At 39.7% G+C, this 278,206-nt stretch overlaps 2 protein-coding genes across 2 annotated transcripts; one reads left to right on the forward strand and one right to left on the reverse strand.

The window, feature by feature from the left end:
• The first annotated feature begins 87,148 nt into the window (after window positions 1-87,148).
• LOC115037355 (MAM domain-containing glycosylphosphatidylinositol anchor protein 2) lies at window positions 87,149-232,631 on the forward strand. Its single transcript, XM_029495824.1, has 18 exons — window positions 87,149-87,221; window positions 137,623-137,762; window positions 146,909-147,083; window positions 161,063-161,259; window positions 164,165-164,297; window positions 164,560-164,829; window positions 176,038-176,129; window positions 176,210-176,447; window positions 187,098-187,391; window positions 196,944-197,216; window positions 205,236-205,384; window positions 213,999-214,176; window positions 221,535-221,555; window positions 223,809-223,964; window positions 225,777-225,938; window positions 230,621-230,751; window positions 231,314-231,410; window positions 232,543-232,631. Exons 1-18 carry the CDS (start codon window positions 87,149-87,151, stop codon window positions 232,629-232,631), a joined length of 2,868 nt encoding a protein of 955 aa, XP_029351684.1.
• Window positions 118,278-120,764, reverse strand: LOC115037357 (low choriolytic enzyme-like). The gene is made up of 8 exons (XM_029495825.1): window positions 120,661-120,764; window positions 120,477-120,495; window positions 120,310-120,372; window positions 120,001-120,147; window positions 119,763-119,880; window positions 118,695-118,873; window positions 118,529-118,610; window positions 118,278-118,416 (listed from the first exon to the last, which is right to left on the reverse strand). Exons 1-8 carry the CDS (start codon window positions 120,730-120,732, stop codon window positions 118,278-118,280), a joined length of 819 nt encoding a protein of 272 aa, XP_029351685.1. The 5' UTR covers window positions 120,733-120,764.
• Window positions 232,632-278,206: the final 45,575 nt, after the last annotated feature.

Raw genomic sequence — 278,206 nt, forward strand, 5'->3', positions numbered from 1 at the left:
ACTAACTGACTACAATGACTTACATTTTTCAGTGCCACAGGTTTTGCCGTGACACCATGGACACTCATCAGGAATTGAAAGCCTTGCAGCCTTCAACCTTTGTAATAAGGGATGACAAAATTATACCTTTTCAAAAGTTTATTTCTAACTTTTTTTATTCACATGGCTTAATATCTTTTAGCAATCTTTTTTCAAACTGACTCCATTGTGTTTATGCTTTTTCAAAAATCTTTTATTTATATTTCTCAAATGGAGGAAATAATTTTTTCATAGCAACTCTTCCTTTTATTTGCTGTGAAGACTAAAATTTCTGCTTGGGTTGATCCCTTGTCCTTGTTACTTATGAGCTTGATTTACCAGTTGGAGGCTTCAGAGTTAGAAAATGCTTTAATATTGAAATGAATGCCCCAGTTTCTTTAGTCGCAGTAACAGAATACATAATAGCAACAAAATCAGATCAGCATTGACCAAATATCCTTAAAATGATTCAATGTATCTTCAAAGAGAATATTAGTTACAACCTGCGAAAGAGGTGAGAACAAAACAAACCAGGGTAGATTTTTGCTCAATCCAAAAAGTTCTACCTTGTTTTTGTGCACTAACAGAAACATTCCCAGACCTGTCCATGGGAAATTGATGTTTTAGGTCAGCATTGGTTTCTGCTTCCAATCATAGACTGGAAATAAAGATGGATGTCAACCACAGATTTCTTAAAAGCAGTTCTGAAACTCAGTCTGACTCTGAGTGGGATGTTTCATTCGCACCATCTTACCAGTGTATGCTGCTGAAATCCCATTAATCCAAAAATGGGCACACAGGAAGGGCGCATGCCTCTCCTAGTGTCATGCACTGACAAAGGCACGGCACCGATATAAAGAATCTTTAGTCATAATAAAATTGAGTTGCATAAACGCCGTTGGCTCCAACAAACGGATAAGCAGAAGAAAGTATGAGTTGTGTTCACCAAATTTTGCCAAACAGTTGCCACAAGTGCAGTTTTTGGTCTGTCCTTGTTGGCAAAATTTTTCAGATTCAGAAGTTTCCACTTGCTTGCTGTATTCTTCTGATTGTGGACTTATTAACATTAGCCAGTGCAACACAGACCTCAAACTGCTTACCCTGCGTTCTTTCGTAACCTCACGGGCAATTACACACCTTATTCACTGAGTGATCTTTGTCGATCGACCACTTATGGTTAACAAAGGAGAGGGAGGGGAACAATGGTGCCCACTCACATCTGACTGCATTGATTGAAAACACGGGTGAAGCACTGATTGATTTCACCTTCAGACTAATTGATTAACCCAAAGCTCAAATAATTTTGATACTTAAATTTGAACCAGCGTCATGTTAGGACATTAGACTGGCCTGGTCACCATGAACTGGGCGTTGATAACAGTCTGGTGCAACCCTGACAACATCTGAGTTATGACATTAAGACTGAGCCAAAGGACAATGAGACACACACACAGAAGGGAAAAATGACCACTTAAGCCCTTGGCTAATCTCCAGAACAAATAATATTGAGAAAGGCTCTTGGATGGCAAGCTACATTCCCATGAAAAGGGGAGTAGAGAATCTGGTAAACAGGATGGAGCCTGCATGTCCATGTGCACCAGCATGCAGACTCTCTCTCACACACACACACACACACATACATCTACACTATCATCCATGTATAAAAGACACCCCCTGGGTCATGTAATACTTTGAGATATATCTGACTGTGTTGTTAGCAGGGCCGCTGTGAATAAAGCAGACTCCCCATTTGATACCCGCGTCTCAGCGTCTGTTTCAACATTTGGTCCTCATCGAGCCCTCATTTTCTGCCACAACTATAACAGTTTAGACAAGGAAAAGCAAATCCAAGCCTCATTAATCTTAATATCTTGAGGTTATATTTACTGAGACAACAATTAAAACCTTAAAATAAACGTCTATAACCTGAAAGAGTCCTTTATTTTTATATAGCATAGTATAATATAATATATAATATATTTCCATCCAACCTGAGTATATTCTGTGAAATGAAAAAAGGATCATGGTGTGTTTTCCCCTGACAGCTCGCCCGGCATCTCTGTTGTTTCTGAAAAGGAACAATTCTGTTAGCTTCTGCTAATGCCTGTGTGTGCTTATCCCGAGAGTCATTTCCGAAATGTTTTATGCAAGGTAAGTGTTCGCATTATACACGTAAGGCAACATATGATATCTGTAAATACCTCCATTAGTAAGACATGAATAATTCAGCAGCTTTGGACCGGAGAGTGTTATAACCTGAGAATGTTATTTATAATCAAGATTATATGGAGTTTATGATTTATGAGAGTCGGGGTTGGGGGCAACCCACACTGACACACACACATCTCCCTACCGCAGATCTGTGCTAACACTGACTGGCCTGCCTGATTTCATTTTTCGGGGATGGGAGGTGGGGGGGGGGGGTTCGCATCTTCATTACACTCTCCAAGTTCAGTGTGAGAGCCTGCTCAAACAAGCTAGGACCAATTATTTAGATTAATTCAATACACCCCTCCCAACATTCATTCTGCTCAAAGCATCTGCTTAGGCTCAAGGAAATGATGATGTACGAGGCATAATTTAGCCTTGAGTGAGGCAGAAATCACTGCGTCTGATTGTGGCCAAATGGAATCCAGATGAACAGAGCTTATTAAGAGGTAAAGGCGGGAAGGTACAGGTACGAGGTTTATCAGTGTGAATAAATGCCACGGCCATCTACTCTGCCGGAGCTGTCAGAAGAGAGCTGGGGGGCCTTCAGTCGTCCAAATAGACTTCACATCTGTGTCTGTGAATGACCGGAGATATTACATCTGCTCGATCCTTTGAGTTAGTTCTGCTAAGTGTATTTCTCAGCATTTAATGAGGAACATGCTGTATGGGTGTCTCCTTACAGTGCCAGTGTTAGGCAGAATTAACAGTGATGCTTGTGGATAGGTTGCTCCCCCCCGCCGTGTTTGCCTGGTGAAATGCCGTTGAAATTAGGAAGCGGCACAAGACTGTATCGACAGCAGTCCAAATGTCATTATTACTTGTGAATTACACCACAACTCATTTTAGCGGCTATGAAATCTTAAATGGGGTTATGAGAACATCATCGCCACTGTGTATCACTGAGCTTTCTAAAGTAATGGGTTTAAATGGAAACTCACTGCTAGCCTTAATGAAGCATGAAAAGCATTCCAGTTTACCAAGAGAGTGGGGGAAAGGAAGGGATGAAGAGATAAATGTGGAGGGGATTGTTGTTGTCACACATCTATGAAATGGAGGGTCATTGTGGAGAAATACGCTTTTTTTATATATTTTTTTTATTTGAATGAATATCAGCATGAAGACAAAGCTTAGAGTTAGCTATTGATGAGACAAGCTAAGAGTGTAAAGAGCTTAAGTTTGAGGGGTGTAATGTAAATAGATGAGCAGAAAAGCAAAATTGCATAACATATTCTTTGCAAAACAACACACCATCATTATCCCTCATGAGTGTTTGTAAAATAGCCAATAGATTTATTTTCTCATCATTGTTCTCCTGGTCCTCGGTATCGTAAAGGCTTATGCTATCACTCATAATCATCTGTGTGACCCTACGCTTTCATAAACGACACTGCCTCTGTGTCAGCTTCGTACTGCACATATGTTCATAACTGTGGCTTTGTTCCACTCTTTGTTGTTGTTCAACGTGAGTGTTTGTCTGCCAGAGAGCGACGGGATGGAAGTCGGACAGTACAGGCCGAGATATGTGAGCCTGGAAACAGAAAGGTCCATATATACGTGTGTTTTCCAAGAGCTTTATTGCATTTAACAGAAACTTTATACATTGGATGTAAGGAATCCTTTCATGATTAAATTCAATTAGATCCACAGTTCATCAAGAGTTGAGTTTGATTATAGTTAACCCTACTGCATTGCCCCAAGGCAAACACTGCTTTGAAAGCCTTTACTTCTGTGTTTGTGCTGATGTTTCAGCATGGCTATACCTGTTTATGCTGGAGTCCACTTTGAGGTATAGATTCATGCCTTTGTGAGTGCCAGGATGCAGCCATGTGTTATGCTTGCTAATGAAGCAGGGGGATGAGAAGGAAGAAACCTTGTTTACTCACTGGAGATAACAGCTCCATCACCCACCTGACCTGAATCTTTAATTTGTATCATTATTAAACTGGGAACAACTAAAAGAAGATAAGTTTCCCATTTGCATAGCAGAGCAGAGATGATAACTGATGCCGCATGTCACCTGCAGACAAGAAACTTCAATCATAGTAAAGGCTAGATTTGTGCTTCACTGAGCCAATGGCTTTTACTCTGATAACGTTTCTGTAAAGTGTGTAAAATCAAAACACTGTTAACCAGCTTTACCATGGTAATCAAACTGATCAGTGACACCAATCCAATCTCAAAGTCTCTCCTGTGGATCTGCACACTTGGTAAACCTTCTGTGAAGCTGCTACGGTGGACACCAGCTAATCTGAAATAATCCATTTATCAGAACACATCTGAAAATGTGATATTGGCTCCTGTTGTGCGTGGTGACAGGTGCCATCTGATGTGTGTGCATGCATTAGGCAGCGAGCTTAAGTGAAATGTCTTCTTTTATTTTTTTTTTCAACAGAGCACTCGATTGCATATGCCCCTCAGAATGACAGCGACCCAGCCAGAACTCACTGGAGGCTTCACTGGTGAGATATTAATTTCACTCAGATGTGCCCACGGTGAGCCTGAGTGCATGAGTGGATGAATGCACACAGTTACACATATACTACTGCAAAACCCCAGTTTGAGCCCTCGTTCAATTTCATTATCGCTCTGACTTTATTGCCATTACTGCTCCGTTGGTTGCCGATTCAGGAATGAAATGCTAAATTCTCATATCCTTTGCATGGCTTTTACAACATGTGTGCATGCAATGTGTGTGTATGCGTGCGCCCTTTTCCACAAAATGCACACACATGAGTTACATACTTGGACATAGCTGCTCTCTCCAGGGGACATGATGGGTAAAGTCAGATGGAAGTTGTAAATGTGTGAAATGTGACAGGCAGCCAATTCAATGCCCTACTCTGTCGTCAAAGAAATCCACTTTATGGCCATTATGTGTCTATGTAGAATGGGCGTGTGATTCACAAACCTGTTTTCAACACTGTGACAGAGTTCAGCAAACAATCAAACTTCATGGTCAGTGGAAAAAAAAAAAACAAATGTCTTATTGGCTGGTACAAATACGGTGAAAGTAAACCATGATGTGCTCTTAATTATGGAAATAATATTTCAGCATTTTGGGAGCTTTAGTATATTTACTGACTAGACCTAAGCTTAGTGCTATATAAGGCTACAAACACCAGCTGAAGGCTGTCTAAACCTCAAATTTTTAAATTAACAACAGAATGGGTTTCTTTTGTGTTTGTTTTTTCAGCTTTTGAGGGGCTGTAACATGGATTTTGTTACCTTTGTACAGAGCTATGCTTTGTTTTGTTTTTCTTTCGAAAACTAGTTGCTATACTTGATCCTTTCATCTAACTTACCACAAGAAAGTGAAGGATTTTGCAAAATGTCATTCTTTGTCACTGAGGGTCTTATGAACCGAATCCATTGCTGCACCAGACATCTTCTATAGCTGCACTAAAGGATACAATGACATCCCTGTCTGCATTCAATTTCAAAGAAAATATTTTTCTATTTATACAGTATGCATTCATTCAAAGGATTGGTTGGGTCCCCTAAGACATATTAAAGCCATAAATTGGTCCTGCAGCAAGTGCATTCTGAGACTTCGATTCATCTGTGGGGTGGGAGAGGAGGGTTGAGGGGGCAGAGCTTAGGTGTCTTATTGATGTGCTCATTACTGTCACTTCTACAAACCATACATGGTTCCAGCTGAACAAGCTCACTCTAGCAACTCCAAATTGGCATGTATGAAACAGGAAAAATAGAATTTATCCATTACCTTGCCTCTGCACTGTGCATTTTGCATGTCATTACCATGCCCCTACGTATCAGCCATCAGAACCTATTATAACCAGGAGTGGAAGCATAACTGTACTCTCAGACTATCTTTCTTTCAAGTCATTTGTAGTAAAGGTGTTTCAGTCAAGGCCTCTGGCTCAGAATATTGAAGAGTTGTATCATTCCAAAGTACCAAGTGTATGTGTTTTTGTGTCTGTGTTTGCATATATGTACTACATGAATACAGATGGTCTATAATGGATACTTCCAGCGCTGAATGACAGCACTTGCTGTTCCCGCAGCTTGACAGCCAACAGAGGAACATTTACTGCTACACCGAATGAATGATGGCTAGATATGAACAGAGTCTTTTCTTTGCAGTTTTGAAAGTACCTAGTCTACAAACTGGATTACAGTGTCTTGCAAGGGCAAGAATTGATTGATCTTTTCCTGCAAAGCTTATTTGCTTAAAATCGTTGCATGATGACTAATTGGCCTGCAAATAATTTGAATGCAAACAGCGACACTTGCTATTCAGCCTGTTCACCAGACTGGGTAATTATTCAACAGCATTAACTTAAACACGCAGCCATTGCCTGCTTCAGAAAGGGAAGACTTCAATCATGCCGCAACCTCTCTTATTAGTGTTAAGTTTGATTTGTTGGAGTAAGAGAGTGCGGTTAGGGTACAGTAAATGAACTGTCTAATATACTGAGTCCAGCATGTGTAGCGGCCCGTGTCAGTGCTGGAGATTCACTGGGCCTGCAGGCGGAAAATACCCTTGGAAGTTCATAAAATGCCACTGAGTCCATAAAATGCACTTAAAATTAGTTGAATCTTGCAAAAATCTTTCTTGTTATATATTTTAGTAACACTAATGGCACAATATGGGTGGAGACTATGGGATCGTTAAAACATTAATACACTGGGAAGCTTTATGTAACTGGTGTATCCATCACACTTCCAGTTTAAACAGCAACAGCAGAAGTTATTTATTGCACAAGGTATAACCTTCCTCTCAGGACTAGTTTATGAACCAGGCTAGGTAAGCCACTGTCCCTTAGTTTGTTGTAATATGATTAATTGCCTATCTTTAGTGATAATATGCACCACCAAACACAATTAATAACCGAAATGACAAGGGCGCGAAGGTAGTTGCTGCTTCCTGCCCAAACTTTCACGCCCTGTTACCTAATTTTGGCACACTTATGAAGCCCACTGCTGCTATTGTAACAGCCTAGTGCCTGTAATTTCAAAATTAGTATGATTATCCTCAACTGCAAAGGTCTGGGCTTGGTACAGGTTTGTATATTGAAAAGCTCAGATTTAAATTATCGTGTACTTGACAAAGCTGAGACAGCTGTCAAAACCATTAATGTGGAAAAGCTCCTGGCCTTGATTTAAATCTTGTCACATGCTTGTATAGTTTATTGTTCGAGCTTGTATGTGTTTAAGGCCAGTTTGTTGCTAGAAAGCTAAATTTTCCTCTTTAGTTTTACCACCTTTAACATAAGTATGTCTCAAAGGGCTTTAAAAAATTAAGCAATTAGTACACAGCAAAATAATAGGACAATGCAATAACCACAGGACATTGCAGAATAGTAACACAGCCTTTATTTTGCACCGGGTTCTTCATTTTATATTGTCCGGTCTAAATGGAGTCTTTCAGAACTCGGGTCAAACGTACAAGTACAAAAACGGGTGTGTTTGGTTTTTGAATTTGAGGGTTTCCAGATGTAATTGCAACAGGATTTGGTGCCAGAAATGAACAAGCGGGGACAAAAATGTTCCGTTCCTCGCAGATTTTTTTTCCTTTGATTCAGCAAGATAACAACATCCTATACCTGGAGGACATGACAGGGTAGATGAAGGCGGGGGGTGGAATGATTTCCACCATGGCCTATGTCAACAGAAGCACTTTAAAATCCAACTGGGCAGGGAGTTAATACTTGGAAAGGATGTCAGAAGATATGTAATCTGTTCAAACAGTAATAAATGTGTAATTTCCAACCCAGCAGAGGCATCTTAAAGTTGTAAACTGATGAGGTGGTGAGATGGAGCTTCTTTTTTATTTAAGTTGAATTCAGCGTGGTTCAGTCCTTGAAAATATTGTCACCTGTTACAAAGTTTGTGTTTGAGGTTTGGTAAGAAGGCACTGACCATGAAGGCTAGAATCATCTTCTTATTAATCTTGCTATAAAGTTTATTAGAAGAAAGAGATGAAACATAAAGACAGCACAGGTTCAGCACAGGAAATAATTCACTCATTTAAACGAAAGCAACACGGTGCAAAAAAAGTGCAGTTCCTCGACTGACAGCTTGAGTCTGGATCCAAAAGCAGTGTGACATAAATATTTTAGTGGAAATATTTTTACAGCACAGAGGTATGTGTAATAAATATTCTTGAGACATCTTTCTATTTGATGTTCACTGCTGTCTGTTAAAATGTCTTGAGTTTTTTTTTACAACACAAATCTGCTCAACCTTAATGAAAAATGTAATTAAAAAAATAACAGTTCATATTGATTAGCTGAAATCAAATTGCATTTGATGAATTATTCGGCTGAGTTTTTATTGAAAAAAAAAAAGCAGGCAACTTATTCATGCTTGATAAACACTAGTGATAACAACAACAAGTATATTGTTTTGTTTTCCTGTAGGTGACCACAGTGCAGCACCAATAGCCCAGTGCGTGGTGAATGTGAAATAGAAGAACTGAAAACAGCTTCTCATCTTTATACTGCCCATTTGGAGGAACACAGCAAAGGTGAAGGATTCTGTTGGATAATGGGCAGTCATCACTTCTGTCAGCCCATGTGAAAAGACACATTTATTTTCTATATCCTTTCTGTAGTCGTCTTGTCATAGAAAATGGTTCCCTCAGAGCACAGATGTTGTTTTGTTTGTGTTATGTGTCACTTTTTGTGGGAGAAATATTCAGTTTCAGTAGAAACAAAGAATAGCACAAACAAACTAATACAAGGATGCAGTGATGGCTGTCTTTGACGAAAAATTACAGCTTTCGTCAATGTAGTCTGGAGGCTTTGAACAGAGCTTCATAACAGATGTTCTTGGTGAAACAAAAAACATCTTACTATTTAACAAAACAGTATCTCTGGAGTAAGCCCATCCATACTGGAGCGGCAGAAACTAACACTTTTAGTGTACTTGCTTTGATGTAGACAACTGTCCAATCAGAGCCCACTGCAGGAGTGCTTCATTTGTTCACAAACATACTGTTTTCGCTCAGTTGTGGACTGATTACGGGAAAATCGGGAAAATGAAACCAAGATTCAAAAATCCTTAATGGGCAGAGCGGTCCCAACCCTTCTCTCATTTCCAAGTCATCAAACAGGGGTGATCCTAGGTCTGACAGGGTTAAGATGAAAGATAGTGTTAAGTAATGACACAGAAGTAACTAGAGCCTCACTTTTATCGCAAAGTGTCAGCGGACAATAAAATGGATCCATCAGTTGGCAAATGCCACAATGGTGTGACAGCTACTGCCATTTACAGCAATGCCACCTTCACTGAAAATGCCATACAGCACCCCACCTAGTGATGACACCTGCCAGACTCAAACTGCCGCAACAATGGATGCCAATAATAAGCAGCCTCAACACCTTCATATGCAAGACTTAGCTGCATTCAAGAGGATCAGTGCGTCACTTGAGTCTGAGGTTTTTGAAAACAAAAACATCGGGCCACTAAGGATATCCCAAAAAGTATGGATAAAAGATGGAGGAAAAACCTGAGCTGCCAACAGAAAAAAAGTCTGCATTAAAGAACTCAAGACGAAGCTGCTGATATTAAGTCAATGAGCCTCTTTGTTCGTGTCAATTGACAAAGTGCCAAAACTCATCCTGCAGGAAATAAAGCAGGGAGAAAGTAATCGAGGCAGTCTGATGAGCTACAGCAGTTTGTCACTACACTGCATTTTTGTATCCAAGTGGCCTGCGTATGTGACAATTTTCATAAAGTTCACCTGGAGTTTATTTGTATATCTGCAGCTGTTTTAGTACCAATAACTCATAACTGAAGATGGTAAAGCCAGTATTACTGAATTGTTAGTAATGGCAATGTAATTTTGTTCTGTCATCCTCCTCTCACTGCCTGCATACTGCCAAAAAGTTCAAAAGCTGAAACACAGCTTGGGTTTTCATCATCACTTTCAACTGCCCCAGGATTATTTTAGAAATGGATTTGTTTTGCTATATAATTTACATTTTCTGCCACAGAATTAATTAATTAAAAATACAAAATAATGGGTTTTACTTGTATGTTCAGCCAAAAACTTCATTTGGCAATAAACTGTGTATAGTGTGAATACATTGTAACGTTACAGTGAGTCATAGGAAGGCACAGTGGAGTTCAATGAAATATTTTTTAACTCTAAAATAGGGTCAGCTAGAAGTTATGGCCTCTGGCTAAGAGAGACCACTGACAATATTTACCATGGGGAAAAACAACTGCAGAAGTCTGTTGTGTGGAAAGGCTTGGGTAAAGCAAAGGTTAGGAGAGGATGGAAGGGGAAGGGAGGAGGAGAGGCAGAGGTGTATCGGTCCTGACAAGTGTAATAGCCGCTCTACCTGTGACATACCTCACCCTCTTAATGTTGTCCACATCGTCTCCAACGGGGTGCCTCAACACGACGTTTGGCCCAGCCCGTCCTCCGAGGCACGGATGGAAGAAAGGGAGGGACACACCAGCAAAACCACTGGAGCCAGACATCCGGCCCAAGGTAGGTCCTGACACCCAATGCTTGTTTTTTTTCCAACTTTGAATGCAACTGTGGCCTCTAAGGACACAAAACCAGTTTATTCATTATCCTTTCTTCCAAAATGAGGATGGCAAAAACAATGACTATCCATAGAAATGTACTGTATCCACATAAGAAAAGCAAGTGCCAGTTACTTACACACTGAATGAATGTGCGGATCCAAAACATATACTTTGATTCATTTGATTGGGCTGTTCAACTTTGATTAACATGATGTCATATGGACATGGAGTCTTTCCAAAAAAGACTACATGCTGAGCTGTTACGGTATGTACTGACTTATTTAAACCTACTGGAGCTCCACCCAAACCTCTATTTAAAAGACTCTCATTTATGAAATATTGGTACCAGCAACAGCTGATGTATGGTATTCAGTCATGAGTGGTAGAAGGATTTCATGGGACTTTATTACTATCAAGAGTTGTTGGGCCTGTCCCCCAGTGGCTCAGGAGTCATCAATCCACTAGAGCTGTAACTTGGACCCACAGTTAATCTCACCACTATCCTGCTCTGTCAGGGTAAGTAACACTACTAAGTCTTCATTTCTTCCTCTTGCTACCCGCCTCCCTCATAAATAAACTAATTAACTCGGTCCAGGCAGTGCTGGGTTTTGCAGAGGTGAAGTTAACTGCCCCACACACTTAGAAATATTCCAATGGATGCACCCGCCTCGATATTCACATGTTCTTGCAGCTATATATCCCAATCACACATACACTCACAAATTCTTGCTCACTCACTCTTTTCGTTCCCCACAGTCACACTGTGCGGAGGTCAAGATGAATACAAATCAGCTCTCTCCTGTCTGTCTGGGTTTAGGGGATTGGTGCTGAGTAAATAACCAGAAAGAATGTCTGTGCAAATGAAAGAAGAGAAACCACAGAGGACCAACAGATACACGGGTAAACAGTTGGGCAGCGCTCTCATGACACCATTAGTCATCAGTGAGCGGGAGACCACAGGGACATGATTATTATTTCAGGGATGATAACTCTCATCAAACATTTGTTTTTCTTACTGTATGAATTCAGACATCAAATGCAAATCCCAAATTAAATCTGTCTGGGCACAGACATTGAGTGTCTGGCAGTTTGTCTGCCACTTTTTGTCAGGAGTTTTTTTTACCAATCTTTCTTTGATCAGTTATTAGAATGACCAATTTGTTTGTAGTGCTAACCTTTGACCTCTAACTGTATGGAAATGAGCTGTGGGGTGTCAGCACCTAAATTCATTTGTTTAGAAGGTCAGGATTGTGACGGTCCAGTGGAGCAAAAAGAAAGACGAAGAAAAAGGCAAGTCTTAGTTTGGAGGAAGATTTTATAATTCTATAAAAACTAGTAAATAATTTATATTTAATAATTTATATTAAGGGATGGCTTGTCCATGGTGTAACCTTGGACTACTTCCAGCTCGCCTATAACTCTACACAGATAAGGCTTGCAGATATTGGATGGATGCAAAGGAATTAGTTATATGCTTGCTACTAACTAATACCAATTTTAAGTTAACTTAAATATAAATTAGGTAACAGCTCTTTAATTTTGCCAGCTTCATTGTAAACAACATGAACTCCCTAAAAATGTATTGAGTCTTTTAGTGCACATTTCATGCTAGCACTTAATAAAGTATATTATACAGGTATGAAATAATGAGCGCAATATTGTATATTCCCATATGATCCAATTTTTCCTTTCCAGTGCAATTGCTTCCACTACATCTTCCAAAACGGTCCAAAATAACATCCCCCACTCCTTTGACAAACAGATATTGTATAGAGCCAATCTATGGCAAAAGCTCTGACAGATATCTTATATATTATTTCTGGGGAGAGCAGAGGATGAGTGTGAGTGGAGGAAAGGGTAATCCATTTTAATAGAGTTGTCTCTATATTATTGGCAACTTTTCTTCTGTGCACATTTCTTTCTGTTTCATATAAGACACAACATGCAGCAAGACTGTGCGTGTCAGCACAATACTGTAAATAATAAAATGGCCACAGTAGCGATGGGAAACTGCAAGTCTTGAAATAGCTTTGAGGGGGGAGAATATTTATTCACTTTAATGATCAAGCCCTTTATTGACTTTTTGGAAAATCCAATATTCAGCCTGCAAGCCAGTGAGAATCTTTTTCATTGCACTGCAATTTCATGATGGGCCCTGGGACAATATGCACTCATAAGTCCTTCGAAAAGACATCACAAGTAGGCTCATACAGAGATCTCCAGAGACATACAGTGCAGACACTGATATTCACATCTGCATACTGATAACGTGCATAAGATTCATAATTGATTATGCAATACTAATAAAGATCAATCAAACATTCATTTCATCTGATCACCTTCTGCTGGTACATTTCTTTATGGCAACCACATAAATCATACTGACATATTCATATACCCAGCACTTGGTTGTATACATACAGTTGTCACTTTTGTCTCCGATCACACCTGAGTTCTCTTCTCTTGTTCCCAATGTCATACGCTGTTGGCCTTCATCACACTGCAGAAACCAAGTATGAAACAAAACATGATTTTGTCTGGCAGCCAGTTTCTGGCATTGCATTGATACATGGTAATCCAGCTGTCAGTGGGGTGTTCGGAATAGGGAAGAGGGCAGGAGCAGAAAGACAGTCGAGAGTGGAATAATTAAATATAAAATTGCAAACACTAGGAAGCATATTTTACTGAGCACAACTAAAAAGGCACGTGGTGCAAATATAACCAGCTAGTAAAATAAAGTTATCTATTGAAATGATTGATAAAGTTAGAGGAAATCCATTCATTTATCTTCTAGCATGTATCCATTTCCGAGTTGTTAGGGGTGCTGGAGCCAATCCCAGCTCACACTGGGCGACGGCAGGGGTACACCCTGGACAGGCCAGCAGTCCATCACAGGGCCAACACACAGAGACAGACAGAGACCAACAACCACTCACACTCAGGCCTACGGACAATTTAGAGTCACCAGTTAACAAAAAGAGGATGTCTTTGGATGGTGGGAGGAAACCCATGCAGGCCCGGGGAGAACATGCAAACTCCACACTGAAAGGCCCCAGGAATTGAACCCATGACCTTTTTGTTGTGAGGCAACAGCACTAAACACTATGTCGCCATGGTTGGTGACATAGTGGTTAAATTGAACAGTTGAATTGCCTGCAGCTGGAGTCAATATTTTCATATTCCTACTGGACATCACATGGCTGCTTGTATAGTACGTGAAGCTGAAATTGTTCAAATGATCAACTGCCCCTCAGTTCCTCTTAGCTCTAGCAGGCAGTTCTATTGTTCCAGTTTGATTTTTACCACAACAGGCAGCAGTTTTCATACATATATATATATATATATATATATATATATATATATATATATATATATATATAAAAACAACTCCTGGTGAAACCACCCTCGGTGCTGAACACTTGGTAAGTATGGCACACAGACAACGACATATGTAGTTAAAAAGGGAACAGTGAACAAAGATAATCCTCTGAAGAGCATTATAACTTTCTCTGTCAGAAAATATTTGCAACTAAAACCAGAGCTAAAAGGTGTGGTAATATTGGAATTTTATTCATTAACTCCTCACAAATGCCCTAAATGAATTGTATTGATGCTGATTAGCTGCTCAATGTGAAAACAAGCAACTGATGGCTAACACAGTCACCATATGCCATGTCATATGCGGTGTGTTTCTCGTTAAAAAATTAAGCTCAATAAATATTGGCAGAAAAAAATATATAATTGCTGAGATTTGCATTTCTTTCATTACACATATGATCTAATATGCTCAGCTCTAGCCTGGAAAAACTGTTATCTCAGACATCACATGTTGGATTCACGGGCCGTCAGTTTGTTAGCATGCAAAAGAGTCAAATGATTTTCCACTACAGAAGATATCTAATATAAAATTCACAGGATTTGTTGAACAGATACTGAAAGATAATAGATGAATATTCAGAAGGCCCTAATCACCTCCCAGATAAAAACATTTATTTATTTGATTCCCTTGAGACAGCAGCAGTTAAGCTCTTACTCACTGCTCACTAGTCGACACATGATCCTTGACTAGCTGAGCAGGCAAGACATTCATCCATGTCCACCACCCGTCAGGAACACTGAACGATTGCCAGCGATGCATTTTTGTGAATATAAATTTGTGATGTCTCATTTAATGTCAGTTGGAATATGTTAAACTCCTGTGCTCACTGACCCCAGTTACACAATACCAATTACAAAGTGGCGCATAGATACATTAAATTATCCCGCTATGATTGTGAGAGAAGCTATCGGGAGACAAACTGGCATTGATGAAATGTCTCCAATCCCATTATTGATGATGCATTGATTTAGCAGTTAGATGCTGAGATTCATTCATGGCAAGTTTCCAGTAAAAGCTTTTCAATAAAGAATCTTGGCCAAATTATTTAGAATTTTTAACCTCTTATTCCTAAATTCATTTCTTAACCACAAAATATCATATTGTTACAATCACAATAGATAAAGATCTACCATAGTGTTTATTTTTGCTTTTGCTCTGTCTGACCACTAATGTGTTTCAGAATTCTGATCTGTGCATTTATATTTTCATTTTCATGACAATGATGCTGTGCAAATGGACAGAGAACATATTTAAGTATGGATAGTATCTAAACTAAACTTGCCTTTATCTGGCCTAAAAAAGTAAAAAATAAATTATAGCTTAATTAAATAAATGTCATCTGTAACTGAATTGGTGTCCACCTCTGACTCGGTTTTATTTTTAAGTGTGCAGTGTGAAATTGCATAAACTGCTATCCTGTATTTCTAAAATGTCAACTTGCCATGATTCGACTAAAACAGCCCCGTGTTCATCTTTGTGACTGTATTTTTATACAGTTGTTAGATTGTCATTCATTTTGACTTTGTTAAAACAAGACCAAAGTTGTTACTCCATTACACCCCACTGCATTCATGAAAAGCTTGGATGAACTCGATGTTGAACACTATCCAGGTATAACTGTGCAAACGAATCTGCGTTTAATTCCTTTCAATGCAATTGCATACAATGTTTCATCCTGCGCTTACCATGTTTACCGTGAGGATGAAAATCTGTCTGCATGGCATGATATGAAAGTTTTCTGTTTACACTGTGTTTCTTGCCGCTGTGGTGGTGGAGCACAGTTGGCATAAGCAAATAAACTTAGGAATACTTAACTCCCCATGGATACATATTGAGTAGCAAAAAATATTGGTGCTGGTGAAACTCCTGAGGTGATACCAAACAAACAAACCCAGCAACATTTGCGGCATACTTAACAGACTGTCAGTCTTTCGATCTGCTTTAATTAGAATGGATCGATTCAAAGCCATAGCTAGTATTTTTGAGCACTGTCTGCTCTATTCAACATCACTCCGTGTGCAAAATGTCCAGAATTAGTGTGACAGCGTTTATCATTAACAGCAGGTTGTGGAGCCCTGAGGAGGGCACTGTGGAGACATGGACTGACACAGAAACAAGCCTGGATTTAAAGAAGGACACAGTTGATCAGTCTGAAGCTCTGTTCTAATAAGAAGCATGGGAATGACCCATTATACATCTTGAAAACTTGCTCTGGCTCAATGGAAAGCACCGTGAACATTGTATGTGGGCAATAAATTCACACAAAGGATGGATGTTCTTTTACAGAGATGATGTTGATGAAAATTAAATGGATGGCAAGCATACAGATTTTTGCCATGTATGCAACACTTGCTAATTGCCCAACTAATTCTAATTAAAATCATAGCCGGAAAAAAGGAAATAAAGCATAAGGGACAGTTTAACTCAAGCTGCCTTGAAAACCCAATTTTCTTTTTTCTGTGTAATCTGAAAGGTTGGAAGGTGTTAGGAAATCATATGGATAAAATTTTATGTATGTAAAATCGCAAGAACCTGATTGGACAGAAAACTAATCAATACACAGAGTGCCTGTCAGATGAAACAACAAAATTTTGTTTCGACGACACAAAGCTGTCCTGCTGTAATGTTATCAGTATGTAATGTTAATAATAATAATACAAGTGACTATTTTCTCATTCAAGATTCTGGCTGATTGGATTTTCATGAAAAGGGAATAGAAGTGTTTTGTGTGTTAATAAGTGGAAAACAATTTGAACACCACGGCCAACAACTGCACGTGTGAAAGAGAGACAGATGCTGAATGGATGGACAACTAATCAATAGATGGAGTGCAGAGCAGATGAGGAGTGAGGATACTCATTTCTGAGGTAAATAGCCTTGTGCTTATTTGACCAATTGAGTGTGTCATTGATTAATTATTAAGAAGACTCTCAGCAACATGGACTATCAGCCAAAATGAGAATACTGTTGGTGTCCTTGGTCCAGAGGCAATGCTTTTTATGGTTATATTGAAAATGAATATTTTCTACGATATGAGGCAATTCATATTCTGGAGATGGAGCCAAACAGTCGTCTAAGCCTTGGGTAAGAGGCAACCTGAATAAAATGTCCTCCTTTGACTCCAGCAGAACAGACTCTCTCATCATCTGCTATCATGGTAGTTAGAACCGCTATATTCAAAATTTCTAGATTAACACTGCCTTAGAAACCTGAGTATGTGAAACCAGTTGTTTACAGTAAATGACAGTTGAACTAGCGGGGCCATCTCTAATGTTTTTACTGATTTTTCATATAAAATTTTATTAACTTATCTGTGTTTACAGCTGCCTCTACGTTAGATATTGCATGACCCCATGTCCTGACCATGATATTTTATTTGGGTATTCCCCTTATATTATTGGAACTACTGGCAGTGAGTAAAAAATCTACTCTTTTGAGAACAGGATGTGTTCCTCACATCATGATGAGAAAATAATATGAGCAATAAAATGAAACAATCATTTTTCTTCTTTTACTTTACTGGCAGCTATTCACCAGCATGAAAAACATTATTTCATTATTCCTCGGATTTCTATCCGTTTGCTACTTAGTTTTCTTTCTGATGGGTTTTCCCAATTTATTTTCCTTATAAATTTAGCATACTTGATCACATTCCCCATATATTTTTATTTATTATACTCACCCACATTGGGATTTGGGAGATTATGTTTTAGTTGCTAACTACAATTTTAACTGTGTGATTGTTATTTGGGGAAAGAAATAGTTTACCTAAACCCCATTCCAATGACTAAACCTGACACAGTAGGCTGAATGACTAAATTGAACCTGCAAACGATCGAGAAATATTATTATTTTTATTGCCAAAAGAGTAATGATCTGGTATAGTTGGCGCTGGGCAAAGTCCATGTCTCCTTATTGTTGTTGAAAGCCTGTACACCTGTGGCTGCAATACCTCTGTGAGTCGGATTTCAGGGACAAGAAATCTTCTGTATATACTAAATATATATATATACACACACACACACACACACAAACTACTTGAAGATATATGACCTGGGTACACTAGAAGCCTTTATATTTCTTAATTTCTTATTTCTTATATTCCTCAAGTTCTGAAGAAAGCATGCTGGGGCCAAAACAGCTTATGGAGTAAAGTCTGTGTTTTGCAAGCGATTTCTCTTGTTTGCTGCCTATAGCCTATTTTGCATATTGAGGGTTCCTTAAGAAATGGTATTAGCCAGCAGGAACTTGCTGAGGGTTCATGTAATAAAACAGACATCTGCTCTGCACAGTCAGTTACAAAGCAGTTCCGAATAAACAACAACCCAACAAAAAAAACTAAACAAAACAAAAGCAACAACAAACAAACACACCACACAAAAAAAATCCCTAATATTTTTATTTAAGTGATATAAGTGAAAATTCACTAAATATAAAACATAATGAGACAAAACTTTTGACAAATAGGGTTGAACACGAAATATCAAATACCAGTATGGAATGCAAAATGGAAAATTTATTGTAGTGTATACAGGGATTCATTAAAATGAAAGCAAATCCTTCCATAAAAAACTGCTAATTGGCATTCAGTCTTGACTGTGAAATGAGAAAAAATGGAGTTCTTAATTAATCATGTACATCTTGAGCACAACACTGTGATAAATGTATCAGCTGACATGCTTTTGAAGAAATCAATTTCATAGATTTCATTCCAAAAGACGACTTCAAACTGGTGTTTAACTTGACCCTGAGGGCATTAAAATAGGTCAGTACCTAACTTGTCATTTCTGAAGGCAATCTCCTTTTTTCAAAGTCTTAGTGGAACCTGAGGACATGAAAGCAACTCATTAAAGGAACTGATGTTTCACTGGATTTTTAGTGTATCAGGAGTCTCTTTCAGGTTTGGTATCCAATTAGACTGCTTTCTAAGGAAGTTCTGTAGTTCTGCGGGAATAACTCTGATAAAGACAGTACCACTGTGGGGCAGGAATACTTTATGATGAAACTATTCATGAATGTTTTTGAGTTGGACCTGGAAAGGAGGAATTTTGAAGAGTGCAAGGGCAGTGTCTGGGTTTTGTGTTGATGTTCGAGCTAAATGAACACCAAACCTCAAAGGGAATCTGTCATGTTTCATCCAAATGTGAATCCTGCATGATAAGTAGATTATTACTTCAGTGCTGCATCTTACAACAACACAGTGATCAAAATGACATAAAAAGACGCAACTTGGCAAAGATGCGAGAACAGATACAGGTCATGCAGGTAAAAAGAGTACAAATGCAGGCACAGACAGATCAGTACACCAAAGCACCCACGGACCATGGCCAGGAAATTTAAGGCAACATCTTTGTTTTTCTATGTCAGCACATACTATCTGGCATAATTGCCTGTGGTTTTGCAATCAAAGCAGCACCTACAATTGATTCTGAAGTTTGTCCACTCCCTCTGAATCTAAATGAGGACATGAAATGCATGTAAACACTGATAATGCAACCACGACTGTCTCAGCACAGTCCCTCTGGCTTCTCGGGATGAATTCAAAAAATTATGTAACTTACTTACTTAAGCATCATAATTGTGGCTATAAGTATGCATGTATGCATATGCAAATAATCAGTTCAGTTACATATACATGACTGGAGTTACACATTGCAGCTGCTTCTGCTAGCCTTGTTATGTACCTCACTTTCTTGCTGGTTATGTTCATTCAACTGATGTAGACTCATGGGTACTAGATAGTGAACACTCATTCTTACCATGGAGACACCATAAAATCTAGGTTCACCCTACATGGTCTGGACTTCATTTTTATCAGCACACCTCACAGTAAAGTAGTTCACGAAAATACAAAAAAATTGACATAGCTCGTGCCTGTAGGGACATTGAGCCAAAGATGCTCTTTAAACAGTGTGAAAGGTTAGCCAACCTGCACACGGGCTGTGATATTTTGACTGACATCCCTTAGCAAGCTGTGCAGGGAGTTTGTTTCCAAAGTAATGTGTAGTCTTTGCTTTCCTTACTTGGTGTAGAACACCTCAGTTCTGGATTTGCTGTTTCATTTCTATTACAGCAGGGGGAAATTTCCTGGGCTTGGCCTTTAATTTAAACACAAAAACCATCAAGGAACTAACAAATGCCAGAATCTTGACAGGAAACTGTCAAAAAAAAAGCCCAGGTTTGGTACAATCCCACAGAGCTTTTTGAATTTTGCATTTACTTACTTACTTTGATAGTAAATCTTCGTTGAGTCCTGCAATTTGGTTCTTCCTATATTGCAGGATTACATAAACAGCATTGCTAGCACTGTTGAGGGGTCGCTTTTAATGCATATTCATATAACTCATGTTGTGGTTCTGCATGTTTAATTAGCATGTGCCTTGCACTACACTTGTTCTCTCCTCTACCTGTTTGTGAGCTGTAAATCTTCATGACTGCACATGTTATTTGCATGTATAAGTGAGGTCTAGTTGTATGGTTCATTGTAACTGCATGTGCTCTAGGAGGTGGATGGTGCCCTATAGACCTATTAAAATTGAATACACCTTTGTACACTTTGTACATGCTACACTTAATCACACACAACATACACAGCACAGAACAGCGAAGTAGTGTGATTTCAAAGACAATGGATTTGTTTCCCATTCTCAGCAGGTGACTACTGATCCCAACTATTACATATGCTGTTCTGTTTATGTTCTGCTTGAAAGCAGCGCGACAGTGTGATGGCGCCTGCTCTCCACTGAACTGTAATAACATCATGGTCAACGAACTGGCTGTAGCATTTGTAGCTGTGCAGGGGATGGGAAGTGAGCAATGGTTAAATTCAAAGGGTTCACTTTGTTGAGCTTTCAGCACTTCTGCAGGTCCTCTAACAGCAGAGTTGCTTCTGTTTAAAGCTCAGTTATACTTGATTCTGTTTCATTCATCTCAGATAGCAGTCTCACTGTGTCCTCATAAGCCCCCCTCGGTTAAGCATTTTTTTACAGCCATAATAGAAGCCCATTACGTCTTCAATATCTTAGTATGGCATATTGGGATTGTTGGCAGTGTGTGTTTTATCTTCTTCTATCTTCATTTGTTATATTAATAGTATTTTCTTTTTCTTTGATGTACTCACACTACACTACTTGCTATTGCAATGGATGAGGGATTACCTCTGTTTCACTATGTCAAATGATATCTGAAATACTCAGAGCATGAACAGTCTGAAATAGAGCATGGGTAGTCTTTCTGGACATTACAAAAACATTGTAAGAGATTGAAAACTCGGTTTCACAGAGAAGATTAAAGATTAAGCAGGTAACAGCTCACACTTACAGCAGTGCCCACTGCCCAGCTTCCAATTTAGTATTTTTCTTTCTGCCTCTAACAATGTACAGACACAGAGGAGACCTCTTACTATTGAAGTTGAATTGATTGGCCTGACTGTCTCTCAGCATAACAAAAAAGATTGATTTTTCTGGATGCCCTACAACTGTTTTGCTCTGAGTTAATGGGGGCCTTCCGCGCACCCATCTGCCCCCAGCTACGTTTCTCATCACATTACTGCCAATTAGGGAAATTGTCCTGAACATACTGCTAGTATATACCACTGCTGTTATTTGTCTCAAAACACTTTCGGGAGATTTGGGTGATATGTCTGACAGAGAAAAAAAAAACAAAGAAAAAAAAAAACATTTCAAAGTTCAAGCAATCTTAGCAGTAATTACTATACTGTCAGTGTGCTTTTATGCCAGTTTTTTTTTTTTTTGTTTGTTTGCTGCTGTCCAATTTTTAAAAATGACAGCTTTATTCTATATTTAATCATGTGTATATTGCTGTATTGAACTGAGGCCACATTGAAGCGCAGTGTTTTCCTAACAGCTCTGCTTTAAGGATTATGAAACCTGGATAGCAACGGTTGCTAGGTGCCATAATGAGCCAGGTGAGGCTGATTTACCTTAATTACATTAAAAAAGGCCCAAGCGTCACATTCGTATCGAAAAGGGGGAAAGTTTTGAAATGTCACCGACCTGTTGTCTCTTCGTGTCCGGCCGGATGACTCTGTCTGAAGGACGACGGTAGCCGGTTAGCCGGTCTCTCCCTGGGTGACTTCGGATACCGAAAAAGCGCTGCTAGCTGCGGCCCAGGGCTGCATGGACACGAAGACACTGAGCATTTTAATGGCCCCGGAGGCAGGAAGAGGGGACTTCAGCTTCACCTGTAAGTAAACAAATTAAAAATCTATCTGTTTGTTTACTGGCTCTGCTGCCTAAAGCCTCCTTGTTTCGACAAAGGCACAACAAGCGGGCAAAACATTAATTGTGAAGTCTTGTTAGTGTTGTTGTTGTTGTTGTTGTTGTTGTCGTCGTCGTCCCGCTGGCTGTGTGGTATTTGCATTGAATGGCCGGATGCTCAGCAGGTCTGGTTTTATTCCATGCTGCTATGTCAGATTAGTTTGTATACTGGATTCTTTTGTGGCCAGTTTTGTTGTGCGCTCAAGAGCAGTTTAAGTCATCTACTTGGCACATGGAGTTGTTGTTGTTCACCTTTATCTGTCAGTGAAAGCTGTAGCTGTGCATTTGTTTTACAAGCGATAGCTGCATGTTTGTATACACTTTTTTTTTTTTTTTTTTTTTTTTTTTTTAGCCATATCTAAAGTACAGATTAGGTGACATGGAGGGCTGCAACCAACATTTCTTCTTTGTCAACAAGTATGCAGATTATTTTCTTGACAGATGTTTGTCTATACAATCCAAAAATTGGGGAAATTGGTCTTTTTAAGATTAAAGTGGCATCTTGAATTCCTTGTTTTGCCTACAAACAGTACACAACAAATAGCTGTATAGTTTCAGGATCATGTACAACAAAGAAAAGTCTGATTGTCATGCTTTCCTGCTTGGGAATTTTGTAGCACAAAAAAAGGTAAATAAATAAATGCAGCATTGCTTGAGAAGTGTGAATTGTTTTCACATTTAGTCTGTGGTTTGCTGTAAACACAAGACTAAATTTGTGAGCATTAAAATAATATCACTTACTACCATATATTATTTAACCGGGGGGGGGGGAGCCTCTGCTTAATGACTTGTAGCTTCAGGATTCAGATAAGTTGCAGTTCAGAACAGTTGCTCCAGAATGATGGGCAAATAGTCACTGTATGAATATTACAAAGTAAAAACAATATAATGGGCCCTTTCTGCACTGTTGTACTATTGTGAAATGTGACAGATGGTGTTGAAATAAACATCTGCCAAAATGGTTCTTGGATGGCCTTGAAGTTCGTCATTTGTGTTTGAAATCAAAAAACCTCATCAAACGAGTCAGTTTTAGCTTCTTTGAGAGACAAAAATCATGCGTTTTTCATTTAGTTGTATTAACATTAGCCGTACACGGGTGCAGGTGAGTGCCATTATCAGAATGCACTTTTGCTGAGGAGTTGACCACAACACAGAGACATGTTTCTTGGTATGTAGGGGAACATTATTGTTGTTCTCTTATTGTACTGGTTCACAGTCCCTTGACTAAATATTTGGAACTAATGAGTCGTCATGATTTGTGGTACCATCCAGTGTGATGTTCCTATTGTAACCATCTGGTCATTTAAAAACCTAGCAACGCCTGGCTGTATTACATTAACTGACATTAGCAATCCTTTCATAAATTTATATGGTTGACCTTTTTGAATCTATACATTCATTTATAAATGGAAATATATTTCACTATAACATGAAATCTTAAGATGACCAAAATCACCCTCTTAATCCTCTTACTGAAGTGTAAGTGTCTTGATTCCCTTTTTTTGGGGAGGAAAAAAAAAACAGCAAAAAATCTTTCTCTCTTTGTTCTCTTTCATCAATCTGGTGTTTTTTTTTTTTTTTTTTTTTTTGGGGGGGGGGGGGGGGGGTTCTGCTGTTCTGCTTGACATTTCCTCAAAATGGTTAGAGGGGCATTCCTTAAATATCATAAACACTCATGCCATGTCAGACCATAAACTATGTGTTTACTACTTTTTGTACAAGTTTTATGGAATTGTCTTTTTCCAGGGTAACGTCTCATATGCTTGTTAAGTCTGGCATTGTAGGGCTGTACCTTTTTTGCTTTGAAAGCTTCTGCATTAATTCAGCGTCACCTTATTCAGTGAATAGTAAGGCATTAAAAGTTTCCACAAGTCCCTCATCCTTTTGTGCCATTTTCCAATGGCAATATAAGTATGAATAGAAATGTTATTTCAGTGATTTGCCACAAATCAAATTTAAAAAGATGTTCCGTAAAATGGCCTGCTCTTGAAGAATTCCTGAGCTATGAGATCACTACATATTCTCATATGTGCACTGACTACCTGTAACTGATTAGTTTAGGTAACAGCAGTCTCTTTATGAGGCACAAATGGGGCCTTTACATTTTGCGTCAATGTCATACTGTTATATGAGCATGGCTTTGCCTTTACAGACATTGTGAAAGCGCTATGAGTTAAAATAACCAATTTAAAGGCAGCACTATGGAATAGGGGTTAGTGCTGTGGTCTCACAGCAAGAAGGTCATGGGTTCGGTTCCCGAGTCTGAGGCCACTTTGTGTGGTGTTTGCATGTTCTCCCTGTCCGGGTTTCCTCTGGGTACTCGTTTTCCTCCCACCGTCCAAAGACATCCTGTTTGAGTTAATTGGTGACTCTAAATTGGCTGTAGGTCTGAGTGGTTGTTGGTCTCTTACTGTCTCTGTGTGTTGGCCTGGTGATAGACTGACGACCTGCCCATGGTGTATCACGCCCTTGCCCAATGTGAGCTGGGATTGGCTCCAGCACCCCTGTGACCCAGAAACAGATAAGTGATAAGTGAATGAATCAAAGAATGAAGACTTAACCTTTTTATTTGGAATTTATATTGAATGATTTTTAAGATCAGCTGAAAATTTGCATGCATTTCCTAATTTTGTTTTCGAAATGTCTATGAATAGTATTACAAATACCGTTTGTAAACTAAGCCGAACTACAGTTTGTTTTAGCTGTAAGCATTTGGACTCCAAGGGCAAAAATGCAATGTATTGCATTAAATGAACCTAATTTCTGAAGTCCTTCTATTTTGCTCTGTTAATCCTTTTTGTAAATAGTAATTGATTTCTATTGGACATCTACTAATTGAATGGATGCTCATACAGCGTCCATCATACAGATGCTCATCTAACTAGTTGAAGCAGGTGAACAACTGAGTTGTTTTTGTCAACAGAGCAAAAGTCTGATTATAGAGTGATGATCACGCCAGGCACAGTCCCAATCTGGTCAGGTGCACTCAATGTTGAGCACACACAAGAGGAGGCAGGCTGTAATTTTTGGTAAGGCTAATGGGCTATTTCTTACCTCTGCAGAGCATAACTCTGCCATCTGCTGCAGGGAGTTTCTCTCAGCACCTCACCCCTCTCCCTGGAACAGGGAATGGACAAATGGCAACCTGAGAGCCACACTCAGCAGCTGAGTACAGGACTAGGCACACATGGACCATTTACAGTTCTCCCTCAGCTCATCCTGCAGCCCCCCCCGTTGCTCTCTTTGCTTACTTTTAATCTCAAATCAGTGACATTCATATGTATGTTGAAGCTTCTTGCTAATTTTCAAGTGTTTGAAATGTAATCATTCATTACATTTAATAAAACTGCATATAGACAGATTTTTTTCTAAAAGTAACTACACTTGTGTAGAAATATATAAAAATGAAATTGCAATAATTTGACTGAGTGGCTATTCTCATCTTGTCATGTGCTAGTGCTCTATGGAGATGGTCAAGCACATCTTTACAAGATGCTACTCTGTTCTTCTTTTGAGTATTTGTGTCCTACATGTTATACACATCACAAGACAAAATAAACCGAGGTAGATCAACCATCATCTTTATGCTGCAGCCCAATATGTTATCTTCTGCTTGAGCTAAGATAAGTGACCCTGGGAGAGAGGTCATCAGCCTTTTTTTTTTTTTTTTTTTTTTTTTAAGAAGGATAAATAAAATGACTATATACGGATATGCATATGGAACAGTTTGAGATGAATCCCTATGATTCTGTTTGGAAATGTGACACTATACAAGATAGATGGGAAGAAACTGTATGCAGACATTAAATAAATGGGGGGAGGGAGTGCATTTGTAGGTCATGTGATTTGTCATGATGTGCTATTGTACCATAATTTATCATAATTTCTTCAAGCCTACACTGGTAACTTATTTGCTGCACAGTTCTTTTCTGGTAGCATTGCGCTGTTACATTTGTGTACAACTTAAATCATCTGAAGAAATTAAAATCTTTTTTTTTTTTTCAAAGGCAGCGCTTACTCTTCATGACAGTACTAGATGTATGAGGGTACAGCTTTTAATGTGTGTCTGACCTAAGGACAGTGGAAAGGCGAAATGTATAAGGTTGTAGGCCAGCCCAGGAGAAGAAAATTACAACAATTTAGTTGTGACAAGTCAGGCCTGGAGGAATAGAGCCATATCACTCTTGTTCCTCCATGTAAGACAGCCAGGGCACGCTGCCCTCACTGGTGCCTCAGGGATACAATAATGTCGCGTGCGTGTGCATAAACCTGTGTGGCTGCATATTGTATGTGCACAGACTGTTTGTATGCATACATATGTGTGAAGGCACAGTGCAACTAAAGCAAGCATCATCTCTGCAGAACAAGAGGCATCATGTTTCCTCTGATGAGTAACACAGTCAGATGATTAGGCTTTGTTTTTGTAATATGGTGGCGTTCTGCCTCCAGCCTGCGAGCTGAGGCTGAACACAGGCATCTGTATCCGCATCCCCTGAGTAGTCTGAACATGTACTTGGTATTCCTGATAGGACAGAGCTGGCTAACTGAGCTTTCCTGGCAGTCTGGCAGATCTTTAGAATGCAGCTCTGTGGTTAGAATAGGAGTACAAAAACAACAGCAGCTATGCATAGGCTCTGAGTCAACTGAATGGGCCATGTGTTCATGACAGGAGGAGAATAATTTCTCCAATTTATGCGGTGTGGATTTATGGCAAGCTGTTGCACATTTGGAACAGGCCATTACATTTCTTTTTCTTCAATTTGTCTTTGACACGTCAGAGTTAAAATGAATGAGGGTGCAAACGTAAAGTTGGTAGTACTGCTAAAAGAAAAAACTAATTGACTATGTACAATGAAATGCGTTAAAATCATCACATTATTTTTATCTTACTATTAAACTCTGTAAATAAGTCCAACTGGAAGGATGGGAATGGGATACTTGGGACACCAACAAAAATCTGAAAATGTCATCAGCGACATAGTGCATGGACTAAACCTCACATCATTTCAGTGTATCTCAGAGCCAAGCCAAACTTGTATGTACTGTGTGATCCTGTCTCTTGCATATGGATTGCGTGAGGCCTTTCTGTTCTGCAAGCTTTCAGGAGTGTTAGGCTGAGACATCAATGTAATATTCCCCAGTGGAAGCAAGAGCAAAACAGATACATGCGCTTGCATATGTTAGACATGAAAAATAATATATTCCTCCTGAACATCTGTTCTGCTGATTGATGTCAGTTCATCTATCAGATAACGGCTAAGCTACTGAATAAAATGCAAAGTCAATAAAAATGTACACTAAATATATTTGTTGCTATGCATTAAGGCACCAGGAGCATCTCGCTGATAAAGCTTACTTTCATGAAATGTGAGGCTTGTCATTTTTCTGTTGTACACAGTCTCTCTAAGGACTCGCCAGTATTTATGTGATTGTCCCCACTTTATCCAAATGATTAAATTGGGACTATTTCAGGGACAGTTGATGGATAATTTTTTTTTTTTTGGTTCCAGATGTAGATGTCAGTCTTCAAAGTCACAATGTTCTACTATAAAACAGTAGAACTACACATTGTCCTCAGTTTGTTACTCGCCAACAAAACAACAAACCATGTAGAGCTCCAGTAAAATTGAAACCTCCCTCCCTAGACACACACACACACACAGGTCCTCATTTTTTCATAAATAATCACCATCCATTATATACATTTTCTGATGGTTGAAATTATTATGGCCTTCCTTGAATTAAAAAGGACTTTGTATTCCTCCTCATAGTAATGTAGACTGACTTTCTTAACTTTAATTTTTGCCTCCAAATCTTGATTAAAAAGCAGACTTACAATCTGTCTGAACATTAATAATCTGAATGAACCTTTGTGAATATTCTACAGCTTTTAAATTAACTTTTTTATCTTGCCCCCACAGATAAATTGTGATACCCCAGTTGCTGTATTGCAGCTCACAGCTGTACCTTTCATGTAAGCGGCTCGAGCTCTGCTGCAGTGTCCTTGAGCAAGATGCTTGAATAACACCTGCAGAGACAGTGAACATTTCCCAATGAACTGTCACATAATTACTTGCAAAATGTGACTTCAATATTTAGAGATATTGGATTCTATTCAGGAATGTCAGTTTTATTTTAGCATTTATCACTTTGATTAAATGTCTTTAAATACTACACATCATACTCAGGAGTGACAGCATCTAGAAAAAAACTAGCTGACATTTTCCATACTGTGCTCATATGAGCTCATTGATCTGAGAATGCTTCCGTTTCACCTGACAAACACCTAACCATCCAATGACATCAACAATCATGAAGCAGTGCTATGGGAGACAACCAGGAGGCTGTTGATGGCTGCTGAAGTGGAAATATGGAACTTTCTCTCTGTTCTCTCAGCAGTTTGAACAGGATAAATTGTTGGATTCATCCTGAGATTCTCACCTTCGCCCACATCACTGGCTCCCACTGCTGCTTCCTTTACAGAAACTCCTTGCATTGATTGCTGTGTGTGTGTGTGTGTGTGTGTGTGTGTGTGTGTGTGTGTTACAGAGGAGGTTGTGTGTAGATCTGCCCACTTTTTTTTTTTTTTTTTTTTTTTTTTAAAGAGCATCTGATCACTGCATCACATGGGGAAACTACAGACCAAGTGTGGTAAATTTGTAATTTCATTTTCTTTCCTTCCTCAGAGATGCACAAACCAACTTTTTATCGTTTTTGTTTTCCCTGTAGTTTGAGCTTTTCTTTTCAACATTAACCATGTTCTGTAATTTCCTTGGTAACACTCAGAAGTTTGAACCTAGACACACAAGATTGTGGTCTCTGCATTGCTCCAGCACCTCACCATTCCTAATATTTGTCAGTGACCTTTCATTTGCAGACTGCACAACTGTTATCTAGGTAAGAACTAGGTATCAGTCAAGGCTACACTCTCCACACACTGGCAACTATTTTCAAACTGTTGGTATGGATTCAGCAGACCATTGTATTTAAGGTTGCATTTTTGTGCTTAAGTAGAAGAATGTTGAGCTTTGAAAGCTGTGAAGTTGTTAACGAAGCAGATGGATAAGGATTGTCAGTCATGGGCCTCCAGAAGATTAAAACTGTCATATTACCTCTCATCCTCTTCTCTCTCTCTCTCTCTCTCACACACACACACACAGACAGAGTCAGGATTATATGAAAGCGTGAAACGTAATGAGCTGATAATGGTGTATCCCATGCTGACGAGTTGACAGAAGGATGAACAGGCTTCTGGGATGTTGCTGTCAATAACCTGCTGAAGCAGATAAAATGACATTACAGTCAATTAGTTCTCAAGCTTGCATGGATGCATCCTGTAGCACCACATTTTGTAACGCGATGCTTGAACCCCTACAGATCATGATGACACACACAATTCTGCTAACATAAATGTGGCCAAACATGTTTTACATTCTGTAAAGTAATTACAAAGGTACTATATGATGATGATATACGTTGGCAGATTAAAAAATAAAAACAAGCCAAGTCCTGTTTAATGGGTAACAGATGAAAAGGAAGGGCTGCCAGCTTTGTCAGTGTCTTTATATAAAAAATATTTTGTCTTACAAAAAGCTAATCTGCAGTGGACTGAAATAATATTGACAGGGTAGGGTGAGATATTTGATTATCACACCTCAGTGAATGCACAATATTGTGCCCTTCACTTGTGCTGAACTGTTTATTCAAGAGCTGAAAGGAACTTCTTTTTCCCTTAATGATCTTTCCTTAAGAGGCCTTCTGCCTCACATTAAATGAGCTTTCAAATACTGTAGTGCACCACCAACTGTACTTGTTCCAACTGAAATGAATCTATTGGCTCCTTTTCTTTCTTGCTTTCTCTTTTTTTTTTTTTTTTTTAAGTGTGTGTGCAGCATGCACTTTATTTTTTATTTATTTATTTATTTATTTTTGTTTCAACCCCAAGTGTAGAGTTTGTTTCATCTTCGTAAACTCACCTTACCTCCACTCGTCTCCTCTTTTCCCTTTCAATGCGCCTCTCACTCCCTTCATGCACTGAAATCGCCATCTGGGAAAGCCTGATAAGCTCTGAGGCAGGCACCAGCATTTGGGTGTTGAATTGAAGAGTTGCCTTGAACAGCCAGTAGGTTAACCCAACCAACGCACAACAAGGTTAGGAAGTGGCACACTCCTGTTTGTTTCTGTATGGCTTGTTAATGCGTCTCTTTGTGTCTATTTTTGTCCTCTCCTTTCACTCTTCTCCCATGTACACTTAGGGAAACTCTAGACTGTGCCTTGTTAAAAGGGAAGTAAAGAGATTTACGCTGGACATATTTGTCATAGGTACTGTATGTATGTGTCATTAAGCAGGTGTGAAAGATTATCCTCCTGACAGCGTCTATCCTCCCAATCTTAGGAATTTTCTCTATAGGCCATAATTAAACAATGTTCATGTTTATTCATTTGATCCTTAAACCCAGCTAAGATTAATACTGGCACTCAGTTGCCAGGAGGTGGGAGTACATGTGTCCAGACTATTACTTGCAACCTTCTTTCTTGAAATCCTGCCTGGAATGGTTTTCTGTCTCATTCACAAAGCCATGTGTCAGACACACAATAAAATACACATGCAGATACTTTGCAAGACCCACTGTGCTTTCACTGGAACTTGGGTGCATTTAATTGTGTTGCAATTCTGTTCGAAAGGGTCTCGATTATTCTCTTGCCAGAAGTTTGGCTTGAATTTCTGTGGTTCTGTCCATGGTCCTGACAAGCAAATACTTCCATTTATATTCCTCTGTGTGTGTGTGTGTGTGTGTGTGTGTGTGTGTGTGTGTGTGTGTGTGTGTGTGTGTGTGTGTGTGTGTGTGTCTCATATTCTTGTCCTTTTTGGACAAGTGTTTCCACATCCTAAAGAAGACTTTCTTTATTAAGTAATTAATGCCGTTTTAGTGATATTTAAATATCAATCCAGGAGCTACTGTATTCATGTGGCAGTCAGAGGGGACCACTGAGGCTGTCCATTCTGGAATCCATTTGCTCTGTCATCTTACAAAATACTCTAGTTACAAAGTGCTTATTTATGTGTTTGCTTCTCTCATAACCTTTTTTATATGAAACAATCTTTAATAATTTACTAATTAATTAGGCCTAAGCATGGATGTGTTGAAGGCATCCTGAAATAGAATATAACTTAAAATCAAACTAAAGCAACATTTAGTACTGACTTCACTGCTTCTTGTTTTGCTATATATATGACCGTAAACCTGAGTATCTTCAAAAACTCTTTGTTTATCATTTTACCATTTTTCAGTTTATTGACTAAACAAAAAAGGAAGAAAATAATAGATTAATCAACATAACTAGTAATTGGACCTCCTATTGTGACTGAAGTGACGGTTTTCCAGATGAATTAATTGCTCTGTAAATTATTCAGCTATTGCATCAAACCTTGACCTCAAACTGGTTGTTACAGCTGTCCACCAGTCCATCCATGGAAAAACTAATTAAATATGTATTGAAATCAGCATTAATTTTTTTTTTTTTTTTCATACAAACTCACTCCAATATGAGTTTTCCCTTTGCTAGCATCCCTAAGTAGACAGTGTTTCAGCAGGCAGGACTGGACATCCCAGAGGAAATCTAAAGAGATCTAGACATCTCTTCCTGGACACTCACTTATTCATGTTGGGATGTGAAGGGAGGGAGGGAAGGATACACGTCAGGCCAGTAAGCCAAAGGCTATATGGTCTAATGCAATGCAGGATGAGTGTGCTGAAATGTTAAGATAAGGTCGGGGAAAAGGGATTTGCCATCCATTCCTTTGAATTTGATAAGTAGACCACTGTCAACATGTCCCCTGTAACATGGACACTTCAGGTTTAGTATGAGGATATCAAAGGCTTGATGGGAGGTGAAAATTAGCTGGGTTGACTCTGTAGCTGGTGATAACATTCAGATTGATTTGAAGATTGAATTTATGGCAGAACAATGACCTCATATTTGGATTGCATCAACGTGTTTACAATACTGACATAAAAAAAACAGTGATTAGTAAAATGCATGTTGTTCCTGATATAAATTACACAGGACTAAGTGAGGGCGGCCAAGGCAAAGATAAAGTTGAATATTTCCCACTGCATTGACCACAAATACAAATGAAGATGAGAAAAGTGTGGGAACAGACTGTTCAGATTGTCAATGTCAAGTCATAAGGCCAATGCTCTCACATTTTAAAGTTTTATTTGGACTCCTTCCACTTACTGAACAGGCTCTCTGGCAGCTGTTTCTAAAGGCCTTTAACCTCTGATGATAATTATAACCCCCTTAATACAGAGAGGGAATTTATTCAAATTAGTCATGTCATTATCCCCAAGATCACTCCACTAAATATTACTTACTGATGTCTACTTGGTATCAAAATGTCCTATTCTGCTCCACCTGAGCATGTCATTGCAAATCTAGGGCAAGTTGAGTTGAAAGTAAACTTTACAGAAGTGAGATTCTTCAACAGTCTCGGAGATATGCCACTAAAACTACTCAATTTTTGCATTGTTTTGGAAAGTGGCCAAATAAGAAACAATGAATTGAAAGATACCTGTACAGATAAAATTAAAATTATCTTCTCATTTGGAAACATGTCACAGAGGATTGCTCAAGAAATCCTGTATCCCACTGAGGTATTTTAATACAGACATGTTAGTGCGCCATAAGGCAGTACCGTAACGTCCTTGTGGATCTGACTGGCATGAAGTGCAGAGCTTGATAACTGGGGTTAGAGTATGAATATAAAATAATGAACAAAGACAAAAGGAAGATGGATCACATTAATCTGAGCAGCAGAGCCCCCTCCCCAGATCTTCTTTTTACTGTGAACACTGCAGTTGTGTAGTTGACACTGCAGCCTTCCCATTTGAGGAGCAATTAGCATACCCTTGCCTGAGTTTGTATCGTGATGATCCATTCATTTCCGTGGTATAATTACGTGTATAAGGCTGCTCATTTGGAAAACATTGAACTCATCAATCTTTTTGCACCCATTTTCTAATGTGGCCCATTGAGAGAACCCTGGGGGCCACCAAAACCGCACTTAATTGTCTTCATTCCCGACAGCTTCTAATTACACCCAGTGCTTTAGATCTCGTTAGAGAAAGTTCAGGATCCTCCTTGCCTTTTTTTTTTCTTTTTTTTTTTCTTCCTAGCAGAACTGTCCTTAATGTGTTGGGAGAAAGCAACAGGAAAGAGAAATTCCCTCATCACTTTGCCCTCTGGCAGCTGTGGCCTGGGTGAACAAACATGCGTCACTGCACATCAGTCAGCTGATGGAAGGAAGGGCTTGATTAAAAAGCTCCCTCTGCTGTATCTCCATGGCCTTACTCCTGTGAGTGCCCAGATAAATAAATTAACAAATAGCTCTTGAACTAATGGAGGGACAGGTTGTTTGTCTTTAAAGCTGCTACACTGTATTGGGTTGAGCTTGTGTGAACGAGTGGCAATTGGAGCACATTGAGTCACACAGTAAATCAGTGAGGTCCTGATTAGCACTTAAACAGATTATTACTAGAAAGAGCACTTTTTGTGCTAACCTACCATCCTCTGCTGCTCTCTTTCAGCTCCAGATTCAGCTAGAGTGCAAGTGTTATACCTGATCCAAACGTCACCGCCCACATTCCTAGTTTAGGAGCACAGATGTGAGAAACTGGCACAGATGGTGGAGTTTACTTTCTTTCTCATTAAGTCAAAAGCTGAAGGTAAAATTGAAGATCTTGTTTGCATTGAGGAGGAATGCGTACACGCTCAAGCTGGCCCCATATGGGTTACAAAGCTCATGAGGATTATCCTGATCCTGATCATTGGTGGTGAAAGTTAGAGGACTGATTTTCATTCAAACCAAATCATCCTAAACAACAAATTAGATTTTAATCGATTAAATCAATTTATCACCCAGGCTCATATTGTAGCTTCATTTAATGGACAGAAATAGACTGTATTTAGCTATTTCAGTTGTATGGTCTTGTATTGTTACTACTGGTTAACAGCAGTAGCCTTTCTGTTATAATCTATTAATTCTGGGATAAGTTCCATGTCTGTCTTTTTGTATTAGTTCTCTGCTTTTGTCACTGAGCTGAAGGGCTATGACTTCTATGGTAACAGAGCGGGTTAGGGTGACAGGTAGCGAAGGATCAGCAGCTTGTTGTTTTTTTTTTTTTTTTTTTTTTTTTTGGGGGGGGGGGGGGGGGGGTGAGACCATGTTAAATGAAATTAGAGTCATGCATGGGATTGAGAAGAGAGGGAAAAGAAGGGGGGGGGAAATGTATGTCTGACTGACTGAGATTAGGATAAAGGGGTAGGGAATACAATATATCAAAGAATGAACCCCATGGGGAAGGTGACAGTAGATGTATGTTCAATTAAGTTCAATTAAATTAATGTCAGCTTTGTTGTTTAGGAAGATAAAGCCCACATTGCACAATATTTTCCTGCTGCTTCCTGTTTAAACAACCACATGTACAACATGCAAACTCTCACAGACAGGCCCCTGCTGCCTCCAAAAAATTATGGCCAAACCCAATTTGTGAGACCACCACTGTCAAACTAGTGACCTTGCATAACTCTTTCCCTCAATACACATGCTCACACTCACAAATAACAGTGCATGTACTGAGAGTCTATTTGCACAAACACACACCAAGTGCATAATTTATTTATTTGTTTATTTATTTTTTTTTAAGCCTAAGAATTTTTCAGTCAGGTCCACATGTGCAGGACAAAGGCAGTTTGTTGTTTTCTAATAAATGCAAACAGTTGAAAAGAGCCTAAAATAGTTATGTGCACAAACACGAACAGATTTTCAAGTTGTTTAGAGTAGTATGAAAAGAATGAACAGTGGCGTCACAGCCTACAGCCTCATCTGAATTGAAGCTGAACTGTAGAGAAGCAACAGTACCTTACATTGTCTGTTGTGTCCATTTTCACCTACTACAAGTTTATTTTGAACCGACTCAGTTCCCCATCTTATTTCAGTTGAAATAAGATGTGGAACTCCTTAACAGAATGTTTGTATTGATTTTTAGCCATCCAAAACTGACAAGATTGTAACTTGGAACTTCAGGAGATTAGTTATTGGTATCAGTGTCATCAACTTGAATCAATGAATTCCAGCTCGTGTGTGTCTAGACAGCTTTGCACTGTTAACTTTTTAAGATTAATGAATTATTACTTTTGTTCTCTATATTTGGCTTATTTAAAAACAAACAAACAAACAAAAAAAAAAACTCATGGTGTTACTGTTGGCTGCTGACCATGCTGCATTCACCACTGTTGTCACTGATAGCCAGTCAGGAGGCAAAGAAGGTGTCTGCATCTAGTCTGGCTTTAAGGGGTTTGGTAACTCAGGAGTAGTTTGGACACCAGCGCAAACATGGCAGAAGTGATGCTTTATAACCAAAAGGCATTAGTGTGAATGTAGCGAGAGGCTCAGTGTTTGTGCTTGCCATTTATGTTGCCAGCTTTGCTTTGACTGAACATGGAACACAGAGAGGCTCTCATATGTTGGCTTTGATTTATAGATATTTTTTTTTCTGAATTGCTCAACAATAAAACAACTGGCTAGCAGATGGAGAAAAGACAACTTTGTACCTGTTTTCCTTTCATGCTGTGGGCTACCTCTGCCACCTTGTTCATCATTTCATTCTCTTCACTGCACTTGTATTTCTGCCTTTGGTTCCTCTGCTCCCTACACCAATCATGACTGTGTATTTGCATGTATTCTGTGGAAGCATCATCAGTATGCGTGTGCACATCCGTAGAGATTAGTCAGTGATCTCACACTTTTTGATTCTCAATCCTCCACAACATTTTCTTAATTTACGTGATTATCAAGGAACCCTCACCTGTGAATTTCACAATGTAACACCATCGGATAATCTTTTGTTGCTCTGTATATAAAATTCAGACACATACCTTGTTTAAAATGGAGCCATGCAGAATTTGATGTGAGCACAATATATTTATATATATATTTTCTTTTAAGCCATTGGTTCAGTCTGAGTGGAACAAATTAACACATTTGCCTCTTTCCCATCCTTTTTTAATTGTATCCAGAAATAATACTTCTAAATATTCATAGCATTAAGGTCTTGAAACACTTTACTACATATTTTAGATCTGGCCCTTTACTCTTGTCTTTAAGTGCAGCTTACAAACCTTTGAAAGTATTGGTATCTTAAACGTTGCTGTACTGATGTAGTAAAGTGCTTGGTAGTGTGTGTTGTGCCCATGTTTAAAAAAAAAATTAGCAAAAGTAATTAACAATAATTAATTTGTCAAATTAACAAATTTGTCATTTGTCCACAAATGACAGCACTTTCCAATAAAAGCAAATGCAACAAAACAAACAAAAAAAGAATTGCAAAGAACACATTTAAACTATAAACCATATTTCACAAGCACAGTGGTAAGTAAGAAACTACACATGACCCGAAGATGGGTCTTCAGTGTTGGCACGAAACCTGCCTTCAGGCTTGTTGTAGTCTGAGTCATATGGCATGGGAACAGTCTTCAGCTTTAAATACATGACCTGTTAAAGAATGAAGCTCAAAACTTATGACTGAATTCACATAACAGGACAAAGAATTTACTACCTGATGCCACTGTGGATAAGCAAATCCTGGTTTTTAGCTGGCGGAAAACCTGCAGGCAGTGAACTTCAGTGGAATAAAAGTACTTTATTTGTTCTTTAAATTTACCACTTAATCCATTAACAGCCTGTGTATAGGAAATAATTTCTACTATTCTACGTTCTCTTCAGGGAATGGAGCTATGGAAATGCTCAGTTCTCCTTAATGTCTTTGTTTTAACATAAAAAGTCTCACTTCAAAGTATAGACGTTACACCACATCAGCCTACTGCTGGCTTTTTTGTTTTCCTCTCTAATATACAATAGCTTTTTGTGCATGCAAATGGTCTACAGAGTCACAAGGATACAACAAAGGACACAGTGTAGAGCTAGTTGAAGTATTTTCCTTAGTTTTGAAGCCATGTCAAAAAGCTACTTTATCTGTTATCAGGAGAAATGGTTTTTTTTTTTTTTTTTTTTTTTTTTTTTTTTTTTGATACTTACCTCACCAAATATTATACTGTGTGATTGGCCCCTCAAAGAGGATTGCTTCCAAAACTGTGCATATTTAGATGCTTGATTTTACAAAAAAGGGGGCAGTTCTCACTTTCTGGACTTTGTTGAAGCTGTCTGGGTGGTTGCTGGCAAACTGATTATGCAGGGCTCTTAGTCAGCTTGGACTCCAAGAATAAATTGATTACTAAAATGTCTATAGTGGAGCCTCTTTAAGATATGATTATTAAAGATTTTGAGGGAGTATCTGAATATTCTGGTAACACCGATAGATGTATTTGCTCAAGAAATAATAGAGTGAATTTAAAATAAATCACATTAGTATACATTTTCCAAGTCATCTTTCTGTAATGTGAGGCCTGTGGCTGGCACATAGAAAGATGTGCTTTGAGAGCAAAAAGGTGGAGGGCACAAATAAAATGCATGTAATTCTCAAAATGTTCACCTGATTTGGATGTAAATACCCTCAAATTAAAGCTGGAAAGTCTGCAGTTTAAGTACATCTTGTTTGATTTTAAATCCATTATGGTCTACACAGCTGAAATGCTTAAAATTGTGTCACTGTCCAAATATTTATGCACTGACTGTAACTCTGGTTCATCAAAAGATAGCAGGCACAGACTACATGGCAGGCTTGGTGCCTTCAGTGCAAATTCTCTTGAACTAGCTTGACAAAGTAAGCAGATGAAGCTGAAAATAGAGTTTATATGAAGGTTTATTCATTCTGTGAAGCATTTCAAACAACAAGATGATACAATGTCCATCCCCAGCTCTGCTTCTATCAGCTGTCACCAATTACCAAACACACTCACATAACATGGAACAGACAAATTAAACACCAATGAACACAATCGCATTGCCACACATCCTGATTTAAAAAACAAAAAAAAAAAACAAAAAACAAAACACCCACAGTCTTCATAAAACCCAGAGCTTTTACTAGATAGATGAATCTAAGTGCTAATTCTGCTCTCTGAGCCAACAGGCAGATTTCCTTCTTAAGATAATGAAGTTTTCCCATTCACTTCTAACTGCTTCTTTCCGAAGTTTCTATAGTTTTGGGCACAAACTCAAATTAAGAAATGCTTATGTTGTTTTGATCTTTTGTTGTGCTCACATTTCATTGTGAGGAAGTTTTTTTTTTTTTTTGTTTTTTTTTTATGCGGGTTTCTTTCCCCAAACTTGTTTACAAAGGGGATTGATTGCTGTGATAGCTTTTGATGTTGGTGGTGTTGTGTTAATATCTTAAAGCCCATAATTAGTCCCTATTAGTTTAGCTTGCCAGGTAAAAAAAAAAAGATCAAAGCAGTTAGATAATTCACAGTTAATGCCTTTTTATTATCAAGCTTTTCAAACTAACATATTTTTCCTCCACACTTTTTTTTCTAAATTGTACTGCAGTAACTAATTGGAGATGAGAAAATGCTGATTTTCTGTATGCATTGTCATGCTCAATGTTTTGCTACACTGGAGGTAGGCCTGTCACAATTGTTACATAATCTCCTGGTAGTTTCATCTATAGAAAAACTGTAATTTTTCTATTGCCATTTACATGTTGTTTTCCACTTTTGGAGGTTTCACTGCTTCTCTGGCAGCACTGGCATTTTTTCATTGCACCACCTTCTTCTGCTATGGTTTAATGGTGAGTGGAGCATTGGTGCCACAAACTGTTTATCTTGAGGTGCTCAATTTCTACGTCAACGTCTGTATTTCCATGAGCATTTATTGGCGTTAGCGTCATAGATTTAGTTGCATTTGTTATGAAACTATGTTTAGGCTTAGGGTGATACATTTTTTTTTTTTTTTAGAAAGACAATTATTCATTAGTTAAAATTTCATAATTATGACAACCCTGACCTGGGTATGCTGGTGACATCCAAAAGGTGGCATGGGTCTGTGTGGACATGTTGATGCATCTGGTTGCTGGTGTGATCCTATCACATGGTTTAAATGAGCATAGACAGTATAATGGAGAGTTTCTTTTGCTGAGGAAAGCCTTCAGATGTGCAATTGGTTATGCTAAAGGCATATCATGCAATCGTTTTGCTCGAACACAGCAGCGCTGCATACAAACCCACTTGCAGAATTTACACGGGTCACAATAATGGCTTCTTTCTGACATATATTAATATGCCATTGTCGTAAGAATTTGATTATTGTCTTTTTTTTTATTTTTTTATTTTTTTTTTTATTCACTTGATACACAATCACCATAGTAATGTAACCATGATTAAATAAAGGATTCTCTTTCCCGGTGCTGACAGTTTCCCTATTAATAAAATGTCAAAATCAGGTTATCTAATGCATATTAAAAGTCGAAAGGCTGCATCCTGGCTCACTGGCTCAGAGCTCATCTCAGGTGGTAATTTGCGACCTATTTTCCATATAAAAGAGGCAGATTCCACTTAATTCAACCAGCCTGGAAACCAGGCATAGTCTTTGGTTTCTGCTCGGCCTCAGTTTCTGTTGAATCTCTCCATTTTAGCCTTAACCTCCAATGCCAATGTCAAAACACTCACACTCACTCACTTATTCTCATGTTGCCATGTCCTAAGTGACAGGGAGCACTGCCAGAGACAGCGTTGAATGTTGATCTGTGCAATTTCCTGTCTGCAATTGTGCACATAAAAACTGAACTGTTGCATCTGTGCAGACTGAAAAATACCGCATTCGCAACTTATAGAAAATTAACTTGCCTACTCTTTTCACCTTAACATGCATGTAGATGCATATATACGCTCTCAGAATATTGAAGGTTGAAAATGAAATGGACACCATCATGACTTTCCCGTGTGTATGTATGCATCTGTGTGTCAGTGTAGTCCAGTTCAGTTATACAAAGGTGTGTGTATGCACGCATACATATCCTAAGATACAAATGTCATACATCACGCATGTGAATACTAGTACAAAATGTGACTCTTCAAACATTTTAACCCAAAAGAACTAAGAAAATTAGGTAACGATATAAATGTGGAGCACATTAACAGCTTGGCATGGTGTATGTGTTTAGGAAACAATGACATTGAGAACCATTGATGGTTATTTCAGACCTATGTTACTTTGCAAGAATTCTAATACAGCTCACTTCATGCACAATAACATAGTTTAGTAATTAATAGTTGTCAATGACAGCATCTCACTGTAATGTGTGTCAAGGCTAACTGAAAATGCTACTTTTGCTAAAAAATAAGTTGGAAATAAGCTAAGGCAGAGCTCTGGTAACAGGATGCCTCCAGAACAGATAAAGGTGGGCATGCTGAATGGCTATGTGAAACAACACTGCTCCGGCACAACTCTTCTTAGAGCCTACAGATTTAACAACACATCACTCCTGTTGCCTTCAGATGCTGCAGGGATTTAATGAGCTGAAGGAGCAGCTTGTCACACAGCAGCTGAAAGAATGTATTGCCCACATTCATACACAGATCAATGTAGAATCATTTATTGTCCTTTTGTTCAAAGTGAATATCTGTCCTTGCATCAGATTAATGCTTAAAATGCAGTATAAACAATTAATATCATGAAAACAAGCACCAACCGAAAGTCAATCACTCAGACGAAGATGATCAGCGCATGAACGGTGATCTTTTTAATTTATCTGCCGTAGACAGCTGCTTTACACTGTGAAGTTTCTCCTTCAGGTCATTAATCCCTGAAGCCTCGGAAGTAGTGATGTGAGGGTTGACTCATAACTTTTTTTTTTTTTTTTTTTTTTGTTGGGTTGGATCTCACAGTACTGCCATGTGCAGCCACTAACTGTGTTAACCTTCACACAGACAGATGTACTTACAGATGTGTTCTTGTCTTCTGTGTCATTTTGAGATTGGCCAAAAAGTCTTTACAACATTGGACGCCACAAGATGTAAAGTTTATTTATTAAAAAAAAAAAAAAAAGGGGGTATGAGCATATACACACACACACACACACACACACACACATAAATGAGAAATGGAGTCTGAGGGAACATATATTCAAGGGTCTGCACCTTATGACTCAGAGGTGATGATGGGCAAAATTATAATAGCAGAAAATTTTGTAGGATTAGAATATTAGATAGGCGAAGCATTAAATTAAGGCTACTGGACTGAAATGTTGAAGGAGGGAAATAGTGAGGCAGCGAAGGGAGGCTTTGTGTCTCATTTCTATTCAGCCTCCATGACCATACCACAGGAAATAATATGAACGTGAAATCACATTATCAGAAGAAAAGTTAGTGCTGTTTCGCAATCATTTTAATGGTAGAGGGACTATCTGTCACTCTGTGTAAATCCAGACTGACCTCATGAAGACATCAGGGAGAATATGAATAAACATTTCTGTGATGGGTCCCTTTTTTTTTTTTTTTTTTTTTTGTTTGTTTTTTGTAGCTTGTTAGCTTGTTATTACATTCATCGCTATGGTCGTGTCAGTGTGCACAAGCAAGCTCAAGGCCCCAGCCTCATCTGTTCAAATCGTAAGATGCATCTTATATCTTAACAACATGCAACCTAACCAAGATGAACTGTACACTGTTAGTTGTGTGGTGAGCAGAGAAACATGAGCTGCAGTTTATGCTTTCCTGCTTGAGTGTGTCCTGTGTGTCCTGTGTGTACCTGCCTATGGAGGGGGGTGTGTGTGTGTGTTTGTCACACATACTGTATCTAGAACTGCTGCTGGTGTGGAGGCACTGGAGTTGAATGCTCCACTGCACACTGGCTTGTTGAGGTATGATGTATGAAGCTTTTTATGGAGTTGCCACATTGTTTTCACGTGTTGACACAACTGTTGATATATATAGTCTCAGATCAGTGTGGTCTAGAAATTTGGTGTGTTGCAGTGAAGAAATCTAAATGGACAAAGCTTTTAAAATGCCACAATCTTAAATGCTTATTAGTTATTTCATTTAACATATCATGTAGATTCATGCTGAATTTTTCTTCTTTTTGCTTCATTTTCAGGAAAATTCTGACTAAAACATCTATAGTATTAATACTGCCAAGTTGGATGGTAAATCTGTGTATAATCAGTCTAGCAAGTTACACACATTGTGTTCAGAATCTAGTTTGATATAAAATAATGAATTCTGCATTCATTCCATAATACATTTTATTGTTGTATGTTGTTTCAGTATCGGTACTAAAGATGTTCATAAAAACTGCCATGTGACACAAAAAATGTGCAGCTGCCATTGAGCTACAGTTGTCTTTCCATGTGAGAAATAATGACTTGACCACGGAAGTGAAATGAGGATGATTTATAAAGAGAGCAAAAGCATAGGTAGTCGATTGGGTGCACTCATATAAACCAGGTGCACAAAAGTAGAAGGTGCAGAAGTCTTTGTTTTTATGATGAATGACAAGGAGAAAAAAACACATTTATGTCCATCTTCTTGTCAACATCTTGACTTGAAGTCTATAACTTCAGAGCTGGAAATCACTGGTAGATCTCGAAAACTGAGCTCAGGTTGCAGTTTGCAAAAAATAGAGAGGACCCCGAAGCATTCTGAAGTGAAGTTCAATGAGTGGCTGAAGCATAAATCAGCCTCTATCATCATTGATGGAAACACTTAAGGGAGAAGAAAAAGGGTCAGTTCATGAACAGCTCATACCAAATGATATGTCAAACACAGTGCTGGCCTTGTATGGGCCGGACATATGGCTGACAGTGGAAATGACATAGATATTTCTAGTTTATTTAACTGCTGACAGAAACAGCAGAATGAATGCAGAGGCCCACAAGAGAAATTTGTGTGCTCACAGTCAGCCAAATGCATCCAAACTCATTGGATGACATTTCATCACTCAGCAGGGCAGTAATACATACAGCAGGGTGATGAGGTGGAATATTCATGACTGGCCAAGTCACTTGTTCGGCTGAGCAGTGTATACTTGCTGAAGAGCGTATTAAAAGGCCGGACCCCACAAAAATATTATTTTGGGGTTGGCACAGTGAAATTGTGGTTCCTGCTGTTGTGTGCTCTCCCTGTGACAAGGGTTTCCTGGGTTCTCCAGTTTCCTGCCACAGTCCCAAAAAAATTCCCATCTAGATAGTTGGTGACCGAGTGTGAGTGTGAATGGTTGTACTGTATGTCTACATATGTCAGTCCAGTGATAGTGACAAGGTGAACCCCACCCTCACCTGGGATTTGTTTCAGCAATCCATGCAACGCTGACAGACAAGTGGTCAAAAGTGAAATCATTTTTATGCTTTAAATACATTGGCAAATTTTGGGAAAGTGATATACACTTCCTTCAGGATGTTAAAGATGAGCAATTATTTACAAGTGGTAATTATCTGTAATTTAAGCACGCAAATTATAAGGGTGTTTTGTCTATAAACCCTATTAAGAATGATCTAATTAAGTCAGTCAGTAAATACATAAGATCAACACTGCTTAACACACTGTTGAAAATAATAATTTGCTAATATAGCTCATGATTCATAGTATATTCATTAATTTTTCACAAAAAAGTGAGCAGTTCTTATGTAGCTTCTCTTTTGATTAATAGTATATGGTTGCACAAATAGTAGCAATACTACAAAATGGTCAGAATAACAAAATTATAGAGCTGTAGCCAAAAACAGAAGAGTTAAAAAAACAACACAAGGTTGGGGGGGGGGGACAGGAATGACTGGTCATCGGTGCTAATCTGAGCACTGAGGCCATATTGTAGTTAAGTTCAATTCCATGTGAAAATTCTGTTGTGCGTAACACTTTAGAACTAATCAAGGATGGAATGATGTCTGGTATCCAGAGCATCATATTAAAAAGTGCTTAGAAAAAACTGACCGTACTTTTTAATGGAAACTCTTTGTCCATAAGAGGAAATAAAAAGTGAGTGACCTGGCAAAGAGCAGTCCATGGACCATGCAATTGATATTCATGTGAAAGTCCAGCAAATTAATGCCTCTCATTTGTACCTAAGGCACATCATAAGTGGCAGTCTTTACCCCAACGATCTGGCTCTTTGACAACAAAGGGTGGCATGAACAAAGATCCTATTATTCTGCTGCAGCAGAAATTGTTAGAAGGCAAATGGCCGAGGAAAGTAAGTGTTAAATTAATACACAGCTAGAATTAATACTTGGCCACTGTACTACCTCTACTTGGCCCAGAATACGCACATATCTCATCTGTTATTGCTCCCTGTATATATCTGCTGGAACAGGAGGAGAGGTGGTCAGTGATACATGTAGTTGTATGAGTAGAGCTACCTTTCACACAACATGAAAGCAAATTCCTTGTGTGAAAATTGATCTCTGAATTGTCTGTAAGTGACCGGTTGTAGTGATCAGTTTTTTTCCATACTCCAAACATTCACACAATGTTTTTTTTTTTTTTTTTTTTTTTTTTCCCCTCTCCCCATAGTATGGGGGCTGCAGTATGGGCATATGGCAGCAAACAATCCCATCTTTGTGTAAGACACTAAATCCCAACCTGATCCTAGTGCAACCCCTGACTTTTGATGTGTGTAAAGACACAAATCTTGAACTTTCCTCAGATAGGTCCTTGTCAGTGATTTGCTGGGTCAGAGCATTAGCTCTTTAGACAATGGTGCAGAAAAACAAGTGAATCACATCAGGAGATTACTATGATTTCAAAACTTAATGGTAACACATTGCAGTTATTATTTTTAATTTGTTTAGTTATGTGAGGGATTATATTTTAAAACGTGTTTATATGTTTACTTATCCCAACAAGTTCTATTACTTAAATGACTTGAATGACTTAAATTATGGCTTAAATTTTTTTTGGGTGCCTTGCTTGCTTGCATTTATATCAGGATGTTGATGTATTTGGTATTTTCACAGTTTATTTATTTTTTTATTTATTTTTCACCAACACCCATCATCTGAGACAGGGCCAAGAAATTGCATGGAATGACATCGGGAAAAACTGTTTACTCTGCCCAACGAGAAAGTGCACCCTACCAAGGTTGTACAAGAATCAAAATATAATCAAAGTCACAGAGTCAAGCAGAGTTTTCAAATAGGAGGAGCCACTTTCATCATAAAGCTCACCATATTGTCTATTGTAATCACAAGCTATGCCTAAAAAAAAAAAAAAAAAAAAAAAAAAAGTCATTCTCAAGAGGTTTTGGTTTTGTGTATACCTTATTTAATTCTTATCATCTTATCATCCAAATGTTCTCCTTCCGCCTACTAATAAGTGTTTTTAGTCAGAAATTCTAAATAAATTGTATCTTTAACACTCGGGTTAAGTGTGTAATAGTGTTGTATTGAACTGCATGATAAATAGACATGTTTAGAATATTTTCCCCCTTCATGTCTTCAAGAAACAGCTCCAGGATGCTATGGGATGCATCATCAGTGTTGTTACCTGATGTGTATGTAAATATGGAAGACAACATTAGGAACACGTCTCTAAATGATCTATAATGTCAACACTAACACATAAAATCAAAATCTGATCTGCAACAGGTCTAACTTAGCCTAATGAAGTGTCTACTGGAGTGTGTATTTACTTTGTATGTGGTAGGCACAGCAGGTGTATTCTAAAAAGATGCATAGAACATGTCAAGTTCACCCACAAAGGACACGCCACATTTGAATCCTTTTACTGTAGAGTGAGTGATGTGAGCTGGGCTGGGAATTCACCATCAGAGTCAGAGACACACACCACACTCCTAATTGATCTGTAAGCACAACACAATACCCAGGAATGGCAGATCAAGTCTATGATTTTGGTGCTGTCTTTCACTGCCATCACTGGTGCTGTTGCTATACCTGTTTTGTTGCTACTGAGGTGTAACTATAAGACAGCGAAAACAAACAAATGGCAAGTAAATGTTATGTTAGTATATATTACATCAGGGATCAGTGGTGTGTTTGCTCACTGTAAAATGCTGCAATCAAAGTCGAGTTTCTGCCACAATTATTTCAGGTCACTGACAGCCCTTCTGACAGGTTGCTGACATGCACTAACGGGCTGCTTTGGAGCTCCTGTGAGTGGAAGTTATAATCAACACCACAAGCAAATGTATGTGATGGTGACCATAACGAACAGGTTTCCTTTGTTTGAATATCTGCCCCTTTTATTTAGACATTTGCATCAAAACCATAAAGTTAAGTATAAAAAGAAAAAAGTAAAATCATACACACACATCAAGACCAACATTTACAGCACACCTGTTGAAGGAAATAATGTCCTTCAAAAAATAAAAACAAACAAAAGAAAAGAAGCCTAAAATGACTTATTGGTCTCAGTTTTGACGGATGGACAAGTGTTCTGAATGTGAATAGTGCTATGACCCCTGCAGTCATAAGCACCAGAAGAGCCAAAATTAATTTGAGCTTATCGTGATGCACCATGTGCACATATTTTACATCAAAAGTGTATTCTGTTGTCAAGAGATCCTTTATTTTTGCTAAAGCGATCATTCTTCATTTTTCTTATTTTCCTCAAGTCTAATAGCCAAAACAAATAATGACTCCATTCTCTGTAGTGCAATTCTGATGTTACATATTTCTGTGCCACAACATATCAGTGAGCCATACTTTTGTTCTGCATTTGAGCCAGTTGGAAAGGAGACGGCACATCCTTTCATCTCACACTCACAGAAATGAACTGGAATGAAATTAAATGGAATTAGTTCTATTTTTTTTTTTTTTTGAAAAGCACAAAGCAAGAAAAGTCTTACATGCTATCAATACTTTCCTCGCTGTTGCTTCAGGTCTGGTTTCAGCACATTCACAGATTTTCAGAGGGACGTGTATGGTAAACCATGTACTAAATTTAAATTTCAAACCTAAATAAAACCCTTGTCTTTGCTGAATCATGCTATGACTATGGGGATGTGACTTTGCACTCCGTTGATTGTCTGACTTATTGCTTCAAATAGGACTTTTTATATTTTAGGTCCAGTTGCTGTAGCAGCAACAGCTGTACACAATCAGTGTGCATCTATAAATGTGCAACGGACTTAAATTATGTTTTTCAATGTAGACTACATCAAAGATAATTCTTCCAGGAAGCAATTCTCCCCGCCATTGCAATATTCTGTTGATGGGGTAGAAAATGTGGACTAAACCTTTGTGGTCCCATGGAAAAGCTGTTTTTATGGCAAAGCTGACAAGTGGCATTAATGTTGCATCAGGCCTATTTCCATTTAATTTAGCTCAACAAAAGTAGTTTTCTGCAAATTCAACACTCTGTTCACCATATATTACAAGAAGAAAAGAAGATAAGCCAATATTGTGTTCTCCATTTCATGATATAAAATCTCTTGATTCCTCCATACCTTGGTAAAATGTATGTACATTTGTAATATATAAATAGTGTAATTTCACAATGTACGGAGATGTTGAGCGGAAGTAATCCTGACTAGAACTGAACATACTGTAAATCAAAATATACCAATGGTGCAGTGCACTGAATCACACTTCAGGATGTTGCCATCTAATTCCTGACATTCTCTCACTATAAATTAAGTTCAGAGTGACAAAGAAGTGGTTTATTTCAAATAGAGTATGCAAGAGGCTACTGCACAAGTAAAGCCTTAGCTTACTAACAACATGCTGACCATGTGAGCTGTGCCAGCTGACACATCTTTTTTTTTTTTTTTTTTTTTTTTTTCACAAAAATTGACCAGTGATCTAGAAAACTTCAATGGCATCTGTTTTTGACTCAATGACACTTTATATGAGAGGCTTTATTCTAACAGAACTATAAACAGAACAAACAGAATAATCAGAATATAATGGATGCTTAATACATTCAAGTTAAAACTAGTGCCATCATAAGAAAGGAATAATTTTCATGTTAAGTCATTAGTGATGTGATTGGATGAAGAGCCACGGATATGTATTGCAGTTTGAGCAAACCTAAAACATTCTGCTGTCTTATTTCAGCATCATAAACATCAAAGTTTTTCAGAGGAATCAGATATTGCCTTTGAATGCCAAGGAGTTCAACTGGTGGGTAGAGCAGGACAGAAAATTAAAAGCAACAAAATATCCAGAGCATTCAGTCCAGTACACATAGTCAATTTGTTAGTGAACAGTCAGAGCTTTTGGTTGAAACTAATTATGTTGATTAATGTTGGAGAACCAGCCCCCCACTGATTAAAACAAGCATTAGGATACACGCTAGAGCACTTGGGTCAAAGGGACTTGAGCATTTATTTCCAGTTAACAGCAAGGTATTTGCCAACACCAGAGAACAGCTAAACAAGCTACAGGCATTGCGTCTGTCACTGCCGTTAAATGACCCAAGCCACTGTGTAACCGCATGTTGCATGCTGATTGCTGTGCTTGCCATCAAGGTGATAAGCAGCATCATGTCAGCATCTCATCCATAAATTCATCACACATCGTAAGTCAGGTAAGAAGCAGATTAAGCAAAATAAACGTGGAAATATTAATATAAAATTAGGATGTGCACAATACTCATGCAGCACATAATGAAGTTGGACATCTTACACAGACCATCCAACAGACATCGACAAGATATGAACTCGTCTGAAAACATCCGCTGATTCAGTATGCAGTCCTACTCAGGTTTTTACTCTGAACCAGCTAGCTGCTTTTGTATCATCTATATTTAACAGTCAACACTTGCATGCCAACTAGCATTTTTGAAGATTAATTTGGGAAATAATAGACATTAAGTTCTGGATGCAAATACTAAAAATCTTGCATAGATATTTCACAGTGCAAAAAGTATCACGAGCAGCAGTTTTCTTTTTCCATTTTTTTTATACAAGTCAAGGAGACATATATTCCTGCTATTTTGCTTCCTGAAACCACAAAGCTACTGTTGATATTCTTTCCATGCAACGGCAAACCACCTAGCACCTCCAAACCTTTTTGAAAAATGTATGACTGAAACATCCTTCACTTCGATCCTTAATTCCTAGCCCACACTACATACCTCCTTTCCTGTAAGTGCACACATACATCATAAGACTACATAAAATGGCCAAACACCTATAAATCACGTAGTAAGACACATTCTCAGTGCTGCAGTCTATATGCTTTTGTCCTCTGTTTCTGCCATATCTCTTAAGCAATTTTTCATCAGCACTACTCTAATGTATGTGCACAGATATTAGCCACATGGTATTGCAATATACTCTTTCTAAATCTGGGCTCTTATGTATTAAAGCTGGAATAGGTATATGTGTCACTATTTGGACTCATGGTTGAACGACCATGAAATGTGAGCAGAGTTTTAGGCTGTAAGAGTGAGCCTGCATGCTTGATTGAAGCTTAACCTTGCTTGGTGGCAGTGGCAGAGGCAGTGTTTGCTGATTTGGCTGAATTTCAACTTTTGAATCTATCAGCCTCCTGTTTATCATAGCAAGCTGACTGGAATCTATTGTGCAGGAATCATTAGTGGAATGAAGACAGAGCAGTTCTGCTGGAGCTTTTTGAAAGGCAAATTCATGAGTACATATTGGATGTGGACGTCTGAGAGATTGTTGGTAAATTGTTTTGCAGATGAAATAGGCAGGTGACAGGAAGCTAAGGAGCATATCGGTGGCATACATTTGCCTCTCCTCTCTGAGCACCTTGGAATTGGGCTTCTATCTGATAGGAGCTATCTCCTTCCACTTCACTGAGTGTCCCCACAAGAGGAGAGCTCTCAGCTCCAACTCCAACCACTTTCCCATTATGCAAATGATTTCCCTGCAGAGAAGCTCCATGCCTGGTGCCCATCAATTCAGTGAGGCCTCCAGTTTGAATACATGCACGTTTTTTTTTTTTTTTTTCTTTTTCCCCTCTCCTCCATCCTCCCCACTTCCTCTTTCCATTCTTCTGAAAAGAAGGTCTATTTCTGATGCATAGCATTAGTGTTCACATTGCTGTGATAAGGGAATAGAAAGAGCTCTTACCCAATCAATTTATGCAAACCCCTTTGAAGAGTATGCCTTTTTTTTTCTATGGTGAGGAGTAAAATGATACAAACATATGGGGAATACCAGTTGTAAAGAGTAAGTACTCTTACAGCCCCATGGGTTGTTCAGAGTGACGGCATTGCCATTCCAAATGCATACATCAGACCAGGGCATACAAATAAACTTCCCTGGCACTTTTGATTAACTTCTTAGAGATCTTCTTAGACCATCAAACATATCTTCATTTGTCACATCGTCTCTGGTGTGGAGTCCAATCTGCAGACTTTGTACATAGTAAGCAGCATTAATTTCAACTACATAGTCTTTCTACTTTATTTTATTATTTATTCATTCATTCATTTGTTTATCTTGAACTGCTTTATCCATTTCCGGGTCGTCGGGTGCTTGAGCCAAAAAAACCAAAAAAACAAACCAAAAAAAAAAACCTTCCATCCCACTTCTCTCTAAATTCCTGTCTGGCATAGAACGGACAGTAAGAATTTCATTGTGTGGTTTAACTGCTGAGTTGTTTTTAATGTACATATGACAATAAAACATCTTGAATCTTCAGGTTATTTTAGTAATTTTGCTCAAACTAATCAGAATATGCACGCTTTTTTTTTTCCAACCTATGATCAAAGGTTTATGAAAATCAACCTGCTTCAACATTACAGTTGTTTTAAAGGACAGTCTTTGTCAAATGGAGATTTTTGGGGATGACTGTTTCAGAAGCAATAAAACTAAATATGGTAAATTTCTTTTATTGCCTTTTGTCCTAACCCTAACCCTGATCTCATTTTATGTTTTTGAAACGGAAGCAGAATACTCACTAAAAAGGCAAACATTTTTAAGAGCTACAGCTGTGATAGCAGGTGGGATAAGACTCAAAAGCATGGCAAACTTCTAAATACACTGGCTTGTCCTCAGACAGCTGTCGTTAAAAAGTTGTGTAGCTGTTACTTTTTACTTACTTCTTGGTTGTAGCAGACTTGCAGTGAAAATGACGTGATGCTGAAAAATAAATTAAACGCATATCCAATACAAAATTATTTTTTTCTTAAATTGCACAAATCAATAGAAAACCAAAAAAATGCACTCAAGTGTTTTTTGTTTTTTTTTTTTTTTGGGACGAAGAACCTCCCCCCCAACCCTAACCCAAATAAAAATATTAGCTAAAAAAAATCCTCCCAGTCTAACGTTAACTGTACAGTGATCCCCAGACAACAAGTGCCAGCACTTCCTCCAAGTAAACAGTCTTAGCATCTAGCTGTGGTAAGTCAGTTCACAGTCAGTCAGAAGCAGTCAGAAAATACCAGTAATGAAGGCCGTTTCTGGAGCTTTGGTGTGACTGACAAGTCCAAACACTGCAGTTCAGTTCTTTTCCCAGTGATAACTAAGGTAGGATGTGCAGACAGACCAACTTCATGGGAGGGACTCTGGCTGTGCTGCTGAGCAGCTGTGTGAAAATAACGAGTTGTGTTGTCAGTGTGGGTGAATGAGATAGGTGTGTATTGGTGGACAGGTGAGACAAGTGAGTCCTGGTCCCACAGCACTAAATGATGATGCTTTATTAGTTGTTAAGCACAAGGTGCAATTTGGCCTGGGAATGCAGGTGTCAGTCAGATTACATAGGTTGGAACTTATTTCAGATTCCTTGCATCAGCAACACTATGTGCTTATTAAAGGACCTTTGCAGCCATGCAGTTGTTGCAGCAATTTGTCTCCAGTGTCCAGTAAAGATTGAATTCAATATTAGGAGAGAGAGAGAGAGACACCACAGATTGGGCTGGAAAAAGGAGAAAGATGTGTTGGAATGTGTCACTTTGCATGAATGTGTCATATTTAATAGATGTGAGTATGAGGCTGTTTGAAATTTGTCATTTTATGCTGAAGAGTATGATTTTCATTTTAAAAGCCTTCCTTTGAACTTGTCACATCAGCTGGAATTTCATCAATACAACTTGACATACTCTCTCATGCTCCAGCTGAGCAAAGTCTCTCAGCTGTCAAACAGTGACCAATCCAGTAAATCGACCTGACCACAGGTTCATTCACCAGATTGACAATTGTCAGCATAGAACTGATGATCTCTGTGCTAACATTAGTTTTTGTGTGTGTGTGTGTGTGTGTGTGTGTGTGTGTGTGTGTGAGTGTGAGTGTGTGTGTGGTCTCGCACAATCTGTCACTGGCAGGAATCGTATTCGAATGTATTTCTTTCCACTGATGATTTTTTTTATTTATTTATTTTTTCTCTTCTTAATCCCGTCACTGACAAAGCAGTTTATCTGTCCAGGTCTCTAAAACAAACAGGCTGCAGATAACTAGGAGTGGCGAGTGGCCCATGCCATTTCCTTGTGAATCACTAGTAATTACTGTGATTGTAGTATGAAAGCTAGGTAATTACATGGGAAGCTCCCCAACAGGAGAGTAGGTAACATATTAAACAGCTGCAAACAGTGACGTGTCTCTCACTCTGCGTACCACCTCCTGTGGTGCTCATGAGTCTGCACTCAATTTCTAAAACTGTATAATTAGGCATAGAAATCTGTGCATACACAAAAGAGAAAGATGCATACTTAATCTTTTCGTTTTGGTTTTCAAATAAAGGACAGACATTCAGTTTATTTTTAAAGAAAAATAAAAACAATTTAACAAAAAAACTGAAAAAGACACATGTTACATTAAGTGTTTACATCCTGTTTTATTTTCGTGTTTCCTGTTAATCTTGTTGATTCCTCTAGTTTGATCATCCAATTGAATAGACAATAGACACCTGTGCTGACTAGGGGGCTGAGTCTATTTAGGCTGGCCCTTTTATTCAGATCTTTTGCTCTCCACCCAGCTGCAGCAGCACCTTTGTGGTGCTAGGTATGTAACCCTAACCCTGTTTTTTTTTTTTTTTTCCCCCAACCCATCTATTTATAAACCGATTCCCATCTGTATTACACAAAAGCAGATGAATTGGTACAGCCATTATAGACAGCTACAGCCTTTATGTAGTGATGTTTTATCAACCTATGCGTTTGTCCGACCTGACAGTCTGTTATATTAATTTACCAACACACAGAGTAACAATCATTATTTGTGAAGATCATGTATGTAGTGGTTTATTTTAAGTTGTTTTGTAAGATTATCATTATAATGTGTAGTGACAAGAATTTTTTCCAGAGAGAATGAAATTCATTCTTATAAAAACAAAAGGGTTTCTAACCACTCACGCATCACTGTAATTATAAGTTTCTTTAAACTTTGAATTACACCCTAACACAATATAATAATATGCCACCAGAATTCACACTTTTATTATCCTTTTTGCCAACTTGCATCATCGCACTAATCAGACTCAACAGACTGTGTATACTGTATGCATACTGTTAAAGATGGGTTCTGTTATACACATTCTCACCACCCGTGGATTTTTATACATCCGGAGACCCACATGGAAACAGACAGACTTGCACTTTTCGTGTTAACACGTAGTTCATACATTTGGCCCTTAGCGTGGTTAGTTGAGAGGCTGATGCTATCTGGTATAACATGGTGGTCGGTCATTTGACAGATGTTGTATTGAATTAGGTAAAGGGTGCTTCAGATCTAAACAACCAAGATTTAACTGACAGCACTTTAGTGTATACATATTTTTTAAAATCGGATGGGTATACATATGGCCTGCTGTTTGAAAAGAATACCAAGTTAGGGTGTTTTTTTTATTTTTTTTTTTTTTTCCTCCCCTGCTCAAATACTGATTTTTGAATAAGGCCACACATAAGTCAAACAGACTGTCAATAAAATAACACAGATTCCGCATCAATTGACCTCACTCCTGTGGTTATGAATATTATTATCTCTGTTTTTGGTTGTTGTTGTTTTTTTTATTTTCACATGAAACAAGGTGTCAAAAAAATGAATTAAAGTGAAAAGCAATTTTGACTGCAATATGATACATTAATGATTCAGTGAATTTGTGATTGAAAATTGCTTTAGCTAAATTTCCCCAGTTTCTCTTCCATCGTTCGCCTCCAGCATGTCAAGCAGACTGCGCTGGGAGCTACACATCTCTTGGCGTACTGCTCAGGTTTTTATTGAACACAATCATGCTTTGAGGGCATTCTTTTTGGACAGACAGTTCTGATGCAGAATGCAACAATGCTAATAAACAAGATACCAATATGACTGGTGTATAAAGGTTAAAGTGGAATATGTAAACTTTAACCCACCTCAGTGAACTCAATTCAGAATTGCAGTGTGCTCTCTTTAGTAATATTTTATTCTCATTTCTGCTAGATTTCAGTTGCAGGATCTTCAGATGCAATTTTCCTCATCAGACTTTGGACTGCATTTTTCTTTGTTCATAAATTATTTATTATTATAGGTTAAAGATTATTAAAGCCCCACAGTAAAAATAATTTAACAAGAGTTAATTAATTCAAGAAGGGAAATAGTCCCTCAGTGTGTAAAGTCTGGTAAGAACTCAGCTGCTACCTGAGGAAGCAGAACTTTATCAGGCTTTGGGTGTATTTGGCCAGTTTCCACTGCTTTGAGGCTTCATTTTCGATTCTTAAAAAATATTTTTTTTTTCTGAAAGATCAAAATAATGTTGTATTACTTGCAGCAACTAGCAGGAAGCCAGAGCTGGTTCGTTTTTAAAGGCAGCAGTGATGTTTCTCCACTTCTGCTGCTGTTTGGCATTTTGGTGACTCGCCATGGGGGAAAGTAGAGTTGGGCAGCAGGAGATGCATCAGTAAATTCACAGAATTTGATAGTGTACACTGTAAGCCTGAATCCGGGTTAGGTCGCTGCATATACTGCAATTTTGTTCTGAGATGTATTCATCATTGAAATTGATGGAAACATACTCACACAAACCCATTAAAATAACACAAACCCTTTCTCTGTATATTTAGCCTGTCAGTTTGATTTTCACTACGCATTTGTCAACTAGTAAAAGAATCCTAATACACAGAAAAAAATACTGATTTACAGCAATTAGAGCAATAATGCTAGGAAGGCAGAATAAAAATGCATCTCTCATCCACCTGCATGTTCAGCTGGTCAACTCGGTTCCCAGACAGCTGAAGGTGATGGGTACATTTAAAGATAAGATGAAACTAACTTCTGCACAGAAATTTGTGTCTTCCATCTGTAATCACTAACTAGAGTGACACACATTGTCAAAATGTAGTTACACTTCCCAGATGCGTCGTAGATAACTTGATTAAATGTTGCACAACAGTGGCAAGCTTCAACAGAACAATAGCTTGAGCATCTGTGCTCTCACACACAAAAAAACATTCATTGATATCTGCACAGCAGTCGAGTTTGTTGTGAAAACCAACAGGTGTGTTGGAGACTGGACATCCAGATGGAGATGGTGCCATCCTCAGGAGTGAACTACAGGTTCAATGCAATGAGCACATTTCGCTCATTTCCATGAAATTAAGAAATCCGTGATTAGTTAATTAATAACAAATCTTTGCTTAGTGAATCATCTGTCTAATACAATACATCTAATATAAGCAGTAGTAGCTATAGGCAAAAAAGATTGCTGTTATTTTCCTGTCTGCAATCAAGAACTCATTGCTGTCCAGTGTGAGAACAGACAGTGACAGTCTGTACAGAAAGTAACTTAGATGGGCAGCTCTCAGCAGTCAGTTTAAAGCTTATCACTCTTCTTTGCCTCACTCATATCTTAAAGCCATCTTTCATCACCAATCTTGAAAAAACATTAGCTTCAAAACATTAGAAAAAAAAAAGCAACTCTGGATGCAAGTAGGCTATAGTCAAAATACAAATCTTATTTTTAACTATGTCTTCCACACTGGCTATATAAAAGTTTGTGTGCCTATATATATATATATATATATATATATATATATATATATATATATATATATATATATATATATATATATATATATATATATATATATAAAAACTATTTTATTTTATTTTACGGACTGTACGATCAAATCAAAAGCAAACTATTCCAGGAATTAGTGGAATTTAAATAGTAATGGCCAGTGTTCTGGTACAATGAAATCCCTTGTGCATCGTCAGCAGAATCATTACAGGAAACTGTGGTGTGCATAATAAAAATACGCTGTTTCCTTCATTTGAATGTAACTTTAATAATAGTGCAAGTAGAGCGAGGACAAAATGAATTTTTGCTAAAGTGATCAAGAATGCATAGATATGTTAAGTGCATCCCAAACATGTTTACTCTGTCCCCATCAGTATATCCAGTATAAATTCACCCCAAGAGGTCATGAACCCTTGGTGAAATATTGTAGTGCCACATGTATGTCTGGGCTGCTGTTTAATTGTACTTGTGACTCAGAATGTCCTGGAACATGCAAGAGGAAGCTGTTGAGAACACATTTTGTCCCATAACACATGCCAGTCGCATGTGTTATGTTATTTGAATACTTTATGCACATTATCTGGCCACGTTGTGATGGCTAATATTTCCTGTTTGCCTGATTTGGTTGGTGGTGTGTTTTCAAAACATTTATTCTTATCGGTATCTTTACTGGAAAAACATGTCTGGATTTCAAAATCTGTCAACATGACAGTCACAACAGATCTCTTTCTGTTGCATATTGTAATAGCGTCCTCTTCTGCATCAGTGCTGAGCTATTTCCTGTGAATCTGCTCATGCACCATACACTGCTCACTAAGCAAACACAAAAAAACAAAAAAAAACAAAAAAAACATATATATATATATTTACTTTGGTTATTTTGATAAATATTACAATTGTGATATAAGTCACCAATATATTATGAATGATTTTTTTTTGGCCTAATGTCTGGATAATCTGGAGATCATCATTGGTATGCACAGTCATATCTAGAGCACCACAATGATTTATGGTATGTTGTGACACATTTTACCTTCATCAGAAAAATTGCAGCTTCTGTGATTTGGATATTGCACTTGGCCATATTGCGATTTTCATAATATTTTGACTACATTTTGAGCTAACTAACTTCCCACCATCACAATATTTCTTCTTTTGAGCCATAGATGAACCTGTTGTTATCAGGACCAGAGAGAAGTGTCAAATTTAGTTTTCAGTGTCTCAGGTCAGAAAACGTAAATGAATCATCAAAAATCTAAAAGGAGTTGAGATATCATACCCTGTTGTCTTTTTTTTTTTTTTAAGGCAGACTTCAGCAAGAAATAAAGTCCAATCTGTTTTCTAGACCTACATTTATTTTGAAATCAGGACACATGGGACGTGACAGCTGATATCTTGGCAATATCCCCTTTTGAAAATATGGCTGAAATTGAGATGGAAACTTTTTACTTGCAGGTAAAGATTTTCCAAGTTGATAAAAGAATACATCTAGCAAAGAATTCTGTAAATACTGTTGCATCATGCAGCAGCCTCCCATACAGTCCTGCCTTTACAAGTCCAATTCAGCATTTATATAGGGGCAAGAGATGAAAGATGAGCTGTGAGAGGTAGATTTAAAGCAGCCACAATGCCCCAGAGAGGGGCCAAAAGACGTGACTTAAAGGATCATCAAACAATAAGGCCATTGTTCTTGTAATGTGATGATGCACTAAAAAAATGTTTGTTTGTTTTTTTTTTTTTTTTTTTTTTCTTGGCTGTCCTCAGAGGATCTTGGACTTTTCAACCTTATTGAAAATGTGTTTTGATGTTTTTAGAAAATTGCATAATTCCCTTTTTTTCAGGCTCCCCACATATCTTCTATGGCTCTCAGCATGAAATATAAATTTCATGTGCGTTTGAAGTCTGCATTGTGATGATGTGTTTGCGCTTTACATCTATTTTTTTTTCTATCTTTTCTTAGTGCTGCTTGTATCCAAGCACAACTTTTAGCTCCAGTCTTCCAGAAATCAAAGAAACTAGAGTTCACTCACTTACATGAAAGTGCTGTCTTCATCAAGGGATGCTACCTCATGACACACTAATGGAACAGATGGTTACACACATGTGTTTTGTGTCTGAGCAGTAGGTTTAATTGTATGGGAATCTTCCAATATGTGTGCTTGCCTAGATATTATATTTCCATCTTGACAGTATGTGTCAGCCTGCTCCTGTGTGCGATGCTACAGAGTGCAGAGCAGGACCACTGGGCTGAAGCTGTGCTGCTACAGTAGTAATGAGCTGATGAAGTCTTCCCTGTGATCACTTCTCTATCTAATCCCTGTCGGCCAGGTTCCTAGCAGCCTGCCTCCCATTAGTACAGCTGCTATCTAATGCATGCCAAGGAACTCTCACATTAACTCTCTCCTGACCAGATTAATAAAAGCTTGTGCCCCCAGTGGGATTTTGCATGCATTTCCATGCTAACAAATCTCTTGTAAAACATGATGCACATTTCACAGTGCCTAATGAGGCCCTGATAAAATACAGAGTGCAAATAAGAGGGAAAGAATAGATGGTCTGTTTCAACATCGCAGCAGCTGCTTCAAGTTCTGATTTTGTGTGTGTTAGGTCAAAATTTACGGTGATGTAGATTAACTTGTGCTCCTTCCTGCTGCCTTATGTCTCTGGGGGCCTGCAAGGCCCCATACATATGCCACTGTATCTGTGGATCCCTGTGTCCTTCTTGCAAACTGAATTATTCATATACCAAAGCCACAGCTCATCTCTGTGGAGGCAGCAGCTTCTCTGTGTTTTGAGCCTGCAATACTTTGACTTTACAAGGACCAAAGCTCCCTTTACCCAACCAGCCAATCCCCTATTTTTCACTCCCCATGTAAGACTTCAGCATTTACTGCTTTCTATTGCATATTTCTTTCTTTCTCTTTAGGTTACTGTTTGTTTCTGATATTCAATTCCCATTTTTTTTACACCTTGTGATGTTAATTTGTTAAGTTCCTCCAAATCTTTAAAAAGTGTGTTATATCCTCAATCTTCGCAACATGTTTCCCCTCATGCTCTGTCTCTCTGTGTGTGTGTGTGTGTGTGTGTGTGTGTGTGTGTGTCCGCCCATCTAATAACTGCAATGTGCCCCAGATACACATCAAGCTCTTGCAGTTGCGTATTTCATTGACAAATGTTTTTTTTTTTTTTTTTTTTTTTTTTTAACTTCATATTTTCTTTATGGAACCCCACACTAAATTGAGTGCTTTGGGAATCTCCAATAACTTGAGAGGTTTCTTTGATTCAGAGTACTCGCTACAGGCTGACTGAAAGGGCAAAGAGTAGCCTGTTGCAGTGTGCCCTTTAATGTGCATGTTAATTTGTGTTTAAGTGTTTCTAATGCAATATCATTAACAGCAATAGTACTTTTTTAACATCATAATATTATCATTTAGTAACAGTGTCAAAGGGAATTCTGGGGATGCAGTTTGATGTGCTTCAAGGAGTGTGAATTAGAGAGCACATTTTTTCACAATTTTTACTCAAAGTTATAATTATAGTTATAGTTATAATTAACTGATTGCTAATCAAGTAATTGACTCTTTGTTATGGGGGGATAAAATTTGTAATAAAATATATTCGGTTGGCTAACATATGGAAAGGTGACAGACATATCATCACTCATTGCAAAATGAGTGTTACTCTTCCCATCATATCTTTTTTTTTTTTTTTTTTTTTTTTTAAATTGAGGCCTGCTTTTGCTACTGATTCAGGTCATTGTCTTACTTAAAAATGAAGTTTCAACAACTGGCTTTTTTTCCAATTCAACTTTACATCAAGGAAATCCCACAGGCTCTGCTGCTGAACTCAGTCACTCCGTGCCTAAATGGTTAAATGCAACTGAAATGGAGGAGAAATTATGGAGTGAGAAGTAGTCATGGAACCATATTAACCATGTCATAAAAACACTTCTATGAAATCAATAGGTCTATGTAATAAAAGCATAAAAGGAAATAAAATACAAAATACTCTTTTATGTCCTGTATTTATTAAGCCAATAAAACAGTTAAGGTATTAAAGAGCAAAGCTCTAAGAGGGAATTTTCAAATGAAGATGTTTTTATTTCAGTAATTGGGCCTTTGGTATCCTATTAAATCTCTTTGCTATTTGTAGCTTAGTTTAATGTGACTGTGTCACTGCTTGTGATCTGTGCAGTAGCTCTGTGGGCATTCAAAAGTCATAGAAATGTCTTCACTTCATGTCCCAAATTGTCACACACAGAGCAGCAGTTCCTTCAGAAATAATTGGTTTGTCACATGCTGTCAGGATCAGTAATGCAAATCAACGTCCAGCATCTTGTTTCGTGATAATTCATCGATCCAGTCAAAGCAGATAACATCTAATTTACTAATGGAGGCTGATTGAATGGTATACCTCAGAGGAAAGAGAGTAGGAGACACTGATGAGACTGGAGCTGTACTCAGCCAGCTGGACACCTATTCTTTGCATTTATTTCTTTAAACCGTGTCATTTGAACAGCTTGCTAATGGAAATTTTCTGTTCTCTCACATATTGGATAGATATTCATCACCCTCCTTTCAGTAAGGTGATACAGTAATGCATTTTGGACAGACCAATTTCCCTGGAAGCTTAGCAAGAATAATACGTTCTTTTACGTTTTTTTTTTTCTCCTTTCTTTTTTTTAAACAAGGTATTGGAGTTTCCACTCTCTGTACAGACTCCTTGTCTTTTAAGGTCAAAACTCGCAGTAAATGCAATGCTCATATTGTTCTCTGCTGATGCTACATATCTCAAAGAGTCCCTGAGTTTTCTAATTGTAGAAATACCAGCCAAGTACCAACACAAGGCTTTTATCTCAGTCCCAGAGGTACAGTAGTTTCACTTCAAGATGATGTGTCTGCAAAAGTGTGAGACATATTGGTAAATTGTTTCATTTTTCTTTCTGTTGACTTGAAATGGGGAGTCTACGCCTAGCTAAGGTTATGTTGTACAGTAGGAAGCATTTTATTGCTTTTGAAACGAGTCAAAATCTGTGTTCTTATGAGCGGTGTCTTATCCCTTGAGACCTCACAAGACACATCTTCTTCAGTGAAGAATGTATTGTTCTTTGTCATATTAGTACAGTCAGTCTGATCATTGTATCATATTACTACAATTCTCTACTCAGAAATTCAGTTAATCAGCACAGAAGGAAGCTTTTTTTTTTTTTTTTTTTATAATAAAATGCATTCATTCAGAATCTGTGTCATCTGGAATGTGTTATGTCAAATGGAGCTTAGGCTCATAAAAAGCAACACAACCCACAACCCATCATAGTGGATCCAGTCCCAATTCTGGTGTTGGTGTGTAAGATGTTCTTACAGATGGAGGCAGCATGCTACTGGTGCAGCTAATTGGGTTCATAAAGAGCATACTAATTGCTTACTGACACCCACATGGGAAAGAGAACAGTGGTAGTTTCCACTTACTTGATAAGAAAGATGTGAAGCAGCAGGAAGTTGCCCACCTGCTTCTAATCTGATCAGATAATAAAGAGAAGTGGGAAGAGAGAGGATACGCTTTAGGCTTATTAGCGGAAACAAAGATTGAAGGAGGAGGATAAAATATTCATACAAATTTTAAATCATCTTTATATTCAGTTTATTTGTTAAAACTAGAGTTAGAAAAAAACAATAAAGACCCCTGAGGGTATATTTGATATGCTAAACACAAAGCAATATTGACAACAAAACAAACAAATGAAAAAAAAAAAAAAAACTATTTTAGAAAAGTGGTCAATACTAAAATGTTGCTTCTACCTGATTTAGTACAGTCATGGCGGTAAAGTGTATTTATATACTAAATGGGTCCTTTCAGAGGTTTATACCCTGAAGTATATAGCTGGAGTGTGTAGCTGTCTAAAGATAATTCCAACAGTGTTCAAGTGTTCATACTGAAATTACAGATACATTTAGAACTGTTGAAATAAATGTCATGTGTTACTTTCCATTACTGACAGTGCATTGAAACATTTTTGTCAGTTGTATTTATACCTAGCCAGCCAGCTATTGCAGGTACTTTTTTAATCTATGAACATTTTCAGCCAAAGCCCCTGAGTCACACTTTTTACTTTCATGTCTCCTGAACCTCAAGAGGCAGCATCATCTGCGATCTCATCAGATGCTGTGTTCCTCTCTGTCACACCTGGAGTATTTAGGAAGGCTAGCAGTGGTGTACCTGCTCTGTCCTGACATTCCCACCCTACTCCAGTGTAGCACAGCTATCCTTGTTGTCTTGTCCGAAAATGCCAGAGCCATTTTGTGCCTTAGGGAGTATGCAGAGATCAAATGGCCACAATTCAGTGTTGTGAACCACAGAAGAAGGAGAATGTCAGCAGAGGTCTCCCCCGAGCACACTACGTGCCAGGATGAAGAGATTTACTGATCTGACTGATAGCAGTCTCTAGGATAACACCTGTGCCTTTTCATTGAAATCAGCTGCCCCACTGACAGATAAGATGGACTTTGGTGGTGACGTGCTGTTGCCATTTCCCCATCTTATTCAAGTCTCTAGAGGATCTTCAGTGCAGAGTTTTTTCCTTTGGTGTTGGATACAGGAACCTTGCTGATGTACTTTGAACAAATATCTAGCAAGTTTTAAAATTGTGTAAATCCTTCATTTTGAAAAAAAAAAAAAAAAAAAAGATGATGAGCTAACTTATATTTTGAAGTTTGGATGCATGAAGAATATTTAAAAAAAGCTTTTAGCATTAAATTAGGCATGAATACACATGAATTTTGGAATCCAGCTGCTGATGGGCCAGTGAGTGTATGACGTGCTGAAAGCTTGTATAACACTCAAACACTCAAAGCAACGTGTTCACAGTGATGAATATAACCGCTCACTTCCAAGTGATTTGTGTTGCCATGGGAATTAAAGCCTTTTGCACACTTCCGTGAGAATGGCTACACAAAATGCTGAACACAAGATACTGCTGCTGTTGTTGTTACATAAGAAACATAAACACTTTGCAAGGCAAGATTGTTTTAGGTGTTGATATGCCATTGTCTGAGAGTGCATCAGTGCGTGGGCGGTGTGCGCACCACCCTGATTGCATTTGCACTGTCATCATGGACGGGACTTCCTGGACAGGCAGAGCTATCCACCTGACTGGCTGTCACTCAGCGTCAGTCATTCAGGGCCCAACTGTCAGTCATACACAACACACACACTTGCACACAAAGAAATGAGTTGGGTTTGTGTAGAAGGCAAATAATTTGCAAGTAAATTGCAAAACTTTCATTGAGAGAGAATTACTCCGGAGAATGGATTGAGAATGGTTGCCTGAGCCCACAACTGTTCCGCAGCAGCAGTTTACTTGTTGAAATGTGAGAGGCTCATTAGGCCTAGGGTTCCCTGATGAGACAGTTTAATTACATGCCATTGGGACTTGTGCAAGTGGTAAAGCTGCCATTTCAACTTTTATTAGCACTGTGAGCCAGCAAAATGCAACATAAGTTCTTTATTATGCCATTGTTTCCATGGCTTTGCAATAGTCTGTACAGAGTGGCTGCATGTACCTGGATTTATCTGAGAAGCGAAGACTTAGATTTTTTTTTTTTTTTTTTTAAATCAACACATTACAGTGTGCTGAATCCGTCAAAGTGATCAGCTTCAATTAAACACTACAGGGAAGAGCGGAGGTGTCACTCCAGCCAAAGATTTGTTAACCTGTGCATTCTGCATTGTGTGCACATACAGGGCCTCCTAATGGAGTCAATGACTATTGACAGAAACACCTGACAAGTGTTGGGAAGCTGATCTCAGGCACAACAGGCACTTTGACCGTGACAAGTGGCCACACAGAGTGCATTGCGCTGCTTCCATTTGTGACAGATTTACCCCTTACCTTCCAATCTTACATCCTCCAGTGCAGCCTTTGTTTGATTGAAGCCTAAGATGTGCTTCTCAGCCACTGAGCACGCTGCCTCTCCCTACAGATCAGTTTCTGAGGAAAATTTCCTGCCTCTGTAGGGCCCTTTGTTTCCCCGTGGCCCAGTGGTCTTTTTAGCATGCAGATGTGATTAGCTAATGTCACCACACAGCAGGCCTGATTCAGACCGTTCCTCTCTGCTGGAGTCGCTTAGACGTTGCAATCCTGGGAAAATCAAATTATAGAGCCATTAATTTGTCTAGGTAATCCAGCCTGTCAGCTGCTCTGGAGAAGTAATCTCCCAGGACTACGTTCATCAAGTGTGTGATGCCAGTAGAAGTGAAGCATTATCTAATTAACAGGAGAGGACCGAGTGGCTTGGAATTACATCTGGCCTGAATCACCTACCTTCACACTAAAACTGTGGCGACATATGGACGATGTTGAGTATTTATTATTCTGAAAGACAATCCACACTGATTACCTGTAAAGAAATATCCTGTTTCCCAGGTCCTGAAATCAAAAAAGTCAAAAGCTAAAGAGTCACGTTCTGCTCCCTGTAAATGATGTTGCATCCACGGAAGGACAAACAAAGACAAACACCAGTTTTTCAGTAATGTGGAGCTGACAAAGCAGAACGAGAGTTTTCTGAATGTGGCAGCGTCTGTAAGAGCCTAATGTAAGGATAACTTTCACATCAGCAAACCCTCACAAGGTGACCGCACAGGATTTGCTCATTTAGCTTATTTCTGCTGTTGAAGGGGCACAAAGAGCACTTGCATGCATTTTGTTGCTCAACTCATTAAAGACAAGGACCTTTTCAAAACCTGAGCTAATGACATTGTTTGAGTAAAATTGTTCCAGTATTTAATACTAAAAATCAGAGGAAGCCAGTAAATTACAGGTTTTTCGGATCCAAGTATGTACAATAAAAGGAAGTCAATGTTTCTGTTTCACAATGTGGTTAATTATGTTATTGCTGATGAAATGAAAACTTAATGTCGTCACAAAAACAGTATTTGGATTTATGTTGGACATTCAAATATCATATTCCAATGTCTTAATTCTCTGCAATCTCTGCAATTCTTTGCAATCTTTCCTATTGGCAAAGATTAAATTTTACAGAAGTCAACTGGGCTTGGCAGTCATATTGCAAATAACCACATCATACTGTTAGGAAGTGGGAGTAGCTGCTGTTGTGTATGCGCTTGTGTTTTTGTTTTTTGTGTGGTAGCATTCAAATCTGTTAAATTGAGCATTTAAGATGATTATATTCTAATGGTGTAAGAGTCCTCTGGTGTTGTCACTGAGTTGTACTGTTTAATTCATGTAACTGGCTTTAAGCTGTGAGCCTGGAAAGCCGCCCCATAACTTGAGTGGAAAACACAGTAAATATGTCATGAGATGGTAAAACTGAAGGATTTGGTTTGAAATGTGTGTGAATTGCGCACAGTGTGTTTGTTTTCCATTTAGTTTTTACTGTGCTTGAAGACAGACCAACAAAATAATTGCATGCATAAGACACTCTGCCATTATTATTGACGCCTAAGGCTGCTACACAGATGATCATACAGGTTTAAACAAACCCAGAGGTTATCTGTCATTATTTGGAGGAAAGCAAGAGCATCAGTTAAGATTGTAAACATTACATTACAATTTAAAGATGCCTCCTGGCTCTACTTTGACTGCTATATTTGTGATTGAACATTTTAAAGTTCTTTAGAGAGCTCACTTTTGTTTCCTACTTCTGCATAAAGTGGATTAAATAAACTGTCTGAACTCTGGCCATCTGAACATTTGCGATTGCTTCCTTGTTGGACTTGATTTTAAGAAATGCTGATCCTCTGCCCTGCTCCAGCAGATTGGATGGGTGCATTTTTATTCCTACAATGTTATCATGACTTACAGAACTGTAAAAAGAAGACCCAGGTTTAGAACAAACACAATTTTCCTTTAAACTCCAAAAAATATAAAGCCACACTTTGCACCTCAGCTGGGTGGAAGCATGATCCAGCATACTTGGTGGTTTTCTGGTATCCTACTGACCGCTTGATATATATTCATAGTTTGCATAACTATTTCTTTGAAGCGCATGCACCCAGCCCTGTTGTTGGTGTCATTAAAAGATGATTAGAAGTTTGATCTACCAGCTTGACAATTCAGCTTGATCTGCATTCAGTCCTCATGTATCAGGCGATCACGTTTTGATTATATCCAGCTTCCTAATGATGCGACAGGTCTGTGCTTCTGCCCTTAATCTGTACAGATTCATTAATTGTTAACATGCTCTGCTGAGAGTGGGGACAATTAAGTTCACATGACCTGAAACAGCAAAGTCAAAAGACAATGCAACTCATGATGTTGCAGATTACTTTGATAATCTTGCCATGTTGGTGCACAAGGGGAAAAACTTAATACAATTACATATCTCATAGTATATTATTATCCAATTTGGTAGTCGAACAGAGCTCCATGATGTGGTCAAAAGCAAAAGAAAGCAGCCTGTGAAGTGTCCTGTGTAATACATAAGGAAGGCAAGAAGGGGATAATTAGAGTATATCAGCCTGTCTAGTGTATCTACGCCTCTTTCATTAGCAGACATGAATTAAGTTGAATATTGCTCAGAATATATGATTTTAAAATACTAATTTTCTACTTGATTAGATTGGAAACTGATGAGAAACTTGAAGCCTAATTAGGCATTTATAATGTCAGTCTTTACAGTAGGATTGCAATGAGTGAGAGGGGAGGATGAAAGATGTAAAGGAGCATGTCTTTCCTATGATCGCTTTTTTATTTTGGCAGGGATTTTTTTTTTTTTTTTTTTTTTTAAGAAAATGAGGGCAGTAAATCACTCAGTCTGGAACGATGTTTGTCCGTGCTCTGATTGTTTTTGTTTTTTTTTTTTCCTCCAAACATCTTCCCAGAGTTTCTTCCCGTTTTCCTCCTTATCATTCACATTTAGCACTCAGGGTTCTTACTCTGTATTCACATGAACAGACCACTTTTGACATCTCTTTTGCAACTTGCTGTGTGCTTAGCTCCAGAAAGATCTTTTCTGTCTCAGTGATGTGCAAGAACGTTTCTTGAAGCAGATGATTTGCCAAAATAAAGACAAGGAGGAAATACATAGAACACACTTTTGTTAATGTGAATGTATTCATCTGCAGTGTTTGTTTGCATTCAGTTGAATTTGTCTGCATGTGCAAGAGTGAATAAATGATAACAAGACATCATTATCACTAATCTGCTTCTTTGCTGTGAAACATGGCCTCAAGCCTGTGAAAGACTCTTCTACCATTTGTGGATACAAAAGAGATCTGGCGGAGCAGGCTGTTGAACAAAAACTGCTTCTTGCATATTGAGGACGTAACCTCAAACCTTTGCCAATGTCATCCTCCCTGTGATGAAGTTTGCTGCTGCTATTTGTGTCACAACAAACAACCCCTGGGTGTGGATGACTGACAAGCTGTGAGGGATAATTTGTCACATTCTGTCATTATTCCTTTATGCTGAGCCACTCTTTATTCTGAAGTGCCAGGCACCACTGTCGGCTGGAACCATGATGACACCTGACAGTGACACATGAAAGAGGACAGCATGCTTTTGTACAAGTGAAAAGATTTGAACCTTTACCTTAAGTGTCTTGCTTACTGGGGAAAAAATGGATGCTTGTTTATCCCTTTGGCTTCATGTGTCTTGACTTCGTACAATCAGCTTGTCTCAGTCATTTTCCATTTAGAATATCCTCATTACCACCTGGGAGGACTACTTTAAACGGTTGCTTCTACATGCACTTGTGTACATGTGCAACAGCACACTCCACTACAAGATGATGTGTGGGGTGTGTGCAAATGCCCTTTTCAAATGCCTAAACAGGCCACAAAAGTGCCTAGTGTTGACCACAGCCACTGTGCAAGCAGTCAGCCCTGTGCACAGCTGTTTAGCAACTTGTGCCATTGATTCCTTAAAGTGAGTACCAGCCACAATCGGCATTCTATCACACAAGGGGGAAGTGGTGAGTGCTCGAAGTGCAATTAGCTGCTCCCAAGAGCACTGAGGGAGTGACAGACAATCTGCATTGAAAAGGGAGAGACGATGGGAGACAGAAATACAAAATGAGGGAGATGAAGGGGAGGTGTTCATTTGTGATTGATTGTTCTCTCTCTCTCTCTCTCTCTCTCGATAGATAGATAGATAGATAGATATATATATCAGTGTGTGTGTGTATATGTAAAAGTGTGTGTGTTGGTGAGCGATAGGGAGAACATGGTCATTACCCAAATGGGTTGTTATGCCCCATCTATCCATCCCATGCTGCCATACCCCCTCGCCCACGCCACAGGAGTTTTAATTGGCCCAGTACACAGTGTTTGCTCAAGCACTTGGCAAGTTTGGAGAAGGGCTCTGTAGGGGAATGCGGTAAGCTCAGTCATGCTGGAAATATATAAGATGGAAAAGAGTGGGTAGAGGAGGGAGGTCTAATTGTGTGCAAGTGAATGAGTGTCTGTGTGTATGTGAAATTGTATTTCTGTGTATATTCTAACACACCTTAAACTCATATCAACACTGAATTTTATGTCCAGCCACGTGGATAATGAGCAGCTAGAGTTTTAGTGGTATCCTGTGAGGGGCATATAAAGAGGAATCAGCAATCTTCAAGACTCATTATATTGCTGCTGTCACTGCATTAAAAGTAGTCACTAATCCTAAACTACCTTCCAAGACAAAGCTCACTTATTGCAATGCTCCTTATGACTGGAATGTGTAGCCTGCCTCTCAGAGCTGATGCCATAAGAAACACATTTTAATTTAACTCTAATGGCTCAAATGCCAACTGGCCTGTTCATACATTTACACTGCATAAACCGATGTTGGTGTAGGTTCTTTGCATGAGTGGAGTTGCCTTAAAGGTTGAACAGATTCTCTTGCCCCTGGCAGGGAGGGGAACTGAGGCTCCTCCTTAGCGATACAGACAGAGTGAAATCTTGTTGTTTTCAGTCTGGTGCCAGTCATCAATGGGATTATCTCACCTGGCAAAGAGTCCTTTTCTACAGGGTGAGACTTTGCATATGGCTGCAACGCTATCTCAGATGCACTATTATGTATATTTTATGTCATAAATTCTCTTGCAGTACAGTAAAGTGTAAATCTTTTCAATTTCAACAAGGCCTTGGCCTCTTCACAGCTGCCCACCATCACTTCTACAGTCCACCATAGTTTGTGTAAATTATAGACTGAAAGAGTCGAGACATAGGCGCCTTTGAAAAAGATGCACAGTACAATGTACATATGTGCCAACTCGTGGTTCAAGGCTACACAGGTGTCACTGCATGCAACATTGTCAAACATAACCTTTTTTTGATTCAAGCTTTTACTTTTTCAGCGATATAGCTACTATTTAATGGATCTTGAAAATATCTTCAATATGGTATGTTTCAGACAGGATTACTGTCTATTGAAAGCAAACAGAATGTTTTGATCAGAGTTTTTCACACTCTCAATTTTCCAACTTTGGTTGTTGACTAAGCAGATTAAGTTTTAGTTAAAATTAAAATGTTTCAACAAATTCAACAACAACAAAAATGAAAACAAAAAGCAAACAAACAGATATGCAAAAGAGTAGCACCATATTCAATTTGTTATTTTCAGAATATAATGAACACGACTAAGATGGTGCCTTAAAAAAAAACAAAATCTAATTAATAAAATTAGCTTTTATTCAAAAGACATTTCAGTTAGTGGTCCAAAGTTGTTGTTTTTTTTTGTTTTTTTTTTTGTTTGTTCGTTTTTGTTTTTAATTTATTTATTTTTTTTTAGAAATTTGGGTATGCATCATGATGGGTTATATAAAATAAATTGCACTAGTTTGCACTCCACAATGAACTTTTTGTTTTTAAAGACACAACAGAAACGTGTCTACAAATGAAATAGGGCTATGTTGGAAATAAGTCTCAGCATTTTACTTATTGGCAAATTAGGTTTTGATAAGTTTTGGGTTTAGGTTCAACTCTGTTTCTCTGCTACATTACAGAAAGTCTAAGTTGCTGCAAGACCAATTCAGATGTCTTCTTGGCACTGTGCGCTACAGAGCTGCAATACTCTGCAGAGGATTTGTACTTCTAGACAAGTCAAAATTTGTTAAATATTGTAAAAGCTAAAATCAAATGTTAAAGAGCTTATTACTCATAATCAACAGGGTTTTGCTTGGCTAATATAGTTTTTGTCTTTTTGGTCTTGGGGTGTGACGGGGCCCAGGGGTATTGTCCCTGTTCGGGCATCACCGTGAGAGCCAGGTCACCATGACCCATACTAGCATCTAACAGGTCAGAATAACAAGTAAGGAAACATCTAAAGTTTTGAATAAGAGAGAAGTATACACAGGGTTGTGTAACCAACACGGCCAAAGTTCAAGATAAGTGAAGCTGAGATTGCCAAAAAGGTCCGGTAAACAGGATGAAGCCTATCCAAACAAACACAAATAGCCTGACTTGAGTATAAAAAGGCATGTCATGTTGTGTTGAATTTGTTGAATTTTGTCTCTGACAACACTGTTAGTAGGGCCACTGCGAATAAAGAAATTCTCCATCTGAATCCTCTTTGATCTACCTCTTTCTGCCACAAGTTTCCTTAAATATTTTTTCTGAATCTGCTTTACTGCAGTTGTTTGGTTTAAAATAATCTATAAACTTTAGTTGTAGGATAATGACTGTATGAACAATTTTACATTGCTATTAAGTCAGTCTATAGCTAAATGAAGAATATTTGCTACAGTTTTCTTTATCTGCACACCTACCTCACAAATTGGCCCCTGGTGGCCTTCTTGTGCTTTAGATTCATATTAAAATAATTTAACTGGCAAATGACAAGTTGACTTAATAAAGAAGTAATCAGTAAATGTATTTGTGAGCTTAGCATTTATTGCTAACATTCTTCACAAAGAAACCACCAAAACAAGACAATGCTGAATCAGTTTGAAATATTGCAGTATGTAATACAAGAGGAATGACTACAGTGAGCTGTTAAACTCATTCTTGCTCGAGCAAGAGAGCATAAGATTGCTTCAGTGTCTCCAAAATAAAATAGTCCTACACAGGCTTTATTTCTGCAAAAAATAGATGCACATGGCCCATGCTTTTAAAATCTGAGAAAGCCAGTTAGAACCTACATTGTAAAACATTGTCAATCCGATTTCATGCTCCATCAGCTGGTGCTCGTTTACTTTCTGTATTTTAGGAAGACATGTTAAATGAAAGGTTGCAGGCAAAATGCTGTGCACCTCCATGTTCTCAGCCATAAACCAGCTCCATGCATGGCCCCCTGCTGTTTCCAGGCTCCTGTTGTCTGCAACATAAAATCAGGAATCTCTGGATGATGGGAAAAGGCCAATTATTGTCTGAGTTATTTAATGACGGTAGTTTGGTTGTTCTCAGAATTTTGTGACACATTGGATTAAACTTCATTTGCTGCTAATTCCAGTTGTCACCAAATGTGGACTCAGTTGATTGACCTTTCTTTTCCTCACTTTATGCATGAAATGAAAACAATTTTTACTCCTTGTGTAGAAAAAATAAAAAATAAATAACACTGTCCTAAAGGACCCAGCAAAATTGGTATCATTGGTGCATCAGTAATTCTTCAATAAAAATGCTTCACGTGGCTCTCTCTTACAGACATCTGTATAAAAATTTCCATTTTCTGATAGCCTTGTCCATTCAAGGTATGACAAACCAAAACACGCCCTCACTCACACAGACACATATGCACAAGTCCATAATTGATGTGCTGAACTTATCCAGTTGGAGAGAGAAACGGCATACTGAATTAATCATGGATGGCTGTCTGTGAGCTCTGAGTAGCGAAAGGGAGAGACTGGACGTGAACTGATGAGTGATGAAGGTTAGAACAGACAGGACTGAAGTCATGAATGTGCTGCACAGGGCAAGCTGAGCACCACAGCATGTACAGCCGCATGGCACCATTCAGTTTGTGTGTTGTAATAGCTGACCTCATAAATACAGCAATGAATCACTGCTGGAAATGTATTTGACATAAATACAATATTCATTACTGAAACGAGTGTGCGGCAAGATGAGTGTTATGCATTTCATTTTAAAACAAAGTAGTTTGTTCCCATTATATAGATAGATGAACCTAAATTTGTTCTGTATCATTCAACAACATTTATTTACAAGATGAATGGATGGAGAGGAAATAGATGATATCCCTTCTGTAAATATAGGAATCTTTGATATGCTTGGTAAAATCAAGGGCAATTCAACAGTGGAAGATTTTATATTTTCTCAATGGGAAAAGAATTATTGAGAATCATCTAATCATCTTTACAAAGACGTTCAGAATCGAGCATTGTATGTCCCAAGTGGCTCGCAGCTATTGCTGGTTTTTCACTATGATTGCAACAAATTCAAAAGCTGTGGCTATTAGTCCTCCATTTGTATCTTTTAAGGAGTCCACCAAGCTTACAGAGTCCAATGAAAAATGTAGGACACAGTGGTAATGTGAAATGTGACTTGAGCAGAGCAGTGCCTTCTACAAAGTGGAAGTCAATTTCTGCCAGTAAGCTAAACTTGTAGTGTATTTATCAAACACAATCACCAGTTTAAAAGTTGCATTGTGTTTGTTTTTTTTTTTTTCAGGGAGGAAAACTCAAACTAGCCTCAAAAAGAATGGTGAAGTCATAACAGACTGACAGACAGGCTGACAGAATGTCTTGGCTCCAATTTGTCAGTGACATTTGTCATTGTATGAACATCTTCTCCTCTTCCTGCTGGATCTGTGTTCGTCTTTATTTAATCTTATGATATCGTCATCAGCTTTTTCAGTGTTTTAGTGTCATATTGCCACCAAAAGATTTTAATCTAATTCACTATTCTGTGAGTTAGCACTGTGGAATAAATATCACTACATTATCATTCCTCCATGAGCTTAGTGGACTCCCGTCTCACCACTGAAGTGCACCGCCACTTACAGATTGTGTCTGGAGGTCAGGTCCAGGAGCTGACTGGGAAATGATAAACTGCCCTTAGTAAATCAAGAACTACAAACACAGATACTCTGTGTGCCACAGCCTCTGTTTTACTAAACGACTCCTTAAGTAAACCTAGCCCTGAATGAACAATGATGTGAGGACATTTAGCTGTCTGAAGACACCATACCAGAGTGGAGAAGTTCATAGGAAAGGTACAGAATTGGTTAACTGCAGTCTCATTACTGTATGTCAAACTGATCCTCTGATGGGCACAGCTTATTTTCCAATTGGATGGAAATTCTACATCTTTAAAATAGGTATTGCTGTAGCAGAAAACACAAATGAATTAATTATAATTACAATATATGAATAACATGGATAAAACATTCATACAAAATAATAGATTAACTGGAAATCAATTTATGCTCAGTTGGTTGTATAGACTAATAAATGCATAATTGCAGGAACAAATGCAAAGCATAGGACTACAGAGATGTGTCCTACAATGAAAATGCCTGACTTAGCTCTAATTGTTTCTATTTAAGCACAGTTTCCTGGGTTTTACACTTGCAGCGAACTATTAATCCATCCTGTAGTTACAGATCTTACATAAATAACATAAAAGAACTGTTTTGAAGGGGACATGCTTGAGCCATTTTTGTTTTTGACTGACACTTGGGCCCCAATAGCTTATAGAAAAAGGCACCATTTGAATGTTCGCAGAAACCGGGGAAATAACCTAAAATAAATAAATAAATAAATAAATAAATAAATAAATAAAAAGAAAAATATCCTTTGAAATTTGGAACTATTCATCTTGAAGTACCTGTATCAAGCCTATGTGACTGCAAGTGATCATGTCAGTTATTCAGCGTGTGAAAACTCATCCATCTGCCACTGTGCAGTACATTGCCTTTGAATGATATAAAATACCTATGTCTCACAGTAGACTGTTATTGTATGAGTGTAACTTAAATTATCTATCCAAGTCTTTCAGTTGCAGCTAAAATGCTATCATCATCCCTAATGCACCTTACAAGGACAGCACGACATTGTACAAGAACAACTATGTAGTTAAATCATGTGAGCAAAGACTCATGTCCTTTTGAATTCAAGGTCTGGATATCTGAGGGACTGGTCTTTAAAATAAAGAAAATCAAAGCTGAACACAGGCTCCTTTTACTAAGAGGCTCAATGGCATCTAATAACCTAGTTCATATGCACTGCAGAGGATCCATGAGCTCGGTCAGAGACTTGTGTTTCATGGTCCAGCTATTTCTCTGTCCCTTCCTCTCCATCCTTCTGCACACTTCTTCTATCACTCTCCCCTCCTCACTATCTCTGCCTGTCTCTCCCTAAATCTGTTCTGCTCCAGTGGACACCCTTCTTTAATCCTATCTGATGAGGCCCCCAGATCCCCTCTCACGCCCCCCCCCCACGCTACTGCATGGAGAAATGTATGCTAATGTGGCTGACTGCAAAAATGGAAATTAGACTTGTGCTCTTCTAGCATTGAAAGACAATGCAGCCGTGAAAGACACAGCATTGTTCCACAACAGAACCCAAACAGCGAGATAACTTGTCAGATTTGATCACCCATAAATTATGCATCACTAGCCAGTGACTATTAGCGTTGTGCCGTTTTGATAAATCCCTGTTATCTCTTCATCTGTTTTAGGAGTCATGAGTTGCTGTCAAGAACTGTCTTTATGTACATTTTTATGTGTGTGTTCATAGGCAGTGTCCAATATCTCTAGTGTGAATACCTCTGTGTAGCTGTGTGCAAATGAATAACACAGACTTTTTTTTTTTTTTTTTTTTTTTTTTTGGCATTTCTGATACAATCCCAGCTCACGTTTCGAGTGAGGACGGGATTCAGCCTGGATGGGTTGTCAGTCTCTCATAGTGCCGACGCATAGAGACATCCAGAGACAACCATTCCCATTCAGAACCAGGTCTACAGGCAATTTAGAGTCACCCATCAACCTAAACATGCATAACTTTGGACTGTGGGAGGAAACCAAAGTACCTGCAGGAACCCTATGCAGGCACGGGGAGATTATGCAAACTCCAGTAAAATGGACAATTTTTTGTTAATTTGGAACCAGGCTAAATGGAGGCAGCTTGTAAACAGCACTTCCAGGGAAGCCTTAGATGCCTGATAGAGGCCCTTATCATAGATACCGCTCCATCTGTTCAAGTGGTTTGGGGAAGAGCTGCTAACAGGATTATGTCCTGCATGTTCACCTTTATCCAGCAGACAGAGGGGCAAGATCAATATGTGACTAATGTGATCAGAGAGGGCTATCACCACTCGTCTTCTGCTTTCAATGAAACCCTGGTAAAAGTGACTGTGGCGCTCCAGCACAAGATCGCTGTTTTTCTCCACTCCAAGCCCCCCATTGAACAACTCTCTCACACAATATGTTCACAAAAAGCGACATGCCTGATATCATCCCATAAAAATTTGAAATCATGTGGGGGCAGGTAGGAGAATCAGCCATATTGCTTACAGATCAAGGTTCTTGTCTGTAACAATTGAGTGTAGTACACGGGTGTATTTTCATTTACCTCCTGGTAGCATGAGCTGAGCATATCTCATTAAAATAGAGGAGAATGACTTTGCTGTGTCTATGGTGCCAAGTAATTCCTTTGTGATGTATTCCTATTGCTAATGCAACAGTGTTTTAGGTTCTGAACCCCTTTGCCTCTCCATTTTCTCCTTCTCTGGGAAAGGGAGTCTGATTTCCCCCAAGTTAATGAAATTGTCACAGCACCTTATGAAATCGCCACCGTGTAAGCAATAACATCTGGCAAAGAGATGGCGCATGTAATGTCCGCTGAGCCTCGCTACACACAACCCTGTTAATGAGCGAAGGGACAGTCTGACAGGCAGGGATGTAGACAGGCAGAGCTAGATTGACAAACAGAGTATATGACAGGGAGACAGGAGGATGACTGTCACTGTGTGAATGAAAAGATAGGAAATGATAAAAGGCTCAAAAGGACAGAATTTTAACATTATGCATTGTGCAATTAATTGGAATCTGACAAAAGGTAACTTTCAATTTTCACCTGCATGACACATAAAAAAATTATAATCTACCATCAGAGTTTTAATAAATACTGTGAATTAAAAATGACGATATTTGTATGTTCATCTGCCTGTGACAAATACAGAAAAGATGGAGATGCAAATCACAGCCACTCCAGTAAGAGCTGGCCCACTGATTAGGTCCAGACTGAAATATTTCAAAAGCTATTGAGTGGATACCCATGACATGTAGTATAAAGATTTATAACCCACTAAGGATGAGTTGCAATAACTTTAGTGATCCTCTGAGTTTTCATCTCACTGAGTCAGAAAGTCAAAACTTTAATTTGTCATATACCTTGGTTTACAATAAAATGTCCCCAATTGATCTGTCTCAGCTTTATTTTGTAGATTCCTTGCAAATGTTAGCTGCCTATCCTAATGTGGTAAATGTCTATGTAAATATCCTGATAGGATCTCCAAGCCCACCATACCGAAGCGCTTCACCAAAAAGGACCCGCTAGCTTAACAGCATTTGGTGGTGCTCACTACACGTATATAGGCTGCTCATGCAACAATTTTCCAAATATCTCTGTATTTATATTGTGAGAACTGCGTTGCACAGACAAACTGCTATATTTTGATTTGTAGACATAACAATGTGATGATATGATGATAATACTTTGATTTCCTGCTGTTCCAATCCACAGTAGAACATCACTGAGCCTCTGTGCCAGTTCACCCAGCTGCTTCTCCAAACTGAGAGCACGCCGATCTAGATATGCTGCAGGTAATAAAGTGTTTGTAAATCTACCTCATACATCCCTGTGTCAAAAAATCCAAAGTAACTCTTTAACAATAGGTAGGATTGGGTGAAAACTTGCATAAATTAAAAAAAACATCCGTGGGCCATGCTGCTGTTACACTTGGTTGTGGTTAGTTTTGTGAACTGGCATTAGCATTTTATTTCAGACGACTAATATATTTACTTTTGTGTTATTACCGTGGACTCAAGATTCACTACTGTTAATACAGCTTCGCTCACAGCAATGACTGAATGAATGAAGATGAAAACAGTTATAGGATAGTAGAAAGAAATTTGCCTTTTTAGTTAGGCCTCCACCATTTATTAAAATATAATCAAAGTCACATTATCAATGTTTTCACCCATTAACAGTGAATATGAAATGCAAAAACAAGCATCCGAATGGAACTCGCAAGTCATGCAGCCCTATTTTCAGTAAATCCTGGCTTTTTGGATTTGCTTCTTAGGCTTGAAAGTAATACATAGTGAGGAGAGTGTGTAGGGAAGAAGCTTAAACTGAAGGTGATTGTATAGTCAATTATAAGATTCTTGGATGTATTGTGCAGTGATACAAATCTTGTGTGTGTGTGTGTGTGTGTGTGTGTGTGTGTGTTCCCCGTTAATGCATCATGCTGAACAGAATTTAGAGCGCCCTGTTCGGCATTCCTGGCAGGACTCTGATAGTCTATGCTGGCTGCACTCCCAACCTGGCCTTCCAACAGGACGCCAGCTGGCCCACTGCCGTTCGCAAACGCCACCACCACCGCAGCTCCACCACAGCCGTCATCATCACCAGGAAGGCTGGCTAAGTAAAGATGGGGCCTATAAGGGGAGTGAGAGAAGATGGAAACTGCCAGTTTTCACTATCCTGGCCTGCTCACTGAGATGATAAATCTGTTCCTGGCCTCTCTGTCTCTCATCGCTGACTCTCCCATTTGTATGCAGTAGGTGAGTTTCAGTTCTTTGCAGGCAGCCTCCTTTACCCCTCCTCTCATCTAGGGGCGCACTCACATCCCTGAGCATCTCCAGCACCACACTGTTCAGAGAATGATCTATATTAACAACTGAACAATCACTGAAACCTTATAGGAGTGGAGCAAACTATGGTGCCAGTGTGGTCAGCTTCCTGTAGTGAGAGTATCCCTACTTCTGGTCTTTAATGAATATCAGCCTGAGCTTCCTTTAAACCACCAGAGAGGAAGAGAGGGGGAAACTGATGTGATTATCAATTTACTAAGCAGCCCTCGCTGTGTTTTCCCATGTTCTTTGCCACCTGCATGTCCCATTAGAAGTGTGTGGTCAGCAGTGCTGAAGGCAGCATATTGAACCTGTGTCGTGCCATAATTAGGCTTCCCTCAGCATATCACAGTTCTGCTTGGCTGTTCTCTCCAGAGACATACTCATCATGTCCACATAGATACCCCGGACACCAAGCTCTTGCTTGCCTATCACAGAATGCACTAAGACGCCATATAATCTCTATTTACGAAGATAAATTGCATTAACATTTTAAGGATCCAGTGCCATTGTTGATTTATCTGCATGGTTTCTGCTCAGCTACTCGTGTCTTGTTATAGGTGGAGTTAATATATACATCATCTGCTAAGCAATTCTCCTGTCAAAAGAGATCACAGAATCAAAGTAATCTGTTGTTGAATTGTCACACCTGATTGTAACCAACACTGTCAAACTGACAAATAAGAAAGTTGTTACAGTGAAGGATTTGTGTCCCTGCTCTTCAGCGACAGTTGTCTGCTCTCATTTCACATTTATTTCTAACGTATAAGACTTCAGTGTTGGAAGCCTACGCTGCAATTAAATGACAGCTGGAACATGTGATGAATGGTTACAATAAATTAGTATGCACTTATAGAGAAAAGACAGATGATTGAAATTTTCCATTCCCTCTGATCCACCCACAATTTCAGTCAATGTACCAAGAACATCTTTGTTGTGTGGAGCATTTGCATACACGCTTATGCAACACAAGCAGATAAAATGATGTTCAAAACAATGCTAGCTTCATCCTCTGATGCAATTTGCAATAATGCCTCAGAAAAGATTCAATCTAATTCCATAATGATCACTGCAGGGTGATTTTCATGTTTTACAAGGAAGTGAGAATTCACCTTCTGCTAACATGTGCATCTAGGAGCCAGGATTTTCCCGAAGATTGCATGTCAGTGACACGGACACTGTTAAGAAGAGTGCCGCTAGACACAGGACACGGGGGGTACAAGATGAAAAAGCAGAGTTTGTCTCTGAATTAAAAATTACTTCCCCTTTTGTCAGCTATGCACAAGCAGATCATATACCAGGTGTTGCTTTGGGTGAAGATGAAGATTTTCATGAGGTCTCAGGAATGAAGCTGTGTGATGAGGTTTCAGCAACCTTGGCAAACTCGTTCTGTGTTACTGTGGAGCTTGCGATATCATGAATATTTAAAATGTTGGCAGAGCATGTCAAAGGCATCTCACATCAGTCCCTCAAAAGCACTTGCAACTGAAGATTGAGTAAAATAGATGAAGTCTTTTTGAAGTTACTCATATAAACTCAAATAAATGTAAGAATGACCAGCTGCCTACTATAATGTACAAAGAGTTTTCTATAATTATTGACTATAGTTGAGTCCACAAAGCTTTTTATGTAACCAAAAAAAGTATCTGGTAAGATGCATATTCCTTACCTGCCATAAAATAAGAAGTAGCTCACCTCTAAAATTTTGTGACACATGGCAAAGAGAACATTCCTCCAGGCCCTGTCTCCCTGGATGTGTTTTGGCTGCTGCTGTCACACCATTCCTGCAGCGAGGTTTGATTGATATGACAAGCTAAGTATGTTGGTGTATATCAGTTCATATTGATCCCCAAATCAATCTCCCTTTGTTCAAATGTCTAGAAAAGGAATATAGCTCTTTTTTTTCCTTTTCCTTTCCTTCATTCCTAAACCTGAAATGAAATGTTAACAATCGCTGCACTGCATGCATTTTATCTAGATGGAAATACTTTATGTAGTTTGGAAGCAGTTGTTTGAAGTAATGATCCCAGTGAAAGTGCTAACCCACCTCTACAGTCCTTATCAGCAATATGGTGTGTTTTAGCTTTGTCCAGCTCCTTATTAAGGTTTTTCCAGTTGTGACTTCAATGTCTTGTGGGAATGAGAATGAGTAAGAATTTAGGTACACAACACGGTATTTGTGTCAGGAATAGTTGGAGACTAAAATCTGGTATAAAAGTTGGCTCAACTAGCTTTGGCCTTACTGTTTGGAGTATTCATGTGAACCATGCATCTGTGCAGGCTTTCTCTCTGTATGCTCAGTTTTCAGTGCAGACAACATTCAGACTAGGTGAAGTGGAAACTCTAAATTGCCCATAAATGTGAATGTGGTTGTCAGTCTATATGTTTTGTGGTGGGATTGGTGCTGCCTTTCGTCAAATGCTTAGTGGAGAAGGAAGCTGACCCCTATGACCCTGAGTAGGGACAAAAGCTATAAGAGTGGAAGGAAAAGCAACATCACCAACTCCAGTTTTTGCTCATTGCTAAAATGATGTTTAGGTTGTGGCACTTGGAGCCAGAGTGAACATGTGTGAGGTAAATAGAGCAGTGAGCTCACCAAATGCTTGTCCATGTTTTAAAGCAATAGCAAAGGAAGACAATTTAAAGGAGAACCGACTGAGCAGATAGCAGAGCCATTATTAGCCTACACCTGAATCACAGTGCAAAATAGAAAAGCCAGTGGTTACACAGTGGCTGTTTCAAGCTTTGTTTGACCACTCGATTACTTTTAAAGTGGAAACATCAGAAAGCAATGTTGGGTGAAACTATGGGGCACAACATGATGTGATGCTGCTGGAGAAACATTGTTTATTGTCCATGGATGATAGAAACATAAATGTCTGACTGAGCTCAAACTGAAAAACTATTTTCAGGGCCTCTATGGAGGGAGGATGTTTATGTTGCATGTCATGTAAGAAATAAAATGCAAATAATTTAACTTAGATATATGATTCTTTTTGAATGCATGATACATTTTTTAATCATAATCAATTTTTTATCATCTGGTTGCTTTTTCTGCTGTGTGTGCCAATGTAGAAAAAGTGATTAGAATTCAGCTTCCATGGAAGTGAATATCCATCCATGTAAATCAAATCTGCTGGCTTATGAAGGAGAGGCAACAACAATTTTGAGAGCAATATGCAATATTCATTGTTCATAAATAATTAATTTGTTTGCTTGCAACTCAGCCCAAAGTGATTGTGGCCCTTTTTCATTTGGGTGTATATCTATGGCAAACTCTGTCCTGCTGAATGGAGTGGCATTTGTATTTCATTCACACACACCACTTTACCCATACTTCATTGCTTTCTGCTATTGCCTATGGCTCCACTGTGGTTTCAGAAAGAGGTCTAGTTCACAATGAAGCTTTCACAGAGAAGCAGGCACAGGATCTGTGGCAGATAAAAAAAATATATAATTACTCTCTAATGGCATTTTCCTTATGAAACACCTAATTATCTACATCTGTTTATACAGTTGCACAGGTACAGTGATTACTAATGGCCTTTTAAGTGGTAGAGGTTGGACTAGTGTGCAATTATTTGTTGATCAGAGGCCTGCCAAAATACAAACCAATAACAGTTTACTTTTGCATGAGAACTTCTTTTATATGACTCTTTTACTTGGAATTTTGAGGGGGGTCAGTAATGTAATCTACTTTCTGAGAAGTGAAGAAGGGAGCGTAATGAATGGACCCAGAATAGAATCTGTTCTTACCTAAAACGGTTAGTGGCCATTCAAACATTGAGAAGAACTTAAAATTGCAGTCGTATTCCTGCTAAACACAACCATAGGTGGTCAAATAAACTCATACTGACACGTTCACTAACATTCTTGCTATTTCAAGATTTTCTAACCCTGCTTCTGTCTCTGTGGCAGCTGAATATACTGAGGCCATAAGATACATCTGGTAGCTCTTAAACTTATTCAGTAATCCCTAAATTAACAACTTTCAAGTTGTACTTAACCTTTAAGTTAGACCCGATATCTTTGTCACAAATCGGGTCATTTAATTCGTATAGTAGGTTCACAATGCTTAATTAGCATGCCATGTTGATTCTGTGCTGTCTTACCAAAACAGCCATGACAGAATCAATCTGATGAGTTGGGACGAATCACTTGGGAGCACAGGTGATCAATAGGCCAATAAGAGCTTCTCCTGTGTTTAAAAATTGATGGCTCCTGCATAGCTAAATTAAAGGTGACATAAAAGGTTTTCCTAACCACTTCATAGACAAATAAATAAATTATTTTTGGGGATTTTAAAAGGTTTGTGCTGTTGAAGAGTGTTATAACAATTATTTTGTCCTCTTAGGAGCAAAGCAAATGAAATTTGTGATTTACATACTTGCTTAAGATTCAGTTCTGGGCTTTGCACTTTCCAGGCATCAGTGGCGAGCTTTACAAAGCTTCAAGTGTGCAGTTAACTTTACATGACCTCAACGAATTCATTGACACGTCAACCTTTGTGCAGACCAGCTCTCGTATTTCACCAGGGACCATCTCAAGGCCCTGCAATTTCTGGCTTGTGTGACGGCATCTTGATACCAGCTGCCATGAACCGCTGCACCTCATTGTGAAATCTACCTCTTTTCACCCCAGTTATGTGTGTAAATACTGCCGACAGGCTTCCTGCTGCTGTGAATACTGAGTATGTCAGAGTGCCGCTACCCAGTGAAAACAGGAGTGTCGGAGGGAACGTTTGTAGAATAGAACACACATCATGCCTGTCAGAACTGCCTTTTGTTTTTATAGTCAGACTAAGGCCTGCCTCTCAGCATGAGATCCAACACAAGTCCATGTTAAAAGGCTGTGTTGAGGATGCAGCTTTGCTCAAATACAGATCCACATTAACGTAAAAGATTTTCTTTGTTTCCCTCTTAGAGGATCAACAGAGCAAATACGCATTAAAATTTGTGCTGTCCCCCCCCCCCATGAACTGCATCATGGAAAAGAGTCATGAGTGTTCTTGTGGGATGAATTTTCACCCTCTTTCAGTTTTCCTTCCAGCTGGACTTGGATAAGCCACATGCAAGCATTGCCTCAGTGCAAACGAATCATGACACGGAGAAACCAAATCATCTGCCCACTTTTAAATTTCGCCCCCTCTAAAATCTATCTGCCAGCTCAGAGGTGACCTATTTTCTAAGGGAAATATTCAGCAACAGTGGCACATAGAGGGATGCTTGGTTTTGTCCTGTGAGTTTGTATGCGCTAGTTAATATGCATGTGGGGGTTGGCAGGAATGTACAACTTTTAAATGACTGCCAAAAATGTGTATCTCATAACCTCATGGGTGCTTGTGCCCTGGAAGTTGCAGATTTGAAAAACATCTTGAAAGACCCCACAGGTTGTTCAAAGAAATCAGTAATTGCAAATTATTGAATCTATGAAACGTCATTTGAATACAAAAGCTCAAACCTGCATAGTTTCTGTATCACAATCCCCCTATGCTAAATGATAGTTGTCTTGTTCACTAGATTTGAGTTTAAAGCAGTTGGCCACGTTCACTGAGTGATACTGTATCATTAACCAAAAAGAAAGTGAACTGCCTAAAAGCTCTGAGCTACAGAAGTCAGTGGCACAGTTTCCACAGGTGGCCAGTGGCTGTGAGATGAATTTTTAGGCAGCGAGATGGAAAAATACACGTTGTTCTGTTTGAGATTTGGTCATGTGTGAGCCTAACCAGAGCAGAATATTGTCAGAGTACCAAAGCCATAACCCTCTTATGTTCTTTCTCACACACTCACATTTACAGAAATCCAGATACACACTCCTCCCTGGCTGCCCTCTCTGGCCTTGTATTTAACTGTGACGTCATTTAGGTCTTTGCCGTCTGTGAAGATGAATGTGAAGCCCAGAGAGGCTTCCCCAAATGCCAAATTGTCTTGTTTTATACCATGTCCAACACCTCATGCACATAATGACTGAATAAATTTACTGAAATGTCATACAGCTACAATAGTAATGATGGCATATTATATTTATAAACAATGTATAGACTCTTTACTCACAACAGGTGTTGTAATTGCATTCCCTTTTCTGTATAATATGAAAGGTTGTAATATATTCCACAAGGGAAAGAGGACACAGAGTCAAGACAAGCAAAGAGTAGACTTATCCGCAAAAGACAGATGGCGAGTTACAATTTAGGCTTGACCCGTTGTCTGTCCCAAGTCCATATTGCATTGGTGATTTAGAAGTACAGTGATGAAGAGAATGATGAGCAGAAAACAGAATCGAACACAAATCTCACCACATAACAAAAATGCACATTTATAGACTCGTCAGGACTTGGACAGGAGATGTCCAAGGCGAGTTCATCCTCTCAAAAAGTGACAAAAAGGAATTTACCTCTCCACCTGCTTCAACCAGCTGTGTGTCTCAGAGAAAGAAAATTTAAGCTGAAGTCAGCAGTCAATATTAAATTACTATTTTATTGTATTTAATTAGCCTTTTAGTCTGTTTTCACATGGAGCCAGTGGCAACAAGATTTAAAGGAAAATTTTTCTTACACCTGCACCAACAGGTGCATGGTGTAAATAGATGGAGAGCAAAATTGAAGCAATTACTGTTTCTATCTCTACTACTCCTAAGACACCACACTAATGACAGCACAAAATGGATGGAAAAGTTTAATCATTTACACCCTAAAATTAAATTTGGAATAGCCTGTATCAAATATTAACTCCCCGAAATTCATTTTACTCCTCTGTCCTACTGAGAAGTCATCAGCTAAGGATCAGATATTGACGGCTCTACTTAATAACAATGGTAATCTCAGAAGGCAATGAAATAATAATAATAATGTGATTTCTATTTTAAACAGTCAGCATGTACAATCAAAATTATAGCATTGCCACAAAGTGGCCATAATCTCCAATGACTGCATGGCAGTGGATACATTTAATTGGGTCCTGTAGTGGGCGCCAAAACAACCATGGGTGCATTAACAGTCACTTCAGCAGCCACTGAAGAGGCTGATCAGGAGGCACAGTCTGTGCTTCGAGTGATCTTTCTTTTCTATCATTATACATCAATACAGGTATGTTTCTATTTGGACAGGACTTTTTTACTCTCTATCTAATGAATAACTTGGTGAGATGATGATTATGTTTTGGATTGGATTCTCTCATGCTGGACTCTGCCAAACTGTAACATTTGAATGACAAAATACTAGTCTTAGTCTGGCCAGCCATCTGAACATAGGATCACTTTTCAACTCTTTAATTTACAACACATTAATATAATTAAAAAGGCCTTTAAATGTGATTGTTAATTTACATTACTCTGAATGAAAGCCGATTAAGTGTTGACTCTCTCCCATATGCCTTTACTGCTTGTGTGATTTTGGATCAAACTATGGCATGTGTGTTCATCTCAATTTGTCCCAAAAGTATTTGCTTCTCCGCTGGATAGAATGTCACACTAATTAAGACTGTTTGTTGAAATTGTATTTCTAGGAAAGCCCATGTTTAGATATTACTGTCAAACACTGTAATGGGAAATATAATGAAGTGGATTCATTCACAATGTGATGCTAATGTTACTTTAAAACATTGTGCTCATGAGTCAGCCCTGCATGTGGACCTAGTTAAACTGAACACTGTGGACAGAATAGTCCTCTGCATGTTCTTCAAATGCAATATTTCTACTCACTAAATATGGCAGAACGAATAGAATGAAATGGTGTGGCTAACCCTAACCCCCCCCCCCCCCCAGGAATTGCCTGCAGGACCCCTGAGGCCAAACTGGGACCCCATTTGGGAACCATTATGCTGTACTTCTTCAAGACTTAAAAAGTTTGTATATATATATATATATATATATATATATATATATATATATATATATATATATATATATATATATATATATATATATATATATATATATATATATATATATATATATAAGTGTAGGCCTGTGGCAGCAGGAGTGTGGTGGTCTGAAAGACATTGGCATCGCACAGTTTTCAAAGCAAAGAAATGTGCTGCAGGACAGTCTCACCCTCCCTGCCTGATACAGGGCCCTGCAGTCTACACTGCGTGTTTGGTGTTGATTGCACAGGTCTGTCAAATCTAGACCTCCTGAAATTCCAATGGTGTAACCCCCACCCCCTCCCCATGCCTCTCTCTCTCGCAGCATCCAGCATCCAGCAGCTGCGCCTCTCACGCCTTTCCTGACGCCGAGCGAAGCCTCCCATACAGATGAGCGCTGGAAGCCACGCACCTCTTGACGTAGCCACGGACCGTTTGCTGTGCCGCTCGGTCTCCGTAGCACGTATTGCGCAACGTGACTGTAGCTCAACTCGTTCGGCGGCCCGGCGCATCCGGCTCCCAGCGCCGTCGCGTCAATTCACCACAAAGTGGTCCCACAACGCCGGGACAACAGCGGGCATCGCCGAGGCTCCGTCCGCTCCCCCTCCTCCCCGGACCGGACCCTCCCCTCCGAGCTGAGCGCACGGCGTCGGGGTGCAGTGGTGGTGATGTGACTGTGAGCCTTCACTGTTGTCTTCAGCAGCAGCACGGTTTGTTAATGTACCGGAGGATGGGAACGGTGACTATCTGATCGTTTTTTTCTTTTTTCTTCTTCCTTCTTGTGTTCCTCCAGCAGATGTGATGGGTCCGTTTGACAGCATGCAGCCAATGCAGCAGCAGCAGCAGCAGCAGCCGTGGCCACAGCTGGAATAGAGGAGTAATGACCCCGTGTTCAGAGCCCCCCGTCCGCCCCTAGTCCACAGCATCTGTGTGTGTGCCGCCTCGCGGGTGGGGGGGTGGGGGGTGGGGGGGGGTCTTCGATAAAGTCCAGCGCCACGCGCACCTGCCTGGAGTCGAGTGGAGGTTTTTGCTGTTGCTGTGATAAGGCCGGGCTTTCTGCAGCCCACTCCCCCACTCATCCTCCGCGGCGTCTCCATGCCACCAGCGCTGCGCTTTTTTTGACTTGATGGCAGCGGACACGAAAAGCCGCCCTACCTGAGTGCAATCGCCTGCCTGCGCCCATAAAAACATTTACTGTGTATATACCGAGACTCAATACATCGTCGTGCGGATCGGATCGGAGCAGTGCTGTCTATGCACCTCAGCTCCACCTCCCCGGAGGACTTCTTGCCATTGAGACCTGGATATGCAGAGATTAACGTGAAAGGATGGATCTAATTATCTGTGTTTTTGGGCTGCTGGCGCTGATCGTGGAGGGCATCCGTTGCCAAGGAGTGTACGGTGAGTGTGTGCAGTTTTTTTTTTTTTTTTCCCTGGCTGAACCAAATGTGATCATGACCTTGTAAAACAGTAGCCTCTCACAAATCACCACTTACCGGTTTTAGAATCGCAACGTAATGTGATGGGAGGAAAAAACAAACAAAAAGAAATGCAACAGAAGCTCGTCAGATGGTGACAAACCTGCTCTTAATGTCATGTTTGAGTGAGAAGCTCCAAATGTTCAGAGGGACCCTCAGGTTGTACAGCAAATCGCGCATGTAACCAGTCATGCACAGCCCCTTTTCTCATCCAATCCATCACCCAGGATGGTCTGACAGCAGGCTAAATTTAGTAAGGTACATTCATAGATAATTACACTTGAACCTGGTTGGTCTGTCTTGCAGCCTGCATACCAGCCACCTACATATACATAATTCAGTTATTCTAATAAAATGTGACTTGCCTGCATTAGGCCAGTGTGATATTTTGAGTATAGTCATATAGACTGTAGCGTGTTCAGAAGTTACATTTAGTATGCACAGTCATGAATGATTGCTGTGTGGTTGATCTACTGCTTCCTTATGTGTGCCTGAATCTCTCTGTCTCTCCCTCCCTCCCACACACACACATACACACACACACACTGACATTTGTTTCTCTCTTAGCCTGTATGCTTGTGCAACCAGTGGCACAGATGATGTGTCATATGAATTGTCATCCACCCAACAACAGTGGCAGCGGAATCAGAACCGTGAGGAAATGATTCATGTGCACCAACATTGGGACAGGGAGGGAAACTGGAGGTGCAGCCCTGACCTGTTGGCAGTGACAGTGGCTTGTACTTGGACAATGTGAGGTCAAGAACAGATGTGGGATGGTGTGTTTCAGTGGCCGTCGCCAAGCACTCAAAAGATCTGTGTGTAAGAGTGTGTGTCCAGAGATGATGTAGCATTGAAAGGCTACTGTGAGCATGACAGCATCAGCTATGGTGCTGTACCTGACCAATGATGCACCAGGATTGTCTTTCTGTTATTTTATTCTAGAGAGAAAAAGTGAATAAGGTCACTAATCACAGCATGTCAGAGCAGCTGTGGCTGCTCATATATATTCACAGTTGTTCATATCACCACATTTCTCCTGCTGTATCACCTGTTGCACAAATATTCTATAGAAATCATTTCTTAGAAAAGGGTGTTCAAACCTTCAAACCTTGTTTTAAAATCTCTGAGCACTCATTAGGCAGTGCAAGGTTTGTTAGTAGCTGCCGCTGGTTGGAGTTGAATTCCTCCATTTAACGCTAAGCCTCAGGACATAGCCTCTCATCAAACAGCCTCTTATGTCTTAAGAAATCATTGTCATTAATTGAATTCAATATCTATATCTGTATGAAACTAGTCTCTCTGAGTAGAGACAAGCATGTCAGACCAAAGCCCCAGATTCCTGGGTGCGAGCAAGCTGTCCACGCTTAAGTGTGAGTGTGCAGATGAAGATGTGAGTTCATTAGAAGAAATCATGCTTCATGATGCTCACTCTGCTGCTGCCATGCTGGTATGTCTGGCTGGCATAAAGTGGCAGAGCAGCCTGACAGAAATAGCAAATGGAATTGTTTGAGTATTTAACTGTCTGTTTATGCTTGTGTAGATCCATGTTTGTTGTGCAGCTTGAAAATTCCCCAGGGCATTGCCCCCCCCCCCCCCCCCCCCCCCCCCCAGAGTGAATGTGATTTACCTATTCTTCAATAAGTGTGTTTAGTAAGGATAACATCTGTCCTGCTTTCTTCTGGCTGCTGTATATTTTGGTACAGCAACACGTGCTACAGGTACAGACAAATACAGTGTGGAGATGTTTCTGGGCTTAAATGTATATACCCCATTCCCATAAATGGAGAAGAGGTATTGGCAAAATCCTTTATATAGCTCATGTTTAAAGCATGCAGCCCATCTCCAGACAGGTGGTCCAAATTAAAACGGCAAGGTCCGAAAGTCAGCATTTATTATTGATGGTGGCAAAACATTAGCATGCATGCTGTGTCCCCCCTTCACATTGTGTTCAGTGAAGGTTTTGACACATGATGGGGGTGCAGGGTGGGGGGTGTCAGGGAAATGGAGTGCTGTGCACTACAACATGAAAGGCAGTCAGTGTTAGACAGAATAAAACGAAGGCTGTGAGAGGTTCACATATAGCAGTGGAGTAACGCAGCAGGGTTTATGGAGGGCAGATCCTGGGCACACTCTAGTCATGCCTTTTTAAAACTACAGAGCAGAGTACAATATTGTGGTGGAAGGTTTTTTTGTCATTGATAACAATCAATACCATCATCCGCTTTGTGTTGCGTTCAACGCATCACATCATTTTTTCTCCCAGATTTACAAATTAACTCGACAGTAGATGAATGGGACAGTTTGAGAAAATGAGACTTCAATGATTATTTTTATCCCCGAGCATCAGTATACATCATGGCTGCCGACTAACTGGTGGAATCATGATATACTAATGAAGAAATCACATAGTAGTGTGTTAAGCGGTGCTGCCAGAGTCATTAAAGAGGATTGATGAAGGCAAGACATCGCTCCATGACTCCAGGCCATAGAGTGGAAAAGAGACACTGCCGAAGTACAACATCTGCTGCACTTTCTCTCCCCTTCCTACCCACCTTTTCCTCCCCCTTTCCTTTCTTTCCTCAGAGTGTATCTCTTTCTTCCACACCTCACAGATCCTTCTCCAGGAGACTGCTCTATTATCTTGACCTGTGTTCGTCTCTGTGTTGCCTGACAGAGCTCCAGTAGGCCAGTAGCTACTCCCCCATTAAAGCAAATGGAAAAAATCCCACAACGGACATACAAACTTCCTGAATAATCGCAAGTGGCATTATCATGTAATGATGCTGGCAACTAATGTGCACTCAATGATAATATCAAATGGTTACAATGGAACATGACTCTGGTGATGGAATGGAAATGCTTTTCTGCTTGTTACTTTATCAGGAAATGTACCGCCTTCAGTGTGTTCTCTTTGCATCAAAGTCAGTCGGCAACAACCTCCATGGGATGTGCAGATGTTCCTGATCTCGTTTTGTGTTACATTACTGAAGAGAAAAAGTTCCTACTGTTTTTTCCCCCCGTACTTCTGTCTCTCTCTCTTTGTCTCTTGCTCTATCTCGTTTGCATTGAAGTCCAAGCAATTGCTTGGGTTTCTTTTCATGAGCCCCGGTTCAGACGCTTTGGCTTCTAAGCTATGCAAATTCATTCTGCCAGTGAAACTAAAGCCGTCTTTGTTGGTTCTCAGAGGCCTCCTCCACAGAGTCCTTCATCATTCCCTTGGATCGGGACCCTCACATTTCCCACCGTAATGAGACCATGGATAACTCTATCTCTTCTCCTCCCTCCAACTCTCATCCCCTGTCTCCTTCCCTGTCTCTCTCCACCGTCTGTCTCCCCTTCTCTATCCCCCTGAGAGCAGCCATTGGACCTCTACAGTATATGTGCTTCAATCAGAGACAAATGAGGATATACCGCTCTGTAGAAGAAGTAATTCGCTGCAGTAGAACAGTTTGCAGTGCACACTGGGGATTACCACATACCCATGGGTGGGGCTTCAGATAGCACCAATTTAATCATACCGAATGTCAGTTCTCTTTGGACGGAGTCCTCTGAGACTGGTGCTGAATATACACCGCAGAGACAATGTTTGAACTTAAACTCTGAAGCACTCTTGCTGTGCTCAGTATTCACTGGATAATCTCTGACAATTTTCCTTTAATACACCAATACAATGTGATTAAGGTGAAACAGCTGTTTCTATTCCTTCATATTCTCCAGGCTCAATTTAAAGGGACATGCCACAAATTTAGTACCACGTGTTCATGAAGTCAGAGAACTGTTTGCCCTGAACAGCAATGGGGCAGCACTACATTGGCAGATATCTGTGAAGGAGTGAGTGAGAGATTGTTGAATGAGGGATAAAGCGCCATCAATTCTCAGCTTTGCATTGGATGTTTTCCAACTGTTGCTGTTTTCAAACATTTTGGTGGGAACAGTTAAATTATCAGGCAGCACTTACAGTGGTTCTGCAACAGTCTTTACATTTTTTTTGCCAACAAATGAGGGTCTGGAGGCGTTATTGGTGTCTACTGTGGAAAGGATTAATCAGTTTCTGGCCCTTATTTCCTTACAATCCATTATTTAGATCCATTAGATCCACATCCATTTAGCCTGTTAGTTACTGAACATTTTGTTAATGCAAACTCAACACTGCTTGTAATTCATTTAGTATGTCCGTGGATAGAAACTCTGATTGAATTTAGAAAACATATTTTATTTATTTATTTTCGACTGGCACACATCTGTTTCACTGAGCTTCTGATGGAAGTTGATGCAGTCTTTAGAGCAAGCAACAATGAGATCGGAAATAACTTCCACTTTGGCATTAGTGCTTCTTACTTTATGTCGACAATCCTTGTGTTATTGCATTTTGAGATTATGCGCTGTCCAGACATACACTAAGTTTGTACCTAGAATGGTCCAAATCACCATGAAATCCTCAGGATTATTTTCTCAGACTTTAGAAAGAATCTCCACCATCTCCAGAGCCTCTTACCACAGGCTGAGCCATGGTTGTCCTATGTGTAGAATCACTGAAGTGCCTCTTTAAATTTATCTGTGACTTGCTTCTCAACTGTGAAGCCAAGAGGCCACGTTGCCCATGTTTATATGAGGTGTGTGTCTGTATGGCAGGGTGACACTCTCCACTGGAAGGATGCCACTCTTGAATTTGCCCTCTCTCTGCTCCCTTTAGCTTTTTTAAAAGACACAGCTGTGTATAGTCTGTGTATAGTCTTTTCAACTACCACAATGCACAGAGAATTAGCAAGTCTGTTGCCATTTTTTTAATGCATTTGTTTTTTCTTGTTGAGTTCTTGCGGGAAACATACTTCCAGCACCAAATGTGTGCAGAACCACTTTTTTCTTGGTGAGTTTTTTTTTTTAATTATCCTGACAAAACACAAGAACAGCAGGAATCATTTTTAGAAACATGATAGCAAAAAACCAAAATGAAACCCTCGTTGTCAGCTCATTCAAATGACAGGGGTCCAGTATAGAGAGCTCAACTCTGCTTAAGATTAGTTACCATATTTTAATAAATCCCTTGATATTACCATGACGAGTGTAGGTCAGCTTTTCAGCAGTGTGTGTATTTGTAGTACAAGTCCTTAGAAATCCTAAATTTTCACTGTCCACTCCAGCTGCCAAAATACACTGAAGCGTGTTAGTGCCAAATCAAAGCCAATTTTACTTTACTCCAGAATTTAAGCACCTTTGTGTATTTCCAAAACGTATGTGCTAAACTCTATTTAGTACATTTAGGAGCACTTAGACTGTGGTTGCCTTTGTAGATTTTTTTTTTTTTTTGTGCCTGTCAATCTGCCACTTTGTCTGAATGCAATCAGTAGAATAATTTAAATTTAAACCAGAAAAAATTCCTGCAGAGCAATGAAGATTGGAGTATATTTTCACTATGGTTATTAATCGAGCGTAATATTTTTCCTGGTGATTTGTTTTCAAAGCTACAGAAATGAAAGTGTAATGCAGCTTTGGCTACTTTGCACACACCACAAACAGCTGTAATACTTTCCTCCTACTGCTGCGAAGATTTGGATGAGTTCAGGAACACAATTTACCTCCAGATCATTCAAGGCCAAATCCCCACTGTGGACCAAAGAAGCTTATTGTAACCTGGCTGGCTGCTTAAACTGTTAAGCCCACATCCCCAAACCCTGAGCTACTTGTCCCACTCTGTACAGTGCTGAGGATAGAAAGCTGCTGCTAATGATCTTGTAGTCATTCATTCATTTAGTCTTGTTGTGGTGCGTGACACCAGCCTTGTGCCCTAGTTTAGTTAGAATCAAAAGTAATTCTGTACTTTTAATGAAGTCTAGTATGGTCTCTAACCTACAGAAAAGGCATGCACTGATCCAGATCTGATACTTTCCTTATTCTCCTGGCATTCTAATGAAGTGGCAATTTATCACCTGGATCATTAAAAACAAGATATAAATCCTAAATGTCAGCCTTGGTCATGCTGATATTACATTTTATAACAGCAAGGTTTTTATCTGTAATGATTTAATTTCTTGTAATAGTGTTGATTTCCTTATGTCGACAGACACATGGTCCAACACCAATAAATTAAAGTTACAGTATCTTGGTTTAAAAAGCCAAAAAGGTTACTGCAGCTATCATACAGTTCTGGGATAAGACTCCCTTGTGCTCCCAGTGTGTATCCTTCACATGCTTTTTTTCTGCCTATGTTGCTGCTGTCTTTTAAAAATTCATTCATTCTGGTAGAAGGCTATATCATGTTATTTGTTTTGGTTTAGATGAAAGTAATTACAAGTCACTACTGCAGCACTGGCTATGAGTGTTGACATCCCCTAAAAAAGACAAATTATTATTTCATTTAACTTTTTCCTGAGGTTGCAGTTTGCATCGCCAATGGGCCTATAGCTGTTTGGATATTCTGCAGTTGTTAATTCATGTCCCAGTGACATCAGTCAACAGCAGTAACCTAGTGCTTTTCCTGTAGATGACAGAAAGTTGGATTGTCTAAATTTGATCTTCATTATGAATGTTAAACCTAAAAAATTAAATGTCTGTAACAAGGATGGCTTTTTGAATAAGGGCTTCTTGGTGCCGTCAACGTGATTGCATCATGACTCAACTAGTTTGTCTGTGACCCTGACCTTGCATGTCATTTGCCATCTCTCTCTGTTATTTCCTTTCTGAGCTTTACTGAATTCTTAAAAGAAATGCCAACAACATTTAACTTCTTATATAATACGGTGTGTGTAACTATATAGGTACTATTGCTGTCAATAAAATTGTATATAAAGTACTGTATTTCACTTTGAAATGTGGAGAAGTAGAAACATACATTAGCATTAAATTAGAAGGAAAGGCTAATATTTAAACTATTCACATGTAAATATGTTAATTGGAAGTAAGAAACTATACCGTCAGTCGGGCTGGCTGTTGTTTCCAGTCATACTTTTATGAATTTGTCTCAGTAGTGATTTGTTGCAGTCATACATATAACATACAGCTTTCTTCTGAACTATACATTAAACTACGAACATAACTGCTCTGGCATGAAAGAAAACATTAATTGGCAAAATATCAAATGCCAAGTCAGGATTCCTATTAAATCATGATGAAAAATTCTTATATTGAAAAACCCTGGGGCAGATTTGTATATTTTTCTGCCAGTTGAACAAATTCAACCTTTGTGTTTGACCAAAAACAGCTTCAATTCAAAACATTCAAGTTTCTGAGTTGGGACTAGGAAGATAAAGAATAAAAATAACGTATAAAACCTAACCTTAAGCATGATCATTTCATGGTACAGTACCCAACTTTCTTTACAATATTTAACCAATGACTCATAGAAGTCACACATTCATATAAATATAAAATAAACTGCCCACACTCTTTGCAACTGGCATTCATTATTCCTGTTAGGTGTATTACACTTACACCAGCTTGTACATACTGTACACAGCATGTGTGCAGATAAACAGGGCCAGGTGCAGGGAGTGTGGCATGCAGCCATACATGCTGCATACTGAACACCAAAATCCCTTTAGTTGGGTTTTTAATTTTTTCAAATAAAGAGAAGAAACAGCTGCATTTAAGCTTGGAGAGGCTGATCAAATTGGGTATGAAGCTTATATCATTTTACCTGCTTTATCCTGCAGCTTAATGAGATGACATATAAATTAATTATAACTTAAATATGGTGTTCCAGAAATAGTCATTGAATGTTGGAAAAGTTCACAAACTTGATCATTCACTGCAATTATGCTTTTATTGCGCAAACCATTAGACCGTGATGAGTCATGCATTATATTTTCATTTAAGAGATCACTTCTATACCTTCAAAGTGTTATAGATATTTTTGAGATACTTTTTAGTGCCTGTGGGTTGTTTCTGTATCACTTCCATGATTGGCATCACTTCAAATCACAGAGAATTATACATGCTAGCCAGCTTCAAAGTGACGCAAATGATGAAAGGGGCTCATTGAATATAAATGCCTTCTCCTGCCTTCCCTTACGCATTTGAGTCAATTGAATTGTCTTTGGTAAGCCAAACTGGCAGGACCTGCATTTACACACAAAGTACAAATCACTCAGCAGTCCCAATAGGTAGCTGACAAGAGCAAGAGGGCGTCTTTTAGCAGCACTGTGTAGGAAATCAGGCAAAAAGCAAGCCAGAAGGGGATTGCTTCGTTGTGGCACCCACAAGAAGCTAATGCCAACCTTCAACTATGTCACTTCAGCCCACACAGGCATCCAAAGTGCAACTCCTGTGAAGTGATGTCTGTTGTCATGGTGACAGTATGTGAGCCTGGCATTGCACGTCCTCTGACTTTACTGTTTCCTCCCTCCCTCCCTTTGCTCACTCCATCCTTCCCTCTCTCCTTTACTGCCTACCCACTCACTCATTCCTTCCGCTCACATGCCAGGAAATCAATCGCGGAAACAAATGTGAAGTGATTGCAGAAACGAAAGCTTCTCGCAGCAGCCTTACAATTGTGCATGAGAGCAGATGAGATTGCTGTGAGGTGGGGAAAACGGAAGTAGGGGGGTTAGAGGGGTGGGGGGATGGGGGGTTGGGTTCGGGTGCTGAATGTGTCTCTTCAAAAATCACCATCATTTCATTGCTGTGAGGCAACTACAGGAAGAGGCCTACTTATCCTCGTAGCAAATAATGCTTAAGCTTCTCTGACAAGCAGGAACAGTGGCGAAGTAAATGTGTTGACAATGACGCCTTCAGTATTCCCTGGCTTCAAAACCAAAGCCAAAAAGCCACACAGCACAGGAGCGGCACATAGTTTATGACCCTGCATTAACTATATACCATGCACCTCCTTACTCCACCCAAAACACAGATACAAGCCGTGTAATTTCCTCCAATAAAACCTCTCTCCCTTACTGGCAAGAGGAGACTGACTGATGCCCTGCAGAGGCACTGTGAGATTTTGTCATAGATAAACATGCAGTTTGTGAGTGTGGGGGCACAAGTACCCGCTTTCTGTGTGCGTGTGTGCTTTTTCATGTATCTAGGGCAATACTTTGCTGAGATATTAATTTAGCAATGCGGTATATCACAGCATTTACACATCAGCCCATCTGAGCAAGACTGATCATGGATGCTGAATGTGCCTCAGAGTGCCTGCACACACACGATGCAGTCATTATGTGTGCTTTTTGTACTTGCTTTTACACTTACTAAACCTCCCAGCCTTTTTAAAGGGGTATTGAACTATCTGCTGAGCCCTTTCTTGTATTATTTGGCTTTCTATGTATTCTTCAATGGTCTCTACAAACCTTATTCTTCTAACATAAATTCCCAGTGTAATGGCTTATCTCCTTAGCGTCATGCTTTTTTCCTCTCTCCACCACACACCGTATATCCCAGAGGCTGTTACACCCATGGGGATAACCCTCAAGCCTCTCCTGTCAGTTAATGGCTTCCTATGGAAAAGCAAGCAGAGTTGTCTGGCGTAGGCAAACCACATCTCCACTGAGACCTCACTCAGTGGAGGAATAAATCTCAGAGCGAGATGAGTGCATGTTGATGTTGGCATTTTTGCACACTTCTTATTGTCGACTGTCTCTCTTCTTGTCTTTGCTTGTGTTACTGCAGCAAAAAGCCTGGCAGTTTATTCTACTAGGACATACCGTATTTAACCTCTGTGGGTGTCTGAAGAACACGCATTAGCTGCTGAAAATCACACATAATAACCCTGAAACCTTGAAAAAAGCCCACAAAAAACCTTCTTGCCTGTGTCTTCTCACAGTTTGGGACATCTTCCTCAGGCCTTCAGTTATTAGTCATCCATAAAGTTTGCTTCCTCTGAGAGCTTCTACCTCGCCACAGTCAGCTCAGGCCCTTCGCCTTCAGCAAAGTTTTCACTTGATTTTGTTCATACTGCTTTGGCCTGAAGAGCTATCAAATTTTAACAGCTTGGATTTCTTTATTTCCTTTGTTGGACAGAGAAATCAAATAATTGCAATGCTAAACCAACAGTCACCCCAACAGAGCCACCAACATGAACCCAAGTGCAGTGAGGAACTAATTCAAAAATACTGTTGCCAATTTAAACTATATACAATTGGAAATCCAAAGCTTTTCTGAAATTAAGTCTTTATTCGACTTTTTTTTTTTTTTTTTTTCCAATTTTAATTCTGATCATATCTAATGGAATTAATAAGATTGTATTATAGCTTCTACTAAACAGTGGACTTCAGTTTAGAGTCTTTTAGAGTCATTTAGACTCAAAAGAAGAAAAACAATCATGTCCGTAAATGTGCATACAGAGAGACCCACTTAGCAGTCCTTTCTTGTTGTCGTTCAAGTCAGCCAGATTTGTTTCATTTGGAGATGACAGAGGCCTGAAGGTTGACTCCTCAAATGCCATATTCAGAGGCTGAGCTGACCCTCTGCCCTTTTTCATCACTTGTACCTCTCCCCATTTCCCCCCATTTCATGCTGCCCCTGCCCTTAAATTACCCTTTTCCTTGCACATGATAATACTGCTCCATTGGTTAGAGATGTGTACAAAATGTGTCATTGAGTAGCATCATCTCTGAGCAGTTAAGACACCTTAATAATAAGGAATGGGATAGTTAGACCTTTCTAGTTGTGAAAGTCACTAAAATACATATTGAAGCAGAGTTTATATTAGCTAGCTCTAAGGCTGTAATCAAAGGTCTCTGTGCTAAGCAGAAAAGCTGTTCTCTTTACCTGCTGGAGTCACCATTGATTTTACCCTCCATACTGAATTACAGCAAAGGTTGATTGTGTTTAAATTGCAGGTCAACAGTCAATCTATAGTTGACTGGAGATGGCCATAGCAATTCTTGGGTTCTCAAGAGAGCAGAGGCATTTAACTACTCAATACATGTTGCATTTATGTTCAGGGTTTTATTCGGAGAAAGAAACTGAAATATAAAAGAATGTAATTATACATAGCTTCCAAGGTTTTCCCCAGGAAGTGACTTTTACCACTGAGCGTACCACTGAGCGCAGATTAGAACTCTGACAAAAGCTTTGACCAAATATCAATGCCACTTTTCTGTTCTAGGTTTGAAATTTTCTTGCATGCTTACTAAATATAGAGTCATTTTCCTCTAGATGTGCAGGTCATTTAAAACTACACAGCTATTACAGACTTTTCGGTTTCAATAAAAGAGAACCAATTCTCCTGGCCATTTCTTTGTGTTATTAGAAGAAATTACATATCTGGTATGATTAAAAATGGAAAACAAAATTGATTTTGAAGTAAGTAACATCCGGTTAAGTATGATTTCTCATTGGCTTTAAAGAAAGGAGAAATATTAAAGTTATTAATTAATAATTAATTCGTTATTAAAAAAAACACTCTGGATGCATGAATTCCAGGATGTTGTGTTTTAAATTATTTTGGTTTGACTGGCCTAAGTGTTAGGTGTGCTGATGTGGGACCATGAAGTTATTAAAGTTTGTAGGTGGGGATATTAAAGAGTGAGATATCCATGTTTTTGCCACAGAAGAGAAGACTTCAAAATAGCTTTGAAATGCACCAATAAACTTCAACATATTAGTGGTTCTGCAGGTCCTCTTGGCTCATCAGATGAGCCAATGCAAATCAAGTAATAGCTTCTCTGAATACATTAATAATGCTCTCCAAAGAGGTGGAACTTGGGTGATGTTTCCAGATTGCTATCCATATTTATATGATGAGCTCCATATCAGCACACACTGATAATATTCCTGAATTCTGTAACAACTGATCCAGCAGGAGCAGAATAGTGAAATTTGGCTGTGCCCTCTATGTGCTGAGAGCTTCCTGCAGTGGGTATCTTACATGTCGGTGTGCGCGTGGGTGCCTGCTTGCATGTGTGTGAATGTGTACATCTGCCCGTTTGTGTGTGTATCCCCTCTGAATTTATGTGATGCTACCGAGGTAATTGGATGTGTGACGCCCACCAAAAATCCCCTTTAGCCCTGGGCAAGCACTCTTTCAATCCCAGCGTGCCTCTGTGGAAAGCACAACCCAAAGGAAGGCTTATTCTTTCAACTGGCAAACATCAAATGGTTCCCTGTTCTCTCCATCACAGCCTCTGTCTCTCCTCTCTGCTGTAGCATCAGAGGGAAGCCCATTAACATGTAATAACATGACCATACACATGCATGGCAGTCACACGGAAACAGAGCTGAGGATACACACCCTGCTCACCGCAGCCCTTCTTGTTAATAACTGTTGATTTTGCAGTGACAGTCGTTTTGGGAGGACTGGAGAAATGATTGTGCTCTCATGGAGCTGATAGAGCTCTGGGGAAGGTGCTCAAAAGTATCAAGAGTGTTAAATTACTCCTGACGGGTGAAAATGCACCTAACCCTGATGGAGTGCTGAGTTTTACTTAGTCAGAATTTAATTTTATGTTTTGAAAAGACAAACCACTGCTATAGTATATGCAAACTTTCTTCATCCACAAAATGGCTGAAAGGAAAATTTACATTTTTATAACCCGTAGAATGCACAACGAACTGGTTTGCATTATGTGACATTATCTAACTATATTAATTCAGAGATGAGCTGCTGAATATGACAATACTGTACATGGCACATCCAGCATTACCTGGTTTACAAATTTTAGTGAGCTCTAATTGCTTTTAATATCTGTTAATTATTTATCTTTACTGATTGCATAGTAAAGTATGATATTACACTACTACAAGAACTTTTCTTTCACATTGGTCAGAAAGTGGATGGGTGAGTTGTCACTTTAAAAAGGCATTCACTTTTCCACATTTTCACCCTGTTCAGTTTATGACTAACCTAATCACATTCCCATCAGTGTCAGCTGAACTTTGTTCTTTACTAGTTAGCTGACATGCCAAACTAATACAGCAAGCGTGTTTAGCTTTTTGGCATACTGTTAACCTTAAACTAAAACTGTGTCCATGTACAGCCTCATGCAACTGCTAGCATGTTTGCAGACGACAGAATTTTTGATTAATTTGCATGACAAATTGAGAATTTAGCCATTTGTTCCCCTACCAAGCTGCATAGACTTTAAAGTATTCTTCAGATTACATGGTGTTTTTAAGTCACACTTTCTTTTCCTTTGCAGTAATTGGGACTGTTAATCCCCTGTGCAATGCAGAAGCAATGTGTGATGTCCTTTTCGCTCACCAGGGTAACATTTTCAACCCCAAGCCATATTAATAATGCATGACAAAGAGGGGTCAGAATCAGGTTTCTTACACAAGAGAATGCCTTGTTTGGAATTTGATCTTAACTGTAGGTGAGTATTAGTCCTCACAGTGATGCACCTTTTTATGCAGCATAATTACACACACACAAACATGAGAACATAATGGACTGCATCTTGTTGGAGCTATCATGATCTCCCTAGCAGCCAGTGTCAGATGTGTGTGTGTCGATGTTTGTGTGCGTGTAAAATGTGAGTCTGCAGGCATCTGTATGCTACGCTGCAGGGTCTTTCACTCCACTGATCTGACCTCCTGCTGAATCACACACTGCAATGGGTGCTGGCAGAAAAGAAGGACGCAGGAAGAGGATCTTCCTCTCCTTTCCTTTCCCCTCCTGTTTATCTGCTTTCATTCCTCTCTGGATATTTCTGTGACCTTGATTTTAAAGTTGCATAATACGCTGCTGGAGGTTTAGGTGGAGGGTATGGGGTGAAGAGGCACCGGGGGTGGAGGCAGGACACTGATCTAAACTGTGATGACAGACGAAGCTTTCTCCCTCACACCTCCTCCATGCTCTACTTGGGAGGTGAGAGGGTGGCAAAAGAAAGAAACCTTAAATACAACTGGGGATTCTGCTGTGGTCACAAACATGTGAGTGAATAAAATAGCACTCTGAAGACTGTGCAGTTCATTTACACACATCGTAGATAGAGAGGATCACACTTACATGGGTTTGCTTTTTTTCCTTGTATGTTTTCCTCCTACTGCACTGCTTTCTCTGTGTCTCTTTTCACACATACTGCAGGAAAAACATGAGGGAAATGGCCTTTGACTTATCATTTACATCACCATTATGTGGCTTGCTGTACATGACTGCAATGGAAGTAGGAGTCATCCATGACAATAATGTTACTCAAATTGTGCTCAAAGTCATTAATTCATCCAATAAACTTGCAAAGCCAATGCTGAAATAGTTTAAACTGATTTTTTTTCCCTCTTTTTTTACAGAAACACTGCAATTATACAATTAAGATTAAATGCTGAATTAAATTAAATTCATAATAAATCAATTAAACTGTGACTGGATAAAATAATTATATGAATGCCTGTCGTTATATAATCCAGTTAATTAAATATCTGATAAAGCAAAATAAATCACATAAACTTCACACTGATCTACAAATCATATTAAAATCCAATATTGTCATAAATTTGATCCTGCTCAGTGATTGGACAAATTTGCCATACTGGCCAAACACTATCAGAAATAGGATAGATATTGTGGCATAAATAATTTGTAGAATTTAGATCAGCCTGTGCACAGTATATGCTGTAGTTCTATTATTACAGATTTTATTAGTCTTAGTTTTTTTTTTTTCTTTCTTTCTTTCTTTTCTTTGTTTGGGATTACTTTTGATTTCCATAGACAATAACAGAGACAGGAAATTTAGGGGAGAGGAGATGACATCCAGCAGAGGCCACGGGTCGGACCTCATGGTCAGTGATTTGGACTGAGCCTTTATGGTACGTACTCCCAATTTAGTGAAGTGGTTTGTTTAGTTTTTCTCTTTCAATTTCTGCTAAGACATTGAAAGTCTTCCTTCATTTAGAAAGTCATCTTGCTTTTGTTACTTTTTGGACTTTCCCTGTGCTGAATAATGATCATACATTTGGTATTTGAAAACTGATTTCACATTTTGGTTCTGCATAAGGAGAGTTTATCTGTGCCAAATCTGTTTATAATAGAGTTGTTTTGAAACTGATTTAAAAGAAATGCCCCCCAATGCAGCTATAAATATTATTACCTTTTTAGTACCACATAATTTATGAATGAATGTTATAGTTTCACACCCAAATGAAATATCAGGGTTCCCAGAAATCAGTTCTTCACCGCTTTAAGTTGATGGCTGGTGCTGGTGTCAGGACCACTGGTATTGCTTCTACATTTATTTATTTATCGTGACAGACAGTTAAATTGAATATTTTATTTCACAGCACTCAAGTATTTGTTCATGTTTTATAATAGGGTTCCTGTCATACGGTGCAACAGTGATAACAATCAAGTGTCCTCAGTCAGCCATATATGTGTGCATGTGTGTGTATGTATAGATACAAGTATATGTTTATAGTCCTATGTCCTATAATTGGGGTGTAGAGGGAACCATTGTAGAGATTCTTAAATTGCTCTTTCGGTGACTCTAATTCTAAACAAGTTGAAACTTTATCATCTAATTTGCAAATATATATATTGAGTTTGATGATCAATGCATTCACTAATATATACAGTAAAAAAAACAAACAAGGCTTGGCTGCTATGAAAAGTACTTCAGAAAAAATAGTGGGTTGCCATTAAAGAACACTGAGCTCCTGTAGTAGTCCGCATTGCCTGATCCCTTCCTGCACTGTACTGACACCTCTGGCTGATGCTGTGCATGAGAGGCTGGATCCACCACATAATCCATAAAACAGTCCCCTTTATCAGAGGGTTGAGTTTTATTTTAGCATATTTTGTTTCATAGGCCTCACTGAATATGTGTAGATTAGTGCCCATGTTGCTGATAACACAGTTCTGCACTGGGCTGCATAAAAGTCTAATAGTTGCAATGCTTTCTTCATATTTTCTCAGCTTGGTTTTGGCCTTGTTTAATGCATTTGGTTTAATTCATGCTGCCAAAGTGCAACACAGATGCCTTTGCCAGAAATTGGGAACATGTAACAGTCTGTCTTGTTCCTTACATTTGTTTTAAGGGCTGCTCTCTTCAGATATGCAGTACCTCCCAGATATATTGGCACTCAAGAAAAGCTAGACTCCAAATGCCATACAAAGAAAAAGGAGAGCTGCTGTTTGTAATCACCTGTATTTGGGGAAACAGAAAAGAGAATTGTTACATGCTGTACTGCAAAGCCTTTTAAACTTTAAGTCAACACAACACTGATCAAGATTGAGAGATCAAGCACTGGTGTTAATATGCTAAGTGTTCTTTGCAGCATTTGGATTGATTTAGTCTAGATTTGCATACATTTGGGATTCTGTGCTATGTTATATTTGATATTTGATGTCAACTTTACTTTTTTTCCTGGATTCTCTCCAGATAGTCTGTTAATAACTCTTTTTGTAGATTTACACGTCTTCTTAATGCACTTGCATCATCACTTGACATTACCGTATTCTTAACAGTAGAATGTCACCATGCGTACTAATACATGGCTGCTGTGTGCTCTGAATGTTTTATTGGTACAGGGAGTATGTCAGTGAATCTATTTACATAATGGATGGTCTTTTACTGGGGGGGTTTCATTGGAGACAACTCCCCTTGGACAGAGGTTAACTGTTTCCCCACTTGCACCACATCATCTATGACAATAAAACAAGAGGGCATTAATGTTATTACATATCAACTTTGATTTTACATGTAATGCAGTATCTCATGTTGCTTTATAAATCAACAATGAAGCGTTGTGGTTGAGTTTTTCTGAGCTTGCTACTTTCTGGTATGCTTGTGCAGCCGCTGAATAATGAGCTTGGGCTCCTGCCTTGACAGAGCTCGCCATGGAGTCCCATAAACAAGTCCAGGATCCAAGCAGGCTTTCCTCGTTTGTTGGCGTCACCACAGGGTGCCATCTCTTTAAAGAGAATCAAATCTTTTGGTGCGATAAAGAGCACATGGAGCTCACTTAAGAGCGTCCTGGTCTTGTTCTTTAGCTTGTTTGCAAGCTTAAAATGCAAGAAGGGTTACAGAAAAAAGACAACAGCACAGTCATCATTTTAATGAGGGAATATTTAGGTGTTCCATAAGGTTCTCAGCAGAGATGGAGAATCCAGGAAGGTAAAAGGTCACTTTCTGTCGGCTTGGGAACATTATGTGACCAGTCAATTTGCAGCCATAAAGAGAAGAGAAGAGATTCTCCATGAGCTCTGTGTTTATCTAGCTCAGTGGTGTTCTGAAGCTGGAGCTTATTTCCTCCTTGTGGTTGGCTTTACTTCCTCTATCATTTCCTGTTTCTTCTTTCTATTATCCTGAAGCCAAGGTGCACAATGTAAGCGATGGCTCCTTTGAGTGGGTTCTGAGGGAAAGTATTAGCAGGCAGGGAGAGGAGAGGAGGCTCAGCAGGGAGAAGATTAAATTATCTCTTTTGAAGGTGTGCTGGTGCTTTCATGAGACAGAGGCCATTATTAATATGCAGTGACACATGCATACATCCAAATGATCCTGGACGCTTCGTCATGGATCATAAAATTCCCCAAGGTGCCTTTCACTCATTGCATACTGAGAGCTGCCACCACGGCTCTTATGAATCATTGCGGTTCTGTCAGGATATATGGAAGGCAGACAGGAGAGGCAGAAAAGAGGGAAACTAGCTCTCGTGTTTTATTAGATGGCCCAGACAGAATTATATTAGTTTTGGGCGGTTTGACTCAGTCATAGGCTGCTGTTGGGCTGTGTCCACAGGTGACAGGAAGGCCAATGAACAGATTGTGGGGTTTGCATGGCTTGCAGGAAAGTTAAATGGGTCATGTAAGCTGCTGCCTGTCTGGGGCATGATGAAGTCATCTTTTGATTTGTTGCTGACATTTGAAGTTGAACTTTGGTCCCAAACACTGTTTACTGTATATGGCTTGAGAGACGCATCTAGCAATATAGCATGCGGTTGTTGTCTAGTTAATCTAATAAACTAAATCAGAGATATATCAAGTAGATATATGGAATGATTTGCTTGTTGCTGTGTGGTATCAACATAATACCTGCCTGTGATCTTGTTTCGCAGTCTCCTAACGGTTTTTCCTGGATCTTCTTTACAATGCAATACTTTATTCTTTCAATACTCAATTCCATTGAACAAGTTACGCCCATAGCATGCTCATTATACAATTGGATGGAGGCATCAACATCGTTGGTCAGAGGTTACACATATCCATGGAGCAAATGGGCATTGACTGTGTAATTGGAATTTTGTACCCTTTTATTCCCTTTCTCTGCCTTGCCCTGGTAGATAGCCCAAATGAGCTGTCACCCATGATTGATTTTCACATTTCAGGGATGCCTACTTTGACTAAGCACTGACTATTACAGAAGCTCTGTCATGCCTGTGGCGTGGAGTGCCCCATTAAGTGCAAGGCAGGAAACAGTTTGGCTTGAAAGCTCTCAAGCTTAACATGTAATGTACATGCAACCAGGCACACGTTTCGTTTCCTGTAGCACTGAACTGTAATGCACAAAGCAATAAAAGCTTTTATGATCTCCAAACTGCACTAAGTGGAAAATTCTCCTGCTGGAGAAGTGTTCATCTTAAGATGGCAGCTGTGAGCATTCCACAGTGGAAAGCCAGTGTTTGAGTTATCGTTACACTGTATCACTTAATGTCTTTGTTCATCACAGCAGTTTACTGCACATGATGGAAATCACAATGTGTAATTTGCTGTCAACATAATTAGAAGCCTCTCTTTATGATGCTAAATTGTCATTTCTTTGGTTAAGTGTCAGAATTGGTTGGTTTAGTGAACACAAAATGCATTCAAATGGTGCATTAAATGTCATATGAAAGTCCCAATCTGCTTGAGCTTCAACAAAGATTTTCAGCTGCATTCAGGAGCAAGTGATTATTGACAATCGGAGGTGGTTGGTTTTTTTTTCTTTTTTTTTTAAGTCCCTAATAAATTATGTAATTATTTGCCATTTTTTTTCTTTGGAAACCAATTCAAATGCTGTGTTTGAGCAAGTGTGGTCAATAATACAGCCATCTCACTTGTGCTTCAAATATGTTTGGGTAATATTCAAGCACTTTATTGGATCATTCTGTTAATTAAGTTCATTATTTTGAGATGTGGAGTTGAGGCAATGTCATTATGGTGATGTTCTATCACCACCACATATGCTCCACCTACCTTAAAACTGTAAATCTTTTTGAAGGCATGCTCATAAAATTTTCCAATAAATGGGAAAAAAATGTTCTTGCTGGGTGATGTGCAGCATGATACTCAGCCTTGAGTGGAAATGATATACTTTGACTAACACTGTACAACACCAGCTCTCCCCTTTGACCCTTTAGGCTTTACGGCTGAACATTGATTTACTCCCTCTGTGTTTTCTGGATGGATGATCAGGGCAAAGGCGCTTATCTCACTTAGAGTGTGAAATGGAGTGTATCCAAAAATGTGATTCTTGACGGTAGATGCATCTATGTCGACACTTAATTTGTGCGCGTGCGCGCGCGCACACACACACACACACACACAGTATGCAAGTGCAGAAAGCGGTTTAGAGCACTGGGGTGACATGGCAGAAGCAGGCAAAAGTTTACTGTGCGTGAAATGAATAAAATTGACATATGCTCCTCCTCCTACAGTGGGTGTAGTCTGTTTTAGTTTGCTTGAGGCTAACAAAAGAGATCTCCCTTTTGGAAGACTACACTTTCCTACATGTTATGAGTACATTACAAAATGGAATAGCAGTATTAAATTTGTGTTTTAATGTTGCTTTTCCTGTAATAATATACCACTGGTTTGGATTAGGACCTCCCAAAGCTGTTGCTAGATTGTATTTTTATATTTACTTTTGTTTACTTGTGAATTTCTGAATAATATTTGCCCTGTCAGAACACAAAACATCTTTAAAGTGAAACCATCAGTGAAGGAGATGACTGAACAGCCTCTGTACATGAGAGGCTTCAGGTAGACATCAAGTGTGATACCACCTACCTGTTTCATGTGAGTTTTAATGAATGCATTAAAGTGGAAGTGGAAATGTGGAAGTCAAAAAAAAAACAAAACTCCAAAACTTTTTATGTAGGTCCATTCAATCCTATAGGCAGGCATACATGCAGTGTGTATGTACTGTGACTGGCACAAAATGACAGTGTTTACATATGCATGTGCGCATTCACAGTATAATGTGAATATCCCATCACAAGTGTCTCAAGTGTCAGTTTTGTGGTTTTTTTAGTACATGTTGTTCTTGACCCTTAACCTGGGGAAATGTCAAATATTCATATCTTTCATGTTCCAGGCTACTTGCTTCCTGGAGCCTGTCTTGCCCTTCAGGGCAAGGTCCTGTATTATTAATGCTGGAGTGGAGGTCACAGACAGCGAATCACAATATGGTTTTGCCAGCAGGGACCCCGAGGTTCTGCTTTAATGATAATGATAGTTGGAGACCATGGGAAAAAGAGACAGGTCCTGTTTATAGACGATGGGAAACAATGTGGGATGATGTGTGTGTGACACGTAAAAAAAGTATTGATTAAACTATGACCTATATCACATCTATATTTCAAGTTTTCAGTTGTATTATTAATGATTAGGATTCTATCATTTAGTTCCCATTAAATATTTAAACATTTTGAAAAAAGCTCTTAACTTTTTTTTACTTGGAATATTTTTTTTTTCGGACCATAAATCAAAGGATGTAATTTGGCACACAAGTTCTTAATTCAGTCATTTAAATGATGCATAAAGTCTTCGCCAAAAGTACTTTTTTGAATTCTATGAATGATTTGAAGGCTAGGACCTTCTGTCCTGGCGGCACGGCGGCATAGTGGTTAGCGCTGTTGCCCCACAACAAGAAGGGCCTGGGGCCTTTCTGTGGCCTTTATGTTCTCCCTGCGTGGGTTTCCTCCCACCGTCCAAAGACATCCTGTTTGGGTTAATTGGTGACTCTAAATTGTCCGTAGCTCTGACTGTGAGTGAGAGTGGTTGTTGGTCTCTGTCTGTCTCTGTGTGTTGGCCCTGTGATGGACTGCTGACCTGTCCAGGGTGTACCCCGCCCTCACCCAGTGTGAGCTGGGATCCAGCTCCAGCACCCCTAACAACCAGGAAACAGATAATCAGTAGATGAATGAATGAATTACCTTCTGTCCCAATGTTGCCAGCCATCATTTGTATCACTTAAAGTTGCAAAGTTGCCAGGGAAATATTTTACACTTAATCTGTTCAGGTCCCCTATATATCTTCCTGCCTATACCACTGATATTGAGATGAACATGAAAAGTAGAGGAAAAGCAAAGAGAAATTTTAATCAGATCTGGCTCAGTGACATAGGACAATAGAGGAAACTGAACATAAGAGATGTTTTAATCTGATAATGTCAAAAGGACTGGCTGCTGCCCTCTAAAGGTTAGCACAAAATTCCAAATTACATGATGAAACTACAACTTTGAGATTCTGAATAACATATGATGTTCCATCACTTCTCGTTGCAATGGTCGCTCACACATTAATGGGGTTTCACTTGCTGCAATCCTTCTTTACCTCAAATCGCCAGTGAACACCTTACACTTTGTCACAGCGGCCAGCAATGAAACAGCTGAATAAGTGATTACCGGGTTGGCTCTTTCTTTTATTTCTTTTCTTCCTGGGCTGATCGGGCTGCTATATCTCCACTCAGCGTTTGGCGGCACCTCAACTGAAGAATGGAGGTTGCTTGTCTGTGAGGAGACACTACAGGTTGCTGTGAGTTGTCAGGTATCTATAGATACCATTGACTTTAAATTAAAACAGAGTGTGAGGAGATCAATCATAAGCATACGTTGTGGGCACAGCTGCAGTCTGATACATGGCCTTCCCTCCCTGAGCTTTCCTAACATTGCATTACGATCAGAGCTAAATTACCCTGGCGACCCACACTCCTCCCTCTCTGAGCACTGCTAAACCCTCCCAGTGTGCACTCCACGGAGGAAGACTTTTATCGCCTGACTACACTCCTCAGACAACAACTTCTAAAATGTTGCAGTTTTTATTCCGCAGTATGTCAGAGCTGAAGGTGCACTATATGTTGACAGAGAAGTTTATTGCTCTGTTAAGTCAGGTATGGCTCCTACACCAGCATGTTAGTGTAACATTTTCCCTCATGTTCAGATTGAGAAGGCTGTCAGTGTTTGTGACAAAGGACTCACTCAAGTTCCTTCAAGCTGTGGACATGTGAATGTAGCTCTTAGCCCAGCACAGTGGCGGTTACAAAGCTCACTGAGCTCTCACTGAGGGATGATGATGATTGTGATTGTACCACACAGCACACCACACTGGTAGTTATTGGACAGTTATCAAGATAAATTACACATACTTTAATTTAAAGGACTGCTAATTACTTATGTATAACATATTTTAAGTCATCATGCAAAAAGTTGTTAGATTGAAAAAACTGCGTGTTCAAAGTGTGATTCTAAGCTGCTTCCCAGTCGAAACGATTCCTGTCACTGCCCCAGTTCTTTATTTATCTTTTGGGTTTTAGGTTTAACTTTACCGTGATGGATAAAGGATATAATTCAATGCAATTAAAAGTGATTCCTAATGAGTTAATTAATGAAATCTGGACTTGTAAGTGGCATCACATTAGTATTCATGGTTTTGATCGGACAGGTATTAAACTGTTTTGATATTTATTGGGTTTAATAGTTTGCAGTGTTGTAAACTATATTTCAGAGGCAAATATTGTATCTTATTATTTACTTTATTTATGAATACTGTCTGCCTTTTTTTTTACACAGTAAATTAAAAAAATAGATATTTTTGCACAAATATTTTGACACAAATTGTTCAAAATGGAGCCAACTCATATGCTTAACCCTGGTCTCCAAAGTTGAAATGCAATGTTTCTTGCCTGGTAATGCATAAAACAAGCCAATAATACACAGTGTACATGCATACATATATACAAACACACACACACTCACATATGTTCAAATATGTTTCTGTTTAATGTGTTCTAGATGCTACAGCTTTTACTTATGTGTAGGATCAGAGAATCTCTCCCATCATCGTAACCCTAACCCGTCCTATGAGCTGAAGTCATGCACTGTGATGAGTGCCATGATAATTCATACAGCAGAGAGAAAGAGAATAATAATAACTAACATAAATATGGTGCAAAACAGCTCTAACTATAGAGACACTGCGGGAGAAATTGCTGCTGGTGAAGTCCTATTTGTTTTTTCTCAGACTATGTTTTTGGTGATTATTCTTCAAGCTTAATGTCTTGACAGTTTCTCTGTATTGCAGAGAAACACGCAGAGAACATTCTTTCCACTCTTTGTCTTCTTGTCCTCCGTTTTATTTGTCAGAAGCTCATTTTTAAATGATTGCCCAGAGAGCATGACATCACTGTTGGGGATATTTACTCAACTGAAGTTCTTTCCTCATATCATATCAGACATTTTGAAACATGACCTTCAGTGTTTGCTCAGTATCAACACTCTGATGGCTCTCATAATTACATAGTTATTAAATAATGCAAGAAAGAAATAATTAAAAACCTGCTGTATTTTTATAGTCAGCCAGGTGGGGGGTTGGTGGTGTTGTTGCAGCTGCTGAAAAAAAAAATCCTAGAGGAACAGAATCTGTATATGAGACAAGGTAACATCACTCAATTTCATGGTCTAATAAGCCCCTCGTTGCGTGAGGTATCATAACTGGCACACAACATGTCAAGTTAGCTATGGGAAGGGGGGGAATTTTTTAATTTCAATTAGTTTCTTGTACTAACTGGTGTGGAAGACTGCCCACTTCAAACTGTTACCTCGGAAAGAGCAGGAAAGCAGCTCCAAAATAAGCTGTTTGAGCCACGCACTGCGACTGAAACTTAAGGTTGTCAGATCTCAGAGCAAATCCATGTCATCGGTGTGACACAAAACGTACTGTGCAGCTTCCACTTCAGGACACTTACAACGAAGAGAGAAAATCCTCACCCTGGTTTTAGCAAACATCCTCACTTGAGTAGGTTCCTCTTGTGTCATTGTCGCACATGAAACACACATAAACACACACACACTTGAAAAAAATGAAAGGATTCATAATCAGAGCTGGTGAACTACAGGGAAAGGCCAATGAGCACATGCACTATTGCAATGCGCCAGCACCATATTTACCATTTTTCACCCTTGAAAATTGATTAAATATATCATGACATTATGTACACACTACAGGCTACAGACTAACACGCTTGCCTGCTTCCATTTAATGCTTCTTGTGGAGTGCAATTTTCTGAAACCTGACGTCAAGGATTGCTGGAAGAACGGAGATTCTTTGTTCATTCCTTTTTCCGTTTGTGTCAGATGCAATGAACCGAATGCATGCGAGGATGACCACAACACTGCACACTGTTGTCATTTCCTTTGCTGGAGCAGAGAGGATTCACATTTTGAATTTATTGGTGGTTTGTTAATATCTCATGGATGCATTTCTGCTAACTGCTGGGGATTGCCCCTGCTGAAGTTTCACACGAAAGTTGGAATTGATTTTTCTCTTCTTCAGAAGTAGAACATACGTTCATTTGCTGTTAAAGTTCAATGACGACAGAGGCCGAACACGAGAACCCTGTTTGGGTTTTCTCCTGAATGGAAACATTCTCAAATCAATGGGGCATGTAATTCAAGTTTGAATGGCTGGAGTCATGTGTCTATTAAGAACTAAATAGGCAGACACTGTTCACTTGAAAAGACAAAATATTACTTTTCCTGCCCCGTGAAGACGTCCCTCTGTACTGCAGTACACTGTTTGACCTCTCTGCTGATTTAGCATGTCCTTGTGGACACTGTGCTGGGTCAATATATGTCTCTATCTTAGAGCAAGGCAGACATTCATTTGCTCTCTAAACCATTCATTCAACGAGAAGAAATTACATTTTCTGATTGTCTGCAGCAAGGTGATGGAACTACGTGGGGGCAAAAGGATATATGGGGACAGTCAGCTCCGAGAAAGGCCCACAGCCAAGCACTCAGTGAATTCCATACAAATAACGTGGTAAAAGCACAATCGGAGACTTTTGACCCAAGAGTGTTTTGTTTATAGTATTGAGGAGTTTGTTCCCAGCTGTTTGCTTGTCACATATGTTATGTTTACCATTTTCCTGGAAGCACAATGCTACTGTATTCATTATAGCTTTAATTGGGCAATGTACAAGTATACAAAGTTAAAAATATCTTAAATGTGCAACACATCCCTGCAGGGACAATATGTCCTCCTAGGAACATTATGTTGTAAACAAAGAAGAAAGAAACATTTAGATTAGAAAAAGAACATAATTTCCCACTTATTGATTATATCTGGGACAATTACAATTCTGAAAGGGATTTTCATTACTTAGAAATAAAGAGAGCGATCCCAAAAGGTAGGACGTTTACTTGTCCTGTTGGGAATTGCTTCATCATTCTGTCATCTCATCACTGGCTGTTTGCCCATTTTATTACATTTTTTTATCTGCGCTCATGATATAACTGTGCAGTAATTAAACCAGTTTGATCGCAGATGACATTCGAAGGATTAGCTTCAAAGTTGTTAAGTTGTCAAAAACTTTGTTTAGTAGATAGTGCAGGATGTGCAATCAACAGAAAATCTGCGACAGCTGTCCGATGGTCGCAAGCCACCTGGGTTTATTGGCAAATCCGCTAAGGACAAAGAGTGAGAAGCGCAGTCCAATGCCATGGTATTCATAATCATAGGCATGCTACCTATGAAAGCAAGACAGGTGCTATTAATATAAAATGGAATAAGTGGCCTTGGGAGACTTTGCAGCGATTAGAAGCTGTGATCTTCTCCTTGCTCAAAGAACTCAGACACATACAGCCTGTAATTGTTACATATAATTGCTATGTTCCGTGGTTGCAATTATATTTCTATGGCAGGCGTTATACAATCCTACCTTTTGCGTGCTCATTGAAAAGCACTGCCCATATATAGCACATGTTCCCACGCGCACACACTTGATCAGTTCTTCGTTATTATGATGTACAGCATGAGACCTTCATATGAAATTGTGCTTTGATGGTGTAACCACATTTCCACATAAAGCAAAATCATTCAAACATTCAGCATTATTGTCTTTTTCTAATGCTTTGTTCTGTAACTCCACCCACAAAAACACCATCTGCTCATGTCCTCATGTGGCTTTGAGTAGTGGCAGTTACCTGAGGCAGAACGACCTTCCTTTATGTGTAATTACACACTGTACTGTATCTATAGCAGTTTGAACTGTTGGTGCTGAACTGAGGTTACTCTGTAGCTGTAATGATTTCATGTCACTCATTTGCTTAATTGCAACTCAAGTTAAAGATGTTGAAATGAGCTTGACAGTAAAATGTTGACAGATTTTTTTTTTTTTTTGTCCGCCCAATATTGCATGCCAAGATACTGAATTGTCATGACTTGGGGGTCATTGAACTTTAAGTAAACAAATGATTAAGGATAGGTAAAGACTGCCCTGGATGAATACAGGAAATGTTCAGTGGCTTCAGCAGGTCTATTTAAATTGAAGAAAACTGCTATAATTTTCCAGCCTTAACCACAGTGCTTGGACTAAACGGTACCAAAAACAGAAAGAGAGGGTAGATGGCAGCAGATATCCATGTCGTATTATCAACTCTTTCACTGCTGAAATATATTTTGTACACTGTATAACAGCTCTGTTAATTGTTTCCTTTGGTATTAGTGTGAAAGAAAAATCCCCCCAGAATCTCTCAGCCTGCTTATCAGCTGTGGCTTAATGTACGGTGGCGAGCGGCTTCTGATGTGTGACATCTTCACTTCCTCTGCTCTATTCGCGATGAATGAAGTGAACGCTTTGGCGGTCCTTGTAACGTGTCTGGGTATCCTGCTGTGTTGTACATAGCTGGCTTCAAAGCTGAAAAGATCTGCAGGATGAGAGATCACCAGCTGAGAGATCCCTGTGAATAAACCTGCCAATCTCTCAGGGCACTGAGTATTGTCCTGCTCCCTTTGTCGCTCGCCTGCTCTCTCTCCCTCTCTCTGGTCAACTTGGCTGCTTCTGCCGTTCCTTTGATTCATGTGTTTCACTGTTGCCTTTTTCTGATTACTGTCCCGCTAACTCTTGCTTGCTCCCAACTCTCATTGTTCCCATCTTGCTTTGTCTCATCTTATCCCTTTCCATCCTATTTCTCCCTGTTCTTCTCATTCTCTATGCTTCTCTCTCTCTCTCTCTCTCTCGCTCTCCATCTTAACCCCTCCATCTCCTCCGCTGTCCCATTCTCATCAGACACACGCAGAGAGTGATGCACAAAAACCATCCCTCACATCTCCAATGAGTACCTTGTTATCATCTTGTCCCCACAGCGGCTTTCTGTCTGGCGCCGTCTCAGCTTGGATTCCATCACTAATGGGACCGCATCATTTTCGACAGCTGCAATTCCTCAGCGCTGACAAACAGAGATGTGGTGCAGCTCAGAGAACACAGCTCAGAGGGATTGTATACCAATGCTTCAGTCTGATTTACACATTTGCAAAGGCCTTTTTAAAACATAATTTCTCTTTGACACCAACGGGCTGGTGTTCTATGTAGATGCCACCTGGCCTGGAAAGACAACATACATTTATTTCAATCTTGAGCCAGAATCTCTTCATATAGCTCTCATCTCTCCGTCTTCTCAAGTCACCGTTTTATGTATTTAAAGTAATGCCAGCTACTTTTTTTAGTTTCAGGGAACACAAAGCATGCAATATTTATGAGATTTAAGGGTGCAGTGACAACTGCTTTTCTAAGTTCAGACATCTTAGAGGTTCATATATGGCTCCTCAGATTTGCAAAGGAGAAGCTGAGTCAAACTTCATGAAAGCCTCAACAATAGCACATTACTTTGGTGCCTTCGATCCCACAGCCCGGTATTTGTTCCTGCCGGGTCCTGCAGGGCAACAACAAAGACTTCCAGAATTTGTATGCAAGTCTTATTTCTTTTGATTGCGTTATTAACTAATTTTACTTGTTTTTGCAAGTGCTTTCATCTAACTCAAAGGGGGCGCTTAACAGCTGACTTGCTTGTGACCCAGAACAGGCTTTGAAAGAACACACAAATCCACAGACTTCAAAAATGATACGCACAAAAGTCTGTATTGTTTTAAATTCAGCTTTATTATTGTACTATGTTCACAATCTTGCATATGGTTTCACAAATTTTGTGTCCTACAACTGTACTCACAATCTTAAGAGTGCTCATCACTCCTTTTCACTGTAAAGACATCTCTTTCAAGTGTTTTCAGATGCTTCGGATTTTTGTTCGGTGCAATAATGCGTTCAGCTCAACCGAAGGCAAGTCTGCCATAGTCAAGTATTTGAGCGTTTTTCAACATTGCAGGCTTTTACTTCATAAGTTTCCCTCTTTCTGTGCTTCTTTGCTGAGCTCCAAAGCTGGGGCAGACACAGAACCTGGATGAACTCTTACATTTACATTAATATACTGTAAAACTAGGTTGGACGAGACACAGAAAAAGAAAGAATAACTGATTGTAGGATGCAAAAGTTGATGTGAATGGATTTCTGACTTTGTTACTATTTATCTTTCGTCTCTTTCGGGGATATTTTACTTTGGGTTTTGGAAGTACAGTTCCCATAAGGTTTTGTGAATGGAGCAATAAGAACACCTATGATTTGTGAAATTATCTATGGGCATTTTTTTTGCAATAAATATCAGACATAGACAAAATATAAGTCACCATGGATCAGAAAAATGTGTACATCAGGTTTTAGTGTTCAGCTTTGACCGAGGAGGAAGAGGAGTGGATTTTTTTTGTATACCCTCGGATTTTGGGTACAGAATTTAGACAAAAAAATTTGGACTGATGATTCCTCATTTTGGCTTTAAATTTACAAAAGAAAATTCTGAAACCTTCTCCAAACTTGGACTAGCCGAGATGATGAGAACATTTTAACTTCCAGTTGGTGGTATTCGGCAGCTCACACAGTGAACTTGGGAGAGCTGTGTATTGAAGCTTATAGGATTTGAAGAGAGGCAGGTACACTGATCTGTGTTAATGACGTGGTGGTAAGAGCTGCTCAGCCAGCCAGCGCATTACCAGTGACATCACAGATCAGACTGCATTCGGCTCCGCTTGGCCGGCCCTCATTAGAACAGACATCCTACAGGAGACTGTGCTGGTCATATACACGGTGCCCTTTAAAGGATGGTCAAAGAGCATCTGTAAGAGCATTAGGGCATTGCTGTTATCTAATAATATTCCACAACGCTAAATGTTAGGTAACAGCTGAAGATCAGGCTTTTATTTGATATATTTTTGCTTTATTAGGCTTCAGTGAAAACAAAACCAAGCGATGAACATGTGAAAAATCAAAGGATAGATGATACTTTTATATTTAATTTTAATATTTAATTTGATGGGTTTGCTTACATCAGCCTCACAGTCCAGAGAGAGAAGACTCTCATTAAACTACTTTGATGCAATGTTGAGTGATTTTTAGCCCCAGTGTGTTCCAGTAATGACACGTTTGTACTTGAGTTTTGGGATCTTGGGCTCTTTGGTAATTTTATTTTAATCAGAATTTAGAGAAATACTTAAATTTATATCTGGCTGTTAAGTCTCTCTGAGCTTCTTGGAGCTCAAACAATGTCGTAGTGTTAAATATTTCAATAAACAAGTACATTTTAAATATTTCATCCACAGAACGATTGATACAAACTGAAACTACTTTATGAAACATTAAAGGCTCTGTGTCCATCTGAACTACAGAGATTCAGCCTTCCTCAGAGCACCAATTGTACCATGGCCTCTTCAGCTGTACTTAATCCAGAGCAATGGAGAAAAGGCATCCAGCGCTGTCACGACTGTTTGTGTATTCATACATCATGTGAGGAGGAAAATTTACTTAATAGTAATCTGTTCTCTCTCCTGGGCATTCTTCCCTTTTCACCCCCTGAAAACCCTCCCACTCCCTTCTCACCCCCCCGACTCGGGGGAATGCAGAGAAGTAACACTGCGTAGCATTTCAAAGGGTGAACCCCCCACCCCCCCTCAGAAAAAATCACACAGATCCAAGAGTGTGGGTCGTGGCCAAGTGGAGAAATGAAAATAATAACTCTCTGCAGGGTTAGGGAAGAGTAGCAGAGCGGTTTATCTTACGTCCTACTATATCTGTGCCTCCGCAGACATGCAGCCCTGCAGCCCTGCAAAGTTTGTCTTGCTGAATATACTGCAGTACTGATTCAGTCAGATAAAACACTGTACTCGTGTACTCGCACTCGTGTACAAATCCCAAACTTAATTACTATGAGCTGAAATGGAAATGAACTCAATTATGAAAGTATTGATGCATATTTGCCCTTCAGTCATTTTTGTAACTAATTAAATTCTTTTTTTTTTTTTTGTCTTTTCCAAACTTAGTTTTCATCCTGACAGTGGTATGGAGAAGTAAGAGGAAATACAGAATAATGGATAAAATAAAACTGTTGCTCTTCATACGGCATACATACAAAAGAAGATGAACAGATTTGTAATACAAATATGAAACAGGAAGGTGGTTGGCAGGATCTTGCATCTTTCTGTAGAAACAATAAATGTAATTTGAGCAGTCATTGAATTTGCTGAATCACAATGAGCAGAAAATAGTTTAAAAAAAAAACAAAACAAACAAACAATGGCAGTCTGCAAAGTTCAACTCCAGACTGATTGAAACAATACTTAAAGCACACTTCAGTTATTTTGTATTGTAAATTGGAAGTTTTGGGCATGCAGGAGACAGATAAAACAAGAACAGTCAAGACTGATGTTGCAGAGTTTGAAATTTCCTCCTTGGGTTGTCATCTTTAATATTTGTATGTTTCCTATGATGGGACTAGTCTTTTATTTGATGCATCCAGTATGTATCTATATAACTAAGTTTAAAATTGAGGATATTTTTCATAAATTTGAACTCTCTAAATATGTAAATTGTAGTAACCTAACAATTGATACTGCTGTGACAATAGATCCCCAAACAATGTACAGTTCACTGTAAATGACAAGAGACATAAGATTCATTCATTCAATCTCACTTTTTTATTATTGTACTTGACGAGAATACAACAAGAATACAGTTATAATCGTCTACTACAAGTAATTCCAGCATTTGTAGAGCTTGTTGATCCTGAGAACATCGATGGGGGAAATGGCCATGCTCTCGCCGATCTTAGCAGCGGGGTCATGGGTAGGAGTTATGGTTTCAGCTTTGTTCTTACCAAAGGCAGTTCTGTGGGTTTTGAAGAGTGTTAATGAAACAAAGAATCACTCAGAGATGACTTTCAGATTCAGATTCAGCACCGACTCTTTGGCTTTTGTGCAGTGTTTCACTTCTCCCTTACCTTCCATAGTGCATTATAGAGGTGTAGTCGTATGGAATGTTGAGATTATCAGTGTCCATCTTATGGAAGTTGGCCACATAATCTGTTGAGACAGGGAGAACAATAAACATCTGACAGACTTACACAAAGGAACATCTGAAAGAGTTGATGTGACTGAGGTTCTTACATTCATGTACGTTTTCCCAGTTGATCCTGACATACTTGTCGCGGTCGCTCCGAGTGTGTTCGTGGTAGAAACCTAGCGCGTGCAGCAGCTCGTGCTGGATAATGCCGTAACTTATGCAGCCATACCTCTGCAGTGACAGAGTCTGCTTGTCTCCAACACGACCCAACAAAGAGGAACAGCTAATAGCAGAGAGAGTATGAAAGAGAGACAGAGATCATTAATAAGCAACATAACGTAACATTACCCGCAGGCCTGTGTGTACGTTCATAAATATTTCAATGAGTGTTTTGTTCTTTCTTTACTTTCCTTTTTACTGTTATCGCTATCAACTACAGATGCATTACTCTAACAAATTTTGGGGCAAATTTAACCAGCTCTAACCTGTGAGTAGCTTTATGCTGTGTGCAGGATCATTTGAGCACAAATGCGTAGAGATACATTTGTCGTTGTTTTATTTTTATTTATTTATTTATTTATTTATTTTGACTTATGATCTTTTTACTTTTTACCCTGTCATTTCTTAGCAAAATGCTACTGTAGAGCACGCAGTCGTTACCGTGTCGATAGTATCGTACAGTACTGAAATGAAATGTCAAAGTAGCCTCATCACAGAATGCTACTGTGATGTGAAGGGAAAAAATTCCATAAATCAACTCTCGGTTGGATTTGTTTTTCAGTTACTTTATATTGAAATGCTCTGATCACAGGAAGGAACAAAAAGCCATGTTGGCAGAGGGTCTGCTATGGGGGAGCCCTATGTCAGCATCAGATGGGTGTGAAAGTCATTCACAGCGGGGAATCCAAACAATACTTAAATACATTCACTTCCCAAGATTTATGAGAAGTCTGCAAAGCCTGATCGGCGCAGTGTACAGATGGATAGGCTGATGGCACCAAAATATTTTGAATACATTTTAAAAGTGCTCTTCCCTTTACATATATAATATTCTTTTTTTCATCTGTTCAGTTTTCTTCACAGATTACATAGACATACACACAAACACATAGACATACGTGTATATGTACTTTCTGCCTTCACACACAAAATAGTTTTGCTTCTTGACTTACCCAAATTTTGGCTCAATATTTAAGTATGCCACCTGATTCGTTCGTGGAATGTAACGGATGCAGGTTTGTGATTCAATGCCCTTGAAGGCTGCTAAAATCTCCCTCTTCTCAGAGATGTCTACAGTTGTGGATAAAAGTATTATATCAGCAACACTGTCCATGCAGTGGAAAAAAGAAACATGTTTTCATGCACCATCCAGTTTCACTAGTGTAGTACCTTTTAAAAATTTAAACTCACCATATTTTTCACTTAATATGAAAGGGATTTCCACGTTCCCATGAGAGGATTTTGGCCACAGACAGCTGTATACCGTACTAAGGCACTTCATAGCAGTCCTGGTTCTCGGAATAATCAAGTCTCCTTCCAGCAGATCATCTTTAGAGCCTATTAAAAAAAAAAAAAAATGCTTTCATTCACTCAGAGCTCAGGTGAAGTTTGATTAAAACAAAATATGCTTTATTTTATCGAATACAGAAACTCTACATTGATATGGAGAAAAACTAATGTTCCCTCCCCATCCTTGTAATATGAGGACAGCATACTGACCATTGTTCATTCTCAGAATAGTTGCGGTAGCATCCTCAAAAGTAGACCCATCTACTGAGCTCTCTAATAAATGCAAAAAAGCAGATTTCATTCAGCTCTCTCTTGACAATGACAAACAGTTTTGATATGTGATAGATGTGGTATGTTTTAAATAACTGAAAACTTGCCATTATCTGCACCAGGCCCCTGTGGAGAAAAAAAAACTGAATAATAAACCTCTTCACTTTGTTTCACACTACTTATACTTGAGATAATACAATGAACTGAACAGACAGATGTCTATGGCATGGGACAAATATCATTCATCACATAAACAACCGTTCAATAAGTATTCAGTTAGTTACTGCTTACGTCGTCGTGGTGAGCATTACAAAAGCCCAGAGGCAGCAGCAGAAGAAGAAAAACTGATGCTATAATGTCCATTTTTGTCTTCACTTGCTGTCCGAGGCCAGATACTGAGGCCCAGTCCGGGCTGAGTTTATATGCAGTGGTAGGGGCTCACAGGGCTCTGTCTTAAACACACAGCTGATGGGAGTGCCCTGCCCACTACGGCACACTGTTTTCACAAAGGGATAATCTCATTCAGGGGGGATTAAAGTGACTACAGGCTGCTGTCACATCGCTAAGCGTCACATTTCAGACAGCCTTTTTACCCAGCAGGCGGTCTGCACATGAGATCTGGCTCTGTCCCAATGTTTTATCCCAGAAATAACAGATGCAACATTTGAAACAAACAATTACATTTTCCCATTAAACATTTCCCAGTTAGGCAGTGAATCCATAGTATTTAGACTTTTATTTAACCTCATTTGTTACGGAGTGATGCCCTGCTCAGCTTTGTGATCCAGAGGCGAAGCAGGTGATCTGTGGAACTGTGATCGGTTTTGACTTGCACACACATACAGATGTATACATTTTGTTGCTCATGCTTTTGCGACAGGTTTGGGCTGAGCCATGCCATACAACAAGAGCAGAAATCATATCACATCCGTGCAAGAAAACACATTGCTATTGTTTAGAATAAGTATTAGTAAAGAAAAAAATGGGGCCAGAACATTTCAAACAAAAACTCATTCCCCATTAAACTGAACAGCCACTGTGGCCTGTACAACCCTGTAGATTTGTAGTTTACTCTTGGTATGACCTATTGTTGTGCAGCACCATTTAAAATGTATTGTGTCAGATAATAATAATGGATCAATTAGTGGCTGGCAGTAAAGTACGGGATTCATTATTGAAGAGCTCCTGCCACTGCTGTTGCTCCAACAGTGATGATCCCAATGGTAAAGACTGGGCCTCGGCCACCAGCTTGTTAAGAACAGAAAACAGTGTTCTCAAAACTCCAAATCCCAAATTGGGTTATTTAGAGAGATGAGCATTCAGATTTATTGGATGCTTCCCTAATAAATCATCAGGTTCCACTGGATTGTTTACAACAGAAAAGAGATGCTGTCTCGCTTCACAGCGCCATAAACCTTTTTAGGGTCTGATTTCACATGTTCAGGTCGGCAGCTTCACACAGAGATTCCATCACTGAAACCTTTATATGATGTTGTCTTTGCTGTACATCACAGTAATGTGGCGTTTAGTGTTTGGGAACAAAAATTGCACTGTGCGGATGTATGAGAGACTCTAGGTGTTGCATGTGTGAACTCTTCACTATAGACCCAATGATGCCCTACAGGTTTACGGCAGTGGCGGAGCCAGAATGTAGTTAATGGGTAGGCCTGAAAAAACCTGGATGGGCCTGTTTTTTTTTTTTTTTTTTTTAAGCTGAGATGTGCACACAAATTATATCGTCCACCCCGATTTACGATACTCTAAGTAGTTTTGTGTATGTGTGTGGTTGTGTTTATGTGCTGCCTGCATGTCTGCCTGTCCAATTCAGGCAGTCCGCGTGGGCGCACAGGTAATCCATTTTGTGTTTTTAGAGTCACAGCATGAAGTAATGCTCAATGATGTATGTCCCATCCATTTGGTTGAGCTTTATTCCTAATGTCTCTCCAACAGCACGGGGAAGTAGATCTTATTCAATTGGGTTGCAGTCCACTTCTGCTCACAAAAATATATATATTTCTTTCATTTCTTACCAAAGATACCCGTTACCACACATTAAGCTTTGTTTGCCTTTCTCTTCCTATACACGTTTCTTTTTGATGTGCTCAGTGAACTTAAATCTCAATCTTAACTTGTACCCCTGGAAGCAGCATTTAGAGCATTAAGTTAAGCTTTATTTGTGTCATTCAACACTGCAGCACGATAGCACAGTGTTGAATTACACACACAAGCACGCACACACAGAGTTAATTCAACAAAAAATGCCAAAATTGCAGACTTGCATTGTTTTTCACGAGAGCAAACACAGTAAGAGACAGGTGTCTGTTTAAATTCAACACATAAAAAGAATAAGCTGTAAAAAAAAAACAAAAAAAAAAACCTGACACCTGGTCATTCTGACACTAGAAGGTTTTTCATGAACACCCAAAAATGTTCTGCCACCAAAGAACCATATAAGATATTAGAGTTACAATTTGAAGGTGTATATGATGGGAAGGACCTTATAAAGAATCATGTAAGGATAATATCGTTTGACATTTTGGCACCTGTGGCACATTAAAAATGACAATTAAAAATGTCATTTATTCTAGACTGGAAAATAAAAAGGATTCTCTCGTGTCAGTTATCATCATGTGTAGTTGCCGTTGTCTGTTATATATCATTAAAAATCTTGTCATTTTGGGCTATTGGTTCAATATTATCTGAACTTTTCACCTTTTCCTTCCAAACTATTTATAAAATAATAATGTACAGATGTAAATACGTCTGAGTTACAGCATTACACAAGATGTCCTCGTATTTCAGTGAAACTTCAGCAGCGTTAGTAGGTAGATTTGCTTTGTGTGACAAGGTGGAGCAGATGGGAAGTTTTGGCACATTGTTGCAGAGCACCAAACAGCAGTGATGGTATACCCTATTAGCCCTCCACTGCGCTAGAGTACATCGCTGTCTTTTACACTTACACTGCGTGGGCAGCCAAGGACAACAGTCAATGAGCAATATCAATTTATGTAATGGACTATTAAACAATGTGCTTAACATTTAGAATCGCTACACTGGTGTACAGTTGGAATGTGTGCCAGGAAGCCCACTGCCATGAAAACCAGCCAGTGAAATCAAGCACATTACTCTGCTCCGCTGCATCTTCTCTACCTCCTTCTCCTCCTACAGCTGGTTGTCTGACCCGACACACATGGCCTGCTCGCTCTCCCTTCACTTGACTTTTTGCTCTGCATATGTCTGCGTATCAAAATAACAATTTACTGTTATATGCCCGTCATCATTCTTATTCAGCATCATCCTGCCATCCAAGTCATCGTGTTTTTATTTGCAAGTCTTCTAAGAAGCCAGATCCTCTGTTACGTTTTAATTTTCTTTCTTTATTTTTTGATCTCTGACAAATTTCTATTTACATATCTTTGAGTAGGAAGCATTTTTTTTTTTTTTTTTTTTTAAATCAGAAGGACGGATTTATCTGTTGTTTTTTTTCTGTCTTCTTTTCCTCTGTTTACCATCTAAGACCGACTCCAGAACAAAGAATAAACAACTTGTTCCTACTAAATGAGGTTCAGGCAAACAGGAACAAATGCGTTGAATATGAACACCATTTTAATTGTGCAACTTATCAGAGCCAAGCAAATAGAAAATCAAATCAGGTGTATTACTGTAGTAATGCGATTGATTAATCCACGATTCAAGTGCGTGGTCTGTTCAGGCAATAATTGTGTTTGATGGATGAGATATCAAGCGTTTCTGAGGTGGTTTTGAAAATTATACCTTGAAAGGTCTTTGTGCTTGAAATAATAGCAGTTAGTGAAAAGAGATGATCTACCTTTTTTTTTTTTTTTTTTTTTTTTTTTTAAGAAATCTATCAGGCTCTCCTGTATAGTGGTTGAATCCCTCCAGTGGAGCTAATAGTTCTGAGTTCTGCTGTTGATTTTTATGAACCAAGACTGTGGATTTTTCCAGGTAAACTGACTCCAGAGTCACAAAGTTCCAGTCTAACATATTTCCTAATCTAATCAATACAGCCTTCAATGGTTTCCATTGACTAAAGCAGCAGCGATGTGTGTCTTACTCAAGGGCAAATCATGGGATGGAGGGAAGAGTGTGACTCATTCTCTTTGCCCACCCACGTTCCCCTGACTCATCTCGAACTGAGAAGCTGACTTCTCTTCCTTCAGGCTACAACCTCTGTTATAAGGTCTTCTGTTAGCAGTTAAGTGTAAAGAATATGATCGTTTTGAACTTTTAGAACATGTGTAAAATAACGTATTATTTATGATAACAATATATTTTTGATGTACAACAAAAATATTGATTTTTGCTCTGTACATGGCAAATGTGCCGTTTAAATAGATCTCAGGTTTTCAAAGTATTACATGAGCTTATATTCTCATAAATTTCCAATAAAGGATTCTCTCTAGACATGTTTGCTTTGAATAATAATTTGCTTCTGATGAGGTTTATTCTACAAAGACATTAAATTATATATCCTCCTTTTCCCTCACTGAAAATATCAGAACCTTTGAATATGGATGTAGGTTTTATATTTGACCACATTTAACTCTTAAACCAGTTTATTCATCTTCAACTGCTTGTCCGTTTCTGGGTTGTGGAGGGTGCTGGAGGCAGTCCCAGCTCACTCTGGGTGAGGGTGGGGCCACCCTGGAAAGGTCACCAGTCCATCACAGGGCCAACAAACTGGCACGGGGAGAACGTTAACTCCACACAGAAAGGCCCCATGACCTTCTTATTGTGGGGCGACAGTGCTAACCCTCTGCCCTCTGTTAAACTACCCTGGTGTAGTCTTGGACTCAGATTCAAAGAGATAACCGAAAAAATGTTGTCTTTAAGAGATGACTCAAATATCTAACCTGCTATAGTGACTTTAAAAGTAAACCTAAATTATTCCCGATTTTAAATAACATATTTGCATAATATGCAGCACACAGTTTTTAGGGACAGCCCTGTCCACTGTTTGCACTGTGCTCGCCTCTGTTTTACTGTTTGCACAGCTAATGTGGCTTTAGTTTAGAGCCACGCTACACCCAGGCTAATGAGACGTAAAGCTGCGGTTTCAGGTGACCGCTGTCAATCAGCAGCTTGTTGCATCAAATCATCCAGTGCAGTCCACCACGTCATGCAAACATGGGCAGTGTGTTTAAGGCATTCGTTTAATAGGGTTAGTATCAGCAGCTCTGCAGTTATATCACCATACACATGTGGTGTCGATTGGATCACTAATCCGATTTTTTTTTTTTGCTTTAAGTGAATTAAAAGTGATTCCACACAAAGTCATGTGACCTCAACATGTTCATAATCTTTCAGGGATCTCTGTTGGAACATTATGTGACTAAATATTAAAATTTTACACATCTTTAATTGTAGAATAATCACACGCTGTATTTTTTTATTTTTATTTTTATTTTTTTTTACAAATAGCTTTTATTCTTTTGTGTTTCCATCTGCTCCTCCTTTCACTGTCCCAGTCAGCACATATGAACTAACTCATGTTTTTCACCCAAATGTAGAAAATCCCCTAATGAGGCTTTAGGCACTTGTATTTCCCATCTTCATCATTTCACTGAGCTGTATTTAACATCTCGTAGTTTAAGCACCCTTCAGTTAATAAGACTCAGTGGAAAAATTCTAATTCATTAAACCTCAAAAACTCTCAGACCCAAATTAATTTATAGTGTTTAATTTTTTAAACACTATAACAGATTGTGTTTTGTGATATTTTTGTTCATGCCTAGTCAGTTGGTTTCGATTTTTTTTTCTAAAGTGCGGCTGTGTAACAAACAGAACCAGTCTAAAGCGGACAGAGCAGGCATTTCCCAGGTCTGTGCTGCTGTTACTGGAAGACCTGTAGCCCTCATTTCCAAAAGCGTAGCTCGGTGAGAGATCTCTAAAACCCATTTCCTGCCTGGCTTAGAATAATGAGGTGTTACAGCCCGCTGTCTGGGCTTAGCTGCACACCTCCCCAATGGAGAAGTTATGGATGGTATACAGTCACACACTCACTTACACACATACTCGTGCATTCAAAGACATGGACATATGCCCCCTGGAGGTGTTATGGATAGCTGCATATAGCAAAGCCAGCCAGCAGGCACCGTTGTCAGCCAGCCTGTGCTGTGAGCATTGATTGGACAATCAGTTCTCTCCGGAGTTTCAACAGCCAATCATGAGAGAGTTTCTTGGCGGGCAGCACCCATTCTTTTGAGGTTTGCCAGACACTCTATCCTCGGTGAGCTGTTGCTGGCTCACTCGTAGCCAACCGTAAAGAAAGCTGTTGCCTTGCGTCAGCCAATCTAGTGTGTGCTGGCCAAAGTTAGGCCTATCAACAGAGAACTGCTGCCTTGTCCCAGCCAATCTGGCTTTATCCATCCCTACAGATGTCCGATTAGTGTTGTTTAGGGAAATCAAACTGCCACAACAGACCCATATGCCAATTTGGTGCCATGAATGGAGAGCCTGGATGGAAAAAACCCACAAACACTTAGTCAACTATAAACTGTGGTACTTTGGCTGTCACTGGGTGATGTTCAAGTTAGCATTTGCCTGTGATTCAGTTTTTGTAGGTAAAGTGATGCTTCACCCCTTGGTTTGATCTTTCTTATTAAAACCACGAACTAGCGGCGACTGCTTAGCTGTCAAGGTCTTTCTTTAATAAAATATTGAATTCACCAGCATGTACTTGTAAAGGCCTGTAAGTTTCCTCCTCGTAAAATTGTCCTGGCTCACACAAGCCAAGGATGTGTTCAACGAACTCTGTTGATGTTCTGTTTAATGGAGCTATGACATATGTCTGCATCGTAAAATGACATAGACATTAGATTAGGTAATGGTGCAGAGGTTTAAGCCCTACTCATGCTTTCTGGGTCTACTAAAATATCCCAAGTACTATTGTGTGTTTGTTTGTGTGTGATTGTGCATGTTTTATATTGTAATACCAAATGTGTTTACTTCTGACACAGGAGCACATGCAGGGAGCCACAAATTTCACTTAATCTAGATTTTACACACCATCCCTTTCTTTGCTTCTACATTACTTGGCAAAGGTAAATGCTTCTCTGTAGGTCTGTGCAGCTGTGCACCCCATTTTCTGTCATGAAATTTGATTATATCAGTTATTTCCATTAGCTGTACTGCTTACCCTTTGAGGGTCACAAAGAGCTGGAGCCAATCCTAGCTGACATTGGGTGAGGGGTGGAGTGCGTCCTGAGTTGGTCGGCAGTCTATCGCAGGACTTTATTACATTATATCAAAAGTGAATGCACCTTTTAATCCCGATAGTTTGAGGAATTCATACATATGGAATGAAGTTAAGTTTCACTTGGTGGACTACTTTTCACCTTATTCACAGAGGACGTTTTGTGTCATAGCAGCAAAAAACTATTGCAGTTAACACCAATAATGACTTCAGACAATTAAGAGGACCTGCTTGCAGATCTCTGGACTTGTGCATGTCTGCTCACCAACAACCTTTATTGGGACACTTGCTACACAGTTGTCACTAATAATTTAATCATGTTGCTTTCCATTCAATATCTGCCATCCTATTGTCTTTACATTTCACATTTACAAGTGTGAAAACGCTACCTGTTTAATATGCTGCTTAAAAAATATAAATTCATTATCAAAATGTTGGTCTTTTATGTTTTGTCAGTTAACTAATTGATAAACTGATTGATAAATGCCCGGAACGTTACCAGTGTCAGTGTAGTGGGGCAGTGAATTCAAAATTGCCAGGTATGTGCAAACATACTAGGAATTTGACTCCGGTATTTCTATCTTGGACAAGGGAAAGACAAAAAGAAATAAAAAAATAAAAGAAGAAAACAAAAAAAATAAATAGAATAAAATAATAATTATAATTTTATATATATATATATATATATATATATATATATATATATATATATATATATATATATATATATATATAAAGTAGAAATAGAAATAAGTGGGATATGATACAATAGTGCCGTAATGTGCAAATGTTCATGAGGATGTCAGGTGGCTTATGGGGAGATCTGTCTGGGTGAAGAAACTGTCTTTAAATCTGGTGGTTTAGGTGAACAGAGCTCTGTAGTGTAGAGCTTCAAAGACTCTGCAGTCAGTGCCATAACTCTGCAGTCCATCTCTTCACTGTCCTTACTGCAGGCTTTGCAGATTTTAACTTCTCCCTGTAGGTTGGGATGAGATGGACCATGCAGTGATCTGAGAGCAGCGTGTGGAACAGAGTGGTAGGAGCCCTTCTGCGCGGTCTAACAGTGGTCCAAAGTGTTAGCGTCCCTGGCTGGACACTTAATGTGCTGCCTGTACTTGGGGAGTTCTTGGCTGAGGGTCGCTCTGTTAAAATCCACCAGTGATGATGAGCAGGGAGTCTGGATGTTTTCTCTCCATGTCTGTTACCTGGTCAGTCAGGTGTTACCCCATTACACAGGCCTGAGGTGGAACGTCCACACTGACCAGGATAAACAAGGAGAATAAAACGGTTTACAGTTTATGATTAGGTGAGGGCTCCAAGTGAGGGCTGCATGATTTCTTCAACACTGACATCGGTACCTTCGTTAACGTAAAAACACCCCTCCCCAGCCAGGTTTCACTGAAGCACAGGGCAGCGGAGTGGTGAGAGTCTGAGTTCCTGGAGTTCAGCAGCAGCACTTTAGTCCATTTTGTTGGCCAGGGAGCGGACATTAGCCAGGTGTATCGCTGGGAGTGCAGTGTGTAGTCCTCGCTGCCTCAGCTTTACGAACACTCCTGCATCTCCGGGCAACTCCGGAAAGAGCTGCAGCGACTCCAATTAAATCTCCAAACACCTTTGGGGTTTGCAGAGAGTGGCAGAAAAAGTAGCAGAGAGGTGTCTATCATGTTAAAGAGTTCATTTCTGCTGAAGTGAGCCGTGATGAGTGACGAGAAAAGGGTTAAAAAAAAAACAAAACAAAACAAAAAATTGTCCATACAGTGGAGAGAAACGCCGAGGCGGCCATCTTGGTGATAATGTCTGAATACATCTAGTTAGTTGTACTTGTGTGCTGAACATCGTTCAGTAATATCAAGCCTCTCTGCTTAGAGTAGCAGGCATAGCTGTGATTCTGCAGCAGTCCTTTCCAATGTTGCTGCTTGAAGTACATTTCAGCACCATGGACAGCGCCAAACACCTAAAGGCGCCTCACAGCGTTAAACACAAACATTTGATTTGGAGTGAAAAAAACCAAGAATCTACTGATTAGCTTTAGTTAGTACATCAGATTAGACCACGGAAGATCGTTTCTGTCGCTTCCTGAGGATGGTTCGCATGACATTAAGCTTGCATGAATATAATGGAAGCAGCTGCATGCAGTCAAGCTCCGTAACCCCTGCTGTGGAGCGGTGTGATGTGGGAGTAGAGATGAATTTGTCTTCTAAATTTTACCACCTTCACCCTCCACAGTCAAGTCTCTCCTCCCTTTATCCATCTTAACAGGGCTTTCGCAAGTTCACACTGGCCTAATTTTAGAGTAAGAAGGTGTGTGTGTGTGTTTGTATAATTCTGTGTGTTTTGAGTTTATGTGTGTGTGTGGGTGACTGCATTGCCCATCTATAAATAGCATCTGAGAGCCACAGCTGCGGTTAGCTGTTTTGTGGTCTTATGGCATTACATGTCTATTTGATGATTGGACAAACGTGCCCCTGCGCTGCATTAATAGGCGAGCTCAACTCAAGCACTCCATTTACAAGAGTAAGCATCAGTTTGTCCTATTTGGCCACAAAAACCACCTGACATTTCTGTCTTGATTTTAATAATGACTGTTCTCTCTATCTGCTGAGCTTCAAAAACATGTTGCTGTGTTTTTCATGCTGCTGCAGTGCGTGCTTCTAAAGACTCTGTTTTTGAGCTCACCAGAGCACACTGTGTGATAGATGATCTGTGCTGATAGTGCAACATCAGATCTATACAGAGTCTCATTTACAATAACAGTGTAGGCTGAGGAGCGCATGCGAGTGCATTACAGTGTGTAATCAATACGCTCTGGCAACCCCTGATGTAATAATATGCATGTGCTGCTGGCAAACCATTTCAAGGCTTTACACACATGGATGACCTCATGGATAAGTTGTTTCTCAATTATACTGCAGCAACCGAGTGTAGTGTGAGCTCACATTTTCTAAAGTGGCAGGAATGGAGATAGAGGAAAGCAAACAGAAGTGAATTCAGTCCATGCTGCTTCTGGAAATTGATTATCTTTACCTGTTTTCAAAGTTAAAATCCATTGAATCCACTCTTGTATGACGAATATCAATACTCTGTACCCGAGAAGGCGGAGCAAATACTGTTTTTAACCATAGCATCATCCACGAACCTATTTATTATGAATATCCAAAATAATTTAATACCCTCTTTTCAGAATTGGGCAAGTTAATATGAATCTACAACCACCATGTGGCTACTATCAAATTATTACAGGATTCCTGAATCCTAAATCTGTTGTAGATAATGAGGGGTCATCTTCTTTCTCCTCTGCTCTAACCAATATTTTATATTAAATATTATAATATATAATATAAATATTATATTTTTGATCAAAGTACTGCGCTTTGCAAGTACGCTCAGCCTCAAAAAGAGTTTTGAATTCTCAGTTCCTGTCAACCTCGATTATCAGTGGCAACAGGTAAATGTCTTCACTATATAAACTCTGGTAAATTTATCCAACAAATTAAGGAACTAGCCTGAGAATAAATGTGTGCTTTCATTAGTATAGCACAGTAGTTGTTTTTTATTCCAATTGCAAGTAAGTGGAAACCAAGACTGGTAGAAGGAGCAGGAATATTGGAAATAACATTTGCAGGGTGGTGACAAACACAATTGTAATTAAACGCTCTTGCTGCTTTGTGTTTGCTGGACGTGTCATCGGGCAAGTCTCTGCTGCCCTCAGGTAACCAGAATTAATGAATAAAAAACATTTAGTGCTAAGATATTCAAACATAACAGAAAAGGTTAATGGTGTTGCATTAATATTTGAATAACACGGACGCAGTCATTCAAAACATAAACAAAAACAGCAGCAGTTTATTGTTGTGAAAGTTTTCCGAGTCAGATACTCTATCTGATTTTTATGTGTGCTACCACCACCGCCTTCATTAAATATATCAGAAATGCCAAATTCTAAAGCTAAACTATTGCTTAACACCAAAGCACAGTAGATGAACACTTTGCCATAGGTCAAACATGGGTTTAATTTGCGTTCATGAAATCCGGGGATTTAGAATAGCTGTAATTAAAAAGTAAGTGTGGGCAGTACAGCACTTGACAAGTTTAGACAAAACCCATTGTGACAGCATAAGGAAAACAGGGTGTTGCTGAGTTTGGAAATCTTAATATTGCTGAACTTATTTCCTTGTTATCACTTGCCTTTTTTAAGTTGACATTGTGTAGTTTTATCACACAGCTGAAATTGCCTTTTCCCCCAAAGTCCCTTTATAACCAAGTAGAAGTTTATTTCTTGTGGTCCTTGCACGGAATTGATAATAAGCTTGGTGTGATAACAGAAAACAATTATTTTAAAAATTTGTTACCATATGCATATTGCAGATGTTTTGTTTTTTTCTCCCTCTGCTTCTCACAGTCTCCTGCTTCTGTCTCTCTGGCTGGCCCATTCTGAGCATGTGATTACGGAGCCAGAAAACTAGCAGGATATGGTTAGTGGTCCTCAGGGGTTGGTCTGAGGACATTAAGCCCACAGCGACAATGAGCCCCAGCTGTTGCAGTCTTTTTTGTCCACATTCATTTGTTTGTCAAATTTAGAGTCTCAAGCGTTGCCAAGAACCCACTCTGCCACTCAGGCACTCCTGAACTGTGGTGACAAGGCTGCTTTTAGCCAAATCCAATTTAATCTCCATTGGTGGTAGTAGATAAAGCTGTCTCCATATCCCCCAACTAAGGCCAAGGAAGACCAGGCAGCTCCACTAGAGCTGCTCATTCGACACAAGAGCATAATTACCACACACATACACATGCAGATGTATGGAATAAAAGAAGAGAGAGCTCAAAACAAATCGTGTAATGAGAGATTTTCTATCACCTCCCCTCTCCTACCTTTTCTCTCCCTGTTGTGCAATTCTGCACTAGGGAACATGATGTCACTGTTATGGAAATGAGATAATGAAATGAGGAAAAAAAAACAGAGGCACATCTGAGATTCATGCTCCGAGCATGAAGACTTTTTTTTTTTTTTTAAACTTTTAGCTTTCAGGGAGCTGTGTGTGTATGTGTGCTGAGTGCGTTTGCCTGCAGATGGTTGGATGGGTGGGGAAGTGTTGGGGAACGATACTACAGTGAAAGATGCACATTTATGCAAATGTCATATCTTAACCCACAGGTTCATGACAACATTTGCTCGACATTTGCAACAATGCCATTTAATCACAAGTGCTTGTAGAGCAAATAAACAAGTGATTTCAGAATAACTCTGCATTAGTTTGACTGCAGAGAACCCCTCGATGTTAAGCATTGATTTTTGCTTTCGCTGCTTTGATGGACTTCTCTGCTTCACATCAATGTGAGTGGCAGATGTGGTTCTGTTGCCATTGCTCATCCCGAACTGGCTGGGGAAAAAAAACGAGATTGGAAAAAGCTCCTAATTAAAATACAAATGTACCACCAGCAGAATTGTTTTTTTTTTTTGTTTTGTTTTGTTTTGTTTTTTTTTTTTCAGGTCATTGCTCCCAAATGACCTGTGCTCTGCCGCTCAACCTACATGACCACTCTCTCATTTAACACTGTGTCATTTTGCTCTGGAGGGTTGTAACCTTGTAATGACAGATAGCACACAAGACGCTGCCCAAGCAAACTTGGATTATTGATTAAAAGACCTTAAACATTCAAACGTAACTTTTTAATAGAATTTTTAAGAATATTGTAAGCCTTGGGTAATATACACAGATGTTTTATGGGACTGCTGGGACCTCATTTACCAGCATCCTCGCATATTTTATTAAAAATGTATATTACAGAGGGGCCTTCTTTATTAAGGACTGGCAGTGAAAGGTAACTGAAATTATATTTACTAAAGAAGTGTACTTAATAGCAGTTATTTGTAAAAAAGTATTTCCCATTTTATATTTTTACTTTGGTACTCTTCTACTCTATTTATCTGACAGTTAAAATGTTTAACAGGATGTAGCTATTTTGAAAGTAGATGAATGCTTATAGATTAGATCACTCGATAATATATACAAAGTTGGAACTGCCTCCATTTCAAAAAGTGACAGAATCAAAAAGCTGCTGCATGAGAAATAATATTCCATTCATATTGTTCACCAATGACTTACTGGTTGATGCTCTAAATGGAATTTTTTTTTCATCATATATTGATATTTTTTACAGTATTTAGTTGATTATTCTTGTGAGGTCATGGAGCAACGTTCTGACAAGCACATGATTAAATCAGTTTGTGCACTTAGTGGGAGTGTTCCATTTCTATCATTATTTTTAAGTTGTTCCATTGAATTGATTGACAGCTGCTGAGGCTAAAACAATGACATAAACAATGTACAATTAAAATGATTTTTGAAATGGCTGGTTTGGTGAGTAAGGAAATACCTCAAGGATAAGAAGAATGCATTTCATTGGGAAACACTCAACAGAAACATAACTTCTCGTTTACAAGAAAACTCCACAGGGTACCATTAAGCATCATTATAAATATAAGACTTTAGCTTGTAGCAGAGCATTTTCCACACTGTAGTAATGCTGCTTTTACTTGTTACTGACTTCAGTATATCCCCCTCCACTGAAGACCAGTTTCACATCATGCATAGAGGGCTGAGCAGTATGTCGACTAAGACAAGCAGCAAATGAGCAAATTCTCCAGGCACAAAGAGCGATGGTGATTGTTCTGTCAGTGTGTTTCAGAATTAGAGATAGATTAAATTATTATAAACTGTGTGAGCTAAGTCTTTGTAAAACAATTTTATACATCATTACCTACTTCACCATTGGACATAACATGAATTCAAAGCAAACCATAAAAAAAAACCAAAACATTTTACCCACTGTTGTTTATTGATCCAGAATGGCCTTGACTGAGTGAAAAGCTGACATTTTCATAATATTACTGTAAGTATTTGAAAACCCTACTGCATGAAGAACTTTTATAGGCTACATTTAAGAGTATAAACATCTGTGTCCAGGCCTCTGCCAGGACATCTTTTATCTCAGACTTGTCAGTGCGGTGGCATCCCACCTTATAAAACCCCAAATCCCACAGCATTAATGTAACATTATCCATTCTTAGATGCCTTTTCTGGATACACTATGAGTAGTTACTGTCAGTATCAAGTGGCTTTGTGAAAACTAAACAAATAGGAAATTATGCTGTAATGACGGGTGTTTTAGTTTGTGCTTTGGGCCAAGTGAAAGTGCAGATCTTAGCTTTTCAAGGATATGTGCGAATATGAGAACATTACTATACTCATTATGTATATTTGAGAGAGGGTTATTTGCTTTTGTTGCTGTAAGCCAAGTGTTGTCTGCGCAAAGCGCAAGTGTATGTTTATGTGTGTTTGTACCAGTTGCAGTAACAGCCATAGCAGCTGAAGATCATTAATTACGGATGTTTCTCTGCTTTCCTCCAGGACTGATAGTATGCTGCAGAGATAGTGGCTCGTTGGAGTAAATGGCATTAGTACTTTGTTTGGCTAGTGCCCTGGGGTCTTGTTTCGAAGCCTTTTCTGTTTTAAGTGGCAGCCTTGCGTGACGTTCCCATACACTGAGCCTATTTCTCAAGCCCTTATCCTCCCCTATTGATTTCACCACCAGTGTATTCATCTCTAAATGGAAAGAGGAAGATGATGAAGGGCAAGAGCTAGAACAGTCCACCTTTGCCTTGTGAGGAGCAGGTTATCATCTGTATTCATCATTCGGGTTTGGATGTGAAGAGGCAGGAGAAGCAGGATGGTGGTGTTATGAATGAAGCAAACACCGCAGTTGGTAACGGGGAAGGACAAGAGGTTATTGCACGCCTAAGGACTCACTCTGGCTGAGACCCCCAATGCAGTGGTAGGGAGGAGTGTCGCCATGGTCTCATTAGCATCACAGCTTGGACAGAGGTAAAACTGAGTCTGCTGCTGGGGCTGACTCTGCGAAGAGAAGCCCACACAGGAAGCAACTCCTCCAACATGAAAGGCACACCACAGTCCCAGTGTTTTCTGCCTGGTAATTCTTTTTTTTTTTTTTTTCATCAATTTGTACTCCTCTTCCTAATCATATCCCGTATCTGCTCTCTAAATCATCTTATCCCAAACCTCTTATGTAATCATGTAAGTTGGAGAGGAAGAAATGCTTAACAGATGCTAGTATTGTCAGGGGTCGGTTACATGCCACTGCACTTTCATAGCTCAGTGTAACTGAGCATTTTGGGCGTTTCACCTAAGAGCACTTAGTCCTTCCTTCAGTTCAGCCTGTGCTGCTGCAAGTGTAGGCAGAGTTTAATGTCCTTACTGTCCCACAAGGGTCAACTAAGTGGTGCAGAGAGATACCAGTGCAGTGATTAAAACTGTGGACAGACAGCTGTGTGTAGTTTAAAGCTGAGAACTTGTTCTGCAGTGTGCCTGAGCTGCAAAGTAGTGAATACAATTAACCCATATTGCAGTTTCTGGCATTTTCATATCCTTAATTGCATTACATTAAGAACTTATGCTACAATGAATGTGCTAAATGATGAGTTCTGTTCCAAAGTGAGATAACCAATTTAAATATGGACACCCTCTCCCCATACGGCCAGATGGAAGATGAGTTTTAGTGTTTGAAGCTCACCTTAAAGGACCAGTAAGTCGGAGTTAATGGAATCCATTGACAGAAATGGGATACAATATTTATAATGACGTTGGTGTACCCTCGCAGAAAATAAGAACTGTTATGTTTTTGCTGGTTTAGAACGACTCCTTCACATCTACGTAGGGAGCAAGGCCTTTTCCACAGAGCTGACCCTGTTGCAAAATTGTATTTCCAAGTAGCTCTGGATATATAGAACAAACACTGCTTGAAACCTCTGTTGGCTCTCCATTGTGCTTGAAAACGGGGAAAAGGGAGAGAGCTATTTAATTGGTTGCAGTCAGCACATTTACAGCTAGATGTCACCAGATCCTGCACACTGTTCATTTAAGACATTTGCTTTTAGAATAATTGGATTCTTTGACTCGTATTTGAATTTGCATAAGATTTTGTAATTAAATGCTTCTGGCGTGTGATTAACCAAACGTGTTGTGTTTTCTCAAAGCATGGAAGAGATTTTAGACGCTGTGAGAAAACACTTGATTTGAGTTTAGTTTTTTTTAAATTGGCCAGTTTATGACACTGGGTTTAAACCTTTGCTGCATACACTGCCTAATGTGTATGGTCATGCAAACTGAAGGTCACTTTGATTTAAGCTGGAGTGATATTTATTGATTCCTGTTATCTATTTTCTTATTTTTATTTTTATTTTTTGCAAAGATTATCTCATCATTTTCTGTCATTCTGCATCAGAGTGGGTCCGCAGGTGCTGTAGAGGGTCACTTGATCAGCTGATCGTGTCAAATATTGAGCCAAAATGCAAAAAAATATCAATAGTTATATTGTGTGACCACTTGACACCTTTCATGATGACGATACTCCTGAGGAGACTGTAAGTCAACCTAAAAATAGCTTCAAAGGCCCAATCTGTCATTACTGTCACACTCTGATGGATCATAGATTGAAGTGTGATTGAAAATATTAATCGATTTTACTAATATAAATGTATTAAACTCACCTATATTGTGACTCTATAAGCATGTGATAGATTTGCTTTGTTTATTGTGTTATGAATTGTATGCGGTGGAGTATTAGTGTAACATTGTGAAATGAAGTGAAAAGCAAAAGTGTTTTTTGATTCTATGTGCCTACACTGCCAAATAAAAGAAATCAAACCCACCTCACCTATTAGCTTTAAATGCACCTTAAAAAACACACAACACACGAGCCGTACCAATGCCACATCTATGACAGAGCAGTGCTTCAAATTTACTTCTAATTAAATCATTTCCCCAGCTGATCTCTATGAAATTGAAACATGTGTCAGGTCAGTTTGTTTTGTATTTTATATATTAGCTATGTGCTGTGAATCTTTGGAGCAGGCTTGTTTAGGTGAGACAACCTCTTGATCAATAAACCATCTGCTGTGCTAAACTACTCACTCAGAAACGACCAGAATGCTAAAACACTTTGTGCTTTTCCCTTTTCAGCACCTCCAACTGTCCGCATCATACACTCAGGGCACGCCTGTAATGTTGAGGAAGAGAGGCACACAGAGAGAGTCTACACCATCAAGGAGGGAGAGACCCTGGAGCTCACCTGTCTGGTGACAGGGCACCCTCGGCCACAGGTAAGAGATTCTGTGCCCATTCTATTTGTCTGGCCTTCACCAACAACGTGGACAAAAAAAAAAAAAAAAAAAACAGCCACACCACAGAATCATGCAAATTTTCTCTCTATCAGTGCTGCTTTTTAAAAATTCAGTATGAGCTTAATTGATTGGCAGCTGATTAAAAGTTTCATCCTTTAATTATTGATGATTTAGGTAGTATTGGGCACCTTGGGGTTGATAATGAAAGCTCCTATTGTAATGAGGCTGCAGAAACAAAACAGGAGAAAACCTCTGTCAAAACTAAATGCCATGAGTGAGGAAGAGGCCATTGCAGAGACTAAGGTCATGTGAATACACATGAGCCCTCAGCAATGGTTATTCTCCAAATCTTTTATTTAGACTGGCTTTTATTTTGTTCTTTCTCTACCTCTCCCTCGTTGCTCATCTCATCCAAGTTATAAAAGCACATGTACAAAAAGTATGTTAATAAAAGAAAGAAAATAGCTGACAAAGAGAGACAAAATACAAATGAATGTGATCCTTGCAGGTATAAATGTCAGGTCTGCCATAAATTACCTGACCATCACATTTTGTTGTCATATTAATGTAGGCAAGATTTGCACATGCATTAACCTTTCCAAGGTTTATTGAATGTTGTTTCCAATTTGCTTGGTAACACAAGTTACATGGAATGCCGCACTATCTCAGCATAAGACTGAGCACATTTACATTAATTAATATAATTCCCCCTTCGATCAATACGCAGGACCAGTAGTTTGTACACTTCCCCTCTGGATGCTAAATGAACATATTGATTTTTATACTTCTTTTGAAAAGGCGTGGCCTCATCTACTGGCAGGAGCTTCAGAAACACCGCTCCTCTCCTTCCGTCGGGGGGGACAACTTCACACTCATCATCTCTGTCTTTCTTCTTAGTAAGAATTTCTGGAAAAACAGCCGAGTAGAGGAGAGCAAAGCGGGAGATCAAAAGCCCTTCATGACTGTGGCAGGAGAGGCAGGATCGTCTTTGAAATAGTCATTATGAGACTCACGCAGATCCCCTGGCATAGCGGGCCTCGGCTGTGTCTCTATGGACTTTGGGATGTGTCAGCTTTGTCCCCCCTCTGGTAGTCGCATGGGACCGGGGGGCAGTGCACACTCATTCTGAGAGGTTTCGGAAGCTGAGGAGGTTATCTCGGGTGGCAGAAGACGAAGGCTGGTTTTGTGATGTTGATGGGAAAACACAAGGGCATAAGACCTCATCGGAAACAGACTGGAAAATTAATGCAGAAATAACAGCTCATCTTTTCATTAAAATTAAATATCCTCAGAACATGTTCAGAGTATTTCTTCAGCCCAAAGTTCCACATTTTAATTGAGTTGAGTTTCCTCATCTTTTAAAAGCATATGTGGAGAAAAATTAATCAGTACTCTTTACAAAGGTTGTAATGCACTTTTAGTGAGCTCTGCCTTAATTAGCGGGTTGATATTTGGCTTTTTTTTATGATGACCATTATCTCTGTCAACAAACAATTGTTGAGCAATTGTTTATGTTTGTGTTGTTCTCCATGTTGTTTTCTATGGTAAAAATAATTATAACCAGAGGCATTATGCTACTCAACAGACTGGTTACTATAAATCTAGTGTCTCTCTCATGTGTCTCCATACCTTTCTGTTGATTTTAGATTACACAACTCTGTGTGTCGTTGACAATGTCTCCTAAACCGTTTAAAACGTCAGCAACCTTACTGTGCAGCCGTTTCTTAATGACGCCAGAGAGCCCTGCTATCTACGTCCACATTAACTGCTGACACTTGCTAATAAGGCTGACACCTGATAAAAAGGTGCGTGGTATTCACATGGAACAGATCAGCTGGACCTGTGGCAAAGTTTTCATTGACATTATATCAATTTTATAATAAGATACAATTACAAAAACCAGTAATTCAAACCTGGGAATAAGAGAAGACGGGATGGTTTCCTCCAGACTGGCAGCTTGGGTTTGTAAATTATTTCTACTCAGCAATTCTTAAATAGTGATACTTGACAATTTATAGATGACAAAGAATATATTTGTTTTCATACCTTATTATAAAAATGACAGAGTATTCATTTAAGTAAAGCTATAACTGTCTTGCATCCTCCACAGATTGCTTTTGCCATTTTTACCTACATGTCAAAATGAACTAATGCATCTCATTGAAACTTTCAAATGAACTGACTGATGTTAGTTAAACCCAGCAAATATGTCACTTTTAATCCAATGGTGTTTGTATTGCCTAACTATAAATACCAGCCACTGTTCAGTCATCTAACAGGGACCACTGCCAAGGCCTTTCTGCAGATAGATGCCAATGCACATTCCAGCCCCAGGGTTGACAGATCACTAGGTCAGATGTCCCCGTTTATCACTTTGACTTTTTATTAAAATAGGCAGCATTTTCAGGAAAAAAAACACTGGCAACTCAGTAGTCCTTGCCTAGTGACACTACGTGCAGTTTCAGTTTGTATGAGACCATTAATACTAAAAGCATCAGTAGGAACTGCTCAAGACTTGTCCTTAAGTCCATAGCCAAATCCACACTTACATTAATGAGAAAATGGCTCCTCCTAACTATGGAATCATTCTAAATTATGTTTCCCTGAACAACTTCCATACGAGCAGTAACTTAAACCACACTCACCATCTGGACGACAGTATCATGGGGGTGAAGTCTCACTACTCGATTACTGTAAATGGCTTCAATTCGTTCTGCATTAGCAAATCACAAGATTGCTTTTTTCATCATTACTGTCAAGATTTCAGTCTCTTTCCCTGACTTTCTGCTAGCTCCCATGATAATACATAAGCCGAGGGATGTTGTGCCAAATACAACATCAGCACCACAAAGGACCAACCACAGAGTAAAAGAGGCCACGGTTGGCTATTCCACCATCATTTAATTCTTCACATGTCCATCAATATGCACGGCCCTTAAATTACATAGACGCTCCTCGGGTCTTTCAACTGATGGAGTCTCTGGATTATGTCCAACCAGGCAGCAACTTCGTCACACTGGGCCTCTCTGTCAGCAAAGTGCACATCTGCCCACCCACCTCACAGGAAAAACAGTGGCTTTCGAACAATAAAATCATAAAGGCATCCAACCAACAGAAACGAACACACATTCCCTCACAAAAACACACACTCACTTGGCAGCAGCAATACTTGTCTGCCTTCCCATTTAATTGTCAAATAAAAAATATGTTCTTGTCAGTCACTCACACACCATATAATATGGGCCTTTTTCACTGCTGCCTTGTGGGCTTGGCATTTCAAGGTGTTACTATGGGCTGTGCAGGAATACTGAGGCACTTAGTGTATGGCAGGCTTGAGGCCCAACAATGTCAAATTCTCATAGCTGCATAGTTCAGAGGCCACCAGAAGAACATGTGGGTCAGAAATCGCACTGCAGCCTGGGCTTTACCCTCCTCTCTGCCTTCCATCTCTGTGTAAAATGCTGGCATGTTCATATTCTTCCAGCTGGGAAGTAGGGGTCAACCAGTATGCTTTTTCCAGGGGTGAAATTGGTTATTAAAAGTCAGAGACATTCATTTATTCATTCATCTTCTATCTTTTCCTTTTCTGGGTCGCAGGGGTGCTGGAGCCAATCCCAAATTACACTGGGCAACGGCAGGGGTACACCCTGGTCAGGTCACCAGTCCATCACAGGGCCAACACAAACATGCATGTCTTTGGACTGTGGGAGGAAAACCACGCAGGCATAGAGAGAACATGTTAAGTCACACATAGTGGCCCCAGACTTGGGAACTGAACCCATGGCAAGAGACAGATAACTCATATTTGAAAGCAAATTTATTTTTATTTTTTTATTTTGTTTATCGATATGCAATGAGGGTTTAAAGAAAGTGAATTAAATATATGTGGATTCACGTTGCTGCATGGTGTCCCATAGTTGAATAGTTATATGATTATTATAATTATCACCATGTTAAAAGTTTTTCCTCTTCAGTCTTATAAAAATGTATTACAGCAAGATGTTTACTCGCAATCATTTTCACTGGCTTAATAACTACTTTAATCCGAGTACTTCTTGCCTCAAGTAATAAATTGAATTTTACTTTCTCTGCAATGTGGAATGTCTTATCTCCAGTTCCCGGGGTTTCTCTTACTGGTCTCTGTTTCTTTAAATTTCTCTCTATCAGAAAGGATAATGCACATAGTGTTTCAAACAGTAGTGATGCTGGTGCCTCCCCCTGCTCCCCATGTCTTTGTAAAAGACAAACATGGCTAGTCTCGCTCTTTCTCTCCATCTCTCTTCCTTTATCGGTTTCTTCAATCTCGTACTAAAACAGCGAGTCAATTAATCAACCTATCAATCAATAGCAGAGTCATTTATCAAGTAAATTGCCCAACATCAGCTGGTGAGAGCTTCTCATTTTAGGATATACTGCTTCCCTCTGTTTTTTGTCAGTCTAAAGTGAATATCAGGGCGTGGCATTTTTTGTCACGAGCACATACATTGCTTGATACTTGAATTAAATCCATCCTCACCTCCATTTGATAAAGACTTGTGAACCTATTCCCTTTGTCTACATATAGTCTTATCTATTTATACTTTCATGTTCACTGTTCTCCAGCTTTTCTCATTGTCTTTGATTCTATGAACAGACATCAAAGGGTCTCTGATGATGAAGCCATCTGCCCCTGTCTCCCCTCTCTGGCTTCCATCCATTATGTCCACATTACTTTGTTTGAGTACAAGGCTCCAATAGCCAGCAACACCACATTGCAAACACCTTGTTTTGTTTCAGTTATTGGCCATCCACACTGAACCTACTGTGCCATGGGTCAGCAAGTACAAATAAGCTGACCTCGGGCCTTGGGACGTTTTGCTTTATAAAGACCAATTGGAGTATGTGATCTGTTTTGGATGCTCCCGTGACAGTTAGCCTACAGTGCTGGTGTCCCTAGCAGATGGTGCTTTTCATGCCACTGCACTGGCAGCAGTCATGGCTTGGAGGCATATGTTTTCAGGCTCCTTGTCCATCCCATTCCTGTGAACATAAACATTGACTCAAGGAAGGAACCAAAGGCCACGGTGACCTTTCATTTTTGAGCTCTTAATATTTTTTTATTGAGATTCATATATGTAATGTACTCTTCTTATCTTGGACTCTGCTGACACATGAAGGTGGAAAACTGCAGCTGCGACCTGACTAGTTGCTGCTTGAGGTGTGCAACTGCAAGGCGTTGATTTTTAGTTCTGACGATAATTTTAACCTTTTAATTTTAAAGTATTCACTTCACAGAGTGCAGCAAAATCTGATTTAATATCTGTTAGTGTGGGTTTTCAACTCTTTCTGTTTTTGAATTTCAGTAGTAAAGCCTTCACTGTGGAGTGTGATGGTCATCCAGTGTTTATGAAGGCTCGTATTTTCTAATATGGACCTGTGGAGTCTGTGCACTCACAATTTGTGATTTGGACCCCCTGTAGCTTCTTCTGATGACTTGATTGTCATGCTCAGCCACACTTGGCTGCACCACTGAGAGGGCCACAGACCATCATCAGTGCCTAAAAGATGGCAAAAAAAGATGGCAAGCAATTAGAAACCAGTCTGTTCTTAGCCAGTGGAAACATCATGGCGAGTATTATGGTATATTCACAGATGACGCGTGCTCCAGCATATGATCCCCACATAACAACAGACACTGGGCGCATTTTAATTAGCTTTTGCTGTGACATCGCAGCATGTGCTATCTCAAACGCTGTTAGGATTTTCAGTCAGATACTGATCTAGATGAGCTTCTTCCTTCCTTCTGAGCAAATGCCCTGCTATTGAGATGTCTGATTTAATGCCGGAATGCTGTTATTATTATTTTGTTGGCTTTGCTTTTCCCGTAGGAACTAACTGATGACATGTTTTTGATGCTTTTTAAAAATAGAATATGCAAAATGTGGTTGAACACACTCCTTTTATCGAAACTGCATGAGGTGAAATGTGAAAACCAGAACCCATTTAAGTTTTATGGTTATAATATATGCATGCAGTTGCAAGGCACAGACAGGAATAATACATTTTCTGCCATAAAAAAAGTGCCTGGCTGGTACATCTTGGCAATCGGACTTACTCCCCAGTGTATATTTGCAGGCACCTTATGAAGAATTAGAAAGAAGCATCAAAAATAGCTAATGAACTCAGCTGGGCCTGCAGTGGACAAGGAGTCGTAATTATCATATTGCTCAAATCCGCCAGGTCCTCTCAGATCAAGAGTATTTGCTTTGCACTAAGGAGAGTGAAGAGGGTCAAACTGTTCTCACCAGGCATACTTCTGGACTCCCCCAGTGGGTTGTGCTGCTCTGATGTTTAAAAAAATAAAGGCAAAGGAGTGAAAGAGTGAAAATAGCTCCAGCATACTGGGAGAGTTGAAAGCTCTCATCAATAATGTGGTCTGCTGCCCTTGTGAAACAAACAGGAGCCCTTTCCTCTTGAAAATGAGAAGTTATAAAATGAGAAGATATAAATACCCAGTTCATAGTGTCCCTATAACAATGCATTTATTGATACTGCACTTTCCTAAAACTCAAAGCTCTTTACACAAAAGCAAAGGAAATGAGTGAGGGTATAAGCTGGAAGAATATTGAATTCTGCTGAGGTCACCATAAGCCAGCTTGCTTTGTATTTGCATGAAGGGATCTAGAGCAGTGCAGGAGAATGGCACAGAATTCAAAAACTTTGCACTGTTAATTTATACTCATAACTAATTTAACTTCAGGTATTGTTTTGCTGTACTGATGATGTCGCCAACAGCTATAACAGGGACTCAGACTTTAAGTGGGACTCAAGCATCGATCAATTGCTGAGTTTGAGCTTTTTCACTTTTTCCCAGTGTCTCTTGATGTGTTTTCAACAGACCAAGGGAATCATGTTCTTTATACTGTATTCATTTAAAAGCATTTATTTTAAATGCTAATATATTCACCTAATGCTTGTATTAAGGGCTGGGCAGAAGCACAATCTGGCCAGAGACGGCCCCTTTTTATTTGAGGGAGTGGTTGATGAGAGGAAGAAAATACAGCACACAGTCTTTCAGTTTCAGAGTAAGCTAATTCATCTCTTCCTCTCTGAACAGTAACACCCCAAGCAAGACAGAAATTTCTAAAACTCTTGTGATAAACTTCAACTTTGCTGCGTGTGAATTCCTTGTCATCCTCTAGCCCCAAGCTCCACAAAAAGCCTCTGGAATAGGGCACCATTATCGGATTTGGGGGCACCCACCTTCTGATTTCCTTTTTCCTGTCTGTTTGGAAATTGACCAAACTTCAAGCTGCCGTAACCTCAGGCTGGAACCATTGCAGTTAAAACCCCACAGCTAGAGCTGCACAGCAGCAATCTCCCAAGATAGGACCCAATCCCCATCCCTGTATGCAATGATATCCCTGTTCCATCTGATGCTATCGCTGTAAAATGGGATGGTATCAGTATCCAAGATGATGCTATCACCATACAGTGTGGAGATATTGGATTCTAATTCATAGCCACCCCTGCCTAGACAGAGATATGTGAGGCTCTGCAGGCAAAGCCAGTCCATCTGTGGCTTACTTAGAATGAGGAATTGAACCAAGCTTTATGCTCCGTGATTTTGGCTGCGTGGCCCCCAGGCCAGAGTTGCCATAGTACCTGTTCATGCTGTATGCTTTAATGAGGACATGAGAGGGAGATGATGAAGAGTCAATTACAACGTCGTGTTGGAGAGTAACAGTATTTCACCTTTCATTACATCTCAATGCCACAGGCTAACCAGGCCTCATCAGTTACTGAGCAGTGCTCACGCTGAGAAGGCCACGCTGAGGTCAGTCTTGTGGGAAACACGGGAAAGACAGGCGTTAGAGGAAGATTTCTAGCTGTCACGTTCTCCATTGTACCGTGACATTTCACAAAGGAACATCATAAAAGTTCCAGAAACACAGTGTGCTTCAATTACTTGGTCATTATGTAAAAACTTAATCTTGCCAACAACAAAGGCCAATTAAAACAGGCTTTCATAAATTCCATGTTTGTTATTCCTGCTCCAATTTAGTTGTAGATGACTTGGATGTCAACATTGATGACACTAAACAAAATGCTGCAAACAGCAGTTAAAAATAAAAACTGGAAATGGAGGAAATGGCATGACTGGCTCTCTCCAAACGTAATCAATTCCACCTACCACCAACATATATGAATGTCAGTAATTAACACTGAATATTTTTCATGTTGCTAATCCATACAAACATTAGTGTCCTAACAATGTAACAACAATTCAATCCTGTAGAAACTCATTGCTAGAATTTTTGAGGTTTGTGTTGTAAAGTGCTGAGAGGAAGATATATATATATTTTTTTTTACTGAGTGAAGAGCCAATAATTTCAGATTTTATACTAAACAGCTGTTGACTGTAGCTGGATATTATATTACAACACATATATATATATGTACAGTATATATATGTTAGAGTAGTATTAATATTCTACACTTCCTTCATTCCTTCTTATTCTCTTTTGCCAAAAAGAATTCCCTTTGCATTTCTGTCTATGCAGGGCTACTATCACTGAAGCCAACATTTTCTGTAATTTTCACATTGATTTAGCATTGCAGCTCACCCTTTTTTTTTTCACTTTAAAGGCCTGTTAGAAAAGGAAATAATCCCTCATCAGTTTGGCAGGCTTTTAATTTGAAAAATGTGCATTCAAAGTTAAGTTGTGCCGGTGGTATCTTAGCTATAGCTATTGAAACATAATGGGAAGTCAGATTAATTAGGAATTATTGTGGATGGAAAACTTAACAGTTGAAAAGTTGAGTAATGGTGTAATTAGTGCTACAGAAATGTACATTATACTAAAAAATTAAGTATTTGATTTATTAGGTATAATTTCATTCTCCCTCAGTATTTTTCACCAGGCTGTTATTAGCAGTCAGCTTGTATTTAGGCTGGCTCTCTCTAACTGTTATTAGAATACCATCTTTTAATTAAGAATTTGCACCATCACGTTGATTTATTCTGTACCTACTTCCCATTTGCAACTGCATCTGGTGTCTCAGTCCATTTCCACCATACAATAACAGAATGTGAACAAGCGTAGGAAGCAATTTATAATATTTTTCCCCTTTGTTCTTCCCAGATCCGATGGACCAAGACAGCCGGCAGTGTGTCGGACCGCTTCCAGGACTCCAGTGTGTTCAATGAAACACTACACATCAAAAAGATACTGAGGACCCAGGGAGGTCGCTACTACTGCAAGGCTGAGAACGGCCTTGGCTCACCTGCCATTAAGTCCATCAGGGTGGATGTGTACTGTGAGTTCTCTTCACTTTTGGGTCACACTATAGCTTTTTTTTTTTTTTTGATGACTTTGTGAAGGTTTTGGATTTCTTTATTATTAGGGTCTTCCTGCTTTACAAAGACATTTAATTTAGGCTGAAAGTGGGACAAGACAGCACGGCAACATAGCGGTTAGCGCTGTCACCCCACATTAAGAAGGTCGTGGGTTCGGTTCCCAGGCCAGAAATTTTCTCTGTGGCGTCTGCATGTTCTCCCCGTGCCTGCATGGGTTTCCTCCAGGTACTCCAGCTTCCTCCCACCGTCCATAGATATCCCATTTGCGTTAACTGGTTAATAAGAGGAATGAATGAATGAGTGAATGAAAGTGGTGCATTCCTCACGTGTGACTATTGTGCTCTGTTTCCTTGATACCCTGCTAAGGATTGGCAGTTGGTACTATTTTCTTCAGCTAAATTCTCTCTTCGGACAGATTCCAGAAAGCCTTGACCCTGAAAAGGTTTCTACTCACAGTTCTGGCTATGCAGCAAATTGAGTCTCAGCAGTGTAATTAAGCATAGTGAAGTTGGAAGCACAGCTTGACGACTTGAAAGAATTTTATAAAGCAGAAGTTCTTTCAAACTCCCTGCAAAAATATATTATGCCAAATCAAAATTTAGAAATATTTTTTTATATATTTGTCCAGGATGTTTTATACTTACATTTTGCGCTACAGGATCCTGAAGAGAGACAGCTGCAATGCAGACAATTTAACATCATAAATGTGTACAGCCTAATATAGCAATGTTTTTTATTCTTGCCCTAAAGGAAAATGTAGTTATTCAGAGAGACTGCATCCAAAGAGACCCCTTGTCCTCCTGAGAATGTTAATTAAGCTAAAACACTTTTATTATCGTGACATTGCCATCCAGTGTAAGTGCAATGTTTCTATTTTTCAAGTATCTGTACGACAGATGGGGAAGGTTTATTGGCATTCCTCAAAGAAAAAGGTGATTTAGTGTTATTGTTTTTATTGATTTAGAATCGATTGTCCTATTTCAGCTTGTGAGCCGCGAGACATCAGAGTTTGCCCTTTCAACACAGCCCAACTCTCTAAAAGCATTGTGCTCTCTCTGTGGTTGTTTGAGTATGCAGCCAAATTTTATTGTGTAGGCGTATCATAATCATCCATATTAAGGGCAGAGTTTATTTATGTCTAGTCTGTTTCAGTCTCCTGAGATATAAAATCATGTGTTTGGTGCCTTTGAAAAGATCTCTAAGCTGCCTCCTTAATTTTTCACTGCTGCTTCAGACTTGCTCCTTCAATAGCACTCTCTCAATTTCTGCTTTCTTTTTCATGCCAGGCTGCAAACTACGAAAATTGAAAATTGATGGCCCCTCTGCCCTTAATTTGTTGCCAAACACCCAATTTGCAGTCACAGAGGAAAGAAGGGGGTTGTGGAGCAGAACATTTCTAAACTAAACAAGATGCACTTGAGCTGCTTCCAGTCCATGACACCCTTCCAGTAAAAACCTGCATTTATTTAAAGCATTTATGAATATCTCTGCTCCTCTCCTCTGCCTGTCTTATTTTTGCCTTGTGGTGTGAGAGTCACATCCTTGTACCTGTTTATTTGGACTGACATGGGCAGAGGTTGTGGAATTGAAACTTGTTTACAAAGCTTGCGGAAGGCCTTGGCGGAGCAGCACAGCAGGGGCTGAACAGCATCTCAGCAGCTGACAGTCAGAGCCTTGTTCCCTGTGTGCACCATTTCACCTTGACTTCACTAAAGAGTTAGAGGAACAGATTCAGAAATGAAACCAGATAACACACTGAGAAAAGAACCTGAGGAAAGTGTTTGGTTCCTCAATGAGCATCATCTGGCATTTTGAGGTCAATGTTTTCAGGCTGTTTAACATAAGGGTTAGGGTTAAGATTACGTCTCAGTAATGCATACGAGAATAAATTCCACTAAAATATATATATGTACTGTATATTCTAGAACATCACAGAGACTTGCTAAGCATTAAGAAAACACACATAGAACTATTTAAATGAATTAAATAAAATGAATAAATGAAAAAAAAAAAAAATACAGTATACAGTATGTATTGCAATAGTGTATTTATTCAATTTTGTGAGCATATAGGAATATGGATAATAAAATATTGAAATGGAAAAGAATGTACCTTAAAATAATAATTTGAATTATCTTTTGGAATCCTGATATTGTTCTTGTATCTGGCCTTGTAGAATTGTATGTTTGGACTTCATTAGTTGGCAGAGAAAAAAAACACATCATTCCTCCTGTGCAATGCTATAACTGTCCCCTGAGGGTGAATGGAATTGATGGGCCTCTGCAGTAGGTGCTATTTTTAGTGGTTTGCAGCTCCGATTTTTAATTAGCACTGAAACTGGTGTTTTGGAGTTGGACCTCCCAACAACAGGAGCTCCAGTCACGTCTGTTGTCTCATCCAGATGTATCTGGCCTCTGCCTTTTTACCTCAATGCGATATATTGGACTACACCATTACAGCAAAGGAAAGGTCCTTTACATAACTTGACCAGCCAGCATTTTTTATATTAAGAAGCTTAAACCTTGTATGATCCTTCTCCAGTCTCCCCATTTGGTTTTATTTTTAGACCATTTATTTGCATCTTCTTCTTCAAACTAAGGATTTAAAAATAAATAAAAATAAATAACAGCGATCTTATTCATATATGCAACATGATTTTGCTGAAATTGTGTGTACTGGAAATGAAAAATCATCCAGACAGCATCTGACCAATTGACAGTTAAATGGAACAAATAAGAAAGAATAAATACAGGTGGATAGATAGACAGACCAACAGACTGGCAGAGCAAATGTTTTCTTATATCTGAGTTCTCTGTGAACTGCAGATAACAAGAAGGATAATTAGTGGTAATGACTGACCTCTGCAGCCCTGAGGAGCTGATATTAGCTATTCAGCCAGCTCAAAGCTAACGTATTTACAAAGCTCAGAAGTCCATCTAAGCACATTTTATACCTGCTGACACCTCAGTTGTGTTTGTCTGTGGTTAGGTCTTTGGGGAAAGTCCTCTTCAAAGTTAATAAAGAACCTTGCCTAACTCCTACACCAATCGATTTTAAGCTTAAGATGCTCACTCCTTTTTCCTGCAAGGGAGTCTTTTCAGTGTTTTCATTTAATTTTGGCTGCATTAATTTTGCTGTAGCATCTAATGTTTCATCGAGTGACTGATGGAGGAAAGCTTAAGGGTTCTGCAGGGGCAGCTTATATCAGGTTCTGAAAGTTCACTGAACATCACCAGTACAATATATCAGTCTTTGTGAGCAGGGAGAAACCAAAAAAATAATTTTTCTTGCATGAAAAGCATGAAAAATTCCTATTTTCATTTTCATTCATTACTAACAGATTAAAGCACGTTGTATTAAGGTTAATCGGTGCTAGCATGATTAATTAAATAACCAAATCAAACTCATTCAACGACAAATTTGACAATTTCAATCAATTCAGTCATGGGGAACCTGCGATTAAACGTATTTTTCAATTCATTTGAATAATTGTATTTATCAACTAATTGATTTAAATTTACTAGGTAACAATAAATAAATGGACTCCTCTTTATACAACACAATGCATGACAGAGACTGGTTACCAAACACCCAGGTTGTCACATTTACTCACATTGAAACAAAATGATTTCAACCAATGGAAAAATGCTGTGGGGGGGAGACTAAGCCTTAATAGTTCAGGTCAGCATTTACTGTGCAGGTTGTGATAAAGGACCATTAAGGCTTGCTTTAAAATGAGCTGAACAAACCTGGCAACTCTGAATAAATTGAGAGCACAGAGATACAGCGTGAGAAGGGGAAAAAAAAAACATGCAACCAAGTTTTACAGAGTAAACAGGAAAGAAAAAGCTGTTTGTACCATTTGTCCATATGCTAATGTTGGACAGATGATATGAATGTTGTCTGCCTAGTCAGCCAGTGCCAGTTTGTCAGTCGCTGTGAAATAGTGAGAATGAGGTGACGTGCACATTGTGAGAAACAACCCGCTGGACTGTAGATAGAGGTTTTCACACACATCTTCACTCTTCCTTGATATTTCTCACTATGTTTGTTTAAAAGAAGGATTAGAATAAGACAATAGCCTGCATTCTCTGTGCTATCTGTGGAAGGACTAAGACAGCTGTTAGTCCACACCACTGGTGCACAAGCCAGAGGATTTTAATGTGTGTTTGTCAGTACACGAACGGGAGTCTGAGCTGAAATCATTTTTTGGTAACAGTGGCATTTGTCTAGATTTGAGATGTGCAAATGTGTGTGTCAATTTTTTTGTGAGCTCATGCATGCTAGAAGAAACAAAAATAGAGGCTGCCCACTGGGTTCAAGCGCATGCTTATGCATGAATACACTCTCCACCAGTGAGGTCCTGACTCACACACACATGTGAAAGGCTTAAATCATCTTGGCATACGCCTCTTGGACTGTGCAGCAGCATGTGGTGCAAGGATGACTTGGGGAAGTGTCTCTGCTTTATGTTTGCCTTCCATCGATAGAGTTCATGAAGGAGCTCGGAGACCAAACAGCAGCTGATGGTGTTTGTTTAGTGGCCGTGCAGGCTTCGCTTTATCTAGTCGGTCAGTATAACTGACGCTTCTTATCTCATCAGGTGTACAATTCATGCCGCCCTGCTTTGAGGTGCCTGAGTAAATGTGTGTGCGGTGCAGAACAGCAGAGGAAAACACTGAGTCACTGGCCGAAGTGAGAAAAATTAAGTATTGACTGACATTTGGATGACTCCCATTAACTCCGGCATCAACTCATTATTTTGAATTCTCTGCATGTACTTGTGTAACTCGGTGGGTATATTTGGTTACACACAGAAGGCAGTGAGTCGGATGGTGATTCTCAGGGAGCCTATTCATTAGTGGGTTTATATGGGTGAAGAAGGTCAGATAGGTGGGTATGACTTGATTGAAAGATGTTGTATTTAAATTAGTTTATTACTTTCAGGAGTGCTAATTAGCTGGGCATGCTAACAGTTTAGCTAATGGTACACTGTTTAATCCATTCTTCCCACCTTCGTTCTGGTTCTTCTATAGCTCTGGTATATCTATAGCTAAAAATCCCTCTAACTGCAGCCTAACATTGAGTCAAGACCTGGAGAATTCCCGAGTTTGACAGGTGTGTTGAGCTGAGTTAAGGCTGCTAAACCGTGGACCATTGGACGACTGATGTTCAGGGGGAGGGATTTAATGACGTCAACGTGTTTTTGGATATGTGACACTCATGCCTGGAGAGACTGTAAAACTAAATGGATGCGAAGTGTGTCATATATTTATATCCCATCCTTTCAGGCACATTTCATGCTCTTTAAATTTTAATTCAAGCATGACGAAAAGTTTTCATGACATTCATTCTCAGTCTTCTGACTAAAAACAGGCATGAGGCAGAAATAGTTGAGAAATGCCATCTTAGTATGTCACTGTGATGTGACCCTATGATACAAGGTGATGTATTATGCAATCTTTTGAAAAGATACCATAATATATGTAGACAAAGATATATTTACAGCGGCTCTTAAGTGCTTTTGGATGTAAATGACCTGCTGTGATGAATGGCGTGATACAGCCACAGTGAGTTATCTGAGCCTTGTTTGAATCAGGATAGAATGAATCAGCACATTATGTGTACATTATGTAAATGTTTGCTGGTGTGGTTAATGGAGGTAAAGCCAGTTCACGACTGCCCATTACTCTTTCAAGGATGTGCTCTGGGGAGGGGCCCTTAATCAGAATAGTGGAGTCAACCTCATCTTCTGTCTCTGTTTTTCTCTCCATCAGGAGCTCAAAACATACAACAGCGTGTTTGTGTTGTGTATGCTAATGTGATTATCCACTGTAGAATTTCATTGTTATCTCTGTTTTGTTTTTAAGCATCTTCTCCCTGGGTGAGAGAAGGTGATGTAGTAACAGCTACTTCATATTTTAGCCAACATTTTCAATATGGACAACAACATCCAATTATAAGATTTGAATATACAGTAGGACTCGGGATAGATAATAATGATATTGATCTCAAACTCGCCCTTTCATCCAAGTTTGTTTGAAAGAAAAACAGCTTTTAATGACAGTGAATGATAAGATGTTTGCTGGGATAAAAGGCCTCATGAATTTTCTAAGGCAAAATTCAATATATGCAGAGCTTTGGTATCTGTGTTAACACCAAAGAAGACCAAGAAAACAAGAAATAACATTTTTTTTGTTTTTTAGGCAGTGATATCCACTGATAGACATGGAAAAGAGAAAATGTAGTGATTTGTTGATCACAGCATGCATTAAAGACAGTAGGAAATGTGTTTATTACTCCATTCAACTCCTGCTGGAACAGAATGTTGTACCAGGACATCCTGCTATAAGAAAGTGTGACCCTATGTCATATCTGTTAAAGAAAAGAAGAATTTCATTTGATAGAAAAGCCAGAGGGTTTTTTAAATATGTGCTGCTATTGGTACAGTGTCCATATGGATGTTAAATTAAATTTTTGTGGTACCTTTAAAGAAATAAAGCATCAGTCATTATGCCAATGGTCAAACAAGCTTCAGCCAAAAAGCCAGCCTGCTGTCAGGCCAACACAACAGCTAATGTTCCTTTTGTTACTCTGATCACTTTATTCAACTTTATTTATAAAGTGACTTTCAAAACCAAGTTACAAGATACTGTACAGTGAGAACAAATAATAATAAAACAGCATCCTTCAAATAAAATAAGATCAAATCACCCATTACCAAAAAAAAAAAAAACAAAGACAATATTAAAAAACAAAACTATACAAAACAAATAGCACTTTCTAATTAAACAAAGTACAGAAAATGCCATATGATAAAACTGAGTCTGTAGAAGACATTTAAAAGAAACCACAGAATTTTCCTGCACAGGATCGCTGGCACTACCACAAAACAAAGGTCTGGCCACCTTGTGTGAAAAGGTAGGAGCTCAGAATAATAATGACCAACACACATACAACATTTACCACCAACATGACTCCCTCTAGTGTAGAAGATACAACTGAGTAACTGCGTAAGCAGCTAATGCTGTTATCACTGGTGTCTAATGTGCAAAACAAGCAACATGGCATCAGCAGAAACATATTTTGTCACTTTTTCAATGAAAAGAGATTCTTTTAAATCATCACTCAGGGAAGAGCGCGCACCCTTGGTGGCTCTTTTTCCAGACAGAACAAAGGAGAGTAGTGAGGGTCGTTAGGCTCAAGTCAGAAAAGAACTCCATCATGTCACTTGTGCTTTGCCTCCTAATGTAATGGCTGATTCCTCGGTCCTGCTGCTGGTGGTGTTTAGATCTCTGGTCTGTGGCCTGCTTGTTTTCTAGGGAGATGGGTTAGAGAGGAGATGGGCTAAGGCAGACGCTGCTGTCTGCGGGAGAGAATGAAGAAGAGATTTGTTACTACTCATCCCTTAGTGTGCGCACACACACACACACAAACACAGAGAGAGAAAAACTAGGCCTCATTATTTCTTCATCTCCATCATAGGAGGAAGTGGGGGGTTACAGGCTGTTCTGTGAAGCTGCTGACGTCTGCCTCTCCATTTATCATGCATATTGTCCATGTGTACACACACGCATACACTTATTGGTTTTCCGCACACATCTACAGAAAAACAGCATTCCTCCAAAGACAGTTAATTGGAAAAGCGGCGTCACCAGGGGAGATGGAGGTGCAACGGCCTAAAGTGAGCTACGGCTTCCTAAACATGGCTGCAGCTCAGAAACACAGAGAACAGAAAGGGCAGGTTGTCTTCATCCAACTGTAACTTTGAGGGAAAAGGTAATATCTCAAGTCTAGATTTACCTGTAAAAAATGTGTGTAACAGACATATTCCTTTTTTTACACCCATACTGCATATTATCTAAAACCTAGAAAGACTGTGTGCAAGGTGCTGAAGAAGTCAAGTAAAGGAGATTTTATCGAGAAATACATGTAGGCAGTACCCCCCCCCCCGCCGTAGAAATTTAAGTTGAAGTTAACACAGGAATGTGGAAATGCCTAATGAATAATTCAGGACCTGCTACAAAGTAGCACAGAGGCATGCCAAGCAGCAGCTATGGCAGTGGTGGTGTGTGCCCTTTACAAACCTTAACCCAACTCCCCCCCCCCACGTGTTCCTGGCAGAGACAGAAGACTAGCCTTTATAAAGCCATGATCTCAAAGGGCTGCCCCTTTAAAGAGTATTAAAACAGTGTTTTTGACCCCTGGCAAATGACCCACGATTAAATTTCAATTCCAGTTTCAAAATATGGGAGCCTGGATGGGAATCTGTTAATTAATTGTGCCCAAAACATATACATGTATCAAGTCACCTAGTTTAATAAACCTGCATTATTTTAGAGGTTATCCCAAAAGTATTTGGATATTTAATATTGCTGTAACTGATGCAACCAGAACCAAAACACTTTTTTATGTAAATTGCAAATGACAGAGAAATTTATTTAATTACAGGAGCAGCTCATTAGGTGTATTTTTTCAAAGGCATTTGAAAATTGTTTGCTCCTTTCAGAATATTACAGTAATCATCAGTGCATAACTTCAGATTCAATGCAAAAAATGAGAGGCAAAAATAATAGACCTATTACCTGTAATCACCTGCTATGCACATTCATATATATTTCATATTTGAGTCGCTTTGGCCAAATCGCAAAAGTAAACATCCATGAGATAGATTTATATGGTATTTTATACAAACGTAAGGATGAACTTTATTTCCTTTGTTCATCTTGAAATATGCCAAAATATGGTTTACTATGATTTAATGAGGTAAACATTTCAGCAGAGGAGCCTAAATAATCATTCCCAGTTATTAATATTATGACTCGTACAACTATCTGCCCTTTCTCACCTAAATTAAATGAACACTTTTAGAATTAGAATAGAATTGTTCACATTTTCTTTCGGAGAGTTAGGTGAGAACATCAATACCAGACTCAAAATGTTCAAAGGTAACACAGCTAACTCACAAACACTTTTAAAACTCATACATTAACACAGTAAATCTTTTTCTAAAAAAGACTGCGTGGGTTAAGGCAGTCCACCATTAGTGAGAAGTGAGAATAATGTCAGTTTTATCTGCCAGGTTGTCACCGTACTTTGATGTTAGAAGTAATAATCTGTCATGAAATCAGAGTCATAAGTGGTTAGCGGTGTTGCCCCAGAATACGAAGGTCACGGGTTCGGTTCCCAGGCCTGGGACCTTTCTGCGTGAAGTTTGCATGTTCTCCGTAGCAGATAATGTTTTGTTCATGCATTTTATAGAGTACAGTAAAACTGATAAGGCTACGAGGTGGCTGGAAGTCGCAGTACTGCAAAGACACAAAGGGTTATTTATCTATCACTGTATACTTTCACCATATTAGCATAATGTTTTCAACATGGGGCCTTTCTGTGCAGTTCTCCCCGTGCCTGCATGGGTTTCCTCCTTCATGCTCCGGTTTCATCCCTCCATCCAAACACATCATGTTTGGGTTAACTGGTGACTCTAAACAGGACTGAGCGTGATTGTGAGTGGTTGTTGGTCTCGGTCTGTCTCTGTGTGTCGGCCCTGTGATGGACTGCTGACCTGTCCAGGGTGTACCCTGTCCTCACCCAGAGTGAGCTGAGGGATTGGCACCAGCACCCCCAATGACCTGGAAACAGATAAGCAGTAGAAGATGGATGAATGTATTCATGTACAGTATGAACGAAGATGCTCATCAGAGCTGGTGTCTACGTTACCATTTTAATTATGTGGTGAGATGTACTTAGCCATCTTACTGAGTGATGTGACCAGTCAATTTTTTTTTTTTTTTATTCCATAAATGTGTGTTACAGTCTCGTAGCAAGATATAACACACCAACTGAATGTGCTCTCTGGATTTTTTCCTTTCCCTCCTTTTATCCCCACAACAGCAGTTAGAGTGGTGGGGTACACAACGCTGCTCACTCTCATATCTCATGTCTCAGTGAACGATATTCAGCTTCCTGAGATATCTCTGTTACACAGGCACCATCGTCAGAGTGGAATTATTGCATTGAGAGATACATCATGCCCTCGCCCACCCTCCAAACACATCCATCCACCACTACAATCCCACTTAAGAATAAAGCAGCTGACACCAAATAGATACAACCAGCAGGAGCTAGTTATTGTGGAGTGTAGCCACGAGATAGAGGTCACTGTTGCCAAGGGGTTGAGAGATGGCAAGAAAGCAAATGTACTGAAAGTAAATTACATGCTGCATGCACATATTCCATGAGAGGCATCTGCATGAGGTAGATAGATGTTATATTACAAATATGGATTATTAACTTTTTGACCCACATAAATGAAGGACAATAATCATAAAAAATGAAATCACGCACCATAAAAAACATGTTTTGTTTTTGACCACATCTTACTTGTAATTGCGATGTGTTTACATGTGGTGGGTTTATTGATGTTTTCTAGCACCTCGGCCCCTCAAATTATGCATCACAGGTGAAATATGTCAGATGCTGAATCTCATATTCGCTCCTTACTACACCTGATCTTTCGTCTGACTGTACCAAAATTATTATTTTTAAATCACTCAAACACCACAGACAGCCTTTGATGGGTATATAATCAGGTTGGAGACACAATTTCAACGGCCAGGTAAAGTCTGAAAAAGCATATGGATTCACCTCCTCCTGCTTTCTTTCAGTCTGAAGGGCCCACGTTTTTGCTGTTTGCTTTTAGACTCCAGCTTCTGAAAAAGAGATTTGAAGGTGAGGTTCCTCACAGGGCAGTCTGCCAGGTAATAACTTCTTTAATTGACATTGCCCCGTGCCCATATTACTACAAAAAAAGCCAGACAAAGAGAGCACGACACCTACTGTATCTATGGAAGGAGTGTAGGAGACAGCTGCTATACAGGATCATCACCTCATTAACCCTGCAGCTGGAGAGCAGCAATTTAGAAGTTTATACATGCTGTCGACTGTCCTTTTCCTTGTTTTGTCTCTGTTTAGCTGTAACCCCTCCCCACCCCACTTCTCTTGGCATAAGATATAAGCAAATTGCATATCTTAAACATCGCAGGGCTGTTTATTCATGGAACGCATCACACAAGTGTCATGCAAATCAGTGACTCCCGCTGCTGATCAAGCTGGGACAGTGATTGGATGACACAAATTGCAGCCCTCTGTCACTCATGACTGACAGCATGGGAGCTGGGTAGGTGCTCTCTTTCCAAAGTGCCTTGAGCAGATCAGGTAAAGGGAGAGTGAAAGACATCAGAGAATAGCTGAAAAACCCACATTAGCTGAACACCCCAGAGATGGCCCCACAAAAAGGTGTGGTTAGATCTTTACAAGGAAGCTTGTGTGTGTGTGTGTGTGTGTGTGTGTGTGTGTGTGGCTGGGTGTAGGAGTAAGATAATGTTCATGAGATTTAGTGCAGGTGTCTGTTTTTTGGAGGGAGTTGGGGGGGCATAAAAGAGAGGAGATGAGGTTTGATGTGATAATGAAGCTCCTTCTTTAGTCTATCTTCTCTTTAATCCAAATCACGCACTAGTGCCTATTTGTCCAACAAATATTTTGGTAGACCTATAATGTAGAAGTCTGCCCTCTGCTATTCAAACAGGAATATCCTTATCAGGTTTTGTTTGGCTTTCCTGCTTGAGAGAATCAACAAAGAGAATGATGAAAAAATGAATATTGTGCCTTTTTTCTGCTCGTCTTGCAAGACTTCCTCTGACTCACACCCACGCATCAAGCGTCCCCACATCTGTGTGTCATGGTGCTCCGCCCCCGTGTCTTAATATCAGAGAAACCCAGCGCTTCGAGACTTGTCATGGATGGTGAGAGTGAGCTGGAGTGATGCTAAGGTTAGCTCACTGGAGCATTTAGCTGTACATGGGCAGATTTACCGGCCTGTGAAGCCATAAACCTGCAATTACAAACCCTAACAACTCTGGCACAGGCAGCCTGTACAACACAGTTTTCCTCTGGGCTCGGGGATTTAAGCTTCACAATCAGTGAAGCATGACTTCAGAAGCTAATTGCACAAAAGTGACACACAGACATACACACACACATGCACAACATCCTTACAGGAGAGGGACTGATGGTGGAGGTGGAATTTTGTTTGAAATTCATCAAATTTTAATCCAGTGCGTACATTTCCATATTTCCATATTTATCTCTTTGCACTCCTAGCACACACTTCCCCTCTGCATATCATTTTGGCCCTATTAATAGCTCCAACCACTTCATTCTTAATACACAAACATGCAGAAACACACATTCACATTCTTGTCACCGCAAGAAAATAAAGCGAAAAGCTCCTATCAGGTCCAGCGAAGACAGGTGTATCCCAAGGTAGATAGCACTGTCAATGAATCACTCCATTCCTGCCACACTTAGTAAATTGACTGCTTGATGCAGGAAACAGATGAGAGAGGAGATGGGAAGAACCAGAGATAAGATGTAGGATTCATACTCTCCTCCTTCTCTCCATAATGAATCAGTGTATTTACTTAGAGCAAACTGCTCTTCTAAAATTGCCCTGCAATCACTCCGTCTTCTCTGGAGCGTTGTCACCCCCTTCCCTATTTTTGCCAACGCCCCCCCCCCCCCACACCACCACCCACCCACCCAAAAGGTAATTGCTCTTACCCGAGACACTGTAATGGATCCTGGATGAAGTATTGACCGCTGCTAGATTTTGATTAAGGGGCTGTAGGGCAGAACATGTCTTTAATGAAACTGAGGAATCAGCATTCTATGGCTGGTGCGTCAAGGCTGGGTGCTGTGCACTGTGGCCCAGAGGCACCTTGAATAGGGCCTGATCCTCAGCAAATCCTGGGGTGGGCAGGTACTAAATTAAAAGTGATGAATTCATCCATTAATATTACCTCAGGCACGTGTAGTTTTTCTCCTGAGGCTTATAATCGTTTTAGATTTGGATATTCATTTAGTGTAACCTGTTTGCATTCTCTCACTCACAGACCCACTCAGCAGCTCTCTCAATCACTCAATCATCTGTCGTGTTGCTCACTGACTGACTGAACTCACTCATTAATACGTTCAATCACTTTTTCCTTCATATGCAAAAGGTCAGCCTTTATCAGAATTTTAGCATGAGGGATAACTTGCATTAGCTTCCCTCATCCTCTCCCTTAAATTGCCTTTTTGCTCGTGTTAAAAACTGATTGCATCTCGCACAGAGATGAAAGGAAAACAGCTAGCTCCCATCGTTCTTTGAGCGTGCAAATGGACATAATCTAAAAGGCGAGTATTAGCATGCTAAAAGACACCACAGCTATGATGAACACCATTTGCCAAGGCTTAATGGGATAGCCGGGTAAGATGATTAACTTTGAATCCATTTAATCAACCACAAGCGCTTCCTCAAATAACCAACTGTCTAGTGTTGGGGTAAAACTTCCCTCAGATCTGTTGGGAAATGGGTAGAGCAGCAGATGTGTCGAATCACAGAGCCAAAATCAGAGTGGAGGCCAGCCAAACATTATTCTTTTGAAGTGATGGACATCAAACATCATTTTGTGCACAGTATTTGTCATCCTCGCTCGTTTTTGAAGCTCACAATAGAGTGCGACTTGTAACACAGAGCAGCTCGCCCATTGAAGAGGAATACAATGTGCCCTTGGGTTGGATCCTATTGACTTAAGTAGTATAAGTAGTGGGCCTCTCACCTCCTTTCACACATCGACCCCTGTGCGCATGCCAATAACTGGCTCACCTAATGCAATGAGAAATCTGATCCAGTCAGACCTTTCACCACAATCAAGAAGCCCAATGTAAGGGTGATTGGATTTGCTGATAACTTGAATGAGCAAATATATATTCATGCCTGAAATGTGGTCAGAGTGATTGCTTGATCATCAAAAAATTATTGACTTATTCAACAGTTGAACGGATGGAAATGTGTTTGTTAATAGTTTCCCCCTGTGTGTGAATGCTCCTCTGTCAGACCTCGATGACCCGGTGGTGACGGTGCACCAGAGCATAGGAGAAGCTAAGGAACAGTTCTACTACGAGAGGACGGTGTTCCTGCGCTGCGTGGCAAATTCAAACCCTCCTGTCCGCTACAGCTGGCATCGTGGGAGAGAGGTCCTGACGCAAGGCTCGGACAAGGGTGTAGAGATCTATGAGCCGTTTTTCACACAGGTAAGACAGACGCAACACAGCTGAAAATAACATACGAGTCTTTAATGGTGTTTCAGGCTTGTCTGCCAGAAAGACAGGGTACCTTTTGCCCCGAGACTCCAAGCTAAAGAGAAAGAACAAATAGGTCAATACTGAAGTGAGAGGATGTGAGAGAAACTCAACACTGTTTTGATGTCATAACACAAAACTAAACTGTTAGAATTAATGTGTCTGCACATTTCTGTGACACAGTAGTGACAATAGGGCATTGAAATATGTAAATGATGGCCTTTAGATTGCATTAACATTGTCACACTACACACATTTTTCTTGCATTTCAAAGCAGTGATGAGTTGATGAATGAATGCACCTTGTTGTGAAGATGGGTTTTCTTTTCTGTAAAGCATAAGCATTACGGTGCTATGGAATGGTATTAGTACTCGTATGAATAGCCATAGTTAGTTAGTTTCACCAGCCCAGTTTCACAAATTCACAAATGCAAATAGACTGAGTTCTAATTGCAATCAGGTCCTTCAATTGAATGAGTGGATTTTCTTCACAATCTGCAAGCTGAGAGGCTTTGTTCTAAAATGGACCTTCTACAGTCAACAAAGAAACTGACTGAGATTGTTCTGTCACTAGTGAGAGAATTGTAGTTTTTGAATAGAATGAACTGAATGTGATTTGTATGTGGAATTGGGCATCAGAGAGAATGGAAATCTATGAGAGAAAAAGACATGCACGAGGGGAAAAGAGGCTTAAGAAACAGAGAGGGGGGTAGAGAAAAAAAGGAATTGAAATTGATGTTTGTCCAAATGAAGAAAGATGGCTGGAAACTAATGGAGAGGGTGAAGAGGCCCAGAGCTGCACAACTGAGCCTCATCAGACACTCCTCGCGTCTCAATCCTGCTCTTCATACCTCTTTGCTCTTTCCCTCGCTCTTCCATCATGCTCTTTATTAAAGTATTAATTGGGTCTGAAAACTTGAGCGCAACCCAAACCTAGAGATTAGCTTTGTGTGAGTCCAACCCTAAATAAATCCTGACTAAACTCCCTGTAAATGGCCATTATAATTGTCTAATAACGTTAGTTTTTCACAATACACTTGAACTGACCTAAAATATCAAAAGACTATTAATAAACGTGTGACTGACCCAAATCAACCCTACAGGGTCATATCGCTGGAGTCAAGTCAGCCCGGGATTTATGTGTTAAATTGATCTTTATACCTTCCTCCACACTTTATTCCTTATTCCAGCTTCACACCACTGCACCTTTTCAGCCTCACAAATGTTTTATATTACCACTGTAACAGAAAAATGCAGAGCTGGCATTTGAAACGCTTTGTGTAGAACTGGTTCATAATTAACTGAGAGCCCGAGCTTTGCTTGTTGAAGAGACCCTGTCCTTTCTGCTGTCTGTTACTTTCTCCTCCACCTCTGACGTCATCATTTTCTCTGAAAGTACATCAAATTGGCACAGTTATCAAAGATATAAAGGAGCCATTTCTCATCTCTTCATATTTTCGCCTTTTTACGGTAATCAATATGTTTTGATGTTTTCATGTAGTGTGATGGTCTATTTTGGGATGCTCTCTTGATTTCGAGAGATACAAGTTTAAGACCAATTAGCAAAATAATGCTCCTCACCGAACTGAGGTGTACATCACAATTATGTCAATTATGACATCTTGCAAATGGGTTTTTGTTCCACTTCCTCACTCATTTTCTTGCCCCCTTCTAAAAAGCCAGCAAGATTTCCTGCTGCTTGAATAAAAAATGTACTCATTTTCATTCGTCCATTTTAGTTCTGTTTTGCTGGTTTTAATTATGTTCTTCCTTTTTGCTCCAAATGAGCAGATGAGCATTTAATGCCTTAAAATTAAGTTAGAATTAAAAAAAGAAGAAGCCATATATATATATATATATATATATATATATATATATATATATATACACCTGACGGCGACAATCCACTCCTTTATTATTTCTTTGCGTTTTTACCAGCAGCTGTGTATCCTGCTCCTGAAGCTCGTGTATGTTACTGTTATCTTTCCATCAATATGTCCATCAAACCCTGCCTTCCAACTCAGTGTAATGTGTTTGTCCTTTCATTCCTTTCTCTACCCCTTGCATTTTCCAAAAAGATTTTCGTTCCAATCACCCACCCTCATACCTGACCCCCTGCTGTGAGTAAAGCTTGTGCACAGAATTCTATTGACCTCATCTCCTGATTTCTGCTCTGATGCAGATTGGGGTACAGAAGAAAGGAAGGAAGTGGAGTGTTTTTTGCGCGGCTTATGTAATGAAATTAACTTATCCGTGGACATCATTGGATATGAAAGGGTTTTGAAATATGTGAGTGATTGCCATGTGGTGTGGACTGACTCGGCATGCGGCCGACTCATGTTTTAATCTGTCGTGTCCCCTCCCAACCCGTAACCCGCTTTTGGGAGCCAGATCAAGGTTTCACAGTCTCATCTTAACCCTCTGGGTGGGGCTCAGTGCTGACAGGCGCGGCTGGAATCAAACAAACATTCTCGATGTGATAGCCATTTTTGAGGAGAGATTCCCTACTGAGCTCATCCACATTTATGTTTTTGAATGGTGGAAACGCTGAAAGGCTGACGACTGCATGGTAATCCACAGGCCTATATTGACCAATCTGACATATTCATTTTCTTGCAGAATACCAGCACCATCTCTTCTCGTGATTTTACAGTAATATTCTTGAATTCAGTTGGCACTTCTTTTCCCTTCTTGCTTCATTAAAAATGTATACATATTCATCTCTTTGACCTTTCTTTGGAGCAGCTTGGCCTTTGCCATCTCTTTCCCACTACCTAGTTTCTTGCATTTTTTGACTTGATTATGTTGATATTTTTGCACACATTTGCATACCAGTGTTGGTTTGGTCTGAGCTGCAGGGGGAAACGAAGATTTTGAAGCTGAAGAACCTGCGTCCTCAAGACTACGCAAACTACAGCTGCATTGCCTCTGTCCGAAATGTGTGTGGGATCCCTGACCGCAGTGTTATCTTCAGACTCACCAATAAAACTGGTAAGACAGGCTCTTAGGCTGCAGAGAATACAATATCTGTAATCAATTTGTGTTACAATTGATGATTACATTTTGTGTTACTATTTTGCAATATGAAAATCCACCAGGGTGCCTTAATAAATGTAGAACAGACTGAGACTGTCAAGCGAAGTGACGTGCACTTTCTCAGCTTTTTCTTAGTTTTACTGTAACTGTCATGCCAGTTGTCCATCTTCTGCCAATCTGTCTTTCTTTCTTAACTCCAAACGCTCCTCCTCCACAGCCTCCCCATCCATCAAGCTACTAGTGGAAGATCCAATTGTGGTGAATCCTGGCCAGACGGTATCGTTGGTGTGCATCACCACAGGTGGGGAGCCTCCCCCCATACTCACGTGGGTCAGCAGTAATGACAGTCTGCCGCAGAGGAGCGTGGTGAAGGGGGGCACGCTCACCCTGCCAGCCATTACGTCAGATGAGGCGGGAGTCTACAGCTGCGTGGCCAGCAACAATGTTGGCAACCCAGCCAAGAAGTCCACCACCATTGTGGTGCGAGGTGAGAAACATGACTGTATGACCAGGTGTACAGAGCCCCAAAGGGTTCAGCGTTATAAAGCTGATGCTCATCTGAGCATACACCAGTAAAATTTAATAGATATAAATAATCATAAATATCTATAACTTAATTCAAGATATTTCTTCTTCTTCATAATCATTTTAGAATATCATTAGAGGCCAATTTTATTTCTTAATTTTCAATTTTCTGTTTCCCCATTCATGTCACCAAATAATCTTTACATGAAGTAAAAGAAGACAAATCTATATAATATGGAACTCAAATTTGTGGCATTTTGCTGTGCGGACATGATGACAAAACATTTTGCACAACAGAACAGATTTTATCAGATTTTTTCGTTCAGATTTCTTTTTCTGACATATTGAAATGCCTCTTGTTAATATTTTAATTAGAATTAATATAATCACATTATAATTTATCTCTGATTGTCCCTCAAATGGAAGTTTTACAGTTTAAGAGCATTAGATTTTATGACTGCTCACGATAGTTGAAAAAAGTCAAGGGTAATGCTGGAGTATATGAAACTATGAATTACAATACACAGATTCAAAGAGAGGTTAACACCAATTTAAAAAGCACAGTAGGACAAGGGCCTTTGCCACCTCTTTGGCCATTATTAATGAAACATTTTTTTCCAAGCTGCTCTTCACCTGAGCAGTTCAGGATACAGAATATTACTGATCTTGTTGTAACGCAGAAGGCAGATCACTGTATTACTTTTCATATTTTTTAAAACTGTGTAAAAAGTAGTACAAAAATGGTAGGCAGAAGTTGGAGAATGCAATACGTACAGTGAAACGGGACAAAAACTTTGAAGGTTAATACCTGAGACAGGCAATTTCACCATCTGTAAAGAAAAGCTGTTTTGTTATAAGACCTTCGCAGATGTGAAATGATGCATAAAGAAATTTACTTTCATACTCTTAAAACGACTGCTATTACTAAGCTTGCGGATTAAGGGTGGTGTGTGACTAGGCTTTCATCTGTGACATAACAGAGAGTTCCTACGCCCTGAATGTGAAGCTGCAGGAACCTCCTGCAGGTGAATAAAAAGATGCATTCATTAGTGGAGGCCTTACAAACAAAACAGCATTCATAGGATCATCCAAATTCAAAAAACTTGTCGTGGTTACATTTACCCTTTCAAATAACACTATACACACAGAAATAGGAAGCAATAGAATCAGAGTTTATCAGATTGGAAATGTGACATTCTTACAGAGTTTCTCCTTTTATCTCAGAGATTATGCCACAGCTCCATCATCAGGTCGCCTCTGTGCTCAGCCTCTTTGGAAGCATCTGTTTAAGCAGCCATATACTCCCTGGCGTGAAAATCAAATCATCAACAAATCATTTTTGATGGCCCCCATGACAGATAAACCCCTTCTCTGTATTATGAAAGTGCCCATATAGTTGAGGACTTAAGAAGTGAGAGGCTTACATCAAAGGGAAGATGTCAGCTGTCCTGTGGGAACAAACAAGTCAGAGCTTACTGCAGGTGAATGCTGCAGTAAGGCTCACATTGTCATTGATATGTCTGGGGCTCACAATAGTTCTCATCACAGTGAAATCACAGTGAAATTCACCAACGATGTTTACTATATGTTCACTGTGTGTTACATTTCAGCCTGTGACGTGGATAGTCAGGTAAACAGGATAGTCATGCATTAGCCAGCTTCGGTAAATGTCCCGCAGGGCGCACAGTCATTGATTATGTAGTTCAGGGCTTTATGGAAAAACAAGCTTTCGCTTTGTTTACACTGGATCTGATTTGTTTCTTGACCCTGCCCCCTTCATTCCCAGCTCACTGTTGGCTCTTAAAATTTTATAGATACTGTGGAGATACATTCATTGCTGCGTCGCCTTCTGGAGTTAAAGACTGATAATGATTTCTTCATTATAAATGAACGTTGATTTGTTTCCTTGTATATTGTTTTAGTTGACTCAACAATTTATTGAAGATATCCTAACAAAAAGCATCAGATGGGAGATTAACAAGAGGACACACTCTGCCGAGTAAATCGAGCCAATGAGTCATCACATATTTTAATGTGAATATTAGAGGTGAAAACAAACATCCAGGCAGACTGAAGTTAAATGAGGAGATGGTTAAATGACATAATTAATCAGTATATGGAACAGCAAATTTAAGATCAATAAAAACAGAAATTAAATGTCATACATTAACATTAGACAATGAACACTGACTGCTGTCAGTGAAGATGTTAAATCAATGATCGATGAAGTCGCTTCGACAACAAAAACCCTCCAGCCTGATGGACCTGACAAAGCAAACTTCAAACTCTTAAAATTTTTAAATGACACTTCAATTTGACTTGGACAAGTATTGACTATCAAAGCAAGCCAGTTAGAAAGGAAAACCAATAAATGGCATCAGCATTAAAATGAAAGATACCATCCGTCAAATCCTCATCATCAAGAATGCTAGATGCGATCAAAGGCAGAAGTATGATTGTAATTTTATTTATATCACAGACTGATGAGCTGGGAGAAACAGTCAGTAGGAAAAAGGGAGGGGTCTGTGTGAGATCACTAATTGACAGGAGATGAGTTCAGCATGTTATCACACATCTCCAAAGCACTCTCCTGAGTCTGATGAGCTGTCACTGATGCAAATGCAATTTTGGGATCAACATGCAGCAGATGCCGAGGGTGGCTGGTGTAACTGTACAATGGTAGAAAATCATCGGCAGGCATGGCATGGATCAAAATATATCCTGTCATGATAGTGCACTAGGTAATGGATTTTAGCTGTCCCTCAAAGCACACGGCAGGACATTCTCCATTTTGTGTCTTGTAATGAAGCACAACCACACTTGCACTCACAGTTGCATTCTGAGGTGTACAGTACATAAAAACAGTTTTATTAAAAGGGGCTAAAAGGTTATTTTGGGATCCACCTTTAGTAGGAAACTCCCACCATAGATACTTTGTTGTTGATATTTAGAGTTTTTCTGCTTTGATTTTAGCCTCACTCAATGTCAGATTTGTGTGAATCCACCATATGCCCCTAAAAATATTAAACCCTTGACGTGAAATCACAGTTGAACGTGAACTCTATAAGTGAATCATTCATCAAAGCAGTCAAATTATGTAGCGAATACTTGGGAATAATTAAGACTGCATCAACAGAACAGCCACTTGATTGTACTGAACCTCCTGCTGTTCCATGGTGACTAAATTGTGTATGTTGTTCCTTCTCTAATTAGCAGGATTGTTAATGAAAATGAAAGACACATTCACTTGAGAAGAATATAATAATTGTATTAATTGTGCTTGACATAAACATTCTGTGCAGTTGCTTCACTGGCAACTTTTTACTGATTTGATCCTTTGAAGTTGTGAGAAAAGAAAAACTGAAAGAGGATAAGCCAGGCTCCAGGCTAGTGCATAGGCAAACCTTTAGTTGTTTGTGTGTGTATGTCTGTATGTGTATGTGTGTGTGTGTATGTTCAGACACACACATGAAAGAGAGGCATTGAAAGACAGAATGTTTTTGATACGTTTGCTTTTTTTTTTTTTTTTTTACTTATGTCTGCTGATTTAATTTTCAGTCTTTAATGGTTCAAAAAAAAAATGCAGTTGTGTGTAGATGTGTATACTTGAGCATCGAGGCTGAAATACTGCGGCAATGTACACTCATTGCCCTTGTGCACACAATGCACATGTACATGAGATACCGAAACATTGGGTTCAGCTAGGTTAAGGGTTTATTTTGCATGTTTTGCAGGGTCACGCTGTGTCCTCATCGTTTCCTGCCTCAGCTCACTCCCCCTCCACTCTAGTCCTTGAGAAGCCCTCTTAAACTGCTGTTGCCAAAGGAGGCTATGTGTGTGAAAACACACATCTCTCCCCAGCAGATGGTAGTTTCACTGGCCATACTGTCCCACCAGCCAGACTGTCTTCCAGGGCTTGGCCATCTCCACAACCAGCCCAGCAGGCGACTGGCATCACATTATCCTGCTGACAAGATCCTTTTTATGGATTAAGGGTCCACAACACGTCTTCAAATGCAGGTCATTACCCTGCTTTCCCCAACCACTTCAGTTCACTCTGTCCACAGCAAAGACACCAGCCTGTGATACGTCAGCTACAGCAATGCAAAGTTACTCTGTGAGGGTTGTTTCATCCTTTTTTTTTGTGTTGAGTATGAAAAAAGCATAGGCAGCTCTGAAAATGCTGAAATGGAGAGCTGGAGAATTGAGTCAGGGCTGTCCTGTGAACGGTGTTGAAATAAGCAGCTGGCCTGGAATTTTGTTATCATATCTCCCTGCGCTTGAGTACACACATACAACCGACTCTGGGCATGGGTTTCACTTCGTTCAGTAAAGCAGTGTGTTTTCCCTACGTGTGATGTAGAGAAATGAGCATTCCTGTAGCTATCAAAGGTACAAACTCAAAAACATTTCAGTTATTGTTGGATTCTCTCAACATTTCCTCCAGAAATTCCTGACAAATACAGGTTTGAGAGTTTTACACCGAACAAATCCATCATTCTAGCCTGCTAATGTTGACACATGTATTCCCACACACATACAAATTCAAGCATATATGCAAAGTCAAACACTCCAGCGACCGTCCACACTTTGTAACCCTGACTGGAAGCTTGCTGTTATATGTGGACAAGCAAAAATGCAATCTCTTTCAGTGTGAGCTCCCCACTGTTTGTATTTCGACTGTCTGGTGTAGAGAAAACAATCATGACGTGCCTTGTAAAAACCTGGCTGTCAGCATGTGAATCAACATGTGAATGACCCTTATCAAATTTGCTTTGGAATAAATTCTGGTTGAAAGCAGAATATATTTCCATTCATGAATGCCAAATTTAATGGCTGGATGGCCAGGACTGGCACAAGCAGGGCCAGTCTCTTGGGCTGCGGCCCTAAGGACCGTCTGTATGCGAGTGTATTTGTATGTGTACAAGTGTGCTTGTACATGTGCGATCGTTTGTGCATGCAGTGCCTGTGTGTCCATGTGAATCTTGTTCAGCATAAATTAAAACCAGAGGTCAGCCTGAAGGTTGTCAACAGCATTTACGACTCTCCCCCCCCCCCCCCCCCCCCCCCCCCCCCGTGAATGGACATGTGTGAACCGTAGGATTGTAGAGGTGCTGATGCATGTGGAATGTGCGAGTGCTAATGCAAAGATGCATGGAACGATAACAGGGAAATGAAAGGTGTTTGGATAGCAAACGCATGTATGCGATCACGTGTGAATGCCTTGTGTTTTGAACCGTTCTGATGCCCGTTATCCTTTTTTGTGTTTAACCTTGAGTTGAGCAGATGAGGCAGGGGAGAGTGGCAGAGACATCCATCTGGCTCTGAGAGATGACTTCAGCTTCACATGCTGATATTCTCTGCAAGAATTGAAAGGAGAGCACAGTATGGTGCCTGCTGAGGGATTGACAAACAGAACTGACTGAAAAATGAAATGGACTGGTGGGTAAACAGGAGGATAATGATTCAGAGGGACAGCAGAGTGAGACGTGCCTTTCTTCTCCTTCAGACAAAGGCAGAAAGAAAGCAGCAGAGAGACTTGCGCATCCTTTTTCTTGCAGTGTTGCTGTGCGTCCGTGTGTGTGCGCTTTTGTCTTTATGTGCGTACATACATGCATGTCACAGTCAGTATGTCAGGGCTGTGTGTACGTTTGCCCTGCTAAGAAGCTCCCCTGAGGAGGTATTGTAATCCTGCTCTGTGACATGAGCTCTCTTTAGAAGAAGGACTCAACCAGGGCTTTTCTCTTTGTGTGATTATCTGCGCTTTCATGTACAGGCCACCCATTATTCTCTGAGGCTATTAAAGCTATGGAGAATCGTACAGGCTCACTGCAGGCAGAAGCACTTCAGTTTATGAAAAAATGAATATAGAAACAATGCTTTATGTACAACAGTGATCCAAAGGAATGCATTGAATGACTTCACCACAATTGTACTGTGTTCAACCTCCAGCAAGTAAGCATCCTATCCAGCAATAGGCTACAAATATACAGATATAAAGACAAAGAGAACTTCAGTTGGTGCTACCGTGAAGAAAGTAGCTCCTCTAAATGCCCATACTGGGTGTTTTACTCCTTGGCATTTTGCCGCAGTCAAGGTTCAGTGACGGGAAGCTCTGATGATGATAAAAGGGAACCAGCTTCCAAAATTCATCAATAATGCATGCAAAATTTGTTTGTGCAAATGTTGACTTGTGTTTTGTGCCCCGGTGTTTGTGGTACTATCAATGCTTTTAAAAATAGTGCCAGATTTCTTTCGGAGGTGCCTGAGAAGTGTGCATAAACGTTGCTCATCATAACATGCTTTATTTGGCACCTAACACAGCAGATGTCACGCAGACCACACTAACAATCTGTGCTGTTATAAATTGATCTTTCTGTGATCCCTCATTATTTAACCTTCAATATAAATAGTAAACTCAGTCTCTATAAGGCTTATATGGTTCACCTTGACAGAGAGGCCTTAATTCATCTTTAAGCTCTTTAGGGTATATTGAAACAGGATCTGTTATACCACCTTATAAAAATCACTTTAGAATTCAATCAACCAAAATTTAACTGTAGATATAAGGCAGCTGGCATGAAAGATGAAGGCTTCTTGCTGATCTTGGATGTACAGTTATTGTTTAAAGCAACCCAACCTCTTCTATTGTTGTCCAGCACAGCGTCTGCTTTGAGTGACAGACTTTCCAAGAGCCAGAGACAGCAGGGAGCCGTCATGCGGTGTTAGGGTACGATTGCTGAAATATTAACAAGAGAAATGCCTTTTTAACTCTGCTTACAGATCACAGATGGCCATCATGTCACTGACACCTGAGTTTTGTCCCAAAAAGACAGTTGACACATATTGTAAAATACTGATTTGAGTTCAGCTCTAGTTAGCAGCTAATGGATTGTGGACTGTATCTGCATGAAGTGAGAGGGCGCGAGAGATTAAAAACAAAAACCTGCTCAGTCGTCATGGAGATGGATTTAAACTCCCATGTTCATATGATCCATCTCCATGACAACAGAGAAATCTCAGCCCATTAATGAAGCCTCCATGGCACACTAAAAGCTCTGATAAAAGGCTAGTAAGTGGACCTTGGGTTAAGATTGCTTTCTCATACATTACAAAGGCCCATTAATGTTAATTATAAAGCTATATCATTCAAATGTGAAGTGTCTTCCTAAAATGCAGTGCTTAAATCATTATATCCACAAAGATACACACATGATTGCACGCATAAAATATTGATCGTGTTCAGGAAATTGTCTAAAATTATTGGAGACAGAGTTCATCTCTAAAGCAGAGTCTTTTATTAAAGATTTATTTGACTTAGGTCAGGAATTGATTATCAGAAATGAACGAAGCCTTGATAAAGTCCCCCAACTCTCACTTCTCACCTCACCACTGCCTTTTAAAATACCTCCAGTTTTAGAATCTCTCCCATGCATAAAGGAACAGCCATTTTAGTCACTGCAGCTGTCCAGCAAAATTTACTACAACCAGGGAAGTAATGCCCACTTATCACTCTTGTACACAATTGTAGTCAATTTACAGGAATGCCTGCTTGCCATTCAATATTTATGTTCAGATAAAATGGTAGGAAAGAAGGTTTAAATGGAGAGGAAGGAGGGAGGGAACCAGTTCTGAAATATGCATGAGTGCACATATGCAGAACTGACTATTTTGACGTTCTCTGCAGCTCTGTGCAGCGAAGCTTAGTCACCATGAGGAAAAGTTGGGGACAGAAGAGCGACCATCAGGATAGTCAGACCTTTGTGCTCCCAGTTTAGCTGCTACTTGACATTTTCAAATGAAAATGTATGTTTTTAATGTACCTTCAACCATATTTGACTTTATAACGTAACTAAGTTGATGATTCAGGTGCCTAAATTAGATTTTTCGCAACATTAAACATAACTGTGGTGCTTTATTTTGTAATAAAATCAAGTAAAATTGATGTTTGTTTTAATGCTTGATGGTGATTTTGATCAGCTGGAAGAGAGTTTGTGAGGAGCGGATGTCTCAAGCACAGCCATGAGCAGTTTACCAGCAATGCAACTCAAAATCCTCCTGGAGCTGTTCTCTGGAAAGGGCAAATTTCCAGCCAGGGTCACGCAGAGGTGCTGGCTGTTTGTTATGGTTATGACCTGGCTATTTTATCTCTGCTTACCCCTGGCATAGGTTTCGTACCATGACCTGGGTACCTCTTTTTCGAATAGTAAAATTAACTGTGAAAGTCTGTTTGGGAGGCATTCTCTGAATAAGAAAATACTGGAAAATCTGTCACTTGTTCAGAGCAGAGTAATATTCGTAGTCTTCTCGATGCTTTTTGATACGTGATATTGCTCTGTCATTACCATAGATATTAAAATGTGGAACAGGAGCACACAGGTCAGTGAGATTATAATCTGTCCCTCCTGATGTCAGTATTCAGACTGTTCATCATAAATATACAAGCAGATGGTGAAGATTATATATAATTGACGAGTAGGGAGCGCATGGAGCTGCGGATGTGAGTCTTCACTTCCGAACTACAGCAGTATCTTCCAAATGTTCTCTGGCTGAACTTTGAATAGAGAAACTGTGTTTTTATTTCCTCCTTGGCCTCAGTGTGTTCACTTTTATGTTGTAGTTATGTATTTTTCTGGGTCCACATTAGTGAAGCCACCCAGTGAATTATTAAGTATCAGTTTGTATGGATACATGTTCTTGCCACTTACGTTACTTATGGTTGAATAATACATTTGTCATAAATATAAGCAGTTAAAAAGTAACAGAGAGTGTGTAAAACTGTAAAACTTAACACCCCCCTAGTTTCAACATACTGTGGCAGCAGCAACAGAAGCCAGAAAGTGTGTTCTGGTTTGGTGTCCAAGTGCTTTCAGCGATTTCGTTACCAATCTGACAAGTCAATCATCAATTAGATTAAAAGGTTTTAAAGTCATTATTACATGTTTTAAAAATTGATGAGAAATAAGGAAAAACTATGAGTGTTCAGTCCGGTTTGTTTTGTTTTGCTTTTTCTCTTGCTGTAGCTTTCACTTGCACACCGTGAACATTTATTTGATCTGATTATAGCCTTACTCTATGATTGATGTGCAGCTCCTCATGCCCCAAACATTACATAAAAAAAAAAAAAAATCTAAATTGCTGTTTATGTCCCATCGTTACTAAGTGGGGGAAATAGGCCACTTCAGAGTTCAAGTCATCTTCATCCTGCTGCGGTCAGTAAAATGTATCTGCACAACCCCAGAATTTAATTTGGCCAAAAGGTCCAATTTTGTGGAGAAGCAGAACTAATTATTCAGCCAACACCACCTACATTTTTATTTCAGAGTCCTCACAATTATTTGTGTTTCCATTTGCAGCATTTGGAAAGAAATAACAACTGTCATTTGTCTGACAGACTACTTCATGAACAAGATTAAGCTGGGCTTTTCTGTAAAGCAAGTTGGGTCTCTGAGTGTTAAATGCTTGGTTGTGTTACAATTTAACTTGAAAGAAGAATATGCTTGAGCCAGAGGAATGGAAAAGGAGGAAAGCAGTTAATCCAAATGTTTATCCACTGTCACCTGTGACAGCACAATGACTCATGCAGATGTGTGAAAATGCATATGTATCTCGAGTGGGTGAGATAATTCTTCCTTAAGAAGCAGCCTCCAACTCTGCTGCAGATGTCGCAGCGACACAAAAACCTTTTCAAACTGTCAAGATATAACTTTAGCTTTGTCTCCATGTGCCTCACATGTATGATTGAAGAAGAGTCTGTGCTCACTTAATGGCTGTATTGTTTCATTAACCTTATGCTGTGTATGCCAGCTTTAAGGAAATTGAATCTTGGCGTGTGTAGTAGAAGAGCTGAGCTGAGCCCAATTGGAAAATAAATGTGGGCTGTTGGTGAAGACTTGTATAATCTACACATCCGTAAAGGTCACAGATATGCCGCATGACATATTATGCTAATTGCAACAGTTTCTATGCCAGTACTACTAAATTACATGCAACATGCATGATAAGCAGCAATATGGTGAACATGAGTAAAAAGCACATAGATGAAAATTTGGGGTGGGTTTACATTATTGCAATATTTGTACCTTGACACGCTTCAGAAATAGGATTCTCTGCCTGTCTGCGTTGATTTCAAACGGGAGGAGGAAGATCATGTCAGGGAGGCATGTGTCACTCGTTTCGCTTCTCAACGTGCAGCTCGGCATGCATCACAATGTTTTGCACTTTCAATTTCCCGTGTTTAAATCTGACACACGGGTTTTGTTTTCGTTTTTCCTTTACCAAACTGAATACGATAATGTCACTTGGGAATTGCTAGATGAAAAGATTTCCATGGTGCCGTCATTTTTTTTTTGCTGAGGAGATGAATTGAACAGTAGGCGCAGGGTTTGGAACCAATACAGCATGCATTATAATGAAATCATCTTCTTTTTTCCATTCAGAGAAGCTGTGCTTTGAAAATGGAGTTTGCAAACCAAATTGGATTAGAAATGGTGGATATTTTTTTAGGTATTTCTCCAATTTCACAGTATGTGTGTTTGCGTGTGGGTTTTGTGTCAGTATGTATGTGCAAACCTACTTGAAGGCTGGAGCATTTGTGAGTCAGTAGCAATCATTAATGTTATTGCTTCAAAGCTTTAGAGTTTAAAACAAACACAGTAACGCATTCCCCATAAAGTTTTCTGACCCATCTGCTGCATCAAAAGCTTAAGTTGCCGCTGTTGTTCTAATCATATCATTGGTTACTCTTACATTTCTGGTTCAAACCCTTTTTAGTTTTTCACAAACATGGCTCTGAAGTAACACAACCAGATGGGTAAAAACCATATTTTATGTAGATCCATTATTTGGGGTAGCTGTGACATGATCGGCTCTTTCTGTGCCTTTGAACTGCATATGAGATGAGCAGGTATGGCTATAAGGCAGATTTGCAGTGCAGTCCTCTGAGATGCATAACAGCAATTTGCAGCTCTAGTGTGGACAAAAGGCAAAGTAAATTCTCTCAAAAAATGTATTTAAAAAATCCATAAAATGCTTTCTTAAGGATTGCATATCAGAAATGACATTAATAGAAGAAGAGGCCATAGTCTACGTGAATGCAGCAGGAGGCAGAGCAATGGGAAAAGTACAAATATAAATCCAGTTCTGATCAAAGGGATTTTTTCCTCTACAGCTTTAAAGAAGGGCCGATTCTGGATCACTCCTGACCCCTACCACAATGACGACAACATCCAGATTGGGCGTGAAGTCAAGATATCCTGTCAGGTATAATTAAGAAAATACTAGCAGAGTAAACACGTGTGTATGCAAACAAGTTTGAGTAAGTCATCCTTTATTGCTCCTAGGTGGAGGCGACCCCACCAGAGGAGCTGACGTTTAGTTGGCTGAAGAACGGGCGTGCCCTGCGGAGCTCGGAGCGTATGGTCATCACCCAGACGGACCCTGACATCTCCCCTGGGACCACCAACCTGGACATCATCGATCTCAAGTTCACCGACTTTGGCACGTACACCTGCGTGGCAGCGCTGAAGGGAGGAGGCATCCCCGAGATCAGCATTGACGTCAACATCTCATCAACAACTGGTGAGCCTCACACTCCTTTGTGCCAATTTCACGATTACACACCTCCTCCCATAAACACACACATTGAGAAAGAAAAGCTGGGGTAGTTTTTCTTAGACTGCGTGACATATTAGGAATTTTCTAAAATAAATCTGTCTTCTTTTTTTTATATATATATATATATATATATATATATATATATTTGCTTTCAATCGTATCAATTTTTTTATCTCTCTACAATCCTCACTACTTACTATGATCACATCCAGACAGGTTAAATTAAATATTTGCTTGGAAGAAAAACGAAGAATCACACACTCTGTTAGCCATAATCATAAGTCATAATCGCCCACTGCATAATAAACTCCTTGTGCATAAATCTTTAAGTACAGTGGATCAGAGTTGCACCAGGAAATTATTATCCAGGATCTAATGAGTGTTTACACCTGACAGATTTTAAAATGACCTTGTGCTCTCCTCAGTGTTAGCCTCTAGCTAAGTGGAATACAAATACTGTAGTTCAGCTCACATACAAAGGATAGTAATGGTAGCAATAATGAACTGTTTAAAATTTAATTTTAAAGGGCCATTTTACCCAAATATCCAAAGATAATTTTCCATTTACCTCTAGTGTTTTGAGGCAGTCTAGATAAGCGTTAGTTTTATCCGTTTTTTCAAAGTTTTGATGAATCTGCCACAAATTATGCACCGCAGCACAGTGGAGAACGCAGGAATTCCTCCGTGGTTTGACGGTATTTAAAACTGCATTTTGTTTACAATTTTAATTACTTTTCAATTAGTTAGAAAGTAGTCCCACATGTGGAATTACGGTGAGCTCTTTACGTTATTCAGAAAAACTGACATCTTTCTGGGAGTGTATCAACACCTGTGGAGATAAAACCAAAACTATGCGTAACAGAGAGTCAGTGAGTGAGATTTGGGTGGACTGAGCCTTTAAACCCTTTTCCTGGGTCTCCACATGGCTGATAACGATTGTATATCCTCATTAGACTCAATTCCAATCTTCCCTCCTGGACTGAAAAACTTTCAAAACTTCTGTCTTCCATTTTAATTTCCATTTCTTGCACACACTGCTCTATTACACCACCAACACCACTGTGTTAGACGGATTCCTGTTTACCAAAGCCGACTCCATCACTGTAACTAATCAGAGACCCAACATTCATCGCCCTTCCATCTAATTGGATGTTTCCACCCCCTTCCAAACTAACATTTGTACACATATGCAGCATGTTAATAACGCAACACATCAGTCCACCTTGTCTAATGAGTTGTATCACCATAGATTCAATCATGGCATGTTGAGCAGTGACTTAGAAACGGAGCAGCGTTGCAGTAGCCTGTCATTGTGCTTTTAGATTCTCTGCTTCTCTCGTGTGCATCACTTGTTTCAAAAGAAGGCAAGATGTAGGTGCATAATAAAAATGGGGATTCTGTCATAAGGAGAATAATCAAAGCACAAATTTAGCTGTCAAACATCTATTCTATCCACTGTTTTATCACCAGTCAGCTGCTTTCCATGTCAGATTTTAGGAGGAAAAGTTTCAGAAGCAACAAAGGAGAGCTTGGCTTGAACACATTTTTTAAAGGCTCGAAAATAATGGGGAAGTGCAGGGGTTGGAGAGACAAAGTGATGGCACATATAATGGGACAGGAATGGTCGTAATCTGTAGTGTGAGGTCAATCAATGAAGAGCGAGCGTGGTAACGTTGCGGTGTCACCACACATTACTCCATCATTCTTCGGCTCCACCGGAGGATGTGACCCCGATTTACTCAACACCTCAGAGACTCCACAATCGGGACTGTCCTGCCTGCTGCTCGCTGATCCCGGATTTCCAGAATTTCCATGATGGGGACTCCCATGGGTTTGGTGTTGCCTCTGGTGCAGTAGCTATCTGTTTTTGCTTTGAATATGCTGGGATGTGTTTGCTGCTGATAAAGTGACTTCTGGGTTGTGTGAAGTTTTGCGACTTGCTGTTGCGAGCTTTATTCCCCTTTTTACGTGCAAAGGCACATTAACACACTCACCCACCCTCATCTTTTTCTCACCGTCTTGTGTTTCCTATCACACACACACACCTCAGTGCCACTCACAACATGAACATGAAAGTTGTGTCCCGACCTTGGGCGCATAATTATTGTTAGATAATCCTTTGATAATCCCTGCACTATAAGACAGTAGGCTCAATCGTACCTGCCAAGATTGTTTCCTCATTATCTTTTAAGATGTGGAGTGTCTTCTTTTGGAGTGCCTTGGTGATGCCAACGCATTAACACAGACCCTTTAATGTGTTAAAAAAAAAAAAAATTCTAATGTTTGACTGAGGAAATAAGCGAGGAAATGACTGACTCCATTGTGATTGCATGCAATGAAAGGTTTCCTTAAGGCTTAGATGTGATTGCTTCTTAAGCTTTCATTGCTCTAGTCAGATGTGTGGGTATGAAATATTATGAAAGTGTTGCGTTTCCATAGAGCTGTTGCTGTCAGAGGAAATAATATATTGAATTTTGCTTCTACTGATTACAATTGCTGCTGCTTTACCTGGATGTGACTAGGCTGTTTTCCTGGAGAAAGCCTGTCTGTGTGTGGCTTTTTTCAGTCAAATTGACGCCATGAATCAGAGGCGTGTATTTGTGAAGTAGAGCTCTATAGTGGCTGTGTATTAAAGAGACTTGTGTCTCTGTCTTGCCATATGCCTGCAGCCTGTTTTGGGGTGAATAAGCCCCATTTTTGTTCCTCTGCCTGTTCTCCTGAAGGGAGAAAGCCCAAGCTGCAATTAGAAGTCTTAATAAAAGTATTTAGAGGAGATTACACTGCAGGTCTGCCAGGGTTTCATGCTGGGGAAGTGGTTGGAAAGCGATTGAGCCTAAAGTGTCTCGAGTCTGAACACTTTGGTACTCGGTGGCGGTTCCAGCGTCGGCTACAGTTCCCAATTCCAATCCTGGGCTTAGCCCCAGCCCGCAGCACGTATTTATAAAAGAGAATATTCATTATATCCCATTCTTTCTACTTTTGATGAACACAGATTTTAGCAGCGCTCATGATTTCTCCCTTTTGCAAAATAGTACTAATATTTACTATCATGGTATGCTCATTAAATAAGCAACTTCTTTTCTCATCAGGACTGCCAGAGATTGCAAGGCTAATGCTTATTTATGAGCATGGTCAAGAAACGAGGACATTGACCTCCCTTTTCAATAGCTGTCAGGATCAAGAACCGCAACACAGGACACAGAAACAGCTCAAAAGACTTATGAGTATTAATGTAAAACATAAAGCCTCCCATAAACTTCGAACAGAAAGTAGCCAATTAATCCTCTCATTAGCCTCTATATTAAATGTATGCTTAGTGGGTGAGCTTGCTAGGTTGCTTAAGATGTGATTATTGCCGGTCTATGGCTGAAGCACTGAAAAGTTTTTCTGACTTCAGATTGGAACTACGATTGGGACTATCTTTAAGATAAAATTTTAATAGCATGCAGAGTTATTATAGCTGGATTTTTGACATTTAAAGCCAGTTTTCATCAATGATTCACAAAGCTGATAACTGCTCATTGCACACACACATTGTTATAATTATTATGAACGGTGGATTCGACCATCTTGGCTCAGGAAAAAAAAAAAACAAAAAAACATTACAACTCTGTATTAACAAGGTTACAGCTTTGAATAAACAGAAACTATTCTTGCTCCAGCAAGCATTTTAGCACATGACAGTAGCTCATCCTCAGTTTGAGTGCCGATAACCAAGTGTTAGGGTTGAAAGTCACCTCTGTCTTATTGTGAGACGGATAAATCCCTATGATGAGTCCTTCAATTAGCACCCAGTTATTCTGTCAATCTCAAGAATGACTGCAGTTAATGAATTAAGCAAATCAATTAAGTGCTCAGTTGATTAAAAGATTAGCTGGTTTAATGAAGACAACGTACAGCCCTTTTTTTCTGCAGTGATTTTGAGTCATCTGAAGCTCACAGCAGGACTACTCATCTCTCCCTATCTTTTTTCAACCTCCCCGTTGCCTTGTTGACTCTGATACATCATTTGCTGCCATCATTCAAGTGACCGTGCCACATGAGAGTCCAATATGGGCAGCATGCCCGCTGGCTGTTGACCACACTGATGTGCTTGTTTCAGCAACAAATTCATTGACCCCAGTAAGGAGGAGCCTGGCCTGCATGCTAACTCACCTACAGGGTGCAATAGTTCAACTGATGTTTGGGCGCTGTGGGAGGAAACAGGTTGTTTGCCGCTGTATTCTCTCAGGTTTGAAGTTGTGGAGCTTTCACTGCATGTGGTTCTCTATTGATGTTGGTTCATGTTCATTGTCTTTCTTTGTTTTCTTTGTGTTTTATTTATATAGTGACAGATCGACACTCCCTGTTTCAAGAACTAGATGCGCACTGAACAATGCTAAAATACAGAGCATTTGGTTTTTGCTTTGTGAGTGTTTTCGAAGGACTTGTTATTTTTAAAACAATGAAGCAAGGTTCACAAAAACCAGCCTCAGAAAGTAATTGCAGACAAGTCAACTGTTGCCGACAGACTATGGTAGCTGTAGTGAGATTGCTGTTTAATCAGAGATTCTTTCAGTCCTCCTCATAGTTCAAGCTGTCTTTTTTCAAATAATCACCCAGTTATAAATATTTACTTGATGGCTACACACTTAATATCATGCTGAAAGAACTACATGTCCTTGGCAGTAGTAGCACATGTGCCCAAAGGACTGTTTGAGAAGTTGGGGCAGTGATGATCTTTCTGCCACTCGAGAGACCACAAATAAAATTAGTAAATTCAAAAAGTATTTATTTATGATTAATCATTATTCTTATAATTCATGATTTACCTCATCAGTGTTTGAACAAAAAGAGTTTCCAATAAGTGTTATGAATCCCTTTCCTGTAAAGCCTAAAATGAACAGACAGAGACCACAAAGATCTGAAAGTTGTGACAAAAATATTTTTTCAATACGGTGACAGTAGCAGGGAGGACAGCTGGCTTGAATCAGAGCACGATCCTTTTCCTCCTGTCCTAAATGCTTCAAATTGAAAGTGTTTGATCCCTAGGAATAGCAAACTTAATTTCAAACTGAACAAACAGCAGTAGATATAGTATTGCAGTAACAGGCTAATATAGGTCCTGAGACAGTCCCAGTAGTCTGTGAACTGGAATGGGGGGGGGGGGCTGCAGCTGCCCCATCTGCCATCCCCAGATATTTGTCGTGTGGCATACAGTAGACGCCACCATCATGCTACTTGTAGACTGATGGGCATATAACCACCTGGCAGAGTATGTCAGTGCAGCATCTGTGATATTTATTATTATTTATTTATTTTTCTTTTTTTTTTGAGGGTTATAGATGTCCAAACTGTCAGGAGAAAAGCAGTCAGGAAACACAAATATTCACATCTATAATAGTTTGGGGAAATCAAAGAGTAACAAGCAGAGGCCCAGTGATCTTTTCACTTGTTGGTATATTGTGACCAGTGTTCACTATGTGCAAGTCCATAATATATGTTAATAAGACTAGATAACTGGGCATATTATGCACAGTGCACCAGCATCTAGCCTCAACTGCACCACCAGAAGTCATGCTTTATGGAGGTGGCCATCTGGGAAATCACTTCCCTGTCCAGCTGGGAAAATCTGGAAGGCAAACATGAATAAGAAACACTTTCCCTCCCTCATTAACAACTGTCGAGGCCCCTTGAGCGATGTGAATAAACTCTGGGCCTTCCAGACTCCTGCTCACTGTTTAGCAGCAGAACAAGCAGGGGTACTAGAGATGTGTATTTGAACATAAATCAGGCTACAGCCCATAAGAATATTGGTAGTACTGTACAAACTTGCAGCTGGACATTTGCATACAAATATGCGTGAGGGGTTTGCTATGATTGATCATAAGACAGTATATAAGATCTGTCTGAAGAGCATGAGGTTCAAGAAAACACAGTAATACATCAGCAGTGTGTCCCTGCAGGCCATCACTGCACTAAACCAATTTTAACACATCCATAGACATTCATTACACCTCAGCAACTTCTTTAGATGCTTGTTTCCCCCACACACAAACATGCCCACAGGTCAGTGGACCTATGGCACTCTTCTCTCTGTTCCCCAGAGGTTCAGGACTCAGAGGACCAGAGTGTCCTGCCACATTGTGACCAAATCATTGTCCTCAAGCTGTCTAAACACACTCTGACACTCAACCACAGGCACACTCTGCAGGAGTTGCAGTAGTAGAAAGTGCCGTGTTTCCATGGTGATGGGAAATGATGTCACAGCACTTAAACAGAAAAGAGGGCAGCAGGAATGCTGTTTATTCTCAAAGACAGCCGTGCGCATGGCTCCAGCTCTCATCGCTGTAAGAAAATGCAAAGTGCCAGATATTTCCACGTTTTGCAGTCACCTCACATTTTGCTGTGTGTTGTGGCGCTGATGGATCCTGCTGACAGGCTCCAGCAATCAGCCTATACATTTGGGCAGATAAATCCGGCTAAGGTCCTGGAGATGTGTGGGGCTACAGAGGCCAAACGAGGAGGTCATGTCCCAATTTTGGCCCACAAATTATCCAAGGACACACACGCTCAAATAGGCACAATGTTTTCAGCCAGTCACAACAGCGAAAAGCTTCCCATTGAGGAACAGAGGCAGGATCACAGCATGGTGTCAGCCGTGGGCGAGAACAGAAACACTCAGCTATACACAAATACACATACAGAAACATTAAACCACATAAGCACACACCACACAAGCATACGCAAACGGCAGGCATGCCCCGCAGGCATCACTGGCATTTGAATGGCTTTGGCACAATGAGAGCACAGTGAGGACCAGTAGCAGGCTCTCTGCCACCCTGAGCATCTCAGTGGTCAGGTTCACACAGAGAGACAGGAAAGAAGAAAGCAGGAGCAAAAATGAGATACAGAGTAAGCAAGAGTGAATGTCTGCGCGGTGCATGTACGCCTGTTTTTGTTTCCATGATGGTGTGGAGAGAGAGCGAATGGCAGCTGATAGCCATTATTTGTGCCGCCAAACCTAATAGGCCAACAACTGTAATTGCTTGCATAATCTGGGCTGTGGAGAGGCCAGGTGTAATGATGGCAACTCAGTGAACATCCCTCTCCTTCACTTCCTAATGGATGCTCTCCTCCTTTCCTACTGCTGACAATTCCCCATTTCACTGTTTGGGCCCAAGGAATTGTTCAGAAAAGTGGACAAAATATGCTGTGGAGAAGAAATATGCCGGCACTTGACACCTGGCTGGCTCAGTCAGGACATTGTGTGAATACAAATCGGCAAATGTATGAGAATGAAATGAGTGTCTGCCATCATTGTCTCTGTGAAAGATCATTTTTGGTATTCCACTGGTGCCAAATAGCATTGCCAAGATTTATCTGTGAATGACCAGTCTTCATTACCCCTTGCATGTTTGTGCATTACATAACTGAAAAGGTCTAGATAAAGGCTGAACTGACTGAACGGCAGCCAAACTTGGGTAACAATCGCTGAAAAGGCGATTTCTTGTTTGTTGTAAAACAATGATTAATCACATCCCTATTTTCCATTAACAATAGAAATGGTTTAAAGTTGTTGTGATATGTTTTTTATTGATCTATATTTAACTATGACTAAAATGACTACTTTTATGTGAAATTGTGTCAAAAAGACTAGTCTAGTTCAGTATCAGTGCTCTCTGTGTTGTTGTCCATCACCACCAAAAGCAGGCAAACGGCTGGTGAACAGATGAACTTATAGCATGTTTTGTTTTGTTTTTTTCTTTTGAGTAATTAGTGGCATGAAAAACTGAACCGAAAAAGAAAACATGAGTTAAAATAAGGTTGAATATTAGATTCACATTCAAGGTTTGCAGGAACTCCTAATGAATGCTAGCATTGTTCTGTGCCTGCCGGAGGTGTAAATCTTGGCAAACAAATTTGCAATATTAACTTAAAAGGTGATAATATGTCAATGATGTCTTACAGCTTGTTTCTGCTGCCTCCAGCTGTCCCAAAATTTGCAGGTTTGCTAATGAAGTTTCACTGTTAGATCTTTAACAATCAAAGAGTGTTCTTTGACATCCCAAAACATTTTGAATGCACGTTTTGTCTCTGCTTCTGAAAGTTTGACTCAAGTGGAGTTTTACATATGGTTTTTTGGTTTGAGGTGGTTTGTACATTCAGACTTTCTGGACTGAAGATACATGGGCAGTTGGATCTTTGAGATGACATTGGCATCATTACTTCTCACCCAGACAAAAATGGGGTCAAAAGAAATATAGCCGGACTCTCGTTTTCTGGAGACTGCAAGTGATTTCATCACAATGAAACTTCACTGTGACCTGACTCTATTCCAGCTTCACCATTGTTTGGGCAGAATGACAGTGATTCACACATCTTCAGGGAAGCATGACACGGTTTTATCATTGCTGAGAACATTTTCACTCCTTGAATCGCTGGCTGTAAACTATTTTTGGAAGCAGGACTACAAAACAGTCTTGGAGTCTGCTTATGGTTTGGGCTTGTACTAAAATACATGGACACACAAATGCACATGCACACAGCACTCGAGGAGCTGGTACAATTTGCCAGGTTCACTAATTAAACAAATTTACTTGGCCAGCATGCTTGATGAGCAACCAGACTGCCTGATCCAACCTGCTAGTTCTCTTGCTTCCTAAACTTAGAGCACACACACACACACACACACTCAAAGAATCCTGCAACCATGTTCAGATATTTGGCACTCTGCTCTCCTTTTATTATTCATCGCTAACTTTCAGCCTGGCTATAAAATGTCCGATAAACAAAGGGAAAATATTTATTGGGTCATATTTTGTTACACAGCCAACAATAAAGCTATATCACCTTTGGGAGGGTTCTGTTGTGAATTCTCTGAGTAATATGATGCTGTGGGTGTGATTGAGTAGCTCTGAAAGGAGGAGGGCAGGGAAGTAAAAAGCTGCACAGTGATGGCAATGATGCAAGTGATGGTGATAAGAATTATGAATGTTTGAATAATGCTGGTGGTGAAAATGTGACAATGACAATGATGCTGTTCTATCAGTGATCCTTAAAGGCGGTGCTGACAATGATAAAGTTCATGGTATCTTAAAGTGGCAATGCATTATTGCTGCTTGGGGGGGGTGTAGAGTTTGTTTATATTATGATTGCTGAATGGATGTATTTTCATTCTTATTTTAGTTATTTTTTTTCTACCCATTTCAACTGCTATTCCTTTCCAAAGGACCCAGGAACTATTTTAAGAGACTTAACCAGTCTGCCATTGTTCCTGGTGGCAAAGAAGCCCCATATCCAAGGTGCCCCAGCACATATCATTCAGGCTTTATGTGAACCGCGGTGGCTCAAGTATATGTTAGACCTGTTCCCTTGTTGAATGTCAGCCTCTGACTTTCCTCTGTCACTGTGGCTAACAAAAGAAGAAATGTCCGAAAAACCACTGGGGGCAAGCGTGGACAAAAATACATTTTAAGGCTACCTGAGCTTCTGTCCAGCAAGTTGTGCAGCTTAGCTGTGCACCTTTCAACACTAAAAGTGTAAGGTTTGGAAACGTCTTACGTGTTATTGTTGAATAATTGTGAGTGTGTAATTGTAACAGTGAGTGCAGACAACCTTCAGTTTTTGTGCTATGTTAGCGCAAAAGTCTAAAAACAGGGGTAAAATAGTTAACCTGGCCCTGTCCAGAGGTATTGAAATCCACCCACCAGCATTTCTAAAGCTCTCTAATTAACACCTTGTATACAGTAGTATCTGAGGTGAGATCCCTAGGCAACCTGCTGAGACTGTGGAAAGTCACTGTGCCTGCCCAAGCAATAGTCTGTACAAAAGGTTTCTTGCTTCAGGCTATGCAACAGACTAGACTAACATCATTACATGTGAATTAATGAGATTTAGCAGTGGTAGCAGGTGCATTTTAAAACTTTTATGTCAGAAGCAGGCTTCTTGTTTCCAGTGTTGTTCATAGGTATGTGGTGATGAGCTCGCCGAAATCAAGAGCAGTAAAGCAACCAAGCATATTTAAGAAACTACTTGTGCTACTCCTGTAATCATCACAGCTGCTTACTACGGCTGAGAAAACACAACCTATGAACACATGTAGATTATACAGTACAATACCTCTAACATTACACTATCTTAACTAATGTTTTTAAACTCTTTTTCCGATGCATTGGAAACAAACAGAAATCCAGTTATGGGACTTTCAGTTTCAGTTTCAGTTTTTATTTCCTGAGTTTAGTTCCTGTGGTTGGTCCTGGACTATTATTGTTTTCTTTGACCAGTATGGTTGGATTGCTTTGTCTGGCCCTCATTGCATTGCTCATTGTTTGCCATTGCTTGACAACATTAAACTTCCTCATTGCTGCCCTCCATGTTGGCGTTAAAGTACATGCTCAGATTATCCAGTCCCAGCTTTTAGCCATTGCTGCTGCTAATATCTGCATGGTCTTTACTTACACTGTGTGTGACTGAGACTTCGCTTCATTGCCATTGCAACTTGGATACACATTCGCTCCCCTTGCCCCATATTTCCCACGCCACTTTCCCCACCAGTTGACCATTTCCTCTTATCCCGCCTGCTGACTTTCTAGAGCCCCATATCAGTCCCTCCTCTGTTTTTCTCTTTCTTAGTTCCCCCCAACCTGACAGTCCCCCGGGGCAAGTCCCCTCTGGTGGCCCGCGAGGGTGACACAGTGGAGCTGGAGTGCCTTGTTTCAGGGAAGCCCAAGCCCATCATCCTGTGGTCGCGAGCAGATAAGGAGGCACCCATGCCGGATGGCAACATGCAAATGGAGAGCTACGACGGTGTGCTGCGCATTGTTAATGTGTCCAGGGAGATGACAGGCTCATACCGCTGCCAGACCAGCCAGTACAACGGGTTCAATGTGAAGCCCCGGGAGGCCGTGGTGGAGCTGATAGTCCAATGTAAGTAGACAATATATATGTTTGTGTATGCATGTTATGCTTTAAGATGTAGCAGGTTTATACGGTGTTTCTTCGATGCAGTGTAATTGATCTTTAAGTGTTCCAGGCCAGTGTGACTGACACTGAATGTTCTCCCTTTCGTTCCCTTCCACGCCCATCCAATTTTCTTTTGAAGGCTGTAAAATTAGTCCTGTCCCCTGCTGCCCTCAGTCAGGTCTGAATGGAAACAGCTCTGACTCCCCCTCATACAGTGAAGGGAGGACTTTATCTGCTGAGTGTGAACTGAGCAGAACTAATATTAAGAAAGGCACAAAGCTCTACATACTGATGTCCACACTTGTTAGTATGTTAGTATGCATGGCTGTGTGTGTTTGTGTGTGTTTTTGTTTGTGCATGCATAGTCACATCAGAGGAGTCCCGAGGACTATGGGCCATATTCCCAGACCTCAAACCCCCTGCCACTGCCATTCAGTGAGAAACCCCTTCCCCTCCTTTAAGATGTGACATTCACAAACGGCCTAACAGCTAATTAGTGAGTGGCTAATTTATTCCCGCTAGTATTCATTTTGTATTCATTAATGGAGATTTGAATAGATTATTTCAAATGAACGTCAGAGATTCAAAGCTGTGTCATTCATTTATGGGCTGGGGATGGTTCTCTCTGCTGAGAAAAGAGCGGAAGATGGATAAGAAGGAAATGAAAGCAATCCATGTAGGGTGCTCACCATTCTCTGGCAAGTGATGACGAGAAATAGAAAAACTGAGCATCGTACAGTAGCCACTGCCTCAGTGTTTTGTTTTTGTTTTTGTTTTTTTCTCATGGCCAATTTAGTTAATCCATGCTTTCTTCCATCTCACTTTACCATAACCTGGAAAGAACTTGGGCAACAGCTTGTCATTCATAAACTACTGTGAAATGGTAGTTAACATGCTGCATGCTGACTGTCATGTTTAAGTGTCCTCAGCACTGGAAATGCCAAGCACAAGACTGTAGAAAAATATCCAACAACTTTGAAAGTGTGCAATAAAACAGAATAATGGCTCCAGCTCAAACAGGGTTTTCATTCAAGACGAATTTGACACTCCCACTCCCAATATTTTGATTGAAGAGGAACAAGAGCACCGCCCGTTCTGTTCCAGCCGACAAGGATTAGAATATAATTCTGTCCTAATTTTTTCAAGAGTTTTATTGTACTCTTTGCTATGGCATTCACGTTTCAGCTTAGCTGTTACCCACTGTGCTTTGCTAAGAGAATTAATGAAGTTTTGATGTGCTTTGAAGAAGACTGTGTTGAATTTTTGGCTGAATTGATTATGATTATGCAGTGATGACAGCCCATATCAAAGGTTAGGCTTTGCTATGCACCAATGCTGCCACTGAAAAGTAAACAAAGGATTTAGACCCAGAGATGCCCTTCATCAATTTGCAACACTGAATCAACCACCTCATGCAAGGAGGATGTGGTGGGATAGAAACAGATTTTTGAATGAAAAAAAAATGAAAGAATAAGATTGTTGCTAAAAGCCCTTTGGTAAAGAATAAGATGCTGCTGTGTAGCAGCACAGCAATGCTCGTGTTGAAATGTCTCCATGCTCTAATTTTAAACATTACATTGAAATTCCTCCTGAAATATTAACATTGCCTCAGTTATTTAAAACGAATGGACGATCTTGCTTTCCCCCTTTGCTCCTGCTCAGCCGAGAACAGTTTAATGCCACAAGCAGCAATAGGTCACAGTGATGCTTCTGCTGTTTGGAGAGCAGCAGGGACATGTGCTGCTTTCTGTGTACTATTTGTCCAAAGGCAGCACAATCAGGGCACAAAGTCCTGTCTGTCCACAAGCTTCTTTGTCAGCAGCATCCATTCTGTAGCATTTATGAAAATTATTATTATTAGTTTTTTTATTTGAATTTCATGGTAGAGTTTCCCAAAAAAATAAATGTTCTTCATACAATCACTTACTTTTTATTATGACAGCAACATTAAAGGTAAAAAATTTCACAAACCTTGATGAAAAAGTATTTTTCACATGATAAAAATTTTACTTCTCATAGCGTAAATGAAAGTATTCAATAATTTCAATAAAAATTTGCTAGAATTTATTATTGTAGGTGTGAAAAACATAGATTGTTGTTTGATTATTCAACCCCCTGAACATAACTTAAAAGTTTAGGGCAAATGTCCTCCAACAGTACATGGAGGCTGCTGGAGATATCTGATGTCTATCAGCATCTTACACCGTGTCTATGCAACTAAAGATCAGCTGCACAATATTAGAGGAACAGCAGCGCTGTCTGGATCTGCTCAGGTTGATTTCAGGCACAGTATTGTTACAGGTCACCCACATTTTGGAACCACTCAAGCACATTATAATTTTGCGCATGAAACACAGAAAAACTATGTTCAGAAAAAGGCTGAAAAAGGCAGCGAAATGCTCTCTGTAAAAAATTGTCTTTTATTTGTTTGATTATGTTGATGCACTGGGCCTATTCCAGCAACAACAGCATGCATCATCGAAGAAGCCTGCATTTTTTTGTCAATGCACAAAATTATTCCTTGATGATACATTTCAGTGCTATGTAGCATGGCCATATATGTGTGTGTGCATGCGTGTGCATTTACTGGAGCCTCACATAACTTCCATATTGCTGCATGATATACTTTCTCCACTGAATCCAGTATGCTGTAGAATAGTAAGAGCTGAAAACCCTGTATTCTCAAACAGCAAAGGTATAATTAATATGAAAGTCCACAACCTTTGAATGATCTCATCTCACATTGGAGGTCAACACGCTGGGCACGTTCAGGCAAGATTTGTCTCCTCTGACATCCAACCAGAAAAGGTCAACTCCTATCACACCCTACTGCACCCTCTACTCCAGTGTCGCTGACAGTGGACAAGGGTCACTTACAGAGAGAGACTGTCGTTAGTTACACTCAGCTGGAGAAGACATGCCTTGGGAGGCGAGAAAGGAGGAAAAATGAGACTCCCAGGCATCAGTGAAAAACACGAGATATTATTAATTGATTCCTTTTCTCAGAGATATTTGCTGTCACACTAGTTGCATCACATGATGAAAGACACAGTACAAGACACGTAGTGAAGCACATCAGTTCACTCCTTATCATCCTGTCTCTTCCTTTCAGCAGAAAGTATTTTCGGAATGCAATTATTTCTTATGTAGCATTATTTTGATAAAGTGTTGTCCTATGGTTCTTGATATCTTGCAGCACTTTCATCTGTTCATCATCTTCAAAGCAGACCGCTTAATGAAGAGACTTATTAGGGCTTTGGTATTGATAAATCAATCATTCTGCCATGTTCTCACTTCACAGCCAGTTCTGTGCATCAGTGTCCTGCTTCTAATTAATATCTGGTATCTAAGTCCAGGTTTGAACAGCCTAAACAATCCGCTCTTGAGCTGTTGGAGTGCTTTGACACAATTTGAGGGTAGTGAGGAAATGTGTCCGCCGTGCTCACACATGAATGCACTGTTGACTCTCTTGTGTTTGCCAAATACATAGACCCTTTGCTCATCTTTCTCCGCTTGAGAATTTACTTTATTAATACAACCCGGCCCTGCTTTTGTTGTTTGCTCCATATGCCTGTCGGTATGCCCCCTCCCTTCCTTCTCTTGGCCTGTCTCATGGTGCATAAGCACAAGCCAATCCCTCTGAGACACTTTTCTCGCCTCAATTTCCAGGCCCCAGCATGAGCCACCCGCCTTTGGTGGTGAGCCATGTGCAAAGCCGCGTTTAGTAACTTGATCAAGGGACCGAGGTACAGTCCTCTGAAGGAAAGAGCATTAGAGGCGTGAAGGAACGACTCTGGCAAGTCAACAGCTTTGATATGTAAAAACCTGCATCTGTTGGCTGGCAGAGGCAACGCCAGGAGGAGAGGTAGAGGGAATGGAAGACGTTTGCCTTTAGAATCATCGCTCTAATAGAATTGCAAACACCAAATCCCAAGCTGTGACACCCTAATGTTCTTAGTCAAACTGACTTGGCATGGTCCAGGGGCTTGAGAGAGGGAGTGAAGAAACAGAGAGAAATGTAGAGAAGAAGGAGGTGTAGAGTGGTGTCCTGTCCTAGATACCACTGTCTGTCAGAGTAAGTGTTATCAAGCTCTACTTCAGCACAGATGCACAGGAATCTTTTATCCAGGCTCCCCTTCTGTTCTTCCTCGCATCTTCCATGACACCTGCCTGATGCAACCTCGGGATTGTCCCCCTGAGCCAGCACCTCGCTGTCTGACGAACATCAAAAAGACACACCAGGATAGAGTTACTATCAGAGCAAAAGTAATGAGCAGAATTACAATATTATTGTTTTTAATTAATTTTCCTTTCTGCATCAAGGAGACCTGCAATGCTAGCCCCTGAGGCTTACTCTAATGTGAATCATATTAGAGTGATCCACATTAGCCTAACGCCAGCCTAACACCAGCAAATTAATCTCTTGCTTTACAGCGGAGCTCACACACCACATTTGGGGATGAAATTTTAATAACCTATTTTTTTTTTTATTATTTTTTTTTTTTTATGGAACAATGTTGAATTGATCAGCCGCATCAAATCCACAGCAGAAAAGGTCAGCGAATATGTAGGTTGTAAACACAAGGCTGCATATGGTTTAGACAGAATAATTCATAACTTGGTCAATGACTGAGCTAAAAGCTTTTACAGGATCACCAGGCCACTCCTTGCACTGAAGAGTCAACATTGATTATCATTAATTTTATATTTAAGTTCATAAATTATCACCAGGTTTTAATGACACTATGGTAATGTAGATGGTGCTTAAGTTCATTGTTTGATTGCAGCAGTTGCAGCTGGAGGGAAGGAGGGTGTGTGGATGCGGAGCAGCGCTTCCCTACATTATTCAACACAGGGACTCATTATAAATCAGTTAAATCAGGGTTATCATATTCTGTATCTAACTGTTTGACTTCCTAATGAATATTATTTCCTCCATCAAGACTTGATGGTGGAGCATGTTATGTTACAAAGGTTATTCTCTCACAAGGATGCAATTGCTTGCATCTAAAAACAAGTCTTGTTTGTTTGTTTTATATATATATATATTCCCACATACAGCTTCTGAACATCTGGATGAGAGTGTTCAGAATCTTTTTCCAAATAGAGCACTGTTAAGTCGCATGCTGATCCAACATGTGTCAAATGAGACTAAATAAGTGGATAACAAGGAGCACTGATGCTCAAACAGTAACTGGCTAGATTTGCTCAAATGGTACAGGCCCACTTTACTTTTCCACTTCTGCTTTACTATATTTTAGAGGGTTAGGGAACGTTCTACCTTGTTCTCTACATTTATCTGACATTTACCTGTGGTAACTGCTCAGATTTTATTTTAAAGGGATGGCTGGAATTGAGGTGGGGCTGTGTGAGGCACCGATCTATAGTTAGTGTATTACCTGTAGTAGATCCAGATCAGCATGCTGCCAGTTTGGAGAAACGTGTTTTGTTACTGTGGAGAGAGAAAGCAGAAAGGAATGAAGTGGTCCTTTTTGCTATATTAGGAATATTTTCTTCTTTCTTTTTTTTTTTCATTCATCTTCTACCTCTTATCCGTTTCCGGGTTGAAGGGGTGCTGGAGCCAATCCCAGCTCACATTGGACAGGTCACCAGTCCATCACCGGGCCAACACACAGAGACAAACAGAGACCAACAACCACTCACATTCACACTCAGACCTACGGACAGTTTAGAGTTAACCCAAACAGGATGTCTTCGGACGGAGGGAGGAAACCCATGCAGGCACGGGGAGAACATGCAAACTCTTCTTTATTGAACCACCTTTTTCCTACACGCTAGTGCATCCACACTCAGCTCGGTCTGACTGAAACAGCATATTCCACATACACTGTTTTCTTAAACAGGCTCTTTTTCCTGTGGGTATTTCTTTTAAGTGGTGGAAACACAATTTTGCGAATGGTCGCATCCACAGCAGCACATTACTCAGCTTCAGTGCAGAGCTAATGGCCACTGCTCTAAACTGGAAGCACGTTGATCTGAATCTGTTGGCGGTAACTGACTGACTATAAATGAGTACCTCACACAACCTCACATTAAGCAACTTAAATTGTTGCGCTAATTTCATCACAAGTTGAATTGTCAAAAGTGAAAACCAGTGATTCTCTGTATTTTTTAGTTCTGCAGAAAGCACAGCCCTGATGAGTCGATTAGTATAATGTCTACACACACTATATTTCCAGCATTTCCACCTGAAAAGTTTTGCAGCCTTGCTTTTATGGGTAGCCCTTTAATGTGGTTTTGTTGACAGTAACTTAACATTGATGTGGAGTACAACAAAGAAGAAAGGTTTGGAATTAATTAGAGTACAAAAGCTTTAATAAAACAGAGAAGCTGAGAGCAAAACACTGGGGTGAGTACAGTGAGTGCTGAATTAGTGTAGTTAGTGCTGTGAGAGATAATTTCATCCACTCAATGTTTTATTCTCCCATTAGCAAGTGGACTTTATTAGTGCTGACCACAGCTCCAACTAATATTTGAGACTGCTGTTTCTTCCATGAGCATTTACTGTATGTAATATAACAGATGACATTATCCAGCATTGCATTAACTGCTGCAGTTTTACCCAAATAAGATTTTGAATGCACTTGTAGTGTAGTATTTTCATGTTGTTCTATTGAACATCAAACAGAACAGAACAGAAGCAGACGCACACTTCCATCGTTTGCGAATTCACAAACTGTACAGTGCAAATTACTTTTACGGGCTCGCCCACAGGAGTTGCACTGTCTCTCGACGCGTTCACCCGAACACACAAAGAAAAATCTAAACCTATTCTGACTGCAGTCAAGGTTTATTGTAAACCAGCCAAGTAGTAATTCAGAAATACAGGTGCAGGCATGCAGACGAATTCACCTCAGCTTCTCGCATGCACACGACACGCACTCATATTTCCCCCATGTACAGCCTTGTCTTTGTTCTGTCCTCCTCCCTGTAGATTGCAGTCCACATGGACCGTAGGGAAAAGGCCTCCGTGCCCCTAAATATTGTTTTTTCTCCACATTACTGTCAAGATATCCAACGGTGACTGATGATGGATTGCATCTCATCCAGTGGTCGAGGCTTTCCTTCAGCTGGTGACTTGTGGCAACAACAAGCCCCTTTCATCCTCACCGTTATGTTAACCACAGCAACTGCTGCTCAGGGAATATCACAGAAGACCTTTCTGCTCCTTTCTCCTCATGTTTTCTGGGCAGCTGTTTCACTGGAGATGTGTGTGTGTGCCCTTGTTTAAAGGATTTTTTTGGTTATGTAAGTTTTTTTTTTGTTTTTTTTTTTCTCCCCCCGTTTTTTATGTGCTGTAGACCTATACCCTGATTTCATTTGTCTTCCTGTATGAATGCAAATGCACTTACTGCAATTTGTTATAGTACCACTCAGGGAGACTGTGCTGGGCTGTAATTCAGCAACACACTCAAACTTACAATTTTAATGTGATAAGTAGAGATTCAGATCCTCCTTTTGGAGGCAGACATTAGCCATTTGGGTTTGGGTAAAAGCCCAGGAAAGGCTCATTTGAAGCAAGAACTGATTGCTGTTTCATTTAGCAGAAACGAAGGCCACTTTATTCTCCATCCTGTTAACAGCATCAGGTGAAGTAGGCACACTTTTTTTTATTTCATTTCAGTCCGAACCTCTTGGAACATTTGTGTTTACCCGATGGCCTGGTGTGTTGTAGCCTATAAGGTTTAATATTTTTCATATTTCACGCAGTCATTATCTGATCTAATGGTGTATCATTAATCACAGTAACTGCTGTGTGAATTGAAGGAAGGTTGATTATTAGCATCGGGTGCAACTAAGTAAAGTCCCGCTGTTATGTCGGTGACTGTTTTGCACACACAATGATCTCACCCTGTTCACGTCTCTGGCCTTAAAGACCTGCCCTGCTCTAGAGCCTGCGCTGATGCTAACTCAATTATGTGCGACAGAAAAACAGAAATTAAAGTTGTCTGTAGCCAAAAAAAAAATTACAATAAAAAAAAAAACAACTCACACACTCAACATTCACGCCCTAATTGCTTAAAGAGATTTAGCTGGTGAGATGTTAGCATTTTCCACATCTTAAAAAAAAATTTGGATTAAGGTTGTAGTTAATGACATAAATAGTGTTATCAAATTATATACTGTAAATTTTAATAAACTGTTCATTTAATTGCATATCCTATCACGTTTGGAAGGTTCAGTAATTAGATTATATTATCTAGTGTGAATAATGTAGGCGATTATGTTGCAGATTACAGTTTCAATCAGGTAATCAGTGATCTGTAACAGATTACATTTTGAAAGTAACAGTTCCAGTCCTGGTTATAACTAACCGCCTTGCCTTTACTCTGAATGGAATTATGCAAATATCAAGCAATTAGGGGCTCCATGACGCTCCGTCTCTTCAACATCCACCGTTGTCTTTCAAGCCTTGCCGTGACTTTTGGAAAGCATCTGCATGAGCATATCAAAAGCAAAGATGCTTAAGATGGGAAAATTATTCATAAGGATTTCAGAGCTGTCACACACAACCATTTACACACATTTTGTACTCACGAAAAACCCACTGAGATATTGAATCTGAATGCACATTAATCTAGCAAATATTTTACATATGGCAAATCGTTAGAGATAGATTTTTAATGTTGTGTTTTTAGTTACACTGAGGTCGTGTTAAACTGCTGGTTTGACTCTGGGAAGAGGGGAAGCCCGTCAAATACCCAAATGTGTTAATTTTCCGTTTGAAAGCATGAAGTGCACTTCATCATCTTGTTACAAGTTTTCTGTGAAGCGTGACTGATTTTGTTTCGAGCGTTGCTCTAGTTTTCCTCCAAAATTGATCTTCCTGCAGAAATTGCAAGTCTCCCCTCAATTGTTTTCAAATGTCATTTTTCTTCTATTGCTGAGATGTAGGTATTGGCTCTGTAGAGCAGATTGTTTAAAGTTTACTTACAAAATGCTTAAATATCACCTTTTTCTTTCTGCGCAACACTCTCATCCATATATATATATTTCTTTTTTATTTTTTAGATGGACATCAAATATGACTCTCCTTCTATGTCTAATTTAGATGTCGTGTATCTGAAAAAGCTGAAATTTTCTCTCCAGTTATATTCTTTTCAGACTTTTGGTGAGCATTAAGTTCATCACTCAGAGCTATTTTCTTTGTGTTTCTGCTTTCATAATTTGTCCTTGTTTAGGCTTCTGAATATACTTATTTATTCATCTCATAGCAAACACCTCACAATTGTGTATTCTGAATGTGTTTTCTTCCTTCCACATATTTTCTCTCAGTAAATACCTCTGAAGTTCAGACAACCCCTTGCGGTCAGACTTTTGTCTGACCGCAAGGGCCAGTGTCTGGCTTTTACAGATGTCAGGGTAACCTCTTCATACTCACTTTTTTGTCTTTCTTTTTCCCATATTATTTAATATTTCTGTTGTGTTGGCAGCCTGCATTGTCCCTGTCGAATGGCTGCTGAACTCATCTGAACCTTTCTGTCTCTGACTCAGATCCCCCGACAGTAGAACCAGTTTACATGGAGATGCGTCAGGGCTTGGGAAGGCCCGTGGTGATGACCTGCAGAGTGCTACGAGCTCACCCCTCTCGTGTGTTGCGATTCGAGTGGCTTCTATCAAATCGGCTCCTCCATGCTGGAGCCTTCGACACCCAAAGAGACGAGACAGAATATACAATCCGCAGCCTGAACAGAGACGGCTGGGGGGAGTACACATGTAATGTCATCAACGAAGCTGGAGCAGGAAAATGCACCTTCCAAGTTACAGGTAAAGAGCTTTGGAGATTTTTTTAAAAACAGTTTTGGAAACACTGGCTCAGTTTTCAGACTCAGCTGGCAGTTATAAATTTTGGTGGCTGTCACTGAGTTAACGCAGCAGGTCCTAAAATGTAAACAACAATATGGTCAAGGATTTTTGTCGTCATAGTTACCATTATAAATGTGGTCTCAGACTGGAAGAATGTTGGTTATGATTAAATAAATGGAATGGATGCTTGTTTTAAAACAAACAGCACTCTTCTGTGTTAAAGACCACTGTTGTCACTGTCAAGTATAGTTACCTAAATAACCATGAACACACTGACTGGACTTCACCAAAAATGGTTAAAAATATAACCAGCTATATTTAATGTTGAAAGTTGTTTAAAAAAAAAAAAAAAAAAAAAAAAAAGAAGAAGAATCCTAAAAGTGAATCTTGCATTTGTTTGGATACTATTGGATCCAGGATATAGGACAGGATATTACAATCACAGGATACAGCTAAACGTGGAACAGTTTTCTTGTGTGGCATTGCTTAGATCTCTGTTCCAGTACTGTCCTACAAGGGACAAAATACTAAATCAGAATAGTTTAATATAACCTTTTATATCTGCTTATATGGTTTAACTGGATGAGCAAGACTAGTTTGTAAAGTAGTAAAACTAGTAGGTGTTGTGACAGTAAAACTAAGATTGGGCGAAGTTACATTTCCAGCAGGACAGAGTAGTTAACAGCAAATATTACCATAAACTGAAACTGGCTGCTCAAAATTAAAATAGCCCTGTCAGGTTGTCTTTTATGGATGTGGATGTCTCAATGTGTGATTGAAAATTAATTTAAAAGACGATAGAAAGAATAAAACAGATAAATAGACTGCCAATCTGAATGAGAAATGTCAATCATGTCAACTTTTTCTACGTCTCATCTATTAACCTTCCCTCTCATAATATACATTTACACGCTTTCCTGCTTTTCATGGACTGTCTATGTTTTTCCCTTTCTTTTTTTTTTTCATCATAAAGACCAAGTGTCCATCTCTTACTTGGATGTTATGACAGGGCCAAATTAGTCTGGCCACACTGAGTGAGCGCTGCAACTCTGGCTAAGGTTTCAATCTTCCAGACCTCCCATTAGAGACAGGAGCTGCAGGGTCACAGAAGGAGTATTTGTCACTTTGATCTGCTGCCACTTATGTTTCTCTCCTCTTTGATAGTGTCTATTTCTCACTATCTACTGCTGTCCTCAAATCACACCTTTTCTAGGCTAGATTTTTCTATCTCCTTTTTTCCCCCTCATTCTTCATCTTTCTCATTTTAAACATCCACAATCCTCCTTTTCTTAAGCTTGCCTGGAGGAAGGGATGGTCACCATGGGCACACCCAGCCAACCCCATCCCACCCATCCCTGTGTGTGTCATAAATCAGTCCTCCCTGGTGGAAATGGGTAGAGCAGAGAGACAGAAGCAGATAGTACCCTCCAGCCATTTGTTTTTCTCAACAGGGCTGGAGTTTTGCCTCATATTTTTCACCCTCCCTCATTCTAACTCCACTTCCCTTCCTTCTCTTTTATCCTTTATCCCTCCTTCCCTTTCGTTCCCACCATCCCTTCATTCCTCCCGCCCAGTGCTCCAGATTCCCACCATCTGGACTCAGTGGTTGCCAAAGGTATGGAGGCCCTTTCAGCAACTCCCTGAGTGCAGGAGTGTGGTGCAGAAAATCTACTTTGGTTCCTCTCGTCATCGCTGAAATGTGAAATGTCCCGTTCCTTTAACTCCAGCTCCTCTTCTATAAGATTTTGTTTTTATTATTATTTTACCCTGAAACTCAATAGCCACATATGAGAGCTACAATATATTGTAGTTTGACTGAAATATATAATCTGCCAGAGAAAACGTGGGTATCAGCTCTTCTCTGACTCATGGCCCCTCTTGAAGATGAAGCTCATGAAATATTTGTTATGGCTCATGCACTTAGGTGATTGTGGTTTTCTCACCTTACAGAGTGAAGACAGGTAGACACTTCAGCGGGTATACTTGACATCTTCTTAGGCTATTGTAGATGAGTGATAAATGTTTCAGTCAAGAGTTTGTGCCTGAGGCCAAGGTGTCGTGATAAAACTCATGGATGCAGTCAACACTTCAAACAAAACCTGTGTGTTACCATGCTAACAGACACACGTAAATACACAAATCCAAGTCAGGCAGTGGGTCATTCTCTGGACGATACAGATGTTGTTGCCTCAGAAAGTATATTGTGCCAGAGGCATTCGGCGTGTGTATGTGTATATGTGTGTGTGTGTGTGTGGATGCCAGTGTGCCAAAAGATAGGTACATCTGTAAAAACAGTGACTGAGCCAATTTGGTCATTACTGTGTGGCTCAGGAGAGACACCTCACAGGGGTAGAATGTGTACCGTGGAGTTTGGATAAAGCTCTCTGTCATTGAAACCATAGTTCTGTTTTGTTGTGTTTTTTTAGCAAATGCGGAAATCGTGCACCTCTGAAGAGTTAGAAAAAATAAACGGCCATCTTAGGATCTGCAGCAGTATCTCTGATTCTGAGTCATATCTGATGCAGTGATTTATACACTCCTGCTTTTACTCCACGTCTCTTCCTCCAGCTGTAAATGTGCAAGGATTGGGTGAAACACGTGTACAAGGACAAACAGGTATGAAATTAAACGAGCTAATCCAGGAATTTAGTGGTGCACTTTCATCAATATGGCTCAGAAGACAGATTTTTTTTTTCTCCTCATAACTACAAAACAAAAGTTTCTAATAAATAGTGTTTTCAGCTCTTTTCCTCCACCTCATTCTTCGTTGACCAGTCTCCTGAAAAATATAGTTCTTGTTTGTCATTCACAAATGGAGGGCGAGCAAAGTTTCTCATTTCTCTCCCACTTAATCCCTCTTCTTGGCAGTCTGTCATCAATTAGGGAAAAAGAACACGAAAATTCTCAGGGACAATACTAAGATGTTCATTGTCTGTATTTTGCAAGTTTGCTCATAAAATGAATTCAGATTCTAAATGGTGATGTTCTTGCATGCTTCCACTTTCCCTTGTTACTGTAGCTACTGTCCTAATGATGCAAAAGTAGCATTGTGGAATATGGCACCCAAAGTTGACTGCAATCAGATATCTGAATCTAAGGAGGGCATTGTGTTTCCTTTAGTGTGTCTCTGACTCTTTTTTTTTCTTTTTTCTTTTTTTTTTTATGTACGCTTACCCACATTTTAGCATATTATTATTTAATCCATCATCTGTTTTGAGTAACAATCTTGTCATCTCCATTTATTATTTACCATGATTATTTTTGTTTGTTTGTCTCTTTGAGGTGCGTTTAAAATAACCCTCTGAGGCCTCTTTTGAGCTCGTACGATCTGATGTTTTGTGCGTTATTTTTGTCTTTATATCTTCAAATACTAAGTAAAAACTTAATAGATTTTACCTTCAAACCAGCTATCTTCTCTGTCTCCGGGGTTTATAAACCTTATCCGCTTTTGTCTGCAACGAACATTTGTGACTCAGCTTTGAGTTACGCACATGGTTTTAAGTTGGGTGTCTGCCTTTATAGTCTGTACCCAGTTCACCTGGGCTGATTTTCACCCCAGAAAATGGAAAATGATGTTGAATATTCTTCCGGAGCTCAAAGAGTCATGCTGACATTGATGAATCCTGTAGGTAGTAATGACTGACATTACATGGGCAGAGTAAAAAGGAAGCATATGAATAATGTTATCTCCAATCAGACTGAAAGTCTTTCAAGCCCAAAAGGCTGACACAATCCATTTTGCCATTTTTCAGTCATTTTCTATTTTTATTTTTTTTTTCAGACCTTTTTTTTTTTGGGCCCGCTCCTTTTGTATCAATACATCATAAGATAAAGTTACTCAAGAATGGACCTCTATTGACCAACAAGGATAAAATCGGGTTAAGTTAGAGTTGGTCAAGACAAACAAAACTGAACCCCAGTTAACATGATTAATTTGAAATGTTTTTTTGCTGTTCAAATGGATCAAGAGGAAAGAGTCAGAGAGAGAATTTGTTGAATTGGGAAGGCACGAGTGACTCATTACAAGTTCCCTAGAAGAAAAAAATCCATTGAGGTGTTTAATTTTTCTTTTTATGTCCAGAAGGACAAAACTGGGCAATTAACATCAAGTCTTCAAGCGTCTAGTGTCTTTTCCCTGTAGTCAGTTAGCCATTCATGTATCTTGGCCAGCTGTGTGTCCATCTGTAAGCAGCATTTCTGTCACATAAGCCTAGATCACAAATCGGCCCAGCACCGTATAGTCACTCCCAGCATATGGTGTGACAAAGTGTTTTCCTGAAGAAGAAAACATGTTTGTAAACCCTTATAAATGAGAAGTCTGCAAACAAGGTCATCCTCTTGCCTGAAGGCATTTTCACTGAGCTGTTATGAATCATTGCATTGGTTCTGCAGTTATAAACGGGATTTATTAAAAAAAATCAATTAAGTCTTCTGTACTTTTATGTTTGATGTCTCCCACCCAGGGTAATCTGTTTCAAGCAGTGGAAGTGGGTTAGGTAATGTGCTTCACCACACATAAGAGTTAGGGCCAGCTTTTTAATCACATTGGATATTTGAACAGATAACAATTCATGCCTTTGCACTGAATGTGCACAGAGATTTTTCTCAAATTAAGGCATAATACAATTCATACTTTGGATTGGATTGGATAAATGCTAAAACACATGGCTGTGTGTTTGTGTCATTACGGTCATGTCCTCCACCAGTCTGTGTTGAAATCATTCATTCATTCATCTACTGATTATCTGTTTCCGGGTCATTGGGGGTGCTGGTGCCAATCCCAGCTCGCACTGGGTGAGGACAGGGTACGCCCTGGACAGGTCAGCAGTCCATCACAGGGCTGACACACAGAGACATAGAGGGGAAGAACCACACACACTCACGCTCAGACCTACGGACAGTTTAGAGTCACCAGTTAACCCAAACATGATGTGTTTGGATGGAGGGATGAAACCGGAGCATGAAGGAGGAAACCCATGCAGGCACGGGGAGAACTGCACAGAAAGGCCCCATGTTGAAAACATTATGCTAATATGGTGAAAGTATACAGTGATAGATAAATAACCCTTTGTGTCTTTGCAGTACTGCGACTTCCAGCCACCTCGTAGCCTTATCAGTTTTACTGTACTCTATAAAATGCATGAACAAAGCTAACATTATCTGCTAGCTGCTGGCTTATGTAACATTTGCTTTACAGTATCATGTAAACACAGCTGGTTCAACATAGCGCAACAGTGCCAACTGAAGTACAGACAGTAATTATCCTTGCACTTTTTTTCCTTTGCTGGAAAATGTTTTCTGGTTGCATTAGCATTTCAACAAGGCATGTAAGCAGTTTACAATACAACATCTTCAGTTACAGCAGACAATTTTAACTCACAGTAGACTGCTCACCTGCTTTTCACATGCATTTCTTTCCAAAAAAATCAAAATGTTTGGACTTAATTGCATTGTTTAGTTATTAACAGCATTTCTCTTGCCCTCACTTATTATTTTCTGTGTGACTAATTGTATCTGGCTGATGAATGAGTGTGTCTCTCCCCCTGATCAGAATATTGTATTTTAAATAGCGTTATCCATGTAAAGGCCAAGTGATCTGCAGTTGGCTGCCCAAAGCACCATTAACCTGATTTATTGTCTAAAAAGGCAGAACAAAATGGTCTCAGTGTTGACTTTGACTTATTATTATTGGAGGATTATTAGAATTGATTAAACAAGTCAGAGGGCAAATGAAACCGCCAACAGTTTTTTCCTCCTACAAAGGTGCATCACTGCTTTTGATTCATGTAAGTTGGAATAATCAAATCAGAAATACATGTGTTTACCCCTTGACTGTGCTGCAAAGAAATAATTGTGTTTTTCAGTGTATTATGGATTGTGTTTTCTCCTTTGTAATTAACTATTCAGCAGTGTTTGCCCCATATTGTTATCCTTATGGTAAATTCATCTCAAGACAATGGGTTTCACATCTGTTACAGCCAGTGCTGCATGATTATATAGCAGCATAGCACAGATTCCACTGGTGCAGTGATTGTTGTTTGTAAATGTGAATTCTCCTCTAAGGGATAAGGCTGGTGTTACCTGTGTATTTGTTTTAATGTCAACAAATTTGAATCCATCTCTCAATACTTTCCATTCTTTCAACCCCATCAGTGGCTGAAAAGCTCATTCATTCCTCCTGAGGACTCCTGAAAATGGGACACAATAGATGCTTTTTTTAATGTACAACTAATTTGTTCTTTCCATGGGGTTTGTTGACAATAGGAAAAATACCAGTAGCTGTTGGTTGGTTCAGGTCCAGCTCAGGATTGAGCACTACCAGCACATTTAAAATAGTTTGAACTTACAGCACTCAGTCAGAGGTAACCCACAGTTCAAGGCCCAGGAGACTGATAAAACTCTTACCAAAAACAATGCTATTACATTTCATCTGTGATATAAACTAACCTGACATACATCAACTACAAGTTGCATCTTAGTGTGGGCGTATCAAATCCCAGTGCTACTTCTGGTCAACAGTGGCTGCTCTGCTGTCTTTTTCATGGCTGTAAACAGTCTTCTACCTTGGGTATTGTCATCCTTTCACAAAAGAACTACATAGCAAATACACGACAAATACAACAACATGCCATTGAGGGGAATCGCTGTTCTTTGCTTAGGAGGTCATCTTGTACACTTGGTTATAGATAGATATTAAAGTACAATGTTCTTCCAGCTGAAGCCTTCAGCTGTCAGCTGAATCAGTTCACAGACTGGACAGGAAAGCTGAAAACTTAATTCAAAAGAGTTATTCAATTCACGCCTTAATTCTGTTGACAATAAAACCTCACAGATTCCAACAAAGCAGAGCTTTTTATCGAAAGGAAAAGTATGAGGTCTGCATGTTAGTTGAGATCCAGCTGTATGACATTATATGTTTCTGGGGAGCAAGCTGAGTTGAGTGTTGGGACAGCCGCAGTCTGCTGCATGCTTTCCTCTGTGGCATGTATGTTCTCTGTCACATAACAAAATGAAACTTTAATGATCCTTCAGGGAAAACTGGGTCATAGCTGCTACAAGGAATATCATATAAAGGGGATAAAAATAGAAGAAACACCACAAAGTGAGGATAAGAGGTACTCTACATCTTTGTCATGAGAATTCAGCTTTCATTATGGCTTAAAAGAACTTCTCATGTTAACAAATGAAACATTTACATTTACACATTCTTCAATTTGCATTTATGTGGAGGAGAATGGCTCTATTGTGAGCAGAAATTATTGATTTCATAACCTAGTAGCATTTTGATATTAAAATTTATATCAGTCTCTGACAACATAGACCTGATTATAGTGATTTACATTTTTATTTTTATTTCTTTACTTCTGCCATTTTTCATTTATTCATTCCCCCTGGACAGGTCACCAGTCCATCACAGGGCCAACGCACAGAGACAGACAGAGACCAACAACCACTCACACTCACACCCAGACCTACCCACAGTTTACAGTCACCACATATGATGTGTAACACATGATGTGTTTGGATGGAGGAAGGAAACCCATCCAGTCACAGGGAGAACATGCAAACTCCACACAGAATTTACTCTGCAGCTGTGTTAGTGTTCATGTGTACATTAACAAAAAGTATAAGAGTGGTAGGAAATCTTGTCAAACATGGGCATTGCTGTAATGGAGTTAAAGTTATAAACCTAATAATAATAGTGATAATGTTGTTTAACGGTATACAGGGGCACAAAGGGACACAGACTCACTCATCCTAGAAAGAGAGGCTATAATACATTCTTTGTGCCATCTGGGTTTCCTTTGTTTCAGACCTGAGACCACATACTTTTCAACAGATGCAAAGTTGATGTGAAGTTTGTTTTGATGTATTGAGGCAATCCTCTAAAGTCCACTGCGTGGTTCTTGAATTTTACATTTTGTTAAGACTAATGTGAAAGTAATTTAATGTCATTATCGATGTGCTTTCTCTCTTCAGGAAAGGCCTACCCCCCAGAGTTTTACTATGACACTTATAGCCCGCTGTGGCAGAACAGACCAAGAGTCTACGGCTTCAAACTGCAGTGGACCCAGATGAATCCCAACGCTGTGGACCGCATCGTCGCCTACAGACTGGGCATCAGACAGGTAGAATGGCTGAGGGCAGTTCTGCCATTTTACACACATGTAAAGTTTTCCACAGAGAAAATGACATCTCTTTTCAAGCTAAGGGCTTAATTTAGAACATTTGAAGTGTATAATAACTTTGCTTTTCCTTATTTTTATGACATGGTACATCATAACTGTGCCCATAAGCTCTTAAGAAGAAGAAGCTTTATTGTCATTGCAAGGAGTACAACAATTGTTAAGATAAACAATATCAGCACATATGAACAGCTGAGCAGCTTGAACGCCTATTTTCTCCCTCTGTGTATCTGAAAATGTATCCCACTCTCCCACTTTCCACACTTCTCTCTCTGACTGTCACTTTTCTTGTCCCATAATGTGTCCTCACAATGATTGGCAGAGTAGCGTCATATGACCAGTGCCATTATGGCTAGAAAAGCTGTGCCATAGCTAAAATAGAAGTGCAGTGTAAAATTTTTATAATTTTCAATAATTTATAGGTTCAGAGAGGAGAAACATCTGGATCTGGAATGTGGTCCACCTATTAGTCTTTTAAGCTGGAGATGCATCAGTCATGCTGTGTCGCACTGCAAATTGTTATCCAGTCTCACTGAGCTGAATTATCAGAGTTCTTGTTGTGAACAAAACATTCATTCATTCATCTTTTACCAATTATCTCTTTCCGGGTTGTTGTTGATGCTGGAGCCAATCCCAGCTCACTCTGGGTGAGGTCAGCAGTCCATCACAGGGCCAACACACAGAGACAGACAGAGACCAACAACCACTCACACTCATACTCAGTCCTACGGTCGATTTAGAATCACCAGTTAACCCAAACATGATGTGCTGGATGGTGGGAGCAAACCGGAGTACCCAGAGAAAACCTATGCAAGTACGGGGAGAACATGTAAATTGCACAGAAAGGTCCCAGGCCAGGGAATCAAACTTCTTGTTGTGAGGCAACGGTGTTAACCACTATACCGCCCTGTCGCCTGTAGCCAAAGCATATGTTTTAAATGTTGGCTCTGGTGCAGCAATCACTGACCCAGTGATATGACCGGCCGCTTTCTGACCCTTCACAGATGAATTGTGCCACAGGGCAGTGGAAACCTTTCTTACTGCCAGATTAAGCAGGGGATAGAAGTGTCTGCACAGTGTGCGCTTGATGTGTCCCATTTTATAGCACCAAATCTCACACCTTGACTCATTGTCTGTTTTATTGTGCAGTTTTTTGAGGATGTGAATAAGCCTCTGTGGGCCAAACAGAATCACTAAGAGCCTGTCAGGGGCAGTCAGTTGAGCGAGTTCTGTGGTTTCCACGAGCTGTCTATGTTTTTGCTCTCCATCAGATGCTCAGTCACAGGAGGGGAATGGAACCCCGCAGAGACAAAGAACAAGCATAGCTCCTGTTTTTCCAGAGTCTCAAGTAAACTCCACAGATGACAGGCCGACAGAATTGATTGATGACATGGTTATATTTTCTCCCTTTGTTAGTCCATATATACCCACCTCCCTCTCCCTCCTCATGGCGTTATGCATTGCATTTTGCCGATGTAGAGTTTTATTCACTGCACCAGCTGCAGTGCTACCTTTAAACAGTAAAGCTACATTAACACTGCATGTTTACAGGTTGTCTTTGGATTACAGCACTGCATTCCCCTTTTTAAAAGCATATGGCAGAGAAATATAAAATACATTGCAATGCTAAATCAACCTCTCCTAAGCTCCGAATTAGTGATCGTAGCCTGACAGTTGCGTTTGCAATGAATAATAGAATTTTATGTTTGTTTCACACTACGCCTTCAAGGAATTGAATCTTGAAAACACGATCTAAAACAGTTATGTTTGTGTAGTGCAATGATTTTTCTGTCAACTATTTCAGTTGGTCTGTTTATTAATAAATGACGTTGTGCTTGCAGAGACCATGTTTGCACTTGCCAGGCATTTATGTGAAAACTTGCCAGTTCTATAAATTTGCTTATCCTATTTTCAGCTACTCCTATGCACTGTTTTTTTAACATTATGTGCATCAACAGAGCCAAAATAATTCAGAAATTACACACTAATATTTTTTTTTTTTTTTTTTACCGCATTGGTTTTTTTGGAAAAAGAACATCAGCACCACAGTCTGTTTTAGTACAGAATCAGTGTTTGAGCAAATGAATTTCCTTCCACCTTATTGCTTTAAAATCTCACACATCATGTGACCATTATTTCATTCCTTCCAGGCATAAGAACCAATCTTCTATTGTCTCTGATAAAAGAGATTCGTTGCTATATGCTGTATGACTTTTTGGCAAGATTTACTATACAGTGTACTCTTTGTCATTGATTGAGTCTCGGCTATTAGTATTGATTTAGAGGGATAATATCATCCTTTGTAATGTCTTTTGGTGAAGAAGAGTTGGAACCAGAAAAAAGAAAAAAAGAGTCAAGGCAACGGCCAAGAAGAAATGAGAGAAAAGCGAAATGAGTAGGAGGAGATGCTCCTGTAAATAAATGAATACATATACCCCGAGACTGACTGTGAAATAGTGGTGCAGTAAAGAAAGCTCTTGCATGTGGACTACACCACTTCATTGTATTTATAGATCCAGGAGCAACTCCTCTCCCATTCCCTGAGAATGGTTATCATTTTCTCTCACTACTTTTTAATTGATACTGGTAGACCTTCTGCTACTGTAATGGATTGTTTTGTGCTATCATCCAGTTCCCTGACGACAGACAGTCTAGCTGAGGGGGAGGCAGGAATGAAGCATCAGCTGAAAGCCATGCACAGACAGGAATCACAAAGCACAAATCACAGAAAGGTGTGACATCCGCTCTTCTTTTGATACTGTAGAATGCTACTTCAAAACCTCCTCTGCTGTTCAGAACATTGATTGGTTGGTTTCCGTCTCTAGCAAAATAACTTTTTCAGCCCACGCCTAGGGCAGTTTCCTTCAATTCGTTCTCCTTTGGCACATTTGTCTTTTTTAATTGATCTGTCATGTCAAAATGTGCAAGTAGATCAACAGGACTCCATGCTAATAACATGCTAGTAATCCACAGCAGATCAGTGATCATCTAACATTACACTGTCACTTTGATTACTCCTGCTTCTTTTGGCTCCAGCTATTCCTTTGAGCAGTCCTGCTGTTTTTTAAAGTTGCCATAAAAAAACTCAGTGAACTGCTGCCGCAATCAAATGAAATCAAATGAAAATCAATATGGTACTCTGCCTCTGTGGGGACAATCTGCAGAATGAAAGGTAATGGGATGTAAAAAGAAAACTTAATCGAGCACAGACACAGTGAACATTAATGGGAATCAAAACAAAGGTGCAAAATCTATAATCCAGCAAGTATCTGTATCATTCCAAACATCTGAAAAGTTAAATGTTTTCTCAGTCAACACTTCAAGTTTGATTTGATTTACAGATTTAAGCCCAATTCTTTTCTGGCATGGAAACTATTTGCTTCTATTTGTTCATTTGGAGATTGAGGGAGCATTTGCCAAGATTAGCATTTAAGGCTTCCATCTGCCTAGAGCTTTGGGAAACACACACACACACACACACACACACACACACACGACACTAACCAGTTGCCCAATTAAATGTTTTGGGGGGTTTTGCATATAAATCTGACACCAGTCTCCAGAACGAGTATACAGATATTCACATATTTATATTAACTGTCAGGGCTGGAAACAGCACAGACAAGGAGGACCCAAAAGCAGACAGACTTTGTGAATATACTTTAATGATAAAAACAGGTTTACAAGCAGAGGAGACAAACAGGAAGGCAAGCGAGGCAACAAGACAACACACGCTGGTGGCAGGAACAGAGGCAAACAGATGATCCGACAAAGAGCTGGTGGCAGTGGCAGGTTTGAGTGGGGGCTCGGGTGATGAGGGAGCTGGGTGTCAGGTTGTGGGAACCTCAGGTTGATTTGAGACGTGATAAAGGTGAGCAACTGAAACAGCGAAAAGGAAAAAGTCCAGGGACATCTGGTGGGTGCATGAGGAATGACAGGTCTGAAGGGGGGGGGGGGGGGGGGGCATGAGCCAGGCGTGAGAGCAGGGAGGCAACCTTTGTCATTAATATTGTTATTTATGTCCGCAGGATTACGTAAACACATGAACATAAGCAAATAAAACAATGTAGAGGGATAATGGTGAATTCTAATGAGATAAGACCACCTCCTGAAGTAAATTGGCACGGTGCTCCCATTACAATCTGGAAACAAATCCACTTTCTGACACTTTTGCATTGTTTCCTATTACACTAAAGGGAAACATTTTATCATATATGAACACTCAAGCACATGCTTGTTTCGTCATAATTAACTGACAGCCACTGACAAATGTTGGATGCAGATTTCATGTTCATGCAGCACCCTCCAGATTTTCATTGTTATCAACCATTCAACATCAGCATTTTTATATAGTTCAGGATTGTAACCGATCGCTTTAGCTTTAGACACTTCAAAGAATTGATCGTTTATGGAAAATGTCTATACAGTTAGGGGTTTGTTTGTTTGTTTTTACAGAGTTAAATTCTTTGAGGGAAAATTTGAAACAACAATGCGTCTGAAGGGATCTGAAACTGAGTTTGTGACTAACAGGAAGAAGCCTCATATAATGTCACAATGCTCACACTTTTTTCATTTTTAAATTCAAACCAGATTTTTCTCTGAAATTTATACAAATGTAAACATCATATCTTTAAAGTACAAAAAAAAATCAGTGCATACACAATATAAATATATACACAACATATCCTCCATGTGGGTAAGATGAGTTGTAATTTATACAAGGGAAGGATGTTCTGACCAGTTAAATCCTTGTATCCATGATTTAGGATTTTGTTCCTGTATATTTGTTTTTACTGACAATGACCATTAACATCATGATAATAGTACTAAACCCGGAAACAGTGTTGTCCTTCAGCCATTAAAAGTTGCATGATCTACTCTGTTCCTCTTCCCTCTCTAATAGCATATTAGAGGTACAGTATATAATTTATGCTGTGAAAGTGATTCATAGGTCATACCATTTCACTTTAAAGTCGATGTTTCATCGACACTATACAATGAACAGAAGATGTCAGGGAGGATTGGGAGAAATGACTGCTGCTAACTTTCAATTGTTTCTTTGATAATTTATGAACCAGACATTTAGGATGTTTTACAGACAGCTGACATGACGACAGAAGTGTTCTCCTCTGCTGATGGATCTTTGTATTAAAATCAGTAGCAATGTTAAAAAAAAAAAAAAAAAAAAAGGTTTTTTCCTTTGAAAATCAGATGATTCACCAATGTTTTTTGGCAGACATAAGACCTATTTGAACAGGAGATGAGCTATCACCTATAATTCAGGATCCTGTCATTCCTGTCATCAATGACTAAAATCCTTCATTGTAGTGAAATATATACTAAAAAATGAGTAGTAAAAAACTGGGTGAGTGGGCATTACGTCAGATATCTGTCTCTGATATAAAATATATATAATGTATATAAATATGTAACATTGTTTTGTTTTGATATTTTGGAGAGGAAAAGCCTGCATATTAAAACTTTAATAGACATTAATTAGAGCAGAGCCACTGGTGGACTACTCACTGACACACTGTTTTATATCTGTCTCATTAGTTTTTTTGCTGAGTACCATACCACTGTTTATATTGTATTTGGATAAATATCAGTGTATGAATGACTTCTGAACTGCCTGCTGCTGCTGACATTATGAACCCTTCACCACCCGGCTACAGATGTGAATCAGACTGTCAAACGCAAATGTACTTTTTCACCATTTGAATAGAAAGGTTGCATTCAGTGTCACTGATAAGTAGCAAATACGTAGAAAATTAGACTTTCTCTATTTATTTGAACACAAACACGCATGTTTGGAGGCCAAGACTATAATTTATGGCAATTTACTTGCACCTTTTCTACTTCAGAGAAAAGCTTAAATTTGCAAAGAATGTGAAGGGAAAGTATACCATGTGCAATTACTAGTGACAGACTGAACACTCTATTTACCTGCAAACTAATGGTGATGGCAAACTTGCACCCTATAATTGTGGTTCATCCAGGCTTTACGTAATTACTTAATTGGTATTGTTCTCAGATACACACACTGTCTTATTACTCTCACACCTTCATTCACTCTAACCCTGTCTCTCTCTGAGAGTAACATACTTCTCTTTTCCTTTGCCTGAGAAGGGCATGTGTAGTCACTAATTGTGATGCAGAAGCTGTAACTTGTCTTTGTGCAGCTCTTCCCCTTAAACCGACTCTCAAGGATAAGATGTACCCTCGTTCTCTTCTCTTTGCCCCCCAGCGAATGCAGCAACATACCCTCATTTTGTTTCTTTGGATGTCAGAGGGGCTGTATTGTAACACAAGACATGAAAAGCATGAGCTAATTTCTGTGTGATACCTGATCTTACTCTACTAAAGACAACACTGCTTTGTTCAAAGACGACATGAAATTCCTGTCATTTCAAGGTCTGTGCATAAATGGATAGCAAAACATGATTAAGAAAAACTTGAAAGGAAAGAGGCAATCATGTACAGTGTACAAAAATAGTGCCCTTACTGTATTTGCAAATTCCTGTCTGACGTGAAGAGTGAAGCGTATCTTAAATGGGTAAAATGAATCAAGATTTTGCTCTCTGCAAATATAAGACCATCTCTGCTGCACGCTAATAACAGCCTTTGAATTCGGAGGATTCAGAGGCTGGGAGCTGCTTTGAAAGTAAATGTGGCTAATGAGCAGCTAGCTGTCAACAGCTTAGAGAGAAAAATGTTTTTGTTGTCGCATTTAATGTTGGTGGATCATACAAATGCCTATAGACAAGGTTAATTGGCAGATGAGAGTGAACATCCTCCACTGATGGCCAAGTGAATACATATTTTTTATGGTCGTACACCCAGTATGTTTCCAGGAGCGTAGTCTTCAGAAGAATGCCCTTTATCCTGTACATTTTTCTTTTTTGTGGTAATGCAAGATATGAGCAGCAGCATGGAGTGATTTTTTTTGTTTTTTTTAAGGAAACCAGATTGCCCCATCTACCATCTGCCCCCAACTCACAAACCATCTCACTGCAAAATTCAGCTGTTTACTGACAATGGGCCACACAAAAACAAACCTGTTGATGAAAAAGGTGGCAGATCTGTCCACTCTCATAGATCTCATAGATTTCATGCTGCAGGTTTCTTCTGCATATTCCTGAACTCTGCCTGGGCATCTTCATCTTTGTGCATCCCAGGCAATATATCTACAGTCACTTATCAGTAATGATAATGTTCAAAATATTTAAAAATATTTAAAAATATAAGTAAGTGAAAATGACATATTGCCCTGACTACGTAGAATCTGGAGTAATCCTATCTCAGTATGCTCAAACTCCTCACTCTTATTGCACATCATATACAGAGAACCTTACACTTTTTATGTGTGTATGTCACTATTGATCTTAACAATCAGATTAAATGATGAATGCCAACAGCTTGATGTCTTAACGATGTCAGATCCTTAAGAGAAGAAAGCTGTTCTAAACTGCAAGGAGAGATATCATTTCCACTTCAGTATCTAATTGATGCATGCAATTGATCAATGTCTATTTTTAGCTTTAACTGGTCTAGGGTGGCTTTCTTTGTTTGTCATGACAGCATGTCTCTACTCCAAAGTGATGATAATTACACAGGCGATATTTTAACGTTCAAATGAATCTTAAATCCACAGCAGCACAGAATATAAAGGGACAGATTAAAGTACTGGTATTATATCCTTTCTTCATTTCTGTCTAGGTTACAGTCATTTTCTGAAAGAAGGATTAAATTTCCTGTCAATCTCTGAGTTGTTTTTGTGATTGTCAGAGGGACCATTTTCACCTATGTCAATGGACACCCTAGTATCCAAATAATGTTTGGTCACTTTCTTGTTGAAGTCCTTGTGTTTAAAGGTAACAAAGGTGAAGATATGTGGTTTATCAGCATTCAGCTAAAGAAAAGTAGTCTAATGAGGCCTGGAGACTCTCAGACCAGCACTTATTAGACACAGTTGACCATCAATCCTGCAACACATGAACATTTAAACAATTTTACAGGATCTCTGCTATGTCCACTTCGGGCAAACCAAAAAAAATGGCTGTGTCTATCAATGTGAACCAAATATGAATTAACATTTAGAGTTCGACTGGACTTATTTAGGTTTATTTTTCCAGGTTTTATAAAAATGTCCACAGAGGACAATAATGGGCAAATGATTACCCAGACTTTAATAAAAAAAAATAGACTTCCATCTTGCTCAATGTCTTTAGTGCATCCTTATGACACCAATAAGACATTTACATATGAAACAACTGTTCAAGAGGTATCAAAAGCCTTCCCTGTGGAGCCCCATGTAATATATAATCATTCAGGTGCAGGTGCTTATATTTCCCAGAACTCTTTCTGAAACCTTTGGGTAAAAAGTGATCAAATCATTAAATTTCTGAAAACTAAAAACCTGCTCCAGGTGGCGTCTTAAGGAGGAGATTCTGTTTGGCATTTCATTATTGTGTTGATTCAAAATGTCTATGTTTAGGAGTTCTTTTTGAGTGATTTTCAATTATCCAAACCTCGTGTGGTTCTTCTTTCCATCCAGATGGGGTTACAGCGCTGGTGGGAGCAAGAGATCCCAGTGGATGGAGCAATCAACAAAGGAGAGCTCATGACTCACAACTTGACTGAGCTGATAAAGCCTGAATCTTATGAGGTGCGGCTCACTCCCATTACACGCTTTGGAGAGGGTGATTCCACCATCCGTATTGTCACCTACAGCGGTAAGTGCTGGAAACTATATTAAATCTAGGGGAGCCTTATTTGTGTCATTAGTGCAATCATTCTGTAATTTGGACAATACAGAGAGAAACTGTTGGGTAGACACAGGAGAGCAACATTCACTTTCTCTTTCACATGGGATTGCACAGGTGGAAGAATTATGGCTCCAGCTGGCCATATTATCCTTCAGCTAACTAAGAAACCAAACCAGCTCGGGTTTATGCTGATGCATTATGGCACATGTTCATCAACACTGATGCTTATCAAAAGTTCACTCTGGCTTTAGCAATCATTAAGATAATCCTGGTGATGATGCATTATGTATGACATCTACGAGGCTGCACCAGTAAAAAGTGAATTCGTTGGAATGATTTGAATTGGATCTAGCTCATGCAGTCATCAGCAAACAGCTTGAAATCAGCCAGCTGTGTTTCTTTGCTCATTTGAGCAAAATGAATGTTGATCAATAGACAAATCATCTCTTCCTTGTGACCTTTATTACCCGAGTCAGATCCATCATGGAAAGGGGCAAAGGCAGATTTCTGTGATTAGATTATTGAGACATAAATGAAATTATGTGACTGAAAAATGTAACAGTAGATTCAAATATTTTTCTGCCATGTGACTCCACTGTAGCCAGATACTACATAAGAGTGCAAAAATAGCAATAAATAATGATATATGATTCAACTTGGTTGATGCACATTGGAAATGAGCACTATAGTTATAGTAAAGCAGCCAGAATGACATCATGGACGGACTGGGCACTGCTCGACAAGTGAGAATACATCAAAACGCATGATATTCCTCTGCAGAATGAAAAAGCTGCTTGAGAATAGACGCAGAATGCTCAGCCTGTGGGATGTTTTACTGGCTGAAATACAAAAGCTACAGTAGTATCCGCAGTTGTCCCAGCAGTGCCAGTGGACAGATTTACAGGTACTTGAGATGTGCATTTTGAGGAACAAACCGGCTGACTGTTTTCCATCTATCACTGACTGCTGAGCTCTTTCTGAGTGGTTCTGCTGCATTTGTGAATAATTCAGTTTCACTGCAGCTCATCATGGTTGGTGAAAATAGAATTGGTAAAGAGAGAAAAAGAAAGAAAGTTTTTCTGCTGGTATTTTTGTAGAAGGTTGCGATTTTGTGTGGCCCCTGTTAATCCTTCAAAGTGTAACCAATCAAAGAGAAGTAAAGACAATGGAGGCTAATTAAGACAGAAGAGGCACAGAAGGAGAAATGGAGGAAGCCAAGTTGGGACTGATGGGAGAAGGGAGATACAGAGGAACAGAGTAAAGAAAAGAAAAAAGAGAAAACCAGTGTGAATCAGCTGCCCAACTAGAGACTGGACTAATTATCACTCTAGGGCTGCTCTGTTCTCCCACCCACAGCTAGTGTCACTGCAGCAGGCTAACAGAACACAGCCGAAGCCACTCTGCTCAGAGAGCATGTCCCGTTAAGACTGATGTGTGAAATGCAGTTCAGGATCATCTCCATTATCACTTCCCTTTCATCAACTGGATGCAAGTCATAGCACATAGGCTTCATGGTTCTTCTAATTCATGGTGAAGTGAACTGAATCTATCTAATCTAACTGAAATAATCTAGCCCTTATGAACTAACAAAAGTTCTTAGTCAGATGCACTTACATCAGGGGCCCTTTCAAGAAAATGATTATATGGTTAGGTTTGATTGACAATGGATGCTGGTTGAGCAAAATCTCAAAGGATAAAGTAACAGCACACATTGTGCAGAGAGGACTACTAAATAACACATATACAGTATGAATAGTAAATCCTAGTTAAATCAACAATGCATAAAGAGGAGGTTTGTCAGGGCTGCTAAGCACTGACCAGATTAAAGATTGAATCATCATATAATATGATAAATAAAGTGTTTCTAAAGCAGCTAATACCAACCTGCTGGCCAACTTCAGTGCTTCAAGTCTCCTTGCATGAGTCCCAAATTCACACAACATACTAAATAGAATTTGCAGTATATTCAAGCTTGTTGGTAGGCACACTCAATCCTGATTCAGTATGCTGTTGAATTCTCCCACAATGCAGTGCACAAAGGAAGACAGGAGCTACTCATAGATATGCTGTACTCTAAAAGAAGTCACTGTGTCCTTGGATGATTAGCCTGCACAGTATATAGTTAGTATGTATGTAATGTGGCCCTGCGATGGATTGGCAACCTGTCCAGGGTGTACCCCGCCCTCGCCGTGACAGTTGGCTGGGATTGGCTCCAGCACCCCCGTAACCCTTATGGATAAGCGAGTGAGTGTATGTAATGTAATGTAGGAGAAAATCCTCTGCTGCTCATTTAAGTCATATCTGATTTAATGCTTGGTCACCCAAGTCAAAGGCGTATCTGTGCGGCTACCAGGCAGGCAGCAGTGATCACAGATGTATACACAATGATGTGAGACAATAACCCAGTTTACCCAGAGTGTGCAACATTTTTTGCAAACATGCAATTTAAATATGCACCTGCCTTCACATTTGAAAACCACCAGCTGGGCCTAATAAAAACAATTAGTTGGCTATGTCACAGATGATTAGATTTGTCTTTCTTTGACTTTTTTATATTATTCATAAATAATAACCTTGTGCATGCACACACACATACACACACATATATATCTCTATATATATCTCTATATATACAAAGATATATATGTGGGAGAAATCAAACTTTAAATCTTTATTCAAGTCTCAGTCTGAACCACTCCATTTTCATTAGTTTGCACACTGTTGCATCACAACTGCATTTTCCTTATTGAAAAAATACACACACTAGCAGTCTCCAGATTAAATGTGAATGTTTTGTTTTATTTGTTTTTTTTGTCGGCCCTGCAATGGTAACCAAGGTCCTTCCTGCCTCCTAACAGAGCATATAAAAATGTAGTTCCCATGACCCTAAATGTGTATACATGTGCATAAGAGCAGAGAAGCAAACCAAATAATTCTGATTATTCTTTTTAGCTGTAAGGATAAATGCTACTGTCCCATTGTGCCTGAGAAGTACAAGTGAGTTTTCTTATCATTGCCCAGTGGACTGAGAGATCATCTTGATGCACAATAAAACCAACAGTAGGGAGTTTTTCTGAGTTGGCAAGAAAACACCAGAGCAGTTACGCTGTCCCCAGCTGTAAGATGAAGGATGGTTGTGTCACCCGAGCTGCAAAGACAGGTTTAAATTTTGCTGAAATGACAAACCCAGCATCTGTTTTGTGTTCATAACACTTTCACTCTCTCCAAAGGAGATTTCATATTGAAGCCTGCTGTCAAACCTCACAGTAAAACACCACTTCTATTTCTTAATAATCAATTTTTATTCCATTTTTATTCATCTGACAGTAATATGTACAATGAGATGCCTCTCCCAGAGTCAAATCCCCCTAAATCTCACATTAATTACAGTCTTCTGCTCCTGATGTTTTCCCTTTCCTGCGTACCCCTTTCCCTATCCTTAAGCCATGCTAAGCTACAGTAACCAGCTGCTGGCTAGAGATATGCATTCAGTGCATAGAGAATTTGGTGATTGGTATCGATCTTCACATCTGACTCTGCTGGAAGAGGAATCTACAAGAAAGCGAGTAAATATATTTCCAAAAATGCTGAAATAATCCTTAGATTTCTTGTTGGCCTGAGAAAATGTGTGGCATTGTGATGAAACATGTCCGTAGTCGAGAAGGGAATTAGAATTCTTGCTTTTCATATCTATTCCTTTTATACACGTTACAGTCTTGTCAATGTACAGTCTGTCAATAGAATCCAACCTACCAACAATTTGGTTATGCTGAGCGAATATGCTTTGTGTATCTGTTTATGGCAGCTGCATTCATTGTGTGATTCGTGGACTACCTGACATTCAAATGGCTTTCTTTGCTTGGCATGTTAAAATAAGTCTTGTTTCCTTCTCCTTTTAACATAGCAGATGTTACCTTTTGTACTGAACCAATTAATTACTAAAAGAAACGTTCTGAGTTTTAATCACATTAACATCACAATAACATTAATGCCATGATATGAAAACACACATATGATATACTATGCCACACATCTCATGGAATCCATTGGTTGTGCTCGCATTAGTCGTCTTTTTCTCCACATCTCACCCTCAGCAAAAACTTTTTTCTTTTTCCCCGCATTTTTTTTTTTTTTTTTTTTTTTGTCTCAGTTCTCTGCTGAACTTTTCAACAACAGTAAAGATCACCCTTGTGGAAGTCCAATAAGTATTCAGTGGTTTGCCTTGCATGATATATGCTGGTTGATGTAGGAACAGGACAGCACATACTGTTGGAAAGGATTGTGCATGGCTTGGCTGTGTTTGGGTGTGTCTGTGTGTGTGTGTGTCTGTGTGTGCTACTGTGGAAACTGTGCAGAGCTATATATCCTCCCAGAATTTGATTGAAGGACACAAAAGCGTGATGTTGGCTGTGTAATTTTTATCAGGGGGACATGAGGGTAAGATTGCAGAATTACGTTTACCCACACTGTTATTATTCCAACCTGTGGTCAAATGCAATCACAGGCCTTTCTCAGACTGTCATGGCACCTAGCCAGACCCCCTAAACATGATGGATGAGAATTTTGGAGAGTGTGGATTATATGAAGTCAGTAAAAGTAATATAAAAAAAAAAAGAAGAAGAAGAAGTTGTTCCACAGCTGTCGATTAGGACACTGGGCTGCAGCCATGGAATTGTCTGCTACAAGTCAGTGTTTGTATCTGGAACAGCCTCTGTAGACAGCTGTCCTTTGACGGTCAGTGAGCTCACTTTGTATTTCAATCAGAATTAGGCAATTTGGACCGGGAACACTCATGCATCAACCAGCAGTTTGCTTTGTCCTCTCAGTTGGAAAAGTAGTGTCAGACACGCCTCACATATGGGGTTTGAGTACATCACCTGTCGTAACTGAAGTTTCAAAGAGCCCACTTCACTCAGAGATTGCTGGGACTGTTTACCTTGAGAGCTATCAAAATTATATTTCATCCTTGATCATTATTTGAGGCCCTTTCGGCTGAAGGGTAAAACAGTGTGCTGCAGCATTAAGATAGAAATAATAGATATATTTTTAAAACTTTTGCAGCTTGCCTGTGGGCTCTTCACGCTTTTGCTTTAACAATGCATTTTAAGAAAATCTATTTGAAAAGGCATACTAATGTTTTTTGGGCTACAGAAGCAAATACACAAAAATCTGAAAAGATTGATGTATTTGAAACTGATTAGCTAAATAATAGAGCTCAGTCTCAATTTATTTTATTCCTTGTTTGTTTACCCACATACAGCACAGTCATTGAAATCATCAGTTAGTGTGTATGTGTGCAGGTTTGTGTGCACGTGTGTGTTTTAAAGAATGGGTGTGCATGCACAGCAGTCGTAGCCTCTGGGCTTGCTCTGTGCTCAGCTTGATTTCCTCAGTAGGGGTAGATACACTGCTTGAGCAGACACATTCATCTGGACTAAGGCACAGGGAATCAGCTTGTGCAAGCTGCAGGTAAAAAAAAAAAAACATGGACACATTTTCATAACCACAGTTTTGGAAGAAAGGAGGAGTGAGGAGTAGTCAGGATTGTGGGCAGAAGCGAGGAGAGTTGCAATAAATGGGTGTTGGAGAGGGAAAGAGTCAGCCAGCAGTGGGGGAGTGGGGACTGAAAGAACAGAGTTTTGTTGGAAAACTCAGCATCCATTTCACAGACCCGAGGCTGTTAGTTGTCATCTAAAAAATGTTCTCTGCCACAGCCCAGATGATTTTGTCTCTCCCCACAGACTCTGTTGTTGCTGCAGTGACGCTCTGTGCAGTCCTTTGTGGATTGACAAGGAAGCATTGAATGCTGGGACTTCCCTACTTTCGCAATCAGTAACATAAAAGATTATTAAAGCTTATGTACGTTTGAGGGTGCCTTGCCGATTCTTTCGATTCTCCTGCCTCTCACTGACAGGGAGGATTCAGCTGCTGCGGTGCACCTCACTGAATGTTTTATAAAATGGAAATGGAATAGTTTGTTCGCACTCTGTTTCCCGCCGTGCGTGTTTGTGTTGGTATTTTCTTCTCGACACTACAAGCAAACAAGTGGACATACATTTCCATGAGCCCCACAACAACACAGAGAAATCACTACTTGACTCTTTGCTTTTAAAAAATTCCACCAGTCCTGTGTAGGCCTACTCTCCCTCACTTCACTACACGCTTTCCTTTGTAGAACTGATTTGTTATTACTCACTTTAATTGGCTGGATTAAAATCAATTCCCCCCATGAGCCGCAAGGTTTCATTAATCACAGGGCAACATAGTTTTGTAGTAAATCTGATGTATCGCATCTATTCAGCCGGTCAGCAATTGATCATGAAAATGCTCGTGAATCTTCTTGACAGGTTAAATGGTATTTACTCTGCAAAAAGTGAAGTGCAGACTAACTGGCTTGTTGCAACTCTGTGTGATACCCTTGACCTTTCTGTGTTTGCTGCAGCAGTAACCCCTCAAATTATCAATGAGGGGAGCATTGAACCATGGTTCAGTGGACAGAATGCAAATGAAGCCCCGCCTGATTTCAGTGACCTAAACTTATCAGTGTTTGATATGAAAGTTTCTGTAGAAACAAAAAAGAATCGAGGATGTTACAGGAAAGTTATTAGCTGACACACTTGTGATTATTACTAGTTTTTATGATTTATTGGCTTCTAAATGGAAGTATAAAATCGGCTTAGCACTCTAAGTGGAAGTCACCTTGGTCAAGAACATCAGCAATGCCGGTAAATGGCAATAAAGATAAGCAGTTGCACTATAAGCTTATTAATGTGGTCAGGCTGGTCTTCCTAATCCCTCTGTCATTTACATTTGATAACAGCAAGAGAACGACTGCTGTCACCTTTTCCACTTCAAAATCGCAATCATCTCCTTCTTTCTGCTTAATAATCACTGTATTTTGTGTGCCAGTGGATCGCTTCCCGTTTACATATGTATTTTCTATTTGCTTGCACACCGTCTTGGCAGAACACTCTCTAATGTGTTTGTCATCTTTTAATATCATAGGGGAATATTTCTAGTCATCTCATGCGCCTCTTTCATTTTGTTTTCGCTTTAGTGCAACACTAAGCAAAGTTTTGTATATGCAGACTTTTATTAGCTCTACAGCAAACAGCAGATGACAGCAGGACAGCTTCTGTGTATATGCTTGAGTTGTATCCTGTATAGAATGTAGCAGAGCTTACAAAACAGCCACACCATGTTTTACAGGATGAACGTTTAAGTGCCTGTACAGCTGTATGTGTCTCTGTGCATGTTTTCTTTCAACATCTGAACAGCAAAGATATTTTATATTAATGACCGTGTCTGACCTTTCTCTTTCACAGCTCCCATCAACCCTCATCTGAGTAAGTAATGTGAAGTTCACTTTGCATTTCTTTTCACAGAGCAAACTCTGTCTGTCATAGCACAGTCTGTGAACACAGTGGGGAAACTTGAAGTAACTGTACACACCACAGAGATCTGACTGTCAACATGTCAAACTGCATTGGAGGAACGTCTAAGCAGTCTTAATTGAAGCATGATGAATAAGACATCCCTGTAGGAACTGAGAGTAAACCTTATTTAGGCTGTTTGACATGTTGAGTCTGAAATCTCTGCTGGACTTTGGACACTGTGTTTGCGTGAGATATGTAGTTCCGTTTATGCCTGTGAGTGCATTTGCACACTCTGTGTTTTGTGAGCATTACTTATGCATGCATCTGTGCCATATGTGTTGATATTCTTTAATGTTTAGCGCCACTTATGTAGCATTCTGTTGAAACTTCACAGAATCCCATTTTTTTACATCTTGAGAATCCACACTTATTTACTGTTTGCTGTTCAGCACTATCCTGTTGTGTATTGCGGGTCGTTTATTTATTTCTATCAATATATATTTTGCTGGGTGTTCATAAAAACATTGCCAACATAATAACAAACATCCTAATCACCAACATCATTATCTAAATCCCTGAAGGAAACTATCTTATCTGCACACCTCCTCTTGCTCGCTTCTTCCTCTGTCTGTTCTCCGAATCATTCCATCTCTCCCATGTGCACAAGGCAAAAACATTTAGTTGAGCTCACAGCGTCTAGTGCCAGGAGCGAGACCGCCATTTAAATCTGCATGCCTATGAGGAGAAGAGTCAAGAGTGCCTGCAACCTGGCACCTTCTTCTACTCTCCCACAGCACCACTTCTTTCCTCTCCTGCTCTCACCCTCTATATCTCTTTCTCTCCCCCTCTCTGCCTCGTAGCACCACTGCCCCCTTCCATCCCTGGGCCCATCCACCCACTCTCTACCTTTGTCTACAGTATGTTACCTCCATTACCTGCATAAAAGCTGCAGATTCGGCTCCTCTCAAGGTCACCACTCCAAACTGCTCCCAGCTACGTTTTAATAAATCAATGAATATTTATCAGAACACATACCAGCATCTTGAATCTAAATGTTCCTTTTTACTATCTCTTTGAGGACACCGCTCAGCAGCCTTGTGTCCTCTGGTTAGGTGCTCTGCTTTGTTTGTTACATGAATTAAATAAAGTTTTTGACACTGTTAAACCTCCCTCTACTCCTTAATTAAAGCAAGCGGGCTCATCCCCACACATGCAATTTCTTATTCTTACCTGTCAACTCTCCCCTGCATGCGACCCATCATAACCTCGAGCTAGAGTAACAGTTACTCTCTTTTTTTCTTCAAGGGTGAAAAACCCACACTTTCATTCCCCCTTTGCACACTCCAGTAGTTTAAGAATTGCTGTCAAAGGGGCGTGGAGAGCAATGGAGGAGATGGGAGGGTGAAGCGGAGAGAAGGCAGAGGGGCGGCACTCAATATTTCTATCTGTGCACCCAGTACAAACAAGATGGAGAGTGATGGAGAAGCAGGAGGGTGGAGTCAATTTTAAAAACTGATTAAATAAAGTTCTACTTCTGAGACACTATGAAACAGCTGAGGAATTTTTTTACTTTCAACTGTGAAAAAGTGTTATTCAAAAATTATTAGCAACACAGTTCAACAGATTCACTTTTCATGAAGGTAATGCAACTTCCACAATGTAAAGCAACACCTAGATAATCCATTAGTGCCTTTGAAAAATCATGATTTACTGTTTCGAACCTCTTTCACATGAGATTTGTATTTGATTTAACATTATTTACAGAGGCTGTGTGTGTGAGTGTGCGTTTATTGAATGCTATCCATCTTGTTACAGTCGTGGCCTGTCATGGTCTGCCTTCTAATAACCACTTTTGATACTCGCACACAAACACACATCGCTGTTGGGTGTTTCCAGAATGCAGCAAAGACTTTCTTTATGAACTAAACTAAACTAAACTAAACTGTCTGTGGTGCACAAAAAACCAAACACTCTGATGTCTGCACTACAGTCAGTGAGAAATCACATCTTGATTTAGAAGTTGCTCACCAGATTGTATGGTGCAATTAGGACAAAGCTGTTATATATCCCTTTTATTACTTACACTCCCCCCACGGAAATCTCATAAATCTACAGAAGGTGTCAGACTGCTTGCATACTGTGCTGTAGCTACTAGACTTTGTGTAATTTTATTCTTGTGATTTTGTGAATGTTAGAGCCCAGTTCTGCTCTTTTGCTCACTAGGAGAGTTCCACTGCAGCTTTGAGGAGGAGCTAATCTGCATGTTCACCCAGGACAAGAATGATGATTTTGACTGGACGCGGCACAGTGCTGCTACCCGCGACACCAAATATACACCCAACACTGGGCCTAGTGTTGACCGCAGTGGTTCCAAGCAAGGTAAGTCTTCTTTAGAGTATGACTGACCTAAAAACCTGCCTTGATGAGTGATTGACCAGTCATAGAGCTGCTGTAGTCTTAAAAAAGCATCACTTCCAAGGCCTGGCAGCTGTTGTTAGTCTTCTACTATAATCTGTAAAGAGAAAAGAGAACTCAATTGGAAACTCAACTCTAAACTATCTGTAATAATAAATAAATCTGCAAATATGACTGTGTTTATGATGCATTTGTCACAGATTTTCACATGCACAGATAGATATATGTAACATACTGGTGCATAATATAGCAAACTAGATGCAATATTCATGAACCATGTTTCCCAATTATGTTCCTCCTATGGATATTTATGTTTAAAAGTGAGCCATCTTATTTTATCGTTAAGCACAAAAAGAAAAAACACATTTGGTATCAGTGTAAGTGATTATTTTACCAGCTGTACCACACTGCACCTGCTCCGGAAAGAAATAGTTTGAATACCCACATTTAAATGGACACCACAGTGTTATTTCCTATGTAATCCATGCATAAATGCAGGATTTCCCAGAGCGCCCTGACAGTCTAATTATAATGTTATTGCAAAATGATGTGGCAAGACATAAAATTAGTCACACTGGATGTTGATTACGTTGTGGCTTTATTTTCTTAACATGGCACTGATAGTGTCACTGTGTGTTGTGATGAAACAAGTTGGAAGGATTGGCGTGTTCCCATGTGGATAATACTGATGATTTCAGTTGCGCACGTCAGAAGTGCTTTGATGCAGCGCAATTTCACAAGAAGCGGGTTTGACCATTTACTTCTAAAATTATCCTGTAAATGATACTATTTCTGTGGGTCCCTAAACTAGAGGACTCTCTGAGTGTTTAGTATTCAGTATGCTACCTGCAGGTATTTCATATTCAACAACTTAAATAGCCAATTAACAAATTGGATTTGTAGGAATCCATCCGAGGATCCATATAAAATCCTCAGACTGAAGTTATCTTTGGTGGAAGAGAAGTGTCTATTATACTGCTGTGGTACCAGCAGCAGCTGATGCAGTAAATAATGCATTGGCTTTAATCACCTAATGTGTTCAAAATGTCCAGCATTTCATTACCAGCCCCATTCCTCTTTGCGTATAATTAGCTGATATGAGATTCAACAGAGGGAGATATTCCATTTGATTTTGGCTGGAGGGGCGTGGAGCCGCTCACTTCCAGCCGCTGCCATCCCTGTGCCGGTGGCTGGGCAGAGATTTGGCTCAGGCACAATGAGGGGACTGATTGACTCTCTTCCATCACCTCTGCTGTCCACGACTGTCAGACCAAGGGAGCATAAATGTAACAACCATTGTTATCATTTTGATTTGTTCCAGCCATTCGTATTAGTAAAAGGAAAAATGTCCTTCCTAGAAAGACCTGCTCCTTATCTCTGATACGGAGGGTTTCATTTCCATCATGCTATCACAGGCTGGCTGAAAAAGCAGCTGAGCATGACCGAGAATGCCCCGCTTTAACCCAGTGTTTAGAGTGAAGCCAGTGAGAAAGCAGTCATGGTCCTCTGAACACAGCAATCTATTCTTCAGGGTTTGTCTTCCATTGGTGATAATGATTTTGACCAACAACGTAAAAGATATCTGAGAGGCGTACTCACATTTATACACATACATAAGTGCTTGCAGTAGACATACACCCAGATTATTGCTTACATTTTTTCTCTTAGTTTGTCATTTGTCAGGTATTTGGGGTCTTCAGTGAAGATAATTTAAAATGGTAGTCATTCTGTTTACAGTAGCTTCCTGCATATACACCTGTTATTGTCTGTCTCCAGGTTTCTATATGTACATTGAGACTTCAAGGCCGCGGAAAGAAGGAGACCAGGCGCGGCTTGTCAGTCCCTTTTTCAACGTAGCACCAAAAAACCCCTACGGTATCACCAACCCTCCTGCCTACTGCTTCGGCTTCTTCTACCACATGTATGGAAAACACATAGGTAAGATTCACTCATATGCTTCATTGGCCTCAGCTTATATGACAAGAGTTTTACTCTTTGAATTAGTCTGTGGAAAAGATCCCTTTAATTTAATTCATTGCTCAGTAGTTCATGGAGTTAGATGGTGACTACTTTCAGTCTTGAAAGAATATGTCCCTGTTCTGTCCTTCGGTTGCTTTGGAAATCCTTTGCTGAATTAAGGAGATGTGTTCTTATCGGTGCAGAACTAAAAAGTCAACAAGGAACCGCCATAAATTTTATCTACCCAAAAAAAAAAAAAAGTCCATCATCAAGCATCTGTGGGACATCATAGTGACTTTCTAATAGAAACTGAGAGATGAGATTCTTAAATTTGCTGTGCACCACCTACATGTTTCCCAGTGGGGTTTCTCTTTTTGCTTGAGCATAAAAGAACAGACAAAACACCAGAGCCACACTGTGGTTAAAAAAATTACAAAGAATCAAAGCAACAGCACTTTTTCCAATAAGCAGCATAGTTTCAGTTGTTACCAGAGAGTTGGCCCCTGTGGTAGTGGAGAGCTTTGCACTTTCATACTGAAATTTTGTAGCTGCAGCTGTCAGATGTTTCAAGCAAACAATATCTCATTTTTGCAACAAATCCCCATAAAGGTGTGTATGAAAATCCTGTGCATTAGCTCTTGCAATTCTCTGTGAATCTAGATAACAAACTTGTAAGGTCCATTTGAAGACAGTAGGGAGACTCTCAGGCTTCCATCTCACTTTTTGGCTTCCTTCGCCAGGGACACAATCAGCTGACCACAAGCACTCCTCCTCTGAGTGCATGTTGTTTGTGCTGGTGGTGTGTTTGTGAATTTGGGAGTGGTGAGCAAGATTGGATCTCCAGCACAAAAACAGCACTGTTGAGGGTCACTAGTGGTGATTTGTCTGCACCCTGTTATCATTATCTACTGCATAGGTCCAGTGGGTATGTGACAGGGCTTCTCTGGCTGGGGATGCAAGGTCATCTCGGTATCTTGGGGCCAGGATATTGTTAAGGTATGAGAGTAGTTTGTTAGACAATTGCCTACTTTTATGTACTCAAAGTACTGTAGAAAGTGCTTCAATAATAAGAAGGAAGTCTAGGTTTTATAAAAGCAAAGCTCATCCTGTTTTATTCAATTCGTATTAAAGATATGTTTATAGATCAAAATGAATATAAAATAAAAAAAGATACAGTATATTCAAAAAGAGAGTGAATTTGATACGCCTGATGCGCTGAACTTGAAATTGACATTCAGTAAACTGTGAAATCACCACAGGCTGGCAGCTCGCTTCTAAAAAGATGTTTACAGTGAACATTTGGCTGCATTTACCTCAGTATTCTGATGAGACATCGGTGGTATCAGTGCTGTCTCCACCCTCCACCTGCTACACTCTGAGCCTCTGCTGGACCTGCTGCTCCCACTCAACCCATTCAGCTTTCTCTCTTCTTTTTTTTTCTTGTTTTTAGTACACTGGCTAATGTTTTTTTAGTCATGTCTTATCTCTTGTCACAACTAGAAATGATCATTTTCATATCACCTTTAAAGTTTGATCAATTTATATTAAGAATACAAATAGGCTTACAGGTCACTGCATTGCGTAATAAACAATTTTTCTCATTTGGATATAAATTGCAGCCTAGAGAGGTGTTTCACACATTTCTCTACAGCATTACATTTCATATCTTCAACCGGAAATGTAAGAAAATCTAAAGCAGGGTTAGAACAAATAAATGTTCATTTATATATATATATATTGATAAATATCTTTAAACACCTAAGCTTGCTTTCCTACTGAACAGCAGAGGAAATGGAAAAAATACTCTAACACGGGTGATCTGAACCTTTCACACCAAGATGACAGCAGGACACAACAAGGGCTGAAATTTAGCCAGACTACTCATTAGCTGTCCACAATGGAAAGGCAGAGTGGAAGTGTCCAGGTTGGGGGGACGGACCAAACATCTGGAGAGGTGGAGGGAATGTAAGGATAGAGCCATTGGAGGGCTGCTCAGCAGGGAGATGAGAGCTCCTCCGGCTCCCTGCCGAGGTTGAGTAGGCCATGACATTTCCAATTTGCTCAAATTGATCGCCAGCCAGACCCTCTCTTCTCTTCCCTCCCCGTCTGTGGTGAAGCCCATGCCCAGACTGTGGCGTGTTATGATGAATGGGCTAAATGTCAAGGACTTGAAACCCAGCTCAGATCGTCTATAGCCATGCTCCATTTAGTATTCTGCCTCTCCAGCCATGAAAGAAATTTGCCCCTGAGCTGAGGAATGTTGGTTTGTGATATTTTCTACCCAGAGAATGAATTTGTATGACACATTGTCCAAATAATATATGTTCACATGTACTGTATTTGTTTTTTTCATCACAGACAACTTTGCTGTTATAAGTAGTTGAAGGTGTTTTCATATTTAGTCATATTTGAGCCACAAAGTCATCAAACATGGCACGGCTCCATCTAGAGATGCTGGGAGTTTGATGCACTCTGGGACTCTGCTCTTAAGGTGAGTCACAGTCAAGTTGTGGCGTGGCACTGCTAAAGGCCAGATTGAGTCAATAAGGAGTCTCGCCTACATGCTGATGAAAACAGTGGCAGAAGCTCAAAGAAACTCCTCCATAGTTAGCTAGCGGGGTGAAATCTGAGACAAGATCACACTTAATGACTGAAGCACACATCAAAGTTTGCCTTTGGAGCCCATGTTGCATTTGTTTATAGGATTAAGTCTCCAGCAAAGCACACCAAGCCAGTCTCTTTTGAGCCTGACCTTCTGCAATGTAGTCATCCTTTCATTAGCAAGGAGGGTGGTACTGCAGCTCGATCCCCCTTGCGCTCATCCTCACTACATAATTGAAAATTTCCAGTAGCTATTTCTCACTTCACCAGAGTCACATCTTTCTCCTCTCAGATCTTTTCAAATTTCACAAGTGTCTGCCACAGGTATTTCTTTTCAAGAAATGTACTCCAAAGGATATACAGCATATGCCTTTGCTCAGGATGTGATGACACTGACATAACCACCTACATCCCAATGAGTTCAAAGAGAACGTAAGCCAGCTAGCTCAGCAAGAATCCTCCTACATCCTAAACACTTCAGAGGTAGATGAAACCGCAGGTCATGTTCTGTACAAGAGCTCATCTCTCACTGGAGATTGCGCTGTCGTTGGGGAAAATGTATACTGTGCTGATGAGAGAATATGAACAGGGACATACACTATGGCTTTCCCTCATTTCAGCACCAACTTGTTTTTTGAAGGGAGCTCTACAGTAATGAGGCACCTCACTGAGGCAAGAATGCATCAAAAGCAAGGTTGCAGGCCAAGACACTGCTGTTTCTGCTCACCAGCTGTGTCAGTGGGAAGGTGCTGCTTTACATACTTGTGAAATTCACTTGACTTCAGAGCTTTGGTCCTATTGCTTTTCACCATGGTGTCAGGTCTTGCTTCTCCTTTCTGGCCCACTCCTGGAGGACCCTGCTCTCTCTCAATCACAAAGTCTTGCTGCAAACTAACACAATCGGTGGGTTTGGAGAGGAGGGTAAAGTGGTTGCACTCTGTGTCATCATCTGACAGTTTTATATCAAAGCCTGCGGCCAGACAAGAGGAGTCTTCACCACAGACCTGGTATATCAACTATTCTGTCTCAATAAGAAGCTGGATTTCTGTGTTATTGTAAGGTTTTATTTATGAATTCAGTTGAAATGGGATTGTCATATTTCATTTTGAAATGTAGAGCTGGTTTCAGCTGTGACATCCTGTACTGTAGTTCCTCCTGTGCAGTTTTAATGGAAATGCAGGTGAGATAAAACAGGAATTTGGACTGAGCAGAAATAGTTTAAAACTCTCAGGAAAGTATTTACACGCCACAAAATTCTCATCACACATTCCCTATTAGTGATAATTAATCTGGATTATTATGAAACAGAGAATGATTTATCATTACTTACAGAACCACAGTTTAATAAATGTATCAATTCATGAGACCTAAGTCTAACCTTTGCTACTGGTTGGTTCTGCTCTGAATGCAGAATAATACATAAATCTGAAAGGTGGGAGACAGAGGTGAATATTAAAATTAACAGTCTGGTTCCAACCTTGCTTGCAGTTTTACCCTGGAGTTAACAGTCGAAGTATCTGTTGAATTAGCTAGTGTTAACCATGGAGTAAAAAGTTTAACCCGGTTCAGTGAACTGTTGCAAGTAACATTGTAGCACACAAAAAGGGCTGTTCCAGGGAATTACATGTCCCTTGCTGTTAGTTGTAGAGTAAGTGAACAGTTAAGATAACGACCACAGTAATAAGTCTGGTAGACTATGAACTGAATACTGTCAGAAAAAAAAAATGATTTGAAGTGTGTCTTGGAAAATTGCCTTCCATGCAAGTCTGTCTAACTCATCTCCACATACAAAAGAGCGTTGAGAGGTAATGGCAACAGACTGGTTACCTTGAGAACCGTTGACCTACTTCAGTATGTTAGCGCAGCAGGAAAGAAATACCACAAAGGTAATACCACAAAAACAGTTTAAAAAAATTACAGTTTTTATTATTAAGCTCTGTGTTCAGCAGCAAATGATCCATGAATCAGCACTGGTCTGAGTTACAGTGAGTTATTTGAAACATTGTGTAAGTGTGTGTGTTTGTGTTTGTACCAATCTGTATGTGTCTCCTCTCATTTAGGGACACTGAACGCCTTCCTGAAGCAGAAGGGCCAAACTTCTTCTGAGGGACCGGTGTGGTCACTAAGTGGTAACCAAGGTGACCGTTGGAGGCAGGCCGTAGTAAGCATTCATCCAACGGCATCCTTCCAGGTGAGACCAAAAATGTTAACCAGGCCAATGCCTAGCAGCATTCCCCCTGTCGCCCTTTATTTTCTTCTACGCCTGTGTTTGTATGGTGAAGTATTAGTTTCCATAGGGACAGCATATTGATGTAGTAATTCACAATCCTCAATATTAAACAGAAAGCCACAGACATTGCTATTGAGAAAGCAATATCACTCACGGTTTGCCATCAGGAAGCCTAATCTTTGTAATATAGAACTTCAATATTCTCCATCATTTTTATGGTTGCAGTTGTGGAGTGTAATTATGGTTTCGGCTGCTTTCTGTTTCTGTCTTTTCTTTGTTCACACTCTCATTTCTAACTATCCCAGAACATTAAAAACTGACACAAATGCTTGCCACCTGGTGCTATTATTTATATGGGGCTGTTTAGCTAAATTGCTCTATGTACTTTTTTAGACTGTATCATGCAGTGGGGCAAATTTTCTTTTTCTTTTTTTTTTTTTTTTTTGTGGTCTATCAAGGCTGCACAGATTCAAAAGAAACAAACAGCAAAAAAAAAAGAACAACCTTGCATTTCTCTCTCTAGGTGGTACTGGAAGGTATTCGGGGACCCGGCATCGAGGGAGACATCGCCATCGATGATGTCACGCTTGAGGAAGGGGAATGTCAAGGTCTGCCGGATGGTGAGTAGCACTATGTGTCCCCCTCCTGCTCCTCCTCTTCTCACACTTTTACCCAAATCCAAGCTCTCGCTCCCCCACACTGGACAAGGTTGAGATTTGCAATAGTGGATTTAACCTTAGACAGTTTTCAGCATTGGACTACCATCTCACGGGAGAAAACACAGTTGTCATAGCAACAGCGTTGTATTCACATGAATGATAGCCATGTTGGCTGAGTGGAGCGCAGTAATTGCACTGTAGGAATAAACAGCAGGTAAAAACAGAAAGCAGGACACAGAAAACGGTCTGCTGCAATTGGTAGGCAGGTGTTCCTTTTGATAGAATTCATCTTATTTATGAGGAGGAGCATTATTTTAGTGGCCTCTTAAACCCCTACGTACCTTTGACATGGATAAATGAAGGCAATCAATTTAAATTTTTCATGCCATCAAAATAACCAAGCATCTAAAAGAGAATGACAGTCAGTGATCTTGGTCTTATTAATGCAAGATTAGCATTGAAGTTGTCTTTCATTTGAATTCAATAGATGGCATTAATTCATTCTGAGCTTGAGAAGTGGTCAACAAGGCTGAGGACAGAGTAATGTTATAAATTATACAATTCAATTTCACATAATGAATCTTACATGAGTTGGTGATGTGATGTAAGGAGGAAAATTTAAGAAGACATGATGTTACCATTTCAATATCTGGCCATACAGGTTGGCTGTAAGTAATGCTGATTGTTCATGTTCCTGCTCAGAGCTTTTTGCTAAGATCAATGCTGCTCCTATCATCACTTGTTAAATGTAAAGTGTGAAAGACAAGATAATCCTTTATTAGTGCCTCAGAGGAGGGAAATGATCACAATTGAAACAAAAACTAAGCTTTGTTGTTCATGACAATGTGCGGAGACTCACATGAAGACCAGAAAGTCACTGTACCAGGCCAAGACATGCTCCTGCACAGTTCTACAGTGAATTACTACATTCAGCAAATGGGGGGGTGACTGCTTCTAATCTGACATGACCTTGTGACATGTTTTGTTGATACATTAATTATGTTTTTGAGCCAAAAGGCATTTTTTTGTTTTTCTCTCTAAAGTAAGTAATAACAACAGTTACCATTTTGTTCTGTTTCTTATGCCTATTTAGATGCCAACTCCAAGGTTTCATCCATATCCTCACATATATGGCTGCTATGCATCACCTTGGTGATGACCCTGCTAGAAGGTCAGAGGTGACCCTTCTCTCTGTCATCTCAGAGGCAAATATTCAGACCCAACGTCTGTGAGCTATACCCTCGGCATCCAATCACCAAAGATTCATGCATCTGAAAGCAGCAGGGGTCCCCGATGGACGGCAGAGGGACCGAAATCAATATAGGCGAGAAAAAATTGTGATTAAAAAAGTAACACAAAAAGTAATAAAGATGATGCGCTAATATTTTTTAAAGACACTTCTTTTACAGAAAACACTCCTCGGTGCAGGACTCTGGACGTCTTTACGAGCACAAAGACAGGTGGCCGATGAGTGAGCCTGGACTTTGGCTAAAGAGTTCACAAGCATTGAGGGGGGACAGTTTGTAAAGCACAAGAACAATTTCGTGAAATAATGAAAATATCTTTGGAAGGCGGCAAAATTGCGACACTGCTGACTTTTTGAAGAGGAAATAGCATTTCCCTGCTTACAAATACATGGAATCAGACCTTTCCCTGTGTATCTTTATCTTCATTTTCTTGCACCAGATGCCAATCACCAACACTTGTTTTTCACTCTAGCCCAGCATCACATTACACCCTGGCATTTCCTTATCTGCTTGGTGCTGTACTGTAGAAAAAGAAGGACTCTGGCAACATTCAGTTCTGTCTGCTTACTCCCCTGTAGCTGCCTATGTATCTTTTAACACTGTGCTCACGAGTCCAAGTGGCCAACCGACAGTATGGTGACAGAACAATAAATCCAGAAAAATCCACGCAGGTGTAGACAGCTGATCTGGGCAGAAAGAAGTTCAAGTTTATGAGCTGAAGTGAGAGGAAAAGCCAGAGAGAGTCCAGAGAGTGGGATGAATGGGAGGAAAAGTGGAGGGAGGGGAGGAACAGGCAGAGAGTAGAGAAAGGCCCAATCAGTGAGGCCTGACACGAACATTCAGTCAGCGTTCCGTCTGTGGAACAGAAGCCGCTTTACTTTCTGCCATGAAACAAAGTGCCTTCAGATTACAAACCGAATCGTGAGCCTGGGTGTTAATCAACATCGAACACGTCTCTGTTCATGTTTCCTCTGATGGGCTATTTTCTACATGTTTCTTTTGCCCCACAAGTGCTGATGGGTGGGCATGCTTGTTGAGCGGGAGTATGGGGGTTGTGCAACACCCAGATTTTACTCCTGATTGGACAGTTGCCTGTGTGAGTGTGTGTGTGTTTGTATGCGTGTTTGTGTGTGTGCATGCGCCTAAGCCTATGCCTATGCGTAGTTCAATGAGAGGGCAGCCGATCAGGCAGTGCTGGAAGACACCGAGCACAGGTTTGCAAATAATTTGGATAAAAATAGCGGGAACAGGAAAAGTGAGGCTTTGGATCAGTTTTTGCAGAAAGACAATTTATGATCATATAGGACAATTGAGACACTTCGTCAGATGAATACCCTTCTCTCTTTTCCCATGATTCTCTTTCCCTGTGGACAAGCATTTTTTTAACAAAAGAGAAGGACGACTGCTGAATAAAACATTGCATTGTACAGGGAGGAGAGTAGAAACCTTGGGACTGCAGGCTCTTCATTAGGGTGATTGGCCTCACCCCTGTCCTCCACCATTTATATGGAACTATATGAGAATAAAAGATGATAATGACCATAATAATAGTCATGATATTTTATTACTCTAGCGAGAATGTTTCTCTGCTTTTACACAAACTGTGAAGATTGACTGTGGAAGATCTACCTGAGACCATAACCTTAACCAGCGGGGTTTTTAAAAAATGTATTGTAAAAAAGAGAAAACAAGAAAATGAAAACTTCCGTTCATTGTTGGTTATGACAAATGTTTTGAGGACTTGTGTCTTGTTTCTTATTTTTTCTGTTGAAGATGACTTAACTTCCTTTCTCTTCTTGTTGTCTCCCTTTGCATTGCTGAAGTATCAAAGCTGATGGAAGCATAAGAAGTAAACCAATTTGGTAACTGTATAACTTGTAAATGTTAAAGAAGCTCTATTCAAAGGTTTATGATAAATGTTTTATGTTGGAGTACAGGAAGCACAACATACAGTTCAAGGTCTCAACATATAATGTCCATTTTATATTTCTCGATACATATGTGACCGACTTCCATGAATTCAGGCTTACCAACTCTCTGAAACAAGTCCACACTTAAAAGCTAATTGAAAATTTGTCAATTTGTTACATACATATTTATAGTGCAACCACACACTAGAGAACACAAAAGAACCCAGTCAAGAGAAATTTTCATCTGTCCACTGGGTAAAGGTTCATGGTGATGTGGTTGTTCAGCAAATGTAGCCTCTTCAACGGAAGCCTGGGTTAGTCTGAGTGGGTCACGTACATGTGTGAGCATAAAGCTGTGTACAATAGGTGTGATAAGAAACTGAAACATGTAAAGAAGATAAATATGTTACGCAAAACAGAGCAGAATGATGAACATTTCAGGGCATCCTTAAAATATCATTATGGTCTGTATGATGTTACTATAGAGACATAATCACAGGTATTATATGCTATCCATTTTTACATAGTTTCTTTTTTTCCCCCTTTTTTTTTATGACGTCAGCCATTTTCATTGCAATGTTCTTATTTTCATAAAGCCCAGATCACAATGAATGTAAAAGGAGTTCTGGGGAGAGTTGTTTTCTTACAGTCTTTCTAGATGTAATGTTTTAAAGGAAACATGATTTTGTGTGCTTCTGATGATGAGAACTTTCAGACTTTCTAGGTTGTTTTGGACACCAAGAACAGGAAGTTCATCTGATTTTGACACAGACTTTGACACAATTTCCAAAAATATAAACTCAGACTGAATATGTGTTAGCAAGTTGCTATTCCCAATTTGGTATAGTTGAAGAAGTGCCAAAGTTCACTATGTAGTATGGATGAGTATAGATCTGAGTTTCTTAAGATATTTTGGTAACTGTTCCTTTTACAGCCACCCTGAGCTCCTGGTCAATTCATAATAAGAATAGAGAATAGTGTGAAAATTAGGCGCTACAGCTGAATTTGCAGAAAGAACACCTTTAGTATTATCTTGGTATTGTTTTCAGTATGTTAAAGCACCGGTGTAACATTATAGGAAATGAGTTCATTCACTTTCTCACCAAAAATTAGATGAGAAGATCACCTTCCATTAAACATGAAACAGAATGTTACTTTAGGGCAGCACAAAGACAGGTAACAGAAGGAAACAGCTAATTTGGTTACATCACAACAAAATCTGCTTATCAGTGAAAAGTGTAAAGTTTACTAGTTAACGCATTGTTTGTTTAATCCATACAATACCGAAGAGTAAAAACAAGAAGCATTGGAAGCAGGCTGGCCAAAGTCACAGTCCTGCTCCCAGACAAGAAATATTGTGGAAAGTAACCCCTGTAAATCCACAAGTTGCAAGTTTTGTACAAATTAAATAAACCAGATGTATCTTAAAAACAGGACCTGGTATTTCAAGTCTTTGCGCCAAACTATGCTAACTGTCTGTAGCTAGCATCATATTAAATGTGCGTTTAAAAAAAAAGATGTAGATTTTGCCAACTAACTCTGGAAAAGAATTGTGAACAAGAGCGTTTTCTAAATGTCAAACTCTTCCTGTTTGTACGGCGCTTGAGTCAGGAAGTAGTTCAGTCAGTAGTAGTCTCAGCTAATTTGGCTACCTCCAACAGTCATTGATTAACAAGCATTTTGCAAAATGTCAAACTTCTGCTCTAAAGAATAGCAGAAACAGCCTCACTTTAAATGCATGGAACCCGTCTTCTGTGTACCCCCTCTCAGTCACTTTAAAATGCATTTGTTTGGTTAGAATTATAATAGCATTAGCCTTTCGGAAACTACGACAGACCTCATTTTTATTCCAGTTTTATGGTGCATGTATTATTGAATATTCGGAACGTTGATACAATTCTTTTTTCTTTTTTTTTTGTCTGTGCCAAGGAAATGGTCTAAATTTTCCAGAGCCCCGCCTTAAATTGGACAGAAAAATTATTCATAGTTTGTTTTCATGACTACAGCTCTCACCATATCTTTAATTTGCATTTTTGTGCAATTCACACACCCCATGTCAGCCTCTACCCTTTGTGTCTGTGAGGGATGTGAGCCCGGTGAGTGGCTTACAAACTCAGCTCTGCTCTACTTATTGATAAAAGTCCTCTAAGCTGCTTCAAAGTACAATTGGAGAGGATTAACAGGTTTTGAATATGTAAACAGTGTTGTGTGACTGTATGCTTTCTTACTGTGTTCACTGTTTTAATGATGAAAGGCTTGTGTAGTTGTGTGTCCAAAGTGTTCATAAATTAGCAAGGTGGAATAGGTTTTAGAAATTTCTTGTTTCCCATTAGTTTAGGTACTCGAGTAGAATGTGCCAAATCTTTTGGGTTTACATCACTGTACCTGGGCCCAAGACATTTAGTGTGTGTTGTTTTTCCCAACAGCACATACACTATCCGATGTGTCTGACAGCAGCCACTTCAATTTGACACCCTCGTAAGAGTTACAAGATATACATTTTTTAGAATCTTTTTCTCTTTTGTACGTATTACACCTTTTACAGTAACAAATATAGAAGTCAGTATTTATCTCAGACTCTACAATATATAATGTGGGTAACAAAACAAATAAAGAAAACACTGCTCAGGAGGAGCTGAGCATTAGTCCAGACGGAGAATTGAACTAATTGGCAACTGCTGTTTCATTAATGTTTTGCAACCACTGTCTTAATCAGTTGACTAATAACGGCCAATCATAGTCCTGCTGGGGCCATTACAGGCTCATCCTTCTCACTGTACTTTTATGCACGTTTACTGCCACAGTTCTTTAATATCTCAAACTCCTGTTTAAAGAGCAGAGCCTTTTACGCCAACTCAGCAAACACCAAATAAAGCATGCTCCATTATTGTTAACATCATGCCAGAAAGGTGCCGCTTTAGCTCAGTTTTCAGTTTTGAAGCTTATTACTGTGATGGTTTTGTACTTCATTAAATTGCATTAGGTGCACAAAAGTCTGTCGCCACAAAAAGCTGAATTATTGAAGCTTATAGTCATAGAAAATACTGCACATACAGAATAAAGTGTTTGGGGCAGTTGTATTGCACTGTTCAGAGTATACAATAGAAATTGTCTATTTTCTTTCTAAGCCACAGACAAACAACAGAAGTCGATCTTAATTGCTTGGGAGAGGCTGTAACTATTTGTTAAATGGGTGAAGGGAAACAGTGTGCAGTGCACCAAGTATAGTTTTGTTCTTTATGAATGCTGTTTTGTTTTGCTTTCTGAAAGCATGTGGCTTATGCCTTTGTCTAACATAAAAGGTACATATTCATCTTACTCAATAAACTATTGACAGATATGGTGAAGTTCTGCAATACCAAGTAAAAAAACAGAGGCCTCCTTTGAACGAATCACATTACAGTCTGTTATTAAAAATCTATTTCTTCTGTGCTTTAAAGAACACCTGAACATTTTTTACGGTTGTACAAGAGTGTACCCACTGCCTACATTAACACCATTAAAATGGCGGCACCTTAGCATTAAGGGATGGGGTCTGTCGTGTTTGAGCAGGCTATAAAATGAATTTAATTGCTGTAACAGCAGTATGTTGAAACCATTTCCCAGGTTCTTTGGTAAATTTGATTAAAACTGCCCATGTGAGTAGAAACATGACCAGTTGGTATGTGAGAAAATGTAATTCAAAACAAACTATTGCCTTAATTAACAGAAGGTGCATACCTGATAATATCAAAAAACGTGAAGTGGAAAAGATGTACGAAAGGTCCTGTGCAGTTGTGGTTTTGAGCTCAGTTTCCAACTGTAATGTAGTTAGCTGATTGGTGTTTTTAAAGAAAGTCAGCTGTAATTGTCACATTCCTACCTACTTAGTCAGCTGTACCTAATACCTTTTAATTTCTTTTTCAACACTTGTATTTAACCAAGGGTCTCTAAAAGGAACAGTCCCAATGTTTCATCGAGTGGAAATGTTCTCGTTTTCTGTCCAATCTAAGAAGGGCTTTGTCACACTGTGCCATTTAGTCCCCTCCCCACCCCACATTCCTAAAAACATTCAGTCCCATTAATGTAATATTAATGAATCTGGTAGCCCTAGTTATCACTATTCCCTCCCAGCTTGGTATTGTTTTAGCACAGATCAGTGCCAAAAGGGAGAAACACTGCGGATAAGCAGTGGCTGGCTGGCCTGACAGTCACATCGGATTTGCCAGTGAAGTTCATATGACGGACTCAAACTGGAGCAAAATGTCTGTCATATTAAACCTGAAACTTTACCCAGTGTTCATTTTTATTTCATCGGTAAAAATGCCATTTTAATGTGGTGTGCCTCTCTCACTTCCACACTGCAGCCAGGCAGCAGTGAGCAACTTGTCGACAGGAGGCTGAGTGCAGTCTCACTAAATAACTGGAAAAAGTAGACACATTTCAGAGATCTCATTTTACTCTGACAGGGAAGAGGCAGTCTGTCACTGTTTGATTGGAGGACTGCTCAGTGTGAAAAGTTTACCAGTGGGAAACCTGCCACCTCTTGGTACATACTCTTTCTGCTGTTGGAGTTCAGCTCAGTAGCTTTCCCCCCGTGTCTGTCCTCTCATTCACTTTCACCTGCTTTGATCAGGAATCACCGACTAGACAGGAGCAATGTTTTTCATGTCCAGTTATTTACCATCAGTTCAGCCAACTGTGTGCAAGATGACAAATTAAAGATGTTTGCCGCAGTTCAGGAATGTCCCCCCCTTCCTTCCTCACTCTTGAAGGGCCCCTTGGAAATAATGAGATTTGATGCCGTAATATTAGATTGTTGAGAAAGCTGTGTTTCAGTGATGTTATTTATCTTGTTCTGTGCCAACACCCTGTAATGATGACCTGTCACTCTTCTCTGTTTTGTGCTCTATATTTATATATGATCAAGCTTCTTTTTCACTGTATTTCTTTGGATTTGTCACCCATTTTTTGTGCCATACCTGCAACTAATGAAAAAAATAAAGAAAAGGAATATTTTATCTGCTGTGTTACATACATACACTTTCCATTGTATACTGTGAGACATAATGGGGTAGAGGAGAGAAGAATAGGACCGAATATAATAGATTGTCCCATATTATATGCTGAGTGCTTGAACACAAATCCCCCTCTTGTTTCTGTGACTTGCCTCTACTTGACACCTCTGTCCCCGTAGTTTTTCAAAGCGAAAGCCAAGTTATTCCCACAGTGACCACCTGTCTCCCATTCAAAGGGCTGGAAACAAAAGCTCTGTGCAAATGTTTCTGTTCTTTTGACAGTACTCCCTAGTTTGTGGTTCTTCTGCGGAGCTAGCAGGCTTGCTTTGCTCTCAAAATTGAGCGCATGTGAATGATTTTTGTGGGGAAAGGACATCTGAGAAGGGAGACAGAAGAATAACAATGGCATGTGGAGGGACTTGAAAGTCATCCAAATGTTAGCCAGCAGGGGCCTCGTGACTGAAAAAGCTTATAGACCACGAGAGGTTACTGTAGACAGTCTGAAATGACTTTCTTCTTTTCCTCAGCATCCCACATTTTTGATATGCTAAACAAAAAATGGCCAAGGTTTTCTGAAATTCTCAGAGAAATTGTATACTGTAATCATAGGCTGTAGATAAAAAGGTTGTAATGTAGCCAACACTTTAGCATTATTCCACCTATCTACAGGTGGCATTAATGTGACAACATAATAATGGACCACAGAAGGATGTGAAGAAGATGACCAGGTGAGGAAGGATGGAATTTTCCAGGTATTAAATCTCAGCATTACCTCAAAGATAGAAATTTTAAGGACACAAATACAAAAAGGTTGATGACTTGTTACACTGAATGTCAGTGGAACCAGCACATGGGAGGACGCACTAATGTCTGACTCTCGTCTGCAATAGAAGAGGACATAATCATCATTATGGTTTGAAAAGGGCATAAGTTTATCATTGATCGCTAACCTAGCTCAATTTTGAACAATGTTTAACATATTAATAATATTTTTTAATACTGAAAACAAAATGTAAAAATGTGTAATACACCGTGTTTAATATACAAAATACAGCTGCAATACACAATATGACTAAGTAATACTCAAACATTAATGCAAATAACAGCTTAAAAAGAGCTTGAGTGCTTTAATTAATTTTCCACCAAAACAAATCGGTGCAGGTAGCTCATTTCTCAAGATGTGGTTACGGCATGTAAGTCCATGTTAAAGCACATTTTTGTTTAGTTATTAACTTGGCACGGATTAAGCAAAATAGACAGAGCAAATGATTATGTAAGCTTTGCAGGTTTTGGTAAATAAAAAAGTCTGTCTAACCTTTCCCATGCTCTGTGTGACGCTAAGCCAATCCATAGCACATCGTAGCTTATTACACACCAAATATGGACTGATATCAATATTTTCATCGACTTCTTGGGAGGAAAATGATTTTGTATCTTCCAAAATGCCTATTGTGAGAACAGACTGAAGTTGTTCAACACTGAAAAATACACTAAGGCCTGTCAGGTTGATCTGTTTACACAGTCTTCTCCCACAGGCTGAAGCCTGAGCATAAGGCCTAATAGGAGCTCTCCGCCGAAGTCTCTGTTCCCTGAGGCCAAACTGTGTCCATACTCCTGAAGGACATGATGTTTTAGGTTGTTGTTTTTTTTTTTCCTCGGAGCGGAGGAATCAGCCAGTTGTGTTGTTTTTTTTAGTTCTTTACCCGGAGGAAACTGCACAACAATGCTTCATTGTTTTACGAGATGCAGATTTTGCCATCGCTTTCTCTTTAGCTCAGAGGCTTTCTTAAGGCTGACACGAGATTTTAAGAAGGCTAGGACTGTGTTTGTGTTAACGTCCATATGCGCTGGCATGAATGTGAACAGTATTCTCATGTTGAACCGGTGAATATTGTGAGGTACCAGTGTGTATTTTTCACTTCGTGGGGCTCTAGTTGTACCTCTTTGACTGATAATCAGACTGATGATGTTGTATTCTGTTTCATTTCTTAATTTACAGGTTGTGTGCTGCATTTTAACAAAAGCAATGAGAGCCAAGTGGGCATTGTTGTGTGCAGATTCATGAAAAAAAGAAACATCCAAACCACATTATGGAGTTTGTTTCATTACAGGCGCAATTACTGCGAAGGGAGCGGCTGGTGGTAAGTGGAGAACATTTACTCAAAAAGGTGTTGAATACACAATTCAAACATTGCTTAGCTGCAAACAAGGTGCTAAAAGTAATTTTACTTTGAAAGCACTCTAAAGTTTGCTCGCTCTCTTTATGATCTTGTTTTATCCTGCATGTCCTCTGTGAAGCGTGGCAAACCTCCTTTTTCACTGGATAATAAGTTACTCCCATAAAAAATTCAGATTGTTTCTACGGCTGATAACCCTCAGTAGCATTTGGCCTTTATAATCCCAAGCACTTTCAATTACCCTGCTGCATGTTCCGTTTGTCCACTCCCTTATCATCTCCCTCTTCTCTTTCAGCCAGCCAGAGGTTGCCCTGTAGAGCCGCATTAGAATGCACACCTGGTATCGCAACCACTGAACAATGCCATTTTACTTTATATTCTATTCCCTTTTCTCCTCGCAATGCATCGCAACAGGACTTTGTTTACAGGCCACCACTGCCTTCTGCATGGATGGGAAAATGTCATGGAATGCTAATGGTCTGCTAATGCTCCTCTGACAGGGCTCCCCATGTCACTCAAACAATATCTATTCAGTTATGCCAGCTTTGCCAAAGTCATTCAGGTAAACACGAGGTGACCACATGTGTGGCCAGTGCATTGTTGACACACTGTCAATGTGTTTGTGTTGAGACGAGATTACATTGATTTATTGTTTTATTCAGTAGCAGAACTGACTGATTTAATGTATTAAATTTAATTTTGTTGCCTCAGTGCAAGTGCATGTTATTGTTTGTGAATTATGCTCAAAAGCTTTAACACTAGACTAAAATAATCTGCAGACAACAAATCCATTCATCAATATAAGCAGAAACACATCAGAGCCCATGAGGCACTGCTTTGTTGCTTTCTTCATTACCTGCATCTTGGGAATACATAGTCAGGAGCTACTTTGCAATTAGTAATTCTTCCATTATGAGCTCCACATACATATGAGCACCTTTCACTCAACTCATGGCTTTGAGACATCTACTTGTCCTCTCCTGGATGATGCATAAATTAATCCCTCTCATGTGCTGCCATCTGAGCCGTGTTGATGCAAAACTTCAGGCTGAATAATTTATGTGTCTGCCCTTCGGAAGCCATCGTTCGCACAGGGTGCCACCATGCATAACTTGGAATTCTCATCACAGACCTGAGCCTGCTGGCATCCGCTCAGACATCTGTGTTGTGTGATAAGAGCACTCATCTTGGGAGGAAGACATCAGATCTGGTTTGAATGGTGGCTACTAAATGGGTAGACAAAGAGGAACCAAACGCTGCCTAACAGTGGGCACCTTTTGCTGTACTGCTGCACTTTTGTGTCATTTCTAAGGGGATTACTACTCCTGTACTGCAGTACTGACTTCTGCATTTCCAACGCAGGACACATCCAGTGCCCTTTCACAAAAATGCACTGCCTCATTGCTGAGGCTTCATCTTTCCAGGTGAATTAACAAGAGTGAAGAGATTCTGAACTCCTGGTGATTAGATGTTTCTCTGACAAATTCAATGCTGCCAGTGAAGTCATCCTGTATCACAACTTTTATATTTCTTGTATTGTGAAACTGTCTCATATCTAAGATGGATTGCTCCATGTAAAACCTGCAGTGGTTTCACATGAAGTCCCCTTGTGGGTACAGCATGACCTGCTTCTTTCAGAACAGTTTGTCAGCGTTGGCAAATACTTTTTCTGCATGTGAGAAAAGAAAAATGCGTTAACAAATATTCAATTTGATGTTGTCGATTTCTTGCAGTTCAATTTAAATGGCACATCAAACTCTTTTTCAACAAGTAAATACTCCTTTCAGCATTCTCTTTGACATTTCCAATGCATAGTTTCTTCACTGAGAGAAACAGGGCATCAGAATAAAGTCAATGGCACTATTCATTTTCCCACATCCCTCACTTTCACAATATTTTTTCAAGATCTTTTCTCTAAAAGCTAATTGACACAAAGTGATTGCCTGTGCTTTGTTTACTGGTAAGCCATGAGTATAATGCTTATGAGCTAGCTAGATAATGATTATTGCTCCTGTGCATATCAAGTAGATATTTCATTTGCTTGGTATGAATTGTGTGCTTACCCAAACAGGGCTTGGGGAACATGGGCTTTTCATTACTGTTAAACTTGCTGATGCAAATCAAAAGAGCATCAATCTGCTGCTTTTATGTCTTCCCTGCCAGTGAGAAAATGAACCAAACTTCACCTCGCTGCATGCCATCTCAGTCTGTGAGTTAACATTTCAAGTAAGGTTACAGGCAAGGTTGTTCATCATGCGACTGAGCCCCACCCAGGCTCTTACCCGCCCACCAGATGAGCTTCTCCCTCTCTTGTTCTCTGATGGAGTGGCGAGAGTGGAGGGCAGTCATCAGATCTGTTTTGCATCACCCCGCAGGACAAAATGGGCGTGATGACACAGGTGACCTTTGGATCATCTATCAGCAGTGATGTCTCTTTCATAGAATAAAAAATGTTGCATTAGCACAAATGACCTTTTCTCATCACCACGTCCTGATTGCACGATGGCACAAGGATCCACCCCCACTGCTCTCTTATCTCACTGCTCTCATGAGCGGTCACGCCACTAAATACAAGCACAAGGATTGTAATTTATACTGACTTCAAATCTTCCTGCTCGTCGCATTAAGTTGTCTCAAAACTGATTCCTTTAAATCTTCTCTGTTTGGAAGTGTAAACTGTGCAGGTACTGAGTAATTCCAAGTTCGCTATGTGGCTTGTATGAAAACATGAACCTAGTAAATCAATTGAAAGTTCTTTAAGCAACATGACAAGTGATGGATGACAACATGATTCATTTTGTCTAGCTAGCTTGTGAATGTGAAGGCATATTTGCTCTCTGCACACTTTAGGGACTAATCCCTGCACAATGTTGACCATCATTTGGAATAGCCATAAAAATAAAAAAAAATCAGTAGGGTTGAGGTGAACTGCAGTTACTACGCATAAGCTGATCCCTTCTAATCATTTGATACATTAACATACAGATATTGATTAGAGCTGACTTTGGTGACTCTTAAAGGCTGACTCAAAATGTAGCCTTAAAAAAGGAAAAAAATGTTTTCTTTTCTTTTTCTTTACTTTCTTTTCAAAGTATTCCCACTCCTGTCAAACAAATCTCTTGAAATGCCAATCTAAAACGATCAGTGCTGAAATTGAGTAAATACAAACTGAAGTCCATCATTTCATCTCCTCTTTTCTGCTGCACTCGCCACTTGTGCGTTTGATGTTACAGTGTCCACTGAAGGACAGGACACAGGCTTTTGGTAGCTTTCAACATGAACACAGGTTAAAAGCAGCTAGCTCCTGCTGTTTGTACATCGGGCAAAGTGGAGTGCAATAGATACAGACAGACAGACAGACAGACAGACATGTAATCCTTGGTAAAAATCCTCCATCTGTCACAGACAAAATACCTTTCCACTGCTCACATATTTCACTGGGTGGCTGAGTCCTCATCTGTATGTGAGTTGGCTGGAAATCATTTGAAAAATGTACCATTGCCAAGACTTTGACAAGTCCTGCTGATCCCTGGGGTCCGCTTAACAGGTTGTGCATCTTCGATTCCTTGACAAAATCCACCCCATGGAATCATCAACTAGTTTTTAGCATCCAAAAGAGACTGACAACTTGGAAAATTCAATTTGTTTAAATTTGTCTGTTTCTGTCATGGTTGTCATAGAGAGATACCAGATTGCTCACGATGTGGCATTTATTTTATGTGAAATGATATTTATCAGGCAGGTCAAATGGTTTTAAAATCTGCCCTCGCAGCTAAATCGTGCCAGGCCATGCGACATGACATTTGTTTTGTTTAAGGAAAACAAGAAACAACTCAGTTTAATGCAGCTGAAGTAGTTTCTTTTTGCCTTGCCTTGTGAGGAACAAAGCAGCCATCCTGGACCAGCTTTCCTCTCTGAGGACTAAGCCCCCAGCAGGGTGAAGAAAAAAAACTAGAAATAGAACATGATCTTTTGATCCATATGAAATAACATGACCAGACTTCTTTGATTCACAGAACCTGAGCTTATACATTGATTTAAAGCTGTGATACAATCTAATTTCTTTTCATATACTAGCAGTGTGACTCTGTGACGTCTCTTTGTTGTCTGTCAATAAGGTGACAGACATTTTTCCCGTTCATGACTTTGATTATCCATCACTTCTCCTCTCACAGAGCCATTAGGTCAACTTTTTGAAATTTGAGTGAAACCAAGCTCAAACACCTATGTGAAACAATGTATTAACAACTACTGGATGTATTTTATGTCTTTATTATTATTATTATTATTTTGAGAAGGGTGGAATAAATTTGATGATAATTAGACTTTTCATGAAGCACTTGCATATTTCCAGTCCCAGGTGTCATTAATGTCAGCTGCCAAACAGTGCTGCCAACGCATTTTGGCAACACATACTTTTTTTTCCTCATATGATGATGATTTTTTTTTTTTTCCATAAAATTGGCAGTCAGTCATGTATTTTCACCCTACAATATTTTCTAAAGAATGTTTAAGGGAGCTTTTGGTAATTTGCTTTTGCTACATAGCCAATGCTTGCATTAACAAATAAACAGATTAACAGTCCTGGCAAGAGCTTCAGCTATTGTTGCTTTAGCAAGGAATGGAAAATGAAACGGTCCCTCTTGTTGTTTGGTAAGTGCAGCCTGGATATGACAGTGATTTGATATCGGAAACTGACAACACTGTCTGGTCAGGGACAGCTCTACGGCATAGTGGTTAGCGCTGTGGCCTCACAGCAAGAAGGTCTTAGATTCGATTCCCAGGCCTGGGGCCTTTCTGTGTGGAGTTGGAGATTTCCTTGATATTGCAGTTTGTGGTGGATTAGTCTATATTGCCCGTTGGTCTCTGTCTGTCTCTGTGTGTTGGTGCTGTGATGGACCGGCAACCTGTCCAGTGTGTATCCTGCCCTCGCCCAATGTGAGCTGGGATTGGCTCCAGCAATTCCCCAGAAGATAGATGAATAAATGTCTGGCCAGGCAGTGCCTAGCAGGTAAACAAGAAAAGTGATAAAAGTCAAAAACAAAATGGCTGCTTTCCACCACTGCAGACAGCCCTTGGTGAGCAGGAATTAAGTTTGATGATGGACTCATAATTTCTTTTAGACTAGTACGTTAACAGCTATTAATGCTAATGTAACAGTTATCCAAATATTGTACCTGTACACATTCTAGTAGAATTGTCAATGTACACGTATTTGCATGCTGACATTAGCATCTAGCATAAGCGTCAAACCACACAGAGCAGAATGCAAACAGTTAACCCAGACTAATCGCTTCTCTATATCATTATTCCCAGATCAGTAACTTACAACTTATGAGTCCTTTAACTTTATGTTTACTGCAAACTTTGCTGTTATTCATTTTCCAAATATTGACAGTCTGTGTTATGCAGTCAAGTGTGAAATTTTAATTGTGTGCTGAGATCCATCTGCAGGTCCCTGGGGTAAGAGGTGGAGATGTAGATCTGGTTCAGTGAGGTTTTCACTGCCTGGAGCGCCTATTGATCAGGAGAGAACTGTAAATTGCAGGGCATGTGGACAGACATGGTAACCCCTTACTCTGCTGCTTTCAACATACACCACCTCAGCTCTTGAACAACAAAGTCTTTTGTTTTCTTTTCCATCCCTAACACTGCCAGGATAAAGTTAGATTATACAGAATCATTGTTCACTATGGAGGAAACCAGGATTCACTTAAAACTAGGAATGGAGGAAGGAGGACTGAGGGTAGAAAAAAAAAACATGAGTGGGTGGAAGGCAGTACACCACAGCGGGCTCTCTCCCTTAAGAACAAACTCTTCCTTCACTAAAGGAATTAATCTTTGAATTATACTGAAAATTCCTCCTGAATGAGCTGCACTAAACCAAATTCAGGGCAAGAAGTCTGGTGTAAGAGATTTGTGTCGACATTAGTGCGTGCAAGGGAATTTACAAAGACAGAGAAAAGCACTAGAAATTCCATTCTGCTTTCAGGAACTTAGGGTGGATTTGTATTTCACTGAGGGGCTGGGCAATCGGACAAGAGGAATGAAAGAGCCTGAGTCTAACAAAGGGTAACAATGATGCTGCTCTTCCCCCTACAAGCTCTGGTGTAAACATGGAGAGCTATTTTTGGTGTTCCTCGGGTGCAGGTGTCCAATTATATTTCACACTCTTGTGATGGCGCACTGAGAGGCTGCTGAGGGTGGAATGTCTTTCGCTCACTTTACTGCCCCATCAGTGAAAACAACAAATACTAAGTAAAGAAGAAGATGAGAAATGGCCCCTAAAAAGAGAACAAAAATTCTTGACATTCATATTTATTTATCTTTTTGTTTTGTTTTCTCTCTCAGCTAAAAGATAATTTTCACTCTTCTGTCATCATGTTTCACAAATGTCTGAGTGATCCGTGGCTGAAAACTCTGGCATTAAACAACAATCTCCTTCCTATCGATCGTAACCCTTAACCTCTTAGACCAACCTCAACACATTTTGTTTGGGTCAGGAAAACTACACTTTGGGTTTTTTTTTTTTTTTTGGTATGGATCAAAAGATCATTGCTGAGACACTTTACTATCCTGGACAATAGTGGGGATATTTCTGAGTGCTGCTGAGCCAGGTCATTAGGGGTCAGAGTGATTTGGTGCAGAACAGGTCAGCTCTGCAATGTGAGTTGAATTTTTGAGCCTTTGATGAGAGCTCACTGAGACTCAGGTTTTGTTCCTTGACTATTTGTTTACAGCTTGTACACATTTTCCAGTCCAGATGGTTTGAGATCCTTTGGCCTTTATTTCTCCGGTGCTTGTGTAGTGTTTTTGTCGTTCTGAGACGGAAGATGTCAGTGGGTGGAGAGAGGATTTCAGCGGTTTTATAGCTGTAAGTGCTTAAACATGCTCCACATTCTGCAGGAAGAGTTTTTCAAATCAAGACACACATCTACTTAAGTATGGCTACTGTTGTTTCAAAGGTATTTGTTGTTATCACGGCGAGGAAAGAGGAGTCTTAGTTGTGTTTGTAATCACAGACAAATTCTGGCATGTCCCGAGGAACCCAGTATAATCTGAAGGGGCCAGTCCTTGAGACAAATTGGTTCATACAGAGCAATGCTGAGAGTGTATCACCAAAACAAATGCTCCTCCAACCCCAGCGCAGTGACAGGCTCAATCCCAACAACGCTCCAAGGCTTCAGCAAAGGTGACAGGACTGGCAATCAATTTCAGCTCATCTCCTTCACTGAATTCAAACAGGATCAAGTCCTTTTCTTGACAGCTAGAGTGAATCTTCTTTGCCACATGGAAAAAGGCAAGTGGTGTGTGAAACTATGGGTTTTCATACTATGTAAATAAAAGTTTCACAGGTGTTAGAATTTAAGGGGAGTTTTCTAGATACCTTTTTTTTTGTGCAGCTTGCAGAAGTATAAACCTGCCACAGAGATAAATAATAGATCCCCTGAATACATTTCTGGAGTCCACCCTCCCTCCTGGATTTACCAGGCAGCTATTTACATGTCAGTTGTGGTAAGAAAGAAATCCATTTGCGTGAGATACTGAGAGACCCAACAGGAAGTACAACGATGAGAGAAAGTAAAGGTTAAAGGTGGACAGCAGTTCAAAGTCAAATTAAAGTGTCACTGTAGTTGGAATGTCAGCAACATATTCTGGCAAACTATAGAATAACCTGAATGTTGGAGGTGGAGCCACACAAACGTGACACCACTACCTGCCTGCTATCACACCTGCTGGGGTTAGCTATTATGAACAACAGCAAATTAGACCAAACAATACAGAACTACTGTCTCTGTTACCAGGCTTAGTTGGACTGGCCATCAGGATTACCAGGACAAATCAGGGTGGGCTTCTGGAAAAAACATCCATCAGGGATTTAGTGGCCCTGTGAGGATTTTTGCTGGGCCTCTGTGCATGTCAGTCACTGTGGATGCAGAGCAGTCACCACTGCCTGAGCATAGCAGTCCACTTTGAGTTTTATTCTTCTGACCTCCTCAGACATCTCTTCTTCTTCTTGATAACATGATTATGTTGAGTACGGGCTACTGTCACACTACTGCTGGAAGTCACTCACACACTTACAGTAATTCCATTCAGAGCAGTGCGAAGTAGTCTGCTCCTTCCCCTTCCCCTTCCCCTCGTAATCCTTACATTGCTGATTGGCTGAAATAGTGCTGTTTCTCAGCCCAAGATATTTCGCATCTCTACTGTCTAACACACATGCAGAACTTACAGAATTTTGAAAAAAAAAATTTTTTTTTGGATTTCAATCTTTTACTTAAATTTTGGAGGTTGCACACTTTTTTAAAAAAAGTTCTGTTAGAGCATTTTGCCAACGTGTGGAAAGTGGCTCTTTATTCTCAGGTCAGGGAAACATTAGCCGCTCTATCTTGCTCATTATGTTGTCATGTTTAAAAACACTTTCCATTTTCCTGAACCTGTTTTCAGAAACCCCAGAGACTTCTCTAACCCCCTTGATGGAAAAACTACCATCAACTGATAAAAAGGACTTTAAAATGTTTCCAAAGTTCCACTTCTCTGAATTCAAACAAATATGGCATCTCACCAGCTACCTGAATGGGAAACAGACGGTGGTTACTTGTGACTTGAACATATTCTAATATGTAAGAGGCACAAACTGGGTCCAGCCTCTTGTCATGTACTTTTAGACTCAGTCTTTAAGACTCTTGCTTTCATATGGAGCAGAGATTCTGACAGATACAGCAGCAGTTACTAAGGGGTCACAGCTTGGCAAGTAATTGGAGCTTGCAAAGTGTGAAAGGCTTGTGAAAAGCTGATTATTTCTGGTCCTTTTCTTTCACTTGTTCCTCTTATTTGGTCATAAATAAAGAGTTAATGTCTGAATACTTCAAATTCAGTGCAGCAAACTCCTGTCAATTTCAGTATTATTTAGCAGCTGAGAAAATAACCCTGATACAAAAAAAAAAAAAAAAAAAAAAAAAACTCAATTTCCATCTGCATAGTTTTCTGTTAATGCTTCACATAAATTTCTGGGGATAGACTTGTTATCAAGTGCAACACGTTTCAAAAACATAGGGATAGTGTTTACTGGGAGCATGTCCTGGGGCTGCACTCACATAAACGCACACATTTAAGCAAAGTAAATCTCAATCATTTCCACTGTCACTTCGAATTAATCTTGAAATTAAATTTAAAAGCCGTTGAAAGCATGTAGGAGGTCCTATTTGCCTGAAATTCAGGATCACGCAAGCTATACTTCCTCCTGATATAGACAGGCCAGAGGCAGATTTTAGGTTTCTGACCCACTATTATCTGGCCATGTACTGTATCCACACAGGTGTTTATTGCATGTCTCCCAGTCCCTGCTAGAGAGTAATATTACACCCAAATAACCTGCTGTTGCAGTAAAAGCCAATTAACTCTAACCCGTGGCCTGCATGCGCCCAGGTGATTATATTATATGACATGAAGACAGCTCAACAGATGATTGAGCTGTATTAAGCACTGGTCTTAGTACTTTCAAAAAGCCTCAAGCTAAAATAATGAAATGCAATAAAGAAAATATTGGAAATGGGTAAAACTGTTATGACTGAAATGTCAGCAGCTACAAATAGCAGCATGAAGAGTAATGATTGTTTTGGATTTTAAGGACTGTAATACCCAAAAATTACACTGCATGATAATAAAAAAATACATATCAAGCATCGTAATCAAAAAGCAACTTTGATAAGTAATTATATAATTTATACTAGTATTACATTGTTCTGATAACACATGTTGCTGTGGCATTGTTTTTTTTTTTTTTGTTGTTGTTTTTTTGTTTGTTTGTTTTTTCTTACTTTGGTACTGAATTCTTCTTCTATCATTGTACAAACTCACTTCCTGCTAGTAGATGGAGCCAACATCAGTGTAAGAAAAAAACTATAATAGTAATAAATCAATACAGTCTTTTTCAGGAGCATCCTCTCAACAACTTCAAGGTTTTAGCAAAAAAAGAAATCCACTTAAAAATCTTCCAGTTTTCCAGTTTTCAGGGGAGATTTTCAATTAACTGACTACAGCTAGTCAGTAAAACCAGATGCTTGTAAATAGGACTTTTGTGTGATAGCCTTGCTTTCATTGACCTTCCTGCAATTGATAGGAATAGGAGATTCTAAAATAGGACATTTAAAGTAATTGTTTCACCCGCTGACAGTGTTTCTAGGTTTCTATTTCTACTGTGTCAATCAGTGTCTCAATGTTGGGCTTTGAAGCAGTTTGAGCAATCGGTTCAGCTCTCCTCTAAACTTATTTGCCCTAGGGCCACCTCTTCCTGTCCTTTCACTCCATTTTCCTCTTTCATTAACCTAATCGCTCACAGTCTGATTTCCCTCCGCCTTTCCCCTTTGCTAGTCCTCTGGCCCATCCCGGGGGGGAGCATTGTGAAGGTGAGTCAGCCGATTAGCGTCCAGCTGACGTACTGTCCCCTTTTAGATATGACCTCCATTTTGTCCCTCCGGATGAGCGTGAACGGGCTGAGAGACTGCTTTAATAATGACGCTTCTGATGATGAAGCTGAAAAATACAAACACAAAAGGTGCAAATACATAAAATGATTTGACCATCAAACATGGCTCTTTAAGGGACCACGAAAATCAGTCCTGTTTTTTTATGATCAATGAACGCCGACATTGACCATTATTGATTCTATTATTTATTCCTCTGACATGGGCCTGTTTGAGATGTGCTGTTCCAAATCCCTAAATAATCCCAGTTAACTTGACTTGAACCTCAGCAGGTGGATGCAATCTGGGCCAGTGTATCAGAAATAGACCTTTTCTATGACTTAAGCCGGCTGACTGCAAACTCCCCGAGGCATTCACAGTGCTAACCCTTGCTGTTTTTAGCTCAGGTTGGCAGCACCACACAGAGTTATTTATCTCCATCTTTATCTAAACAGCGCACACACCTCCACTGTAGGGAGAAAACACTGTTTTACCTCCTACTTGCTATCTGTTTGTTGTGGTCACTTTGTGGCTGCGGTGTGAGGGGAAGGGAGCTGTTCCGTGTTACTACCCACAGTGCAGAGCAGAGCCATGAGTTCAACATGCAGCTTCGCAGGAACAACAAGCCATTGCAATGGAAAACTTAACCCACTCACACATCTCAATTGAATTCATTTGGAGGCAAATGCAAGCAACTCATCTTATTTGTACAATGATTCTACAGCATTACATCTATCGACTGCTGTTAAATTTCTTTACAGACTTTTTGAACGTGTGATTGAAGAGAGTTTAAAAGTTTGAGAGGGTTTTCAGCTGTATTGTTTTAAATTATTCATAACAGTGCTCATCAGGGAATTGCTTTCTTTCCATTACATTATTGGTTTATGCAAAGCAGGGCACAACCAGCTGCAGGGAGGCAAAAGCTTTTCTTGCTTGTAGCTTTGCAGCGGAGTTGGTATCATTTGGTGTAGGTGAGTAAAATACCAGGAGCCTGTCTAATTTCAGGTTTTATTTTCTTCTGCAGTGTCTGAGCGTTTCTAATTAACATATAAATTTTTCCTAAAATGTTACAAATGATGAATGCAACAGTGAGGCAATAGCTCTTATTTGTTTTATCTATCTATATATATACACTACCAGTCAAACGTTTGGACACTCTTCTATAGAATGGTTACATGTTCAATCACATTTGAAAAGCATAATGCTTGGTAAAGCATTTTTAAAGTTTTCTCAGTTTCAATAGTGAGAACCTGACAATCTCCCACGTTTCATGAGTGGCAGGTCGGAGCAGCACCACCGGTGACTGACTATGTATAGATTGTCATGACTGACGTTTTGAGACGACGATGATCATCTGTCAGTAAAGTGTGACTTTGTGGTCCAGTGCCTATCAACTAATCAGATGATCAATGTTCCTCTGTCACTCTCCACTAAGTGACAGATTAAAACACAGTAGACCTGACTGAGGCTGCTATGGATACATGCTGTTTCTTTGACTCCATTTCAGTTTATTTTAAAGGCTATTTTTTTGATATAACTGCATGTGTTGTTATCATCAGTTGTGATAATAATGAAATGCCCTCTCAGGCAAGCAGCCTTTTGGGTAGAAGTCACCATTGAGACATGAGCTAAAAGACAAAGGGTTTCACACATAAATGAATGAATAAATGACATCATTTTTGTTTCTCTTCTTCAAATCCTTCTCAGGCTTCAGTTGTTTCTTGGAGCTGTTTTTCCTGTTGAACACTGGAGTATGCTAGTAAGTATATTCTTGACTTAATTTCAAACTACAATGAAAAAGGTTAAGTATGGATATAAATGTTCTTCACTTCAGCCTATACACAAGTCTTATTTTTGTGAATTTGCGCCATGAAACATGATTGTAACATGGTACATGAATTCATCGGACTGCTCCAGAAGCTGACTGAACATGATGTCAGTCTCACCAAAATTACTATTTACAGATGAAATTGTGAGTGAGACTGGAAGAGTAGATAAAAGTTAAAAGAAACAGAACCACCTGTAACATATGTTACACAGCAGCTTCCCTCTAGCTCCTGATAACGCTGCAATGGTGTGCATCTGGCCTAAATGTATCCATTAATGTGATAAAACCTGATCAATGTGCATATTAAGAGCAAAATTTAATTAACACAACTAGAGAATGCTGTTTACGATGCATAAACTCTGTCTGCATTATTGACTTAATGAAATGATCATCTAATTTCTATAAGGAAACGTGGGTTGTGTGGACATTCCCCGTTTACAGTTTCTATCTCACTGTTTCAATCTGAGAGCAGCTTCAAGGACAAAGAAGGCGTTGGCAAGCCCCCCATAATAACCCAACCAAGTGAAGGTTTCCCCTGCTTATTACTATTCACCCCCTTGCTGTTGACTGTTGCTTCAACCTTAGTGATAGTTTAGAGAAGAAAATGGAGTTCACGCACAACAAATTAAGCGTAGAATTTGCCAATTTGGACATACATCCAGAGTAAACACATTCAGATCTCTCCAGATTGAGTTTCTACTTAACATAGATCAGTAGCATAACCACAAAAACAAAGATATCCCAATAGGCCGTCAGTGGTTAAAAAAAAAAAAAAAAAAAAAAAAAAATGAGGCAATACTAGTACCAGTGAGACAAGGAGTTTGTCTCTCTTAACAAACCTTCCACATGGGGGAAAAAAAACTTGTGTATAACAAATAGGCTGATCTAAGAACAGTATCGAGGGGATTTGGTGAGTATGGGGCATGGGGATGGGGGGCTAGCCCATATCGTTATCCCTCTACAATGTATACCTCCCCCTTAATCAGTCTTTGTTATCAGTATGACGATCTGGAGAGCAGGATGAGGAAGAGAGGAGGCAAGTGGGAATGCAGGGAGGGAGGAAGATGGAACAAGGGGGGCGGGGGGGCTCTCAGAAGTCAGATAAGAGAGTCCAGACAATCCCTCTGCTCATCTCACTTGTTTTTAATATCAAGAGGGAATATATCATGGGCTGTGTTGTCTTGGCTACGCCAGAGATGGTCTTTGAGTTAGCAGGATCTGTTAGGAGACAGGAGAAAAGCAGAAATTGAAGGCATGAGCTCTAGTTTAGTCTGGCGCCATTGTTCCAGCATTGATTATTCTGTGTACTCTGTGCATGAGATAGGTCCACATACAGTATACGCATTAATATGTTGCATCAGAGAGTAATGAGGGAGAGGTAGCAAAAGAACTGGATGGATGTTATGAAACGAAACCAAGAGAATGCGCTTTGATATTCATGTCTCTGTGGGTCTGATGGTGATATAACACATGTTCTAAATTTTTCATACCAGATGAAACGCTGTATGTAGGCTACATACCACAGTATTGAACCAATGATACTTTGAAAAGACTGTTGCTAGTTCTCTACTTGGGGAGAAAAGAGACAGAACATTAGCTTGTTTCCATGGCAAAAACTACATTCCTTTCACTTTTTAGACCCTGTCCTCTCCTACACCTCTCTGTTACATAAACCATAAGGTAATCTCTTTGTTTGGCTTCATTGTTGAGTTTTTCTACAGTGTCTCGTAGTTTGAGAAACAGCTCAGAGCATTGACTGCTGCTGTGTAACAGATTGTACATACATACGTACATGCTGGAAACTGTCAGTGCAGTATCCAGGGGCATTAGAGTAACCTGTGCAGTGAGGATGTTTCTTGTATTCTTGTATATATTCTAACACATTTTCATCCAAAACAACCCCCATTTATATGAATGGCTTTGATTTGATAGCTCCTTACCTTGTGAAGAGACAGTTCAGACTCTAAGCATGGTACATTTTCCAAAAAAAAAAAAAAAAAAAACTAAAAATGTTTCAACGGATCATTCTACTTGCTAAACATAAACCAACACATCATTTTTGGTGTCAGATTTGTGTGTGTGCACACTGGTTGCTCTGAACTACTCACTCTAAACAAGAATGTCGATATTGGACAGTTCTGCAAAACCCCAGATTATGTTCAATGCCAGTGTTTGCTGGTTCTTTTTTTTTTTTTTCATGAACTTGTATTTTGCAGTTCTTGCTTTCACCAGCATGTTTGTATGACAATGTATGGATAATATTATGGAGCGATTGTGGCATATGACAAAGAAAATATGTTTCGCTATCCACCAATCTATTAGTCTTTTTTTCCATTGTTACAGAGAGTCCCAGCTTACATCCTTCTGCACTCAGTGCTAGGACTGGACATGAATGATGAGATACAGAACCAATATGGACATAATTCTGCTTTGGGACCAACCTTGTAGTTTCAGGGGAAATCTCAGTAGAACAGTAAACAGTGGTATTTTTATTCAAATGTATATGTTCAGGTCACCATGGCAGCATAGTAGTTAGTGCTGTTGCCCCACAGCCTGGGACTTTTCTGTGTGGAAATGGCATGTTCTCCTTGTGCCTACGTGGGTTTCCTCTGGGTACTCCGGTTTCCTCCTACTGTCCAAACACATGCATGTTTGGGTTAAACAGTGACTGTAAATTGTGCGTAGGTCTGGGTGTCAGTGTGATTGGTTGTTCGTCTCTGTCTCTGTGTGTTGGCCCTGTGATGGACTGGTCACCTGTCCCAATGTGAGCTGGGATTTGCTCCATTACACTGTTTAATATATTGTTCTGTTATTATTATTATTATTAACAAATCCCACAAAAACAACAAATCGATCCCTTAGTCCATCTCAAACCTTTCTGCCCTGCCTGTGGCAACTAGCCCCAAGTCTATTTGTTCGAGCTGAAGACATAAATCTTTAAAACACCAATCCATAGTTTCATTTGGCATTTGGCTGTGAGCCATTACCTCGACCCCATGCTGCACCTTCGGAATAAACTGCAACATCAACAGTCAGACCTTATCACCCGGCCTCATTGTCCTCTTGTGTGTGCTCCTGTGACAAAATGGGAGCAAATCCCTGCAGCCAGGCTCAGAGTCTTATGGAAGGTCTTCCCAGAAGAGAAAGGAGTAGGTTGATATTAATGGCTTTGGAGCAATGGCTCAGTAATCAGTATAAAACAATGTTCAGAGTTCTGCGTCCCTTTGTTCAGGTTTCCGCATGCACTTGACCAAAAAGTCTTATGACACAATTATAATCTCTGCTATGAAAACTCATTTCTAGTTCTATCAGGGATGTTTAGATCATAACAAAGACAGTGAGAACAAGCAATGCAGGTTTCCAATATGTACTTTCCATGACAACCTTTTGGACATCCCACCACCTCCAGCCCTCTGTCACAACACAACCTACTCCTGCTTGCAAAATTCAGTTGAATTCAGAGGCTGGATTTGCCTGTTTGTAAATGTGGAGGTGTGGGGTAGCTTTGTCTTAGAGTATCAATGGTGTTTTCATGCTGGGGAAAAACTTTGCAGTATTGAATGTTGAATTATATACCACAGTGTCTTCATTTGCACATTTTATTGAGTCTACTGCAACACAAAATCTCAATATGGGTCTCATGCCCACGGCAAGGTTTTTTTCTCAGTTTACCTACTTCTGGTTTCTCATGTTTTCACTGGCCCACTGCTCTGTTTTTTGCATGTCCTTGTGTGTGTGTGTGTGTGTGTGTGTGTTACCTCACTTCGTCTTCAGTATTATTTATTGCCTAATCCCATTTTCATTGTTCCTCCTGCTGCATTTTATTTTGCCACCATGTTTTGCTGCCACTTTGCACTTATTTCGATTTTTATGTTGTTTATCGCTGTGTAGTATTGTCCCTCAGCGCAGAGTGTTTTTGCCTGCCTGAACGTCATTTTTTATCTCCTCCCCTTCCCACTCAAGAGGAAAATTCACTTCTTCAAGGTTATGCTTGTAAATAAGAATTTGTTCTTCACCGACCTACATGCATAAATAAAGGAGGTTTGTGATTCTCTACACCGCCAACTCCATCTTCCAATTGTCCTTGGGATTCAAAGCTGGCAAAGACAAGAACCATATCATCCTCCGAAGAAATAACAACGGTACAAAACGTAAAATCATGCTTAAAAAAAAAAAAGTAAGACTTTAATGCTGTAAATAATTCTACCCAAAGCTCAGACCACAGTGCAAAACATTCATGCCGATGGGTGCTTTGTGTTAGTGTATCAGTTAGAGCCCAAGAGATGTGTTATATTAGAAGTGAGCCATATGTTCTGATGGCAGTTTGTTTTTCTCTGAATTCACAGATGAAGATATACATCCCAAGAGACTATGATTGCTTATTTGCCTGTGTGCGTGTGGCCGTGTGTGTTTGGGAGTCAGAGAGTGAGAATGACTGAGTAGAAGTTTGTGGCAGAGGTTCACCGCAGCTGCAGCGTTTTCTCAGGCCGGCACAGGGGACGGTCTCCTAGAGCAGAACGGAGCGTACGCCAATGTGCCGCAGCTGGGGCCATCTGCACGGCAAACTGGGCCTCTCCCAGGGAACAAGTCACTGTGCTCTCCAGGCCCATATGGGATAAGCCATATCTATGTCAACCATGCATGATCACATCCTGTGTCTTGGACGAAGTACACAAATAGCCGTCCCTTGTGCTCAAGTCAGTCACCTAAAGTGAGTTTGATGATGATTATGCCTCACCTCATCTTGAACTGCATCTTTTATTTTATTTGTTGGTCTCTTTGTCAACACATTCCACCGAAAGGCCAAAACCAAGTTCTACCTCTCAGGACATTTATTCCTACTCTGATAATTAGGCGGTATTTTTTCACTGTGGATTTATACACTCTAGACCTTGAGTATCCAAGTGAATAAGGGCACCATTGGTATTTAGACAAAGTGCCGATGTTCATCATAATAAAGGAACATGTCAGTGAAATGTCAGGTCTAAGTGTTTGTAATAGGTTTTGGGCGATAATGAAGGTCTGAATTTAATAGGAATGAGATATATCAGTCTTTGATGACATGGATGATATCTCTTTGGTCTTTTGATGAGAGAATAGGAGTCTTTAAAAAACAAAAAAAAAAAAACAAAACAAAACCCAAGGCTAAATTAGAGAGTTGAAAGGCAAAGATGGATGTAAAAGTTGAAGTAAAGATCTTTGATGTTGAGTGATTCATCTACATAAAATGAGCATACAGACGGAATATACAAAAATAAGATGATGGCTTTCATCTTTATTCAAGTCTGTTTCAAGGAGTTATCCACTTAATTTCAGGTTTAGAGCAAAGGAATGCGTAGTTTGGACCGGTTTCAGTTTCAAGTTAAAACAAGGCACTTCCCTCGACAAGTACTTTCTTCTCATATTCATACATTAGCCACCTCCATGATTGCAACTTGTAATGAGGGTGAAGTCTGATATTATCTAGCTATAATATGTAGTGTGATGAAGACTGTGGGAGTCAAGTGCAAGAAGAAGGATGTTGTGTTGTGCCTGGCGAATGAGCATCCCACTAAATTTCCTGTGCAAGCAAGAAAGAGAGCAGTGCAAAGAAAGGGGCGATGAAATAAAAGGAGACAGTCAGAAGGAAAAAGTACATTTGCACTGACATTTTAGAGTTAACACAAGTGTGTGTCAGAACAATTCTGCCTGGTTGGGACTTTATAGGAGATGACCTCCATTACTATTCATGTGCTAAATCTACTGAACAAGAGTACAGTTTGCAGATTCAGGGACAGTTGCAGCATGACTGTACTTGCAAGTATGCTTAGATTTATCTGTTTTTATATAGAAAGGAGAGTTCACCTTACCTGTGGCTGTGTTTGGGAATATTCCACATGACACTATTTGAATTCAGCTAAAATTTCTCCATCCTCTCTCCACCCTTCACATGCATCTTCAACACTGATTCACAGACACACATACTGAACAGCAAGGCTACACACATGCAAGCATACAGCCCATAAATTGGAGCTGGCTCCATTGCACAGCAAGAGGCTGAATATGAACGCATGCAGCTTGTCGTCCTGGCAGGGCTGACCGTCTCTTTATCCCAGCTAATGTTCCTCAGCCTAGCTAGCTCTCTAAAGTCATTATCTGTATGATCAAGGGTTAGACTGAATAGAGGCCACGTGCGATTTACCCCTGAGAGTGATAAAAATGGGAGAGGGGCCAACCGTGGTGGGTAAAATGGGGGAATGACAAGGTTAGGTCAAGGCATAGTCAATATGCTAACACAGCTCAAGTGTCAGCAAGAATTAACCTCCATGTAGCCTTATCTGGCCTTTGGTAGAATGAGGAAAGTGCACTCTGATATATAATAAAAATATGTCTTCTGACTCATTTTCTACTTAAATATTAATATTTTGTCCCATTACTTAAAGAGTCAATGGATCTTGATTAGAGTGCCTTCAATCTATTCAAGTGTTGGTGTGAAATTTGAAGCTGAGACATAATGTTACACTGAAAAAACAAGAAAGCAGTAAAGAGGCATGGTAGAAAGCACTGAGTTTGATTTATTCAAGAGAGCGGGCATCATTCAATTAAGCTGCAATGGCTAACTTGCATATTTTTACATTGTTAAAATAGGCAGAAGTGGCCTAATGTTGTTATCACATTTCCGCACCTGTTGGGGTGGTAGTTAGGATGGATAGTTGTTGTACAAACATTTTGATTAGCAATTTGTGTCACTCATTTTGGCTCCTGTTCATGTCAACTAGTCTCTTGGCCAAAGGTTTTGTTTTTTGTTAGTTTTTTTTTTTTTTTTTTTTTTTTTACTTGTGCTCTTTTGTCCGGATTGGTCTGATGATTCGCAGGGATCTGGAATTAGGCAAGGTTAATGTTGCAAGTCCCATAAAATAAGCAGTCAGACAATCACCCAGTACAGTAATTTCTTCAAAAATTTAAAAATACAACACTTTAGAACAACTGCAATATACACATTAATAACTATACAAAAGAAAACCAACAAAACATTCAACGAGCCTCCATAAACACTTATGCAGTAGTCTGAAAAACATGGAAGCAAGTTGCTGTGTGGAGAGGAAACAGAAATAAATCTCTGGCATGCATTAGAGAATGGCCAGCAGTAATGTGAAGTATACACAATTCTAATTTCATTTCATTTATTGTGATGTGCAAAATCCCCAGAATGGTCCCGTTAAAGGTGATGACGCATGTGTACTTCCCTCAAGGCATCCCTGAATCACACTGGAAGTGACAGCACGCCAACGGTGCCCACACGCAGGGTTCGTTCACTTACTGTACATGCATGTACACATATTCAGCCGCTCTATCCACACACATACATGTCATCCAGGCTAATTTACTTGTCATGCCTGCCATCATTCCACACTACAATTAGCCATGCTTTGTTTGTGCTAAATGCATTTTCCTGACATTTTCAATTAGGAAAAATTGCAGCTCAAAAATAACTAATTAGGGCACGAAGATGAAGAGCACCTAGCTCTATCACAGCAACCTAATTGGTGTAATTTAGTCTGGTTTGTATTATGCTGCTTCGGGGTAATACAGGTAACAAAAAGATTAATTGTATGATTACTCCATCTGGTTTCATTCATCTGAGCGGGCAGACATTTTTGGTTTTTATATTAACAACTACAATATTGGATGTTTATTGCAACTTAAGGCTGCAGCTTTTCTGTTATCTGTACCTTTAGTGCAGGCTCAGTCTGTTTATCTCATGAGAAAAATGTTCTCATTTATTACACATTTTCCCCAAGTCATGTCTTTCTGCCCTCCGTGTACTCTGGCAGTGCAGTCGCTCCACTGATTTCGTAGATGGATGATAAATATTCACATGAGACATATGTAGATTTGAATATTTACAACTCGTCTAATTATACAGTCCTCCTCCTCTTCCTGTAAGCAGTGTCATTCCCTTGCAAACTTAATGAGTGACTGGTCCTGTATTGTTCAGGCTTTGTTTCCTCCCGTTTGTTACCATAGGCCATATCCTGAAACTCCGAGTTCAGAACTGGCCAATTTCAATTGAAACGGCAGAGCCATCTTCTGACCGTGACTTCACCCAGCTCAACGGCACTGTGTGCCAGAGGAGGAGTGTGTGGGAGGAAGCGTGTATGCGTGCTCTTTGGATATTTCACAGACATGCCGAGCAAGAGAGGGAACGAAGAGCATGAAGTGGCAAAGAGCGGCAGACAAGATGCCAGGAGTAAGAATTGTGAAAGCAAAAATGAAAACATGCCAGTGTGAAAACGGTGCCTTGTCTTTGTTTTTGTGTGCATGCAAATTACAGAGAACAGTGGAGAATGATTGCAGTAATGCAAGAAAGTGAAAAAAAAAAAATCTGGATTCATGCTGGGTGAGACATAATTACTAATAGATTTTCCTCATTGAGAGCCAGCCACTAATGAGGAGGTAGGCAGAGAGAGGGCAAGCGACGGGTTGTCAGAGCAGGTCAGAGGGAGGGATGATTGCTATGCAGGTTGCAAGTAAGAGGGCCAAGATCAGCGCACTGGATTTGATGGTGTGCAGGCAATCTAATGAGTTAGGGTCTGTACATAACTTCACTTCAATCCATGACGGTATTGTACCCAGTTAATGGTCATTTTTCGATAGCACGGATAGCACGGATCACTTAACTGGCAGAGAGAGAGCAAAAGGGGAAAGTTGGATCAAAGACGGATCATGGCAAAAGGTTTTATGGTAATCCCATCATAAATACTGCAGTGCAGGTTTTATATCATCCATTTAAGTCATACAAATACCATGGAGTCAATTTTTACCTGTTGTCATATCCAGCTATCTCTCTGTCGCCATGACTCGTTACAGAATTAGAGCATACCACCGCATTATCACTGCTCCATTATCTACAGTCTTCCATTTCCCTTTTGTGATACAAGCAGGTATGTGCACATATCTACTCAATGAAGGTGGAGCTAATCATACTGTGTTTTCGTTGTTTTATTCACTGTGACAGAGAAAGGGGACTGCAAGTTGGCAGTGGAAATGGCTGCAGTACTTGTGTTGACTGAAAAGGAGAAGACAACTGAGCTTTGGATGTGGTCTGCACTTTCAACAGTCACTCTCCAAGCTGGTAGGAGAAAACACCAAGCACACCAGTTACAGTTCTTGTAGTGGCCATGTGGCAGTGACATGTTTAAGGAGATGGTCGTCTGCGTTTTTGGTGCTGTGCAGGATGCTGGCATAAAAATCAGCACCAAAGAAGAGCATATGATTCAGAAACAAGCAGACTGTTCCTGCTCATAAGAAAAACCTGGATGTATTTGTTTGGGGATTTCAAAACCTCAAGAATTTATTTTTTTATTATTTTTTTTACCACCTGCCAGCACAAAGCTGTGAGCTCAGCATTACCATCTGATCAGATGGTCAGGTTTGGAAAAGCTCATGGTTCAGCCAGCTCATCTAAATCATGTAAAAATGAAAGTGAGCATACCTAAGAAACAAAACATGTATAAGGTCAGTGATGAAAGTTTGAAAAGTTTCTTTAAATAGCAAGTTTGTATTGAAACATCCCACCGATTAAGACCAAGAAACTAAGAGACTCAAATTGTTATCGCAATAATTTCCCTTTAAAGATATCCAGGATTTACTGTTCTAAAGCCCAGCTCAGATTGAGAAGTGGAAGCAGGTTTCAAACAGCAGGCAGAGGCAGCAGCATGTAGCCTGGAGACCTTGTTAGCCTTTCCCCCTGATCAATGAAGAATGACAATGCCAGTGGCTAGGCAGAGTCCCATGGGTGCTCAGTCAGCCAGCGCATGCCAGTAGCACTGCCCACCCACAACTGATACCATGTCAAAGACTAAGAGAAACACAGTAAGCTCCTCAGACCTTCATGTTAAATCTTTAATACTTTGTGTTTCACACCTTGCTGATTCTCGCTGGGGATTCACGTGCAAGTGCATCTCTGTGAATCTAAGCCTTCACGATAAAACGTCTGGATTAGCTGTCAAATAATTTGAAGGGTGCTCCTGTCATCATTAAAGAAATAGTGAAACATCTTCTTCTTGCTTCCAGCACAAACACACCTCATTCTGCTAGTACACAGAACATGGTTCATATCTTTATCATATGAAGTTTATGTATTAACATGCCGGTTTTCAACACCACTGAACAACCCTCATCCCTCTTAGACATATAGTTAGACTGTCTTCTACACTTGCTTGCCCTCTAGCTGCAGTGTATGGAAAATTATAAAGTCATTAATATCATTTGATGCCATTTAATACCATGCATGACGTTCCGGTGTGTTTTCGCTTTGATGGGATCCAGATGAGAGTTCAGGAGATGTTATTTCTGCAATGGAGCTTTGCTTTCATTTTGAGTTGAGATTTATTTTTGTACCCTCATCTTTATGACTCTGAGCTGCTTTCGGCATGGTTGTGGGTTAAGCACTGGAAAATGATTCAGAAGAATAACGGATCCTTGATCCACAGGCAGCTTCACTAAATAAAAGAAGAAATCATGCTTCTATTATGTATTACAGAGATCATTTTTTAATTTTTTATTTTTTTCATGAAGATGAAATTATCCATGCTGCAGAAAAAGCAGAGAAATTTATTGAGCCAACTGTATTCTTTGCTTCCATGCATAGAGCGCAGATATGATTTTGACAGTCAAATGAAATGAAGATAAAACTTTTAAAGAATTCTGGAGCTCAATTAAATGTGAACTCCTCATACTTTAACCTTTCATGTTTTACATCCATCAAATGGCCATTGAGCGGAGAAAACAAGCAGACGTTACACACATTGTATGTTTATACTAATGAACTTTGCCAATTCTGCAACTAGATGAGAATTAAGTGCTTTCGACAAGGTCAAGACATATGGGTCACTGCAGCATCAAGCCTTTGTCATTATGACAAGCTGGGCTGAGAGACACAGGTTAATTAGTAGAATTCCTTGCCACTGTTGCCCTGCACCACTAACTAATTTAATGGCTTTATTACCGCAGCTTTCTGCCTAATTAAATTGCTCTAATCTTATTTGCAAAGTATTGAGAGGTTTAAGTTCAAGGTGTTCCCCTGAGCTTCAGGTTTGTCACTGTGGAAAAACATGCAAACTCAGCTACACACGAGAACAGGTACCAAAATCCTGCCAGAACAATTCAACAGTCAGATGAGATATGTTTATTTGTGTGATGGATAAATGGACGGTTGAGTCCAGACACAATAGCATGAGAAAAAAAAACAAAAACCTAAAAAGTGAACATTTAGTTCACTAAAATGCTTTGGGGACCAGAATGGAGTAGTTCAGCTGACAAATGCTCAACTAGACAGAGTAAAATTAAAACCAAGCAGTGACAGTGTTTATCCCGCTGGCAACAGGCACAGCTCCTCAGTGGCTGCGAGACTGTTCAGTTGGTTGACTCCTCCTGCAAGTGGTGACAGAAGCTGCTGTCAGACAGACCATCACTCACTGTAATGGTGTCACCGGCTGAGCGGCACTGCTGGTTGGAGTTCTCAGGAAGCGTCGCTGCATTATATGCCCAAGAGATCTGAATGCACACAGGAACGGAGCTCTACAAGAGCAGGCTGTCATACCGACTAGCTTTTTCTCAACACAGTCAATTAGCACAGCTGCTATAGGTAATTCTTTCTTTTTGTGTTGAATGTTGGGTGAACATTATACCGACGGCCGACCTTAATGTCAGATCTTTTTTCTCTTCTGCAGCTGTAATAACATCAGCCTTGTTCTGTTCCTTAGTCTAATTTCTGTTGCACAGTTGTAGGTTATGTGCCTGGATTAAAGGATTAAAGATTAGTAGTAGTTGTCTTGGTTAAGTGTCACTGATTAATTTCCCATTGTAGAGTCCCTCAGAATTCATTTCAGCTAATCCGATCAGTTAAAAAAAAAAATAATAAGTACATCAACTTTTTAGGAAATACATTCTTTGTTTTTAGTTAGCTGAAATGCTTGGTGTAATTTCTGTGCATACAGTAGCTGCTGAGCTGAAGCCAAGAGGTGATTAGTTTAGCTTAGCATAAAAGCTGTGGGCTACATTGTTCAAACGCTGCAAGTGTGTCACAGCAACACAACTGCACTGTCCCATTTTAAAGGCTCCTTTAAATGCAGACTTAATTTCCTGAGCAACAATGGATGCAACAGGGAGATTACTCGTGTTGGGTTGGGTCAAAGAGGAGCCAGAGTTTTTGTTCAGTTCAGCAGTTTATGGTGCAACAGCTAAAACTATGGACCTTAAAACCTGAAGTTTTTGTAAAGGTTGTGAGTTGATGCCCGTCTGACTGTGATTTCTCACTGTGAACACTTTTCTGACCATGTCTGCTGAAAGCTGCCGCCTCTGAATTGGGCCATTGTTTAAAATTGATAGCTGAGGGAAACAAAGTATCCACCTACTACTGACTCTAACACCACAACTGACACAATATATCCCTGTTTTCAGCTCATTTGGCTACTTTGTGACTCTACTTGAATGTGACAACCTTTGTGCTTCTAATTTTGTCATCACTCATTTAAAATGTCAGTTCCCCAGTTTTTTGTTTTTGTTTTTTTTTCATTATTCATTAGTGATGATTGAATAGTGATTTCATCTGCATCATACCACTTTCATAATAGCTGCAGCCAACAAAAGGGGCTGATGGACACACCCGCACTTGAGTAGCAGTAGGATGCAGAACGAGGGGTCCAGACACTATGGACATTGTGGAATAGGGAACAACATTCACTAGTCTTGGGTTGTCCTGAAAAGTTAGGTTTCTCATTAAAATAATTTAGTGATAAAATGACAAATCAAACATCCTGCCGATAATTATTCCCTCAATTGTTGAGTTAATGAGAAGTTGCTTTGCATAAAATATAATGTAAATGTAAAAAAATGCAAGCAAATGGTTATTTTTATATTCAGTTGTTTACTCAGTAGTTAAGTATTTCATCCATTACTTTTTTATTTTAGCGTTTGTGTAAAATAAACAAAGTGCTGACACATGTGACTGCTATCTTGGCCTTCACATCTGTCTCTCAGCCAACAACTTGACAGCAGCCATCTATAACAATATTAAGTGATTTTAGCAGCTTCCAGTTATTCTGATAATTAGCATAGGCTTTGCTTTGTTTTTTCGTTTATTTGTTGCAGGTCAGCGCAGCAGGCTGATGTGAGTTATGTCTTTAATGAAACTACAGAAGCTTTTGTAGCTGGAAATCAGCAGAAAAGCGGAAAAAAAACTAATGACATTGACATATGCAGTATATCCAACTGCTTCTTGTTTTTTTTTTTTTACATTTGATGTTATTTTTAATACATTTTTTTTGTCGATTGTTTTGTATTTTAGCATTTTTACAGATAAACAATCATTTTTTTCCGAACTGTGCCATTTATCCCTTTCAGCACAACAGCATGTTGGTATTTAAAGATGAAAAAAACTCAATGCATATTCTGACATATACTTAGGAAAATAAATGTTGTGCTTTCAATATGGCTAGATTAAAACGTATTTAATAAGGACAACTGTTGCATGCCTTCTTGCACTTCTCACCAAGATGTTATGTTGTTCACTGCGTGTTCCACAGCCTTCAGTCAGTTTACTTCTTTTTTATGTCTCTCGATGCAGATGGCTTCACCACCATTCCTGATTTGCCTTGCATGTGGAACAGTGTCAGATTGGCACTGGAGATGGTCTCAGCTGGACAATGATAAAATGGCAAGCGACTTGTCAGGAATAGCATTCATTGTTGTTATCTGGGTAATTTATTGTTCGGATGTACTGAGTCTTCGCCATGACCTTCTGGGGATGATGCCATTCATGCTGATAGGATTGGCAGCAAACTGCAACAGGTCTCATTTCTGACAGACATGGAGTGAGCGCTTCAGACAGCAACCACCGCAAACTCAAGTCACCTGAATCCTATTTATTCTGAGGCAATCTCTTTTTCATGTGAACAAATAGCATGTACATAGCTAGTCAAACACACGGCCGCCCAAGAGACACACACTGGCTCAGTGCGCGCCTATTCACAAGTTGATGTGGATCTTTGCATGCACACAGTCTGCTACTTCCACTTAACCATGCACTCTCATAATTTGACAAATCACTTTCTATTTACATAACTGGCAGCATCAAGTGTGAAACTAAAAATTCTGCTTACAGTGGAGCGAATATTAATGAACGTTATCTGGATATTGCTGGTTTATTGCTCTTTAGTGGTTGCGCTACTATAAAATATTTCAACATACATCACATGTGACATTTGTCAGATGTTACATGACACCAAAGTAAGCTGCTGCATGCATGTTTGGGAGCCACAGTCAGACACTGTGGTAGAAAGCTACACACACAGCCATTTCGACAACTACTGTAAATTAATTTCAGCCAAGAGCCGATCTGCTCTGGTACAATGGCACATTTCTTCATGTCCAGCTTATTGCATTTTCATCCATGGCTTACTGTTTGCTCCTACAATAACCAACTCTCCCTCCAGGGACCAATAGAGTTGATCATTATTTAGCACTCCTCCTCCTCCCACATCACAACCCTACACCCCTGCCACACACACAAACTTGTAAATAGCATTTATTGATTCCTGTATCAATAAAGTCAGAAGAACATGAGAACACGTACACAAAAAACACACACACACACACACACACACACACACACACACACACACACACACACACACACCACAGCCCACAGCCAAGCATATGTCTCACCCTGCTAAACAAACATGCACACTCACACCCAGACACACACACTCCAGCCTTTTAAAGAGAGAAGAGAAGCCTCTTAAGTTCCAACACATTGCATTTGCGATGAGACCAGTGGGCAATCATCGCCCATCTCCGCCAGTGAAATGAGCCCAAAATTGTGAGGAAAAGAAGGCCGTTTTGACAGGCGGGGTACAAATACAAGGCGATAGAATCTCAATGAGGCCTGAAAGAGGGAATGCATAAATAGATTAGACTGAAGGGACTGGTGCCACACAGAAAGCAAATCTAATTATGAGGCGACTGTGTCTCCTGATTTTCGAATAGGGGAAGCTCATCTCTGCCCGACGGAACCTGCTGGATCCACCGGACAACAGAAACCATCCACAGAGAAAGAGACTCCGAGGGGGAGGGTGAGATAAGGATGCATATTTCATTTTTTACAGCAAAATATCATGGTGAATGGCACCAACACAGGGGCGGGTGTCATCGCTAACCACGATTTTAATAAATAGTGTAGATGTTCAGGCTACTGTGACACCCATAATGTTCTCGACAAACTCTGGATGGAGAAACAATATGACCAATTAGGATTTGTCTGAAACTACTGTTTGCTCCTGGATCAAAATGCCTTAAGTCCCATTTTTACATTCAAATGCAGTCATTTGAGAGGGAGACTTCACCCCTAAGTAATGAGACTTCCACTGGGCTGAATTCTGCTGCAAAGTGGGTTAATAGAGTACTTACTGTCTTCATGCTTTTGCTTAAACAAAGTTATCTAGATGGACTCCATTTTCTTAATTTAGCCAAATACAGTCTGATTGCGATATTTTAAATTCAAATTAAAAGTCACCTCGGCACGGCAAGAAGAATATATATGCCAATTTCTTTTAGGATCGGATATAACAATTAAAATTCATTTTACAGTAATTATGTGGAATTAAATTAAACGCAGAACCGTTCCTCCAAGGAAAGTATAATACTTGTACGTAATTGAAATATTCCAGCAACCTTAATGGCTCACACAATTAAATATGCATTAGTAAAGCACTGTCCCTATCAGTCCGAAATATTGTATTTCACTGTCGACAGCCACATGCGCATGAGCTTCAACACAGAGCTTGGTTAAAGTTTAAAAGCCACTGCTTTTACATACTGTCTATCATAGTGCTTTTTCTTCCTATAGATGCTAATGCTCCAGACGCATATTTTCCAAAGCACTCAAATGCCACTGTAATTGCAGTGACTAACTGTAGTGGTCATTTCTATTATCTGTGTTAATTGTTATTCACACTGCATCCATCAGTGAATCCATTCACATCACAGCAGGGACCAGTGTGAGCCAAAACACAAAAGAAGCAGTACCTGTCCCAAAGATAGCAGCACGCTGAATAAAAAGCCAGCACTAAATAACTCAATCAAAGGCCAAATTGGATTCAAATGGACGTTAACACAATTCGTTTTGAGGCTTGCTGTTATTCTCCTGAGCCAGGAACCAGAATCTCCTGGTGTCATGCTGGATGACCCCTCCACTCTTCTCCGCAGGGTAAACTTCCACTCAGTAATTTGAAAACACACAACAAAAGAAATAATCACGGCACAACTAGTGCACTTATATAAACTCCTGTTCAGTACTTCAAAGATATTATACATTATTCACTCAGAAGCAGAAGAGAGGAAAATGAAATATGGATTTGCAGGATGTACTATCACAGATAAATGTTTTTTCATGCTCCCCAGTACACATCTGCCTTTTTGTTTCAGTGATGACTGACTTGACAAAGAAACACTGAGCTAGGGTTTTAATTAGACAGCGTGGAGCCATAACCGCTTTCAGTATTAATTACATAAACATATGCGCTGGTGAGTGTGCGTGTTTTCAATGGTCAGCTGTAGAAAGATCTGTCTTCAGAAAATGTTCTGTCTTGGGCTACATCTTTGTTGTTTTGTAAAGTCCCAGCTCGCATCCAGTCACTCATTTAAACAGTACACATGACCCCTGACCTTTCTGCTCCCCCTGCTCTAGTCCCCAGATGGAGCATTTGGGCCACGCACTTGACTATGACCTTCAACATGCCCTCTGCCCACGCTCCCGTAAGTGCTGTCTGCAGTGATAGAGTGGCTGGCTGGGAGGTGATGTTCAGTCACCCAGAGTGCAGCTGTCCTCTGGATGGGTGAGTGATAGGTGGACCAGAGGTCCGCCGGGCAGCAGGTGGAGTCAGTGACTCCGTTGCTCAGTCATGGCTGCAACACTAACCTTCAAACCAGAACTTTCGTTCGATATGGCATCCAAACACTGCGCTTTCAAACACATTTAACGTAACAGAATATCATGTACTTAATGTCTGAGCAGCTCCACCAGCTGTATCTTGATGACTTATAGCTTTTCATGCATTTCTGTTACTCAGCGATTGTGTTATTGTTCACCATGACAGCATGGAAAGAGCTGTGAAATCCACAATCACACCAGGAACCCCCTGATTTATTGGAGCCATTAAACCCAGTCAAACTCCAACTACCAGGCATCTAATATTGACAAAGATTGTTGACACTCTAAACATATATTCATAGATTCCATCAATGGACGCACTATGGGGCTGCTTTTGTTTACAGAAATAACCTGTCTGTGTCTGGCTGCAGTGACGACTTTGATAAATGTCAATAAGTCCCCTTATACTGTTCGACACGTTATGAACAGGCGCTATATGTCACCATGGAAGGGGTGGCTTTAAACAGCTACTGTTGCTCACACAGAGTCCAAACTTTTCAGAACAACTTTTTCCTCCATTATCTTTTATCTTTAACATCAGTGCAGCATGATTTGAGAGAAGATGTGAATGAAAGTGCTTCAGATTCACTGCAGAGAAAGTGATTAAGCCACTCTCTCTTCTTGCTCATCTCAGCAATTAATTATCAAAGGCCTTAAACATGACACTGAAATCTGTTTATGCTTAGGTCTCGAGTAATCCCACTGTCCCATCAGATGTTAATATCACGTGCACTGCAGCAATAAGAATCCAAAACCTGAAATCTCTGGAAAAGAGCATGCACGGTCAGCAAACCATCAAAAGAGAGAGAGAGAGAGAGAGAGAGAAAGCACGTTATCCTGGATCAAGGATAAGTCAAACTGCCTGTCCCCTTCCTCCACAGTCTGACGCTTAAATCCAACACCAGCTTGCCAAATAAGCCTTGAGCCTGTGTGCTATTTCCCTGAGCCATAGACCTTGACCCTGCCAGAGGCCCAAACACACTCGCTCTGCCCTGGTATCATGACTGCTGCTGTGGAGGCCCAGGCAGATAAGACATGATGAATGCAGATTGTTCGCAGTGTGACAGACTCATTCGTTTACAGTGGGATGGTGACTTCACAAGGGGCAGTGGCGTACAACCTTTACACTGAGAGAGACTCAAGGATAAAGGGAGAAAAAAAGAGAGAGAGAAAGAAATAAATGCATAAAGAGAGAAAAGTTGCTGTGTGGAGAAATCATGCTTTCACTGGAGGACGCTGCGATGTGGGAAGAGCAGATTGTCAGTCTGGTATCAGAATAGTGGAAGAATCCTTTTTTTTTTTCCTTATGCAAGTGGTGAGGAGAAATAAATTAGAGAGGAGTGAGAAAGGACGAAACAACAAAGTGAACAGTGAACAAAGGAGAGATATAGATAGAGAGATGCATCCAGCACATTTCCGTGTTTTTAATCTAGCGGTTTTTATCTCACGGCTGCGGGATTTATGCTTCTTCCTGACACACAGACAAAGCCCTGTCTGATATTCTCCATGGCAACTGAATGTGGTGACTAATTTTAGGGCTTTGGATAACACTTCAGTTATTAAATACCGTCCAACGGCTTCTCTGAGCAGGAGAGGGGCTGTTTAACATGATTAAATACTGAATTTTTCTGTCTTGCTCACAGTGAATTTCGTTGAGTCAAAATGTTTTTGGGGATTTCATATACAACAGATAAAGCAACAACATTAAAACAGCTTTTATTTTAGTAGATCAAATGAGGGAAAAGGGATCATCAGCCACCAACGTTTCCCTTCAATTCTATTGTATTTTGGATCACTGGTTTGTCAGATTTCTTTCTATATTCAGCTGGTTTAAGCTCACTGAGCCAGCTTGTAAAAGCGTTTTAGTGTTTGGCTGCTTAAGAGGCACAAATTATTCTCTGGAGGAAGTAGACCGCAAAAAAAACAGACTTATAACAAGAGAGAGTGCTGAATGCTAACTGTGCTATCTACTTTATGAGGAACTAGCTTGCATATTGCATATCCAGGTACCATTACATTTACAAGACACGAGGCCATAATAACGATAAAAGTAATGATAATAATGATAATGATTGTTAGTATATGATAATAGGAATGATGTCCGGTGGGGATGTTGAGTGCCTTTGAAACCAAATGCATTACGCTCAATGATATAATAGTTCACACTTGACAAGCAACTGTATTACATCAGAGACACAATGCTAGATCAAAGTATTGACTTTACAAAACACTGAGAGTTTGAACCAGACTATTTACGCTGGAGGCAGACTAAGTGTGTGGTCTCTCCGATGCTAGCCACACTTGCCATTGACCAGGCTTTTTGATAAACCCAGTTACTGAACAATAAGGATTTTGTCATATGTCTTTTTTTGCGTTATTTAAATGTTGTTTGGTTGCTGTGTCTCATTTTCTCTTCACTTAGGAATAGAAATTGAAAAATCCACTTCACTGTGGTCAATTGCCTTACCAATCCAGCCGAAGATTCTCCTAAAGAAGCAACTCACAGTCAGGACTGTCCATGGCTGTCCATGGCCGGTCAGAGGTCAGTGACTTGTGGGTTCCATGAATTTAGCCCCAGTGATCAGAAAAATAAGGTGACACTTGACACTCTGACATCCTGTCTCTATGTAAAAAATAACAGCAGTCAGTCATATCCAAAACCTCCCTGCTGTTCTAGGTTCCATAGCAATTTCACAATTTTCACATTTTTTTAAACGAGATTATGGAAGGTCTAGCCCTGTTAGCCCATATATACAGGGCACCCCTTGTATCTTTATTTAGTATGCTATATATATATTTTTTTTTTTTAAGATTCTTTGAAAAGATTTTTCCAAAAGGCAGTTCTAAAATTGTTAAACTTATTCAAGGATATTTTTTCAATTGCCACTTTCACATTGAAGAGAGAAATAGCAGGAACATTTCCATGACCTCAGGGGCAACTAGTCCTGCTAAGGAAGAAAACACATGAGAAACACGTAAGATTTTGCTCATCATAAATTTTTGATTTCGGTTCAAATTTAGCAAAGATTTTTTACCAAAATCATCTTGTTTGATATTTCAGACAAACCAGAAATATTATAACCACAGATCATTGGTAAGTCATTCATCATACTGGTAAAGATGTGAGATGTGAGAGGCTTATGCTGGTCAGCAGGGTCCCACTATATTCGCCCAACAGTTCACATCCAGTAAAACAAAACAGACGTGGCTATGGCACAACAAATGGCTTAAGATGATGCAGATGTTCTCCAGTTTTTGTGATTCAGTGAAAGTTTAGCCAAACAGACTGGTGATGCTGGCAGATCCACTGCTGACCTCTTATCCACATTAGGGTAAATGCTCACACACACACACACACACACACACACACACACACACACACACACTAACACATCGAAATCTGCCCTCACTCAGTCCTGTTACTCAGCACAGAGTTGTGTAATTTTGTCATGGGGATGAGCTTCATATCACTCTGAAGATGCCACTTCTGTCCCAATAGCAGAGTTATCTCTGCTGGCCCCACCCCCCTGTGTGTGTGTGTATCATACCAGGCAATCAGTTACGGAGCCATGGGACTAATTCCAGGTTTTGACTCCATTGTTGCAAAGAAATGTGAGTGAATTCTCCTAGTTGTTGGTTTTTATGTTATGGTGTGGCAAAATCATGAAAAAGGAAAAAAATGTTGCTCCTTAGCATGTAATTCAGCTGTTACTTTCAGGAAACTGTCACCTCTGTTAAATAGTCATCTTTTTTTCCTCTCTAATGTATTATTAGCATATTTTTTGTGAAACCTTGACTTAATTTTGCAATGTTTTCATCTCAAACATGGTAATTAAACTTATTAAAGAGGCTTGTACATCCCAGTCTAATTTACATCTAAGCTTTTCTTAAAGATTTTTGCACCAAGTCTCCATCTGAAAATATGGCTGCTAGCTGTATAATTAGTTTAGGAAATCCTGTCTTTTGCATCTACCTTTGAATTATTTCTTGTGCCTGAGTTGTTTCAAGGCCTTTTTTAATAATAGGGTGAGTCTCAATGCTGTGAAGATTTGATTTTGGACATTTACTATGCAACTGTTTGTTTGTTTTTTTAATACCAATTGACCGATCACCCTGCAGAATCACTGCACACTGTAGGTGAGAAATGCTGACTGCTTTAATTGATACTCCCCTCTGTCTATGTCTATGCCTGCTGTAATTATTGATAAATTACCATATCATTAATATTTAAATAATCTCATACTGGTTACCCCCCAAAAAGATGAGATACAATGAGCGTAATTAGTAGAATATTCAGAGAAAGGATCTTTCGGACTAGCTCTGCTTCAGATGAACAAGTAAACCTTCCTGAGCTTTCTCCCATTACCAAGAGGACAGCCATTCCCAAAGGCTCCAGATCAACAAGGGAGTCATACGTTGTGAAGGACAATTGGCAACTTGTGAAAATTTAATCAGGGCCTTGAATTGATCAATAAAACGGGAAGGGTAAATGAAGCAGACGCTTGCACCTAAATGATGACAGGGGAGACCCCATGGCCCACTGCTACACTTACTTCCTGAATAAATCATTTCCTTTGAAGGCCTGGAGTGTCCTGTGGTGCAATTGCTCTCAGACTCAAGATCTTTTCCCTCCTGAAGCTTTCCTGCTGGAATCTCAAGGCTGCGACAGAGAGCAGGCAGCTGAGTCTGAATGTTCGCCTCACCAAAATAGAGTCACTAAGTATATTTATCACAGAGCAGCCCATTACTTACTTCCCGGAGCCAATTTGGGGAAAGCGGCACATGTCAACGTCACGCAATTAATCCTTATAACCTGCTGTATCTGATTGCTATGTAGCCTGCTGTACCATGTTGGGGATTAATTGTTAGGGTCTCAATTCACAGGGGATGGAGCTGAATATTTTCCTCTGTCCACAGGCACTTTGCTTTATACTCTGTGTCTTGACTATAATTACAGGCTATACCTCTGTTTAATACATTGGCATGGAACCACATGAGGCTGATGGGTTTTAACACTCTGCTGTTGTTTTAATTATGCAGTTTGAGGGACTGGATTACTAGGTTCCACAGTACATGTTGCTGAATAAGCCAAATAAGACGGGAAAATGTCATCACACATAGTCACCTAGTGTTGATAGCAAACTTTAAAACTTCTTTGTCTAAATAAGCAACACAGCTGGTCACTCAAAAAACATGTCAGTGTCAGTCAGTCTAAGTAAACCTCCAAACCCTCTCGTGCCCCCAAGGCTGCCTGGGTCTCTAATGCGCTGCACACTAAGGCTCAGCATTCAGCAAAAGCATCACCCCATTGTTCAATCTACAGCATACAATCCCACATGTTTAGGTTTACTTTTCAAGCCGAGTGAATGTGAAATTGAAAATTTGAAGGCACCTGGCATGGTAATTGGTAAATCGAGCCATAGCAAGGATAAATCTGCAGGAGCGAAGTCCGCACCGAATTGAAAATGCATGCTTGTAGAGATCGTGTGAAAGGAAAAGACAGAAATACAAGATTCTAGGCATACAACTACAACCTATAGATAAATAGATAGATAGATAAAACATTTGGTCATCTATGCTATTTAGTAGATTGTCATATATAAGATGTTTATACAGCAGCAATAAATATTGCAGACAAAATGAGGGCGACGAGAACAAGAAACTGCCACAGGGGAGAGAGTCAATTGTGATAGAGTGAGAGAAAAGAAACACAGAGACTTAAACTGGCAAAGCCAACCTCAGCTTCCCGTTGGCAGTGTAGTGTGCTCGGAGCTGGGTATGAGTCTAGGTAACCAGCTACAACAGTACGGAGTCTCCAGGGCACTGTTCTCTTCTATCTCATCCTCAGCACTCGGTGAAGAACAGCAATCGCTCCTCTCCACACCCTGCCACAGATCTGCACCTGTGATTACGCCTCAAATCAAATGAGTGTGGGACTGGGAGATGGAGGGGATGGGGTGGGGGAGGGCTGGAGGGGAGAGAGGGATGGTCTGGCAGATGTGCATAGAGATTTATCATGCCAGTCTGGACCCATCTGAGAGTGAAAGCAGAGAGCGAAGCACTTTGAGTGATTTAGAGTTCATCCAAAGCTTGTTGGTTTAGAAAGGGCATTCATGCAGAGAAATGATTGTAGTATTTTTGCCTAGATTCACTGTGAACAATTATGTACTAAAAAAGTCCCTTGAAGCTGAAGCAACAAATTATTTTTTTTTTATTGTTTTTTATGCAAATGGAATGCAGCGATCTACATTTCAGCAGCACAAAGTGGAAAATAGGTTGATACCCTGTGAAGATAAATGAAAAGGAGAGGTTAGAAATTGAAACAGGAAATGGGAGATCACATCTGTCATTTTTGATGGCAGATTAAAGTCTGGCAGTAGAAATGGTGGCTGCAACAACACAACAGTAGAAAAAGTTCACCTATTTACCAACAAGATATTTAGTTTGCTTCAGCTGCCAACATATTCCTAAAATTGAATAAATCAGCTCTCCACAGATTTAGCTTTGCACTCCCACACTGTCAGACAATCAGTCTAAAAAAAAAAAGCATCAAAATCGATGCAGCAGAACCAGAGATACTGCCTCCTTTATTCCCACTCTTCTTCATGCCTACATATTTCACAATGTCGCTTGACTGCTCATAGTTTGGTTGTAATTTTGGTGTTGACGCAACTAATCTAACCTGGAGCTGGCAGACTGGAGGAAATCCAAGAGATCTGTGGTGTCACGTTTGGCTTAGTCAACACACCTGATTTTCACCCAACTTGTAATTTTTAGACCCAACCACTGCTGACTCAAGTGACATCACAGGAGGCAATTTCTCAGATTTCACGCAGCTCCCACTGGAACCTTTAAAGGCTTTATACAACTTTGCGAAAATATCCCCCAAGACCTGAAAAGACTTTGATGTGTAAAATTGGCATTACACCCCCTCAAACGCAATTAACCTGCTTCCTCCCAACACTTCAGTGTTACAACTTTGTGTGTTATATGTAAGTCGTTCACAGAACAGTGAATTATCACCAGCCAACACCATCTCCTGCAAATTTCTTGTTTGTCAGCTCATCACTTTGCTTTCGCAATCTGCATGTTATTGTTCTGTGGCCAGCACCAAACAACTGATAGAGAAAAAACTGCAAATGGCTGTACTCAAACCT

This window comes from Echeneis naucrates, chromosome 24 (assembly GCF_900963305.1).
Source record: "Echeneis naucrates chromosome 24, fEcheNa1.1, whole genome shotgun sequence".
NCBI lineage: Eukaryota > Metazoa > Chordata > Actinopteri > Carangiformes > Echeneidae > Echeneis > Echeneis naucrates.

Excerpts from the sequence above, each read along its gene's own strand:
- LOC115037355 (XM_029495824.1), top strand. The coding sequence starts at position 87,149 with ATGGATCTAATTATCTGTGTTTTTGGGCTGCTGGCGCTGATCGTGGAG. Across the intron at positions 161,260-164,164 it reads ATGAGCCGTTTTTCACACAG|GGGGAAACGAAGATTTTGAA; the intron begins GTAAGACAGACG and ends TCTGAGCTGCAG. Across the intron at positions 225,939-230,620 it reads CATGTATGGAAAACACATAG|GGACACTGAACGCCTTCCTG; the intron begins GTAAGATTCACT and ends CCTCTCATTTAG.
- LOC115037357 (XM_029495825.1), bottom strand. The coding sequence starts at position 120,732 with ATGGACATTATAGCATCAGTTTTTCTTCTTCTGCTGCTGCCTCTGGGC. Across the intron at positions 120,148-120,309 it reads TATTCTGAGAATGAACAATG|GCTCTAAAGATGATCTGCTG; the intron begins GTCAGTATGCTG and ends TTTTTTTAATAG. Across the intron at positions 118,874-119,762 it reads AATATTGAGCCAAAATTTGG|CTGTTCCTCTTTGTTGGGTC; the intron begins GTAAGTCAAGAA and ends CTCTGCTATTAG.